This window comes from Schistocerca gregaria, chromosome 6, assembly GCF_023897955.1.
Source record: "Schistocerca gregaria isolate iqSchGreg1 chromosome 6, iqSchGreg1.2, whole genome shotgun sequence".
Lineage (NCBI taxonomy): Eukaryota > Metazoa > Arthropoda > Insecta > Orthoptera > Acrididae > Schistocerca > Schistocerca gregaria.
Genome location: NC_064925.1, coordinates 305976441 through 306264798, shown reverse-complemented (window position 1 = coordinate 306264798; position 288358 = coordinate 305976441). Strand labels below are relative to the sequence as shown.

At 42.0% G+C, this 288358-nt stretch overlaps 1 protein-coding gene across 3 annotated transcripts; it reads left to right on the top strand.

Moving 5' to 3' along the window:
* Window positions 1-103594: 103594 nt before the first annotated feature.
* Window positions 103595-245608, top strand: LOC126277929 (sorbitol dehydrogenase-like). 3 transcript variants are annotated; one of them, XM_049977504.1, is made up of 10 exons: window positions 103595-104078; window positions 119106-119207; window positions 119289-119477; window positions 135001-135037; window positions 139072-139236; window positions 140592-140751; window positions 151665-151849; window positions 181839-182017; window positions 196255-196373; window positions 245328-245608. In XM_049977504.1, the coding sequence occupies exons 3-10, from the start codon at window positions 119334-119336 to the stop codon at window positions 245488-245490; spliced, it is 1152 nt and encodes a 383-aa protein (XP_049833461.1). In that variant the 5' UTR covers window positions 103595-104078; window positions 119106-119207; window positions 119289-119333; the 3' UTR covers window positions 245491-245608. The 3 variants fall into 3 exon arrangements, with proteins under 3 accessions (XP_049833461.1, XP_049833463.1, XP_049833462.1); XM_049977506.1 differs by lacking the exon at window positions 245328-245608 and adding an exon at window positions 238406-238820 and having other exon boundaries at window positions 103882-104078; XM_049977505.1 differs by having other exon boundaries at window positions 103909-104078; window positions 119106-119477.
* The last annotated feature ends 42750 nt before the right edge of the window (window positions 245609-288358 follow it).

Here is a 288358-nt window from a genome sequence, read left to right as displayed (position 1 = left end):
TTTAGTTTCCCTAAGACCCTGAGCCGTATGAAACAGCATATTACAGAACAGTTATTTACGATTCTCTTGTGAGTGTCTTCTTCTTCTTTCTTAATTGTCCCTTTCGTTCGGGAGACCATATGCATTCTCTGCTCTCCTGGCTTTTGTCTATTATCCTTTTTTCAGGCCCTTCGCCTCTGTATCCCATTTTACTATCATACTTCCATCTTATCTGTGGCCTTCCTCACCCCTTCTGCCTTCCACAAATTCTGAAAATGCTACTCATTGAAGTCTTTCATCTTTTATCGTAATTAGGTGTTCAGCCCACATTAACCTTCTTTTATTCATCCTACAGACAATATCAGCTTGTGACTAGGTCTGCCGCTTCCTGTCTTTTTAAAATCCTCCGTTCCTGTGACTGGGTGTCCCTCTTGGAGCCAAATATTTTGTTTCATTCTTTTCTCTCGAAGACTAGCAGTTTTTGTTGATCTGTTTTCCTTAATTTAAATGTTTCAGGGCCATATAGAGCTAACGGGAAAATTACAAGCTTGTAGTCTGATTTTAAAACTTCTCGAAACTGCTCTACTGCATAGCACTTCTCATAAGCCAAACTATGCTCCATATACCGCTGCGATACTTGTCTTGATCTCAAATTCCATTTTAGTCTGCTCGTTTTCCAAATATTTAAATATAGTGAATTCGTCAACGATCAGTGGGGTTCGATCATGGGATGTTTATCTCGTGACCATGTACATTTTTTATTTATTGAAGAATGTCGTTTTCTTTTAAGAACAAAAATATAGTTAGTAAACAGCAAAAGACCTTACCTTTTGCAGAAAGACATCATATATCTGCTCAACAACATAAAGCTTTGCTCACTACACTCCCGCTCAAATCAGTAAATTTTCTAACACAGAAAACATATAGAATGGCATACCTACATTATGTAACATGCCAAGTAACCCATCACAGCTATAGCTGAAGGGAAAACCATACAAACCTGATAATAAAACGTAAGATAATAAAACTGTTACCGAACAAAGCACAAACCAATTCCACTACTGTTGCTACATCTGAGTCACGAACTGCACGAATCAACGTTTTCGTCAATGAAGCAATAATAGTTACACACAAAAAAATATTAGTAAGATTAGTAACAAGATTGATGTGTAATAATGTGAGAATCGTTAAATGCGATACAGAATTGTTAGGTGTCAAGGAAAGTGCCTGTCATATCAAGAACAGACAACTACAAAACATTATGTTTCTAATGCTTGAAATATTAGTTTGTACTGTCTTGATTTCTGCAGTTATTCACATATTCGAAAGTATTTCTTCATGAATAAGTTGTAGTTTATGATAATGAATCAGTAAGAATCGGCTGTTTCTACGTTTATTTCACGATATTTCACATCTCTTGATAATTTACTAATGTCTCGAAAGCAAAAATACATGATTATTTCGTTAATTAAGAAGTCAAAGTAACTACAAACAAACGATACTATTATGGCTGATTTCTCGTCGGTAGTGGCGCTAGTGTTGCTCCGACTGCCAGACGGTAGCAATTTCCACAGCAGTGAGTGTCCTGGCCATATTCATTAGCCTGTGAGCATAAAACCCGTGTAAATTGCGCCTAATATCCTGGTGACAATTGTCATTTGTAACTGCAGTTACTGTCTTTGATCATGTGCTTCGTGCAGCATTTGCAAATAATTAGCGCTCTACGCATTAAGTACATCATAATGTATTAAAGCTATTCAGAATATAACGTTAAATCTTCAGTTACAGAATTTTATAATGAGAAGCCGGCCGGTGTGGCCGTGCGGTTCTAGGCGCTTCAGTCTGGAACCGCGTGACCGCTACGGTCGCAGGTTCGAATCCTGCCTCGAGCATGGATGTGTGTGATGTTCTTAGGTTAGTTAGGTTTAAGTAGTTCTACGTTCTAGGGGACTGATGACCACAGATGTTAAGTCCCATAGTGCTCAGAGCCATTTGAACTATAACGAGTAAAATGCTACTATTTTAGAACTATCTGTATAACATGTGGGCAGTTTAACTGTATTTCGTTGGCTGAGCACCATCCATTACCTTGAAATGGAAGGAAGTCTTTTTGCCGTATAACATGTGATACTTGCAAAGGAGCTGAGTTTCTTTGATGTGTTAACGAGTCTACCTGTCTTGAAAATGAAAAATTGTGTTAGTTTCCGATAGTTTTTATTTCAAAATGTGTTCTGCTTAATTTGATTTCACTTCCTGGTATTGGTGTATAGCAGAGGAATAAGCTAAGAGATAGACGATTAACTACAGTACTGACAAGGTTTTCTCGGTTGTAACATTTTTAAATTTCGATAAAATATTTGTCCCTATATATAAAATATTTGTCCATGATCATAAGTACCTAGGAACGTTTGTTTGCATTTGTAAAAACCTGTATTTGCCTCTGGAATATTTGTAATCTTAGAAAAAGACCGGAGCACATAAAACGTGAATGACATCGTTTAAAAATGAAGTAAAAGAATATATTAAACTTCTAAACTGGCAAAACTGGCTCGACGCGAACGTCTGAAAAAAAATTACTCCGTAAAACTCACTACCTATTATTTATTTGAAATCTAATAGCCGTCAAAAACTACAAAAAAAGGGCACGTATCGGTAACTCGTGGAAAACAAATGATTAAAGTTTGGAAGGAACTTATAAATTACAGAATAACCTCGGAATCATTTAATTTAAATGAGGACTTAGGACTCTTCTGAAAAGAAAGAAATATGGGAGTGATGTTTCAAACAATAATTTTTGAACTACACATGAATTAAAAAGATTTTTACAAACGATACATTATATTTCAATTTGTTGTAAATAATGCCGATATCGCTGGTTTAAAACTAGTGTCTTTGACTTTGCATCACCCATTCTCGACGGCGCACGTCTCCTTCCACAAGCGTTATACACGGTTGTTCAGCGAGATGCAGCATGCAAGTAAGACGTTTGTTGCTCGTTGAGAATTATGCTACAATCTTTTATGTGTTTAGTACACTTATGAGCACTTTGCATAATATGTACATGAAACGGCAATCTTTTAATGAACGGATGCAGTACTTTGGTAAACAGTTATGACGGTCTAAAAGAAACTAGTTGTGATTTGCCGTAAATGGAAAAGCAGTTATGAGTAAGACATTTATACATGAATAGTGAATTAAATGTTGTTGCCAACGAAAATATTGTACCTAAAGGTACTTCATTCACAGTCGTGTCTTGAAGTTGGGCTCTATCTACAGAGTATTCTAGGAGGAATACCAGGAATTCACGGATATGACAGGAATGATAATTCAAAACAAAAATGTCTCGTAAACAAATACCTGAAGAGCTTTGCGCATTTTATCTTCGATACTGTGAAACAAATCTCTTGTCCTACAAGCTCTTTGCTTTCTATAGTTTGGGAGGAAGTAATATGGATAAAACAAGAAAAAAATATCCGCTAACCACGGGCTCTAATATGCATACTTAGGTGCTATGAACACTTGTTAAACAGAAGAGAAGTGTTTCACAGTTAGCGAAGATGAACAAGTGCTCATAGCTCTTAAGGTAGGCACTTCGAAGCCCGTGTTTACTGGACACTTTTTTCTCCTTTTGTTTTATTCTACTTCCTTCCTCACTATAGGAAGCAAAGAGCTTGCAGTAGAAGAGATTTGTTTCGCAGTATTGAAGATGATGAAGTACTCATAGCTTATAAGGTATGCATTTTAGAGCTCGTGTTTACAAAAGCCTTTTTTGCTTCGGATGATGGTTCCTGTCTCATCCGTGAATACTGAGCATTTCTTCAGAGACCCCTGTGTTAGTACTCTCAAATATTCGTTACGATCCTTTTGTTAACAAACCTGGCTCGAATCAGCTAAGTTTATATTGCTTTGGAGGCATATTCTGGCTGTCAGATTTTCTAAAAACAGGTCTACTACGTGTCTCTCTTGACAGGTCATTACATTCTAAATTTCTGTTGTAACAATAAGCATACTTACTATTATGGTGACTAACATGTTGGCGTAGTGTAATGTACCAATCTCTCGTTGACTGAAAGGGTAGTGTGGTGAGTGGGATTAACTATGATTGGATGTCGCTTAGGGTGGCACGCATACTTCAAGTCTGATGCTCAACCCCTCCCACCCCTGCTCCCCTCCCCCCGACGATTTGATTCCGCTGAACGAAAATTGAGTTGTATGTAATTTGAAAATAGCAAGAGATGCATCCCTAAATTCGATAAAACATTAAAAGACGCATATTATTTTATTACCTCGAAAAATATTATACAGAAGTAACTGATTAACAAATAACTCTGTTACATTCAGCTTAGTTATTAATGTTGCTGCATAAACGTTTATAATACAATATATGACATGCCAACGTATAATTTTCTCGAAGAAAACAAGATGAGAGTATCTCATTTTCATTTAAAATTCCGATTCTCTTGTGACTTGGAAACTATGGCGATATTCAGATGCAACGTGAAGCACATATTGCTGCTATTCCTCGTTGTTTTTCTAAATAATTTATTGTTGTCTATCATGAGCTTGATGCCTCTCTCGTCTGGAAATTTTTCAACTTTCATTTATTAACTAGGTGTTCTACACTGAGGAAAACCTCTTCTAAAGAACTCCTCACATAAGACAAATCTGGTAAAAAGTAGTCTTTTTTAGTATAAAAAAGCTGTTCAATCCTGTTATTGGTCATTTATGTGATTTGATTCCTGCTTGAACTGTGCAGATCTCATAGTTCTGCCACACAATTCAGTGTAATGCCTATTTTCATTTTTACTCCAAGAACAAATGTAGGCAAAGAATGTCACGGTGACGAAGTGGCAAGACAGCTATCGTGAATCGTATTTCAGTTTTATGGATATTAAAGCTAAAATTGCAGTTTATTTTTGCAATGATATTTCAAATTAATATTTGTTGTTGTTGTTGTTGTGGTCTTCAGTCCTGAGACTGGTTTGATGCAGCTCTCCATGCTACTCTATCCTGTGCAAGCCTCTTCATCTCCCAGTACCCACTGCAACCTACATCCTTCTGAATCTGCTTAATGTAGTCATCTCTTGGTCTCCGTCTACGATTTTTACCCTCCACGCTGCCCTCCAATACTAAATTGGTGATCGCTTGATGCCTCAGAACATGTCCTACCAACCGATCCCTTCTTCTGGTCAAGTTGAGCCACAAGCTTCTCTTCTCCCCAATCCTATTCAATACTTCCTCATTAGTTATGTGATCTACCCTTCTAAGCTTCAGCATTCTTCTGTAGCACCACATTTCGAAAGCTTCTATTCTCTTCTTGTCCAAACTATTTATCGCCCATGTTTCACTTCCATACGTGGCTACACTCCATACAAATACTTTCAGAAAAGACTTCCTGACACTTAAATCTACACTCGATGTTAACAAATTTCTCTTGTTCAGAAACGTTTTCCTTCCCATTGCCAGTCTACATTTTATATCCTCTCTACTTCGACCATCATCAGTTATTTTGCTCCCCAAATAGCAAAACTCCTTTACTACTTTAAGTGTCTCATTTCCTAATCTATTTCCCTCAGCATCACCCGACTTAATTCGACTACATTCCATTATCCTCGTTTTGCTTTTGTTGATGTTCATCTTGTATCCTCCTTTCAAGCCCCTCGACTCTTATAACTGCTACCTGGTTTCTGTACAAATTGTAAATAGCCTTTCGCTCCCTGTATTTTACCCCTGCCACCTTCAGAATTTCAAAGAGAGTATTCCAGTCAACATTGTCAAAAGCTTTCTCTAAGTCTACAAATCCTAGAAATGTAGGTTTGCCCTTCCTTAATCTAGCTCCTAAGATAAGCATTAATATTTAAGCAATACAAACTTTTCACCGCCCACTTTACGTGATACATAGCCCCTGTAGCAAATAAAAATAAAAGACGAGGTAGTATGGCACGTCGACGCATAGTTTATTTACACAAACGCATATTATAAAAGAAAATAATTAAGACATGGTAGTATGCTACAAGTTCTTTTATGGGACTAATACCCGAGAAATAAATTTTCTGTCTCTTAAAAGAACTGCAAGCGAAGACATTGAGCTTGATAGGACAGCTACCGTCTCTCTAAAATGAAAGACCTACATCTACATCATAGTCCGCAAGCCATCTAATGGTGTGTGGTGGAGGGTACTTTCGGTATCATTATCTGATTCTTCCAACACTATTCCACTCGCGAATAGTGCGTGGGAAGAATGATTGTCGGTAAGCCTAAGCCTCTGTATTGGCTCTAATTTTTCGAATTTTCTCCTCGTGGTCAATACGCAAGATGTATGTGAAGGGAAATAATGTTGTCTGAATCCTCCTCAAAACTGGTGTCCCGAAATTTCAGTAGTAACTCTCTCCGTGATTAACATCGCCTGTCTTGTAACGTCTGCCAGTGGAGTTTGTTTAGCATCTCCGTAATGCTCTCTCGCCAGCTAAACGATCACGTGCCGAAACGCGCCGCTCTTTCTTGCATCGTCTCTATGTCCTCTATCAGTCCTGCCTGGTAGAGATGCCACATAGATGAACAGTACTCAAGAATCTGGCGAACAAGCGCCTTGTGAGTCACTTCTTTCGTGGATGAGTTACAGTTCCTTTAGATTCTTCCGGTGAATCCGAGTCTGGTGTGTGCTATTCCCACAATCTGTTTTATATGGCAATTCCAGTTAAGGTAGCTCTGGATAGTTGCACATTGATATTTTACGGCAGACGCTGTCTCCAGCTGTTTGTCATCAATAGTGTAGCTGTGCAGTAATGGACTTCTTTTCCTACGTATACGCAATATGTTGTTACATTTATTTACATTCAGGGTCAACGGCCAAAGCCTGTACCATTCATCAATTCTCTGCAGGTCGATCTGCAAATTCTTACTACCTTCTGTACTGCTACTTTGGAGTAGACAACTACATCATCTGCGAGTAGCCTTAAAGAGCACCCGATGCTTTCTACTAGATCATTTATATATATTGTAAACAGCAACGGTCCTCTCACACCTCGCTGTGGTACTCCGGATATTGCCGGCCGGTGTGGCCGTGCGGTTATAGGCGCTTCAGTCTGGAACCGCGTGACTGCTACGGTCGCAGGTTCGAATCCTGGCTCGGGCATGGATGTGTGTGATGTCCTTAGGTTAGTTAGGTTTAAGTAGTTCTAAGTTCTAGGGGACTGATGACCTCAGATGTTAAGTCCCATAGTGCTCAGAGCCGTTTGAACCATTTGAACTACGGATATTACCTTTACATCTGTCTATTTAGTTCCGTTAAGAGCGACGTGTTGAGTTCTGTCTGCAAGAAAGTCTTGAATCCAATCGCAGGTCTGCTCTGATACTCCGTAAGATCGTATTTTTTGTTTTCATTAAATGGCAATGTGGGGCGATGTCAAATGCTTTATTGAAATCAAGGAACACGGCATCAACCTGAGCGCCGTTGTCCACTGCGCTGTGGATCTTACGGAGGAAGAGAGCTAGCTGAGTTTCGCAGGATCTCTGTTTGCGGAATCTATGTTAACTTTTGTAGAGGAAATGTTCATTTTCCAAAATCGTAATAATTCTTGAGCATAAAACATGTTCCATGATTCTACAAAAGATTGACGTCAACGATATAGGTCTATACCTGTGTGGATCTGTCTTATGGCTTTTGTTAAAAACGCGAATGACCTGCGCTTTTTCCAGTCGTTAGGTACCTTTCGTTGCTCAAGCGATCTACGATAAATTACTGCTAGAAGGGGAACAAGTGGTTTCGCATAATCTTTATAGAATCTTATAGATACCTCATCTGACGCCTTTCCAGTACTAAGTATTTGTAGCGCTTTTGATTCCGCGATCGGTTACCTCAATATCTGCCATTTCGATGTTCTTACGACGATTGAAAGGAGAGGCAGCGTTACGATCTTCCACCGTGAAATAACTTCGGAAGATCGAATTCAGTATTGCCGCCCTCTCTCTATTATCTTCCGTTTCTGTGCCGGTGTGGTCGCTGAGAATGAACAGATGATTTTGACCCACTTAATGATTTTTCACACGACCAAAACCTCTTATGGTTTTTACTCAGGTCGGTTGACAACGTCTTACTTCCAAAATCATTGAACGTTTCTCTGATTTCTCTCCTTACGCTCACTTTCGCTTCGTTCAGCTTTTGTTTGGAACTATGTTTTTACTTCCCTTGAATCTGAGAGAAAGTGACTGGAATGGTCGGGATAGGGCCTTAAAAAGGAACATCTCGATCGGTTCTGACCTGGTTTGTCGTCACTTCATGCAAAAAATGCGAACTGTGACATGCGAACACGTTCACTTACACAGATGGTACACACATCAAAAAAAAAAAATTTTGCTTCACCCATTTCCCAGAACTCGAAGATAGACGTTGACTGTGGATACTGTATCACAGACACAGTCCCTTGGACTGTTCAGAGATTTTTGCTTCACCCAGTTCCCAGAACTCGAAGATAGACGTTGACTGTGGATACTGTATCACAGACACAGTCCCTTGGACTGTACAGAGATGTCACTAAACCCGCCCAAAGATGTAAAAACCACTCACGAACAGCGCCTATTAGACGGAGGGGGCCGACAGCCGATCAGTTCCAGTCATTCCACCAGGAAGGAGGTACACAGCCCTTGTTGTCTGTAGTTCAACCATGCCTTGACGGTCAATACTGCGGTTCGATCGTATCCGCATAATTAGTTTGTGACAGGAAGGACTCTCAACAAGGGAAGTGTGTAGGCGTCTCGGAGTGAACCAATGCGATGTTGTTTGTACATGGAGGAGATACAGAGAGACAGGAACTGTCGATGAGATGCCTCGCCCAGGCCGGCCAAGGGCTACTACTACAATGAACGACCGCTACCTACGGATTATGGCTCGGAGGAACCCTGACAGTAATGCCACCATGTTAAATAATGCTTTTCGTACAGTCACAGGACGTCGTGTTACGACTCAAACTGTGCGCAGTAGGCTGCGATGTCGTTATCCTGAAGGAAGTCATTCACAAGATGTGCGCGATGGGGGCGCGAATTGTCGTCCATGAAGACGAATGTCTCGCCAATATGCTGCCGATACGGCGCCTTCCATGACCAACAGCGGCATAAGTCGGCCCCATATAATGCCACCCCGCAACAGCAGGGAACCTTCATCATGCTGCACTCGCTGGACAGTGTGTCTAAGACGTTCAGCCTGACCGGGTTGCCTCCAAACACGTCTCCAACGATTGTCTGGTTGAAGGCATACGCAACACTCATCGGTGAAGAGAACGTGATGCCAATCCTTAACAGTCAATTCGACATGTCGTTGGGCACATCTGCACCGGGCTGCATGGTGTCGTGGTTGCAAAGATGGACCTCGCTATAGACGTGCCCCTTCACGTTTCCACTTCACTATCACTCTGGAAGCAGTGGACCTAGGGATGTTTAGGAGTGTGGAAATCTCCTGTACAGACGTATGAGACAAGTGACACCCAATCATCTGACCACGTTCGAAATCCGTGAGTTCTGCGAAGCGCCCCATTCTGCTCTCTCACGAAGTCTAACGGCTACTGAGGACGCTGATATGAAGTACCTGGCAGTAGGTGGTATCACAATGCACCTAATATGAAAAACGTATGTTTTTTTTTGGGGGGGGGGGTAACACAAATTTTAAATAATATCATTTCTGTAACATTCTCTAACAAACTTGTTTCTTTATTTGCTTATTTTATTTCCAAAATTGAACAGTTTTACCTCTAATAAATGTTTACATTGTGTTTAATCCTCATTAGGGCAAACAGACTGTTACTCACGTCGTTTTTTGCTGTAGGGCACCACCACCCCAAGGAACATTCACCACAGAAAGAAATAAAGAGCCGAAAGCTAGTATAAACATCAACATATGTCCATCTAAACGTGAACACCCATCTGAGGATGAAACTGTCGGTTTGAAATCGATAGCCCGCATCTCGTGGTCGTGCGGTAGCGTTCTCGCTTCCCACGCCCGGGTTCCCCGGCTCGATTCCCGGCGGGGTCAGGGATTTTCTCTGCCTCGTGATGGCTGGGTGTTGTCTGTTGTCCTTAGGTTAGATAGGTTTAAGTAGTTCTAAGTTCTAGGAGACTAATGACCATAGATGTTAAGTCCCATAGTGCTCAGAGCCATTTGAACCATTTTTGAAATCGATAACAGTGCTGTTTGTGTGAACATGTAGAAATATTAGGAGGGGCTGGTTTTCTTCTTTGCAAGAATCAACTTGCATGTTGATGATATTCTCTTTTTTCTGGTTTTTCCAATTTTGAAGTCCTGGGGCATTAATGTCATGTATACTACTGAGCTAGAATTTCACATAGTTTATTGTAGCGTAGGATGGAACCAACATAGAGGATAGGCTAATTAAAATTATCAAAAAATTTCAAAAAGCTCCATGAGGAAGTCACCTTATTGTCCTGCTAGGCGCTTACCAAATCATTTTACCTTTATGGTTCCAAATGAGGATATGCAGAAACAGACAAGAAGCGCGGATTAGGAAAGCAAATCGGCCACGTCCTTCACAAAAGAACGATTGTAGCGATTGTTTTAAGTGATTTAGATGAGCTACGGAAAGCTTAAATCTGCATACCTGTACGGGGATTTACACCGCAACTTACCCATTGTGAGTCAAATATCTGGCCACTGCCCGAAGTCGCTCAGTGTTTTATTTTCTATTTCAAAAGTGTGTTAACGTAGTTCGACAATACCTAAATTGGAAGTCATCTATTTTCAGTGTGCAAAATATGTGAGCACACGTCAAACATATTGATAAGCTACCAAACAGTATGGGCCATAGATGTGTCCCAGAAGGACGAAAAGAAATCTAGAAATGCAGTCTTCTTTTAGAAAACTGTCAGAATCGGATGGAAGGATACAACGATTACTAATTTCGACAGCAGAGGGAGTAGGCCGTTTGTGGCGCATTATGTTAGTGTGGGCTGCCTACATCAGAGGCAAACTTATTGTTCTCCTTTGATTGACAGGTACTTAACCTATTGTTCTCCTTTGGTTGACAGGTACTTAACCTATTGTTCTGATAATAGGATCCTGTTGTCATCCCTCCCCCTCCCCATCCCACTCCCCCAAACCCCCACACCCTAACTGCTACAGGTACACTTTCAGGTCTGAGTTATTGGAATAGCAGCTCTCACTCTTATTAATTTAATTGACTACTTAATTAAACTGATAATTTTATTAACCTCTCACTTACTGGTAAACTCCTCCCCTCCCCCCTCCCATCTCCCCCCCCTCCCAAGAAAATGGCGATAAGTTCAAATTCTATCAGGACGATGCAACACACCACAGCTACTTCCACTAACCGAAGAAAATGGTGGGTGGAAAGGGCACTTGGGCTACCTCCACTAACCTAAGTAATCCAACTGCCACCTCTTCCTAGAAAATGGAAGGAAGAGGACTCAGCTTGTGGTGGACATAAGTCTTTATTTTGCATTTAGTGTTTATTTAAACAATTTGAAGCAGTACAGCCATCCAGTGTGGTCGGCACGATGTCCAGAGTCCAAATAACCTAGTACACAGTACAACCAACAGAGGCACTGCTGTCTGTTCCATGACGTAATCCAAGACGGTGGTCTGGGGTGGGGGAAAATTGTGGTCGCCAGGGGGTTCGTAGTCCAACTGACCTAGTACACAGTACTGCCCCCAGACAGCGCTGTCGTCCATTTCGTGATTCTGTGATATAACCCAAGATGGCTGTCTGGAGGTGAAAATGACTCAGCCTGCGCTGGGCTGCTGGAGAGAGGAAGGAGTGTACTATTTTGAAACAATATATTTAGCGATGGATTTTAGATTCAATATTTATCACACTTATAGAAAGCACACACTCTGACATGCTTGGGGTCGCACCACACAGCCTACAGACCTGTAAACTACTTGTAAATTACCGAAATAAAGCTCTGTACACACGCAAACAACTCATAAATTACCGAGATAATTTCAGTACACAGCACACAGACATGCAAACCCCTCCTAAATAATGCAGTACACTGAGGTTTAGACACAAAATCAACTCGTAAACTGTCCAAATAACGCATAGCACAGCCTACAGACCTGCTTGCAAAATACTGCAACAGACACACAAACAATGTGTGGAGGTACAACCTGCCACCCCCTGTCCACTGGACCACACAGGAGGCTACCACACATGTTCTCAGAAGTTACAATGCACCAGCAACCCCTGAGAAATGAATTGGGCGTCAGCTTCCAAGTCATGCACAGGTGCCCATTAGGGTCCCTCAAGCATGATGTGGCGACATCCCTTTCATACTTGAACACCTGAGAAATTTCTCTCGATTGTAATTGAATAAGAGTCTTTCCGTACATGACAATGTGGAGGCCACTCATTTGCCACTGTGGCGTTAGGAATCTCGAGACTTGTAGCTGTAGGATACCGAAAATTCCGGCAATTTTTCTCTTCTGTAAGACAGTGCTTCGAATTCTGTTTGCGCAGTTGTTCTGACTTCCCTCGTCTGTTCTTAGAGAGTGCTCTCTTTCCAAACAACAAGAATACTTTTATGATTAATGGTATTTATCGAGTGTGGACTGGCTTTTAGCAGTAAGATGTGTATTGATAGCAGTCGGCCATGCGGATACGCGAGCACAGCTAGATGCAGCTCACATGTCCTGTTGGGATCGCTAGGAACAATGCACCCTGTGCTATTCTGTGATGTCAGTATCCACAGGTATAGCGTCAGCAATGGTAAACACAACTGATGCCCAGAGGCATCTCGCATATGGGACCAGAGGGATCAGGCCTTGGAGTTCTGTGACATCAACACTCGCAGAACTCTAACTGTATACCCGATAGCACACCCAGCTTTCACCTGTAGGTGTGATAGTGAGGGCTCGCACTGGCTTGCATCCAGTGGCACCTTGCAGCAGCGTCGATGTGCGGCCCCTTGGAACATCTGCACTCTGCAAATAGATCTTCCCTCCTGTCCGGTCGAATCAGTAATGGTGCCTAAGTGATTTCGAGAGGAATTTCGAAAGGGATGTCGCCACCTCATGCTTGAGGGGCCCAAATGGGCACCTGTGCATGGCTTGGCTGCTGGCGGCTGCATCAATTCTCAGGGGTTGCTGGTGCATTCCGACTTCTGGGAACGTGTGTGGTAGCCTCCCGTGTGGTCCACTGGAGAGGGGATGGCGGGTTGTGTCTGTGCACATTGTTTGTATGTCTGTTGCATTATTTTGCAAGCCGGTCTCTAGGCTGTGCTATGGGTTATTTTGACAGTTTACGAGTTAATTTCGTGTCTGAACATCAGTGTACTGCATTATTTAGGAGGAGTTTGCATGTCTGTGTGGTGCATACTGAAATTATTTCGTTAATTTACGAGTTGTCTGCATGTCTGCAGAGCATTGTTTCGGTAATTTATGAGTAGTTTACAGGTCTGTACGCTGTGTGATGTGACCCCAATCTTGTCAGAGCATGCGTTTTGTGTCAGTATGATAAATATACTATCAAAAATCCATCCCTAAATAAATTGTTCCAAAATAATGTACACTCCTTCATCTCTCCAGGAGCCAAACGCAGGGCCGGCCGTTGTGGCCGACAGTTATAGGTGCTTCAGTCCAGAACAACGCAATTGCTATGGTCGCAGGTTCGAATCCTGCCTCGGGGATGGATTTGTGTGGTGTCCTTAGGTTAGTTAGGTTTAAGTAGTTCTAAGTCTTGGGGACTAGTGGCCTCAGATGTTAAGGCCCATAGTGCTTGGAGCCATTTTTGAACCAGCACAGGCTGAGTAATTTTCCCCTCCAGACAGCCATCTTGGGTTATGTCACAGAACGGACCACAGCACTCTCTGGTGGCAATGCTGCGTACTTGGTCAGTTGGACTTCAGGCAGACCCCATGGCGACCACACTGTTTCCTGCCATTTGCACCTGCCATCTTGGGTTACATCATGGAATGGATGACAGCACCCTCTGGTGACAGTACTGTGTACTAGGTTAGTTGGACTCTGGATCTCATGTGACCATACTGTTTCCCGCCATTTCCCCCCACCTCAGACCGCCATCTTGGATTATGTTACGGAATTACAGTGCCCTCTGATGATGGTACTAGGCCAGTTGGACTCTAGACCTTGCGGTGAACATAGGCATCACTGTACTGCCTCACATTGTTTAAATAAACACTGAATGCAAAATAAAGACTTATGTCCAGCATAGGCTGAGTGCTCCTACTGCGATTTTCTAGGAAGATGTTCAGGTGAAATGACTAAGATTAGTGGAAGTAGCACAAATGCCCTTTTTTCTCGCCATTTTCTTAGGTTAGTAGAGGTAGCTGTGACATGTTGCATTGTCCTGATCGAATTTGAACTTATCGCCATTTTCTGGGGGGAGAGAGAGGAGGGGGGAGGGGAGGCGTTTACCAGAATGTGAGAGGTTAATTAACTGACCAATTTAATTAAGTAGTCAATTGAGTTAGTAAGAGAGCATCTATTCCAATAACTCAGATCTGAAAGTGTACCTGTAGCAGCAAGGGGGTGGGGGTGGGGGGTGACATGAGGATAAATTCCTGTCAATCAAAAGGAAGGATCCTTTTAGCAGAACAGTAGGTTAGATACCAGGAGAACAATAGGTGCATACCTGCCTCTGATGTAGGCAACCTGCACTAACAAAATGCGTCACAAATGGCCTACTCCGTCTACTTTCGACCAGTTAAACGGTTATCTTCAGATCACATAATAGACAGCAGTGATTATTAAAGCTAGACGCTTTGTCACGATAATGTTTACTCCAACTGAAAAATTGTATTTAAAATATACTGTATATACATCTACATCCACATACACACTCCGCAATCCATCATACTGTGCATGACAGAGGGTACTAGGTACCACAACTAGTATCTTCTCTCCATATTCCACTCCCAAACAGGGTGAGGGAAAAATGACTGCCTATATGCATCTGCATGAGCCCTAATCTCTGTTATCTTATCTTTGTGGTCTTTCCGCGAAATATAAGTTGGCGGCAGTAAAATTGTACTGCAGTCAGCCCCAAATGCTGGTTCTCTAAATTTCTTCAGTAACGATTCACGAAAAGAACGCCTCCTTCCTCCAGAGACTCCCACCCGAGTTCCTGAAGCATTCCTGTAACACTCGCTTGATGATCAAAGCTACCAGTAACAAATCTAGCAGCCCATCTCTGAATTGCTTCTATGTCCTTCCTCAATCCGACCTGATAGGATCCCAAACGCTCGAGCAGTACTCAAGAATAGGTCGTATTAGTGTTTTATAAGCGGTCTCCTTTACAGATGAACCACATCTTTCCAAAATTCTACCTGTGAATTGAAGACGACTATCCACCTTCCCCACAACTGCCATTACATGCTTGTCCCACTTCATATCGCTCTGCAATGTTACGCCCAGATATTTAATCGACGTGACTGTGTCAAGCGCTACAGTACTAATGGAGTATTCAAGCATTACGAGATTCTTTTTCCTATTCATCTGCATTAATTTACATTTATCTATATTTAGAGTTAGCTGCCATCCTTTACACCAATCACAAATCCTGTCCAAGTCATCTTGTATCCTCCTACAGTCACTCAACGACGACACCTTCCCGTACACCACAGCATCATCAGCAAACAGCTGCACATTGATATCCACCCTATTCTAAAGATCATTTATGTAGATAGAAAACAACAGCGGACCTACCACACTTCCCTGAGGCACTCCAGATGATACCCTCACCTCCGATGAACACTCACCATCCAGGACAACGTACTGGTTTCTATTACTTAAGAAGTCTTCGAGCTACTCACGTATTTGGGAACCAATCTCATATGCTCGTACCTTAGTTAGGAGTCTGCAGTGGGCCACCGAGTCAAACGCTTTCCGGAAGTCTAGGAATATGGCATCCTGATACCTTTCATCCATGGTTCGCAAGATATCACGTGAAAAAAGGGCGAATTGCGTTTCGCAGGAGCGATGCTTTCTAAAGCCGTGCTGATGCATGGACAGCAACTTCTCTGTCTCAAGGAAATTCATTATATTGGAACTGAGAGCATGTTCGAGAATCCTGCAACAAACCAATGTTAAGGATATTGGTCTGTAATTTTGAGGATACTTCTTTCTACCCTTCTGATATACAGGCATCACATGCGCTTTTTTCCAGTCGCTGGGGACTTTACGTTGGGCGAGAGATTCGCGATAAATGCAAGCTAAGTAAGGAGCCAATGCAGTAGAGTACTCTCTGTAAAACCGAATTGGAAGGACCTGGCGATTTATTTATTTTCAACCCATTCAGCTGCTTCACAACCCCAGGGGTGTCTATCACTATGTCCTCCATAGGGGAATCTGTACGAGACTCATACGGCAATATGTTTGTACGATCCTCCGGCGTGAAAGATTTCTCAAATGCAAAATTTAAAATTTCAGCTTTCGTTTTGCTCTTAATGAGGGTGTCCGATACTGCAGTCGCCTTGTAATGCTACACAGTCCACGGCTGGCAAACTACTATCGGTACATCATAGTTAGGTTAATTACAGATTAATAGGCCCCTAGGGCTAATTATGATATTACACTGTCATTAACATTAATGTGACCGTTCGTCGAAAGCCTGAATAAACACCTTTTGCAGCATGGAACACTACGAGACATGCAAGAACAGAACGAATGACACTCTGGAAGCTACCGACAGGTATGTGGACCGTGGCCACGGGAGTAAACTCATCGAGTGCTCTTCGAACCATACGCGTACACTTCGAGCTGTGTGACACTTTGCATTCCTCTACTGCCTGGTGGTAGATACCATCGTACCGAGGAAAAACAAACTGCATATAGGGGTGGACATGGTCCAAAAGAATAGATGCGTACATGTGATGATCCATTGTGCCTTCTAGAGAGACGAGATCACCCAGGGGAAGCCATGAAGCATTCCCCAGACCATATTGCTCCGACGATTGTTGAAGGGTGTTTGCATTCAGACCTTTCCCATCGTACACGCCAACTGTGATCTGTCACATGATTCACGTGAAAAGGCTATCTGTCGCCACTCGGTGGACTTCCAGATGCGGTACTGGCGCGCAGATTCCCGCTATGGTCGCCGATGAACAGCAGTCAACATGGGCGCGTGAACCAGGCGCCTCCCGCGCAGGACCTTGAGCAGCAATGTTCGCTGAACCGACGCCGGGGAAACAGTCTTGGTAGCCCGTGGTTTATCTGGGCGATCCGTCGCTCATCCGTTGCACGTCTGTTCGCTGGTACACATCTCTGCTGACATTTATAGTAGGCAGTGGTCACATGAATGGTTGGTTGGTTGGTTTGGGGAAGGAGACCAGACAGCGTGGTCATCGGTCTCATCGGATTAGGGAAGGATGGGGAAGGAAGTCGGCCGTACCCTTTCAGAGGAACCATCCCGGCATTTGCCTGGAGAGATTTAGGGAAATCACGGAAAACCTAAATCAGGATGGCCGGACGCGGGATTGAACCGTCGTCCTCCCGAATGCGAGTCCAATGTCTAACCACTGCGCTACTTCGCTCGGTGGTCACATTAATATGACTGTTGTTGTTGTTGTTGTGGTCTTCAGTCCAGAGACTGGTTTGATGCAGTTCTTCATGCTACTTTATCCTGTGGAAGCTTCTTCATCTCACAGTACCTACTGCAACCTACAGCCTTCTGAATCTGCTTAGTGTATTCATCTTTTGCTGTCCCTCTACGATTTTTACCCTCCGTGCTACCCTCCAGTACTAAATTGGTGATCCCTTGATGCCTCAGAACATGTCCTACCGACCGATCCCTTCTTCTAGCCAAATTGTGTCACAAATTTCTCTTCTCCAGATTCTATTCAGTTCTTCCTCATTAGTTATGTGATTTATCCATCTAATCTTCAGCATTCTTCTGTAGCATCACATACCATAGAAATGTTGGTTCACGTGAGACAATACTGACCCAACAACTTATCTTAGAAGATAGGTTAAGGAAAAGCAAACCTAGCATTTGTAGACATAGAGAAAGCTTTTGACAATGTTGACTGGAATACAATCTTTCAAATTCTGAAGGTGACAGGGGTCAAATACAGGGAGCAAAGGACTATTTACAGTTTGTACGGAAAACAGATGGCAGTTATAAGAATAGGGGGCATGAGAGGGAAGTAACGGTTGGGAAGGGAGTGAGACGGGGTTGTAGTCTATCGCCGATGCTATTCAATCTGTATACTGAGCAAGCATTAAAGGAAACACCATAAAAATTCGGAGTAGGAATTAAAATCCATGAAGAAGAAATATAAACTTTGAGTTTTGAGGTTTGCCGATGACATTGTAATTTTCTCAGAGACATCTAAGGACCAGGAAGAGCAATTGAGTGGAATGGACAGAGTCTTGAAAGGAAACTATAAGATGAACATCAAGAAAAGCATAACGAGGATATTGGAATATAATCGAATTAAATTAGGTGGAGCTGAAGACACTTAAAGTAGTAGATGAGTTTTGCTACTTGGGGAGCAAAATAACTGATAATGGTCGAAGTACAGAGGATATAAAATGTGGGCTCGCTATGGCAAGGAAAGCGTTTCTGAAGAAGAGAAATTTGTTAATATCGAGTATATATTTAAGTGCCAGGAAGTCGTATCTGAAAGTATTTGTATGGAGTGTAGCCATGTAGGGAAGTGAAACATGGATGATAAATAGTTTAGACAAGAAGAGAATGGAAACTTTCGAAACGTTGAAGATTAGATGGGTAGATCGTATAACTAATGAGGAGGTATTGAATAGAATTGGGGAGAAGAGAAAGTTGTGGCACACCTGACTGGAAGAGGGGATCGGTTGGTAGGACATGTTCTGAGGCATCAAGGGATCACCAATTTAGTACTGGAGGGCAGCGTGGAGGGTAAAAATGGTAGAGATAGACCAATAGATGAATACACTAAGCAGATTCAGAAGGACGTGGCGTGCAGTAGGTACTGGGAGATGAAGAAGCTTGCACAGGATAGAGTAGCATGGAGAGCTGCATCAAACCAGTCTCTGGACTGAAGACCACAACAACAGTCACATTAACGTGACCACTGAATACGATAGACGTCAGTGAGCAATAATCAGTCTTAGACGGTAGGTGGCAGCACTAGCAGTCGAGGGTACAGAAAGCACGTCGGTGGGCGCAGAAAACAGTGCAGTCGTTGTCGTAACGTGGAAACGGATCGGTTTATCTGACGTCCAAAAGGGCATGATCACTGGCTTTGGGGTCAAGGGTGGTAGCATTTCCGAAACGGCTTAGTCTGTAAACTGTTTTAATGCCACAATGTTTGAAGTATTCCATGCATGGCAATATGGTGCTCTCCAAAACCGGCCACGAGGCAACTGAGGTGCACCGCCCGAGTCATAGATGACAGAGGTGACGACGGCTGCGGAGATGTGTACGAGCGAATAGACGTGCAACTGAGCGACGGACCGCCCAGATAAACCACGGGCTACCAAGACTGTCTCCTCGGCGTCGGTTCAGCGAACATTCCTGCTCAAGGTCCTCCGCGGGAGGCGCCTGGTTCACGCGCCCATGTTGACTGCTGTTCATCGGCGACCATAGCGGTAACCTGCTCGCCAGTACCGCATCTGGAAGTCCACTGAGTGGCGACAGATAGCCTTTTCACGTGAATCATGTGACAGATCACAGTTGGCGTCTACGATGGGAAACGTCTGAATGCAAACACCCTGCAACAATCGTCGGAGCAGTATGGTCTTGGGGAATGCTTTCATGGCTTCCCCTGGGTGATCTCGACTCTCTAGAAGGCACAATGGATCATCACATGTACGCATCTATTCTTCTGGACCATGTCCACCCCTATATGCAGTTTGTTTTTCCTCGGCACGATGGTATCTACCAGCAGGCAGTAGAGGAATGCACAGTGTCACACAGCTCGAAGTGTACGCGTATGGTTCGAAGAGCACTCGATGAGTTTACTCTACTCCCCTGGCCACGGTCCACATACCTGTCGGTAGCTTCCAGAGCGTCATTCGTTCTCTTCCTGCATGTATCGCGGTTTTATGGTAACCCAACGCAACTACGAGATTTGCTCTAAACTTTGCAAAGCACCACAGTTAGGTTTGGAATTAAAAGCAGAGCCTTCAGTGCAGTCCCCCGCTTTCTTGAAAATCTGAGGCTTTTGGTAACCCTCATAGCAGAGGGGACCCCGAGTTCTTCAGCCGCCGAGACGGGTTTCCGTGTGGATCGCTGATATTTTTAAAAATATCGAGACAGCGATATAAGGATATTTAAAGAAATATGATATTCGGCTCGCGATATATCGAAGATATATAGATATATCGATATAGCAACGGAAAAATATCTACGTACCTGCCTATAAAAGTATTGGCTGCATATTATAAAAATACTGACGGTTTTAGTTAGAGCTGTAGATTTAAGTGTTGATTCATTATTAGATATTCTGTACAACAACAAACTAGCAGCCTGTGTATCCCCCTTTGAATGAGAATTGATAGGAAAACGGTACATGTTCACGCTTGGCGATAGTGAGTCTGCTGCATGCAAGCGGCACAATAAAATGTGTCCGATGAGTCCACCGTCCGGTTTCGCCACATATCGGATTTGTCCGGTACACTTCATGTCAGTTTCCCTGTTTTTTCATTTCTGCCGACACCAGAGATCTAGCAGCTGTAGTTTCAAAATTGCGTGGTGAAACTGAACGTTGCAGTTTCTTCTGGTAGCGCCGAAAGCCGATTGCGTCATCATTTCCCTCGCATGTCTGCGCCCACCGTAGATTTTTGTTCATCATTTTCAGCAACTGTTTTTTAAGAATGCCAATGTGAAGAAATAGCACGCTCGTTGCGTCAAAATTGTTTTTTAACGCAACTCGTGTGCTGTTTCCTCGCGTCGGAAATCTTGTTATTCCATTCGCACGCAAAGATCATATGACGCGATAAAAAATGATCCGCAAGATACATTCAGTGCTAAATAGAGATCTACATACATGGTTCATATATTGAAACGATGTTAATGAAGGAAGTTTAAAATTTACAAATGATGACAAGTACTTTTCACGAAAGCATACTTCGGGCAAGTGGAAGTATGCTTCTAATATGTAAGTGAATACGCCACAAAACGTTTTAGATGTTGTTCCAGTATGCATTTACCGATAGAGAATTATCGGTAATGGGTGGAAACCGGCAGGAAGAGAGACTGTTGCCCGCTCTATCTCTGTTACTAATTGGGTAAAATGCTTACAAAGTCACGCAAACCCAGTTGCAGATTCCAGGGGCAACAAAACATGATTTTCATATAATTATTGACCAAATATAAAAATTTAAGAGGCTGTAGTAAATCACTCATTAAGCTGGTATAAACTTTATGTTAAAGTTTTAACAGAATAAGTCGTGTATTAAGGCAAGAATCAGACGAAAAATGAGAAAACATACCTTATATTTTTTACAGTCGCTAATAATTTCCACATGTAAGTATTACCGTAAAAGAGAACAACTTTCATTAAGTTGCCTCTTAATCGATTACTGTCTTTTGAGTTAAACTTCGGTAAAGTTTTATGAATGCGACAAATTGCCTGATGTGTAACTCGAGAACCTTATTTCGGAATTCAGTGAACTACGATTAATTTTGAAACTGAATGTATTCTTGGAAATAAAAACCGCAATTATAACAATAATGAGCAGATTTCTTAAAACACTTTAAAAACAATTTTCATAAAAATTAAATTTGGACCTCTTTTTATTACACATTGATTAAAGCTTTAAGTTTTATGGAGTTACTTGTCTGAAAAGTGGAAAAAAATAATTAAATTACAAATATTTATGTTAACGGTGCACTTAGGTTTTGATGGGCTGCTATGAAACATAAACAGCAGGCGATCGACCAAAGCGACGTCATGATTCATTGGGTGTTGCCACTGTTTCTATTTGCTTTTTATTTTTTCTGCAACTCTCCATTGGAAATACCATAAAATTTTTTACTGATATTGTTTTTAAATTAAATATTAAACAATATGGCATAATATTATTCCGTATAAAAATGTGTTTCTGAAAATGTGAAACATGCTGAAAACTGAATTAAATTTAAGTTATAAAAATAACTCAAGGATATCATCTCAAATTATATAAACCTTCAGTTTGAATTTTATTTGAGAATTTAATATGAATAGTTTCTGAGTTACGGGTGTCAATATTACGTAATTTTATATTCCCCCTCCCCCCCCCCCCCCAAAAAGTACGCCCTTTTAGAGTTCATTCAAGATTTATTGTTGCGACAGTGCATATGGAACACATGAAATGATTACACTTACAGATCAATAGCACAAACGGTGCTGAGCTACCAGGTATTGACCCATGGTGGAACACCCATATTAGTACGAAGTGTTGCCTCCAAGGGCGGCAATGCAGGCGCTGACTCTGGCATTCAGTCGATCGTACAGATGACGAATGCTGCCCTGGAATACGTCATGCCACGCCTGCTCCGCCTGTTCACGTAGTTCTGTAAGAGTTGTTGGTTGACGAGTCGCGCGAGCCATTTCTCGTCCATCATATGCTACACGTGCTCGATTGGAGACAAGTCTGTGGTTTGTGATGGGCAGGGAAGCCACTGCACGTCTAGCAGAGCACGTCGAGTTTCAAGGGCAGTGTGTGGGCGAGCACTATCCTGTTGTAACAACACGACACATTCCTGTTGCAAGAAAGGCAAAAGAACGGGTCTAACAACATTCTGCACGTACAGAGTGCTGGTCAGCGTTCCCTCCAGAAAAACGTTAGGCGAACGAGGGTTGTAGCTTATCGCACCCAAGATCATAAGGCTTGAGTGGGGTCAGTGTGTCTTGGATGAATGCACTCTGCGAGAGGTCACTCACCAGATCTACGTGATGCACTCAACGACCAAGCTTGAGTTCAGGCAGAATCTACTTTCATCGCTGAAGACCACGGCTCGTCATTCCATCTTCCAAGTGATCCTCTGACGGCACTGGACGAGCTGTGGACGTCTATGTGGCACGAGTGGAAGAAGAGCTGGGGGTGTACATGCCCGTAGTTCCACTGCTAATGACTAGTTTGCAACAGTTCATGTCTGGGCTCACAAGCTCTCTTATATGTGCTGCGTTCTCTTGCGCTCTGCGCAGCGTTTAAGTCTGATGTTAGGTACGCCACTGTTCCCCGCCTGTCCTGTTGTACCAGTCTGCCCAGCGTACGCAGTCGAACACCCGACAAGCTGTGCAGTTTCCGACATGCCGAGCTTCCGGGCCATCACAATATGCCCTCTGTCAAACTCAGACAGATCACGCGCCTTCCCCATTTTGCACACGGGCAACACGTTCACTGATACTACCTGCTCCTGTGTGTTTCTGCCCAACAATTATTCCTCGCCAGGTGACGCTGTTATCGCCTGGACGGGTTTGTATCGATAGCAGGTCGGTGGTCATATGTTCTGACTGCTCAGTGTAGAAATAGCAGTAGTATCTCGTACCCAAGCTATGAAAGTACAGTTCATTGACGGGAACTGCCATTTTTATTTAGGTGACTCATGTGAAAGAGTTTTTGACGTGATTATGGTCGCACGACGGGAATTAATAGACTTTGAATTGAATTGTTGTTGTAGCTACACGCATGGGACATTCCATTTCGGAAATCGTTAGGGAATCTAATATTCTGAGATCCACAGTGTCAAAAGTTCGCGAGAATGGCACATTTCAAGCGTGACCTACCACCATGGGCAATGCAGTGGTCGACTGGCTTCACTTAACGACTGAGAGCAGTGGTGTTTACGTAAAGTTGTCAGTGGTAACAGATGAGGAACACTGCGTGAAATAACAACAGAAATCAAAGTGAGACGTACGGCGAACGTATCTGTTAGAACAGTGCTGCGAAATTTGGCGTTAATGGGCCATGGCAGCAGGCAACCTACGGGAGTGCTTTTGCTAACAGCGTGACATCACCTGCAGCACCTCTCCTAGGCTCGTGACCATATCTGTTGAACCCTAGGCAGCTGGAAAACTGTAGGTTGGTTAGATGCGTCCCTATTTCAGTTGGTAAGAGCTGATGGTAGGGTTCGAGTAAGGCGCAGACCCGATTAAGCCATGGAAAGTCGTCAGCAACGAAGTGTGCAAGATGGTGGTGGCTCTTAATGATGTGCACTGTGTTACATGGAATGGACGGGGTCCTCTGGTACATCTGAACCTATCATTAAGCATTTTCAGCCATTCATGTACCTTACGTTCCCAAACTACGATGTCTTGTCAGAGGGGCAGAATTTTTCGCAATTTGTTCGAAGAACATTGTCGACAATTCGAGCGAATGATTTGGCCACCCTTGTCCTCCGATATGAATCCCATCAAACAGTGATCGGACATAATACACTACTGGCCATTAAAATTGCTACACCAAGAAGAAATGCAGGTGATAAACGGGTTTTCATTGGACAAATATATTATACTAGAACTGACATGTAATTACATTTTCACGCAATTTGGGTGCATATATCTTGAGAAACCAGTACCTAGAAGGACCACCTTTGTCCGTAACAACGGCCTTGATACACCTGGGCATTGAGTCAAACAGAGTTTGGGTGGTGTGTACAGGTACAGCTCCCCATGCAGCTTCAACACGATACCACAGTTCATCAAGAGTAGTGACTGGCGTATTGTGACGGGCCAATTCCTCCGCCACCATTCACCAGACGTTTTCAGTTGGTGAGAGATCTGGAGAATGCGCTTGCCAGGGAAGCAGTCGAACATTTTCTGTATCCAGAAAGGCCCGTACAGGACCTGCAACATGCGGTCGTGCATTATGCTGCTGAAATGTAGGGTTTTCCTGGGATCGAATGGAGGGTAGAGCCACGGGTCGTAACACATCTAAAATGTAACGTCCACTGTTCAAAGTGCCGTCAGTGCGAACAAGAGGTGACCGAGACGTGTAACCAATGGCACCCCATACCATCACTTCGGGTGATACGCCAGTATGGCGATGACGAATACACGCTTCCAATGTGCGTTCACCGCGATGTCGCCAAACAAGAATGAGACCGTCATGATGCTGTAAACAGAACCTGGATTCATCCGAAAAAATGTCGTTTTGCCATTCGTGCACCCAGGTTCGTCGTTGAGTACACCATCGCAGACGCTCCTGCCTGTGATGTAGCGTCAAGGGTAACCGCAGCCATGGTCTCCGAGCTGATAGTCCATGCTGCTGCAAACGTCGTCGAACTGCTCGTGCAGGTGGTTGTTGTTTTGCAAACGTCCCCATCAGTTGATTCAGGGATCGAGACGTGGCTGTACGATCCGTTACAGCCATGCGGGTAAGATGCCTGTCATCTCGACTGCTAGTGATACGAGGCCGTTGGGATCTAGCACGGCGTTCCGTATTACCCTCCTGAACCCATTGATTCCACATTCTGCTAACAGTCGTTGTACCTCGACCAAAGCGAGCAGAAATGTCGCGATACGATAAACCGCAATCGCGATAGGCTACAATCCGACCTTTATCAAAGTCGGAAACGTCATGGTACGCGCTGCACCCCCTTACACGAGGCATCACAACAACGTTTCACCAGGCAACGCCGGTCAACTGCTGTTTGTGTATGAGAAATCGGTTGGAAACTTTCGTCATGTCAGCACGTTGTAGGTGTCGCCACCGGCACCAACCTCGTGTGACTGCTCTGAAAAGCTAATCATTTGCATATCACAGCATCTTCTTCCTGTCGGTTAAATTTCGCGTCTGTAGCATGTCATCTTCGTGGTGTAGCAATTTTAATGTCCAGTAGTGGAGATAGACGACTTCGCGCAGAAAATCCTGCACCAGCGGCACTTTCACAGTTAATGGAAAGCTGTAGAGGCAGCATGGGTCGCTGCAAGGAATTTTCACCTACTTCTTAAGTCGCTGCCACGTCAATTTACACAGGATATTAGAAGGTATCTGACGACCTGGTCAGCTCAGTTCGGATCGGAAGGGTTAAAGAATGGGGGAGGGGTTACCGGTCAGTACGTGACGCAGTGCTGGGACTGACGCGGCGCGTCGCTGTGTGTTGCAGAGGGCGCGCGCGCGTGGCTGCGGCAGACGCCGCACGGGCTGTGCGCGGAGCTGGGCGGCGTGCCGCTGGGTGGGCAGCGCCGGCTGCTGGTGCGCCTCCCTCCTCCCGGACCCGCGGGCGGCTCCTTCTGCACTGTGGCGCCAAGGCACCCGGACGCCCGCCTCTTGCCGCCCACTCGCGGGAAGCTCTCCCCGGACGGCACCGTACTCGAGGTGAGCACCGTCCTGCCGACCCAGTTTTCGGGTCCGACCACGCAGCTGAGCTACAGTACTGCCAACACACGTACAAATAACGGTCCACTCCACCACAGTGTCTGCAGACTTGCAGGGCGGGTTCTAACCGCGATAACAATTTCATTCCGAGCTTATTCATAGGGAATTCTGGGGTGTATGTTATATACTGAGGCAAGGAGCTGAGGTCATCCCCCACTCGCACCGCCTCAGGGAGCCCTTGCCCTACTGGTGAGCTGGCCAATTACGCTGTGAGCGAGGGCACCAGGGCGGTGACCAAGTACAAGAGCTCCAAGTAAGGTGACAGCTCTGGAACCTCTCATTTGCCCTTCTCCGGCACAGTGAGGAGAGGCGAGGGGACGCGATCGGGAGCTATATTCAAGGCCACCCCTCTACATCTACATCTACATACATAGTCCGCAATCCACCATACGGTACGTGGCGGAGGGTATCTCGTACCACAACTAACATTTTCTCTCCCTATTCCACTCCCAAACAGAACGAGGGAAAAATGACTGCCTATATGCCTCTGTACGAGCCCTAATCTCTCTTATCTTTGTGGTCTTTCCGTGAAATATAAGTTCGCAGCAGTAAAATTGTACTGCTGTCAGCCTCAAATGCTGGTTCTCTAAATTTCCTCAGTAGCGATTCACGAAAAGAACGCCTCCTTTCCTCCAGAGACTCCCACCCGAGTTCCTGTAACACTCGCTTGATGATCAAACCTATCAATAACAAATCTAGCAGCTCACCTCTGAATTGCTTCTATGTCCTTCCTCAATCTGACCTGATAGGATCCCAAACGCTCGAGCAGTACTCAAGAATAAGTCGTATTAGTGTTTTATAAGCGGTCTCCTTTACAGATGAACCACATCTTCCCAAAATTCTACCAATGAATTTTAAGCGGTCTCCTTTACAGATGAACCACATCTTCCCAAAATTCTACCAATGAATTGAAGACGACTATCCACCTTCCCCACAACTGCCACTACGCCCAAATATTTAATCGACGTGACTGTGTCAAGCGCTACAGTACTAATGGAGTATTCAAGCATTACGAGATTCTTTTTCCTATTCATCTGCATTTATTTACATTTATCTATATTTAGAGTAAGCTGCCATTCTATGCACTATTCAAAAATCCTCCTACAGTCACTCAACGACGACACCTTCCCGTACACCACAGCATCATCAGCAAACAGCCGCACATTGCTATCCACCCTATTCTAAAGATCATTTATGTAGATAGAAAACAACAGCGGACCTACCACGCTTCCCTGGGGCACTCCAGATGATACCCTCACCTCCGATGAACACTCACCATCGAGGACAATGACTGGGTTCCATTACTTAACAAGTCTTCAAGCCACTCACATATTTGGGAAGCAATCCCATATGCTCGTACCTTAGTTAGGAGTCTGCAGTGGGGCACCGAGTCAAACGCTTTCCGGAAGTCAAGGAATATGGTACCCGTCTGATATCCTTCACCCATGGTTCGCAAGATATCATGTGAAAAAAGGGCGAGTTGCGTTTCGCCGGAGCGATGCTTTCTAAAGCCCCTCCTCCCTTCCTGCCAGGGGTGACCATCCTGCTCGCACACCCCTCTTCCACCCCTTGGTCCAATATGATTTCCGACAGGAGTCGCTGTGTCTGAAAGCGTGGTATAGTACACGAGACAGCATACGGTCGTGCCGCGCGTTAGCAAAAATTGGTTCAAATGTCTCTGAGCCCTATGGGACTTAACATCTGAGGTGATCAGTCCCCTAGAACTTAGAACTACTTAAACCTAACTAACCTAAGGACATCACACACATCCATGCCCGAGGCAGGATTCGAACCTGCGACCGTAGGAGTCGCGCGGTTCCGGCCTGAAGCGCCTAGAACCGCTCGGTCACAAAGGCCGGCGCGCGTTAGCATCTGTACTTCGTAAGTACCCTTAGTTTTATTTACTGCAGCGTGTGTCACTTATTCAGTCAATTATTTACATATGTTTTCTTAAAGTGGGAGATACTCAAAATATATAAATAGCGACGGATGTTTGTACACTCTGTTGTTTACGCCATTGTTTTTCTTTACTCCATGATGTCACATATTTTAGTCCGATCCACGAACGATAGCGGTTCGCACAGGTCGAGATAAGAAAGGGAACTGCGTTGTTGATGGTTCCAAGCATCAATTGTGGTATGCTCATACATGTGCTTTACGCCTAGTGAAAGTATGTATCTCGCCAATTATTATTCTCGCTTCCTTATATAGAATTTTTCACCTACCGCCACCATCACCCGTGACAACTCGCAACAAAAGGAATAAATATTCAATAAATAACTCGCTACAATCGCGCATAGCGTGCAGAACACGCCTTAACTCAATCGCCATTGTTCGTGGCTCTGACTATAATAGTTCAGGGGTAATGTGTGCCTGATATTTGGCAAGATGGTATTTTTTGTTAAAGAAAACATGCTGTAATTTATGAAACATTCAAGTATCTCATTTGTGTTTTGGAATGTTAGTTGCATGTCATATTTTACAGTGCACACAGGAAACATTGTGGGATAGTTAAATTGTAGTAATTCGCGTTTTTTAACTTACAGTACAGTAACATACATTAATAATAATGTAGTAATGATGTAGATTTTGTTTGGCGATAGTTTATTTGTTTAAATATCATGTTGTGGCAGGTTAATTGCAATTGCATATCTTTTTATTCTGCCCGGAAGCTGACCAAAAATTATGTCGCACACCCATAAGCTCTAGCAGAAAAAGCAATTGTTTGAGGGAGGAGAGGTTCCAGAGACAAAGGGGTCAGGGGATGAGAGCGCTCGCCGCCTAAGCTGTTGGTAACACTTACGTGCAAACTTGTGCACAGATTCCCCCTGGCGAATGTGACGGTGCATGCGGTTCATGACCGGCTTGCTGTTATTAACATGAGCTGGATGCCACTCCCTGAATATCTGCTTTAGTATCAGTTTCTTTTCTCCCAGCAGCCGGATTGGTTGCAACAAAAATGGTTACACATACATTGTTCAAATAATGCAAATTTCCCTACCATTGCTAAGGGTGTGTGGGCTTGCATACTGATCGCTGCTCTATTTTTGGTTCGATCTCACTCACAATACAAACACTCTCGGCGGTACTGGTTACCTTTCTAGATATGTGTTTTGTATCACAGTACTAATTATTATGCATAATGTATTTACAACCGTCGTTCACTGACAGTGTTGGAAATTCGTAAAACTACATTTCTTACAAAATTTTGGTATTACGTCACACACTAGTGTCTTACTTCATACATTTTGTTAATTTTTACCGAGATTTTGTGGAGTATGTCGCGGCGTCATTAATCCCACTAATAGGAGAACGCATTCCTTTTGACACATAAACTATAATGTCACACACATTAGTAATGTATGGATAATTCAGCAAAAATTTATTTGTTTATGTATACCGTCCTCTGGTATTTCTTTAACGTTTAAAGTCTTTGCACGAGCGCACTCGTTATTAAAATATTCGCTGGGATAATTTGTTAATATTGTATTTAGCACAGAGATGTTGGCATTTTGGAAAAGCTCAGTACAAATTGCAACATATTAACGTTTAATTATGAGATAACTTACATCTCTTCTTATTCTATCTGAGGTGCTGGCTGATCGCTAGTGGCGTCTCAAGTGAAGAAACTCGCGTGATTGTAATAATAATAAAATTAATTTGTTATTTATAAAAAATAAACCTCAGTTCTCTCCTTACAGAGCAAATACTTCTCTCGGAGAAGCCTTCATAACTGGAATAACAATAAAATTAATTTATTATTATTATTATTCCTCCCCCTATGACACAGAGACCTAAAATGATGGAACTCGGATGATTGGAACAATAATAAATATAAATTGTTATTGTTGTTGTGGTTTTCAGTCCTGAGACTGGTTTGATGCAGCTCTCCATGCTACTCTATCCTGTGCAAGCTTCTTCATCTCCCAGTACCTACTGCAACCTACGTCCTTCTAAATCTGCTTACTGTATTCATCTCTTGGTCTCCCTCTACGATTTTTACCCTCCACGCTGCCCTCCAATACTAAATTGGTGATCCCTTGATGCCTCAGAACATGTCCTACCAACCGATCCCTTCTTCTGGTCAAGTTGTGCCACAAACTTCTCTTCTCCCCAATTCTATTCAATACTTCCTCATTAGTTATGTGATCTACCCATTTAATCTTCAGCATTCTTCTGTAGCACCACATTTCGAAAGCTTCTATTCTCTTCTTGTCCAATCTATTTATCGTCCATGTTTCACTTCCATACATGGCTACACTCCATACAAATACTTTCAGAAATGACTTCCTGACTCTTAAATCTATACTCGATGTTAACAAATTTCTCTTTTTCAGAAACGCTTTCCTTGCCATTGCCAGTCTACATTTTATATCCTCTCTACTTCGACCATCATCAATTATTTTGCTCCCCAAGTAGCAAAACTCCTTTACGACTTTAAGTGTCTCATTTCCTAATCTAATTCCTTCAGCATCACCCGACTTAATTCGACTACATTCCATTATCCTCGTTTTGCTTTTGTTGATGTTCATTTTATATCCTCCTTTCAAGACACTATCCATTCCGTTCAACTGCTGGTCCAAGTCCTTTGCTGTCTCTGACAGAATTACAATGTCATCGGCGAAGCTCAAAGTTTTTATTTCTTCTCCATGGATTTTAATACCTACTCCAAATTTTTCTTTTGTTTCCTTTACTGCTTGCTCAATATACAGATTGAATAACATCGGGGAGAGAGTACAACGCTGTCTCACTCCCTTCCCAACCACTGCTTCCCTTTCATACCCCTCGACTCTTATAACTGCCGTCTGGTTTCTGTACAAATTGTAAATAGCCTTTCGCTCCCTGTATTTTACCCCTGCCCCCTTCAGAATTTGAAGGAGAGTATTCCAGTCAACATTGTCAAAAGCTTTCTCTAAGTTTACAAATGCTAGAAACGTAGCTTTGCCTTTCCGTAATCTTTCTTCTAAGATAAGTCGTAGGGTCAGTATTGCCTCACGTGTTCCAACATTTCTACGGAAGCCATCCTGATCTTCCCCGAGGTCGGCTTCTACCAGTTTTTCCATTCGTCTGTAAAGAATTCGTGTTAGTATTTTGCAGCTGTGACTTAATTTTCACATCTGTCAACACCTGCTTTCTTTGGGATTGGAATTATTATATTCTTCTTGAAGTCTGAGGGTATTTCGCCTGTCTCATACATTTTGCTCACCAGATGGTAGAGTTTTGTCAGGACTGGCTCTCCCGAGGCCGTCAGTAGTTCCAATGGAATGTTGTCTACTCCGGGGGCCTTGTTTCGACTCATAGTCTTTCAATGCTCTGTCAAACTCTTCACGCAGTATCGCATCTCCCATCTCATTCTCCTGCATTTCCATAATATTGTCCTTAAGTACATCGCCCTTGTATAGACCCTCTATATACTTCTTCCACCTTTCTGCTTTCCCTTCTTTGCTTAGAGCTGGGTTTACATCTGAGCTCTTGATGTTCATACAAGTGGTTCTCTTATCTCCAAAGGTCTCTTTAATTTTCCTGTAGGCGGTATCTATCTTACCCCTAGTGAGATAAGCCTCTACATCCTTACATTTGTATTGTTATTATTGTTGTTAATAACAAATTCTCATCGCCCTGACCGCAAACAACCCCAAACCAGTCCTTATGGTGCACAGACCTTTAATAAAGAGGTATTTGCAGCTGCCGTAGTTATGAAGGATGAGGAGAGGGAGTGGGATCTTGAAACATATTGGTGCAGGGTGAGCGGTTGCGGAGGGTATGTGGGCAGGATGGTGATTCCCGGAGGGGGGGGGGGGGGGGGGGGGGAGTGAGGGCTGGACCAATTTTCTCTGTGTGTAATGTGGTATCCCCCACATGTTCGTATCACTTATCTTGACATAAGATCTTTATTGAATCCACAACCCATCCTGCATACACTGAGGTGTAGAAAGTCTTGGAATACCGATATGCATTTATAGAGATGGCGGTAGTATCGCGTACACAAGATATAAAATGGCAGTTTATTGGCGAAGCTATCACATGTATTCAGGTGATTCAAGTGAAAAGGTGTCCGATGTGATTGTGGCTGCACGAAGGGAATTAGCAGACTCTCAAACTCAAGAGTATGCCGAGAATACCAAATTCCAGGCATTATTTCTTACCATGGACAACACAGTGGCCGAAGGCCTTCACTTAACCACCTAAGCAGCGGCATTTCCGTAGAGTTGTCAGTGCTAACAGAAAAACAACACTGCTTGAAATAACTGCAGAAATCAATGTTGGACGTAAGACGAATCTACCCTTTAGGTCAGTGCGGCGAAATATGGCGTTAACTGGCTGTGGCAGCAGACGATCGATGCGAGTGCCTTTGCTAACAGCTCGACATCAACTGTAGTATCTCTCCTAGACTTGTGACTATATCGAATGGATCCTAGACGACTGAAAAACTGTGGCCTTATCAGGTGAGTCCCGATTTCAGTTGGTAACAGCTGATGACAAGGTTCGAGTGGGACACAGACCTCACGTAGCCGTATACCCAAATAGTTAACAAGGCACTGTGCAAGCTGGTGTTGGCTCCATAATGGTGTGGGCTGTGCTTCTGTGGAATGAACTGGGTCCTCTTTTCGGCAACTTGGAATCCATTTGCAACCATTAATGGGTTTCATGTTCCCAGACAACGATGGAATTTTTATGGGCGACGATCTTCTATGTCAATGGACCACAATTGTTCGCGGTTGGTTTGAAGAACATTCTCGACAGTTCGAGTGAATGATGCTGCCACCCGGATCGCCAAAAATGAATCCCATCAAACATTTATGGAACATAATCGAGAGGTCAGTTCGTGCACAAAATCATGCACCAGCAACGCTTCCGCAATTATGGACGGCTATAGAGGCAGCATGGCTCAACATTTTTCTGCAGGGGACTTCCAACGACTTGTTGAGTCAGTGCCACATCGAGTTCCTGCGCTGCTCCGGGCAAAAGGAGGTCCGACACGATTTTAGGAGGAGCCCTACGGCTTTTGTAACTTCAGTGTATATATTAAAGTCCTTATTGCGGTATATTTTTCTACGTTTAGGTACAATTATGAGCCAAACATTACGACCAGCTGCTTAACAGTAAGTTAGTTCAATTCAGCAACGCAACACAGTAGCGGTTGTGTGTGGTATTTTTCGACAAATCATTGGTAGGTTTTCGGAGTTATATGGAGCCAGACGCGTACTCACAAGTCACGCAGTTCCCATAAATTAAGAGACAGCATTTTAATGAGGAGCTGCTTAAATAAAGAAGGAGTGCAACAATCATGATTAATCTACTACCAACAACGGCTGGAGGGATGACCGACATACTGATCACATGTCTGAAAGATAGCTCCTCTTATTGCCTCGTACGCAGCAATCGGCCTAAGGCCCAGTGTTTGGGTGTGGTGTTTATATTTATGTTTTCTGCTTTGTGGGCGCGGAGAAGCGCCCGTTAGCACACAAGATTATTTCATTGTGTTCAGTTCAAGCGAATTTGGTGCCAAGGCGACAGCACGAGTTCACTATCATTCTCCTCAACCCAGTTATAGTACATCATGTTGAGTTACGAGTTTCTGTTCGCCAGATTGCCTATTGTTTGTGCAGAAGATATATTTTACGCCCTATGCGTATTACTGTCTCTACTGCCAGTCTTTTGTTCGTTATCCATTATTTTATTAACGACTTAAATATTAGAACTCTGTATCGACCCATGAAAGAAATTAGATGTGAGTAAACTTGGACAAGGAGATTGCAATCTTGATTATTCAAGTATTATATCGAGATCTATTAGCGATAATTGAAGATACCAATAAGTGAGTGCGTAGGTTTATGGTGAGACTTTTCCCTGTATCACAATGCCTGCATTGCTATTCTTAGATTGGAGGATTACCTGTTTTTCCTTTCAGGGTCAATATTGTGGGACGCTAATGGTGGGGCGATATCGAGAAGCTGTACTCGGTGACGAGTTAAATCATGTTGTTCCTACTAACTGTTTCTTACTTTCTTCCCACGCCAAGCATTACCTGGATAATGGAGATATATACCAACACTCAAAGGATAATGCACTTAACTTAAAGAATAAAGGGATATTGTTTACTGCGGAGCAGGATCCGATCTTTCAGTACTGGCAATTATCCTGTGGTGAATCTTCTTTGCTTTTCACATACTAGTGTTGTGATCGTCTACAGAAAGTACACTACTGGCCATTAAAATTGCTACACCAAGAAGAACTGCAGATGATAAACGGGTATTCATTGGACAAATATATTATACTAGAACTGACATGTAATTACATTTTCACGCAATTTGGGTGCATAGATCCTGAGAAATCAGTACCCAGAACAACCACCTCTGGCCGTAATAACGGCCTTGATACGCCTGGGCATTGAGTCAAACACAGCTTGGGTGGCGTATACAGGTACAGCTGCCCATGCAGTTTCAACACGATACCACAGTTCATCAAGAGTAGTGACTGGCGTATTGTGACGAGGCAGTTGCTCGGCCACCATTGACCAGATGTTTTCAGTTGGTGAGAGATCTGGAGAATGTGCAGGCCAGGGCAGCATTCGAACATTTTCTGTATCCAGAAAGGCCCGTACAAGACCTGCAACAAGCGGTCGTGCATTATCCTACTGATATGTAGGGTTTCGCAGGGATCGAATGAAGGGTGGAGCCACGGGTAGTAACACATCTGAAATGTAACGACCACTGTTCAAAGTGCTGTCAATGCGAACAAGAGGTGACCGAGACGTGTAACCGATGGCACCCCATACCATCACGCCGGGTGATACGCCAGTATGGCGATGACGAATACACGCTTCCAATGTGCGTTCACCGCGATGTGGCCAAACACGGATGCGACCATCATGATGCTTTAAACAGAACCTGGATTCATCTAAAAAAAAAATGTCGTTTTGCCATTCGTGCACCCAGGTCCGTCGTTGAGTACACCATCGCAGACGCTCCTGCCTGTGATACAGCGTCAAGGATAACCGCAGCCATGGTGTCCGAGCTAACAGTCCATGCTGCTGCATACGCCGTCAGACTGTTCGTGAAAATTGTTGTTGCCTTGCAAACGTCTTCATCTGTTGATTCACGGATCGAGACGTGGCTGCACGATCCGTTACAGTCATGCGGATAAGATGCCTGTCATCCCGACTGCTAGTGATACGATGCCGTTGGGATCCAGCACTGCGTTCCGTATTACCCTCCTGAACCCATCGATTCCATATTCTGCTGACAGTCATCGGATCTCTACCAACGCGAGCAGCTGTGTCGCGATAGGATAAACCGCAATCGCGATAGGATACAATCCGACCGTTATCAAATTCGGAAACGTGATGGTACGCCTTTCTCCTCCTTACACGAGGCATCACAACAATGTTTTACCAGGCAACGCCGGTCAACTGCTGTTTGTGTATGAGAAATCGGTTGGAAACTTTCCTCATGTGAGCACGTTGTAGGTGTCGCCACCGGCGCCAACCTTGTGTGAATGCTCTGAAAAGCTAATCATTTGCGTATCACAGTATCTTCTTCCCGTCGGTTAAATTTCGCGTCTGTAGCACGTCATCTTCGTGGTGTAGCAGTTTCAATGGCCAGTAGTGTATTTCTTATTTTCTTTCCACGCCAAGCATTACCTGCATAATGGAGATACACACCAACACTCAAAGGATAATGCACTTAACTTAAAGAAAGAGGGCTATTGTTTACGGCGTAGCAGGATTCCGATCTTTCGATACGGACAATTATCCTGTGGTGAAGATTGTTTGCTGTTCACGTGCTAGTGTTGTGATCATCTACGGAAATTGTCCGAAGAATAGTGAAACCGCTAGCAGGTGACGAGGTGTTGAAGGTCCATGGCGCATCACAGGACTAGGAGCTAGGAGGCTTGTCTACTGTGTAGAGCAAGATAGGCAACGATCAGTGGCAGATCGGATGACAGAGTACGATGCTTGTGTAGCCACAAGTTGGGAGAGACATCAAGCATGCAGAAATGCAGGTAGATCACAATAATGTTCACATGGTACACAGCTGTCAAGGTAGTGATATACCTTGACAGCTGTGTACCATGTGAACATTATTGTGATCTACCTGCATTTCTGCATGCTTGATGCGATATACCTTGACAGCTGTGTACCATGTGAACATTATTGTGATCTACCTACATTTCTGCATGCTTGATGTCTCTCCCAACTTGTGGCTACACAAGATCCAACAGAAGCCTACTTCACTATCATCCGTGGCATAACGCAGCCACGACAGGCCTGCGGCCACTGTACGGAGCATGTTTTAAGCAGCGCCTCGTCCGAGTTATGGCTTATCCGGAGTGGTGTAACAAGAGGAGTGATTCATCTGAGCAGGCAACACGTATCCGTTGATCTGCAGTCCATTTTACATGGTCCTGTGTTCACTGCAATTGAAACTGACGATGTCCTTGGATCAATGTGGGAACATCAAAGGGTTGTCTACCACGGAGCCCCAAGTTCAACGATATGCATTGAATAGTGTGCTAAAAATGCTAGTACCTACAGAGCAGAGAAGCCTCAGAGTTCCACATTCTGTGATGAGGCGTGGACGCCCAACGCCTCGTCACTTGCTCGCAGTTTCACAATCCTTCAACCATTTTTTGTAGATACTCAGAATGAGCAATAACAATCAAAGACGCTTATGTTAATAGGTTTCCACTTTGTGGCCCATATTGTCGTTACATCCCTGTCCCACTTATGTACAGGGTGGGTAAAATAAAACTGAGCCAGCAGATATTTGAAGCACCTTAAGATAGGCAACCCAATTTACATCATCTCCTCTTTGGGCAGATGATGTAAGTTGGGTTGTCTGTCTTAAGGTGTAGTATTATTTTGCCCACACCATACTACCCTTACTGCATCCTGTGGCCACAGCACAACCACGTGACATTCATGCGCTTGGTAGGCAATGGTCATAAAGTTTTAAGGAACTACTTGGTGGTGCAGTGTGACTCTTATGGACAGGTGCTGGTGCGGCCGACAGCCTACCGCACGATCCGCTGGAGCTGCTCCGTGATGCTGCCTCAGCTGTCCCCCACGCCGTTCAGCCTCACCGTGACGGCACACTGCCAGCCCGGCATCTGCAGGGCTAAGGCCAGGCTAGAAGACTGGTGAGACACCTTCTGCATAAAGGCAAAGCACACACAACCGTCACATAAAATCTTCTTGCTGTTCAGACTACATCAAGTCGGAGTTAATTCTCGAGCTTTCACACGTTAACATCACGTTCTTCTTCAGGAGGTTACTGTATCCCGGAAGTGAACTCTGTTTGCCTTGTAATAGCATTCAAGCTTCTCATTTGTCGGGTGACGTCACTTCCAATTGACAGTGTGACGTCACCTGGAGGGTGGGATTCACATGTCCAGATGCGGTAAATTGGCAATGATGTGTGATGGCCCCTTTTCCCACAGGAGCGCCATTGAGGTGCGGAATTGGAACGTAGACCACCTCCAACTTTACGTATCTCCTCAAGAGTTATGGCTGTTGTTTCTATTTCTTTGAAGACGCTCCTATTCAAGTGCTTCATGTCAGGAACTACTCAGATTATAACCTCCGCCTGTGTTAAAATTGGTACTCCATTTGCGAATTCTTTTATTATGGAACCCCAGTAAGAAAAACAGATACAAACAACACCAAATAAAAGCTGCTTTTACTGATAAATGTAAGTACAAACCCATAGAGCCAACGGAAGAAGACAAACCTACAACGCAGATGGTTTTACTTCCATTCTGCACAACAATCTTAAACGAAATTGACCCAAGAGGAAAATTAAGGTTTTACTGCGTCCAGTTTAAGATGCCTTGGATTTGAGAGTACCTGATGTCTACAATGTTACATGTATGGCGAAAATTATGTTGAGCAGACAATCAGTGCTGCAGCCAAGTGATGCACTGAACATAGGTGGTACATCAAGTACAGAAATTTTGAGCGATCAGCGGTAGTGAAACACAGCCTTACCAAAGCGGTCAAGATCATCTTTGAGAAAATGAAGGTCCTCTCCCACGTACTGATATACTGAGATTCCGTAAAAAAGGAAGTAGAAGAAATTAGCATGGACAGTAACAAGTTTAACAGAGACAGAGGTTATAATCTAAGTGGTTCCTGGAGATCAATACTTGAGACCGAGTGTCTACAAAGAAATGCAACCAAAAATTGTAGGTATTCAGAGGAGAAATGACGCCCATTCCCATTCCGCCCCTCAGTCGCGGCCTGGTGGCTGGGGGGTAAGTCCGTAATGCCACACTGTCGATTTCCTGCATTTGTGCATGTGAATCTCGCCCTCCAGGTGACATCACACTGCCAATAGTAGTTAGAAAATCAAGTGACATCATCCAGCGAATGAAAAGCTTGGACACCACTATAAAGGATGCAGACTTCTGTCCCGGCAGACATCTCTTGACTGAAAAGATGATGATAATCTTTGTAAGCATAGTTTTAATCGGGATTTCCCGCATTCTGAATACCAATTATATTTTATACAAGGATGCCACCACAGAAAACTACAGTGTCAAACAAAAACATCATCAGCCTTTCCTCATTTGACGTCACGCATCGATGTTAGACTTCTGAAGGGGAAAAATCCAAGATGGTCGATATGAATTACTTGTGCTACGTAAAATTATAAAATGACGGAAAAGAGCTGCTCGACCTACACATAAAATAGCGACAGAAATCCAAAATGATTGCAATGAGCCTCTTGGTCCGGCAAGAAATTCAAAATATTTTATATTTTAGCACACAAATGTGAGCTACTTGTCCTATGTATGAGACAGTAGTATAGATTTATTCGAATAAAATATTCCATATAACATGTGCCCAATTTTCATTGGTTTCAGTGGCATATCTGGCTACAGAGATAAGTTTTCTTTTTGTGTGTTGGTACTCCAGTAGCTATGGGTTTATTTACGGACAGTTGTTCATGTTTTGAAGTTAAAAAGTTGTGAATTTGTGCTTGAATTCAATAATCGAATTTTTGAACAATGTGATTTTGATTTGCTGGTCAATTCAACTGTATCGTTTAAGCGTGCCGCGCATTTTTATGACGGGTATTAATTTAGTAAGGTGCAGTTGGTCGCGAAATGGAAACCACAGTGAAAATCCGGAAGCCTTACACGGATGTGTTGGGCAGAGTCTCTGGTATGCCTGTCGATCGCGTAGCGTCGCTCTTCTCAGTTCTGACCTGCTGAGAGATTTCACCGAATTTCACGCAGCTCGCATAATGTGACTGTCTTGCATTTCCCACTTCGTAACAACTCTGAGCAGAACACTGTAGGGTCTATGAAGGCGCTCTTGCAGCGGTTTTCGATGAGAATTGTTGGATCACCCACCATACGGCCCGAACTTGGCTCTCTCTGCTGTTCATCTCTGCTCACATGAACCGCTAGCTATGAAGGCAACATTTTGACATAGATAATGAACATCAAATCAGCATAGAGAATTGGCAGAAAGCACAGGTGGCTGCCCTCTGTGACGAGAGTATTGTATAGTTGGTACAGCGCTGCGACAAAAGTCTAACAGGGGTAGGATGTGACACATGCGTCACCGAATTTGATCATGTTTTGGAAGGACGTTCTATATTGACAATAAAGAGATACATGTTTCGGCTTTTCGCTAGACACTACTTAGTTTTTGAAAAAATCGACGTCAAAGTTGATGTCGGAAAATCGTACTTTCAATGATGGACATCGTAAGATCATCTACAAACAAACGTTTTTTGTATATGATGGTCTTGTTTTTGACACTTTTATGTTTTTATACTGCAGGTTGGGTATCCGTCATTCAGTGTGCCCAGTAGAGTGACATCGGCAATCAAGGCATTGGACTCCCAAACTGCTAGTCCATGTCTGAGTCTCGGTAGTGGCTTTTTCCATTCGACATTTTTTGGTGTGTGTGATTATATTCTGATAACGATAACACCTTTCTTTCCTTTTTTTAAAGTAAAACATCGGGAAGTGTGACTAACAATCAAATACGTATATATAATACAGGGTGATTCAAAAAGAATACCACAACTTTAGGAATTTAAAACTCTGCAACGACAGAAGGCAGAGCTAAGCACTATCTGTCGGCGAATTAAGGGAGCTATAAAGTTTCATTTAGTTGTACATTTGTTCGCTTGAGGCGCTGTTAACTAGGCGTCAGCGTCAGTTGATGCTTAGATGGCCACCGCTCAACAGAAAGCTTTTTGTGTTATTGAGTACGGCAGAAGTGAATCGACGACAGTAGTTCAGCGTGCATTTCGAACGAAGTATGGTGTTAAACCTCCTGATAGGTGGTGTATTAAACGTTGGTATAAACAGTTTACAGAGAATGGGTGTTTGTGTAAAGGGAAAAGTTCTGGACGGCCGAGAACGAGTGATGAAAATGTAACACGCATCCAGCAAGCATTTGTTCGCAGCCCAGGAAAATCGACTCGCCAGAGCTAGGAGAGAGCTGCAAATTCCACAATCAATTGTATGGAGAGTCCTACGAAAACGGTTAGTTATGAAACCTTATCGTCTGGTATTGGTTCAAGCACTGTCTGCAGCTGATAAGATTAAAAGAATCGATTTCTGTGATTTTATCCTTGCTCAAATGGAAACAGATGAATCTTTCGTTTCAAAGATTGTGTTTAGTGATGAATCAACTTTCCACACTAACGGGAAAGTCAACCGTCACAATGTCTGTATATGGGGCACTGAGAATCCGCGGGAAACAACTCAGTATGAATGTGACTCGCCTAAGGTGAACGTTTTCTGTGCCATTTCAGCCAATAAAGTTTTTGGTCCCTTTTTCTTTGAAGGTGCTACTGTAACTGGACTACAGTATCTGGAGATGTTAGAGAATTGGCTGTTCCCTCAGCTCGAACAAGAAGCACAACAATTCATATTTCAGCAGGATGGAGCGCCACCACAGTGGCACTTATCTGTCCATAACTACCTGAACGTCAACTACCCTAGGCGATGGATCGGCCGCCAGGCAGCTCGTGACAGAGCACTTCATCACTGGTCTCCAAGAAGCCCTGATCTTACCCCCTGCGATTTTTTCTGATGGGGTATGTTAAGGATATGGTGTTTCGGCCATCTCTCCCAGCCACCATTGATGATTTGAAACGAGAAATAACAGCAGCTATCCAAACTGTTACCTGATATGCTACAGAGAGTGTGGAACGAGTTGGAGTATCGGGTTGATATTGCTCGAGTGTCTGGAGGGGGCCATATTGAACATCTCTGAACTTGTTTTTGAGTGAAAAAAAACCTTTTTAAATATTCTTTGTAATGATGTATAACAGAAGGTTATATTATGTTTCTTTCATTAAATACACATTTTTAAAGTTGTGGTATTCTTTTTGAATCACCCTCTATATTGATAGTTATGTTCGTCGTGATACATGTCGCGCCAGATATGATTTTCGTAGATGGTGATGCTCACCGGTTTGCTCCGTGTAAATGGTACTAACAAAATGTACCTGTCTTTAACAATCGTCTGACGTTTACTTTTTCCGACAGTAAATTCCGTCGCACGACTTCAAAATCATGCGACATTACAGCAAAACAGAGAATTACAAGATAGCGCGGATGCTATCAGAGTGCATTTGTTGCGCTATAACAACATATTATACATTCCTGTCTTTCAAGATATGCTTTTATACGTTTGGTACGCATCCCAATAGATATCTGATAGATCTGGAAAAATTTTGTGGTAAGGTGTCTTATGAGACCAAACTCCTGAGGTCATCGGCCCCTAAGCTTACACACTGCTTAATCTAACTTAAATTTACGCTAAGGACGACACACACACACACACACATCTCGAGAGGGAGGACTCGAACCTTCGACAGGGGGGAACCGCGCGGACCGCGACAAGATGCCTCAAACCGCGCGGCTGATAGATCTGTTTTTATGAACGTGTATCAGATACGTTTTCCACGAACGATGTACCGGAAAACATATCAGTACAGCGAGATTTCGTTCGTATTTTGCGCATGGTGCGAGAAATATTTCTAAGAAGTGTCACCCTTGTGATTGCGAGAACGCTCAAGAATAGACGATCAGTTACGATTACGCAATAATATACTTAGGTATATTTTTGTACTATGAATAACGATGAAAATAACTTCCAGTGCGTTTGAATATATACCTATTTGATTACTAATCACACTTCTCAGTTTTACTTCAAGAAAATGCAAAGAAATGTATTCCAACTAGCGGAATATCATCAGATACACCGAAGAGCGTATCGAATCAAAAAAATTCCAAGACTAAGAATCACACACACATCTATCTCGTCTACATCTACGTGATTACTCTGACATTCACAATAAAGTCCTGGCAGAAGCATTCAAGCTGTCTCTCTACCGTTCCACTCTCTAACGGCACGCGGGACAAACGAGCACTTAAATTTTTCTGTGTGAGCCCTGATTTGTCTTATTTTATCGTAATGATCATTTCTCTCTATATTGCTGGGTGCCAACAGAATGTTTTCGCAATCGGAGGAGAAAACTGGTATTTGAAATTTCATGAGAAGATCCCATCGCAACGAAAAACGTCTTCGTTTTAATGATTGCCACTCCAATTCACGTATCATGTCTATGGCACTATCCCCCGTATTTCGCGATAATACAAAACGAGCTGCCCTTCTTTGTACTTTTTCACTGTCATCCGTCAGTCCCACCTGATGCGGACCCCATACCGCACAGCAATACTCCAGAGTAGGGCGGACAAGCGTGGTGTAAGCAATCTCTTTAGTAGGCTTGTTGCACCTTCTAAGTGTTCTGCCAATGAATCGTAGTCTTTGGTTTGCTCTACCCACAATATTATCTATGTGATCGTTCCAATTTAGGTTATTTGTAATTGTAATCCCTAAGTATTTAGTTGAATTTACAGCCTCCAGATTTGTGTGACTTATGGCGTAATCGAAATTCAGCGGATTTCATTTAGTACTCATGTGAATAAATTCACACTTTTCCTTATTCAGGGACAATTGCGACTTTTCGCACCATACATATGTCTTATGTAAATCATTTTGCAAATTCGTTTTGATCATCTGATGATTTTACAAGACAGTAAATGACAGCATCATCTGGAAATAACCCAAGACGGCTTTTCAGATTGTCTCCCATGTCGTTAATATCGATCAGGAACAACAGAGGGCCTACAACACTTCCTTGGGGAACGCCGGATATTACTTCTGTTTTACCTGATAACTTTCCGTATATTACTACGAACTGCGACCTTTCTGACAGGAATTCACGATTCCAGTCGCACAACTGAGGCGATACTCCGTAGGCACGCAATTTGGTTAGAAGACGCTTGTGAGGAACGGTGACGAAAGCCAGCGATTTGGTAGTCTAATGCTGTGACCGCTCGACCGTCGACCTCACAATGTTTAATACATTCAGTGTAGGGTACGCAGACCACAGGTCGAAAACACACAGAGATTAATGCCTTGAACATTATTAACTATGAACGCCATATTATACTAATAAAAAGTGTTTGTTTTTAGACGATCTTTGGTTGTATAGTACTGAAAATGTGATTTTCCGTCATCAACCTTGATTTTTTTTCAAAAACTAAATAGTCTCAAACAAAAAGCCGAAACACGTGTGTGTTCATCTTCAGTGTAGATCATCCCTGCAAAACTTGATCAAAATTGGTGACCCACGTCAGACACTCCCTTTGTAAGTTGGGTGGCGGCTATGTTGAGAAGTAGGTGGAAGATATAGCATAACTTACTGTTTGTAAGAAAACATTTTTTTAAAATTTCCCTTTGTTTCCCATTTCACGACCTATCGGGCATTAATAAACGAGGAACCCTCGTAGAAATGGTGAGTATGTCGGCATTTGTAAGGGAAATACAGCTGCTGTTGTTTATAGAGAATACGATAGAAGATTTCTTTAGCTCAGAGTACCAGACTCGAGAGTGTTTACTTTCTCACTAAACTCTGTGGAGCAGTGCCCAGCAGTCATATTCACCTTAACGTTGAGATGAACAGAGCGTTGATGAAGTTCAGGAAATCATGTTCTCACACATCTCCCCCCCCCCCCCCCCCTTAATGGTGTGCTCTGAACGGTGAGTATCATCAATGGAAACTTGGAGAGTTACTCTGTCCACTGAACACTGACTGTTTGCTGTATGTCTTGTAGTTTTCACACAAGACGTCCTGTGAAACCGTGAAAGTACTTACGAATAACACTGAGTATACATCGTAACACACCGTAAAGTGCACTGTGGAGGTAACTTCGTAACAATTTAAACTTTCCTGGCAGATTAAAACTGTGTGCCGGACCAAGAATCGGACTCGGCACCTTTGCTACCTACTGAGCTACCCAAGAACGATTCACGACCCGTCCTCACAGCTTTACTTCCGCCAGTACCTCGTCTCCTACCTTCCAAACTTTACAGAAGCTCTCCTGCGAACCTTGCAGGTCTAGCACTTCTGAAAGAAAGGATATAGCAATTATTATGTGGCAGTTTATTCCCAAACAGTCGCTGATCGTATCTTATAATGTAATATGCACATCCTAGTACTCAGGGTAGTTGATGCTCTCATGTTGTACCATAACTGCAAACAATATTCAATACAGCCAGCGATTGCTTAGCTAATTAGTTTTCTCTTGCTTTCTTTTTATTACAGTGAAGGGGAACTGCTATTCTTTGCAGCCTTGAAGAGCTGTTTCTAGCAGGCTCGCACAACATAGAAACTTACTTAAAGGGACAAGAGAGGGTTTTAAACGGGTCCAGGGCTGATACCAGTCTGCCCGACCAGGTAGAGATGCAAAATTCGCTGTGTCCTGTCTCAGCACAGCAGACGACTTGTGCTGCCTGTCTCCTGCAAAACTCTATAGTGCGAGACAACTGAAGAAAAATTTTTGCAAACACAACATGCAAAGCCGGATGTACACATCAGAACAGGGGAGGAGGGAGGCTGGCCATTTCTCTGCTCTGACAGCTTGAAAGAATGTTCCTTTAAATTCCTAGTAGCAGGCATTCTGATTGGCTCACAATAATTACTTCTGCAGATGGTGCGCTTTCTCATGCAAGCCCTTCGGTTAGCCAGGGTTAGAAACCTGTCATGGAATGCGAGAGATTTTCTGCCCTCCTCCCCATGCCAGACCATCATCACCAAGACAAAATTCTCGAGAGTAGGAGTTGGTTTATCTAACTCACGAAATTATTTTTGGTCGGAACTCGCCGGCGAGATCCCTATACTAGCGGAAACAGCCTAATTTCAGAGAGTTACGTCAGACGACGCTTGCTTCCAGTTCACGGAAGAGAGAACTCTTTCTATATATACACTGAAGAGAGTCCACGTTTTCTGCAGAGGTGTCTCACGGAAGAATGTCTCCATATTAGAACAGAGTACAGAGGGCGAGCTGGACTCAGAATTTCCAGGTGCTACTGCCACCGTCTCCAACATTCACACCATATATGGGCATTAAGAATGAGCCAGCGATGCAGTCGCTGAATTGAGGGGGACGAGAGAGTGATTAGCTTTCATCAGGATTTAATTGCACAGTTTTAACGTTCACATCCAGTTAGTTGCTCCCATCATGTACTTTGTTGATTCTTCTGGAGTTCATCCTTATTTTTATGGTGTTCTTTCTTTAACCACTAACCATTCTCGCAGTCATTGGTCAAATGTACTGCTACAAGTTGACCTTCAGAAAGATCAGTTTGGATTCCAAGAAAATAGAGGAACACGTGTGACAATACTTATTCTATGACTTTTCTTAGAATACAGGTTAAGAAAAGGGAAACCTACGTTTATAGCATATTTAGACTCAAAGCAATCTTTCAACAGTGCAGGCTGGAATTCACTTTTTTAAATTCTGAAGGTAGCAGTGGTAATGTACGGAGAGCGAAAGGTTATTTGCAACTTGTACAGAAACCAGACGGCAATTATAAGCGTCGAGGGGCTATGAAGAAGAAGCAGTGGTTGAGAAGGGAGTGAGTCAGGGTTGCAACATATAACCTATCCCCGATATTATTCAGTTTATACTCTGAGCAACCAGTAAAGCAAACCAATCAGAAATTTGGAGAGCGAATGAAAATTGGGGAAGAAGAAATAAAAATTTAGTAGTTTGCCAATGACAGAGACAGCAAAGGAATCGGAAGAACAGCTAAACAGGATGGACAGCGTCTTTGATAAAGATTATAAGTTGAAAATCAACACAAGTAAAACGTGGGTAACTGTATTAAACTTACTTATACAATTTCTGGCCTTATCCCCATGGCTTTCGCCACATGCGTTCAACACACACATTAACACGCCTTCTCGTCCCCCCCCCCCCCCCCCTCTATCTCATCCTCGCACTTCTGTCTGTCTGTTTTCTCCTCCCCACTCCCTACGCTCCCAAGTCACCTAATGGCGTGTGGCGGACGGTACTTTCTGTGCCACTAATTTAGCTCCAATCCTGTTCCACTCGCAAATAGCACATGGGAAGAATGATTGCCTATAAGTCTCTGTGTTGGCTCTGATTTCTCGAATATTCTCTTCATAATCATTACGCGAAACGTATGTGGGGGGAAGTAACATGGTTGTCCGTCTCCTCCCGGAAAGTGCACTCTCGAAATTTCAATAGTAAATCTCTCCGTGATTCACAACGCCTCCCTTGTAACGTCTGTCAGTGAAGTTTGTTGAGCATCTCCGTAACGCTCTCATCCTGACTAAACATTCCCGTGTCGAAACGCTCTTCGTTGAAACTTCTGTATCTCTTCTATCAGTCCTATCTGGTAGGGATCTCAGATAGATGAACAATACTCATGAATGAGTCGAACAAGCTCCTTATAAGCCACTTCTTTCATGGATGAGATACATTTCTTCCTATGGATCTGAGTCTGGCATCTGTTTTCCCACTATTTGTTTTATGTGTTCATTCCACTCAAGGTTACTCCTAGATATTTTACAGCAGATACCGTTTCCAGCGGTTTGTCATCAATAGTGCAGCTGTACAACAGGGACTTTATTTTCCTATGTATGCGCAATATGTGACATTTATTTAAGTTCGGGGTCAACTGCCACAGCCTGCACGGTAACAGTCCTTGGGGCTCTCTGGAAATTACCTTTACATCTGTCGATTTTGTTTCCTTAAGAGCGATGTGTTGAGTTTTGTGTACACGGTAGTCCCTAATCCAACCGCAAATCTGCTCCGATGCTCGATAGGCTCGTATTTTTTGTCACTAAACGACAGTGCGGGACGGTGTCCAATGGCTTCCTGAAGCCAAGGAACACAGCGTCAACCTAGCGCCGTTGTGGGTCTCATGGAGGAGCAGAGCGAGCTGAGTTTCGCAGGATCTCTGTTTGAAGATTCCATGCTGATTTTTACAGACGTATTTACTTTCTCCAAAAACGTTATAATTCTTGAACGTAAAGCATGTTCCATAATTCTACAACTGATTCAGGTCAACGATATAGATCAATAATTATGTGCCTTATGTGCCTTATGGTCCTTCTTAAAAACGCGAGTGACTTGCGCTTTCTTGTAGCCGCTTCGTGCCCTTCGTTGCTCACGCGATCTACGATAAATTACTGCTAGAAGGGGAGCAAGTTCTTCTCGAAATCTTTGTGGAATCTTACCTGTATCTCATCTGATCCTGACGCCTTTCCACTACTAAGCGATTGTAGTTGTGTTTCTATTCCGCGATCGGTTATCTCAATATCTGCCATTTCGTCGTTCGTACGACGGTAGAAACGAGGGATCGTATTACGATCTTCTACGGTGAAACAATTTTGGAAGGCCGAATTCAGTATTTCGGCCTCCTCTCTCGTTGTCTTCCGTGTCGGTGCCAGCATGCTCACTCAGTGAATTAATAGATGTTTTTAACCCACTTTACTGATTTTACATACGACCAAAGCCTCTTAGAGTTTTTACTCAGATGGGTTGACAAAGCTTTACTTTGAAAGTCACTGAACGCTTCTCTCATTGCTCTCCTTATGCTCACTACGCTTCATTCAGCTTTCGTTTGTCAGTTAGGTTTTTGCTTCTCTTGAATCTGAGATGAAATTCTCTCTTTTTATGTAGCAGTTTTCTAACACGGCTATAGAAGCATGGTGGGTCTTTCAATCCCTTAAGACCTAACTTGGAACATACTTGTCTAGGGCATATTCTACGATTCCTTTGAATTTTTTCCATTTGTTTCCCTCATCTTCGTCTACATCACTGAATATTTGATGTTGACTGCTTAGATACTCTCAAATTTGTATCCTGTCACTCTTGCTAAGCAAAAATATCTTCCTACCCTTCTTAACATTCTTTGTCAGATCCGTTGTCATTGATGCTATCACAGCCTTATGTTCACCTTTCTCTAAGTTAACTGATTAGATAAGTTCAGGTCCGTTTGTTGCCAGGAGGTCTAAGACGTTTCCTTCACAAGTTGGTTCTCTAATTATCTGCAAAAATTAATTTTCGGACAAGATATCCAGAACAATGTCACACGAATTCATGTCTGTGGCACCAGTTTGATAGCATGACACTCCCAGTCTATACCCGGCGAGTGGATGTCACCTCCCTATTACAACGGCATCATGAAAATTATTAACGATATTCTACAGTTTCTGTCTTAAGCGCTCTACCACTGAAACTCCTTTCCAGGGGGTTTATAAAAGTAACCGATAACCATTTTTGATGGATGTTTGATACTTAACTTCACCTAGATAAATTCACACAGGAATCCGTGATAACCTCGCTAGATTTTATCGAATTCCTTACTGCAGTAAGCACGCCGCCATCATTGGCGACTGACCTCTCTTTACAATAAATATTCCAGTTTCTACCAATGATTTTGTTACCATCAGTGTCTGGTTTCAACTATCTCTCTGTTACTTATACTATCCTTGGATTATAACCTTCAGTATGCGATATTAATTCCGGGACCATTCGTTGCCTGCTCCTGCAATTTACTAAAACCATATTAACCTTTTCTATATCTGATCTGCGACGACGAAAGTTCTCTGAGGACATTGTAGCTAATTTAGCGCGAAAATCGTGTTTGATACCAAGGGAGGATTTGTCTAACGCAAAAAAGCTCCATGTGCACGCCACTCATACTCCGCTACCATACTAGCCGCTTCTTGTGTGTAGTACTCACCAAAGTTATTAAGGGGAACCCAACAATTCTGTACTCGATAGCGGAGGTCGAGAAATTCGCATCCGATATCGTTGTAGAGCCCGTCTGAGCCTCTGGTTTAGACCTTTCACTCTGCTCCAAACCAGAGGACCACAATCAACCTGAGTATCATGCTACAAACAGAGAGCTTAGCGTGCACCCCACGTGCGATGCTAGTTGCCTTCACCAAAGCAGCTATCGTCTGAAAGGAGCCGACGATGCCCTCCAAACCCAAGTGGTAGGCTTCCTTCATGGTGACATGTGCTGTTATATGCAGCCGGTTGCACTCAGGGCGCCCAATAACAGCCGGCAGGGCCTCTTCTACATCACGGACGAGACTCCCCAGCAAACATACCGTATGCACTCTGGCATTCTTTTCTGCCTTGCCTGATATTTCCCTTACTTCATCCATCACCCACCTAACATTGCAGCTTCTTCCTCTGTCTCTTCATCTCCTCCTCCCCATCTCCATGTTCATTTCCTCCATCCCCTCTCTCTGGCCATAAATTGGTCCCCTCTCTCTGACCATATCCTCCTCACCCCCTCTGCCTTTCTCACCTGTCCACCACACCTCTACACCTTCCACTTGCCTCATGTATCTCTCACTCCTCCCATCTACTGTGAATTTTCTTCTCCATCTCAGTCTACAAGTCCCCTTCTCCATCCCTCTCAAGTTGTCTGCAGCCCTGCTCATCAACATGTGGAGGTCCTGCAACACAGTTCAGTAAAGATGTCTGACAGACTACACATCAGGTGCCCAAAAATCATTTATTTATCTCTGACATAGAGGGCACCACGCAAGAAAGGTCAATAAAGCAGGCCAGTATAAGTCAAAACTCTACATGCCGATCACACACTGCAGCCTACATGACAGGGCTGAGAAAAATCGTTTTTTGCCCCTGACATGTAGTCTGCGATGCAAAGCAGGTTGATTTGAAAATCTGATACTGTACACAGAATGTGCTTGTCGTACTGGGCTGCCTGTATGCCAGGGGCTGGAAAACATACGTTTCTGCCTGTATCTCGCTGCTGGAGCTACGAGGCTCTAAACCCCATAGTGCTGATATTTGTGAAGCCTGCTGTCCTTATACCATATTCGGTTGAGATCGATCCAGTGGTTTGGAAGGAGACCCTGGACACACAAATACAGTCTATTTTTCGCATAGAATAGATAAAGTTTCCTAAATTTGCGTAGGTAAAAATGGAGAGAGGTAGTTTTACTGTTGTGGATATTGAGACCGCTCTTCGGCTGTTCCGCGAAAGGCGTATAATCGCCTCGTCACGGCTCCGTGCGCAGGCTGTGCCGGTTAGAGGCGGCGTGGTGCGCGCTGAAGAAGCAACGGGAGACGGCGGCGCGGATGCGCAACCTGGGGCGTCCGCGGCCTAAGACAGCAGGGGACGCACCCGAAGCGCGACAGCAGCAGGAGCTCCTGGAGGAGCTGCGGCCGCAGACGGCGGCACAGGCGCCGGCCGAGGGCGGCGAGCAGCTCCTGGGGCCGCTGGGGCTGCCGCCTGACGAGGAGGACGCGAGCCAGCGGCGCGAGGTGCGGGCGGCGTGGGAGGAGGCCCGCCAGCTGTGGCGGCGGGAGCGCGCGGCCGCCGCCAGCCGCCGGCCGAGGGTCGCACCCACCGCCGAGGAGCTGGACACGCAGGTGGCCGCTGCCGACTTCCTGTCACCTGCTTGTGTATAAATTAGTAGGCGAAACCACGCCGCAGGTAATTCAATGTACTGGCCGTGGAGATCTGAAATTGTTGTATTCACCAAATAATCTTGGTGTCCAACAAAAAAAGAAATGTCATAACCTAAATCCTAATATCTGTGGTGACGTTTAAATGTTGAACAAAGTGTGTGCACACCATAGTATGTAACTACTTTATTTCTTTTTCATATACTTCAATAATTCTCACCCTTTTTTATATATGTATATAGGGTGGAGAAAAATTGTGTCACGAAATTTTAACCCTAGATACCTGATGCCAGTAGGAACCAAAGCTACTAATGTTGTGTAGGTCAAAACGTACAGTTTTTAAACTATGGAAACTTGATGCCACGCGCTCCGATTGGCCACCGGATTGCTCTGCTGCCTGTTCGACAGGTATGTGTATCATCTTGGGGAAGTGACGGGGCGAGAGCCATATGTATGTGTTAAACGACAATCATACCGCTGCCTGCCAATCGAAGCGCGTTTCCATGGTTTCCATGGTTTAAAAATGGTCCATTGGCGATGTACACAACATTTGTAATTTTGGTTCCTACTGGCATCAGCTATCTAGGACTAAAATTTCGTGACACCATTTTTTCCCCTTTTAAACTAGGGAAACTTCACACCATGTGCTCCGATCGGCCGTCAGGTTGCCCTGTTGGCGTTTGTATGTTGATGGGAAGCACTTTGATTGTCGGTTCACACATACAAATGTCCCTCACCCCGTCACTGCCCCAAGGAGATACGCATACCGGTCAAATAGGCAACAGGGCAATCCTGAGACCAATTGGAGCGTGTGGCGCCACGTTTCCATAGTTTAAAAACTGTGCGTTGTCGACCTACACAACATTAGTAGTTTTGGTTCCTACTGGCATCAGGTATCCAGGGTTAAAATTTCGCTACACAATTTTTCTCCACCCTATATACATATACATACAAGGTGACAATTACTGAACTATATGAAAAAAGGTAAATTAGTTAGATACTACGGTGAGCACACACTTTATTCAACATGTAAACGTCACTATAGATATTTGGATTTAGGTTATGACACGTTCGATATGCTTCTCATTATTGGCGATGATGTGGCGCAGATGAATAGCGAAATTCTGCATGATCCGCTGAAGTATCCGAACATCGATGCCGTGGATGGCCTGAATGGCTGTTTTCAGCTCAGCACTGGTTTTGCGGTTATTGCTGTACACCTTGTCTTTAATATAGCCCCACAAAAAGATGTTCATGTCTACAGAATGTGGCGGCTAATCGAGGCCCATGCCAGTGGCCTCTGGGTACCCCAGAGCCAGAATGCTGTCCCCAGAGTGCTCCTCCAGGACATCGCTCTCCTGTTTCGATGGGGTCGAGCTCCGTATTGCACGAACCGCATCTTGTCGAAATCAGGGCCACTTTGGATGATGGGGATGGAATTATCTTCCAAAACCATCACATACCGTCCGGTAGTCACTGCACCATTAAGGAATATTGCACCGATTATTCCGTGACTCTATATGAATCGGTTATTTATGAATGGGCTCTTGTCACGAAAAGTAAATTGTTGGGAAATTAAAAAAATACTGTTTATTCTCCTAATATTACTAAATACAGCTGATTTTTTTAATTGTAGTAATTTTTATTCTACTAACCGCTAATAGTAACGATGATTAAGAACAATTATGTTGTTTATGTTGCATAATAGTGCCTATCAAAGTTGTCTGACAAGAGGCCTTTCATAAACAAAGGGCCGACAAAAGCGTATTCATAGGGACAATAGTAAAAAAAAAGGCAATGATTAATTGAGACGTTATGAAGGCTATTTAGTTTACATTAAACATTATATACACAACTGAGATTGGCTATAGCAGATACATGAGAATGCATTTTTAACAAACAAAATTTAACATCAGAGTCTCACATCATTAAATTTCACAGCTCTTTCTTTTTCAACTGTACGCCACTGAATCACCTCGTCATAAAAGAAACCATGTAACCATGTTCCTCAGGGACGAACTGGACAAGCTTCTTCATATCATCCATTTTCTTTTTAGGAATAGGTATTCTTTCAGTGTATGCTTCGTGTATGGGTAGAGAAATGCATGATTGTGTCGGGATAGCTAGTTTAAATGTGTTGTAGAGGATTTCACTAATGAAAGCTGATACTGTTACTTTTCGTTTACCTGATTGCTGGAACGAGAATTCATGGTGCTTAGAAATAGTAAAATATTCTGTTTTCCCCTTTTTTCGGATTTGGTTTCTTCTACCGCATCAACCCTAAACATTCCCTCTACTGTACACGTTAATATCATTTCACGTATTTCTTTCATTGTATCACATTTCCTTAATTTTCTTTTGATAAGGGCAAAGACTCTGTCACAGGACAGATAAGAGTGGCCCTTATGGGCAGTCTGTACACAATTTTTTTGAATCTTTCACTGTCTGCAAGAGAAAGTAGGAACCTAATCATTGTGTGATTTTTGTTTTAACCTGTACAGCTATCACTGTACAGGTACAGTTCATCAACATTTTCTGGTATATTATCATTGATGTACTTCATTATAAAAGAGCCAACTTCATTGGTACCCTTTCCTGCAACCCATTGGTGGTACAAGTAAAAGGATGCTGTGTCAGTACTGCTGTTGTGGATACAACATGGATAAACTAACAGCTGACTAAGGTAATAGACATCCTGAACTGGAATTATGGGCAAAGAAATGTTTGCCATGTAGTCAAAACTCAAAAGCACAGCATTATCGCATTCTGCACAATATTGTTTTGTTTCATGTAACAAAGTATAAAGTTTGTTACCCGACCTTTTGTGCATGTGTAACTGTGCAACACCTACTCGTTTTGCTGTATCATTAAGCTGAGGGTTTTTGATTCGCGTATTAAGCATCTCACACTCACAGCAAGTGTCAATTTGGGGCCTTCCAAACCGATGGTTAAAATGTTCGCTGAATACCTTATTATAAGAACTATATTTACATGAAGACCATGATATTTTTCAAAAAACATGTTGTACATTTTCTTTAAGTTAAGCCTTGCATTCAAATATTGTATTTCTTTCGCCGAGTAGTGACTAGTTTTTAGGAGGAATGACTTAATGTGGTCTTTGATTTGGTCAGTATAATCTTGTGGAAAAGTCTTGCGGTTATTCTTATGCCCTCTCAGATCTAGAATGAGAATTTCACTCTGCAGCGGAGAGCACTTGCCCGCGAAAGGCAAAAGTCCCGAGTTCGAGTCTCGGTCGGGCACACAGTTTTAATCTGCCAGGAAGTTTCCTTTCAAATCTGTAAGCGACCCACCTTTTAAAATTAGCTCTTTCAGTCTTCTAACTTTTTTATCCCCCACGGAATGCAAACTCAGAAACACTTTTTTGCAAACCTTAACTCGTTGTTCACCAGTCATAACATGAAACGTAAATGAGTTGAAATGTTCAGCAGAATGCGTAGGCTTAGTAAACTCTTCTTATTTGTGATCTGGGGGATTATGTTTCAACCTAGGCCTTCTACTTTTCACTGGATGGGCTTCTATTGATGACTGATAAACCAAGTCTTGCACATTTTTGCTTGCAAAGCTTCCGCCTCCTCTAAGAATGTCAATTTGGTCCTCCTCAAAACTCTTGTTGAAACATTTTATTCTGCACCTACAAAATGTACAATAAGTTAATCCCATTTCTCTTAAAATCAGTTTAAAAATGTAAGACTTGAAGATGTAGGCTAAGTTAGGGCTCATGTAGAACAACAAAACGCAATAATTTGAGGCATAAACTACAACACAAACCTACAGAACTGTCATGATCCAAGGTATTTCAAAATAAATAAATCAACTTACGAGCATGGTGTCCCTGTTTTTTTGTGCTTGAGAAACTTTCACTTTGTAATTAATATACACTACTGGCCATTAAAATTGCCACACCAAGAAGAAATACACATGATAAACAGGTATTCATTGGACAAATATATTGTACTAGAACTGACATGTGATTAAATTCTCACGCAATTTGGGTGCATAGATCATAAGAAATCAGCTTGGATGGCGTGTACAGGTACAGCTGCCCATGTGACTTCAACACGATACCTCAGTTCATCAAGAGTAGTGACTGGCATATTGTGACGAGCCAGTTGCACGGCCAAATCGACAGTCGTTTTCAATGGGTGAGAGATCTGGAGAATGTACTGGCGAGGCAGCAGTCGAATATTTTATGTATCCAGAAAGGCCCGTACAGGACCTGCAACATGCGGTCGTGCATTATCCTGCTGAAATGTGGGCTTCGCAGGGCTCGAATGAAGGGTAGAACCACGGGTCGTAACTCGTCCACTGTCAAAGTGCCGCCAGTGCGAACAAGAGGTGACCGAGACGTGTAACCAAAGGCACCCCATACCATCACGCCGGGTGATACGCCAGTATGAAGATGACGAATACACGCTTCCAATGTGCGTTCACCGCGATGTCGCCAAACACGGATGCGACCATCGTGATGCTGTAAACAGAACCTGGATTCAACCGAAAAAATGACGCTTTGCCATTCGTGCACCCAGGTTCGTCTTTGAATACACCATCACAGGCGCTCCGGTCTGTGATGCAGCATCAAGGGTAACCGCAGCCATGGTCTCCGATCTGATAGTCCATGCTGCTGGAAACGTCGTCGAACTGTTCGTGCAGATTGTTGTTATCTTTCAAACGTCCCCATCTGTTGACTCTGGGATTGAGACGTGGCTGCACGATCCGTTACAGCCATACGGATAAGATGCCTGTCATCTCGACTGCTAGTGATACGAGGCTGTTGGGATCCAGCTTTTTTTTCTTTATTGTGATTTTATCACCATATACAATGGCGGGCTGTCAGCAGCAGAGGACGCCGCTCTTCAGCCTTGAGTTCGACAATGAGTATGACATATAGGAGACACAGAGAAAACAATCAAAACGGCGGGCAAGAAAAGTAGACACTAAAAACAAAAAACATGGAGCCGTTCATGCTGGACGAGAAATATCACTAACACTAGTTGACACGGCGCACATAACACGGATGATGGCGACGGCACATGTGAACAGTGGTGGCGTGACGGCGAAAGAACACAGAACACAAACAAAGGCACACACACAAGACACTGATGGGGATGATCTCCGGCATGAGAATGTACACTGAGCATGTGCGAGTCCGAGGACCTGCCAAGAGAGGAAGACGAGGAAGGGGAATGGGAGAGGGAGAGGGGGAGGCAGAAGCCATGGGCAGGGGAGATAGGGGGAGGGGTGGAAGGGTGGGTGCCTGGGGGAAGAGGGGTGGAAGAAGGGGACGGAGGAGAAGGAAGGAGAAGGGTGGGAGGGTGCCAAGAGGAAAGGATACAGGAAGTGGGGGTGGGGAGGATCAAAGTTGATAGGAGGGGTGGATGGAGGGGAGGAGGACATCATGAGGAAGGGGGAGTTGGCGGAAGCCACCGTGGGAGAGGGTAAGGAGGGTGGAGAGATGGAGACAATGTGGGACATGGGAATACAGGCGCAGCAGCAGGCGGGGGTGTGAGAGGATGGGCGAGACAAGCGGGTGAGGAGGGTCGAGTTTGCGGAAGGTGTAGAGGATCCGTATCCTTTCAAGGAAAAGGAGGAGGTGGGGGAACGAAATAAGATTGTACAAGATCCACATGGGGGAGGGGAGACAGATGCGAAAGGCGAGACTGAGAGCATGGCGTTCAAGGATTTGAAGGGATTTATAAAAGGTAGGAGGGGTGGAGATCAAGGCCGGATGGGCATAACAAAGGATAGGGCGGATGAGGGACTCTTAGGTGTGGAGGATGGTGGATGGGTCCAGACCCCACGTATGGCCCGAAAGGAGCTTGAGGAGACGGAGTCGGGAGTGTGCCTTGGCTTGGATTGTCCAGAGATGGGGGGTCCAGGAGAGGCGACGGTCGAGGGTGACGCCAAGGTACTTGAGGTGGGGGTGAGGGCGACAGGACGGCCATAGACGGTGAGATAGAAATCAAGGAGGCGGAAGGAAGGGGTGGTTTTGCCTACAATGATCGCCTGGGTTTTGGAGGGATTGACCTTGAGCAACCACTGGTTGCACCAAGCGGTGAACCGGTCAAGATGGGATTGGAGAAGGTATTGGGAGCGCTGCTGGGGCGGGGGCAAGGGCAAGGAAGGCGGTGTCATCGGCAAACTGGAGAAGGTGGACGGGGGGTGGCGGCGGCATGTGTTGTGGATGGTGACATAGGAAGGACGGTGGGAGAGAAAGGAGCCGATCAGACGGCGAAGGTTTGGAGCTTGATTAGGATCCGGCATGGCGTTCCGTATTACCCTCATGAACCCACCGATTCCATACTCTGCTAACAGTCATTGGATCTCGACCAACGCGAGCAGCAATGTCGCGATACGATAAACCGCAATCGCGATAGGCTACAATCCGACCTTTATCAAGTCGGAAACGTGATGTTACGCATTTCTCCCCATTACACGAAGCAACACAACGTTTCACCAGTCTACGCCGGTCAACTGCTGTTTGTGTATGAGAAATCAGTTGGAAACTTTCCTCATGTCAGCACGTTGTAGGTGACGCCACCGGCGCCAGCGTTGTGTGAATGCTCTGAAAAGCTAATCATTTGCATATCACAGCATCTTCTTCCTGTCGGTTAAATTTCGCGTCTGTAGCACGTCATCTTCGTGGTGTAGCATTCTTAATGGGCAGTAGTATACTCATCACCACGGGTTCTTTCTTTTTTATACGATTTACTTTGTAGTTCTCGATCTTGCGAACTCCTGTTTTACGTTTATTACCGTCCACGACGTCATTATCACTATCTGACATTTTTAAGGAGCACACAAAATTTTCTTAACAACGTTTAAATTAATTTTAGATTAAAGATATCACTTGTAACTAACCTGCAACAATAACAATCACATTGAAGAGAGCGGAATAGAACTGTAACCTATACAGTCTAGTGAACAGAAACAGTTGGTTGCCAGACCACTGCTGCCAACCATGCGACATGAGCCGTTTCATAATGAGACACAGATTTGCAATGGCTGTATCTTGAACAATATTGCTGCGAGAAGAGACCTTTCGTAAGTAAACGATGTGTAGATGTTAGTACAATCCATTTTCATGATAAACTCGTATTTGAAAAAAAAAGTGACATGTGCCCTTTCATAAATAAGCGATTGGTATATACTGATTGTACACAGAATGTATGATAACGTTATCAAATGTTCACTTGCGGTGATCAATATTCGGACATTGGTCTAGTCCTCAGTTCAGTGAATGATGACTAAAATCATTTCTCTTCAGGGTGGCGACTGTAGATACATCTCGATGCTATCGAACTATTGCTAGGGGACTATTTGTGCCACATTAACCTGTCCTTTCACGGGACGTGAAAACTTACATGGATGAGGAGTTGATGATGTCACGGACTGGAATTCCATCTTTCACTGCACTGGGATGCGTGAATTAAAGAACCTGGCGTGTCGGATTTTTGCTTCGTGCGAGGGTTCGTGGCCAGTGAGATGCAACATCATTTCTACGTCAGAAGCAGAACTTAGGCCCGCTGTAGTGTATGGAATTGAAGTTCGCATTTGGTGGGTTTCTCTGTCATAGAATATGTGTTACGAATATAAGCTGTTTCAAAGCATCAGCACATCGACCATCACTCTGAAACGCGTCGTTTTAGGAACGATTTGTTATAATGAAATGACAGGAAGCTACATATCGTTACTTAAACGCTTCCCATATTTGATGCTTTACGTGTTATAACTTGTATATTATTGAAGTATACCGTTTCAGTGATAGGGTACAATAATGATGTATTAAAAGTGTGTCATTTTGATACAATTAGCCGTAGTTAAATATCAAATAACGACATTTTCAGATAGAGCCGTTACACAATGTCTACCATATAGCTGGGCACTGCTGCAATTTTAAAGCCATAATGTAGTTGGTAGTGCCGTGAACTGTGAGGAACAAGGTAGCAGGTTTGCCTCTGGCTACTTCTAAATCCATTTCCAGCTTCTGTTTTTTAGATGATTCTGGGTCTTTCTTAATAATGTAACAGATGTATTACCTGCAATAGTAGATGTTGTTCATTACAAGCAATGTGTTTGCTACAATTCTTGTTTCATAAGCGAACAACTGGAATATTTCTCTATTGGCAGTGTAAGTCAGAAAAGTAAACCCAAGTTACGCACTGGAAGCTTTTGCTATTATGAAACTTTGTATAAAATGTATATACATATATCTCTTGACTTAATGGACTGTCGTATGTTAGTATTTCTCGTCGCTAAATATATTTTTCAAAGGTCAAGAATTTTAAAAAATTCCTCTTCCATTAGAATTATATTACGAAACGAATCCTGAATTTGAAACTTACGTGAAGTGTGAAGTGTCATGGTTTTAAGTACAACATCGGGAATATGAATATTATGCATGTGAGCAAATTGACGTAGACAGCATCCTTTGACCGTATTGAATTTAAAACGGAAAATGAGATCCAGTTAACGTAAGTCGTACTGGAACGTATCTCAGATGGTATTATGTAGTGTTCCTCTACCAGCATTTCGTTTTTCAAGCCACTGAGGAGTCCAGAACACTCTTCTTCGACAAATTCTAACGGAGTTAACGCAGCTGTTTTAAGAGCGTCCATCTGCGTAAAGAAACTGTGTGGTTTGCTCGCCAGATGCAGCCAATAACTATCGCTGGAGAGCGCTGAGGTCGCAAATCACGGTGGGGAGCACATCCCGTGAGATGTAGCAGGTCGTTTCAGAGCGTACGGCAACCACGAGGGACACCACGTCTGGCGTAGTTCGCGATGAGAAACAGGACCAGTGTGAGGACGGTTTTAGACGAAGAATAACACAACCCATTTTGTGTGCGCCCTCTATGGCGTCTGACTATGTTGCGCCTCTCTGGAGGCTGGCCTTGGTGTGTGGCGCCCTCTCTTTGTATGGCTATGTACCGTACGTACCTCCTGCCGGACACAGAGAAAGTCTCGAGTATGCGGTGGATCGTGTACGCCCGAAAACAGAAGACTGTGGCGTAAACTGCTCACAGCGGAAATTAACCAATTCTTGCCGAGGTCACTACTGTTATAGCAATGGATTTCGTTTTCCTCTGTCTGCTCAGTCATTATTTTGTTGTTTGCTTTGCTTTCGTAACACACTGCAAAGAGTTCACAATAGTGTGCTATTTCTCTAACTAGTGTTATACCATAAGAGTGACGAAATATCTGGAAACAAAAACATATTTACGTTTTAGAATACCTAGAGAAAGAAAATGCCTACACTAATTGAAAATAAGAGCGTAAATACGTGAAGTTTTATTGACAAAAATTATCTGAACAGCTAAAAAGTCACATGTGTTTAAGCAAAAAAAAAGGAATTTCGTGTTGTATTTATCAAACAAGTTTGGCGTCGAATATGAAGGTAACAGAAAGCGAACCCAATGCCACAGACAGTAGCTGTTGTACTGAGATGAAATTCTTGCACACTGTAACTATCTGACAATAGAGCAGCGCTAAACTAAGACAAAAATAATGTTGGCAACACAATGAATATCAACTGATAATCACTAATTACAAGAATGTACATAATTCTAAACTTCAGTTCGATGCGGAGGAGTGGTTAGTTGGTTTTGGGGAAAGAGACCAAATAGCGAGGTCATCGGCCTCATCGGATTAAGGAAGGAAGTCGGCCGTGCCCTTTCAGAGGAGCCATCCCGACATTTGCCTGGAGCGATTTAGGGAAAAGCAGGAATGGCACTAACGTAAAAGTTCTCGGACAGTTTCTATGTTCAGTTTGTTAGTACATATTCACACGTTGACACTTCGCAATGACTGTCCGACGATAATTCGTTCGTAACTGTTGGGCAATAACTGTGGCAGCCGGTAACCACCGAGTAAAGCTGTGCACCGGCTTAAATAAAATTGTAGGATTTGAGGTCCGCCAGTTATGCAAAACACCGTTTTTTTCAGTACCCAAACATGTTCAAGCACCACTGTGCTATCATCAGTGGGTTTCTTTTTTATTTATTCTGTAAAGTGAACATTTTTGTTAAATGATTACAAAATTATGTGGATGTTTAGCTCAAACAATAGTCCGTTTCATTTTTGATAATACCTTTGCACTTGCTGTGCATTAATTTTGCTGACCACTTGTGTATTATGCTTCAATCTGGATCCACACGGTTGCTACGATTGCAGGTTCGAATACTGCCTCGGGCATGGATGTGTGTGATGTCCTTAGGTTAGTTAGGTTTAAGTAGTTCCAAGTCAAGGGGACTGATAACCTTAGATGTTAGGTCCCATAGTGCTTAGAGCCATTTGACTTTGAACTTATGTATGATTTACTGTAGGTAGCTTGTTATCTGCAACCAAACGATGTCGATGAGAAAATTTTGCTGGGAGTTAACCTATCATCTAGAAAGTAATTTGGTCTGTCATGATGTTTTCGACACTACATTCGTTTTTACTTACGTTTTCGTGTGGCAAGCCCTTAAATAAATCTGCGATCGGCAGATGAAATTTGTTTGCAAACTGTTCGGCGAATGAAAGAAGTACACCAAGGCATAAGTGCCCTCTATGGGGTCAAATCTAACTATTGGCGGATGCATTGGACTGTTTGTAAATCGCGTTATAGAAGCATAATGTGATTTCTGTTATGTGGTGTGATGCCCTTAGGTTAGTTAGGTTTAAGTCGTTCTAAGTTGTAGGGGACTGATGACCTCAGAAGTTAAGTCCCATAGTGCTCAGAGCCATTTGAAGCATTATGTGGTGACTAATCGTAACTACGTGGCGCCATGCTGGACACTACCCACGCGTTTGGCGCCCTCTGTGGGTATAGCTCTGTACTGTATCTGTCTGCGGACACAGAATTTTCGAGGTTATTTGGCACTTACAAGGAGACCACCTCGCAATTGTGTTTTATTACCTTTTTTATATTTGTGATACGTGAAGCTGAGAACTCAAATATCAATTAACCGAAACAGTCCAATGCAATTCACTATGTTATGGCAACTTTTCAGGCTGGGACAAGTTCCTAGCTAGGTAGCGTATTACTTCTTCGATTCTGTTCGAATAAATATATAATTTAAATTTAAAATTCAAACAAATTTAATGCTAATTAACCCTTGTGCGATATTCATAATATTTGATGAAAAATGCACATCTTCTTGTTTCTAATTATGTATCGTATCCATTGCAAATATTTTATAAAACATTGTGAAGACACATTGTTTCAATTTACAACACGTCATTATAGATTTATTAACAATCTTCTATACACTGTCGATAGTCAAGAATTTATATTTGCAATGAAAACCGGCATTTTGTGTGTGATGTATAATTACATATAATATGACGTAAATTTTTCAAAAAAGTGGTGATTGGATATGCGTTAATTAGGATATATTTGATAAATTTTATATATAAATGATGTAGGTATTTGAACTGAATGAGAAAATAAAACGAAAAAATGACTACAGCAAGATTCGAACTAGAAAAACATTGATTACCAGATTACCTTTCTGCAACTCTGTCTAGTGAGTAATGAGGCCCGTTCCGAAAAATACCTTAATTTTAGTGAATTACCGTTCCTTTGTCCGCCCCCGGTAGCCGAGTGGTCGCCGCGCGGGATTAGCTGAGCGGTCTAAGGGGGCTGCAGTCATGGACTGTGCGGCTGATCACGGCGTAGGTTCGAGTCCTCCCTAGGGTATGGGTGTGTGTGTTTGTTCTTAGGACAATTTAGGTTAAGTAGTGTGTAAGCTTAAGGACTGATGACCTTAGCAGTTAAGTCCAACAAGATTTCACACACATTTGAACATTTTTGCCGGCACGGTAGCTCAGTGTGTTCGGTCAGAGGGTTAGCTTCCCTCTGTAATAAAGAAAATACTGAGTTAATGGATCAACGATGAACTTAACGGGTGTCTTACGACGTCCAACCCGAGCAAATGCAACGAACGAAGATGAACAAAATGATATAAAAAAAAGGTGGTCCGTGCTACAGAATGTCAATCCTAAGTGCCCGGGTTCGATTGCTGGCTGGGTCGGAGATTTTCTCCGCTCTGGACTGGGTGTTGTGTTGTTCTGATCATCATAGTTTCATCCCCATCGACGATCAAAGTCGCCGAAGTGGCGTCAAATCGAAACACTTGCACTCGGCGAACGGTCTACCCGACGGGAGGCCCTAGTCACACGACATTTACATTTATTTACCGTTCCTTGGAAAAATTCAAAGCCAATTCCTCGATAATTTTTTAAAGTTGAATGGAACTGTCTTGGTGAATGATATTTCAACTTCCCATACCATAAATATACAAACAAATAAAAAAATCCGTGTGCTCTCCTTGTTAGAAATAATACATGATACAGAGGGTAAAGTAAAACGGCACTGTTTACTGCCTTGTACATGTAACACAATGGAAGCAAGACTAAACAAAAATCATGATACGTTCATAGAATTTGTCGACTCGGAAAAAGCTTTCGACATTGTCAAATGCAAGATGTTCGGAATTCTGGGAAAATAGGGATAAGATATAGAGAAAGACGGGTAATATACAGTATGTACAAGAGCCAAGAATAAGGTTAGCATCAGTCTGCGAACGCTGACGTTTACGAGAAAATGTCGTCGTTGAGCGACTGTAGGAGGAAACAGCATGGCTATGGCAGAATATTTCTGTTTGATCTGAGAATGACAGTCTGCTCGAAATGTGGAAAAGTGTACTCTTAAGTTAATGCAGATGAATATGAAATACATTTCTGCAATAAGTTTTAAAAACAATTCTACAATATTCGAATACAGCATTAGTTGTGTGTTGCCTGACACAGTCACATCGATTTAATATCCTGGCATACTACTGTAAGGCGACATGAAATAGAATAAACACGTATGGTGGGTGAAGGGAACACAAATGGTTCGACTTCGGTTTATTGAGATTATTCAAGTACAGTGTATCTTACCTATAACCACTTTGTAATCCATTCTTGAGTATTACTCGAGTGTTTGGGATCACCAACGGGTTGGAGAAAAGAAAGACATCGGAGCAAACTAGAGCGCACTGCTTGATTTGCTACCGGTAGGTTTGATCAGCAAGCTAGTATTATGGAAATTCTCTGTAAACTCATGTGGGAATTCTTGGAGGAAAATATGTTCTTTCTGAGAAACAATGTTGTTGTTATTGTTGTGGTATTCAGTCCTGAGACTGGTTTGATGCAGCTCTCCATGCTACTCTATCCTGTGCAAGCTTCTTCATCTCCCAGTACCTACTGCAACATACACCCTTCTGAATCTGCTTAGAGTCTCCCTCTACGATTCTTAACCTCCACGCTGCCCTCCAATGCTAAATTTGTGATCACTTGATGCCTCAGGACATGTCCTACCAACCGATCCCTTCTTATAGTCAAGTTGTGCCACAAACTCCTCTTCTCCCCAATCATATTCAACACCTCCTCATTAATTACGTGATCTACCCACCTAATCTTCAACATTCTTCTGTAGCACCACATTACGAAAGCTTCTATTCTCTTCTTGTCTAAACACTCCATACAAAAACTTTCAGAAACGACTTCCTGACACTTACATCTATACTCGACGTTAACAAATTTCTCTTCTTCAGAAACGCTTTTCTTGCCATTGCTAGTCTATATCTTATATCCTCTCTACTTCTACCATCATCTGTTATTTTGCTCCCCAAATAGCAAAATTCCTTTACTACTTTAAGTGTCTCATTTCCTAATCTAATTCCCGCAGCGTCACTCGACTTAATTTGACTACATTCCATTATCCTCGTTTTGCTTTTGTCGATGTTCATCTTATATCCTCCTTTCAAGACACTGTCCATTCCGTTCAACTGCTCTTCCAAGTCCTTTGCTGTCTCTGAGAGAATTACAATGTCTTCGGCGAACTTCAAAGTTTTTATTTCTTCTACATGGATTTTAATACCTACTCCAAATTATTTTTCTTTTGTTTCCTTTACTGCTTGCTCAACATACAGATTGAATAACATCGGGGAGAGGCTACAACCCTATCTCACTCCCTTCCCAACCACTGCTTCCCTTTCATGCCCCTCAACTCTTATAACTGCCGTCTGATTTCTGTACAAATTGTAAATAGCCTTTCGTGCCCTGTATTTTACCCCTGCCACCTTAATAATTTGAAAGAGAGTATTTCAGTCAACATTGTGAAAAGCTTTCTCTAACTCTACAAATGCTAGAAACGTAGGTTTGCCTTTCCTCAATCTTTCTTCTAAGATAAGTCGTAGGGTCAATATTGCCTCACGTGTTCCAACATTTCTACGGATCCAAACTGATCTTCCCCGAGGTCGGCTTCTACTAGTTTTTCCATTCGTCTGTAAATAATTCGCGTTAGTATTTTGCAGCTGTGGCTTATTAAACTGATTGTTCGGTAATTTTCACATCTGTCAACACCTGCTTTCTTTGGGATTGGAATTATTATATTCTTCTTGAAGTCTGAGGGTATTTCGCCTGTTTCATACATCTTGCTCACCAGATGGTTCAGTTTTGTCAGGACTGACTCTCCCAAGGCCGTCAGTAGTTCTAATGGAATGTTGTTTACTCCTGGAGCCTTGTTTCGACTCAGGTCTGCCAGTGCTCTGTCAAACTCTTCACGCAGTATCGTATCTCCCATTTCATTTTCATCTACATCCTCTTCCATTTCCATAATATTGTCCTCAAATACATCGCCCTTGTATAGACCCTCTATATACTCCTTCCACCTTTCTGCTTTCCCTTCTTTGCTTAGAGCTGGGTTTCCAAATGAGCTTTTGATGTTTATGCAAGTGGTTCTCTTATATCCAAAGGTCTCTCTAATTTTCCTGTAGGCAGTATCTATCTTACCCATAGTGAGATAAGCCTCTACAGCCTTACATTTGTCCTCTAGCCATGCCTGCTCAGCCATTTTGCACTTCCTGGCGATCTCATTTTTGAGACGTTTGTATTCCTTTTTGCCTGCTTCATTTAGTTCATTTTTATATTTTCTCCTTTCATAAATTTATTCTGTTACCCAAGGATTTCTACTAGCCCTCGTCTTTTTACCTACTTGTTCCTCTGCTGCCTTCACTACTTCATCCCTCAGAGCTAACCATTCTTCTTCTACTGTATTTCTTTCCCCCATTCCTGTCAATTGCTGCCTTATAATCTCCCTGAAACTCTGTACAACCTCTGGTTTAGTCAGTTTATCCAGGCCCCATCTGCTTAAATTCCCACCTTTTTTGCAATTTCTTCAGTTTTATTCTACAGTTCATAACCAATAGATTGTGGTTAGAGTCCACATCTGCCCCTGGAAATGTCTTACAATTTAATACCTGGTTCCTAAATCTCTGTCTTACCATTTTATAATCTATCTTATACCTTTCATTATCTCCAGGATTCTTCCATGTATACAACCTTCTTTTATGATTCTTGAACGAAGTGTTAGCTATGATTAAGTTATGCTCTGTGCAAAATTCTACCAGACGGCTTCCTCTTTCATTTCTTATCCCCAGTCCATATTCACCTACTATGTTTCCTTCTCCTACTCTCAAATTCCAGTCACCCATAACTATTAAAGTTTCGTCCCCTTCACTACCTGAATAATTTTTTTTATCTCATCATACATTTCTTCAATTTCTTCGTCATCTGCAGAGCTAGTTGGCATATAAACTTGTACTACTGTAGTAGGCGTGGGCTTCGTGTCTATCTTGGCCACTATAATACGTTCACTATGCTGTTTGTAGTAGCTTACCCGCATTCCTATTTTTTATTCATTGTTTAACCTACTCCTGCATTATCCCTATTTGATTTTGTATTTGTAACCCTGTATTCAGCTGACCAGAAGTCTTGTTCCTCCTGCCACCGAACTTCACTAATTCCCACTATATCTAACTTTAACCTATCCATTTCCGTTTTTAAAGTTTCTAACATACCTTTCTTTCTCCTGATAACGACATCCTCCTGAGTAGTCCCCGCCCGTGGATCCGAATGGGGGACTATTTTACCTCCGGAATATTTTACCCAAGAGGACGCCATCATCGTTTAACCATACAGTAGAGCTGCATAGCCTCGGGAAAAATTACGGCTGTAGTTTCCCCTTGCTTTCAGCCGTTCGCAGTACCAGCACAGCAAGGCCGTTTTGGTTAGTGTTACAAGGCCAGATCAGTCAATCATCCAGACTGTTGCCCCTGCAACTACTGAAAAGGCTGCTGCCCCTCTTCAGGAACCACACGTTTGTCTGGCCTCTCAACAGATACCCCTCCGTTGTGGTTGCACCTACGGTACGGCTATCTGTATCGCTGAGGCACGCAAGCCTCCCCACCAACGGCAAGGTCCATGGTTCATGGAGAAACAATAGCGTGAAAATTTAGAGACCCGGTATTTGTGGCAGATTACAGGGTGATATTGCTGCCACCGACATACATCTTGCGTGAAGGCCAAGAAGATAAGATAAGGGAAATTAGGACTCTTGCAGATCCGTGTATACAGTCGTTTTTCCCTCTGTTTGTGAGTGGAACACGAAACAGAATGACTATCTGTGGTACAAGATATCCTCTGCAGTGAACCGTATGCTAACTTGGGGAGTACATGTGGTAACGACTTTATTTGCGCTAGAACTGTAAGAATTAAAATTGTAAATTCAGTGACAGTAGAAAGTTACGAAATTGTAGCATTTTACTTAGCTTGAATATCTGTTAGCACGTCGAGAGTGTGTGTGCAAATATGCTTGCTGCACCTCCCATCGTCGTAGATGTGAATCATGGGGACATAAATTCGGGACTCTAAGATGAGTAACATACTCAGTACTCCCAATTTCGATAATACTTTAATGAGATCCAAATATTTTCTTTACAAAACTGTTCACTGTCTCATGAATTACTGACTTCTGATCTACAGCCTGAATAATCTAGCTAACGTGACGGATGCAGCTTCCGTAGTATATATACACTATGGATCAAAAGTATCCGGACACCTGGCTGAAAATGACTTACAAGTTCGTGGCGCCCTCCATCAGTAATGCTGGAATTTAATATAGTTTTGGCCCACCTTTAGACTTGATGACAGCTTCCAGTCTCGCAGGCATACGTTCAATCTGGTGCTGGAAGGTTTCTTGGGGAATGGCAGCCCATTCTTTACGGAGTGCTGCACTTAGGACAGATATCGACGTCGGTTGGTGAGGCCTGACACGAAGTCGGCGTTCCAAAACATCCCAAAGGTGTTGTACAGGATTCAGGTGAGGACTCTGTGCAGGCCAGTCCATTACAGGGATGTTATTGTCGTGTAACCACTCCGCCATAGGCCGTGCATTATAACAGGTGCTCGATTGTGTTGAAAGATGCAATCGCCATCCCGGAATTGCTCTTCAACAGTGGGAAGCAATAAGGTGCTCAAAACATCACTGTAGGCCTGTGCTGTGATAGTGCCTCGCAAAACAACAAGGGGTGCAAGCCCCCTCCTTGAAAAACACGACCACACCACAACACCACCGCATCCGAATTTTACTGGTGGCACTACACGCGCTGACAGACGACATTCAGAAGGCATTCACCGTACACACATTGCCATCGAATCGACACATTGTGTACCGTGATTCGTCACTCTACACAACGTTTTTCCACTGTTCAGTCGTCGAATGTTTACGCTACTTACACCAAGCGAGGTGTCGTTTGGCGTTTACGGGCGTGATGTGTGGTTTATGAGGAGCCGCTCGACCACGAAATCCAAGTTTTTTTCACATCCGCGTAACTGTCATAGTACTTGTCGTGGATCCTGAAGCAGTTTGGAATTCCTGTGTGATGGGGTGGAAAGATGTCTGCCTATTACACATTACGACCCTCTTCAACTGTCGGCGGTCTCTGTCAGTCAACAGAGGAGGTCAACCTGTACGGTTTTGTGTTGTAGGCATCCCTTCACGTTTCCACTTCACTATCACATCGGAAAGAGTGGACCTATGGATGTTTAGGACTGTGAAAATCTCGTGTACAAACGTATGACACAAGCAACACCCATTCACCTGACCACGATGTCCGTGAGTTCCGTGGAGCGCCCCATTCTGCTCTCTCACGATGTCTAATGACTACTGAGGTCACTGATATGGCAGTATGTGGCAGCACAATGCACCTAATATGAAAAACGTATGTTTTTGGTGGTGTCCAGATCTTTTTGATTACATAAGGTATAAATGTAAAATTTACCAAGCAATATTAAATTGATTACATAAAAGACTTGTAATTATAGTTTAGAGACTCGTAATAGAGTTGATACGTCGCCATACATTCCAGAGATTACTGAAATGTTTTATATATTTATTCACAATAATCTACTTTTATTACAAAAATTAGCAAAATGAATTTTATAAGCGATTACATTTAAATAATTATGAATTAAAATGTAATTATCTAGTTTTCTTATTTACTAACATTTATAGCGCTATTTAACATTAGCTAGATTTATTTAGTATTCTGATTTTTGTTTTAAATGACGAAATTATCGACAATGTGACAGAAATTACACAGCAAACAAATAATCTTTTACATAACCGAATAATAACAATAGCAATAATAATAAGATCGCTTGTAGTTAAGAAAAACATAATGATCAGCAGTTAACATTCGTGAATAAATAGACATGACCCTGAATATTTACGAACTCTTTTTTTTTTTCACCTGCGAAACCCACCGGCTTGACAACTAAGGTGGGTTGCTAGCTTACTGGATTCGGTATATATGCAGTAAGTCGTGGTCTCTTAGCCGTAGCAGCCACTCGCATATGGTTTGTTTGCGAGTAACTGCACCGTTTCCGTCCCTAGCCACGAGGAGGCGGACCAGATCCACGCTATCACATGCTGCATGCGTGGTTTGGTGTTACATTTCAAGAGTATTACAATGTTAATAAACTTTAGCAAATGTATGAAAATAAGAAGAAAAAAGAAAAAAATAAGAACATATGAATTAAAACCGATATCACTTTACAAAAGTAAAGAATATAAATTTTGTAAGAGAAGGAAGGTATATAACGATAGATGGATAGGAGATTCTGCAAAGAAGAGTGAAGACAAAATTAATTTAGATATAAAGTGAGGATTGAAATTAACGGGGTTATAGGAAAGAGATAGTTAGAGATTTAGAATTATGTAGAGGAGTATGGAAAGTAACTGGTTCCCTTCCACAAAAATGGTACGATAGCTCGAAAGGTGTGAGCGTATCGTGCTCATGTCTTTATGCGATGTGCAGAAAGGTTTACATTGTACTATGTGTGTGCCCTGCAAATGTGCTGCGCTCTATTTTATATTATGTTTTTACCATATTACTGACATATACATTTGCTAAAGGGTTTACATTGGTGATATCTGCTGATGGGCACATGTACTACACTTTTCCTATAATTACATCTGTTCTTTACTACTAGGCTCTGTGTTGTATACCACAGCAAAGTTCTACTTTCTATTTACGAACTATTAAAACACCACCGAGCGGCGTGGCGCAGTGGCTAGCACACTTGACTCGCATTCGAGAGGACGACGATTCAAACCCGCGTCCGGCCATCCTGGTTTAGGTTTTTCGTTATTTCCTTAAATCGCTCTAGCCAAATGCCGGGATGGATCCTTTGAAAGGGCACGGCCGACTTATTTCCCCGTCCATCCCTAGCCCGATGAGACCGATGACCTCGCTGTCTGGTCTCCTCCCCCATACAACCCTATCCACTAATAAAACATAGTCGATTACCACACTAAAACATTGGGGTCGAGTGCTGCAGTTGTCTTGACATTGGGATCGAGTGCTGCAGTTGTCTGTCACATTACAGTATGTAGCCGTGTTAGACATCTGAATACGCGTTTCGTGGTTCGCTCGTGAACTATGTCTTAGAAGGCGGTGGTCGCTGCTGACAGCACTCTTTGTCCGGCAGGAGTGCCTGGCGCTAGCGGACCGCGCGGAAGAGTGGGTTCGCCTGCAGCAGCGGCTGTCCGCACCACCGAGCGGCGAAGCGGGCCCCGTAGCGGAGAGGCGCCGGGTCGTCTACGAGGCACTGCCTGACGACGCCGAGGACGCAGAGGAGGCAGAGGCGAGGTACGGCGTGCCTAGGGACGCTTCATTCCCTCACTTCCACTGTTTTTTCGAGTGAAATAAATTAAAGGATGGTTCCAATGCAGTGAGTGCTGGGATGTGCAGAGTTATTCCTAAGTATCACTCGGCTTTCAGAAGGTGAGTGTGCAAAAACTGCGACACATACACAAAACAGACACACATCAGTGCGTAGAGTGTCTTCACAAGTTTTTTAATGACATTACAGGTGCTCATTGTGGGTACTGTTTTTGGCACGACAAACGGAAATATGTGCGTGGAATTCATTGACATCATTGCCCTGTAAGCGAGACGCAGCTCGCTGTGCAGCTCTGTTCGTTGAGTTGCCTACCTGCACATGCGAACTAATTCGATGCAACAATACGACGCGGAAGGTTAGCGGTGAAACTAGAAGGCAGCCGACCTACAGGTGCAAACTGTAATTGAAAAATTCTGCAAATCACACCAATCATCCTTTCTTCATAAAACACACATTTAAAATGGGTCTGCAAAAAGAAATCCAGTGAACTGAAGTCTCGCGATTTATCTGGCCGTGCTACAGGGTCTCCACGACCAATCCATTTAGAAGTGAAGGAATTGTCCATTGGCGTCTCGCAGTGCTGCTAAAGCGTGCGGGGGTTCCATCATGCATGTACTACAGGTTCATACGAGAGGCCAAACTGACGTCTTCTAATGGGGTGCCGATCGATAATACCACACCAGATATTGACACCGCACCGTTGTTGGTACCCTCATACAAATGGTTCAAATGGCTCTGAGCACTATGGGACTTAACATCTATGGTCATCAGTCCCCTAGAACTTAGAACTACTTAAACCTAACTAACCTAAGGTCATCACACAACACCCAGTCATCATGAGGCAGAGAAGTACCCTCATACAACTGTGCTGTGAGTTTTCTTCTGCCCACTCGTGCGAATTCACTATAACCTTCTTCGTGAAATAGGATGTTTCGTGAAAAATGCTGGTCGTGCCTTGGACGCTGTACGATGAATCTGCAGAAATCCAGCCGCTGCTGGTTGTCTCCTGGCGACAATGGTTGTACCTTCTGCATGCGAAAGGGGTAGTAATGGTTTCCGTGCAGTACTCGTATAACAGTACATTGTGAATTCCGATACTCAGCAACAGTTTGTAACAAATTCTCTTCGTCATCCTCACCGTACGTCGACTAAATCCCGAAGGTTATACACATGCACCATACTCCCTGAAGCGGCTATCCGTAGAGTAAAATGTTTTCGCGGATGGAAGGCGCTGGTTGGGAAAGCTCTCGTGATACAGTTGTCTTGCAAGTCCAGAGGTGAGGTGGATGTCGGCTTACCCCTCGTTTGTGACACGTGCCGTGGTAGTAACTGTGCGACGCGTCCGTAAGCAGCTGTCCGCGCGGCTAGTGTGGCCTACAGCCAACAGTACACTGCTGTCGTTATGCACTTGGCGGTTTTCCTTTCCGTTTGTTATGTCTGCAGCTCGTGGTCTAGTGGCTAGCGTTGCTGCCTCTGAATCACAGGGGCCCGGGTTCGATTCCCGCCCGGGTTGGACAGTTTCTCTGCCCAGGGGCTGGGTGTTTGTATTGGCCTCATCATTTCATCATCATCATTCGTGACAGTGTCTAAATTGGACTGTGTAAAAATGGGGACTTTGTATGGGCGATGATGACCGTGTATTTGAGCGCCCCACAAACCAAGTCATTATCCTTTCCGTTTATATGACAAACATTCCCTCACATGAGAGACTGTCACCGCAGTCAACGTGTGGTTCGTAAGATCTGATACAATTACACACATACTATGATGCGATTTGTTCTTTCTCGTAACTTTCAACCGCTGACAGATACAAGTCAGCTCCTTGGTGCGTCATGTGATGCATCTGTGGGTGAATAATACGTCATGATCGTGGGGTTCGTCGGTTTCTCGTTGAATGGTTAACCGTTTCTTTTGTTTTGCGTACACAATACATAGAGAAGAAGAAAGTTAACAACTGTCCGTCATTTGTTGCACATAGCAGCGTGTGGCCTTCGGAAGATTTTTCTTCATTTACGATTCATCCTGCATGAAGTGTGCTTCAGAAATATTGCGATAAACTTCAAGGGATTGTCCGTCACGTTTGCTGCGTAAGGAGTGGCCTAATGGCAGGCACCGGCGCCTTTAACTTCGACGCTCTGTATTATCGTTGTACGACCTTTCTGGAAATGGGTTCCTGTCCTTAATTAGTTTCTCAAGACACCCTCTACAGTCCCTCCAAGTCCGCCGCAGCATTTCTGGGACACATTGTATATTGTGTCTGTCATCAGTATTACAACATTATACACAGCATATGAGTTCTCTGTGCTGGATTTCGTATTTTATCAGTACCGACACTTCCCAGCAGCCTAGGTCTCCGTGACTATTCGGGAGATAATTCGTGTATATCCCAGGAAAGTTGCCTTTTTCCGTTGGAAAATGGATATATGGTCAATGCCAATGGTTACCAAGGGTCCACTAAGATCTTTTGACACCGCTCCCTGTGCGCTGGGAACCATTAGGACCACTTTCACTGATTTACGCCAAAGTCTCTGTAGTTCGATTACCAAGTCGTCGTATGTCACAAATTTCTCACGTTGTTTTTCGTTGTTTCTGCTTTCAACTGGGGTGGCAATAACAATGATCCACACTTCCCTTTTTCTGTACAATTGTGATGTCTGGAGTGCTGTATACCAACATTAGATGGTGGAAGTCTCACAGTAATATGACACGTTTGTTTTCAGCAGTTTTTTTTTTTTTTTTTTTTTTTTTTTTTTTTTTTTTTTTTTTTTTTTTGTTCGTGGTCTCAGCACTTCTTTGCCAACGGCAGATGGTAATTTTGGCCTAAGTTTCAGTAGATCATTTGGGCCATGTCATTGTGCCCCTACTTATAATCAGTCTGAGAGATCTTTTTCCAAAGCTCAATACTTCTCTCACCTTCTTTGTGAATCTTCAGCTCTAGTTTTCTGCTGAATTCTCAAGTACGACTTTTATAGCGATAGTTCTGATGACTTGATCTTGGGCAGCAAAATAATCTTTCACTCTCCTTCTTTAGGGTTCCGGTGATCAGGCAACATCATGTCCTATCTTTATCTATCAGTGACGATCAAAAAGTTTCCGTTTTCAGGCATAGCTACAGCGTTTATGCGTCGTAGCGCGACTTTGTTGCGGCTATACAAGCACCGGCATGTGAGAGAGGGGAGTGATGTGGCATTCATGTCTTTATGACGTGCTTGCGGTAAATCCAGGAACGTAGACTGTGGCGACATTATTACCAAATGTGTACATACAGTATCAACGTGCTATTATCCTTTTCTTGGCTGGCGGCAGACACCCATCGACCAATGAAGGGTGCGTGTGGGGCAGCACGTCTGTCGAAAACCACCGTTGTGAAATTGTGCGCCAAGTTCCCTGCTGGGCGCGATTCAACACAAGACACGGGTCGATCGTACCGCAGAAGTTACGCCATCTCGAGTGGGAGACACTCGACCATCCGCCCTCTAGATGTTATATCTCCACATGCGATTATCATGCCATTGGTCCCTTAAAGAAGGCCTTGAATCGTAGACGACTACTGTCAGACAAGCATGTGCAAGCAGACATTTAAGGACTTCTTCTTGCAGCAGGACACGGTGTTGAATCTCACAGGTAACTTCAGTCTGCTGCGTCGGTGGGAGGATAACTGCCACAATGTTCACAGCGGTTTAGCCTGATCAGCATACCAGTTCGAGACTGTATGGCCTTCGAGCGGAAAATTTTTGATCGCCCTTTATATTTTATCTTCAGTCTTCTCCAAAAGCTGCCCACGCAAGACTGTTGCGCAGGCTGACAATATGGCACTGGATTACATATTTCCGGTATTGCTTCATGATCTGCTGTATTTTGAGTGGCTTTCTGTTGTTAACTCGAATTAGGGCTGAATGTTGGACATCATGTACACGGCGTGCCAATGCATGCTTTACTTCTTCACTGGTTGCCTCACTTGCGGGAGTCCTCTTTCGCTTGCTTTTCTGGACAAGTACAGCCGTCGACGTCACTGCGAAGATGGAGTGCGTAGTGAAATGTGTGGTAGTGAGTCAAGAGCTTTTTGTAGTCAGTGCAGGTCATTTGTTTTCCTTCTTTGGCAGTTCTCCACAAATATTTTGACAGTTAGGAGCTGATCTCCTGTGACCTGCTTCTTCGCTAGTTACTTTTCTGTTCTGCTAGTACAACGTCATATTCTAGCAAAAAGTCCCGAATTCTATCGGCTATGATGCCTGTCAGCATTGCGGGCAGAAATGATATTGGTCTGTAATTTTGAGGTATTCCCCTTTTATCGGTATCATTCTATATTAAATGCATTTTCCGGTTGTTAGCCATTCACCGATATTCCCTGTCTTCAGCATTGTGTTAAACGGTTCTGCCATTTTACATGCAGACTGATCAGGCATTTGAACCAGAAGTCCTGCACGATCGTTGCAAGGGGCTGTCCAGTTCTTGACTACCTTCACTCTCTCCTTAACCATTTCAGCTCTTGCATTCTGTTATTAGAAAATTTATTTTCAAAGCTCTTCATCCACTCAACGATTTCGTTCCAGCCTTTTCAGTTCCCCAGGCATCTTTATAGAACTAGGCCGTTGCCTCTGCCTCTGCCTCTAGTTTTTAAACTTTTATGTTGCCGATTAAGTCTGGTAGAACTGCCGCTGATTGAATTGGAAAGTTTGATTTTGCCTTTATTGGATGATCCTAGTCTTGCATGTTTCAATTTTCCAGGCTGACGTAGTTATTTGCTGTCTCAGACTTTCAAAACTTTTTCAGTTTTCCTCCTATTAAGTCAGTGCGTTTTATCCGATACTGCTTGGCATTCTGGTTACTCAGTTTACGCTATTTCATGCTCTTCAAGTGGCCTGCATCATATTTCAAGCATTTGATTTTCATTTCGAGCCGAACTTTGCGCTTTGATTTCCCAGTCGTTCTAACAGGCTTTGGCTGCACTAACCCTTGTTCGTCTGTTGCTGTTACTGCGGTACTGTAAAGATTGTTCATTTCTCCTATTGTTGTTATTTGGACGACAGCCTTCACCAGTGCAGTCAATTGTTTTCTGCGGACATAGAAGAGGATTGTGGCGAAAAGTAAGAGGACGACATCTGCAAAAGTCACTGCAGAACTGCATGTCGCACTCGCACACCCTGCCAGCACCAACAAAGTATGACGGAAAGTCTACAAGTTGGGAACAACAAGGGAGCTGCAGTGAAAAAGACTACTCATCACTGATACAAACGGCCGTAACAAGAAACGTGGTGCCGAGGTGGCCGAGTTTACGAACAAAGAATGAAACGTGGCAGGGGTTCGGTGACGATTTGGGCAGCCATAACGTTGTACTGTATGGGCTCCATGGATAATCTGCAAGGCTGCATCACTGCCAAACAATTACATTACGTTTTGTCTGATAAAGTCCATCCCATGGCACCTGTTTGTTTCCCAGTGGTGACTCTGTTCCAAGTCGGCAGAGCCGCTGTTCACACAGCTCACGTCTTCCCGGACTGGTTTGTGAGCACGAGGATCAACTGTCGTATCTCACCTGGCCACCACAGTCGCTGGATATCCATATCATTGGGGCTTCGTGGTCTACTTTGAAGAGAAGTGTTTGTGACCGCTATCCACGTCCATCACCATCACCCGGCCGTGCCACTATTTACCAGGACGAATGGTATAAGATTCCATTGAAAACTAAATATAAAGTGTAATTATCTGTTCCAAGACGACAGGGCGCTGTTTTGAGTGCCAACCGTTTTCCTACACCGTGTTAGATATGGTAATGTGTTACATTTTTAGAATTACCCTATTTTTGTCCGCCCCTGTAGATATGAGAATGAGTATTTTGCTGATGTGTGTAACATGAGTAACCAGTTCCCTGTTTGTACACTACTCGTGCTGTGTCAGTGTAGAAAGTTAAGTTTTCGACGATCTCTAATGTGAAATCGTTTTTGCGATTCTTTATGTTTTAACTTTTCTAAATGTCTGTGCAGAAACACGTCTTCTGGGCTTCTCCTGTCTAACAGAAAGTTATCAGTTCCGCTATGACTCGGTGAAAATATATTACGTGGGGACGAAAAAAATTCGAATCTTAGAGGCTGCTAACCTCAGAGATGAACTTGCCAGCAGTAAAAATATAAATGGATCCAGAAGATCTGAAATATAACGAATGAAACTTCACGTGGTCGAGTCCCATTATTTTGAGAACTTCATGAAAACTGTTATAAGTAGCAAATATTTCACTATTCTTGACGTTTGTCAGATGGACACACTGCTCCACGCCAGACTGTTCAGTATACTCCATGTTAAATGTATTGCCATACAGGAATGGCACATACCAACTAACAGACTAGAAACGCTGCTTTTGGATATATTGACTGTGTAGTCCAGTGTTGACCCGCACACACACACACACACACACACTCACACACACACACACACACACACACACACACACACATATATATATATATATATATATATATATATATATATATATATTGGCTGTGTAGTCCAGTGTTGACCGGCCTCTGTAGCCGAGGTCGGTATACCAAGCTTGTGCGGTGGCGCTTGAATCGGAAGTAAGCAGTTTCGAATCCTGTCGTGAATGACATTTTCTGTGCTAGTGTCTGTCCAGAAAGGTGAGCAGAGTTGGCGGCTTAAAGTTCTTGCTCACCAGACTTTGCGTCAGGGTTCTAGACTGAATTCCGAACCTCTCCGCAGCCTTCTATGACTTGAGGGCATGTGGCACTGCTGCAGGTGACACGCCCAACGAATGGGTATGTTAATCTCGGCGCACACCTTGGCGATATACGAGAGGAGTAGGTTATGTGCCGGCATAGACTTTCACCCTCTCCCTTGCCTTCATCCATAACAACACAAACCCAACACTACACCGTACAAGTACTCGTCACAGTCATACACGCGACACAGATACGTTTGACCCTTCATAACAGGTGGGAGGGGGCTACGGCAAACCACCTTCACTAGCACCTTGCTAGAAGGGCGATCCAGGATTCCTGCATCTGCTCCGCATTCCGTGAGTATAGCACCACTGTGAGTGCCATTCTGAGGAGTCTGTTGAGCACTTAACACACCCCTGAGAAGCTACGAGATCTGGACCAGGTGACCTATACAGTGAGCAGGTCGCTCCCCATGAGAGGCTGTGAAATGAAAAGCCAAAATCACTCAGCTGACAACTAATTAATTATCTGAATTAAACAGGGGTGTTTCATTTAAACATGACATATAGCTACTACCACTCGCGTAGATATGTTGGTAAGGATGAAACTGAAGACAGCTGTAACAATCAAATTTATTGCCAGATCCATAAATGTGATTGTTGGCACTGGATAAACTCTACAGATAATTGCATAAGAATACAAGGTTTCAAAAACAAGTACGAAAAACCTTGGCTTTGATGGGTGGATTTTAGATAGAAATGACACAAACACGGCGTCCACGAAAATCACCAATGATCTGCTGAATCTAAAGGAATGACCCAGGAAATACTTACAGTACTGATTCCCTCGTCTAAGCGTTTATTGAATGCACCTGTAGGATTAGTGCAGAAAACGAAACTTTGGCGCGAAATAGTATCTTCGTGTTCCCTTTGTCAGGACGTAAGCAGATGCGGCCTATGTTTACCTCTCTGCCAATACTCAACAATTTCCCTTCCCTTAGCAAATTTTCTCATTGTATACAGAGTGTCCCAGTTGCTTTAGGACTGCTTGCGTCAAATTCCAAACTGCAATACCACCTCGTGGCGATTTGCGTTGTTACGATTCCTGAAGTTTCAATAACAGTTGTATAGATAGCCTAAGTGCTAGCATTGCTGCAGCAGTCATCCTGACTGCTAATGTAACAGCATGTGTCTGATACTTGCAGGAGGATCGCAATGGAGAGACATGTTCCTGGCTGCTCCTTCATGACACCTTAGTCATCAAAGCGTAGACTGTGCACGAATTTTTGGCCAGCAGATTGTTCACAGTCCTGGATCACCCACAACCGACCTCCGGTTGTTCCTCATATTGAAGTTGTGAATGAAAGGACACCGTTCTGACGCAATTAAAGACGTTTAAGAAAATTGCACTGCAGTACCAAATGCAACTCCAGTAAAGGATTACAGTGAATGTTTCAAAACACTTTCAAACGATTTCAGGTGTGTTTTGATTCAGGGGGAGACAATGCTGAATAAATACAGTCATTTTGTGAACATAATTCATGTGTTTTTATTTTTCATAGACACAGTTCTAACAGACTGAGAGACACTGTGTATGAGTGTTTTCACGTTTTGTCCAATGGCTATGGCTTCATATTTGCACTCAAGAATCTCCAACACAGCCACAAAATTAATTGTCATGTACCAACCATGGGCCTCCATACAAAATTCAAACATCTACACTTTTGGCTTTTCTGGCTCACAACAGCAATGTTCCTTGATGAGTTATCGGGTTTTTCTCTTCGCTTCACAGATCTTATCTTTTCTAAAACGCATTCTTAAGTTCCTCACAAACTGAAAGTGTACAATGTAGCCTGCCGGAGTGGCAGAACGGTTCTAGGCGCTACAGTCTGGAACCGCGCGATCGCTACGGTCGCAGGTTCGAATCCTGCCTCGGGCATGGATGTGTGTGATGTCATTAGGTTAGTTAGGTTTAAGTAGTTCTAAGTTTAAGGGGACTGATGTCCTCAGAAGTTAAGTCCCATAGCACTCCGAACTATTTGAACTATTTTTTTTTTTGTACAATGTGCTGGGCGCTTTTGATCTGCCATTCTTACAGCAACTGCTTGGTCTCGTTGCATTTGTCGAAGAATAGCACTCAGTTTCCAGCACGTACCTGACAGTATTCTGGCTTTTAGCAAAAACATTTTTATGGTCTGCGCGCTGTACTCCCCCTTGGAGCTCTTGTGTCTTCTTACAGACGGCTAGTCACTCCAAGTTGCAGTAAAGCAATACAATTACTGATCACTGTACGAAATGTAAGGAAACAACACTATTTAGATTTTCAGTCATTGGTGTCGTATTTAATTGTGTGCATATTTTCACACAGTGTTAAAAATTTTCATGGTTTGGGTTCCTCACCTGAAATATGGTTTATTTATAATGAGGTGACGCAAGTCATGGGACAATGATACGCAGATATACAGATGCTTGTAGTATCACATACACAAGGTACGAAAGAGCAGTGAATGCGTAGCTGTCATTTGCACTCAGATGACTGATGTGAAAAGATGTCTGATGTGATTATAACCTCACGACAGAGATTAAAAGACTTTGAACGTGGAATGATGTTCGAAGCTAGACAAATGTTAATTTCATTCCGGAAATTGTTAGGGCATTCAATATTTCGAGGTCCACATTGTCAAGAGTGTGCCGAAATACCAACCACGAACAATGCAGTGGCCGACGGCATTCAGTTAACTGTCGAGAGCAGTGACGTTTACTGTACCGGTTTAAATGGTTCAAATGGCTCTGAGCACATTGGGACTTAACTTCTAAGGTCATCAGTCCCCTAGAACTTAGAACTACTTAAACTTAACTAACCTAAGGACATCACACACATCTATGCCCGAGGCAGGATTCGAACCTGCGACCGTAGCGTCGCGCGGTTCCAGACCGTAGCGCCTAGAACCGCTCGGCCACCCCGGCGGGCTTACTTTCGGTGTAACAGACAAGAAACACTGTACGAAATAACCGCAGAAATCAATGTGGGACTCACAACGAACGTATCCCGTAGGACAGTGCGGCAAACTGTGGCGTAAATGGGATATGGCAACAGACGACTGATTCGAGTGCCTTTGCTAACAGTGCGACATCTCCTGAAAAGCCTCCCCTGGGCTCATGACCATAATGGTTGGACACTAGACGACAGGAAAACCGTGGCCTAGTCAGATCCTAATTTCAGTTGGTAAGGGCTGATGGTAGGTTTCGAATGTGGCGCAGACCCACGAAGCCATGGAGCCAAGTTGTCAAGAAGACACTGTGCAAGCTGGTTGTGGTCCCATAATCGTCTGGGCTGTGTTCATAGGGATCATTGACTGGAAATTGTTATGTTCGGCAGTCATTCGTGGACTTCATGACTACATGTTCCCAAAATATGTCACGTCACCGGTCCACAATTGTTCGCGACTGGTTGGAAGAACTTTCTGGACAATTCGGGCGAATGATTTGGCCACCCAGATTTCCCGACATGAATTCAATCGAACATTCATGGGACATAGTCAAGAGGACAGTTCGTGTACAAAATCCTGCACGGACAACACTTTCGCAATTATGAACGGCTATAGATGCAGACTTCAAGAAGAATATAATAATTCCAATCCCAAAGAAAGCAGGTGTTGACAGATGTGAAAATTACCGAACTATCAGTTTAATAAGTAACAGCTGCAAAATGCTAACGCGAATTCTTTACAGACGAATAGAAAAACTGGTAGAAGCCAACCTCGGGGAAGATCAGTTTGGATTCCGTAGAAATGTTGGAACACGTGAAGCAATACTGACCCTACGACTTATCTTAGAAGAAAGATTAAGGAAAGGCAAACCTACGTTTCTGGCAGTTGGAGACTTAGAGAAAGCTTTTGACAATGCTGACTGGAATACTCTCCTTCAAATTTTGAACGTGGCAGGGGTAAAATACAGGGAGCGAAAGGCTATTTACTATTTGTACTGAAAGCAGATGGCAGTTATAAGAGTCGAGGGACATGAAAGGGAAGCAGTGGTTGGGAAGGGAGTGAGACAGGGTTGTAGCATCTCCCCGATGCTACTCAATCTGTATATTGAGCAAGTAGTAAAGGAAACAAAAGAAAAGTTCGCAGTAGGTATTAAAATCCATGGAGAAGAAATAAAAACTTTGAGTTTCACCGATGACATTCTAATTCTGTCGGAGACAGCAAAGGACTTGGAAGAGCAGTTGAATGGAATGGACAGTGTCATGAAAGGAGGGTATAAGATGAACATCAACAAAAGAGAAACTAGGATAATAGAATGTAGTCGTATTAAGTCGAGTGATGCTGAGGGAATTAGATTAGGAAATGAGACACTTAAAGTAGTAGAGGAGTTTTGCTATTTGGGGAGCAAAATAACTGATGGTGGTCGTAGTAGAGAGGATGTAAAATGTAGACTAGCAATGGCAAGAAAAGCGTTTCTGAAGAAGAGAAATTTGTTAACATCGAGTATAGATTTAAGTTTCAGGAAGTCGTTTCTGAAAGTATTTGTATGGAGTGTAGCCATGTAGGGAAGTGAAACATGGATGATAAATAGTTTAGACAAGAAGAGAATAGAAGCTCTCGAAATGTGGTGCCAAAGAAGAATGCTGAAGATTAGATGGGTAGATCACATAACTAATGAGGAGGTATTGAATAGAATTGGGGAGAAGAGGAGTTTGTGGCACAACTTGACTAGAAGAAGGGATCGTTTGGTAGGACATGTTCTGAGGCATCAAGGGATCATGAAGTTAGTATTGGAGGGCCAAGTGGAGGCTAAAAATCGTAGAGGGAGACCAATAGATGAATACACTGAGCAGATTCAGAAGGATGTAGGCTGTAATAGGTAATGGGAGATGAAGAAGCTTGCACAGGATAGATTAGCATGGAGAGCTGCATGAAACAAGTCTCAGGGCTGAAGACCACAACAACAACAACAATGTAGATGCAGCGCGGCCCAGTATTTCTGCAGGTAACTTCCTACAACTTGTTGAGTCCATGCCATCGAGTTGCTGCACTATATTGGGCAGGGCGAGGTCCGACACAATATTAGGAGGTATTGCATAACCTTTGGCGTCTCCGTGTATGAGATTAAGCAGCTGTTTTGAAAAAAAAATCTGTCCGATAACACCGCGTCATTTTGCACGTACCTTGTGCTTACAGGGGATCACTGCAAGACGGCGGCAGCGGGGAGCCGTCTGCCTCTGACGGCCAGACCACTCCGGCATCGGCGACGGTCTCTGAGGTAGGCACGGAGTCGGCTGGCTCTTCTTCCTCCTCTGAGGTTTCTGAGGACGCCCTGGACCCGGAGTGGCTGTGGAGACGGCGCGCCCTGGAGCGCTTCCAGTGGGCGGCGCGCCGCGTCGTGCTGCGGGGGCGGCTGCTGCGCCGCCTCTCGCTGCTGTCTGCGCTCCTGGCCGCCGTCAAGGACCGCCGCCGCATCCTGGCCGTGGGGCCCAAGGAAGAGGTGGCGGAGGGCTCTCGTCCTTCATACAGCTCTCCCTCGATCCGGACCGGGAACACTGTGCTGAGTGGTTCACAAACTAACTAGTATACACCGCAGCTGCACTATCAGGGTTGTAGTTCGAAGTAACAGGCCGTTTCCTTCTCCCCAGTATGGCACAGAATTAAATGATACTGTTATCCGATAAGTGTTCCCCCGCTAACCCCTACTATCAGGTCACGATGCGTCACCGATAAAAATTCAGTCACTAACCCTTTCCATCACTTCCTGACAAGTTACCAATCAAAATTTGCATCGAATAGGCTGACACCGTGGAAACTGGATAAACAATCACGCTCAGCTATCCTCTAACCTTCCCCCCACACCAAAGCAGAGCCAGAAATTTCTCGGGTGCCTCAAAACAATTAATTAATATAAACCAGCAGGTACAGTATCACCACCCTGCTGCTAGATGTGCTTCAAGCCAACGTTTCTTAATATTTTCGAGTGGAACTGTTATGAACTTCCTATTTTGTCGTAGAATCCGTGGTTGTTTCCATAGGGCGTTTGTAACACAAAATTCTCTAATTGGATTATTTGCAACAAATATGACAAATTATTACCAATATTATTATTTTCCTTCAGAAAGTAATTTCAAAATCAATAAAAAATTCTTAAAGTAACTGCATTTAAAAACAAATAATAAACCAGGATTTTTAAATTTAAATTTTATTCTGGCAAGTGGTTCTTAGCTTCTATGACTGAAAGCTGAATTTTCATGACAGGTTCGCAACCAAGCTGCTTGCAACGTTTATTTTTTGTCGACACGTAAGCTGAGAACATTATTTTGCAGGTATATGTAGTTGCAAATGTTAGAAATTCTAACGTGGCCTTTTGCACCGAAACGATAAACACAGGCTTATTCGCTGTCGGTGTCATATTCAAATAGACTTTTACTTTGAAATTAATAGGCAGAATCGAAGAATAGTTGTTATTTCGTTCTTTTAAATTTCGAAGAGGCATTAATTATTTTAAATTACTTTTTTGCGTGTTACGAAAAAAGGCATGCAACTATCGCGGAATCCTTGAGTGTTCATGGAACACAGAGCTCCTGCAAAACGAAGGTTAAGAAACTCTGGTTTAAGCTAACACGCACTTTGCTTCTCTGCACAGCTTGGGACAATTAAATGATACTGTGTTATTCAAGGGTCCCACTAACTGCTAAGCTTATTTCGGGATAAGTCACACCAGTAACTTATAACGAGCCATTACGAGTGCTCTAAAATTGGAAAATTTACCACACTACTTCATTTAAATGCTGTAAACAGAGGTAGCTGTTCCCACAAACACCAATTCTAGTATCGTCAACTGCTGTGAATCACACTAGATCAATTCTAAGAAGGCTCTGAACTTTATTTTCTACCCACACTTTGAATAAGCAACATTCTTTCCCTTCTTCCGTAATGGCCTCTGTAGGTCACGGTAACCCGTTTATGGATTGTATATCCTACTTTTCCTCCCGGAAGCTCTTCATACATTCTATTCTCTTGTCCCTCTCTGCTTCCGAGATTTTCATTATGTGTCTGCTTCACTGGTTACTCTTCATCCTTTTTCTGTCGTTGATCTCTGGCTTATTAGCGTGGTGCACTTAATTCTCGAGTTTTGCTTCACTTTCCCAGTTTCAACAACTGGCTTGGTTACTGCCTTTCCTCTTATCGTTCCCGTTGTTTCCCAAACTATTGTCGTCATTCTGTTGATATTCATCTTGAATCCATGTCCCGTGAATGTTACCATTTGAGTCTAATCTGTCCTGATATGGTCCTCATGTACCGGTACAGTTATTCCATAAGAAGGTTATAAACAACATTACGATAATGCATTAAAGACCTCACTAAAATAAACTGCTGCTAAAGAACGGCTTCTTGTCCTATAAATTTCGCTTTAAATTCTAGTAGTAGTACCTTTGGACTCTGTACTTACGATGGGCAGCACTTGTATAAACTGGCATTGAACTGTTCGACTAATATGCTAGTTCCTCGCCGATGAAAATCAACTTGCGCTGTCAAATATACCCGAGACAAACGTCTAAACAGCTTCTGGTGACGCTAAGTAAGATTTTACAGTGTACTACATGTAACTATATACCAGTTGTAACTGTGTGAGCTACAGTTTCTCGTCAGCTGTTCATTAGCGTCCACATTTGATAATTTAATAATGAAATATTGCAAATCGGGTGCTTGATATTCGTTATTTTGTGACAATTATATAAATTTTTGCTGCTTCACTTCTTTTCAATTTACTGTTTCAATGTTACATAAGTCGATAAACATTTTGAAAAAATTTTTAGAAACTTTACACATATTTAATTTTTCTGGTAATATTGGTAATTTTATGTAGTGGTTTACAAACAGCCTGTTCCTGTGAGATACATGTACAGCACTTTTTTCAGATTTTCTGCTTTGCCTAAAATGCGTGTTAGTATTACATTTTGCTGAGAGAATAAAGACATTACCGACATTATATTCCTAATATTGTTAACAATAGATTCTTGTTAGTGTCCATGCCTGAGAGAACGTTCGTTGCGCGCGGTTGTGTTTGTGTGTGTGTGTGTGTGTGTGTGTTCAAAATGTTCAAATGTGTGTGAATTCCTAAAGGACCAAACAGCTAAGGTCATCGGTTCCTAGCCTTATACACTCCTTAAACTAACTTATGCTAATAACAACACACGCACCTATGCCTGAAGGAGGGATCGATCTGAGTGTGTGTGTGTGTGTGTGTGTGTGAGAGAGAGAGAGAGAGAGAGAGAGAGAGAGAGAGAGAGAGAGAGAGAGAGAGATAAGTGTGTACCAATCGAGTTTCTGTTTTAGGTAATCGTTCCTTGTCAACACTAACAGTAAGGGAAAACGATATTATATAGGATGCTATTACACTTTTTCTGTCTCTTAAACGTAAACACATATACGAGATGTGACATAATGTAAAATCTTCATACCGTCAGAATTATAATGGCGTCCGGCGATATCGTCTTTGGTCTGATACTGTTGACTTAAAAGTGTTTCTCCGTCAGAAACCGAAAAATAAGCGTTAGGAAGTATTTTCTGAAAATATTTCTGTAGAGTGCAATGCTGTGTGGGAGCTAAGCGTAGATGATAAATAGCAGGGACTAGAATGGAGTAGAAGTTTGTGGAATGTGGCATTACAGGCACTAATAAACAGGCCAAAGAAAAGCTTTATGGCACTCTTGGCTAAAATAAATAGTAGTTATACTGAGGCATTAAGGAATAGTCAATATTGTGATGGGAGGGAAGTATCAGGTATAAAAACTGTAGAGTGTTTGCTACAATAAGCAGGTTGAAATGAATGTGGGCTGCATTAGTTTCAGAGAAAAGATATTTGGCACAGGATAGAAAAGTGTGAAGAGCAGACCAGTCTTGGAAATGAGGACGAATACAAACCGAGATAGTGAAACGAATGGAAAACTTCAAAATAGCAAACAATGTGCATCTCGAAGCACAGCTTCAACATCGAGGCCCCAGACTGTTATCAAAGGACTGTCCCTCTGACGTCAAAACGTCTAAAACGAATATAGGCAAATTTTGATGATTTCTGTTGTATACGTCGCCACACTGAAGCAATGTCTACATGTTTTCTACACTGTTATATGAATATAAACTATTTTCAAAGATGACGCCTACAAGAAACTTCGAAATGTGCGCTGTCTGGCAAAATAAAATGAACCGCACTGAAAGGGAGGAGGAAACCAGGTGTGTTATTCCAGTGATTACAAAATCGAGTCAAATTTACAAACTACTTGACAGCATGAATCAACTTATCAGTATGATGTTGCACCCCACTTGGCCTGCGCACATGCACAGATTGGGCTGAAATGGTCCTTGATATCTTGGTTACTGTCACTGGGATGCAATTAACATCTACATTTACATTTACACATATAATCCCCAAGCCAACGTACGGTGGGTGGCGGAGGGTACCCTGTACCACTACTATCATTTCCTTTCCTGTTGCACTCGCAAATAGAGCGAGGGAAAAAGGTCTGTCTATATGCCTCCATATGAACGCTAATTACTCGTATCTTTTCTTTGCGGTCCTTATGCTCAATGTATATTGGCGGCAGTAGAAATGTTCAGCAGTCAGCTTCAAATGTCGGTTCTCTAAATTTTCTCAATAGTGTTTTTCGAAAATAACGTCGCCCTCCCTCCAAGGATTCCCATTTGCGTTCCCGAAGCATCTCCGTAGCTCTTACGTATTGTTGGAACTACGGGTAACAAATCTAGCAGCCCGTCTCTGAACTGCTTCGACGTCTTCCTTCAATCCTACCTGGTACGGATCCCGAACACTCGAACAGTGCTCAAGAATAGGTCGCACCAACGTCCTATACGCCGTCTCCTTTACAGGTGAACCACTCTTTCCTAAAATTGTCCCAATGAACCGAGGTCGACCATTTGTCTTCCCTACCACAGTTCTCAAATGCTTGTTCCATCTCATATCGCTTTGCAACGTTACGTCTAGATATTTAACCGACATGATTGTGTCAAGCAGCACACTAGCAATACTGTATCCAAACATTACAGGTTTGATCTTCCTACTCATCAGCTTACATTTCTCCACATTTAGGGCTAGCTGCCATTCATAATACCAACTGGAAAATTTGTCTAAGTCGTCTTGCATCTTCCTACAGTCACTCAACTTCGACACCTTACCGTACTACACGCCATCATCAGCGAATAACCGCAGATTGCTGGCCACCCTGCCCACCAAATTATCTTTGTATGTAGAGAACAACAGCCGCCGTATCACCCTTCCCTATGGCACCCCTGCCGATACCCTTATATCTGATGAACACTCGCCGTCGCGTTATATTATTTCAGAAGTCTTCGAGCCACTCACGTATCTGTGAACTGATTCCATATTCTCGACGTTCGTTAACAGCCTGCAATGGGGCACCGTGTCAAATGCTTTTCGGAAATCTAGAAATATGCAATCTGCCTGTTACTTCATCGATAATTCGCAGTGTATCATATGAGAAAAGGGCAAGCTGAGTTACGCACGGGCGATGCTTTCTAAAACCGTGCTGATTCGTGGACGTAAACTTCTCAGTCTCAAGAAAGTTTATTATGTTTGAGCTGAGAGTATGTTCAAGGAACCTCCAGTCTAGTCCCGCACATTTTCTAATGGGGACACATCTGTGGATCCTGTCGGCCAAGAGAGTACCTCAACATCACGCAGATGGTTCATAGAGACAGGTGCCATTTACGGGCGAGCAGTATTATGGCAAAAAATCGCTTCACGACACTGTCGCCTGAGGGGTGTAAGTAGGCTGTTTAGGTTTTTATGTTGGTAACACCACATAGCGCTCTGAATGCAAATCACTGGCTGTGCTGTGTACAGTCTGTGGCTGGTTGGCATTGTTGTAATGTTCGCTATTGTAGTGTTCGGCAGTTGGATGTGAACAGCGCGTAGCGTTGCGCAGTTGGAGGTGAGGCGCCAGCAGTGATGGATGTGGGGAGAGAGATGGCGGACTTTTGAGAGCGGATTATCTGGACGTGTGTCCATCAGAGATAGTAAATTTGTAAGACTGGATGACATGAACTGCTATATATATAATGACTTTTGAACACTATTAAGGTAAATACATTGTTTGTTCTTTATCAAAATCTTTCATTTGCTAACTATGCCTATCAGTAGTTAGTGCCTTCAGTAGTTAGAATCTTTTATTTAGCTGTCAGTATTGGCGCTCGCTGTATCGCAGTAGTTCGAGTAACGAAGATTTCTGTGAGGTAAGTGATTCATGAAAGGTATAGGTTATTGCTAGTCAGGGCCATTCTATTGTAGCAATTTTTGACAGTCAGATTGCGTTGCGATAAAAATATTGTGTGTCAGTTTAGTGTTGATCAGAATAAGTAAAGAGAGTCATGTCTGAGTACTTCAGTTTTGCTCAGCTGTTTGAAAATCAAATAACGGAAGGGATTTATCAGCACAGTAATTCATTAATTTTTCTAATGGGACGTTTCAGAGGTAGCACTTGAAGACCCAGGATGTCCGTGGCCCACTATTGTGTTGTTCCCTGTATCACTACAACCATGACTTGAAATCGTACCCGCTTACTCACTACGCGATTGTGCCAGGACTAACACTGACTCTCCAAAACACTGGAAGGATAAGACTCCTGCCCCGGTCGCCACCATTGTCGACGACGATCGTCACCCGGGGCAGCGCAGAACCGCGATTCGTCGCTGAACAGAATGCGACGCATTCATTAACAGTCGACGCTTACCAGTGAAGGCACCATTTTAAATGCAACCGTTTCTGTTGCCGTGTTAATGGCGCCATACACGTGGGACAGTAATTTCTAAGTCCGGCTTCTTCGACCAATCGTGCAAGATCATACATTATATTTCAGGGAGTCCATTACTTGTTCTCAGATAGCGGACGCAGCATGGGGCCACTGTTACATCCAAATGCCCCACTAATCTGGATATTGCACGATTAGACCAGCCGTCCAAATCGAGAGGCAGAATGAGCCCCCGTTCAATCTCTGTCAGATGCTGATAACACTGCCTCGCACAAGTTCGCGGCGTCTCATTGTTCTTCACACTGGACGTTCAATGTCTGACGCTGTTCACAACCCTCACATGATGTACTCGGCCTGGTACCAACACTAAAAGCGAACATCACTAATGCACTCCGATGGCCGTTCTGTCGTAGAGAATTACAAATCTAATCATTTTTACTTATCGCCAATTGTACCATTGATATCCAAGCATGTCTTTTGGGTGCTTCACTTTTTCTGTCAGGCAGCGTACATCGCCAGAGTAAATATCCCGTTGAAAAGACAGTAGATGGTGTTTTTTTTTTTTAAATTACGTTTCGCAGCAACACCAATACTTTGGTGCTCAGAAATAATCACTTACTCTTTGTTGGATACTTCACTGGCTCATGTCATCAAGGTTAGCCGTTTAGTACCGGACTTCGATCGGGAAGCTAACAAAGTACTTCTCAGCATAATAAAGGTAATAAAAAAACAATGTGGTCACCTGGATACCGATTACCAACAGAATTGTACCTGAAATCAACATGCTGTCTCTATTAATGGATTGAAAACCGAGGGAATAGTAATGATATTAATACATGAAGAGAATAACGAAACAAAATCGGGTGCCCACTTTTTGAGAGGAAGGTTTCCAAATGAACATGGAAGCAGAAGAACATTTTCTTTCCATAAAACTTCACAATATTCAGATTTCAGGAAAGCGTGTGGCTGCTCTGTTTTCATAGGAAACACACAATAACCAAACTCCTTCCAGTAAATGACAATTTTTAAAAGAGTCCCGTAATTTGAAAATACGTAGTTGCAACTGTTTTCTTTCAATGTTGTCATATGACACACAATGAGGTCCATTTATTGGCTTTGGCAGTCTCAGCCACAACCGGATTTTTCCCTCTAGCGAATCTCCTCGTAGCGTCAGTTCGTTTCTAATACATTCTACATGAAAACACCATTTGAATTTCCATCCATACAGCTAAAAAAATTATACATATTATGCCAAAAATTACTTTGTCAAATAGTGAAAAGTATCAAATCCCAATCAGGAGAACGGAAAAAAGTCAGATCACGTGAAATAATGTTACACAGCTTTATGTTACAGGGAGGTAATAAAAATTATGCAAAACTTTTCTCTCAGTTTATTGACAATTTGTCCTAACATCTTCCATTGTAATACTTATAATATAGTCTTGGCGAAGATGTTAGAACGGTCAACATTGTACCAATGAATTCACTAAATATTTTTTCGCTAATATTATTTCTGAATCTTTACATTAATTCCCTGTTTCCTAATATTTCATTACACGTAAAAATAATTTATACTGAAGACACTTTATCCCTTCCATGTCTGAACAGAGAGGGGAGAGGCCAATCCGATATCCGTAGCATTCTGAAAAGTAGCCTCAGATAACGATATCACATTATTGTAATTATAACATATTAATCGTTTCTCAAATGCTACAATAGTTTTACTTTTTCGACATTTATCTTTGTAAATTACCCCTATAGACGTCAAAATTTTGAACATGCTACATAACTGACAGGAACATAATGCGATTAATAATAAATGATTGTTACTATTGGCCACCGCACCATGTAATATAAGGTGAAACAAATGATTTCTGGTCAAAAGGTAGACGGATCAGAGTTCTGATCTACAAACTAATTTGTTCTTTTATTATGAACTGATACAAATAAAAATATAATGAGAAGTCATTAGCCTTCAAAATGATTTTTACATTCATGGGTAATGCTGTTTGTGTTGTCATCAGCTCCTGTTGTAGTTGCTTTGTCTTTCTACACCTTCGTGAGCGATGAAGAAAAAGCTGGTCAAACATATTTTTCCAAGTCAGACTCACAGACACTCACAGCAAGCAGAGAGCGATACATGTGTTTCCAGAAACTTCTATGCTAAAAACTGATGTGAGTCACTGTGAACGTGAAATTTCTGTTATAGTTACACTTTTCATACCATGATTTAATTCAGTGCAATGGTAGACTCTGGGCATAGATTATTCCCTGAGTTTCATATGAGAGTTTCAACACTTCGTTTCATTGCTCGCTTGTTTTTTAACGCGTCGCCGACCTGCGCCGACTTGTTTCATCGGTGCACAAGTGAACCACCCGCCAGAATTCTATTTTCTTCCAAAGTATTGTAGTTTCGTAGTTCTAGCAGGCTTCATAGCTGCTGCACAAACTCTGTGTAGCTGCCTGTGAGAAGTCTCACAGAGTTTGACTTTGCTTGTGGAGACACTCAGAGGCCTTAGCGAGAATTTCAGTTACGGAGAGCATGCTCCGGTGGAGGAGACACCGTTCTAGGCTAAGCTTTACGTTTCTTCTTGTACGCTTCGTTTTTCGACACATGTTTCGTGTGGAGTACTTTCTTATGCACAGTATTTATTCAAACTGCAACGGAACACAGTATTCCTTTGTGTTAGGTTTGGAATCATGGATCAGCTAGGATAAAGATATCCAGTTGTGCTTCTCACAGCCGTGAGCCGTCGTGCAAATCAGTTTCCGACCCTCTAAACCGTCAGTTATCAGGTTCACTTTATTTTTTTGCTTGTGTAACATTTGCTTTTGTGTAACATTTGAGGTGGTCCGCAGTCTTCCATTTAGGGCTGTATATCAAGTAATCAAATTATTTCATAGCCTTTAGAAAAGTATCAGAATTCGTCTAATAATTATATTAAAATTTCCGTTTGTGCGAATATGAAACCACATTGCTTTGCTTATCCACGACCAGTACTGTACTTGTAGCGTCCGCAGATAAATGATTAGTACTGTATACGCAAAAATGTTGCATGAAGTCACATTCAAAGTTAATGATGAAAATGTCAATTATACTGGTTAAACTTTACTTTGAAAATTGCCATCACGACGCACATACAATAAACTAGCAGTCACTAACCTAACCAAATAATTCAGTTTCTTTAATAGCAATGAATGCATGTGCGAGGAAAAAAATTCTTCTCGATGTTACCTTTCGTGGCCTCTCTCGCAGCAATATCATACATAGACAGTCACAAAGGTTTTAATAAAGAATAACTTGACTTCAACATGGAAAATAAGTTAATCACTATTGCATTTGTTACTGAATCCAGCTGCTCAATGAAGTAACCCGAAACATTAATTTTACCTTGCTTTTTCAATTACTTCTTACCTCAGTCTGCTCTTTACAATAACTTCTTACTTACACAGAAAATTAAACAAGCGTGTAATTGCAATATAATGAGAGTCACACAGAGCAGTCGATAGCTGCGTGTCGATCGCTAGCATGTTCACGCGGAAAAGAGTGAAGAAAGAGGTCAAGAAATTTGCGCATCAAGTTAAACGTTAGAGAATCGAAATTCATTAAAGCAGCCTCTGAACATCTGATAGCTTTCACAGAGCGAAAATTATATTAACATTTCGTAAAAGTACTAGTAACTTGCGTTGAAATATAACAGATTTCTCAAGATTTTTTGTCTAATTTAATGGCTCTCTTGCTACAAGAAATGCTCGCGCATTGGACTGCCACGCATTATTCTGCTTCAAATGGTTCAAATGGCTCTGAGCAATGTGGGACTTAACTTCTGAGGTCATAAGTCCCCTACAACTTAGAACTCCTTAAACCTAAGTAACCTAAGGACATCACACACATCCATGCCCGAGGCAGGATTAGAACCTGCGACCGTAGCGGTCGGACGGTTCCAGACTGTAGCGCCTAGAACCGCTCGGCCGGCTATTCTTCTTCTTCTGTAATATTTTCAGCTCCACGGTAAGTACTGGTGTTACCGTTTTCCGCTGAATGCAGTTCCGCCAGAAGCTACGAACTCTGATCAGTCTACTAAATTTCGTTGGTATTATTACGCTTCAAAAAATTCTGTTATATGATATTTAGATTCGGATCGTACAAATCGTAAAGACATTTGCACGCTCATTCTGGTCAGACAGCGTTATCACAAGCCTACCCATGTCTGAGAAAATGCACATTAATTAGCTTCAAATTCATTTTAAAATTTCTGCTGAGTATTTTAGATAAAGTTACAAGACAACGGTTAGATTTCAGTTTGTATTTTGATGATATAAGGAGGCGCTAGGTGTTATTTGATCGTACTCTTAGTCTGTTCTGTACACACTGCTTCCTTCGCTGCGACGACAACTTATTCGTGACCAGGTATTCTACTATACGCTTTGACACAAGATAAGACAGTGATTTTGTTTGGGTCTAATATCTTCTGTTCTAGGCCGAGGATGTAATGCACGATAAAAGTATTGATCATTGTTCAAGCTGTTAAAAATTAAACTCGCAGTTAATGTATAACTCTGGTAGGCGCATGCATATTCCGTTGCAGCCATACTAGCCAGGACCAGTATTGATGCATTTCAGTGAAAAATAAAAACGAAGACGCACATTATTTCTCCATCTTTAATTCTACTTGGCCTAACGAGTAAAGCATTAATTTGTTCTTTACAATTTCTCGTGTGTTTAGAGAATATCTGCATATACTAAATTAAAACATATGGTGCTTTCAATGTTATTTCCTAGATTTTCCACGAAGAGACCAGAGGAAAGATTTCTCTTACAACTTGCATGCATTTAAAATATATACGATCTTTTTAAACAAAAAGTTTGTAGTCCTATGACTAAATCATAATTTACCCTAAGTTTCTATCTTGACTTATGTAGACGATGTACTCTTGCCAAATGGGGTGAATCTTTCAGGAACAACCTGTATTTCTTCCAGTGATTGACGTATCGTGAGACAAAGGGAAGACAATAATAGTTAGTAACGGCTTGTAACATCACTAAAGACAGAATAAAATGTAATTCCAAAGAGATAAAAAAGGTGTAGAACCTCGAATGTATATTACTTCTCTGAAAGTATTTGAGTGAATCAACCAGTAGACAAATAAATTGGAGGGATGTAATGGATGGAGATGAAAGAAAAAATATCGTCCTTTTTTCGTTTTCCGTTCTTCCTTAGTTGCTTTAAAATTCTTGGAAGTGTGTTCCGTCTATGCAACTAAATGAAAGGTAGTTTGTTTTTTGCCATAGGCGTTTTGCTTCTTTTATTTGTGAAACATCTTCAGTGACCCGGAATACATGTTTCTTTATATATATATAATAAATGTACTATGTAGTTGTTCCAACACGTTATTATGTTACGTCTTGCCAAGTTTTTCCGTTGTTTTTCAGGTTAGGAACAACTTCTGTAGTACATATTGTGATGTTATATTATCGTTTGGTGTTACTTACGATTTCCAGTATTGTTAGTCCATATGTGTGTCCCTGGAGACGTGTTCATTCGGTCCCCAAGCTCCAGTTGGCTGTTTTCCGGCGTTTCTTCGCCTACATTTGTTATAATAACACATCACTTGCTGTTTTCATTTTGTGTTCAATATGTATGTATTTCCAGAGCGTAGTGTTGGCAACTGTCGTTGTGTTCTTAACTTTCGTCTATTGTTCGTGTTGTCTCTGTGTAGTGTGATAGTTTTCATTTGTTTTGTCTGCATGTGTGTGTGTGTGTGTGTGTGTGTGTGTGTGTGTGTGTGTGTGTGTGTGTGCATGTATGTGTGTGTGTGAGAGAGAGAGAAAGAGAGAGAGAGAGAGAGAAAGAGAGAGAGAGAGAGAGAGAGAGAGGGAGGGAGAGAGAGGGAGGGATATGGATAGTGGGAGAGAGAGAGAACTAGAAGGAAGGAGTGGGAGAGGAAGGTTCATCAGTTATATACTCCGGTTATGTTTCAGAATTTTGCTTGTTATTGTTTTTGTAACTAACGTGGTCAGAGAGCTATAGCTTTCTTTTTCGTTGCAATGGGTCTTTGCAAATGAAAGTTTTCTTGTTAGCAAGAATTTTTTGTTCACGCTAATAATTTCCTTCCACAAATTGCAGCAGATTTCAATGCTGGGCCATCAACAAGTCTCAGCGTGCGAACCATTCAACGAAAAATCATCAACTGGGATTTCTGAGCCGAAGACCCACTCGTGTACCCTTGATGATTGCGCCATACAAAGCTTTGCGCCTCACCTCTGCCCGTCTACACCGACATTGGACTGTTGATGACCGGAAACATGTTGCCTGGTCGGACGAGTCTCGTTTCAAATTGTAGAGAGCGCATGGACTTGTACCGGTATGGAGATAACCTCAAGACTCCATGGACCCGGCATGTCAGCAGGGGACTGTTAAGCTGGTGGAGGCTCTGTATTGGTGTGATACGTGTCCTGTTGGAGTGATATGGGACCCCTGATACATCTAGATAATGACACGTACGTAAGGATCCTGTCTGATCACCTGCATCAGTTCATGTCCATTGTGCATTCCGAAGGACTTGGAAAATTCCAGCAGGACAATGTGACAGCCCTGCATGTCCATAATTGCTACAGAGAGGCTCCAGGAAGACTCTTCTGAGTTTAAACACTTCCGCTGCCCGCCAAACTCCCCAGTCATGAACTTTATTGAGCATATCTGTGCTGCCTAACAACGTGCTGTTCAGAAGAGATCTCCACCAGCTCGTACTCTTACGGATTTATGGAGAACCCTACAGTATTTATGGTGTCAGTTCTTTCCAGCACTGCTTCAGACACCTGTCGCGTCGTGTTGCAGCACTTCTGCGTGCTCGCCGGGGCCTTGCACGATATTAGGTAGGTATGCCAGTTTCCTGGGCTCTTCAGTGTAGTTCTGTGTGCGCGCTGTCGGGCGGGCATGATGTCATGACAGGACAGCGTCCAGAGTGTGACAGTTCCACGTGCTCAGCGCCTCGCCACCAGATCCACCACGCCCCTCCTGCGTGCCATCACTGCAGTGTTATGCGCGTAAACCAAACGTCGCTCTGGACCAAAATCAGTGCCCTACATAGAGTGGCCAGTTTCACGAATATGGATGTCTATGGCTGACTTCTCGAAATTCGTTAGCAGAAAGTGCTTCTGTGTTCCTTGTATCGCATCCAGAATGATCTACCTACCAGGCCGATGTAGTTCGCATTACAAGTGTTACATTGAATTTTGTGGATACCCTATGTACTGTATTTGACAAACTCATGTTTTAAATTACTCCTTAACTTAAATCGTAGCTTGTTTTATATGCAGCTTACACTTAAAAAGGCTTTAAAATATCAGCCACTTTCTGAGATAAACTACCGAAATACGGAATCGTGACTCAGCATTCTGCTCGAATTCTCATTTACAATCGTCCACAGTTACTTGTGTATTAATTTATACGCAGTGCTTTCATCATATCCGTCATCTTTAGCTAGCTGTTTTGTGGTGCTATGCTCAGTTATTCTGTTTTGTTTATTCATCGAGACTTAAAATTCTCTGTCTATTAAACAGTGAAAGGCAGAAAAGTTTTGGCCGTTCAGATGACAAGAGTTATTATATATCAAAACATCCTTTGTTGTCGGTTTCCAGTACACTTTGAAGGCACCCCATCTGGCTTCACGATATCTGGTTTAAGAAACTGCAGTTCACCATGTTTTTCCTTGTTGTACGTAGAATTCAATTTTATCATGCAAATCATTAAATTTATTTAAAATCTCAGTAACTTCCCTTTCTCCTCGCATCGACCAAAGCAGCGTATCGCCCACATAGCACTTGTAGTATAAGATTTTATCCTCTGGGTCTTACCTGTTGATGGGGATTCTTTTCTCTAGATGAAAATCTTTGTTATAGTTCCAGATGTAAGGGAGCCAATAGCCAATCCGTCTCTTTCGTATAAAATTTATTGGTAAAATAAAAGTAAATATATATTCTAAAAGTTCCATAAATTCGACAATTTTTAGCTGCGATCCTTCATAGCTTGGCAAATTTGCTTTGATCACCTCAACGGTCTCATTAGTGGTTTTTGTACTGTAAATAGGTAGTTGAGCCAACATTTTTACTTTAACAACTACAACCTCATATTCATCATGGATAAAATCAAACTTATGTTAATATACAGTATGTTACTGTACGTATTTCCCAGGTAGCAAACTTAATTTCCTTCCGTCAATATTTCTTACCTGCTATCGTAATGATTACCCTTATTTGTCCGTTCGATATATGTATTATCGTATTATAATCTCGTTTGTGTTTATTTCCATTTTGTGTTTAACGATTCAGTCAAATTTTGCAAAATATATTTCATATTCTTTCCAGAATCTGCTGAAATTTCTGTATCACCGGCAGATAGAATGTAATGTACTTGTTTTCCATTAATTTTGTCCCTTTTTGTGCCGCTTCTCGTTGTTTATGTTACACTTTCCGCAAATAAATTAAATAAAGATTGAGAGGGAGGACAGTTTTCCGGACATCTCTCCTTATCCTAAGCTCTTTCTTATCGTCATTGACATCTATCTCTGTACTCTCGCTTAAATTAGGCCGCAAATAATTGTAACCTATCACAAAGTTGCATGGAAATATGGCTTAGGAACATTTGGCCTCGGTTAAAGGCAGTCGACGAGAGATGATGCCTATACCTGTATCATCTTCGAAACCAACAACCACAGTCAACAAAACTCAACGACTGACTTACTCCCAGCTAAGGCTACCTCTTTCACCTGACTATATGCTTGGGGAGAGTGATGTAATATGGGATTCTAGATCTCTTTTTAAGAAAGATTGTCGTCATTGCACAAAAGTTGCCATAACGATCTCGTATGTACCGAGAAATCATCCAAATTACAATACTGATTAGATAACTATTAGATAAAGAACTCGTCCTGCAGCTAGGTAAAGAAAAGTGAGCTAGAATAGTACACATATTTTAACTACACTCTGCATGCATTTAAAACATTTGAAATCGACATAAAAATCAATCCCAATCTGATTATATTACTTTCTGTATACAGGATAGACAAAGCAGCCTAAAAATCTTGTTATGGTGCTGCAGAGTACTCTGTGCTGAGAAATAATTGTTAAGAAAAAAATTCGATACGTTGTGCCGTTTACGAGATACTTAGCATTGGCGTTAACCAGTCAGGGCGTTGCGCGGGCAGTTTCAAGAAGCCCGCTAGAGACAGTGTCACCAAATATCTTTTTGTCTGGTTTCCTAATAACCAAAAGGGTGCGATACAAGAATTGCACATGGGGATCGAACCACAGCCAAAGGCTGACCAGTCTCGTATGCTATGATCTACGCTATGACAACTGACACTAATTATACCCGGCAGCCAGCTTGAGCCTGTGTGCACAACGGCCTGACTGGCTAAATTCAGTGCTAATTACGCGGAAACGCAACCTATGGAATTTTTTCTTAACAATTATTTCTCAGCAAAACCTACCTTGTAACATCCTTACAATATTTTCAAACTGTTTCTAATCAACCTATATTTCTCCAGTATGGATTCAATACGCAACGTGTAACTAATAACCCCCTACACACTTTTTCCAGAGCTACCCATTCTTCTTCTACTGTATTTCTTTCCCCTATTCCTGTCAATTGTTCCCTTATGAAATTGTAAAGATAATTAGTCATTCGTACGTTTCTCAAGGAAGCTCTTCTTAACAAGTTTTTTCGTTACTAATAATCATAACTCCTATAATAAATTTGTGTTTTTTGATTTTAGCTTCTAATCTGATCACTCCCAAAAGGTTGTGTACGTTTCTTGCTAGAATCTCTAGAATTTGACACTAGCCTACTGAAACGCTACGTTTACGTCGCTAGCGCCGCACTAATCATTGCCGTTAGTGAGCAGAATTATCTAATTACAATTTTTCAAAAAAAATTGTTCACATGACTATAAGCACTATGGGACTTAACTGCTGAGGTCATCAGTCCACTAGAACTTAGAACTACTTAAACCTAACTAACATAAGGACATCACACACATCCATGCCAGAGGCAGGATTCGAACCTGCGACCGTAGCGGTCGCGCGGTTCCAGACTGTAGCGCCACAATTTTTCACCTCAATTTCTAGTAGAATGTTATATTTAATCCCGCCACATTTAGTAAACGAGAAATTTGCATTGCCATTAGATGAAAAGTAAGGTAGTTTCTATTTTGGGCAATGACGCCATCAGGAAACCAAACAAATTCATGTTTGGGAACACCGTCTCTAGTGGGCCATTCGAAGATGCTCACGACGGCCTGATTGGCTGACTCCAGTACTAAGTAACTCGTAAACGACGCAACGTATCGAATTTGTTTCTTAACAATCATTTCTCAGCAAGCCAGAATGTTTCCTAAATTTGTAGGGACTCCAACATTTGGTATTAGAACTAGGAATTTTATAGTTTATAAGATTGCATAATAGACAGCCCCCAACGGCATTTCATTGTCAAGGGCTGAGGATAATATTTGCTCTGGAGTAGACTACGGAAACTCCGAAAGCTGCTGCAGAGTCTTAGCCGTATTATTCAAGAGAAATGGCTCTGAGACTATGCGACTTAACTTCTGAGGTCATCAGTCACCTAGAACTTAGAACTAATTAAAGCTAACTAACCTAAGGACAGCACACACATCCATGCCAGAGGTGGGATTCGAACCTGCGACCGTAGCGGACGCTCGGTTCCAGGCTGTAGCACCTAGAACCAAAAAAGACATAAAATCAACTAAAAGAATCAAATTTAAGAAATAAAAAATAATAAAAAACACTAGATCGCGTGTTCTCTTCAGCACAGATTCAGCTCCACGCTACGCTTCCAACAGATGATTGCAAAATTTCATTCATAGATTGCTTAGTGCTCTCCATATGTACTCAGTCCGTGTGTGAAAAAACCAATGAAATTTCGCAACATACGTGAAAAATCGGTTTTACTGATGGATGAATGGGATACAACCCGACGACATTGGCCAATGACGTCAGAAGTTACCAGAGATGAGTATTGCACAGATTCAACAGCAGACGAAACTTGAGAAACAAAGGAATGCAGCACACAGAAAACAGATCGTAGACATATAACACGTACGTCCATATTTAGAATATAATGTTAAGTATCTTGCTTCTTTGAGTCCTAATATCCTATTCTGTTGATTCTATGTAGCTCAGCTGAAGAATGGGATACTAGTGCAAAAAAGAAAAAAAGCAACGTTAGCATGGAATACCTCAGATGACATGTATGAGTTGTATCACGAACTCCAGTTGATCTGTATAGGTTAACTGCAGTACGGGATACAAACTTAAGTTTGTCGACTTTTTCAGATTCGCTATAGCACTAGTATCCTATTCTTTTGTTGACCTAGATGAGTCAACTCAAGTACAGGATACAAATTTTATAGGTGTTGCATTTTTCGCCTCCGCTACTACTAGAATCCTATTCTTCAGCTGATACTAGTGCTAGCGAAGGTGAAAAGACAAACATACATAAAATTTGTATCCCATACTTCAGCTGACCTATATAGGTCAACTGAAGAATAGGATACGAATGCTAACGAAGACGAAAAACATCAGTGTACGTAACATTGACATCCGGTACCTCAGGTGAACTACCCGAAGACGAAAAAAAAAGCGACATATATAAATTTTGTATCCCGTACTTCGGTTGACCTATATACACTCCTGGAAATGGAAAAAAGAACACATTGACACCGGTGTGTCAGACCCACCATACTTGGTCCGGACACTGCGAGAGGGCTGTACAAGCAATGATCACACGCACGGCACAGCGGACACACCAGGAACCGCGGTGTTGGCCGTCGAATGGCGCTAGCTGCGCAGCATTTGTGCACCGCCGCCGTCAGTGTCAGCCAGTTTGCCGTGGCATACGGAGCTCCATCGCAGTCTTTAACACTGGTAGCATGCCGCGACAGCGTGGACGTGAACCGTATGTGCAGTTGACGGACTTTGAGCGAGGGCGTATAGTGGGCATGCGGGAGGCCGGGTGGACGTACCGCCGAATTGCTCAACACGTGGGGCGTGAGGTCTCCACAGTACATCGATGTTGTCGCCAGTGGTCGGCGGAAGGTGCACGTGCCCGTCGACCTGGGACCGGACCGCAGCGACGCACGGATGCACGCCAAGACCGTAGGATCCTACGCAGTGCCGTAGGGGACCGCACCGCCACTTCCCAGCAAATTAGGGACACTGTTGCTCCTGGGGTATAGGCGAGGACCATTCGCAACCGTCTCCATGAAGCTGGGCTACGGTCCCGCACACCGTTAGGCCGTCTTCCGCTCACGCCCCAACATCGTGCAGCCTGCCTCCAGTGGTGTCGCGACAGGCGTGAATGGAGTGACGAATGGAGACGTGTCGTCTTCAGCGATGAGAGTCGCTTCTGCCTTGGTGCCAATGATGGTCGTATGCGTGTTTGGCACCGTGCAGGTGAGCGCCACAATCAGGACTGCATACGAGCGAGGCACACAGGGCCAACACCAGGCATCATGGTGTGGGGAGTGATCTCCTACACTGGCCGTACACCTCTGGTGATCGTCGAGGGGACACTGAATAGTGCACGGTACATCCAAACCGTCATCGAACCCATCGTTCTACCATTCCTAGACCGGTTAGGGAACTTGCTGTTCCAACAGGACAATGCACGTCCGCATGTATCCTGTGCCACCCAACGTGCTCTAGAAGGTGTAAGTCAACTACCCTGGCCAGCAAGATCTCCGGATCTGTCCCCCATTGAGCATGTTTGGGACTGGATGAAGCGTCGTCTCACGCGGTCTGCATGTCCAGCACGAACGCTGGTCCAACTGAGGCGCCAGGTGGGAATGGCATGGCAAGCCGTTCCACAGGACTACATCCAGTATCTCTACGATCGTCTCCATGGGAGAATAGCAGCCTGCATTGCTGCGAAAGGTGGATATACACTGTACTAGTGCCTACAATGTGCATGTTCTGTTGCCTGTGTCTATGTGCCTGTGGTTCTGTCAGTGTGATCATGTGATGTATCTGACCCCAGGAATGTGTCAATAAAGTTTCCCCTTCCTGGGACAATGAATTCACGGTGTTCTTATTTCAATTTCCAGGAGTGTAGATCAACTGATGTACGGTATACAATTTTTTTCGTCTTTGATACTAATAGTGTCGACTGAAGATTATCATAGTTGTACTAATGACGGCGAAAAAACCTAAAACAGTAAAATTTGTATACCCTACTTCAGTTGACCTGTGTAGGTCAACTGATGAATAGGATACTAGTGTTAGAGAAGACGAAAAAAATCGACATACGTAAAATTTATCTTCTGTACTTCATTTGAACTATATAGGCCAAATGAAGAACAGTATACAACTTCCGTAGTTCAACTGAGGTACAGGATACAAATATTACGTATGCTGTAGCTTGTTCTATCTCTGATAGCACTAGTATCCTATTCTTCAGCTGACCTATGTAGGTCAACTGAAGAACGGGACGCAAATTTTTCGTATGTCTGTCTTTTCGCCTTCGATAGTACTAGTATCGACTGAAAAATATCGTAGTAATACTAGTGCTAACTAAGGCGAAAAAAAGCAACAATAGTAAAATTTGTATTTCTTACTGCAGTTGACAAATCCTGCTTCAAGTTTTCCATTTTCGTAGGAATAGATAAAGCCATACCTACAAACGAAAATCAAAAAGTAAAAGTTGTCCAAGATGAAAAACGATTCTTCCAAAAGTCACAAACTCACCAAGAATGAAAATAAGTACCGAATGAATTGGAACGAACAAATGATTTAAACTGATACAAGCGACAAAAATCATACACAATGTCTAGCCCTTTCTTTTAAAAACATGTTCATTTTTTCAATTTACACTGATGACGCCTCGCCACAGAAGATAACCGAGTTATTGTCTCTGGCTCAAAAATAAAGACATTAATATCTATGAGTAAACTATGACGTCATTGGTCAATGCCGAAGGGTTGTATTACATTCTTCGATTGATCCCGAAAAATTAATGCAAAGTGCACTAAGACATAAAATAGGTTTCTAGATATCGACAACGCTGCTTTAGGGCAAATAGAAATGGTTCGGTGTATTTATTCTGATGCCGAGAAGATGTATATTTCCATTGTTACTTCTTTTTTTCCTCTCAGACCTACGAACTGTTGTGTGTAAAAACACAGTCTATTATGTGGTTGAACTGTGTTATGGGCACTCTGAAGAAACAAAAGAATTTTTGAGAAGTATGTTAATGAGCCAGCGATTGTCAAATAAAATTAGCAGTTCTTTGGCGAGGTGGGATTGATAACGTCTTTGCCTGGAGACCATAGACTATGATAAAACATAACACTTCCATGTTCAGAAACAAGATTACCGTACAGGGCCGATTTTAACACGAAGAAATGTCTCCATTCAGGTCGTGGTTAAGATACAAGCAATTTCATCAATAACCGTGATGTACGCTGTCTGAAATTTAACTGGTAAGTCCGTCGTCATATATAACGTAGATCTATGTTAAGATCAAACAGAAAATAGACCTTCTTTCCCGAGAAGGTATTCAGCAAGAACAGTTCCAAAGATCACTATGAAATATTTATGTGACAGTGATCAGTAACTTAATACTATGTAGGTATTGTTCAGTGATCCCTTTTATGTTCTTGATGTGGGTATGGTTGAGGTAGACAAATTGCTTTCATTCAGCGTAACTGCAGTTTATCATGAGTACGTAGCTTCTTATCACATTGCTAAGGTACAACCTCGGTACACTTTTCACTTTCTTTCATCTGTAGTGGAATGAAATCCTTTTCCATGCCAAGAATCTGACTGACATAAATTTTGATGCATTTGATACGTCCATATTGTGATCATGTTCACGTGAATTACTGATTCCGTAATACCCACAATAGACATTTTTCTTTGAATACCACTTTTCTTGATGCGATCCAGCGTTAGTCTGGAGGTGACATACTATGACAAAACGTATGGAACACTATAATAAAACTGATTTCACTAAATTCTTAGACCAAGTCACACGTGACATGTTTTTCAATCGGTTGTGGTGTCTTTCTTTATGACTCTCCATCTTATTTTACACTTAAACTATGGCTGACAGAAATATGAAATTTATTTCTTTGAGGTTCACACATGTATGAATATCATGACCTTTCTTTATATTTGTTAAACGATAACTATAACAGCGTATTAAAAATTAATTGCTGTAAAAATCGATGAACAACAGTTGTTCATTTTTTACTGTTCTAAAGTTGAGCAATCTATTTTTTCCTTTGTTAGTTGCATGTTTTCTACATTCCTTATGCGTTTTAAGATATTTTCAACTCCTTGCTGTTGAAAAAGTTAAACGACTCGCGACTTTGACGGAATAATCCTTTATAAAAGTAAAAGACACGGCACGTAATGATGTTTACAAGCCATATAAATCAATAATCCTTTGTTAAATTGGTCTAATAACAAACGCACTGACATGGGGAACGATTATATTAGTACAACTTTTACTGGCGTCCCATTTCTGTTCTCGTGTTTGTGCTTTTCGTAAGGCTGAGACTATTCATCTTTTCATGTTTTATGAGAAACATGTTTCAAAATGTATTTCTTGATGTAACAAATATCTCATTGGCTTATTTGAGTTTGACCATTAGTTACACTGGTGCATTTTGTACTTCGCAAAAATTTGTTGCGGCCTGTAACGACAAATAGGTTGTTTCTTTCCCCTCCGAGCAGTTTCTCAGTTTCTTCCGTCTATGGAAACTGCTTTTAAAACCGAAAAATGACTTCAGTTTGAAATGATGGTTAATGATAAGAGCCATATTTCGTCAACAACTTGGAAAATCCAGCAGAAAACATCACTCACGTAATGGATGTAATTTAACTCCAGTAGCTTCTTACTCAGACAAGTGGAGGTTGAGTTCTAAGCGCAGAGTCATTTAAATACCATATGGAATACCTTAAACACAACTGAACATTTAAAACTAAAGTAAGCGTTATCGATTTAGAAAGCATAAAGACTTTTCTGGTTGTACAAACTGTCCAAAATCAAATAATTAATCCTGTTTTGCCTGTTTCTGAATGAGAGTTCTGTTGGAAATGTGTCGTGCGTTGAAGTCTTCTTTAATTTGAAATATTGGAATCTGTAGCAAAAGTGTATTACTATTGTATTCCAAGGTAGCCATGTCTTCACTACATTCTTTTTGTAAATAACTGCGTTTCATACTACGACAGCTTAGGTTAATTGAAGAATAATCGAACTTGTGTAACTAAAGAATAATCTATAATAAGTTTCAATTTTATAACTTCGTCACTTATTGCAAAATATTTTAAGCCCTTGTTTACACTGTTTGATAATTAGTATATACTTTCTAGAATCTCATAACCATTCGCGCAGTTGAAGGTACAGCCTGTGAAAACTTTATTTGGTGCTTTACTGATTTAAATCCCGTTGCAATGATGGACCATTATTGTCAACGCGTTGCACGTATATATCTCTTCGCAGTGCCATCGAGTTGATCATCATTTTCATACCTGAACCCACGATAAATGCACACTTGAATTTTGTTGGATATTAAGGTGAAAATTTAGCTGGAACACGAGCCGCCAAGACTTTCACAACGTGTAACGTTGCTGTTGTAGTTTATGAAAGAAAAGTATTGATAATTATGATGATCGTCGGTGAATCCATCCAATTTGGATGCTAACTTGAACTTACTTTTCTTGCAGTTCCGTTCTGAGTACGGCTCAGCAAATTATCTCTCAATGTGACCGATATGATCCTTGTATCATTAAACAGGGGTACCGTACAAGATTCACTCGTTTTCGGATTTCTATATTTTCCAGTGTATTACGTGTACAAATATGGTTGATGTATAATAGAACCGTAAACTTACGAAGTTTGCACTTTGCACTGTGCAGATGATCTATGAGTGGAATTTCGTTCCATATTTCGTGTAGCAAGCATTGATGCGTTCCCTGAGCTGTTGCAGCGTTCTTGGCAGTAGCGGTACGTAGAAACGGTCGTTAATGTATATGCAAATAAAAAAGTCGAAAGCCGTTATATCGAGCGACCTGGGAATCAAGGGAATAGAACTACATCATCTACACAATTACGCCTAATCCAGCGTTGAGGAAGTTCGATGTTTAGGTAGCGACGAATATCTATGGTAAAATGAGGGAGTGCCCCATCTTGTTGGAAGACGAAATTCTCGGAATCAGCAGTCAGTTGTGGAAGCAACCACAACTTCAACATATCGAGGTAAGAGGTGCCTGTCATAATCTTGACACAGAAATAAAATGGCCCCTCAACTTCGTCTGTGAGATCCCACGGAAAACATCAACTTTCAGCGAATCTCATGCATGCACCACAATTTTATGAGGATATTCAGTGTCCTACACTTTCACATTGAGGTGATTAACCTTTCCAGATTGATGGAACGTTGGTTGGATGCGAAATGTTCATGCTAAAGTGCTCTCTGAATTACGATGCAAATTGAAAGCGCTGACATAATATTCCGATTGTAATTTTTGCACGAGCTGCAGACGGTACGGTTTAAAATGTAACCGATGTTGCAAAATCTTCCATACAGTCTCGAGTGTTATTCGAAATTTGGGTCTTGCGCGGGCCGTTGATTATTTTAGAGCTCGTAATAATGATGGATTGAACTTAAATTTAGTTCCATATAGTGTAGCTAATCACCTGAATACCTTAATTCCTGTAGGTACGGCAATAATTATTGTTGCTGATGCAAAGTATGCTCGTGTGTCAACATCCATTCCTACTGTAAATATATGATGTGCTCAGACAATAAATCCTATTAATCCAATTGATAACATAGCATAAATTATACCTAATCTTCCAAATGATTCAATTTTTCATCTTTCTTGACATACAATGTGTGAAATAATCCCAAATCTAGCTAGAATTAAAATGTTAACTTCTGGGTGTCCAAAGAATCAAAATAGGTGTTGATATAAAATTGGGTCACCCCCTCTCACAGGGTCAAAGAATGATGTATTTAAATTTCGGTCTGTTAATAGTATAGCAGTAGCTCCTGTTAAAACTGGAAGTGAAAGGAGGAGAAGGGCTGTAATAGCTACAGATCAAACAAATGAAGGTGTTTGATCTAAAGTTATACTTTCTGATCGTATATTAATTTCTGTTGTAATGAAGTTTACTGCACGAAGAATAGATGATACACCTGCTAAGTGGAGTGAGAAAATAGCTAGATCTACAAATGCACCCCCGTGTGCGATAGCTCCTGCTAGAGGAGGGTAAACTGTTCATCCTGTACCAGCACCATTATCTACTATAGAAGATGTAAGAAGAAGGGTTAATGAAGGTGGTAGTAATCAAAAACTTATATTATTTATTCGTGGGAATGCTATATCTGGTGCACCAATTATTAATTGTACAAGTCAATTACCAAATCAACCAATTATAATAGGTATTACTATAAAGAAAATTATTACAAATGTGTGGGCTGTAATAATAACATTATAAATCTGGTCATCTCCAATTAGGGATCCTGGTTGATCAAGTTCAGCACGAATAAGTATTCTTATTGATGTTCCTACTATTCCTGCTCATGCTCCAAATAGGAAGTATAAAGTACCAATGAATGTTCTAATGGTTTGTTAAGAATAATCATTTTTGCGGTAAGGTGGCTGAATTTTAGGTGGTATACTTTAAATCTACTTATGAGATGTTTTCTCTCTGATCCAATTTTAGGTCTTATATTCAATTATGATTCTAGACTGCATATCTAGAGGTATAAAATTTTACTAAGGCCTAAAAGATTATTCTTTTAATTATAACTTTGAAGGTTATTAGTTTAATTAACTTAAGTCCTTAGTATAATGAAATTAAGATTGATGTTGAAATCAGTCCTACTGTTGAGATTATTACTGTTATAGGAAGAATAATTCTTGATTTTTGAGACTTTATCTTTATAGATCATGAATTTTCTGTGTATGATATAATTAGGGCTGAGAATCTAATAGGTGTGTAATAATAAAGTGTAATTGTAGTTAATACAACTATAATGGTTATAATAGATGTTGTGTTGTTTTCTATTAATGAATGTATTACAATTAATTTTGGTAGGAATCCAAGAAATGGCGGTAAACCACCTAGAGATAGGAGAGATAGGAATATTATAAATTTAATTTCAGTTTTTATATTTCTGGCTGAATAAATTTGGTTTATCAAAAATAGGTTTATTTGCTTAAATAATAAAACCATGATTAATCTTAGTAGTGAGTAAATAATAAAATATAGTTCTCAGGTGTTTTCTCTGACTGTTACGGATCTAATTATTCACCCTAAATATGTAATTGAAGAATATGCTAGAAGTTGGCGGAGAGATGTTTGATTTAAAGCTTCTATTGCTCCAATAATGATTCTTAAAATGATAATTGTTCAAATGAAAGTTCTGAGTTGAATCATCGAGTAAAACTGATGTGATATCAGGTGTTCCCCAAGGAAGCGTCCTGGGACCTCTGCTGTTCCTGATCTATATAAATGACCTGGGTGACAATCTGAGCAGTTCTCTTAGATTGTTCGCAGATGATGCTGTAATTTACCGTCTAGTAAGGTCATCCGAAGACCAGTATCAGCTGCAAAGCGATTTGGAAAAGATTGCTGTATGGTGTGTCAGGTGGCAGTTGACGCTAAATAACGAAAATTGTGAGATGATCCACATGAGTTCCAAAAGAAATCCGTTGGAATTCGATTACTCGATAAATAGTACAATTCTCAAGGCTGTCAATTCAAGTAAGTACCTGGGTGTTAAAATTACGAACAACTTCAGTTGGAAGGACCACATAGATAACATTGTGGGGAAGGCGAGTCAAAGGTTGCGTTTCATTGGCAGGACACTTAGAAGATGCAACAAGTCCACTAAAGAGACAGCTTACACTACACTCGTTCGTCCGCTGTTAGAATATTGCTGCGCGGTGTGGGATCCTTACCAGGTGGGATTGACGGAGGACATCGAAAGGGTGCAAACAAGGGCAGCTCGTTTTGTATTATCACGTTATAGGGGAGAGAGTGTGGCAGATATGATACACGAGTTGGGATGGAAGTCATTACAGCATAGACGTTTTTCGTCGCGGCGAGACCTTTTTACGAAATTTCAGTCACCAACTTTCTCTTCCAAATGCGAAAATATTTTGTTGGGCCCAACCTACATAGGTAGGAACGACCATCAAAATAAAATACGAGAAATCAGAACTCGAACAGAAAGGTTTAGGTGTTCCTTTTTCCCGCTCGCTGTTCGGGAGTGGAATAGTAGAGAGATAGTATGATTGTGGTTCGATGAACCCTCTGCCAAGCACTTAAATGTGAATTGCAGAGTAGTCATGTAGATGTAGATGTAGATAGGATAATACCATTATTGGGGCAATTTTTTGTCATGTTATTAATTTTAGACAATTATTTCATCTTGAAGCTCCTATTACTTCTGGAAATCAGAAATGAAAGGGTGCAGCCCCAATCTTTAATAATAATCTAGATCTGATTATTACTGATGGAATAAATTCTGTTTCTCATCCTGTTGGATACTTTATTTGAATCAACAAAATTGAAAATAATAGTATTGTTGTTGCTATTGCTTGGACAATAAAATATTTAATTGATGACTCATTTATTATTATATTTTTATTTCTTGTTAGGAGCGGAATAAACGAAAGTAAGTTGATCTCAAGTCCTATTCAAACTCTAAATCAGGAATTTGATGAAATGGTCAGGATCGTTCCTATCATTAATGTTGATAGGAAGAGAAGTTTTGTAGAGTTGTTGGTCATTAAAAAGGAGAGGATTGATGGGGTATGAACCCATTATCTTGTTTAGCTTACCTTTTTACATTAATGTGTATGATGCACGTTAGTTTTTGATACTAAAGGAGGTAGTTTAATACACTCCTGGAAATGGAAAAAAGAACACATTGACACCGGTGTGTCAGACCCACCATACTTGGTCCGGACACTGCGAGAGGGCTGTACAAGCAATGATCACACGCACAGCACAGCGGACACACCAGGAACCGCGGTGTTGGCCGTCGAATGGCGCTAGCTGCGCAGCATTTGTGCACCGCCGCCGTCAGTGTCAGCCAGTTTGCCGTGGCATACGGAGCTCCATCGCAGTCTTTAACACTGGTAGCATGCCGCGACAGCGTGGACGTGAACCGTATGTGCAGTTGACGGACTTTGAGCGAGGGCGTATAGTGGGCATGCGGGAGGCCGGGTGGACGTACCGCCGAATTGCTCAACACGTGGGGCGTGAGGTCTCCACAGTACATCGATGTTGTCGCCAGTGGTCGGCGGAAGGTGCACGTGCCCGTCGACCTGGGACCGGACCGCAGCGACGCACGGATGCACGCCAAGACCGTAGGATCCTACGCAGTGCCGTAGGGGACCGCACCGCCACTTCCCAGCAAATTAGGGACACTGTTGCTCCTGGGGTATCGGCGAGGACCATTCGCAACCGTCTCCATGAAGCTGGGCTACGGTCCCGCACACCGTTAGGCCGTCTTCCGCTCACGCCCCAACATCGTGCAGCCTGCCTCCAGTGGTGTCGCGACAGGCGTGAATGGAGTGACGAATGGAGACGTGTCGTCTTCAGCGATGAGAGTCGCTTCTGCCTTGGTGCCAATGATGGTCGTATGCGTGTTTGGCACCGTGCAGGTGAGCGCCACAATCAGGACTGCATACGACCGAGGCACACAGGGCCAACACCCGGCATCATGGTGTGGGGAGCGATCTCCTACACTGGCCGTACACCTCTGGTGATCGTCGAGGGGACACTGAATAGTGCACGGTACATCCAAACCGTCATCGAACCCATCGTTCTACCATTCCTAGATCGGCAAGGGAACTTGCTGTTCCAACAGGACAATGCACGTCCGCAAGTATCCCGTGCCACCCAACGTGCTCTAGAAGGTGTAAGTCAACTACCCTGGCCAGCAAGATCTCCGGATCTGTCCCCCATTGAGCATGTTTGAGACTGGATGAAGCGTCGTCTCACGCGGTCTGCATGTCCAGCACGAACGCTGGTCCAACTGAGGCGCCAGGTGGAAATGGCATGGCAAGCCGCTCCACAGGACTACATCCAGCATCACTACGATCGTCTCCATGGGAGAATAGCAGCCAGCATTGCTGCGAAAGGTGGATATACACTGTACTAGTGCCGACATTGTGCATGCTCTGTTGCCTGTGTGTATGTGCCTGTGGTTCTGTCAGTGTGATCATGTGATGTATCTGACCCCAGGAATGTGTCAATAAAGTTTCCCCTTCCTGGGACAATGAATTCACGGTGTTCTTATTTCAATTTCCAGGAGTGTACTATCTTATGTAATTTTTATGGAAGGTAATTTTTATTTACTTTATTTACCCTATGAAGGTAACCCCCTGATCACACACTTCATTTATTTAATACATAATTTTTTTTTGAAATTTGGGGAGCTATTAATATCAATGGGGGCTACTCTGGGAAGAAGGTAGAGCTGGCAGAGGCTGCAAGTAAGATGGGGCTGGATGTTTTAGCTGTTAGTGACATTCAGGTAAGGGGTGAGAAAGAAGAGGAAGTGGGAGAATACAAGGTCTACCTGTCAGGAGTCAAAGCAGGAATAGCACAATGGGGTGTAGGGCTTTACATCAGGAAAGAAATGGAACCCAGCGTAGTTGCAGTAAGGTATGTAAATGAACGACTGATGTGAATAGATTTGACAGTGTCTAGCAAGAAAATTAGGATTGTGTCAGTATATTCGCATTGTGAAGGGACAGATCAAGATAAGATGGATAGTTTTTATGAGGCACTCAGTGATGTAGTTGTTAGAGTAAAGGACAAGGACAGTGTTCTGCTCATGGGTGATTTTAATGCCAGGATTGGAAATCGAACAGAAGGGTATGAAAAGGTTATGGGTAAATTTGGAGAGGATATGGAGGCCAACAGGAACGGGAAACAACTCTTGGATTTCTGTGCCAGTATGGGCTTAGTAATCACAAACTCCTTTTTTAAACATAAGAACATTCACCGGTACACTTGGAAAGGCAGGGGGAACCACAACTGTCATTGAGTATATAATAACAGATCAGGAATTCAGGAAGGCTGTGATAGGAGACACGTGTATTCAGGGGATTCTTTGATGACACTGATCATTATTTAATCTGCAGTGAGGCCGAAAGTGCAGGAGGTCAGGTCCATATGTAGAAGAATGAGAGTGGAGAAACTTCAGGATAAGGAAATCAGGCACAAGTACATAACAGCGATCTCAGAAAGGTACCAGTTAGTCGAATGTAGTCAATTACAGTCATTGGAAAAGGTATGGGCAAGGTACAGGGACACAGTACTAGAAGTGGCTAAAGATTGTCTTGGAACAGTAGTGTGTAAAAGTAGGATGAAGCAAACAGCTTGGTGGAATGACACAGTCAAGGCAGCCTGTAAAAGGAAAAAGAAGGCGTATCAAAAATGGCTACATACTAGAACTCAGGTAGACAGAGAAAGTTATGTTGTAGAAAGAAACAAAACCAAACAGATAATTGCAGCTTCCAAGAAGAAATCTTGGGAAGACTTTGGAAACGGGTTGGAGACTAGGGACAAGCTGCCAGAAAACCATTCTGGAGTGTAACTAGCAGTCTTCGAAAGGGAGGTAAGAAGGAAATGACAAGTATTTTGGACAGGTCAGGAAAACTGCTGGTGAATCCTGTGGATGTCTTGGGCAGATGGAGGGAATATTTTGAAGAGTTGCTCAATGTAGGTGAAAATCCGATCAGCAATGTTTCAGATTTCGAGGTAGAATGGAATAGGAATGATGATGGAAATAGGACCACATTTGAGGAAGTGGAGAAAATGGTCAATAGATTGCAGTGCAATAAAGCGGCTGGGGTGGATAAAATTAAGTCGGAACTCATCAAATACAGTGGAACGTCAGGTCTTAAGGGGCTACACAGGGTAATTGAAATGGCCTGGGAGTCGGGACAGGCTCCATCAGACTGGACAAAAGCAGTAATCACACCAATATTTAAACACGGAAACAGAAAAGATTGTAACAACTACAGAGGTATCTCTTTAATCAGCATTGTGGGTAAAATCTTCTCAGGTATTGTTGAAAGGAAAGTGCGAGTATTAGTTGAGGACCAATTGGATGAAAATCAGTGTGGGTTTAGGCCTCTTAGAGGTTGTCACGACCAGATCTTTAGTTTACGGCAAATAATGGAGAAGTGTTATGAGTGGAACAGCGAACTGTATCTATGCTTTATATATCTAGAAAAGGCATATGACCGGGTTCCTAAGAGAAAGTTATTGTCTGTTCTACGAGATTATGGAATAGGAGGCAAACTTTTGCAAGCAATTAAAGGTCTTTACATGGATAGTCAGGCAGCAGTTAGAGTTGACAGTAAATTGAGTTCATGGTTCAGAGTAGTTTCAGGGGTAAGACAAGGCTGCAACCTGTCTCCACTGTTGTTCATATTATTTATGGATCATATGTTGAAAACAATAGACTGGCTGGGCGAGATCAAGATATGTGAACACAAAATAAACAGTCTTGCATATGCGGATGACTTAGTTGTGATGGCAAATTCGATTGAAAGTTTGCAAAGTAATATTTCAGAGCTAGATCATAAATGTAAGGACTATGGTATGAAGATTAGCATCTCCAAAACGAAAGTAATGTCAGTGGAAAAGAAATATAAACGGATTGAATGCCAAATAGGAGGAACAACGTTAGAACAGGTGGACAGTTTCAAGTACTTAGGATGCATATTCTCATAGGATGGCAACATGGTGAAAGAACTGGAAGCGAGGTGTAGCAAAGCTAATGCAGTGAGCGCTCAGCTACGATCTACTCTCTTCTGCAAGAAGGAAGTCAGTACCAAAACTAAGTTATCCGTGAACCGTTCAATCTTTCGACCAACTTTGTAGTATGGGAGCGAAAGCTGGGTGGATTCAGGTTACCTTATCAACAAGGTTGAGGTTACGGATATGAAAGTAGCTAGGATGATTGCAGGTACTAGTAGATGGGAACAATGGCAGGAGGGTGTTCACAATGAGGAAATCAGAGAAAAACTGGGAATGAACTCTATAGATGTAGCAGTCAGGATGAACAGGCTTAGATGGTGGGGTCGTGTTACATGCATGAGAGAAGCAAGGTTACCCAAGAGACTCATGGGTTCAGCAGTAGAGGGTAGGAGGAGTCGGGACAGACCAAGGAGAAGGTACCTGGATTCGGTTAAGGAAGATTTCGAAGTAATAGGTTTAACATCAGAAGAGGCACCAATGTTAGCACTGAATAGGGGATCATGGAGGAATTTTATAAGGGGGCTATGCTCCAGACTGAACGCTGAAAGGCATAATCAGTCTTAAATGATGATGATGATGATAATGATGATGATGTACGAAACTTTCTCTCATCCTCTCCGTGGCTGCATCTGGTGCACTTGGTACTTTTCTGTTTACAGACACAACCGATGTCCCTAAATTGTCGGTACCATCGTAGAGTACTCTGTTTACATGGTGATTTTTTCCATAATTTCTTCTGAATGCACTCTGCACCGTTGTAACCGATGTTTCTCACAGATAAAATCATACAAAACCTCTTTTCTTGTTTATCGTCATTTTGTCTAAGCACTACACTCGTAACGCCAATTGGTGAGCGTAATGCACACACGGTGAGTTTACTCTTCTGTTCCTGCATCAGTCATATTTGTGCATGTATATCTTGGAAAACACAGAACTATGAAAATGATTGAATCATTAGTATTATATTATCTGCGAAGAAATGTGTTTAGTGGAAATGGCTAGACCCTAGAGAGAAATAAAACTATGAGCACATGAAACACAAAAACCTTCAGCTCGGAAAAGTTGAGATTTTCAAAATCTGATTACTGCTTAGTTTCTGGTCCGCTTCCTGTGTCGATGTTCTATACGGATTTTGCAGTTACCGGTTAAACGTTTTCTGCATTTTATTACACCAGCTAGTCAACGAAGGAAAGTAAAGGAAAAAATTTAGTGTGGTTACGAATTTTTGTACATTGGTAGGGGGGCGTAACGAAAAAACAAACCACAAATTCTGACCGGTGAGGTGGGAGCGTGGGAGGGGGCCGGGCGTTTCAAGGTAATTTTTATGTGTTTTTTTACTATCTCAAAAACTGAGGCTTCCAGTGAAAATGTTTCCAGTACAAAAATAAACTAATTAAGTGTCCTACAAAAAGAGGCCCTACTAATTTTTTCTCTAGGACTAATAGTTCCGTCATTGCAGGGGACGGAAAAATCGCTGATATTAAAAATATTGTTTTCACAGTATAAAATTAATGCGCATTTTTAAATGACGTAAGTTAAGAACAAACATTAAACGTTTGTATCACATCTAAGTGCAGTAGAACCGTATTAAGAGATAAATTGTGTTCTGAGCGTGTAAAAGGGTGGAAAGGTTGGGGGTGGAGGTAAGAAGCACGAGGTACGTCGCCAGATTGTGGTCATGTGCTTCCCTCCTTCATAGGTCTCAAAACGAAGATCAATTCCCCATTCTCTACACCGTACCATGACACAAATGCAGCTTCAGGGTGTTCCACAAAATTATAACAACCTTTCTGCTGCTCGTCTCATGGATCACTGGCGATGCAGTGTGCAGACAAGCGTGCGGATGTTTATTTTGCACAAAGTTCGTTAAGACTACATGGAATATAGGTATGAATTGCTAATAATACTAATACAAGAAACGCATATGGGCAGAATCTACGAAAATCTCTGTGCACTGTTCTCCAATATAGAGGGAAATTGAATCTTAGTCATTCTGTACCGCAGTTGAAGTGTTCTTCCGGGAAAGGTAACTTCCTCCACCACAAGTGCTGTTCCTTTTTCAGTTTATAGACAGACTATACCTCCACAGCATTCCCTGTCCCGTTCTCTCAGGTCAGCAGACAAAATAACTTCACTGATCTATTCTTTGTGCAGTTTGGGTTTAAGTAGTTCTAAGTCTAGGGGACTGATGACTTCAGATGTTAAGTCCCATACTGCTCAGAGCCATTTGAACCATTTGAATTTACAGTTATAAGCAATACATCAAATGAAAGAGCAACTCAAACAGTTTTGTTTGTGGACATCTGCGTATACACTATTTCCTGCGCCTTCTATTACAAAGCGGTGACTAGTGAAGTCAAAGCTTTATGTTTTGTGCTTTGCGAGGACTCAGTCTGTTGTTACAGTGCAACATGCGTCCAATATTAAATTTCATTGTAATCCTTCAGGTGATAATAATAACCGTAGGTTCAAATGGCTCTGAGCACTATGGGACTTAACAGCTGAGGTCATCAGTCTCCTAGAACCTAGAACTACTTAAACCTAACCACACACATCCAAGTCCGAGGCAGAATTCGAACCTGCGAGCGTAGTGTTCGCACGGTTCCGGGCTGAAGCTCCTAGAACCGCTCGGCCACAGCGGCTGGCGACGATGAGTGGGCATTTCGGCTAAGTGGAAATGTGGACATACATAATGAGCGCATCAGGGGTGTGCAAACATGAGATGGTACGGTTCAGCGGGATTCCCCTAAACTGAATGTTTCTAATACCATATCGCGGAGGAAAGTTTATGGGCCTTTCGTTTTTAATGAAGCAAGTGTAACTGATGTTTCTTATTTTGATATGCTAGAACTACAGCTCTTTCCTCAGTTGGAAGAAGCTGAACATCTGAACTTTATTTGGCAGAAAGATGGAGCGCCACCTTACAGGCACAATTCAGTACTCCATTGGTTAAACGACGTTGTATCCGACAGCTCAACTGGCCGCAAGGGGCCGTATGACAGAGCTTGCTTTACATGTTCCACGTTGACCCTGCTGGATAGCAAGCGATTTTTACCTTTGCGGGTTGATAAAAGACCATCGTACGTATGTCCGTTAACAGCTAATCTACCCGACTAATGAAACAGAATTGAAGAAATTATTGCAAAAAATATTCCAGACACACTGATAAAGATTTGGGAAGAAGTTGCCTATCGATTCGATGTCATAAATGCTACAAAACCTAAAAAAAAACGATATTCAGTTTGAAACATCTGGTATAACTAAGTTATTTTTAGTTTGTTAAGTTGGTATTTATTTCCGATTGTTACATGAGCTTTTATGCAAGAAAGCTCAACAACTGAAGGTGTCAGCTGTTTATCACACTGAAGAGACTGCTCAAGTGTAACATGCTGTCAGTATGTTTTCGACAATGGCGATTTCGTTGTCTCAAGGGTGTTTTGCTGCAACTCTATCTAGCTCCTTTTTTGTGATTCCAGACTGCGTTACATTAGGGGAGAGTGTTATGCCTTGAAACATTTGCTAGATTTTCGTCCCTAGCCATTCCTGTAATAGAAGTTTAATATTTTTTCTTATTACGTTTTGAATTGAGAGCATTCAATTAATGGGTGCGTCAGTCTTTTTCTGAAATTACATAAATTACTCGGTAAAAGTAAGGTTTTTCCAAATGTGAAAAACTGTTCCCAGGTAGAACATGGTCATGCACCTAGTAACAAATGTTCTACTCAAATTTAAAAGTACTTCAATAGAGAAAATCTGGCCAATACCGCATTTAATAGCCTATGTGTTACATTATTACTCTACTGCACAGCAATAATCAGAAAGTGAAATCAAGTTAAGAAGGAGTATTATGAAAAACTAGTTACAAGTTAAAACATTTTGAAACAGGCTATTGACAACTGACACAAATTGCTAATTTGGAGACAGGGAAAATTGTTCAGACATTGTAGAAACTCAATATATCGCGTGTTCCATGGAAGAAGACTTTCTGTTTGAAGGTGCAAGATGGCGCATGATTAACGAAGTATGGCTCAACTATCCACACATTATGTAACTGTTTTTAAAAATAACAGAATTTTACTCACCGTAAAACTGTAACTGACGAATTAACAGTATCCTCCAAACAGCAAATGTATAATGCACGACACTTAAATATGGAGTACTGGTAACATTCAAAAATGGTGCACACTATACAACTACATGTCTCACAAGAATAAGAACAGTCGAAAATGTCAGAAACTGCTTATGGCGGTTTCTAGTGCGTATTCCTTCATGTGATTCTAACCCGCTCTCTAGATTCAAACACCGACTAGAAACATAACGCGTTCCTAGATACACTATCCTCCAGGCACAGCGCTCTTCTCTACCGCTTATGCCTAATTACAGTAACTGGTTGATCAAGACTCTTTAAAATTCTTGTTAGGCTTAACGAATAACGCCTTTTCTTCACAATTCTCTACTGATTCTCTCTATCAACACTATCGAATGGCTTAATAAAACCAGTAAGTGGTCAATGTATTAAAAACGTGTCCTGTGAAAAGAAGAAGTTCCTGTTCGCTGCACTCCGCGACTGGAATGACTTAAACCATTACCTAACAAAAAGTAATCGAAGTACATTATGGTTGGTATGTGTATTGCATGTGATGAATATTCAGTGTCTTAATATTTTAATCTTCGTTTCTTCACTGTCATTCAAAATTTGCAGATGCAGGTTCCATCGATAACATACAGAGAAAAACCGATTGATGCACGGAAGAAAACATCCTCCTTCCACAGAAATAAAAATTGTAGTGAGAGACTGCAGGAGGTGAGTGTAATTGTCGTTGAAACCTTCATGTGAGGAAGAAGACTGACTTGCATCTTCCACAGTCAATGCTCAATTTCACAGGAAGGAAGTCCACGGCGAAGTTAGCAGCACAACGCTGGCTCCACGATGCTGCCACAGTTGGCCAGGGCAGCACGCCGGATCCTCACTTCTGCCAGCATTCCACACAGGGTGTGGAGTGTCAGGAACGCGTCTTGTGACAAGCCGGAGAACCTGGCCGCTGTTCTCTGCGCTGTCAACGACTTACGCGTAGTGAGTTCATCTCATCCGTGTAATACACTATTGCTATACACAGGCGGTACTGGATATTCTTTCAGCAAAGCAGATCTTCATAACCACTAACGTATAGCGTAACCACACATACTCGTAGCTAGCAAGATAACGCAATTTTAATGCTGCGCATTAATTTTTATTTTCATTTGCACATCCAGAAGAGTTCAACCTTTTTAATTAGGCATCTTCAGTGGGTATATTACATGATTTCCTGTTTTCACATTTTAGTTCTTAGGTTTAAAAGAATTCACGTATACATCTAAATAAGATCTTAAAATTATCATATCTCTCCGTTTGTTTGTTTGTTTGAACAATGTACTGGCTTTATTTCATCAAAATCGGATCACAGAGAGAAGGTAGTGTAACATAAATTTTTTCCTAAACCGCTGTGTCTGTCTGTATGAACATGCTAATAATCAAAACTACTAGAAGAAATTTAATGAGTTTTTCACAGACAGCTTGAGCGTAGCTTGGCACAAAATTTAGGCCTTATTTCACCAAAATCGGAATACAGAAAAAAAGTTATTTAAAGTTTTGTCTGAGATAGTCTTCTCAACTTAGTAGTTCGAATGTTTACCTCACTGAGATGTTCAGCACCGCTTAGTACACCATATAACCACAGATGGCATAGTTTTTAGTGCATCAGATAACCAATAGATGGCGTTATTAGTTTCTTAGTACCCCAAAGACCCAATAGATGACACTGTCAGGTTTTATTAACTTAGTGACATATGTACTTTCTGACGTTTACGTCAGTGATAGAATTATACTCTGTAATGTTGTCGTTGCAAATACAAACTAACAGTGAATTTATTTGGCTAGAATATACAGATTTCACTTTGTGTATCAAAAACTTAGCGATGCTTTGATCCTTTCGAGAGGTTTTATGCAAATTCTTTGCTAGGAAAAATGAATTTATTGGGTTTGTTTGTGATTTGACTGCCTACCGACTAGAAAAAAAAATGGCTCTGAGCACAATGTGACTTAACATCTATGGTCATCAGTCCCCTAGAACTTAGAACTACTTAAACCTCACTAACCTAACGACATCACACAACACCCAGTCATCACGTGGCAGAGAAAATCCCTGACCCCGCCGGGAATCGAACCCGGGAAGCAGGGCGCGGGAAGCGAGAACGCTACCGCACGACGTCGACCTGCGGACTACCCATTACATTTTGATTTTGTTATGTTTACGATAAAAATGACTAGAGAAATGTAGAGTCTTTCTGAATACACCAGAAGATAACAGGGGTGACACTCATCGAGTCATCACGCCATTTTGGCGAACTGATGCACGTGGAAATCCGAGAACTCTTTATTATTTCAAGTCGCCAGGAAAGTAAACGAGATCAAACTTCACATCAAACCGCACACTGAGTTTTGCAACGGAGAGATGCGACATTTACCGTTCTAAATCACAACTAGGAGGTGCTCAGTAGCTATTTTATTCGAATTCTGAATTAATTACCCAATTCAGATTATCTTAGTAGTGACAAACAATAACACGTTTAAACTGCTGTAAATTCCTTGTGCCTTATATAAACTGTCATAACTAGTTCTGTTCAAACAAGAACAGCTCAAGAAATGAAAAGGAAATTAGCAAACTTATTTTAAATTTAGTAATTGTTTACCCGTCCGTAAAACATTGCAAAGCCGGCCGGAGTGGCCTAGCGGTTCTAGGCGCTACAGTCTGGAACCGCGCGTCCGATACGGTCGCAGGTTCGAATCCTGACTCGGGCATGGATGTGTGTGACGTCCTTAGGTTAGTTAGGTTTAATTAGTTCTAAGTTCTAGCGGACTGATGACCTTAGAAGTTAAGTCCCATAGTGCTCAGAGCCATTTTTTTGAAAACATTGCAACAAGCACATTACAACCCCACTGTGAATGCTGTTGTCGAATATGGGACTTCGCAAGCACCTGGGAATCGCCATGATTATTGTCAAGCTATTGAAAGCTGATGGGAATGAACATGTCGGTGGGGCTCCCAAAAGTCGTATACCAGAAAACCAAACGTATCTCAAGTACTATCCTCACTGCTCTACAGGAAATAGGGGATTTATCATTATGCGGCTACTTAACAGTGAGTGATACGTCAATCGTAGGGATAGGCGCCCTGCACAGCGAAGGCAGAGACCAAGGAAAAGGCAGGGTGTCACACCCGTCACCTCAACAAACAAGTTCGAAGTGCTGTCTACCACTGGAACCGGAACTGAGCCAGTGACACTCCTTGCACCTTTTGGGAAACCTGCTGTGTTCCGTTTCATGGGTAAGCAAATGCAAAAGGGTAGGGGCTATTAATCTTTGGCAGTTCAAACACACAGTTAATAATGGTGCCCAACTGGTAGATGGAAGTGTCGAATGGGAAAGAATACCAGGTGCGCTCAGTGTGTATGTCTGTGGCCTTTTACAGCATGCCGAAGAGGCTATTATGGTCGACCAACAGGGAATAGGTTGCAACTAACTGCAGACTGCAGCCCACATTGGAACAAACGATGCCTGTCGAATGGGCTTGACGATCATATTTTCATCACACCAGCGAATGGGGTGCGAGGACCAGCCTTGCTCATGAAGTTTCAAATGGTGCATGAGGATGAAGATTTGTTGGATCGTGTCTTCAGTGACGATGAGTGGGCTAAAATGGTTCTGAGCACTATGGGACTTAACATCTGAGGTTATCAGTCCCCTAGAAAATTTACGTGTAGGTTAATGGAAAATGGAAGCGGTGGACAAGAATCTTAAAACTAACGAGATATAAACTGAAGCTGCATGGGACATTATTTGTGTGAGAATCAGTATCCATGGTGGGCATAAACTTATAAATGGACCTGTCTAAAAAGAAGCAATCTCACCATCATTTGTAATGGAAAACCTTAGACAACAACTCAGTTCGCTTGTATGTAAGTCCCACAAACATACTGTAATCATAGAATAAGACTTTAATCATCCAACAATCAACTGAGAAAGCTACAATTTTATAAGTGGTGGGCGTGACAAAACGTACTGCGAAACATTACTCAATGCTTTCTCTGAAAAATATTTAGAACAGATAGTTCAGAAGCCCACTGATGGTGGAAACATCCAGTGGCAGCAATTTGATCTGACCACTTTGAGGATGTCCATACTGAAACAGCTGTATATGACCATGGGCGATTGTAACAACAGTGCCGGCCGCGGTATTCTCGCGGTTCTAGGCGCGCAGTCCGGAACCGTGCGACTGCTACGGTCGCAGGTTCGAATCCTGCCTCGGGCATGGATGTGTGTGATGTCCTTAGGTTAGTTAGGTTTAAGTAGTTCTAAGTTCTAGGGGACTAATGACCACAGCATTTGAGTCCCATTGTGCTCAGAGCCATTTGAACCATTTTTTGTAACAACAGTGTTCGCCAAATTACAAAGAGCAACTAAAACAAGTAGGTAAAGAGACTCTAGCGTCTGAAATAAGGACCTTTAAACATTTAACTCTGGAGAGGAGATTGTAGAAGAACTGTGGTCAAGACTAAAGGAGTAGTTGACCATGCGCTTGCAAGATATGTATCTAGTAAAATAGTTCGTAGGGAATAGTCACTGTAAGGAAACGTCTAAGAAAGAGAGAGTACTGTGTGGTAGGTGTGAAACTGAAAGTAGGGTTACATATAAAATGATTCTGAATGAAATGCTTTTGGCTGTCAAGATGGCAATGTGCAGCAGAATATTATCGAATGATCCTTCACAAAAAATCAAAGGATTTCTGTCATATGAAGATGCTGTTAATGACACTGAAGTTATTGTCCAGACATTCATGGACATTATAGAACAGAAGCGGAGAGTACCAAAGCAATAGCAGAACTGCTAAACCCTGTTTTCAAATCTTTCTTTACAAAAGAAACTACAGAAGCAATGATCAGTTTAATTCTCGGACTCGCGGAAAGGTGAGTGAAACAGATATTAGTGACAATGGGGTTGACATACAATTGAAATCTCTAAAACCGAACAAAGGTCGTGATCCGATGGAATCCCTTTCGGATTTTATATCAAATCTGCAGCTGAATCAGCCCCTGGTTTAACCGTCATCTATCGTTGATCCCTTTTAAAAAAAGCAATGTTCTTTAATTGCAAGAAAGCCTAGAACATACCCGTCTGCAAGAAAGTTAGCAGAAATGATCCACAAAACAGCCGTTCATTGTCCCTGACATCCTTTTTTTGTATAATCTTAGAACATACTTTGATCTCAAACGCAATGAGACATCTCCAACAACATGACATCCTGTATCCCAGCCAGTACGTAGTGCATTTCGCAAACGTCAGTCATATGAAATCCAACTCGCACTTTCCTCACATGGCGTTCTGAAAACCATGCATTGAGGCATTCGGGATGATCCAGTATTTCTTGATATTCGAGAAGAATATGAGTCAGTAACACACATATAATCGTTATCGGAAGAACAATCGAATGGTGTGCCAAGCGAAATTTGTGACGGAGTTGACAATTTCTTGATAGGGAGGACTCAGCGTGTCATCTTGGTTGTCGAGTCATCGACAGATGACGTAATATTAGGTGTGCGCCAAGGAAGTGTGTTTGGATAATTGTTGTTGCTTTTCATATTAATTACTTGCAGAGTTTTCGCTGGTGATGAAGTGATCTGTAATGAAGCACTGACATATAAAAACTAAACTTCATACGACGGTATCGACCGCGGTGTCATCCTCCTCATTCTATAGGCATCACTGTATGCGAATAGGGAGTGGCACCTGGTCATCATATCACTCTCTCATCCCGCTGACAATTGCAATGGAACAACTGATGATAATCGCTACAGAATCCCCGGCCATGATAGTAAAAGCAAATGTAGAGGGTTAGAGATTAGATTAGATTAGTACTTGTTCCATAGATCATGAATACGACACTTCGTAATGATGTGGAACGTGTCAGGTTAACAAAAGGTATCTATACAAGATATTACATTACACAAAATATTACATGACACTTAATAATCTTAATTTTTTTAGTGTGTGTGTGTGTGTGTGTGGGCGGGGGGGGTGGGGGGGGGGGGGGAATTACCCACTTACTATATCCAAAAAATCATCTAATGAGTGAAAGGAGTTGCCATTCAGAAATTCTTTTAATTTCCTTTTAAATGCTATATGGCTATCTGTCAGACTTTTGATGTTATTAGGAAAGTGACCAAAGACTTTTGTGACAGCATAATTTATCCCCTTCTGAGCCAAAGGTAGATTTTACCTTGAGTAGTGAAGATCATCCTTTCTCCTAGTGTTGTAGCCATGTACACTGCTATTACGTTTGAATTCGTTCGGATTATTAATAACAAATTTCATAAGTGAATATATATATATTGTGAGGCTACAGTGAAGATCCCTAGTTCTTTAAGTAAGTGTCTGCAGGGTGAGACGTATTAATTGCAGTCAGCCCTGTGCACGAACGCTCTGCATGCATTTGACAGTTCATGCAGCACAGTGTTTGACGAAGGGTGTTGTGGAACCGATTAGCGTAACATTCCGTTTGGTACGGCAACAAATCTGCAAGACATAATTTGGGCGCTGAAGATCGTGGACAACCAGTTGGGCATCTAGAATCCGGGCCAAGTGTCACTACTGTGGCCACAGTAATGGGTGTGTCCAAAAGTGCCATGTAACGATTAAAAAAAGACCACTGAAGGTGGAAATGCTGTGTGAAACTATGCCAGAGGTCGTTGGCGGACCACCATCCCAAAGGAAGATCCATACGTAGCCCTAGTAACGAAGAGAAAAAGACATCTCACGTCTACGCAGATCGCTGCAGACATTTCGACTGCAACCGTTACACGTGTCTCTGTCAGAACCATTTCCCAGCGATTAAATCAGGCTCATCTGTATGTTCGGAAGCCTGTTAAATGCATCCCACTTCAATCACGCAGTTGCCCAGAAAGAGTTCGTTGGTCTAGGGAGCACGCTGTTGGGGCTCATAATAGTGGTCCAGAGTGTTGTCCTCCGACGAATCCCGCTTCACTGTGCCAAGTGATTCTGGCTATCACTTAGTGTGGAGAGAAAGGGGAACACGTTACACATCACAGAATGTTCATAAATGTCACCTGTATGGCCTAGGCATTATGCGCGATGACCGAACATCGCTGCGTAGCCTTGAGCAAGATGCCATTACAGCACAGCGGTATTGCAGGGAGATATTCTTCATTAGGTCTGAGTCATTAAGACTGCAGTACGCACCAGCTTTCTGCTTATGGACAGCGATGCCCTCCCGCACAAGATCGTTGAGTTGTTGAACACACTGCCAAGAGAAGATATTGAACGCATGGAATTGACTTCATACTCCCCAGAACTAAACCCTACAGCTTATGCCTGGGATGCTTTTTTTGTAGAAGTGTTCTCAATGATTGCTCCCTGCCCTATTGGTGCGAGACTGAAAACCGCTTTGATGGAGGAGTGAGACAATATCTTTCAAGGACTCCTAAACAGTTTGAAAGCCAGCATGAATAACAGGTGCAAAATGTGCATTACTGCCCGAGGAGGCCATATTCCTTACCGGGAGCCCCACACCAACTGTTACTTATGCGTGGAATCCAGGTTTCCCATGCAGTGAAGTCTGTACCATTTTTTGTTGTACATATACCACTCCATCTCTATTATGTATGTACTGTGTTCCATATCGTCCATCATTGTCTGTGATCTTTCCCGTCCAACAATATGTTTGTTTCTTAGCCATTGTCAAGCAGTGTATATTTCACAAATATTGTGTTCTAGTATTTACGAAAACTTTATAGCTCCGAACTATTGCCTTCACCTCATGAGAAAGACTATTTAGTTTAAATTGTTCTGTGCACCCTTTTCCGCCTATTGTTGGCCACCAATGTGGCTTGAACCCTATCTGCGTTAGGCCATGAAACGTTGTAATGTATTTTCTCTACTTCCCCATTTCATAATATCTAAAATGTAATAGTTACATAAAATTCCCAGATAAATACAACTAAAATCAATCATGATGCTGTGATGCAATATCAATGTACAGGGCATCTAGTACCTTCCGCTGCGGAAGTCGAAAACGCGGCAGAAGAAGTGGACGTGGTCAGCCCATAGAGGGCTCCGCCTCCGCGGCGGCTATTCCATGCAGCGGCTCTCGCGCAGCGAGGGCGCCACCTCTAAGCCACGTGCAGACAGCGGCCAATAGCCGCTCCCTTCAGTTTAGTATAGAGGGACCCGCTCTGCCCTAGTCCATGCCTTCAAAACCTTGAACGCCATGCTCTCCGCCTTGCCTATCGCATCCGTCTCCCCTCCCCCATGCGGATCCTGTACGATCTCATTCCGTTCTCCCACCTCCTCCTTTTCCTTGAAAGGATACGGATCCTGTACACCTCCCGCAAACTCGATCCTCCTCACCCGCTTGTCTCGCCCATCCTCCCCCACCCCCGCCCGCTGCCGCGCCTGTATTCCCATGTCCCACGTGGTCTCCATCTCTCCACCCTCCTTACCCTCTCCCAAGATGGCTTCCGCCAGCTCCCCCTCCCTGATGATGTCCTCCTCCCCCCATCTACTTTGATCCTTCCCACCCCACTTCCTGTGTTCTTTCCTTTAGGCACCCTCCCTCCCTTCTTCCTTTTCCCCCGTCCCCTTCCTCCGCCCCTCTTCCCCTGGGCTTCACCCCCCTTCCTCCCCTCACCCTATCTCACCTGCCCATGGCATCTGCTCTCCCGTCTCCCTCTCCCACCCCCCCTCCCCCTTCCTCCTCTCTTGGCAGGTCCCCGGACTCGTACACGGTTAGTGAACATTCGCACGCCGGAGATCAACGCCTCGTGTTTCTGTGTGCCGTCGTTCGTGCTTAAGTGGTTCAGTGTTATTCGTTTTGTGCACCTAAGTTCATGTGTGACAATTTTCGTCTATGTATGTGTCCAAGTGTCTGAACAACTTTTATCTTGGACTCTACGCCCGTGAACGGCTCCATGTATTTTAAAGAGTGTTTGTCTCCGTTTATATGTCCACCATATTTTTATCTCACATTGTCTTCATTTGTATCTTGTGTGTTTCTCTGAGGCCAAAGAGCGGCGTAGTATGCTGCTGCAGGCATGCCTGTAAACAGGTTTGAAAAAAAAAAAAAACCTAGTCCAGCCAGTCTCGTACTCGCTCTGGATTTCGTTTCTATCTGGGCGGTACTGCGTTCTGGTCGTTGCTCGTTGTTGACATTTGCCTGGCTCTGGTTCCGAGTGGATTTACGTGTTGGTGTTTGGTGTTGTGGTTTCCACAAGCCTCCGTCGTTTATCTCTTTCTTGTTGTGTCGCTTATAGTCGGTCGTGGTCGGTTGATGTCAGTTGTCGTTGGTCTGTCGTCCGACTCGTCCTGTGTTTACCCGGTGGTGCGTGCTCCACCGCCAGCGGCTTGCCCGCCTGGCGGCTCCGATCCGCAGCCCAAGGCGTTCCCGCTGTTGGTCGTGGTTACTACATTTGGCGACGAGGTAAGCGGAACATAGGAGTATGGAAGAGAAATTGCTCACTCTCTTAGAGCAACAGCAGCAGCTCATGTGACAACAGCAACAGCAGCAGTTGGAGGTTTTACAGACCTCACTACAGTTACTCTCAGACAGGGTCAATAAGTGGGATTCCCTCCCACCTCTTTCCCCAGGTGGCCCGCTTTCAGACACGTTCCCACGTCCGCCGTCGTTCCCACCGTTCAACGACGCAAAAGAGGATTGGGAAACGTACCTGCATCGGGTGAAGCAACATTTCACGCCCTTTCAGGTGTCGGATGACTCTCTGCAGCGGTCGTTGTTCTTGTCTTGGGCCTCACCGGACGCGTTTTTCTTGCTCCATTTTCTTGGCACCATTGGCCGACCCCGTGGCTCTCTCCTTTCACGAGATCTGTGTGTTGCTAACTAACTATTATTCCCAGCGATACCACGTGGTTGAGTCTCGCTTGGAATTCCATTAATACCACAAGCAGCCAGGTCAGTCCTACCGTTCCTGGGTGACGGATTTGCAAGGCCTCAGCCGCAAATGCAACTTCACGTGCACCAATCAGCAGTGCAAGGCGTCATATGCAGATTCGTTAATTCGGGATATGGTCGTTCAACTGGCGCCCGATCCAGACGTCCGCACTACGGTGTTAAAGTTGGACAACCCCTCGTTGGAAGACATTCTGCATAGCTCAAGCGGCGAACGAACGTCTCATGGCGCGGCCCCAGGTGGCAGCGGTCGAGTCCACTTCCTGCTCCACTCCTTATCGCCGTCGACGGGGCACAGTCTCCAGAGGGCACCGCTGTCGAGATTCCTCGCTGTCTGACGTCTCTATGGCGTCCGAACCGCCGGTCGCCCCTCGACGTCGGCCGCGTGGCCCCCTCCCGTCGTGCCACCAGTTCTTCTCAGCCCACACTCGAGCTGACTGTCCCCATCTCTGGAAGACCTGTTCGCTCTGTGAGAAAGAGGGCCACCTTCGATCTGTCTGTCGTAGTCGCTCGACCCACCCCCGTCCCGCCCCTGCGGGCCAACAGGAGGCCATCCATGCTTTACACGCAGTCGCCCTCGGACCGACAGATTGGCTCAAAAGTTGTTCCTCACCCTACGCATCTTTAATGAGGATATCTGTTTCCAGGTCGATACGAGGGCCACGCTTTCTTTGGTCAATCTGACGACAAATTCACGTCTCGGGTCTCCAGAATTGTCCCTACCCTCTCGGAGGTTGGTCGCCTATGGCGACGGTTACATCCCTCTCAGTGAGCAGTTTTCTGTTTGGCCGTCTACAAAAACGTTCCCTGGCCCCTTACCCTCTTTGTGGTGGATCACCCGTCGGCTTCGGACATTTTTGGACTAGATGCGTTTACACGGTTTGGCTTTTCCATTCAAGACGAAGTGCAGTTCGTTTCAGCTACGGTTCCATTTCAGGACCTAGACAATCTATGTGCGTCCTTTTCCTCCCTGTTTTCGGCAGACCTGATCTGGGCTTCCGATTTCCAGGCACACATCACTTTACTGCCGAACGCACGGTCTCGCTTTTGTCGGGCTCGGACTATTCCAGTAGCTTTGCGTGCGGCCGTCAAGGAACTTGATCGGCTCCAGGCTGCGTGGGTTATCGAGCCAGTACAGTCGATTGCCTGGGCAACGCCGTTAGTGGTCATCAAGAAACCCAATGGATCGCTTCGTCTTTGTGACGATTTTGGGGCTACGGTCAACGCTCAGTCTTTGGTCGAAACTTATCCCATTCCTGGACAGGAAGACCTTCTCGCTAAACTGGCAGGTGGCGAGTACTTTTATAAGATTGATCTAGCAGAAGCCTATCACCAATTGCCGTTGGATGAGGAATCGCAGGCCATCGTCGTCTTCAACACGCCTTTCGGACTCTATAAATACGAGCGTCCTCCGTTTGGCATTTCCTCTGCCCCTGCGATTTTCCAGCGGTATCTCGAGCAACTTACTCAACCAATAACGGCTTGTGTCAATTACCTCGATGATATCTTAGTCACGGGGCGCACGCACCAGGAACATCTGGGCAACCTCAGTACCTTATTTCACGCCTTGCAGGCTGCGGGTTTACGCTGTCGACGGGAGAAATGCAGTTTTTTTCAACCGGAAGTGGAGTACGTAACACATTGGCTCAGTAAAGGTGGCATTCGCCCTTCGGACCGCAATGTCGCATCCATCGATGCCCTTTCCCGTCCACAAAAATTATCCGAACTCCAGGTATTTTCGGGGGAAAGTCAATTATTACTTAAAGTTCCTACCCCAAGCCGCCCACGTCGCGCATCCCCTAAATCGCCTGTGTCGCAAAGGGGTACCTTGCAAGGTGACTTCTGCCTGCGATCAGTCTTTCACCCACCTGAAGACGATGCTGAAATCTGCCCCTTGCCTGACGCCTTTTTCTCTGGATCGTCCCTTGGTGGTGGCGGCCGATGCCTCAATGTACGGGATTGGGGCAGTCCTGGCACGCTGGAATGAGGATGGGTCAGAACAACCTGTGGCATATGCATCCAAGACGTTAACCCCTGCGCAAAGGAATTATTCTCAGATCGAAAAGGAGGCTCTTGCCACTATTTTTGCAGTTCAGAAATTTCACATTTACTTCTTTGGGGAGCGGTTCACCCTCCTCACGGATCACAAGCCCTTAGTGTCGCTTTTCGGGCCCCATTCGCACCTCCCAGAACGGACGGCTCAGCGTCTTCAGCGCTGGGCGTTGTTCTAGCGTAATTACACTTCCACCATCCGCTATAAGCCCACCAGTCGGCACACTAATGCAGATACCTTGTCACGTCTCCCAGCAAGACCCGATCCGGCGTTCGACCAGCAGGAAGTCCTGTGCTTCCACATCGACTCTGCCCGCCAGGGAGACTCCCGATGGGTTTCCTTTGACAGCCACGCAAATCGCCGCTTCCACGCGCAGGGACCCCATTCTGCGGCAAGTCCTCTGCTATGTGACCCATGGTTGGCCTCCCTACCTTACCCGACGTTTGAAAACTGACTTCAGCCCATGACGTCACGTCTCACACAGACTTTCGGTGATGGAGGACGTCCTCCTGTTGTCCACGGACTTGAATGTCCATCGGGTGATCATCCTTCCGGACTTATGCCACCGCGTCCTGCACGTATTACACTGTGGACGCTGGGGGATGTCTCACATGAAGGCGTTGGCTCGACGACATATCTATTGGCCGGGGATCGATGGAGACATTGAGCACCTGGTCCGTGGTTGCACAGTGTGTGCACATCATCAGGCTAGTCCTCCACAATCTTTTGCGCCTGGTCAACACCCAGCCAACCCTGGGACAGGATCCATTTCGATTTTGCAGGCCCGTTCTTAGGCTCCATGTGGCTCCTCATCGTTGATGCCTATTCCAAATACCCATATGTGGTTCGCATGGCATCCACCACCAGTGACGCCACCCTCACCACCTTCGCCCAGGTGTTGGCCATTGGAGGCCTTCCTCAGACGTTGGTCACAGATAACGGGCGCCAATTCACGGTGTCCTCGTTCCGGGCCTTCTGCTTAGCTAACGGTATCAAACGCATTCGTTCTCCCCCCTTCCATCCTTCATCCAATGGCGCGGCGGATCTCCTGGTCCATACTTTCAAACAGCAGCTGATGAAATCAGTGGAGGCATCGGCCACCACCTCGGCCCTCACCTTGTTTCTACCGCACTACACCGGTGGCCGGATATAGTCCTGCTGAAATCCTTCACGGGCGACAACCTCGGACCCTCCTCCACCTGCTGACACCATCCCCTTCTAGGCCCCAGTCTCGCCCCTCCCGGCGCTACGCCCTGGGCATGGCCGTGTGGGCCCGCTCCTATGACAGCACACCTGCATGGACGCCCGCTACGGTGACAGCGGCTCATGGGCGGCTCGTGACGACCGTACAGACACACAGAGGGCTCGAGTGACGCCACCATAACCAACTCCGCCCTCGGGCCCCTGCCTTGATTCCTCCTCCACCGCGTTCCCTGCTTCCTGGTGCGGACACGTCCCTCGAGGTGGGGCCCTTCCCTTCAACCTCCATCTGCTCGCCTGCTCTGCAGACGCCCACTGACCCCCTGCCCTCTGGTGACACCTTGATGGATGCCGCAGACCGTCTGCCCTTCCCTCCCCCAGTGGTCCCTCCGGACGTCTCACAACCCGTGCCCTCGTTCCGCCCGCCCCTATGCACCAATTTCGGGGGGGATCCAGTTTATTATGTAGGGACCCGCTCTGCCCTAGTCCACCCAGTCTCGTACTCGCTCTGGATTTCGTTTCTATCTGGGCGGTACTGCGTTCTGGTCGTTGCTTGTTGTTGACATTTGCCTGGCTCTGGTTCCGAGTGGATTTACGTTTGGTGTTTGGTGTTGTGGTTTCCACAAGCCTCCGTTGTTTATCTCTTATTGGTTGTGTCGCTCATAGTCGGTCGTGGCCGGTTGTTGTCAGTTGTCGTTGGTCTGTCGTCCGACTCGTCATGTGGTTACCCGGTGGTGCGTGCTCCACCGCCGGCGGCGTTCCCGCTGTTGGTCGTGGTTACTACAAGGCGCGTTTTTTATCTCGAGACAACGAAGTATTTCGAAAACTACACATCGGATTAAAAAGCGGAAAAATCCGACGATACTAATGTTGATCCCCGGGCCGCAGTCCATCGGAATGGGTCAGGGAAGATGCTTTGAAATATTAATAGGAACATCTCAGTTTGATCGTAGATTCGGATTGTACGGGAATGAATACATAACTTTCCTAAGTACCACTTTTTTCGTTGCGTGAAAGATGGCGCTATGATTGACAAAAAAATTGAGTTTAAAAACGATATTGTTAAGAAAATGCATTGGAGAAAAATGAAAACCAGATGAGTTCAGTTATTGTGAAAAAAGCTTGTATTAGTCGTCGCTCCCCACCTCTCGTCAACGGCGTGCTCGTTTGAGGTGTGTCCTCTCGCCTATCACCAAATACTTTCTTTTAAGAATTATTTCGCTTTTATGTGCTCAGAAATGTCGCCGTCCGCCTCTTTGCAATTATTTTGCCAGCCATGGAATGGTTCGACACAACTGAGAAGTGTTTCCGACGTAATATTCTGACATGAACCGGGGAGACGCTGAATCATATTATTGAGCGTTGTTGGCACTTCGTTAAAAACTTCACAACTAACCTCACAAACAAAAGTCAGGAGAAGTAAGATCTGATGATCTTGCAGACCAAGACAATTGACTGCCTCTTCCGATCTACCATATTGTTTTTCAAAGTCCAAGGGAAGGTCTGCAACCAATACTGGAAGATCGTCCTCCAAGAAAGTTCGATATTAATCACGCTTTATGGTGCCATCGACAGAGAATGGATCACCGAGTTTGTCAGCAATTATTCCACGCCAAACATTCACATAACACGGATCTGATGTTCAACTTGGGGTAATAAATGAGAAATTTCCACATTCAAGCAGTGCAAGCTGTGATTAAGTGTGCTGTTGTTCGTGAAGCTCGACTTGTCGGAGAACAACACTCGAGGAGAGAAATTGGGGCCTCTGTTTATTTGTTGAAGCGACCACTGGCGAAATGATATTTGATTCTGAAAATCATTGCCACGAATTCTTGACGGAGGGAACTTCGGCAAACGGTAGTCTGACTAATTCACCATTAATAGCCCAGTGCTAATGTGGGGATTATGATTCACTGCACCTAATATCGCAGTTCATTTATTCTATCCAGCAACTGCCCTTCGACGATTCATTTTTCGTGCTTGTCTAGTTCTCTCAGTGGAGAAATGTCGACTAACTCGGCACCACGTGATCGCACTCTGTTTGGAACACGTTGAGCATTGTAGACATTCCTGACAATTTTGTCTTCTACCGTAATAGCTTGCATTCCAACGAACATCGCAGTCACGTTATGGATGAACGTACTTAACATGTAACCAACGAGATCAAATAAAATAATTAATGAATGAGTGTTTCATAACAGCTACAAGGAGAAAACCACAACACACTGAGTCGTTTGGCACACACATCTGTCTTTGTTCTTGATCCTATTCATTTTTTTCGAAATACTACAGTTTTGAAATTCAGCTGCGTTATTTGTAGATTACAGCGCGATATATCACGCAACGATGTAAGTGATATGTACAAAAATTACGCATTTTTTCCTAGAGTGTCCGATTCTAAAATAAAATGGGATGTTCCTATTTAAAATTTCAATGTTTTCCATCCCAATCCCATGTGGGTGGGTCAGGGGATCAACGCTGGTAATGCTGGGTAGCATTTTTTAAAATATTGAACATGTATTTTTACGTTTTTCGATGAATAGTTTATGAGATATTTCGTTGTCTCAAGATAAAAAACCTCACCTTGTATATCATTTTATATATGGACTCAAACATATAACACGGTGATAAAATGGCTGTTTCAAATTATACACAATATTTCACAATAAATATTTGATTTCAAGGTAATATAAAATTAATTTTGTTATTGTAAGATTCATTGTAATTTATATTATATCCGTTTAGTTTGTTGTGAGCTGCTATTGTCAGAGATAGTTGCATATCCGAAGTTGTCAGTGTGACTCTATGTGGTTACATGAGCAAATTCCTCTAGTGACTTCTAAATACTTTCTTATTGCTAGAGAATTGGTTGAAGACTTCAATTCTATTTGTGCATAAATTTGGCAGTAGCGTATCAGGAAAAAATTATTTGCATCAGCTTATGATTAATCCAATATTTTAAAATTCTTTTACATATCTTATCACATAGTCAACATAATAATTATCATTTGCTAATGAATACACCTGAAATAATCAATATGTGTTGATCTGACTGTGTAATTCGGTATAGATATACTTGATGTCCTTTTTGCTTTTGAGTGAAAGGTGTCCATTACCTAAAATGCAGAGTAAATTTGCAATTTGGCAATTTCATGTCCCTGTTGGCCAGCTCATCAGCATTCAAATTTTGATACAGAGTCTGCTTTCCTTCTATATAAGCTCTTGCACTTGATGAGTGATCTGAGGCTACACAGACTATTATTTCTATAATCTTCTATTCCTGAAAGTGAGTTAGTTTTTGAACTTGAAATTCTTCTTCTTTCTTGTAGGAAAAGAGACCTATGCCACCAGAGCCAAAGGAAAACCGTAAGTTATAGTGAAAGTTCTCTATATTTTTAGCTGTATTTTTAATTTACTTTTTACTACATGCAATTAGGCAGTAGTCACAATGAATTATTTGCAAAATAATTGTAATATTATCATATCTCGTTCTTTCCTCATTTGATACTTATTATGTTTAAATTTTTACTATGAACAAAAAAAGAGGAACTTTCATCAAAACTGTGCTATCATTTCACTTGAACCATAAAACTAACAGTTTCAATCCTTTGGTAGGCCTTCTATCACTGTATATGCCAACATGTTTCTGTGAATAGCATTCAGAGAGATATTTCTGTATAAATACACAAGCCTGTATAATGCTTGGACCAATATTTTGTTCTTGATATACCAAATAAAATACTTCTAGTAAATGACTTTCAGTCAACATTGATTCGTTCCTGACAGTTGATAACATCAATTAGTAGTTGAACTGTCATCAAATAACGGTTTACTGTAACCTAGAAAAACCGATAGCACTGGAAACCAGAGCAATATTGGCAGAAGTACTTTTATCACTACATCTCCTTCGTTACAGAAAGAGAATTAGATGGGTAAAGATGGTGGGATGTATCATGACAGGAATCTTAGTGGGAGCCATTTAGGTAACCACTTACTTCGTAACATCTTCTCAACTCCTCATTGATGTAATTACCTATGGTGTGTCGTATCATTGCAACATTAAAGGTATTAAAATAATGTTAGTATGTCGTTGCACTAGCCATCGTTGCACTCTCTATGTTTGAAGAGAACAGGGCCTAAATTGTTGAATAAATGTTGATAAGATGTAGTTAGCTTAGTTTCCTTCCCATGTATCGAAAATTGTGGTGATTATGGTATTTTCTGGAGAAAAATCATTTTGTTGCACCATCTGACTCATTTGAAATGACCATTTTGTCAAAATTTCAATAATATATATCCTGTAGATAAGGGCTATGAGGACCTCTGCCAGAAAAAACGTGGCTTGCTACATCTTCCTATCACAATACTGTGGTTGAGTAAAGTAAATAAATATAAGTAAAAATATAAATTTAGAGTGTATTGAATAGATGGCAACATTATCTCGAAAAATAATTCTCATATTTCCTAAACATATTAAATTGAGATTTGGGAGTGTGAGGTGTCGGTTGAGCAGTTTAGCATACCCTTATGTTGCTGTAGATTCGATCCCTGGTGACCTGCAGGTATGGGAAGCTCCCCATAAGATCATGCAAATGTAAGAGAAACGAAGTTATGCAATGGATAAAATCTTATTTAAAAGGTGACTACTAGTTGTGTCCCAGCGAAGCATGATAGTATGGGTACCTCACGTCACGTGAATATCTTAATGAAGGAATTCATCGAACCACAAAAGTAAATGAGTGGTCATTGTAACAGGCTGGTTTATTGCCATAAAATATCAAGCAAAATGATTTGCTCACTAAAGCAAGCATATATACATTTAATAAATACACAAGAGATTGCAAACACGAATTAAAGGGTTGGTGCAGGTGTATGGACACACAAAAACATAATATGAGACACGGCCAACGAGTGCCCAAAGGATAGTGATTTAAAAAAAAGATCCCGGGACAACCAACAACGAACATCAACACTTTCGCCAAAGTGAGTGATGGGTGCAACTAGCCGTGTAATGAAAATCTGATGCAAATTAATTAGCTTTGCATTCCCCTCGTCTCGATGGCTGCATTGGTGGCACATTCTTACCACCCAAACGGTGTATGTATGGAAGACAGCTGCAGTAGTGGCTGAAAGTTCTGAGTCCAGCTCAACCTCGACTTTCCAGTGGCTGGTCCCACGGTCTGATACTTTATGAAAAGTTTTCATCTGGCCTTCAGCTCTTATCTAGCCAAACGGTTTCCTTTTCGTGTCTCGCACAATGCAGTTTGTATGGAATTCATTCTGCCCGCACCTATACTCCTGCTGTGGGGATATAGGAAACTGCCATTTCCCTGTACAATGCCTGCATAGAGAATGTTTCCAGCACCAAACAAGCTCCCCAACGAGCCAGGCAAAGAAGTCTGCAACACTCTATTGAGAGGAAACGAGAAGAAGAATTTGTTGGCAGCACATCATTGACAATAGTCATTACTGACTGCAGTTTTCAAGTAACGTCAAAGAACTCACTGCACTGGCTACTGGGGTCAGCATATTACATTACGCCCAAACTGTCATGTAAAACATTTTTAAAATTTAGTAGTGGGTTACATGACAGTTTGGGCGTAACCTGCCACGTAACAAAAGTGGCAAAAAGTTCATTGTTGTTACACACACATCAAAAAACTTTTGCATCACCCTGGTTCCCAGAACTCCTGAAGATATACGTTGACTGTGGATGTTTTATCACAGACACAGTCCCTTGGATTGTTCAGAGATGTCACTAAACCCGCCCAAAGATGTAAGCAACCAAGTGTGAGCAGCGCCTATTAGACGGAGAGGGACCGACAGCCGACCAGTTCCAGTCATTCCACAAGGAAGGAGGTACACGGCTCAAGTTGCCTGTAGTTCAACCACGCCTAGGCGGTCAATACCGCTGTTCGATCGTATCCGCATTGTTACTTTGTACCAGTAAGGGCTCTCAAAAAGGGAAGTGTCTAGGCGTCTCGGAGTGAATCATAGCGATGTTGTTTGGACATGGAGGAGAGAGACAGGAACTGTTGCTGACATGCCTCTCTCAGGCCGCTCAAGGGCTGTTACTGCAATGGATGACCGCTACCTACGGATTATGACTCGGAGGAACCCTGACAGCAATGCCACCCTCTTGAATAATGCTTTTCGTGCAGCCACAGGACGTCGCATTACGACTCAAACTGTGAGCAATAGGCTGCATGATGCACAACTTTATTACCGACGTCCATGGCGAGGTCCATCTTTGCAATCACGAGACCATGCAGCGCGGTACAGATGGGCCCATCAACATGCCGAATGGACCACTCAGGATTGGCATCACGTTCTCTCCATCGATGAGTGTCGCGTATGCCTTCGACCAGACAATCGTCGGAGACGTCTTTGGAGGGAACCCTGTCAGGCTGACAGCCTTAGACAAACTTTCCAGCGAGTGCAGCAAGGTGGAGGTTCCCTGCTGTTTTGGGTTGGCATTATGTGGGGCCGATGTACGCCGCTGGTGGTCATGGAAGGCGCCGTAACGGCTGTACGATACGTGAATGCCATCCTCCAATCGATAGTACAACCATATCGGCAGCATATTGGCGACGCATTCGTCTTCATGGACGACAACTCGCGCCTCCATCGTTCACTTCTTGTGAATAACTTCCTTCAGGATAACGACATCGCTCGACTAGAGTGGCCAGCATGTTCTCCAAACGTGAGCCCTATCGAACATGCCTGGTTTTGACTGCAAAGGGCTTTTTATGGTCGACGTGACCCTCCAACCACTCTGAGGGATCTACCCCAATCTCCGTTGAGGAGAGGGACAATCTAGACCAACTATGCCTTGATGAACTTGTGGATAGTATGCCACGACGAATACAGGCATGCATGAATGCAAGAGGACGTGCTACTGGCTGTTTGAGGTACCGGTGTGTACATCAATCTGGACTACCACCTCTGAAGGTCTCGCTGTATGGTAGTACAACATGCAATGTGAGGTTTTCATGAGCAATAGAAAGGGCTGAAATGATGTTATAATTTTCTGTTCTGTTTCCGTAACTCTCGGAACTGAGGTGATGTAAAACTTTTTTTGATGTGTGTAGTACTTAAATATAAGTTTTCCATAGAAATGAGTTAAGCAAGGAAATGGCTAATTATAACATTATATTTCACCACCAGATGTTTCTTATATTGTATGCCTTAGACATAAACGCTACAGTTTGTTAGTCGGTATCGAAATGGGATAAGTATTTCGGTCTGCTTTATATAATGATTCAAAAAAGAAAAAGAAAAAAGATAAGCAATTCGGTCTATAGGTATATTAGTATAACACTGAAGTAACCTGTAGTAACCTGTTACAGTTAAACGATGCAACTTGGCTTAAACAATATCGAAATTTTTGTATTTTGCAGAAGTGCTTATACGCATGGGCAGTGTTGGTATATGCGGCTCAGATGTACATTACCTGGTGCATGGTCGAATAGGCGACTTTGTGGTTAAGGATCCCATGGTACTTGGCCATGAATCATCGGGCACAGTTGAAAAACTTGGGCCTTGTGTGAAGGACTTGAAAGAGGGTAAGTATGCATCTTATTTAATATTACAGGACATAAGGAAACGCATTTCATGGTGCAAAACTGTACAGTAAAGAAAACAACTGAAGAATTTTGTCTTTGGATAATTACATAAACGAACCTAATTTACATGGTAATCAGTACTATTCATAGCAATATTGGCAATAGATCATGAGTGTCCGGCTCTTCCTCACCGAACACCTACATCTACGTTTATAAGGCACCTCTAGACGTGTGGTGGAGAGTAGTCCTTGTACCAATATAATTTACTCCTTCTCCCGTTCCAATTGCAAATTGTGTGCGTGAAGAAAAACTATTAGTAAGCCTCCGTATTAACTCGAAATTCCCTGATGTTCCCGTCAAAAAAATATTTATAAAATGAAATGAATTTGAACTTATGAGAGTATATTAAGGCGTTCGTTTGTCCAAGGATAAAATAGAAAACACTCTGATAATTTCCACAATTTTTGCATGCTACAAGAGAACATTAGTGATGTGAGTAAACAGATGTAACATCTAGTATGTATCCCAGTCGCATGCTTACCAGTGAGGAGGAATGTTGTAAGGTTCCTTAGCTGAATTGAACTTATGTTAATGGAGTAGATTTTTGCCGTATAAATATTTTATTCATGTTTAACGCACTATTTTCAGAATTTTCTGCTTTCTATGCGATGTTAGATGCACTGCAGTTCCAACAATGAAACACTAAACCTGATCTCATAATTTTATAGTGGTGTAGCAAATTTAAATTTTGTTTGCTGTAGGAGATTTTTAAATGTATTACCAAAATTTCCATTTTGTTTTTTTATTACAGAAGTGTAAAATGACTTCATACGTTTCGGGACGTTTAGTAAATACTTCGTCAATGGTGCTCAAATTCACTGGCTGTAAGCCAAAAGAAATTAACTTTATAATGCAAGGGACTTTTTTACAACAGTACGCAATAATAATTATAATTGGCTTAGATCTCCTTTATTATAAAAGCTACAGCGGTGAAATTTTAAAGAAAAGCAACTATCTCAGAAACACTTTTCTTGTTATTGCTAGTCTGCATTTCATATCTTTTCCACATCTGCCATCGTCTGTTATTTTGGTGCCCAAGCAGCAAAACTTTATCTACTGCTTTCGGCACTCCATATGTTAATTTAATTCTGGAAGCATCCAGTGATTTTAATAGACTACATCTCATTACCCGTGTTTTAATTTTGCCTATATTCATGTTATAGCTGTTACTAACCGTTCTATAGAGCTTGCAAGTCTTGGGGTCTTTACTTACAATATTTCCACAAAAGTTCTGTACTCTACACCACAGTTCAAAACTTTTTTTTTTTTTTGCAAATGCCGTTTCTTTGTTTTAGGTGACCGCGTAGCCCTTGAACCTGGCACACCGTGCAGAATGTGTTCTTATTGCAAAGAAGGTCGCTACCACCTCTGCCCTGACGTTATTTTCTGTGCAACTCCGCCGGTTGACGGAACCATGTGCCGTTACTACGTGCACACAGCAGATTTCTGCCACAAGTAAGCGAGCCGCATTAGATACAAAATTAGCTTCTGTCTTGTAATCCATTCTGATAGTCTATGCAGCTGTAATTATGCGATGAAGAAATGAGTAAATGAGTTACTGGGCCTTACGGCAGAGGACTACATCTTCATAGTTGACACGGAAGCTGTACGAGCGTAAATACAGTACTGTCATATGGCGTTTTTAATTTTACAAGTTGCAATGAAATTCATTATTCTTCAGCCCAAAGGATCGACAGTGCATTACTTTCATTATATTGAATTGTGTCAACGGTTATAAAACGGTGGAATGTGTAGACATGATAAAGTTTTGTGGATTGGGAACGACAGAAAGTAACGCTTATCCCCATAAGGTCAATTTTGAAAAAAACGTTGCTAATTTGTTCATGTGTTAGGATGCTACCAACAAGACAGTAACTATGACATTTCTTTCTAAACAGCTTACGCAGGTCAGCCTTGTGTTTAAACCGTTGGGGATACTGACCAGAGACTCGTAGTACATTTAATCACTCAAGTAATTATTTGATGAAATGTCATGTTGCTGCTATGCGTCGATGACTTTCGTACTCATAATTTTCGCGAAGAGTCGGCCCCATGTCCAGTTCGTTCCTTTATATTCGCTGGATAGCAGACTCCATAGCCGTGGGCCCAACAGGTGTGCCAATCGCGTCACTATAGATCTGAAAGAGACGGGGGGGGGGATGGGGGATGGAGGAATGGGGGGAGGAGTGGACACTGGACATTACGGGTAACGTCACATCCAATTTGGAGCTCAGTTGGAAACCAGTATCCCGATTGACAAGGTCGTCATGCATTCGTATTCCCACTGTCACTTTGATGACCAAGTCCCAGGACCCATTGCCGCTGCACGACATCTTTGACAAAAACAAACAAGTTCATGGTTAATGCTGTGCTTAGCCACAGCAGACTTGTCGGATTGGTCAAGGAGAACGCTCTTCATATTTTGTGAACAGCGCTGCGAGATGCATCACTTTGTCTGGCCGAGATTCTGCCTGCCACACTTGCAGCTGATGCAGTAGAGCTAGGTTTCCATAGCCCTAGTTGGTTCTGGACTGAGCCAAACATATTCTTGATTTTAACAGTTGAGCGGAAAACTGTTTTTATCTTGTCCTTTTCCACTATTCTGGCAATCTAGGCTTCTGGTGGCCCTGTATGCCGAACAAACACGGGGCGCTGGGTTCCTTCTTCTGTATTGTTTCTTTCTTGTTCTAGCTTGGCTGGAGATTCGTTCTGTTTGTGTTTCCGAGTAGCCATTGTTGCGAAAGATTTTCAGAGCTGTGTAATTCGGTAGACAGACTTTCCTTGTAGCATATGGCTCACACTGTGTATGCCAGGGTTGTGAGCACTGGATGTTGGCAGTTACTGGTGTTTAGGTACAGTTCCATGTGTGTCTTCTTCCTGTAGACGGACTGTCGTATCATGTCATCACGATTCTTCTTTATTAGAATAGTATCCATCTATTTTCTTCCATCTCCATGATGAACGTGATGTTGAGATGGCACAGAAATCCCTGTGGATTTTCTTCATCGTGCTGATAAATCATGAATATGTCGTCCACATACGTGCCTTTGGTTTCAGGCGATCCGTTTTGAGAGCTGTTTCCATATAAAGGCATTTCGTGAATGGTTACCCAAATCGATACACGGTTTGTGGCAAATGTTAGAGCGTCGAGGGACATGTATATTTTTGTTTGGTTAATGTTTTTATCGCTGGTGTAAATTGAGACACTGAAGGAAGTACCAACAATGCAACAGTATACTTTTTATAAATGCCTTTGATAGCTCTTAAGAAGACCATTACACTGATGTAGCATTAGTTAATGTTGACGTTGAAATCAGACGTAAAAAATTCGAGAAATGTCCTAGAATGTGAGAGCACGGTGGCCGGAAACGGCATTTGCAGTGCAAACATTGCCAAGCAGGCCTCTCGGACCAGGTTGCGTAGTCGTATACCATAGGTAGGCCTGCGCTATGAGAATAAAGCTTTGTTTCCCCTTAAATCCACTTACGACCTAGATGCAGGTTCACCTATGAATGTTGTATATTGTAGTGGAAACTTCTGCCGCCAAATGTATCAGGATGTATTAAAACTCGTCAGGAACTTTCCAAATGATTTATTGATTTCCACTACAGTTCTCCGTTCACCTCAGTCCGCGTCACAGGGCCCCGCAATGCTGAGGAAGCACCCCAGCGGCCCAGTAACGCAATGCTGTGTCAAGCCTGCCTTGTATGCCAGCTGCAGAGCTTCGATTATGTCAGGATCTCTGCGCCAGCAGCCAATTCAGCGGCCACTGTCCTTATTGTCTCTGTGCTGCTCCTCCAGGAGCCATAGGCCAGCCCAGCCCCACAATGCTTCTTCCTCGCTGGCATATCTGAGATAGCGGTGGCAACAAGTGCCCGCTATCCGGCGTTCCCTCGCCTCGGGAAGTCTGTGGCGAGTGTTGAGAGCAGAGACGACTACCCATGATAGCGAGTCGAAGAGTGGCCCACCGCTGGCTGGCTGCACACCCTGCGTCGGCCTCAAAAGGTCGAACCAATGACCAGCCATGGACTGGAATGCTGGGGCCCCATCTGTTGCTGCGTGTAGCCCAGTGGTGTTAGACGCGTCGCCGTCCAAGAGAGCTGAAACACTTGAATGAATCTGATTAGTAAATAGCACCTATTTATATGCGGCTGTGTTCCTCTGTTTTTTAACGTGCTGCTCCGAGTCACATACACACCACACCCTAGTTGCACCAGTTGGCCCCTTCTGCTTGTAATTTGCACCATGCGAACCGCTGCATTTACGCTTTTCAGTGGTTAAACGGCCCTGTGGCTTCCATTCTACTTCGCAACTGTTGGTATTCACTGCAATCTGGCCCACACGTGGCGGTAACTTGTGCTCAGAATATTGCACAAAACTAACTTTCCCTATCCTAAAGGGTGGTGCCTCTACATTATCCCCCTCTTCGGAAAGATCCGGTCCCCAAATCGCCCCTTAACTAGCTCTTAACTTGTTTGAGTCGGCGCCTATGACACATTTCCTTACTGCTAGAAAACTTAAATGTGGTTTAGTGCCCCTTAAAACCATGACATGAAACAAAACATAAAAATTCCGTACTGGACGACCACTGCTCGATCATTCCCTTTCCTACGCGTCTCATGCTCTCGATATCCAACCTACTGGGACTTGGACTACCCTTGATTCCCATATGGGATTTGCTCTCCACCTCATCAGAATGAAAACATCACATAGCAAAGTTAAGGCTGCGATGACACTTAGCACAGAGGTGTTCATAATGATCGTTATTTGGTGTTGCCTTTCCCTATACTGAGCAAGATGTTGAACAATCTGTTCGGCTTATATGCACCCCTCTTGTTGCAAGCTCAATGTTGGCTCCACGATGTCCCTTCGATAGTCTATTCCTTTCCCCCTGGCTAAAAATAACTGCACCGTGCATGTGTCCCATATTTGTAGCTTCACAGATTTTCCTCCAATAGGCACTGTTTTTGATTCAATCTCAACACCGATTGTGTGACTACATTCATCCTTAAATTTAATTATATGAACTAGTGCAATAAACACGACTTTCGTGACCCAGCACTGTCGATAACAAAGAATTTAAACAGGAAATCGTACGACTCTGACATCGTTCAACACATATTTATTACGGTTTTGCCACAAAATTTACTCAGACGCCTTTATTTCTCCAGAACTGCGTTTGATTTCTCCTCCAACAACACTCCACATACGTCAGACGCTAAACTTTCCTTTTCAGTGACCTGAGGACAGGTATCACCATCACCTTTCCTCCCTCTTCAAAAGGACTGCTATCCGCAGCAGGCTACATTCGAAAATACATACAACATGTGAAAATGCCATGCCTAATTACTCTACACAAACCCAATGATACATGACACTAAAAATAAAAAATAAAAAACTACAAATACTCTACTACTTTCTTGAGCACAAAGCATCCGGTACTTCATGCTGTACTCTATCTTCCTGGTTTTCTCTGTGCTTAGCACCTCTCTCCACTCTCTCTTTCTTCCTCTTTCCTTCCTGTGATACTCATGGAACCACATCCGGGCAACCCGTAAATGGCCGTAACTGCCCAATGTGTACTATCGTTGTTCTCGTTGGCAGCTGAATTTTAACATTAATGGGGGATGTGGCTTCAACAACTTGGTATGGCCCTTGATAACTCGTGAGGAACTTACTCGTTTTTCCTTTTTGTGTGTAGGGGCTGGACAGCATTACCCATCGCCTCACTCTAAACTGTGGTAAACTTCCTTTCCGCTTCACTGTGTCTCCCGGCCTTTCCAAAGCCTTTGTATTCGCCTTTTGTACTCGTTTCCAAACATCCCGAATTGCTCTAGCTAATTGACGTACAGATTCACTGGTCCTTCCTTTCTGTAGCTTCACTAAATCAAACAGTGACGGCATTTTTCGCCCTTACACTACCTCATATGGACACAAACCGGTACTTGTATGGACTTGTGCATTGTATGCGCATACAATATGCTTCAAACACTCGTCCCACTGATGGTGATGAGAATCCACATAAAAACTCAGCCTCTTCCCGATTTTTCTGTGTACCCATTCTGTCCTTCCGTTTGCCTGTGGATACCACGCGCTCGTCCTCAACTTCTTTACATTCAACAATTTACACAGTTCCTTCATTAAATCCGACATGAAGTTGGTCCCTTGGTCAGTAATTATTGTCTCTGGTACACTAAACTTCAAAATCCAATTGTTTACTAATGCTTGCGCCACCATTTCTGTCTATTCATTTGGCATAGCCAAAATCTCCACATACCTTGAAATATGGTCTATTATTGTCAGAATGAATCTGTTTCCCAATGGTGTTCGCCTAAAAGGTCCTAAGACATCGATTCTGAGCAAAGAGAATGGACATGTTGCTTCCGGTAATCGTTGTAGCTGTATCTGTTTCCGGCTCAAATCTGTTATCTGCGCATATGGTATACAATTCGTGACATACTGATCCACATCTCCTTTCCTACCTCTCCACCAATACCTCTCCGCCACTCTCCTATTCGTCGCTGTACCCCCTCCATGTCCGCATCCTTTAATTCTTGCCATACTGCTAGGTCATAACCTATGACTTCGGTTTTTGTCACCTTCCTACTACGTGCATCCGCATTACCGTGCTTCATGCGCACCACCTCGTAGTCGAATTCACTAAGCCTCACAGCCCATCGAGCGAGTCTAGTGGACGGATCCGTCAACCCCAACAACCACTTCAACGCAACATGATCTGTCACTAATCTTGTCCCATATAAATAACATTTAAAATATGTGATCCCATGGATTACGCTAATCATCTCCCTCTCTGTTGTTGAGTAATGCCTCTCTGCTGTATTCAACTGCCTAGACGCATAGGCTACAGGATGTTCTTTCCACACCAGTTTCCTGACTAAGAGCACACCCTAATGCTTGATTCGATCCATCGCATGCTAGTGTAAACTCCTTTTCAAAATCTGGAAACATAAGAACCAGACTTGATGTTAACACTTCTTTCAGTTTGTCAAACGCTTTATGACACTCTTCTGTCTACTCAAATTTCTTACCCTTCTGTAACAATTACATCAACGGCTGTGCTAAAATCTGAAAACCTTTCATGAACTTTCGATAGAAATTGCAAATTCCGATGAATGACTGCACCTCCTTAAATGTTTTCGGTTCCCGAAAATCCCTTACAGCCTGTACCAACCTCCGATCTGTTCGCACTCCGTCCTTACTGATAATATGACCCAAATATTTTACTTCTTCTAATGCAAAATCACACTTCTCCAGGCTCAACGTCAAACTAGCTGCTCTTAACCTCATAAAGACTTCCCATAACCGCTACGTTGCTCCATACTACTTGAAAACACTATAATGTTACCCATATAGACCAGACGCTACCGTTGTTTCAAACCCCTCAACACACTGTCTAGCAACCTCTGAAACTTTGCCGGAGCGTTTTTCTAATGTACTGACAATGGCCTTCAGGTGTAGAGAAAGCATTTTTTGGACTATCCTCTGGAGCCACCTCTAACTGATGATAACCACTTGTCAAATCCATAGTAGAAAAGTACTGGCACTGTCCTAAGTGATTTAAAGTCTCCGAAATGTTTGGAATGGGGTATGCGTCCATTACTGTCTTATTATTGAGGTATCGGTAGTCACATGAGAACCTGTATTTCTTAGTTCTACCCATAGATTTTTTAGGCACAACGACAATGCCCGCTCCCCAGCAACTATTACTATGCTCTATAATACCGTCCGCAAGTTGATGATCAATGAAATCCTCCACAATCGGCTGCAAATACCTCGGTATTCTGTATGGTTTACAGTAAACAGGTGCTTCATTCCCTGTTGGTATCCTATGTTGAACTAATGGAGTTGCTGGTAACGGCCCTTGTGGAAGAAAATCCTTAATTTTCCACAATCATTCTTCCACCTGTTTTCTTTCTCCTCCTTTCAAATTCTTAATTTTGTCACGCAATGCAGTTCCATCGGCATTTAGTGGTTGATCGCTTCGCCTACCTCTCGAACACCAGTCTTCGTCATCTGGCACATACAAATTTGATACTAAAACTCCTTTTCCAAATTCGCGTCTACAGCGCTAAATTATCCACGTTCACGGGAACTACTCGCCCATCGTTCCCCTCCTGTACGTGCACAACACTATGTTTCACAAAACAACCCAATGGGTCGAAAAATTCATTATCTTCCAATGGTTCAATAACACATACTGTACCCACAGGTAGATTTGACTCCAAACTTACCCAAAGCGACTTCCCGGTGCCACTAGACGCACAATCATGCGAATTAAGCCTTAATGCTAATATATGTGGTTCAGTTGGTTTGTTCGTTATGTTGAACGCCCCTCGCGACAGTTCTGCATTGAGAACAGTTTCCCCTAGGCCAGTACAGAGTAAGCCAGACGACTGTGTGGAACATTCTCCATGATAATTGTCGCTACCCTTATCACTTACAGAGTGTGCAGGACTTACTACCGACAGATGTCCCACATCGGTTTCTTCACCAGGCAACCATGATTCCGGGATTTGTGTCATCCATCCTATTCACAGATGAGGCTACCTTTACGCGGAGTGGTGTCTTCAACTTTCATAACAGTCATCTGTGGGATAATATGCAGAACCTCCATGGTGTGGTGACAGTGAATCATCAGCATCGGTGCAGCTGGAATGTGTGGGCCGGGATAATTTGTGACCGTATTTTGGGACAAGTCTTCATTCCACATCGCCTAACAGGTCGACACTATCTTAATTTCTTGTGAAGACTTTGCCTCTCTTACTGGAAGACGTGCCATTGGTGATTCAAAAGTTTAAGTGGTTGCTACATGATGGTGCTCGAGCCCACTTCGCCCTTAACGTCCGGATACATCTCAATCTGTGTTCCCTAGTTACGGGATCGGACGAGAGGGTCCAGTTGCATGGCCTACTCTTTCACCGGATCTCAACGCGTGCGATTTCTTGTTATTAGCCGTCTCAAAAGTATTGTGTATGCAGAGACGATTCCAGATATGGAGACAGTGGACAGCGTATTTATGCTGCCTTTGACACTGTTTGGCTGCAGCCTGGCGGATATGAGCTTGTGAGACAGAACATGCTACAGCGTGTTCCGCATGCTTTGAGGCACATTGAAACCATTTTCAACACATATTGTAACTGTGGCTGCATGGTACAGCACGTATTAGACAGCAGTATCTGTAACGATGTACGACTGAATATATGGTCTCTAGCATGGAAACCACGCATTTCCCAACATAAGACCATTAGACTTTTTGTTCTGTATCCCCCATCCACCAGTCCCTAGAGTTTGTACATGGCGGAAAAAATCACCTGTTTACATGTGTTAAAATTATTAAAATATGAAACTGAATGAAAAGTCCAAAAGTTCGCAGTTGATGTTTTTACTGAAGTCGACTAAAGACTCACTCAACCGATTTTGCAACTTTTAAGTTGCATCTTCTGGTATATATGTGTACAGAAAATTTTATAAACAATTACTCTGATAATGGGGAAATGAATTTATCTGACATATCATGAATTCTGAGTGAATAAACTCAAAAAAGGAAGAAAATAATATACTTGTAGTCATGAAATTAGGTATGGATCACGTATGCCCCACAAAAAATGGACTAAGTGTATTTAATAAATGAGATTTGTAATCACATGCCTAAAGATGGTTGTTCACAATGCCACGTCATATGGTGTGGGGAGCTATTACAGAATACTGTGGCTAGGCAATGTTCTCAGTTTCAATTGGTAAAACTATCATCAGTGACGAATGTCCAGTCTATAAAAACGACGGGATGGAATTAGGAAGCTGAAAATGAACCTTGACTAAAAACCAGTGATACAACTAAACTCGAGACGATCCACATGTAACATGGAACAAGTGCCAAAACCGGGGCTAACCTGTGTTAAAATCACGAACTGTCGCCACTTTACCAATTAAAATACTGTGTTCCTGTGGGCCTATGTCAAGCAACGGACAATGTCCCTCGTAAATGTTATCCAGGAAAATGTTGGGACCTGGAGTAACTGAAGAATAAAATAGTTAACGACGAAAACTAAATTGTTTTTAACATCTTTTGGGAGCCACCCATGATCGAAAGTAAGAAGACTATGCTGAAGACCAAACTTACTGGAAGCCGACTCGCTTATGTGTGTTCGTCACCAACGTAATGATTATCGTAGCAGCTGACAATACAAGCAGTGAGATGATCACATTTTGCTGCCGGTGTGTGTACGGTGGCTGCCGTATGAGTACTGAGATTATTAAGTAAATAGAACTAACGCGGACGACACAGAAGATAAGAGAAGCGCGTTGCTAGTGATGTGTTGAGGAACTGCGGTCGCCACGCGAACTGTGAGACTCGACTCTCCATATAACATAAGAATAGGAAGTGGGTGATACAAATATAATGACGTTGCTGAGGTGACAAACATTTTTTAAAGATTGCTATTCACTTCTGTTACATTAAAACAGTGTACACATTGAATGGATCAGATGACATACTTACGGACCGACAGTAAGAGTAAACTTGGATATTAACGTAAACTGTAACAAGCTAACCAGCTACTTAGATACAGAGACCCCTTACTTAAAAATTTCGAATAGTCAATATTGATCAATGAAGCCCGGTGTCTTAACTCCTTTCGGTTGTTGAGAGTATTATCAGTATTATATGTATCTCCTTAAGCGCCTTTAAAACACCACCCTTGCCCTCTTTACGTGGTATCTGGAAGTGATTGTGGAGATCTGAAATAGAATGTTGATTGTCACTGACGTAGGGTGTTAGCTCATGTATCAAACTGCTTACATTGAGATGTTCCTTAAGGCGATTTCGAAACTTCTACCAGCTTGCCCAATGTGCTTTTGAGTGCAGTCATTACCGGAATTTTAATAAACCCCTTCTGTTCTTATATGGGTTTGCTGAGTGACTGTGCCTATGTCTGTATTTTGCACCTACATTCTGTGGGCGAAAAAATGGCTCTGAGCACTATAGGACTTAACATCTGTGGTCATCAGTCCTCTAGAACTTAGAACTACTTAAACCTAACTAACCTAAGGACATCACACACATCCATGCCCGAGGCAGGATTCGAACCTGCGACCGTAGCAGTCGCGCGGTTCCGGACTGCGCGCCTAGAACCGCTAGACCACCGCGGCCGGCCATTCTGTGGGCGCCCTAGTTTTAAAATTATCTGTTTTTAAAATTACAATAACAGCACATTTGGCACTCATTTCAGTGATATCTAATTTATTAAATGTGTGAACCTTCTTAGAAGAGTATTCACTGATCGCTACGAAGCAATAGACACTGGAGAGCCAAAGAAACTGGTAATCTGCCTAATATCGTGTACGGCCCACGCTAGCACGCAGAAGTACCGCAATACGACGTGGCATGGTTTCAACTAATGTCTGAAGTAGTGCTGGAAGGAACTGACACCTTGAATCCTGCAGGGCTGTTCATAAATCAGTAAGAGTACGAGGGGTGGAGATCTCTACTGAAGAGCACATTGCAAGGCATCCCAGGTACGATCAATAATGTTCATGTCTGGGGAGTCTGATGGCCACAGGAAGTGTTTAAACTCAGAAGAGTGTTCCTGGAGCCACTCTGTAGCAATTCTTGACGTGTGGGTGTCGCATTGTTTTGCTGGAAGTCCGTCCGAATACACAACGGACATGAAAGGATGCAGGTGATCAGTCAGGATGCTTACGTACGTGTCACCTGTCGTATCTAGACATGTCTGGGGTCCCAGACCACAGCAACTGCACACGCCCCACACCATTATAGGATGGCATATAGTCAGTCGTTTTTCCCTCACTCTATTAGTGATTGGAACAGGAAGTGGAACTAATAGTGGCACAGATACCCTTTGCCATGCACCATATACTGGATTTCGGAGTATATATGTAGGTGTATATGTAGATGTAGACTTCAAAGGGAGTTAAACCTAAAGTAGGAAAATAGTTTGATGTTTTGGGCAACGGTCGAGACAGCGAGCTACAATAGTCGGCTGGTTGGTACTTAAAACATGTTGGCCAGCAACATCGGAGCCAAGTCACGTCCGGCTCACCTAGTTGCTGTATATTCTTGAAACTACGATTATTCTAATGCTACAAATGGACCTGAGCACTATGGGACTTAACATCTGAGGTCATCAGTCCCCTAGAATTTAGAACTACTTAAACCTAACTAACCTAAGACCATCACATACATCCATGGCCGAGGCAGGATTCGATCCTGCGACCGTAGCCGTCGCGCGGTTCCAGACTGATCGATTATTCTGTTGGTCACCAAGTATAAATACCGATATGACTCTGCAGACGTAACGTGTTTGTCCAATAAAGTCGTGTGTTTGCAGGTTGCCAGACAATCTGACGCTGGAGGATGGAGCGCTGCTGGAACCGCTATCTGTGGCTGTACACGCTTGCCGGAGAGCTAACCTGTCCTGTGGCACCAGAGTCTTAATTGTAGGGGCAGGACCCATTGGCCTGGCCACCATTTGTGCAGCCAGGGCGTACGGAGCGGTCAGGATTGTTATCACAGGTACGATGGTGTCAACAGCTCTTGTTTCCAATAGCCGTCTGAACAGAGCTTGTGACAGTATTCTTGTAGTGAGTGATTATAGAGACTAGGCGTGCTGTCTGAGGCAAAGACGGTGACCAGCGTAAAAACCTTTCTATTATACAAGTTGTTAGGGGTATAAATGCATACATTTTTGTTGATGACTGAGGACGGCGTACTGAACAGCATTACATTAGTATTTACTTCATTTGCAAACTAATAATTATAGCTATCAGCATTAGTATGTTTTTAGGTTGGTTTGTTCTACCAAGTATGTGTGACAAGAGGTACTAATAATCACAATATCTGCACTTAATCCTCTAAATCTGTACTTTTCGGGCTTAGATTTCTCAGATGGTATGATTAACGGTTTACACTTATTACCAAGCCACCATCAGATCATATATGAGGGGTGTAGGTACGGAACTCACATTCTCTAGTTTTGTAAATTTTTAGAAGAGCAGGAAAACGTATATCACACATCGTGGTTATTTGAATCACTCTAGATTATTGCAGATTATGCTAATGTTATTATGAAAGCCATTAGAGAGAAAAAAACAAAAGGAATTGTTAAAGATTTTTTTGAAAGAATTATGAAGTTGTTCTCTGAAAATGGATTCTTCTTTAATTTTAAGGATACACACTACAGGGTGTTACAAAAAGGCACAGCCAAACTTTCAGGAAACATTCCTCACACACAAATAAAGAAAATATCTTATGTGGACATGTGTCCGGAAGCGCTTAATTTCCATGTTAGAGCTCATTTTAGTTTCGTGTGTATGTACTCCAACGTGATCAAATTGTAAATTTTCACAATCAACATGTGTGGGCTGACGATAATCCGCGCGCAATTGTGCAATCACGTCATCAACACAGATTTGCTGTGAACGTTTGGGCAGGCATTGTTGGTGATGTTTTGATTGGGCCCCATGTTCTTCCACCTACACTCAATGGAGCACGTTATCATGATTTCATACGGGATACTCTACCTGTGCTGCTAGAACATGTATCTTTACAAGTACGACACAACATGTGGTTCATGCACGATGGAGTTCCTGCACACCTCCACGCTCTCCTGACCTCAACACTCTTGACTTTCATTTATGGGAGCATTTGAAAGCTCTTGTCTACGCAACCCCTGTACCAAATGTAGAGACTCTTCGTGCTAGTATTGTGGACGGCTGTGATACAATACGCCATTCTACAGGGCTGCATCAGCACATCAGGGATTCCATGCGACGGAGGGTGGATGTATGTATCACCGCTAACGGAGGACATTTTGAACATTTCCTGTAACAAAGTGTTTGAAGTCACGCTGGTACGTTCTGTTGCTGTGTGTCTCCATTCCATGATTAATGTGATTTGAAGAGAAGTAATAAAATGAGCTCTAACAGGAAAAATAAGCGTTTCCGGACACATGGCCACATAACATATTTTCTTTCTTTGTGTGTGAGGAATGTTTCCTGAAAGTTTGACCATACCTTTTTGTAACATCATGTATATTCAGTTCTGTGCAACAGAGTCATAGCAACAGTTGTCTGATGTACATGAACAGGAGACAGCAAAGAGGATAGAATTCCCCGAATATTTGGGTGTACATTTTCATGAAAACTTGAGCTGGAAGAAATTTGTTACTGAGCTGCTCAAAAAATCAAGTTCAGCTACTTGTGCTCTTCTTTTAATTACTAGTCATGAAAACAAACGAGTCAAGATCCTAACATTTTTTGCGTATTTCCATTCAATAAAGTATTATGGAATTATTTTATGGGGTAACTCATCAGTGAGAAAGATATTTTTGATTGCACAAAATCGATCAGTAACAATAGCATTTATTCACCCACAGTCAACTCGTTAAGTACTTCTTTAAGGAGTTAGGCATTTCAACTAAATCTTCACAGTGTACGTATAAATCGTGGTGCCTGCGACGTCACCCTCGCATTCGGCGATGCTTCAGACAACAAGGTGTCGAGACATGCGAGAAAAAAGCCACATCTCAGATGTTCATGTGGCGTTTATGGTGAGCTAATGAGGTCACATTGGCACCACAATTCACCACAATTCTGCCCACCGCCACCGTGGACTTCTATCAGTAAGGGAAGCCGTCCGTCACTCACCCATCAATCCCTTAAACATAATTCACCCCGTCCCTTGACGCCTCTACTACTGAGGTCAGCCGGTGTGGCCAAGCGGTTCTAGGCGCTTCAGTCTGGAACCGCGTGACCGCTACGGTCGCAGGTTCGAATCCTGCCTCTGGCATGGATGTGTGTGATGTCCTTACGTTAGTTAGGTTTAAGTAGTTCTAAGTTCTAGGGGACTGATGACCTCAGTTGTTAAGTCCCATACTGCTCAGAGCCATTTGACTGCGGTCAGAGCCGCGACGCCCTGCACTGAAATCACACAGTTTCCTTGCGAGTGGCTGCGGAAAGGATTTCAGACACATCACCGCTAGAAATCGGTCCAAAAAGGCCTCAGTGGAGGCATAAAGAGCATCACTGAAACAACAGCTTCCCCTGGGGAATTCGTTTACACGCATTCGGCAGTCGAAAACGTATATTTGCTGGGGAAGGTGCAACACATTGACACTGGCGACACTCCCTGGACGATTCTCCCCTTCTCTAACGAGATCATGGGGCTCCAACCTCACTTAACGACATCTGAACTCTTTGGAGTGTAGCACGACCTCAGTTTTTGCTCTGGTGCGTAGAGTGGAGTCACTAGGGTCCGTTCAAAATTATTCGACGAAATATGAGCGTGATCCGAAGCAGTAAAGGGTGTTTATGAATTTTTTCAGGCCTCTTAATTCGCTCCGTCCAGCGGGTGCGACATTGCCACAAGCATAAATAAAATGGCAATAGGTCCCTCTAAGACCACACTAGGACCCTCTAAGACCACACATTTTGCAGACACCCTTGGTGCCACTGAGCACATTTGTAGAGTACTTTACAAATACAGGGCGGCGCAATAAATGTGTCACCCTTTTGTTCATGGTTATAAACTTTATTGTCAATACAATCTGAAAGGAACATATACTACAATGCAGAACCGTCCATGGAGATTTGTTCTAACTCAGCACATGCTCAATATGTCCACCCTTTCGTTTTCTAACTTCCTTCAAACGAACACTGAAGTTAGTGATTACCTTACGGCACATGTCTTCCGTAATTTCACTGCAAGCTTGAAGAATAAGTCTTCTGAGCTCCATTAAATCACGTGGACGTTTCGGGAAAATTTTTTCCTTTAGGTATCCCCAAAGAGAAAAGTCACATGGATTGAGGTCTGGACTATTGGGGGGCCAATTTTGTCTGTCATTGAAGCAACGTGGAAATCTGAGTGAATAATCCGCATGTCGAAAGGCTCGCGTAAAAACACCAACACAGCGTTTGCAGTATGTGGCCTTGCTCCATCTTGCATGAACCACTGCGTGTTGAAGGGCAAGGTAGTAGCAAGAAGCGGTGGAATGAAGCTATTGCAAAGCATACTCAAATAACGCTCGCTGTTCACAGTTTCTTCAAAGAAAAAGAGTCCAGTAAGTCCGTGAATGGAAATTGCTGCCCACGCTGTAATCCCCGGAGCATAATGTTGTCGTTCATGAAGCACTTGTGGGTTTTCAGTGGCCCAAAAGCGTACATTTTGTTTGTTAACCACACCGTCTAAATGAAACTGCGCCTCGTCTGAAAACCAAACCTTGTTGAGAATTTCTTCCCTATCCTCCGCCCACTGAGCAAACAGTAGTCTCTGCTGCTTGTGTTCTTCAGTGAGCTTCTGTGCACAGGTCATCTTGTATGGGTACATTTGGAGGTCACTTTTAAGAATGCGTTGAACGGAGCGTCTGGATATTCCCAGTTACACTGCTGCCTTTCCACACGATTTCCCGGGACTCCTCTGTACAGCAACTCGTACCGCTTCAATATTTTCCAGCGAACAAACAGGCTTAGGCCGAGGTCGCTTCGCTTCCAATACTGTTCCTTCCTGTACAAATTTATCGTACAACCTGTGGATGGTCTTCTTGCAAGGGACCCATCGTGTGTTAAACTGTTGTCGGAAACGCCTCTGAGTCACAACAAGGCTTTTCGTTTCATGAAAAAGTAACACAATTGCCGGTCGTTGCTGTGTCGTCAGTCTGCCATCGTCAGCCATTGCTGTTTACTAGTCTCCTAGCGCCAGTATCGTGAATTATGCGTCATTTCGTAGCTCATCTGTTTTTCCAAGCTCTGCTGGTACTGCTGTAGAGATCCAAGCGGGATATCTAATGTGTGTTGTAAATTGTGAAAGGAACAATTGGTAACAAATTTCGTGCGCCACCCTGTATATCTTTACAAGGACAGGTAGATAGACAGCTGAATGGCGCTACGCTGCTCCTCTACACTGAGGTGACAAAAGTCGTGGAATCCCTCCTAATATAGTGTCAGACCTTCTTTTGCCTGGCGTTGTGCTGTAACTCTGCGTTGCATGGGCTCTACAAGTCGTCTAAAATCCCCTACTGAAATTCTGAGCCATGCTGCCCCTGTAACTGTTCATATTTGTGACAGTGCTGCCGGTACAGAATTTTGTGCACGAGCTGACCTCTCGATTATGTCCCATAAATATTCGAAGGGATTCATGTAGAACGGTCTGGGTGGTCAAATCATTCAATCAAACTGTCCAGAATGTTCTTCAAACCAACTGTGAACAACTGAGGCCTGGTGACAAGGCACACTGCCATCCATCAAAATTATATTATTGTTTGGAAACACGTTGGAACACGTATTGTTTTCGAGTATAATAACTTTTCTGGAGTCTAGAAATCTACTCTGTAGAAATCAGCATCGGTTTCGAAAAAGAGGATCGTGTGAAACCCAGCTCGCTCTATTCGTCCACGAGACTCAGAGGGCCATAGACACGGGTCCACAGGTGGATGCCATGTTTCTTGACTTCCTCAAGGCCTTTGATACGGTTCCCCACAGTCGTTTAACGAACAAAGTAAGAGCATATGGACTATCAGACCAATTGTGTGATGAATTAAAGAGTTCCTAGATAACAGAACGCAGCATGTCATTCTCAATGGAGAGAAGTCTTCCGAAGTAAGAGTGATTTCAGGTGTGCCGCAGGGGAGTGTTGTAGGACTGATGCTATTCACAATATATGTAAATGACCTTGTGGATAACATCGGAAGTTCACTGAGGCCTTTTGTGGATGATGCTGTAGTATATCGAAAGCTTGTAACAATGGAAAATTGTACCGAAATGCAGGAGGATGTACAACGATTTGACGCATGGTGCAGGGAATGTCAGTTGAATCTCAATGTAGACAAGTGTAATGTGCTGCGAATACATAGAAAGAAAGATCCTTTATCATTTAGCAACTGGAAGCAGTTAATTCCATAAACTATCTGAGAGTAGGCATTAGCAGTGATTTAAAATGGAATGACCATATAAAATTAATCGTCAGTAAAGCAGATGCCAGACTGAGATTTATTAGAAGAATCCTAAGGAAATGCAGTCCGTAAACAAAGGAAGTAGGTTACAGTACGCTTGTTCGCTCACTGCTTGGATACTGCTTACCGGTGTGGGATCCGTACCAGATAGGGTTGATAGAAGAGATAGAGAAGATCCAACGGAGAGCAGCACGCTTCGTTGCAGGATCATTTAGTAATCGCGAAAGCGTCACGGAGATGATAGATAAACTCCAGTGGAAGACTCTGCAGGAGAGACGCTCAGTAGCTCGGTACGGGCTTTTGTTGAAGTTTAGAGAACATACCTTCACCGAGGAATGAAGCAGTATATTGCTCCTCCCTGCGTACATCACGCGAAGAGACCGTGAGGATAAAATCAGAGAAATTAAGAGCCCACACAGAGGCAAACCGTCAATCCTTCTTTCCACGAACAATACGAGACTGGAATAGAAGGGAGAACCGATGAGGTACTCAAGGTACCCTCCGCCACACACCGTCATGTCAGGTGGCTTGCGGAGTATGGATATAGATGTAGATGAAGCCAATCAATGGCTGAAAATGGTCTCCAAGTAGCCGACCATAAACGTTTCGAGTCGATGTTCGGTTCAGTTAGAAAGGGAGGACACAGCCCACCTCTTTGTGTAGCCACCACCAGCTTCCACAGTGCCTTGTTGGGTCCATGGCTTCGTAGAGTCTGCGGCGCATTCAAACCCTACCATCAGCTCTTACAAACTAAAACTGGGACTCATCAGACGAAGCCACCATTTTCCAACTGTCTACAGTCAACTGATATGGTCACGAGCACAGGAGAGGTGCTGCAGGCGATGTCACGTTGTTAGCAAAGGCACGCGCATCGGTCATCTGCTGCCATAGCCCATTAACACCAAATTTTGCTGCACTGTCCTAATGGATACGTTCATCGTACATCCCACACAGATTTTTGTGCATTAATTCATGCGTTGTTGCCTGTTCGCTAGCACTGACAACGCTAGGCAAACGCCGCTGCTCTCGGTCGTTAAACAAAGGCCGTTGGCCACTGTATTGTCCGCACTGAGAGGTAATGCCAGAAATTTGGTTTCTTGGCCCACTCTTGACACTGTGGACCTCAGAATACTGAATTTACTAACGATTTCCCAAATGGAATGTCTCGTGGGTCTAGCTCCAACTACCTTTCCGCGTTCAAACTCTTCTAATACAGTCGAGCGACCATAATCAAGCCAGAGACCCTTTCACATGAATCACCTAAGTACAAATGCGCTGCCATTTTATACCTTTCGTACATTATACTACTGTCATCTGTATATGTACTTACCGCTGTTCCAAGATTTTTGTGACCACAGTGTAAGAAGTGGGATAAGGGAGTTTCGAGTGCATATTTGATATCAAATTGATATGGGAATAAATTAAATAGATAAATTAATTACCTCACAGCCCCCCACAGCAGATGACGTCATGTGTTTTCCTCAAACAGCATGTGGGTCCCGCCCCATCTCCTACCTACCCCTCACTGTCCCCCACCTACACTATTACGAGGAATTTCGAATTTTTGCTTAAATTTCGACTTTTGGCAGGTATTTCGGATTTTGGTGGGAATTTCTATTTTTGGAGGGAATTTCATTGTCCAAAGGCTGTGCTAATGTCCCACTCCTTATCCCACTCGGGAACTGGTGGGGTGGGGGGTCCCAGGACTCGAACCCAGATCCCTCTGCACAGAGAGACCAGTTGAACCCCCCAACACGTGTAAAATTGCACATACGCAGGAGAGGAAGATTAGGTTAGTGCACTTTATTTATTTTGGTTGGGGAAGTGAAGTAAAAATCGAACCTAATTATATAATTAATCATAAACACTGGCCCTAATACCACAACTATATGCATAGTGCTATGCAAGGAACGCCTAAAGCTGCAATATGGTTCAAAACTTGACGCTTCCATACAACTGGTGTTATGCTGCTGGGAAAAAAATCCACAATAGCTAATGGCAGACGTACTCAAACCTACCCTTCACCTACAAGCTTCTGGAAAAAATGCGGGAGTGGGAGGTCCTATCTTTATTTTTTGGCAGGAATTGTGTTCAACTGACGAGACACTGTTGTTGTACACAGAGGTGTTTAATAAGTGTATTACCTGTAAGCATACAGCTGAGGACGGATCAAATGGTTCAAATGGCTCTAAGCACTAAGGGACTTAACATTTGAGGTCATCGGTCCCCTAGACTTAGAACTACTTAAGCCTAAGGACATCACACACATCCATGGCCGAGGCAGGATTCGAATCTGCTACTGTAGCAGCAGCGCGGTTCCGGACTGAAGCGCTTAGAACCGCTCGGCGGAAAAGGCCGGTCTCAGGAGTCTGTTTATCACTGTTTGACGCCAGAGTTCGCTACAGATACATCCCCCTGCACTGCTTGACACTCATCCTGCAGATCAGGTAGTTGAAATTCAGGAAAGCCAAAACACGCTACCATAACTCATAATGCTTCACAGCTCTAATTACACATCGAAATTGTGAAAAAATCAGCACTCATTATCAATGTATCATAATGCAACACTGGGGAAAATCGTTGTCCCAAAAGATTGCAGCAGAAGAAAGGGCAGCAGTTGAATGTACACTCTTCTCAATGTGCGGTCACGAACTAATTAACTTAGAGCCACTCTTACATCCTCTCATCCCTCCCTATCCCCTGTAGGTAGGGAATAGCCAGCTGCTACCGCTTCTGTGTGCCATTTATGCTGACCACAGCATCCCGCCTTGTCTGGAGGCAAAATCATTGGTCCAATGCGATCCCGGCGATCATGTGGCTGCACAGGCCAAACGGCCGCCCTGTAGTAACAATGCTGCTATACCCAACCCGCCACAACGCCCCCTGCATAAAGCGAGATAAATGATGGCCACCCTGAGTGCACCGTGTTTGTCTAAAATGTAGCCACACCACGCCGCCACCCATGCTGCCCCCATGCCTCCAGCGACCTCACCCACAAATGCATGCCATTCTGCAATCGAGAACATTATTTAACATCAACGCACCTCCTATAAGAGAGCGTGTATTTAAAAAGAAGGAAACTCAATTACGACACTAATAAATGTTTTGGTTCCACGAAAATAGACACAGTCTATTTTCTTTTAGTTTTTGAGCAAAATTGGTATGGTTTTTACGTTAGACTGCAGGATACAATTCGCATCTCACTCTTCCCCGCCTCTTGTTATTTTGGACATCCAACGAAATGAAAAATAAACTACAGCACTGCCGCCCATAACTAATGACCAAACTGCGGAGTTGGGACACACATCTGACAGATGTGATCACCTCACCTCTCCTATAAATGCCCACCGAAAATAAAATCTAAGAGAAAATTCCGCTATTTAGCTGCGAAAGCTACTGATTTCTGAAGAATGTCCTCATTATTTCGAAACAATCATAAGAGTAAAGAAAAAGCGAGAATTTAAACCCTGAGGAAAAACATCTATGTTAAGCAATTTCTTTCAGCTACATAGACAAATTGCATGACTTCAGAGCGATCCTCACATGCAAATCAGTGTCTTTAAATACACTGTCATACAAATGTGTATTACAAACATTTCAGACATTTCAAACATTTCTGACATGTCAGAGGAAACACAATCATATTACGTTCAGCAACAACAAGCTGTAATTCAAGAGGACTTTGATGTGTACACTATGGCGGGTCCTATTTTACCAGTGTAATGCTATATCTCACTAGTGTTTGCGAAAAAAATCATAAGAGAATGAAATAAGACAGGACTTGTGGTAACACCTACAGTACTGGCCATTAAAATTGCAACACCAAGAAGAAATGCAGATGATAAACGGGTATTCATTGGACAAGTATATTATACTAGAACTGACTTGTGATTACATTTTCACGCAATTTGGGTGCATAGATCCTGAGAAATCAGTACCCAGAACAACCACCTCTGGCCCTAATAACGACCTTGATAGGCCTGGGCATTGAATCAAACCGAACTTGAATGGCGTGTACAGGTACAGCTGCCCATGCAGCTTCAACACGATACCACAGTTCATCAAGAGTAGTGACTGGCGTATTGTGACGAGTCAGTTGCTCGGCCACCATGTACCAGACGTTTTCAATTGGTGAGAGATCTGGAGAATGTGCAGGCCAGGGCAGCAGTCGAACATTTTCTGTATCCAGAAAGGCCCGTACAGGACCTGCAACATGCGGCCTTGCATTATCCTGCTGAAATGTAGGGTTTCGCAGGGATCGAATGAAGGGTAGAGCCACGGGTAGTAACACATCTGAAATGTAACGTCCACTGTTCAAAGTGCCGTCAATGCGAATAAGAGGTTACCGAGACGTGTAACCAATGACACCCCATACCATGACGGCGGGTGATACGCCAGTATGGCTATGACGAATATACGCTTCCAATGTGTACCAAACACGGATGCGACCATCATGAAGCAGTAAACAGAACCTGTGTTCATCCGAAAAAATGACGTTTTGACATTCGTGCACACAGGTTCATCGTTGAGTACACTATCGCAGGCGCTCCTGTCTGTGATGCAGCGTCAAGGGTAACCGCAGCCACGCTATCCGAGCTGATAGTCCATGCTGTTGCAAACGTCGTCGAACTGTTCGTACAGATGGTTGTTGTCTTGCAAACGTCCCCATCTGTTGACTCAGGGATCGAGACGTGACTGCACGATCCGTTACAGCCATGGGGATATGATGCCTGTCATCTCGACTGCTAGTGACAGGAGGCCGTTGGGATCCAGCACGGCGTTTCGTATTACGCTCCTGAACCCACCGATTCCATACTCTGCTAACAGTCATTGTATCTCGGCCAACGCGAACAGCAATGTCGCGATACGATAAACCGCAATCGCGATAGGCTACAATCCGACCTTTATCAAAGTCGGAATCGTGATGGTACGCATTTCTCCTCCTTACACGAAGCATCACAACAACGTTTCACCAGTCAACGCCGGTCAACTGCTGTTGTGTATGAGAAATCAGTTGGAAACTTCCTCATGTCAGCACGTTGTAGGTGTCGCCACCGGCGCCAGCCTTGTGTGAATTCTCTGAAAAGCTAATCATTTGCATATCACAGCATCTTTCTCCTGCCGGTTAAATTTCGCTTCTCTAGCACGTCATCTTCGTGGCATATGGCCAGTAGTGTATTTTTAAACACAAAATCATGGCGATAATAATAAAAACCGTCATGATACCACGAGAATAGATACAGTCGATTTCTGTTAGTTTTATGAGCAAAATCGATGTAGTTTGAGAGCATTCCACATGTTCAGATTACAAATTGTCATACATGAGGGCACTACATTCACTGCAGATGTATGAAATAACAATACAATTAATCGTCTATACAGCCATATAGTATGTTCGAAAGCACTCCTCGTCGTTATTTTTTAACATCCAAAGTAGGTAACAGCTACAGCCTGTCTGCATCCAAACTTAAACTAGTTATACAACTCTTTGTAATAAACCTCCTATAAGATTTTACTGCATATTTCTCTTCTGATATATCGAAAAACAAGTACTGTCTGTGGGGTGACATCGAGCATATTACATATACATATATTGCTCCAATTGAGCAGATGGCCAGAGACCGAATTTGCTTGCACAGACCTGGGAAAAATTCTGTTGTCTGTACCGGAGGAAGACCATAACCCGCAGACTGTCAATCACAAGAGAAGGTTCCCGTGTTGTTCTTTCATAAGTAGTTTAATACATTTTCTTCAGCTGTAACACGTCCAGACATTGTATGACTACAGCTTTGTACATCGCCATATACTTTGTTTTTCTACGATAACCTAGAGGTCTGTGTCAGGTGCTAAACTGACATTAAAACATTTCGATCCATTGGTCTCACAGACAGGTGAACATTGCATGGTGTTAACTATGCCGCTTCCACAACGCACAGGATGGTAGAAAAAAAACACAAAGGTGATGTTACTCATTGTCAAAAACGTGGAAGACATTGCAACGTATGTAAACTGGAAGGGTTTGTGGCATTGTAGAGCATTTTCAAACAGCTATCCGAAGGTTATGACCTATACAGTTAATCTCATCTTCTACAGTAATGGGGGTAGCAGATGTCTCACTGTTCTGTTTCGAAGAGCATTGCTTCCCCATTTTGCAGTCATGTACATGATTACTGTTCCAGTGTTGACCATCAACATTCTGACATTAACTCAGGTCTACCCTGAGTCATGCGATCCATCTGCAACACAGAAATAGTCATAGATATTCAGAAAATAGAGCAAATGTAATGCATCTATAGAATATTTGGTTGTTTGTAACTGGGTGCATTCGAGTACACTGCTTTACCATACCACCCGACTAATGTGCTGTCCTATCTCATACATGACAATAATACTTAAGAAGGACTGTGTCCCTCCTTCCAACAGACATCTAGCACACGAAATAGAGGAACTGGAATGATCATGTACCATCATCACAGACCTTTAAGAGTATAAAAGAAGATGTGATAGGCGCAGCAGCATGTGTAGTTTGTTGTTATTACTGGAGAATCTAGAGAATATTGTTACAAAGTATCGGTAACAATAACAAGCATCAAAGAAGTTATGCTTTTTAGCAGGATGAATTTCAATGTGCTTACATCTCCTGTAGAATCGTTTTGTCATTTTCAGGGCTACACCACTGTCGAAAATAACGTACAAGTGGTTAAATTCGAGATTTCGCAACTGGTAATATGCATGCATAGTCTATATACATGTGTGTAGTGCTGTCAGCGGTGGATTGTTGCCGTTAGAATGCATAACTTGCTAACTGTTTGTAAATCATACTGCTGGGGAATCGCACATTGTAGGTACAGAGAAGGGGAACTCTCATGTTTCAGGATGCTAAGTGCAGTTGACACATTGTCAACTAATGAATAACTTATTACTAGGACTAAAAATTACCCGAGATGTACATTTTGTAGACATCCTGACAGGGCTGTGGGAACGTATCGGAGTTGGAAGGTATGAGTATTAAAAAAAGTAGCGAAACTTATCTGGTAAGCAATAAGAGCATATACGTGTGGGAAAAAATATCAGAGCAGCAGCAGAAATCAATTCTGTACACATGTCAGCTCCCTGTTGCAGATCCCTACATGGTAGAGTGGAGATCAAGTGGCCATGTACACTCCTGGAAATTGAAATAAGAACACCGTGAATTCATTGTCCTGGAAGGGGAAACTTTATTGACACATTCCTGGGGTCAGATACATCACATGATCACACTGACAGAACCACAGGCACATAGACACAGGCAACAGAGCATGCACAATGTCGGCACTAGTACAGTGTATATCCACCTTTCGCAGCAATGCAGGCTGCTGTTCTCCCATGGAGACGATCGTAGAGATGCTGGATGTAGTCCTGTGGAACGGCTTGCCATGCCATTTCCACCTGGCGCCTCAGTTGGACCAGCGTTCGTGCTGGACGTGCAGACCGCGTGAGACGACGCTTCATCCAGTCCCAAACATGCTCAATGGGGGACAGATCCGGAGATCTTGCTGGCCAGGATAGTTGACTTACACCTTCTAGACCACGTTGGGTGGCACGGGATACATGCGGACGTGCATTGTCCTGTTGGAACAGCAAGTTCCCTTGCCGGTCTAGGAATGGTAGAACGATGGGTTCGATGACGGTTTGGATGTACCGTGCACTATTCAGTGTCCCCTCGACGATCACCAGAGGTGTACGGCCAGTGTAGGAGATCGCTCCCCACAGCATGATGCCGGGTGTTGGCCCTTTGTGCCTCGGTCGTATGCAGTCCTGATTGTGGCGCTCACCTGCACGGCGCCAAACACGCATACGACCATCATTGGCACCAAGGCAAAAGCGACTCTCATCGCTGAAGACGACACGTCTCCATTCGTCCCTCCATTCACGCCTATCGCGACACCACTGGAGGCGGGCTGCACGATGTTGGGGCGTGAGCGGAAGACGGCCTAACGGTGTGCGGGACCGTAGCCCAGCTTCATGGAGACGGTTGCGACTGGTCCTCGCCGATACCCCAGGAGCAACAGTGTCCCTAATTTGCTGGGAAGTGGCGGTGCGGTCCCCTACGGCACTGCGTAGGATCCTACGGTCTTGGCGTGCATCCGTGCGTCGCTGCGGTCCGGTCCCAGGTCGACGGGCACGTGCACCTTCCGCCGACCACTGGCGACAACATCGATGTATTGTGGAAACCTCACGCCCCACGTGTTGAGCAATTCGGCGGTACGTCCACCCGGCCTCCCGCATGCCCACTATACGCCCTCGCTCAAAGTCCGTGAACTGCACATACGGTTCAAGTCCACGCTGTCGCGGCATGCTACCAGTGTTAAAGACTGCGATGGAGCTCCGTATGCCACGGCAAACTGGCTGACACTGACGGCGGCGGTGCACAAATGCTGCGCAGCTAGCGCCATTCGACGGCCAACACCGCGGTTCCTGGTGTGTCCGCTGTGCCGTGCGTGTGATCACTGCTTGTACAGCCCTCTCGCAGTGTCCAGAGCAAGTATGGTGGGTCTGACACACCGGTGTCAATGTGTTCTTTTTTCCATTTCCTGGAGTGTAGAACTGTGCCGGACTTTGAGTTTCCATCAAGGGCATCGCTACATGAGTCTGCAGACAAGCACTCTGATGTGTCTTAGGAGTACACGGATTTGTTTCCAGTCTACGAGTTATCATCTGCACCACTCCCTGAGTCTCATCTAGGTACGAGGCGATTGTTACTATACTTTTCACTATCTATGCAAAATGCATGCATGTAGAGGAGAATTTTTCAGTAGATTGGTATATAGGATATGCAAATATCCCTGTATAAAATCGAAGAACACACGGATATGCCAGCAATATGACCATATACATATGGAAAACTATCTAACAAAATGAAAAATGACATAAATCAGTAAAAATCGCGAAAAACCTGGTATAATACAACAAATAAAGGGAAAAACGTAAACTCGAGGTAAATACGTGAAATATACAAAATTGCCAAAGACTTGCAAAATTACGTAAATTGACTGAGAATACGTAAAATTAGTGGAATAGTATCACGAAATGTGGGGAATTGTGGTGGTTTGGGGGTCCCCAACACTCAATACCGAGAGAAGCTTAAAAATTATGCTCTGTCTGCAATCAGTTTTAACCCTCCCACTTGTAAACTACATTGGTTTCTGTAAGATATACTTCAACAAACGCGATACAAGTATTACACAGGGGCACTATATTACAGCAGGGGAAACATATGTATCCCAATCCAGAACTGTGTTCTTACACATGCTGTCGAATATAGATTTTACCGAATTACAGTTGGTTCTAACAAACAGTGTTATTTCATGAGTATTAAGGAGAAGAATCAACACGTTTATCAGACTTCAGCCATTCCATAGAGTGCTTTGTAGTATAGTGGATTGATACCACAATATCGACCGTCCCTCTGTCCTAGTGTAGTCTTTTGAGACAACGATTTTCCCCAGCCCCCAGTACATGTGTTGCATTACGACCCATGGTTTTTTACCTGACAATTTCGATGTTTAGTTAGTACAGTGACGCATTTTTCATCGGTGGTTTCAGATTAGATTAGATTTACTTTCATTCCCATTGATCCGTAGTGAGGAGGTCCTCAAGGATGTGGAACATGTCAGAGAAACAACAATACATGACAAATATTTACAACTAAAACAAATAATCTAATGTACCATTCCACAGGTCCCAAGTGGAATGATCGTCATTATTTAATGAACATTATATGAAAGAGTCATTTTACAAATACTAATGCACTGAATTTAAAATTAAAAAGTTTATTTATTTATTTATAAGGTAATAAACATGTAATACAACTACTATAATACTTATTTACAATGAGCACATTACTGTACTGAAGTGGTGCAGAAGTTAGATTGTACTTAAACACACACACACACACATATTTACAATGAACATATTACTGCACTGAAATAGTGCAGAAGTTATATTGTATATATATATATATATATATATATATATATATATATATATATATATATATATATAAAAATCAGTTGGTTTTACTGACGAATTCATCAATGGAGTAGAAGAAGTTCGCCACCAATAAATCCTTTAGGCTTCTCTTAAAGTGAATTTCATTGGTTGTTAAGCTTTTTATGGCTGCTGGCAAGTTATTGAAAATGTGTGTTCCTGAATAATGCACACCTTTTTGTAGAAGACTAAGTGACTTTAAATCCTTGTGAAGATTATTCTTATTTCTAGTATTGATTCCATGAATTGAGCTGTTGGTTTGAAAAAGAGATATATTTTTAATGACAAATTTCATTAAGAAATAAATATATTGGGAAGCAGTGGTCAGTATGCCTAGTTCCTTAAACAGGCTTCTGCAGGATGTTCTAGAGTTCACACCACATATAACTCTTACTGCACGTTTTCTTGCACAGGAAACTTTAGCATGGTTTGATGAATTACCACAAAAAATAATCCCATATGACATTATGGAATGAAAGTAAGCTCAGTATGCCAGCTTTTTTATTTTTATATCCCTTACGTCCGACAAAATTCGCATTGCAAATAGAGATTTGTTAAGACGCTTCAGCAGTTCTGTGGTGTGCTCCTCCCAGTTGAATTTATTATCTAGCTGTAATCCCAAGAATTTAACACTGTCCACTTCTTCTATCTTCTTGTCATCGTATGTTAGACATATACTCGTGGGACTCCCCTTACAAGTTCTGAAGTGCATATAGTGTGTTTTTTCAAAGTTAAGTGACAAAGAATTGGCTAGGAACCAGTGATTAATGTCCAAAAATATTTTATTAGCTGAATGTTCTAAGACTACACTTGTTTTGCTATTTACTGCAATGTTTGTATAATTGGTAAACAAAACGAACTTGGCATCTGGTAATGTTAGTGATGAAAGGTCATTGATATACACAAGAAAAAGTAAGCGCCCCCAAAATGGAACCTTGTGGGACCTCACATGTAATTAGTTCCCAGTTGGATGATGCCTGATAGCTTGATACATGTCTCTTTCCTAATAACACCCTTTGTTTCATGCCAGAGATATAAGATATGAACCATTTTGCAGCATTTCCTGTTACACTATAATATTCTAATTTGCTTAAAAGAATATTGTGATTTACACAGTCAAATGCCTATGGCAGATCACAAAATATACCAGTTGCCTGCAATTTTTTGTCTAATAAATTAAGCACTTTTTCACTGTATGTGTAGATAGCCTTCTCAATATCAGAACCTTTTAGAAATCCAAACTGTGACTTTGGCAGTATGTTATTTGAGATAAGATGGTCATAAAGCCGACTGTACATTATATTTTCCAAAATTTTTGAGAATGCTGGCAGCAGTGAAATAGTACAGAAATTTGATGCTAGTTCTTATCTCCCTTGTTAAACAGTGGCTTATCTTCAGCATATTTCAACCATTCAGGAAATATTCCACCGATAAACGACTGGTTACACAGATAGCTTAATATATTACTTAGCTCAGAATCATATTCCTTAATTAACTTTGTTGATATTTCATCATGTTTTTGATTTTAAAGATTTTATGATGGACATTATTTCTGTTGGGGTAGTGAGGGTCAAATTCATATTATGGAAGTTACTTGAAATGTCTGATCTGAGGTATTCCATAGCAGAACATGACAACCCCATCTTTTCAGTAACAGTTATAAAATGTTTGTTAAAAAGTTCTGCAACACTATACACATCTGTCACCAATGTATCATTTACTTTTAATGCTATTTGTTCCTCTTCATGTTTGGTTCCACCAGTCTCCTCCTTCACTATATCCCATATTCCCTTTATTTTGCTATCTGATATGACTATCTTTTTCTTGTAATATATTTGCTTTGATGTCTGTATTACAGTCTTTAATATTTTGCAGTATTTCTTGTAATGTGCTACAGCATCAACATTGGAACTGTTTCGGATTGACAGATACAGTTTTTATTTTGTTTTACAAGATACCCTTATTCTTTGAGTTATCCATGGCTTCTTTGTAGACTTTGCACTAACCTTTCTTAAGTTGTGGGGTAAAAAAGTGTTAGAATAAGGTAAGTACTTTATTAGAAAAAGTGTTATATTTTTCATTCATGCCATGAGCACTGTAAACATCAGTCCAGTGAATGTCTCTGAGGAGAGTCCTAAAACAATCATTTTTTGGCTTATTGATTACCCTCTTGAGCTCAGATTTAACAGATTTTGTGTCCTGTTCAGTATTAACATTTAACATAAGGAACTGCATGTCATCGTCTGAGAGGCCATTGACTATTGGTTTTGTAATATAATTTTGTTCATTGGACTTTTCTTTAAAGATATTATCAATGGCTGTTTGTGAGCAATTGGCTACCCTAGTGGGGAACTTTACAGTGAGAATTAAGTTGAATGATAGTGTTACTAACTCAAATAAGTTCTTATTGGGAGAGTCTTTGAGGAAATCTACATATAAATCACCAGCAACCACTATTTCTTTGTTTTTGTTTGTTAAATGGGCGAGTACAGCTTCAATGTGTTTTACAAACAGATTAAAGTTACGTGCAGGTGCTCGATATACACTTAATACAAGGAAGGATTTTTTGTGAAATTCTACTTCTGTTCTAGGCAAAATTTATGAATGTCTATGTTTTTTAAATTTATGACAGTTCCTGATGAATGTCGCAACTCCTCCTTTCTCCATTTCTGATCTACAAAAGTGAGATGCTAACCTAAACCCTGTAACACTTAAAAGTTCTATACCAGTGGTCACATGATGTTCAGAGGGGCAGATTATGTCAGCTGGGTTTGAAGACTTTAATTCATCTATGCAGATAGTTAATTCATTAATTTTATTTTTCAGTCCTCGAATATTTTGATACAATAAAGATAGCTGACATTTCACATTAACTGAATTAAAATAGGGTAGAGTTAAAATATCTGCTGACTGTTGAAAATTCTTAACCAACAGCTGTTTAGGCTGATGTAATAAGCTGGAATTATGTTTTTTGATTTCTTTCTCAAACTGAAGGTTTGTCTCAGTTCTAACCTCTCTTAAAATTTGCTTTCTTTCTGTCCTCCCTTTCCTTAAAAATGGGTCTTTTCTAAACCCTATAACCACTGGTATTTTACCACTAATGACAGTGCCTCCCCCCTTTAACTTTCCTGCTACTTCCCCAGCCAATTTACTCTTCCCCTTCCTGTTGAGATGAAGACCATGCCTAGCATAATCCCACGTACTGAGAGAATCAACAGGAACCACACCAACGTGTGACCCTGCACCCGACATAAGCAGCCATTCCAGCTCCAAATTAACTCTCTTGACAGAAGAGTTCAAATTAGGCCTGTCATGGGGCCCACGAACAGATACAAACTCAACATTAGTATGCTTCGATGCTGATGCAATCTTTGCCAGGTCACACTCTATACTGTACCCAGGATCTCTGTCAATACTGTTACCTGCCCCACCCACTAAAACCACTGTGTCTTCCTGAGTGAAATCTTTGCAAAGTGATCCTAAATCCTCTGTCACCTGCTCCAGACCAGCATTAGGTATAAAAAAATTGGTGACCTGGTATTTTGATCCTAGTTCATCCTGCAAAAGGGGTAGCGTATTTTGGCTTTCCTGAATTTAATTTACCTGAGCTGCAAGGTGATTGTGAAGCAATACAGGGGGAGATCTCTGTAGTGAACTCTTGACGTCAAATAGCGATAGATATAGTCCTCAGCTGTGTGCTTACAGGTAATACTCTTATTAAACTCCTCTCTGTCCAACACCAGCACCTCAGTCAGTTGAACACAATTCCTGACAAGAAATAAATATAGTACTTCGACTCCCTCCTTCATCCCGGCAGCTTGTAGGTGAAGGGTAGAGTTTGAGTCTGCCTACCACTAGTTTCGAGAGGTGTTGTGAAATTTTTTCTCGGCAGGATATCACCATTTGTATAGCAGCATCAATTTTTGAACTGTATTGCGATTTTAGGTGCACGTAGGATAACCGCGTGAGTTTAACGCTGGGTGTCACGACACTGACCTCCATGGTGTAGACGTCAAAAGAAGGGGTGCAATGTGGGCAGATTTGTGGTGAAATTTGGTGCAAACGTGACCTCACCTTACACTTCACATGAACTTCTGAGTCCTGGCCTTTCTCTCGCGTGAATCGACATCTTGGCCAAGGGTGACATCGCAGGATGCCACGTTGTTGCACAATTATAGAACAAGGTTGTAGGTTCCATTTGACCAAATTTCAAACCTCTGCGTCGCAGTGGGGGATAATGACAGGGTATATACATACTGCACAAAAGAAGTAAGAATTAGCGATGACCATAGCTACATCATTAGGAGCAAAATTGATCTTTATTACTCTAAAGCTCCCAATAGCCCATAAAAACAGTTCCATATGCTCCAGCAAAATGTTTTGATCATTTGACTGACCAGCAGCAAATGAAGCTTTGAGTGTAATCTAAAATCTTTCTTTCTGGAAAAGTCGTTGTTTCCATGGACGAATTGTTATTTAAAAAATGGTATCCTGCACAAAACTTCCCTAATTTTAAGTGTAGTTCCACGAGCAGGAAAAAAAAATTTAGTGTTAAATTTAGACAATTGTGTCATTTAAGACTCTGCGAACGGCCAACATGTAACCACCACTGAAACTAATCATATAAACACGCCCTATAACTTGTCTCGTTGCACGTCAGTTCGATAGAAAAATAGTTCAAAGGATCTTTGGAACGTATAACAAACTCACTAGCTTATTGTGTAGTTACTTGTGTTTAGAAATAATGAAGCATTTTTTCAAATGTAGCAGACTCAATTATTAAATTACATAATTTATGGTTTTTCTTGAAGTACCATTGTTTGACTTTGAGCTGTTGTATAATTCTGAAATTGTACATCATCCACAATTGCGAGGTTCAGGAGGAATGTAGCGCCCTCCAATAGTTACTTCATAATAAGACTCAGTACAACGAAACCAATTTAAAAATTGTATGCTCTTGTTGTTTTTGAGTTTATGCTCTTCACTTCTTCTGTCTTTTCCAAGCACTTCGTTTGGAAGATACCCACTTTGTCCTTAATTTTTTGTGAATAGGATCGAAACATAGGCGCATTTAATACTCACGGAAAAGGTGTTTAAACACTGTGGAATCCGTCCGTCTCTACGAGGAGATATGAAATATTTCGCTCTTGCTGTTTCTGCATCGGGCTTTCCATTTTTCTACGCAGTTTTTTGTTGGGCATGTCTTCATATATTTCAAAATTAAATGCTCATAATCCATTTCATATTTCACTGCATAAAATTCGACTGAAATCTATGGATATCTTGAAGCGATAAAGTCTGTCATAATGCACTTTGGCCATTACCACTTACCGGTTAAGTTGAACCGTTGCTTAGTAGAGTACCTGTGAAGAAAGAAAAGAATAGAAACGTAATTGCAGGTAAAAATACACTGGCGTCGTTGAATTTATTGTTATTCAGATGGAAGGGATAAGAAACGACATTATCGGGTAATAACACAAGTTTTCTGTGTTAACACGTAACAGTTATAGAAAACAACACTAACCACAGAATCTTTGCTTGTGCAGCACTAAGTATCTACAGCTGGACGACTTGTCTGGTGTAGAGGTAATTAATGATGTACGTTATGCAAACCTTCCTCTTGGAGCAATTGTTTATTAATAAAAATCATCTGAAAATACCTCCTGTAGTTCCTCAAATTAGCCTTCACATACGGACGGAAAAAAGCTTCAAGGGAAGCTACTTTATTAACAGGCCTCTACGTACAGATAACAGGGAAAAATGTTCCTATGGAAGCATAAAAATGTAAATATGTACCTGTTTATTTAAAAGACGCTAAGTGAGAGAAGCGACGCTCCAGTTGCCTCATTCTACCTTCCGCAGTACCTTTAAATATTTTTTCAAATTTCGACATGCGAACATATTCGCCCTCTTTTTTATCATTCAACTCACCTCTCATTCCCATAAGTTGCCCTAATGGTAACTCGCTCATACCAATTAATCCACCGCTATTAGTCGCTCATACCCATCCAATCCGATTTTTCCATTCTCATTCACTCACTCGGACCAACCCACTGTCATTATCTCTCTGTGTCTCTCTAACTATCTGTGCCTCCTGTCTCACTGCCACAGTCCCTTCGTTCCTTTCTCTTGGCGCTGTCTCTTCTTACTATCACTTTACCTCTCTTGCTCGCTGTCATTGTCGTGTACTCTGTTTCTCATTGCCACTGACACTCACCCACTTCTACTTTCTCTGTATTCCTCCCTCCTCGCCCTCCTCACCCACCTCTTCTCGAGGCACTGTCACTTTCACTCTCTTCCTAGCACTGTTCTGTCACTGTCAACTATGTGCCACTGCCACTGTGTCTCTCTGTTTCTCTCACACTGTCATTGTCTCCTTTGCTCTTTCTATAAGACAACCACAGTCTACTATCTTCCAGTATTTACCATTTTACCGTCTCTTTGCCACCGCCACTGTCTTCTTCTCTCTCAGAATAAAACAACACGAATATGTTTACATGCTAAAATTTTTGGGAAAATTTTTAAAGGTGCTGAGGAAAGTAGAATAAGACAGCTGTTATTCCACTTTTCAGTCAGAGTCTTTTAAATAAACAAGAACATATTCGCATTTTTGTGCTCCGCTGGTTCCCTTCTTTTCCCTGCTGCAGCAGGGTTTGTAACTTATATGGAAAGTAATGAATTGGTGAGTAAAATTTAGATATGTCACTTATTGGCAACTGAAACATCGAAAAACTAATTTTACACCTCAGCCAGATTTTACATGCAAACAAATTTTGCATGTGATTTACGATTAGCGCATGGTTCCCAGATGCTACCGGAGACACTTCCCAGCATATTTCTCTGTGTTGCGATCACTTTTTCGCCTTACGCCAGATTCTAAGTGCGGGTCTTATATGTACACGTAGGGTAACTTTGAACTTCTGAATCTCGGAAAAGGATAAAGACATGGAGAAAATTTTCAAGGTTGTTCGAGTTTGAGATCTTAGGAATACTGAATATATTGTAAAAATTTCAGCCATTTGCTGAGCATAGCCGTCTTAGAATACTCAGCTTGGTGTTGGTCCGGTGGTGACAGCGAAAATACAGTAAGAAGACAAAATTTTAAACTTGGCTGCTTGGTTCAGTGACCGTTTCTATACTCAAGTTGAAACAAATAAGCTCTCGGTCACTATTATTTTTAGTCTTATTGACCAGGTTTCAACACTCCTAAGAGTGCCTTAATCAGAATTTAAAAAATTAAAATGGTCTATAACGTAGTTACAAATTTATAGGAAAAGATATTTATATAAAAAGTGTAAGTACTGACTAACATAAAAGACAGAAGCAGTACTGTTTTAATTCTGATGAAGGCACTCTTAGAAGTGTTGAAACCAGTCAGTAAGACTAAAAATAATAGTAACTGAGGGCTCATTTGTTTCAATTTTACAGTAAAGAGACCCTTTTTTGATGTTTTCCGAGGAATCGCCCATGAACTAATGGTGCCTCCTCAAGTCCCATCAAGTCCACCGGAGGCCACATCAAATGCAAAAAGGACTAACCGATATCCTCCATTTGTCTAAGCAGGAGGAAGTGTGTAATATTCAAAGATAGTGACACTAAAACGATTTTCTTTTGGATATATAAAGAGTCCGTACTCCAACGGATATCCAAAACACTTGACCCTACCTTTTTGTCGGCAACACAACCCGAGTCATGAGCACCAGAAAATCCCGTTTTATGCCCGGCATTTTGGAACATACTAAGTACACGTGGTATCGTATACATACTCATACCATATATCATAAGAAAACTGGATTATCAGAGTAGTAAAAGGCTTTTATAACGGCAGGATTTCACATGAATATTATCAATCACCTTATTGTAGCCTTTCATTGGTAAAAACGGATGATGTGTATTTTGTTAGACAAATTACGATGGATGATGTAAGTTATCCAAAAACGGGGGAACTTAAGACATCTAACAATGCAATACTGTATAACTGTGTCTTTGGAACATGCTGTACCGTATAAAGACGCAGGCCAGCATAATTAACAACATGATGTCTCTTCACAATTCAAAACTTACGTGCATTCTCAAGAACGTAAGTTGTGCGTATAAAACAAAGGGAAACAAGGGTACAGCGTCAGACACCATGTCAGTCAGTAGGAATTATGGTAAATATACAATTAACTAGCTCCTCGTTCAGACGAAGGCCCAAGGTGTGTCAACAGGCAGCTGTGTTATCCTCTGTTATATGGCGTTACACGGATGCAGTATAGAGTGGCATGCGGTCAGCACACCAGTCTCCCAGCTGTTACATGTTTGCAGTCTGGACGATCCTCAGTTGACATCACGAGGCTAGGCTAAGTGCAACCCGCACCAGTCGTCAACGTGCAACAACCACTCACTAACGGCAGGTGGCAACACTAGCGGAGAAGGGAATATTAGACATGTCGGAGGGACACGAAAAACACTGCAGTCGTTGTAACGTTGAAACAGAGCAATTTAGCTGGCGTACAAAAGGGTATGATTATTCGCTTTTCAGACAAGAGTGGAAGCATTTCCGAAACGGCTAAGTTTGTAAAATTTTTGCGTGCTCCCCTTGTTAAAGTATGCCGCTTCTGACAAAGCGGCACTATCCAACCTGGCAGCGAGACAACTGTGTTGCATCATGAGCCATAAATGATAGGGGGAACGACGGCTGCGGAGAGGTGTGCGGGCGAATAGACGTGCAAATGTTGAGCAATTGACCGGCAAGATGAACCAAAGGGCTACCAACAGTGTCTCATCAATGACCGTTCAGCAAACGTTGCTGCGTGTAGACCTCCGCAGCAGGCACCTGGTTAGCACATCAATGCTGACTGCTATTCATCGTCGACGAAGGCAGAGTTTTACACGCCAGTACCGCAGTTGGACGTCCACTGAGTGACGACAGTTGGATTCTTTAGATGAATCAAGTTCTATGCTCCATCATACAAATGGCCGTTGGCTTATATGACCCTGCAACAATCTCTGGAAGTGTCCAGGCAGGAGGGGGGAGCATTATGGTCTTGGGAACGTTTTCGTGGTATTCCGTGGGTGATCTTGTCATTCTGGAAGGCACAATGGATCAATACAAGTATGCATCTGTTCTCGGGCACCACGTTCACCTCTACCCGTAGTTTGTTTGTTCTTCCTTCTACGTGCAGGACAGTGGAACGTGTCACATACCTCATGACGTAACTGCGTAGTTCGAAGAGCATCAGTACGAGTTTACCGTACTCATCCGGCCACTGAACCCACCAGTCGAAAATCCTTGGGACCACCTCGATCGGGCTGTCCACGCCACAGAACCTGGCCCAGAAACCTAGCACAGCTGGCCGCTGCTCTGGAGTCAGGATGGCTCCACATACCTCTCAGTACCTTCCACAACTTCACTGACTCTCTTCCTGCACGTCTCGTAGCGATCTGTGCCACAAGAGGTTCTTATTCAGGCTTTAGAATGGTGGTGACATTAATTTGACTGAACAGTTCTTTTCTGGGGTGTTGAGGCCTGTGTTTGTATCAGTTTTCGTGGTTTCTGGGACTTATCTTTCAAAAAGATGATGCAAGGCCGCTTGTTGTCCGTGTTGTCCTGACCCGCCCTCTTCAGTACATTCTCCGCATCTCCCAGCCATTGCAAACATCTGTTCATGAGTTGCTGAAACTCTGACACACCACAGCCGCCGACTCCCCTCTCCCCCCCCCCCCCCCCCCCCCCACCCCAGCCACTACGCATGAGTAACTTTTTGTAAAGAGTTGAAGCAGCATGGAATATCGTACCCGCATCTTTCTCCCAGCTCACTGTTCTGTCATGTTAGAACCGTTGTTGTTACTATACAGGGTTAGGCAGCTAAGTCATAATACCCCTTGTATCTCCCCAACAGAAATAGATACAAAGATGACGTTTGGACAGTGAATTGCAGGGACAGGGGCTACTTGAATAGATCGCTTTTCATATTTGTGCTATTTTTTTATTACAGAGATATGAGGCCATCTTTGTTTTTTATGGAACCCTATGTTAAATTTTAGCGTAATATAATTGGCTTAAAAAGACGGTTTCAAATATGTGTATATCACAATATTTATGCGAATAGTTTTTGAGACACAAATAAGTTCTCGTATCGTGTTTATCCTTAATGTACAATGTCTTGACAGATTCTGCCCGTAATAACTAAAGGCACACCGGCGGATGAGGTAAATGCGTGTTCAAAGAAGTCAGTCTTATGGCAACATTCTAAAAAATTTAATGTAAAAACAAATCTGTTCATGCAACTGTTCAGTGCTGCAGAAGCTACACAATACGCGGGATGTCCCCCTCAAAATCGGCGAAGATCGTATTGATACAGCTGCCAAGTCATGATTACATTACATCGTGAATTCTGTAGTATTGTACACAGTACATTAGACTTAGTGAGCAAAGGTTATCGTGAACTCCAAGAAGATATGAGAAATAACGAATGGTTGAGTGGGAGGGCAACTATGGAGCCGACTAATTAATTTTTGAGACAGATAACTCAAACAATTAGGTCGCAAGTAGGAGGAGATATTGTAGAGCACCTCCCTGTTGATAATATCATAGACACTGAACAAGTCATACCTTACTCTATGAAGTTTCTTAACTTTTTGAAACCGTCAGCAGTGTCTTCTTATAAACTGAGTTTAAAGTTTAGTGATCCAGTCCCCTTAGTGATAAATCTTGGTGCGACCGTAATGTGTTCGACCCGGGAGTAAGCCTGTTTGAATTCTGGTGGTGAAAAAGAAAAAAAAAAACAGACTTTGCGTCAACGTCCTGGTTTAAATACGAAAACTCTCCGCGGTGTCTCATGAAGTGAGGGCATATGACATTGCTAGTTACCTGTCCGTCGGATGAGGACGTTTAGCTTGGCGGCACCCATGATGCTAATTGCGAGGTGTAAGTTACGTGCTGGCCACGGATTTCACCGTCTCCCTTCTCTCATTATCATCATCATCATCATCATCATCATCATCATCATCATACAACACAAACTTCACACTACAGTCCACGCAAACACACACACACACACACACACACACACACAAAACGTATACGCAGTCTTACAAATACTGCAATGGAATTTGTTGTAAACAGTAAACAGAAGAATAAAAGACAGAGTGTATAATGGTACCCGCTTCCAAATTACACATCTGGGGCAAAATATTGTTAGGGCTACTACAAAGCTCAGCTAAAGGAAAAAGTGTTTCGATTCAACAAATCTCAATTATTCCGACGGATCGATCTTTTGAATTTAAAAGATTGCTAATGTCGCTGAACATTGCTTATGGAATGGCCATAAATAAAGCCGAAGGGCACTCACTCCAAGTTGCCGGTGTTCTTTTAGGTAAAAACTGTTTTTTTTCTCATGGACAACTGTATGTGGCATGTTGACTTGTACCAAACTCACAAAATATCTATGTCTTTGAAAAAGATGGCAAGACGAAAAACATTGTTTATATAACTATGTTAAGATATTGCAATAAATAATTGATAAGAAAGAAAATTTTTTGTAGTTTTTAGTATTTTTAACTATGATTTGACATGTGGCAAAAAATAAAAAGACATTCATTATGTGCTTATGCACATTTATTCATACAAACATATATTCATACACACACATGTACATACCTATGCCACTATATACACAGATATTTTTAAATTACTAACATACTGCCTCACCATCACTTATCATAACAGAATTATTGATATGCGAGAGCATCCACAGGTAACAGCTATATAATCACTGCCTCTTTATCTTAAGTACGCTTATATGGTGCGAAATAAAAATATTCGTAACTCTACAAGGAGTGATGTAGAAACTATTGTGACACTGGACAAAAAATTTGAAGTGAAATTGTGTAAATTGCATGATTTTGTGTTAGCTATATTTATTTCAGTATAAAATGATACAAAATCATCATCTTCGTGAATCTTTAGCTCTAGTTTTTTTTATAAAAAGTAATCTACATTTTTGTATAAATAACTCACTAACTAAATATACATTCATGTTCCAAGATCCAGCATAACAAATTTTAAGTGAATAATTACTTGAATTATATTATGTGTTATGCATTGATAAATTTCAGTGCCACTCTGGAGGTACAAAAGTAAAAAATTAAGAAAAAACGAAGATGATAATATTACATGAATGAAAATACTTTGTAAGTCTACTTTGTGCCAGCACTATGTAAAGCACAAAAGAAAATATACAAATTAACTGCTCACAAATGTATACAAAGGATTACAAATATTAAATGTCCATATGTATAATATATACAATTACATATTGTGTTCAGAGATAAATTCAGAACATGACCATTTTTGGTTAGCTTGACATCTATACACATACTCGGGAACATCTCTTGCGATAGTCCAGCAGTAATCTGCTAACATAGTAGGACTCCACTTTCCGGCATACCTCTTACGAAATGTGACAATATCTTGATGAAATCGCGCCCCACGTTCATCACTTACTGCACCACAATCTTTGGGGAAGAAGTCAAGATGATTATGTAAGAAATGCAACTTCAGTGGCATGTTCCAACCAACTTGTTCATAAGAGACAACATGTTATCTACAATCTCCTTGTAATTTATTGCTCGTTTGTTCCTTAAGAACTGTAAACAGACTGTCTTAAAACGTTTCCATGCATGCTTCTCATCACCTTGTATGATTCCATCAAAAGTATGGTCTCAAAAAAGCTCTTGAATCTAAAAAGATGCCCTTGTTTACTTTGGTATTAATTAAGTAACGAAATTTTTGCCTTAAGTACTTAACTGCGTCACCATCTTTGTTCATTCCCTTAAAGTTTTTCATGAGACCCAACTTAATGTGCAAGGGCTGGAGCAGAATCTTTTTAGGGTCTTCTAGAGGTTCACTCTTAATGTTCTTTATACCTGGTAGAAGAGATTTTGTGGTGGGACCTATCATGTTTACTGTAATGAGATGCACGAGCTCGCTAACTGCGTACCTCAAAGCAGTGCAAGCACTTTCAAGTAACCACAAATCTGCCATTGAGAGTCATTATACTTGATGGATTCTGGTAAAATTTTCATGATATGGTATGACTCTTTCATATGCACACTATGCCCAACTGGAATAGAAGGAAGATCATTACCAATATGTAAAATCACTACTTTTAAGCTCAACTTAGAGTCTCCACTCATCAGGGTTGTAATTAATTCTGAGAGCCTTCATTAGACCATTTTTGTCTACTCATGCAACAAGACAACCTTGCATGTTAAAAAAGGAGTGGACTGTTGCTCTCTTATGCGGTAGAATGAAACATTTACTTTGCTTTCCATAAAAATGCGCTGCTGCAGTCTTAATGCTAAAATCTCAGTCTTAGCTTTAGAGAGCTCCAAATCTCTAGTGAGATCACTTAACTCATTTTGATACAATTTTTGTGGATCATCAGTTGATGATATATTTGGAAGAAACTCTGGATCTTGTGACATACATGGTTCAGGACATTCAGCATCTCCGTCAGAAGTAATCTTGTACTCTGTCGGTGGTTCAGGTATTGGCAGTCCAACCCCATGTAGAACTGGACGTATGGCAGATGGAATGTTAGAATAGTTCACTGTCCGCTTCTTCCTCTTAGATATTCCATTCCTGATAGGAGGAACCATACAAAAATAGCAGTCACTGATATGGTTAGTTGGCTCACACCAGATCAGGAGCACTGCAAAGGGCATTGAACGTTCTTTGCCACACATCCAGTTCCTGAGGTTGCTGGCACAAGTGTTGCAGATCACATGTGGAGCCGAGGGTTTTTCCTGATCACCTATTTTACACCCAAAATAACAACAGTAAGCTTTTTTAATCAATGGAGTTATTTGCTGTTTTTGTGAGGCAAATGTCATTTCTCCACACACATAGCAAAACGTGTCAGCACTGTTAACACAAACTCGTCGCATTTTTCTTCATTTCAATAGCAGTCAATTTTAACAACTGGTAGTTAATCTGGAAACAAATGTGCAAAAATTATTACATGCATTAATAAAGTCACTGAAACTGAAGAGGAGGGAGTCGAGTCTCGGTCCGGCACACAGTTTTAATCTGCCATGAAGTTTCATATCAGCGGACATTCTGCTGGAGAGTGAAAATCTCATTCTGGTGTTTATATCAAAAATATTGCGCACAGCTAAGACCAGGGACAATAATATAATCCATTGTTACTAGTTATTATGAATTTGACAAACCATTATATTTTTTTTATTTTAAACTTAATATAAAAATCCTTACATAACTATTTCTCCATAATAAAACGATGGAAAATGAAAACTAGAGCTAATTTTGAATTGTCTTTGTGCTGTTCACGATCAATACATTAGAACTGATAGGAACTGGCTATTTTCATTCGATATACATTTTCATTGTTGCACAGTGTAATTAAAGACACAGTATACTTGAATGCTTGTGGTGTTTTCACATTATTATTCTGTCTGTGAATTAATGTAAAAGTATCAATAATTTATAATTATGGGCTTTCTTTTGAAATTATTTTGCAGATCTGAATACACATCGGCTAGAGATTGCCAAGAAACTGGGAGTGGATGCAACTGTCAGAGTCTGTGAAGGCATGGAAGAGACACAAATAGCGGCCGAGGTGCAGTGTCAGCTAGGGGGACCCGCCCATGTTACCATCGAGTGTTGTGGCACCGAATCTTCCATCAAGCAGGGCTTACTGGTAAGCTTACTTGTCTCTTTCATTCCGTCAGAATCAATTACAACAGAATGCAGCAGAGTATGGAGGCACTGCCTTGACGTACAATACTCCACTACAGAGTGACTATAAATTACAAATTACTGTTATCTTAAGATTATTTGAAGGGGTGATATAGATGTTAATGAGCCAAAATATTATGATCACCTGCTTAATAGCGTGTTGGTCCACCTTTGGAATACAATACAGCAGATATTCTGCGTGACATAGATTCGACAAGTCATTGGTAGCGATCACTCAGTTCCAGTAAATTAAGCAGCTGGTGGTTTGTTGACACGATGGTGTCACCTGATAGCGTCCCAAATGTAATTCATCGGACTAAAGTGAGGTGAATTTGGTGGCCAAGTAATCAACTGGAGTTCACTGTCATGCTCCTCAAACCACTGTTAACAGGATTCTGGCCTTGTGACATAGACAGTAATCCTGCTGGAAGATGCAGTTGTAAGGGGTTTATTTCAATAAATGATGATGAGGGATCCTAGACGGGTCCGCCAAATGTTGGGGGTTTTTAACAAGAATGCTTTTACTTGTTTACTTTCCCTGCTGGATCGGGTCGTCGGCTCTGGCTGAAGGCCTGTTATGAGACCCAACCTGTTAATTAAAACTGCCCCTTTTCTAATTTTGATTAATATTTAATAACTAAATAGTGTTCAGGGAACTGATCACTACTAAACAAACAAGGACAGCACTGAACACATTTATTGAACAATAATCTTCCTAAAATCAAACTGAACAATTGTAAGGTGTCAGGTAAATCCAACACCTTACATGAAAACCCTGACATGATAAGCAAATCCAGTAGTATATCACATAGCTCCGATTAAATCGTGACATTATATTAACCAAAGTAATACGAGTAACGAGTGAGCAAATGGAATACCACAGACTAACACAAGAATGCCTAAATGCATGTCGTACCTTCCCACCGTGAGGCAGACGCAGTTCCGAGGGGAGAATCGAGGACAGAAGCCGAGAGCAGAACCGTGTTAAGCAGATAAGGGAGGGGCTGGGCACCCACGTCGCGAGCCTACCTGTACAACTATACAACCCGCACGTTTTAGCGTCAGGCTTTTTCGCATCTCAGGTATGTCAAGGACAACCCCCAGCCCATGTTAAAAGCTAGAGCCCTCCAGAAAAACAGTATAGATCTTACGATAACACAAAAAGGGCCACTACCACCCGCAAGTTTTAGCGTAAGCGTTTTCGCGTGTCTGTTACATTAGGATCACTCCTCAGCCCATGTTAAAAGTTAAAGCCCTCCAGAAGAGCAGTATAGATCTTGCGATAACGCTAAAAGGACCACACTAGCTGCAGGTTTTAGCGTGATACTTTTTAGCGTCTCTGTTACGTTGCAAACTTTAAAAACATTGCCCCACCACGAAAAGTATAACGTTTCTCATTGGATAGACAGAATTTTTGTAGGCGGAGCTTAAGGTTAACATTGAGGCCCTGATTGGTCAGATGAAAACACAGCCAAATAGTTTTTTTAAACTGACTTCGGTAAATTGTAGTAAGGAGAAGTTAAGAGAGTTCCGAGACGGCGAGCTGGATGGCTGCTGCGCCGGCCGCTGCCGCCCTGACGCTACCTAAACACCGACAAGGTAATGAACGCACGCGATGCCGCATTTTTGAGCGCATAAGGCTTCACTCAGAACTGCAGAAGTCTCATCTGTTACACCACCTTTTTGCGTAATACTAATGGTGATCGTTAATTAAAACTCGTGGTGTTCACATTTGCCACTTGAAGAACAGATCTGAAACGCGATGATTTTTCTTTTATATAGTTATTGAGAAGCCACATCAGCCACTGTAATTTACGACAAGTTAAATAAGTAATTAAAGATAACTGAGGGTCACTGTAGACCATTTTGATAGTTTTCTCTTTTGTGAAGCTTAAATTTAAACCTAAATTATATATGTGATATGGCATAGGTCATCCTTCGATCGATTGTAGAACTTGGAAACCCATTTAGGGAATATTCGTTCACATTTTTGTTGAACGCAGTTGGTTTTTACCATCCTGTATTAAAACATTTCCTTTTATCAGTAGTGCAATTTATAAACTATGTTTTGTGAGTAGAATAAAATTTCCAATGGTAAACTTATCTGCTTTTTCGACGTTATTTTACCAGCTAACTAAAAATAGGAAAGCCTTGAAACCTTTCCACTAAATTTAGTTAGTATTAAGATTCTTTTACAGGGAGTGCAGTGGAGCTGACGCTGAGATCATTTTGTATTTGGTTATATCATCGCTAGTCTCACTGAACTCTTCTGAATTCTACATGTCATGTGTGGTCTGGCGTCTCCTTACCAGCAGCAGGTCCCAGGTTCAAACTAGTTAATTCCCTAAAAAACACGCTCAGAGCGTCGTTGCGCGAAAGTGGTAGGGAGACACGATATAGTACAATCAGACACCACCATGAATGTTTAGAAAATGACATACATTTATAAGTCATAAAATCAAGCTAGTAATGGCAGTAGCCCTTAAATTCCAAAACTAACTCTTAAGGTCGGATAACGCATCTGTACTTGTTATTTTATACTCTTTCCCCTTGTCACACTGCATAAAATACGTCAGACGAACCTACTTCAATTACCAAATTCTCAATAAGGGCGTGGCTGGAAAACTAAGCTCTGGTAATCACAGGCGTGCGTAATATACACTCCTGGAAATTGAAATAAGAACACCGTGAATTCATTGTCCCAGGAAGGGGAAACTTTATTGACACATTCCTGGGGTCAGATACATCACATGATCACACAGACAGAACCACAGGCACATAGACACAGGCAACAGAGCATGCACAATGTCGGCACTAGTACAGTGTATATCCATCTTTCGCAGCAATGCAGGCTGGTATTCTCCCATGGAGACGATCGTAGAGATGCTGGATGTAGTCCTGTGGAACGGCTTGCCATGCCATTTCCACCTGGCGCCTCAGTTGGACCAGCGTTCGTGCTGGACGTGCAGACCGCGTGAGACGACGCTTCATCCAGTCCCAAACATGCTGAATGGGGGACAGATCCGGAGATCTTGCTGGCGAGGGTAGTTGACTTACACCTTCTAGACCACGTTGGGTGGCACGGGATACATGCGGACGTGCATTGTCCTGTTGGAACAGCAAGTTCCGTTGCCGGTCTAGGAATGGTAGAACGATGTGTTCGATGACGGTTTGGATGTACCGTGCACTATTCAGTGTCCCCTCGGCGATCACCAGAGGTGTACGGCCAGTGTAGGAGATCGCTCCCCACACCATGATGCCGGGTGTTGGCCCTGTGTGCCTCGGTCGTATGCAGTCCTGATTGTGGCGCTCACCTGCACGGCGCCAAACACGCATACGACCATCATTGGCATCAAGGTAGAAGCGACTCTCATCGCTGAAGACGACGCGTCTCCATTCGTCCCTCCATTCACGCCTGTCGCTACACCACTGGAGGCGGGCTGCACGATGTTGGGGCGTGAGCGAAAGACGGCCTAACGGTGTGCGCGACCGTAGCCCAGCTTCATGGAGACGGTTGCGAATGGTCCTCGCCGATACCCCAGGAGCAACAGTGTCCCTAATTTGCTGGGAAGTGGCGGTGCGGTGCCCTACGGCACTGCGTAGGATCCTACGGTCTTGGCGTGCATCCGTGCGTCGCTGCGGTCCGGTCCCAGGTCGACGGGCACGTGCACCTTCCGCCGACCACTGGCGACAACATCGATGTACTGTGGAGACCTCACGCCCCACGTGTTGAGCAATTCGGCGGTACGTCCACCCGGCCTCCCGCATGCCCACTATACGCCCTCGCTCAAAGTCCGTCAACTGCACATACGGTTCACGTCCACGCTGTCGCGGCATGCTACCAGTGTTAAAGACTGCGATGGAGCTCCGTATGCCACGGCAAACTGGCTGACACTGACGGCGGCGGTGCACAAATGCTGCGCAGCTAGCACCATTCGACGGCCAACACCGCGGTTCCTGGTGTGTCCGCTGTGCCGTGCGTGTGATCATTGCTTGTGCAGCCCTCTCGCAGTGTCCGGAGCAAGTATGGTGGGTCTGACACACCGGTGTCAATGTGTTCTTTTTTCCATTTCCAGGAGTGTAGGATTAAATGCCGAAGCTGAGCATCACGTTACCAAATGCATCGTTGTGGACAGGTCAGCAAGCTGCCAATGGCGTCTACGTCGCCGAGGAGCCTCAATTGTAGCAAAAATGAATTTATTTTCGCGAACAGGCTTCCTGTTCGTAAACTCCTATTCAAAAGCTAATTATGCTTTCTTTCCAATCGTCTCGCACTCGTTAAAACGGGACTCACCAGCCCAAAGGCGGGCAAAGTGTGGCTCAAAGAAATTGCTCTGCTCCTGTCTGCTTCCTGTGAGACAGTATTCCAAACCGTAATTAGCAGAATCAGCCTGTCTCTAACGGTAAAACATGACAGTTCCCTTAACTGAATACTAGTTTCAGTTGCAGCTGGCACACTTATGCAAAGTCCTGCATAGCACACTGAAAAGAATTTACTCTCCTACAGCAGAGCCGAAAGCACGACGTCCGCTCGCTACAGAAGCTAAGACGCTTCTCCTCTGATAACAGCTCCAAAAGCTTCCCTCTCCAAAATCAGCACCCTCGCGCTATTTTCCGAGCTGGCCAATCCCTGGCTCTAGACCAGCACATTCGCTCCCACTATTATTTCCTGGCTTCTTCCAGCCAATCAAAATATTCCGCATCTTACTGCGCCTATAATGTTCTGGAACAAACTGAAAGTCCGTTCAAAACTGAACCCACCAATCGTGTCTCTCTGTTCGTCCTCGCGCGGGAAAAGGTCATTGCAATAGCTTAACCGCGTTTCTTAGAAAGCCCCAGAAAACGTTAAGAATCGTGGGGAGGCTCCCATAGGCGCCAGCTCATCTCGACATAGTGGCGTCGGCGTAACGTCCAGCGGCAACGAGGCACCTGTGTTGTCCGCACAATGGGTGCCTACCTGCTCCGGCGGCGCGTCTCCCCCAGTGGGACGCTTTCGCATGCCGACTCGTAATGGTCGGTTGTAAACTTCCGCACTCCTCTGCCCTGCGTTTGAGCAGTACCGCTCGTCCGCGCCATCCAAACTCCGTGAAAATATCACCTGAACCACGACTTCATGCAACATGCGAATTTCTTAAAGTTAATACGCGTCTTATGCAGTCTGATAAATAACATAATAACAGATATCTAACTCGTCTTTTCAACAATTATTATATTACAGTAAGGTGCAAAATACTGCTACCTTACACAGCCTACGTATGGAAGATCTCAAGCATGAAACGACGCATGTGCTCTGCAATAATGTTCACATGAACAACAACTCTCGTGCTACCTTCGATTATTACTACAGGTCCCAAGGAAGCCCAAATGACTGTTCCCCTTAGCAAAATACTGCCTCCACTAACCTGCGTCCGTGGCATAGTGCCGTTCGCCTGGATGATGAATTATCAGAATACGACCGTCGACCTGGTGTAAGAATAAAAGTAACTGATCCTACCAGGGGATGTATTTCCACTGATTTACTGTTCAATCTCGATGCCCATTGCATTGACGATTTCGTAGAGCAAACATGGGAACACGTATGGGTCATCTGCTGTGGAAGCACATGTTGAATAATATGCGCCGAACGGTGTGCTTCGAAGCCCTTTTGCTTACTGCGGTGTTATACTCTTGTCATCAGATGTGCCTCATATCGCCGCCTATTCTGCTTTACAGAGCGGGTAATTTATCAACCTCCACGTTCTGTGAATGGCGTGGACGTTTTAACATTTCAGCTCCTCAACACCAAATTAAAACGTTCCACTTCAATTTGTTTGCACTTATAGCGATCCCAGCTTCCTCAACCAAATTAAAACGTTGCATTAGGAGGTGTCTGCTTCGTGAAAAGGTCTTGAGTTCATATTGACGACAACAAGTAATTCTTCATTACAGACGTTTATTTAAAAACAGAACTGACAGGCTTCACAGACTCAACAACTGACTCTCAGAGCTAACCGCACTGCATATCCGAACTGGCAACTGACAACTCCTAGGTGTATTAATATCTTTCCAAACAATGAGAGTCTTTGACAATGTTTTGTTTACAATACGATAGCAATTCACGACTTAAAACTAAATTAGACATTACAGAATTTTAGTACAGATTAAAGTAAGTAAAAGGATCAGTACATATAAATTCTTAAAAGCATAATTTCCAAATAGATTTTATAACATTTTTCTACCAGCTTCTGGATAACCTTCACCAGATTTGTACCGATGTTTCCAGAAATATCATGACATTTGATTCTGGATATTTCTTGAGTGATTTAGAACAACTATTTATATGTAAAATGATTTAAATCGTGTTTCAAAACGTAAATAAATCTTTTTAGCAATATTTCTTGATACAAATCGTCTTTCGAAATTAGGTTATGAAACAGTTTTCACAAGTTTTCGTATTTTTGCGATCATAATATAGAATTTCTCCATAGAAAGTTCCAGAAGTGTGCATTAAACGTTCATTTACAGACTTTCTGTTTAGCTGGTGAGTTTTTAAAAGTATCTTGTCCATATTATACGAAATAATTTAGCTCAATACTGATAATTTATACAGTTAATCAGAGCTACAGCAAACAGTGAGTCTTTCTTTTACAAAATGAAATATAATTACAAAATTGAACGAAAATAGGTTACTAACACTAATATATATTTACATTAATTCTATTTTTGTTCTTTCTGTGCAAAATGTCCTAATATTGACACAGTACAATATGTAAACATCACCAAAGTTTCCCTTTACATTTTGCATATCTGTATCGACATCCCCTAAAAGTCTACAGTATCGAATACTTCAATATGTCCCAATATGTCCTGTAATGTTACAACGTCCAACACCTTGTGACCACCCGTGTATTCTCAGAATTTAATATTTGCAGCCATTCTTCCATAGTTGCTGCATCAGTTATTTTTATTACGAAGATCAGAATAAATATTACCAGTGTATTGCAACATACTATTTATTTTGCTTTAAACCAAACATATTTCGCCCATTGGGTACTAGATATTATCAGTGGTTTATAAAATAAAAGATAATTGTTTCACCCTACCTATTTTGTTACAATACATGCAGCGTTCACTGGCAGGCCATTTAGATTACTGACTTATCCCTCACTTTAATGTTTTGTATTCTTTTCGTATCTGCATTGGCTTTTGTTTATGTACAAGATGAACACAATATAAGCTTCCAGTCAACCATACTTCTAAATAAGGCAATTCACTGGACTTAACTTTGCCGATACGCACTACACCTGACCTTAATGCAGACTTACACTACCGGCCATTAAAATTGCTACACCAAGAAGAAATGCAAATGATAAACAGGTATTCATTGGACAAATATGTTATATTAGAACTGACATGTAATTACATTTTCACTCAATTTGGGTGCATAGATCCTGAGAAATCAGTACCCAGAACAACCACCTCTGGCCCTAATAACGACCTTGATACGCCTGGGAATTTAGTCAAACAGAGCTTGGATGGCGTGTACAGGTACAGCTGTCCATGCAGCTTCAACATGATACCACAGTTCACCAAAAGTAGTGACTGGCATATTGTGACGAGCCAGTTGCTCGGCCACCATGGGCCAGACGTTTTCAATTGGGGAGAGATCTGGAGAATGTGCTGGACAGGGCAGCAGTCGAACATTTTCTGTATCCAGAAAGGCCCGTACAGGACCTGCAACATGCGGTCTTGCATTATCCTGCTGAAATGTAGGGTTTCGCAGGGATCGAATGATGGGTAGAGCCACGGGTCATAACACATCTGAAATGTAAAGTCTGTTAAAAAGTGCCGTCGATGCGAACAAAAGGTGACCGAAACGTGTAACCAATGGCACCCCATACCATCACGCCGGGTGATATGCCAGTATGACGATGACGAATACACACTGCCAATGTGCGTTCACCGCGATGTCGCCAAACACGGATGCAACCATCATGATGCTGTAAACAGAACCTGGTTTTATCCGAGAAATGACATTTCGCCATTTGTGCACTAAGGGTTCGTAGATGAGTACACCATCGCAGGCTTTCCTGTCTGTGATGTAGCGTCAAGGGTAACCGCAGCCATGGTCTCCGAGCTGATAGTCCATGCTGCTGAAAACTTCCTCGAACTGTTCGTGCAGATGGTTGTTGTCTTGCAAACGTCCCCATCTGTAGACTCAGGGATCGAGACGTGGCTGCGCGATCCGTTACATCCATGCTGATAAAATGCCTGTCATCTCGACTGCTTGTGATACGAGGTCGCTGGGATCCAGCACGGCGTTCCGTATTACTCTACTGAACCCACCGATTCCATATTCTGCTAACAGTCATTGGATCTCGACCAACGCGAACAGCAATGTCGCGATACGATAAACCGCAATCGCGATAGGCTACAATCCGAACTTTATCAAAGTCGAAAACATGATGATACGCATTACTCCTCCTTACTCGAGGCATCATAACAACGTTTCACCAGGTAACGCCGGTCAACTGGTGTATGAGAAATCGGTTGGAAACTTTCCTCATGTCAGCACTTTGTAGGTGTCGCCACCGGCGTCAGCCTTGTGTGAATGCTCTGAAAAGCTACTTAATTGCATATCACAGCATCTTCTTCCTGTCGGTTAAATTTCGAGTCTGTAGCACGTCATCTCCGTGGTGTAGCAATTTTAATGGCCAGTAGTGTAACTAACGGATCGTGGGAGCTGTAAAGGCCAGCTGTGGAGTGGGATACTGGATTGAGGAGGAAAACTGAATGGGTGGTACGATGGTGGACGCACTTGTGTGAAAATAATAGGGTTCACATGTTATCGCTTTATTGTTCATTAATTGCAAATGTTCTACTAATGTACAACAATTTATAATCAGTAAATATAACCCCAACATTAAGCGCATTACCAATGTGCGCCCCTATACAAAAGCCATGATTACACTGCGATGACAAAAGTCGTGGGATACCACCTAATATCGTGTCAATCTCGTTTTCCCTGGTGTAGTGGAGTAAGTCGACGTACCATGAGCTCAACAAGTCGTTGGAAGTCCTCTGTAGGAATATTGAGCCAGCCATAATTGCGAAAATGTTTCCGGTACAGGATTTTGTGTACGAGCTGACCTCTCGATTATGACCCATAAATGCTGGATGGAATTCATGTCGGGCGATCTGGGTGGCCAAGCCATTGCCTCGAATTGTCCAGAACGTTCTTCAAACCAATTACGAACAATTGTGGCATGTTGTTATGAGACACTGTCATCCATAAAAATTTCATCGTTGTTTGGGAACATGTCGTCCATGAATGGCTGCAACCGGTCTACAAGCAGCCGAACGTAACCATTTCCAGTCAATGATCGGTCCAGTTTGACCAGAGGACTGAGTCCATTCCATATCAACTCAGCCCAACACCAGCTTGCAGAGTACCTTCTTGACAGCTTGGGTTCATGGCTTCATGGGGTCTGTGCCACACTCGACCCTACGATCAGCTTTTATCAGCTGAAATCGGGTCTTACCTAACCAGTCGTCTATGATCCAGCCACTATGGTCCAGAGTCCAGGAGAGGCGTTGCAGGCGCTATCGAGCTGTTAGCAAAGACACTCGCGTCGGTCGTCTGGTGCCATAGCCCATTAACGCCAAGTCTGGCCACACTGTCCTAATGGATAGGTTCGCCGCATGTCCCATTTTGATTTATGAGGCTATTTCGCGCAGTGTTGCTTCTCTCTCACTAATGACAACTATACTCAAACGCCGCTACTCTCGTTCGTTAAGTGAAGACCGTCGGCCACTGTGTTGTCTATGGTGAGAAATAATGACTGAAATTTAGAATTTTCGGCGCGTGCTTGACGCTGTGGATCTCGGAATATTGGATTTCCTAACGATTTCCGAACTGGAATGTCCCATGGATGTAACTGTAACGACCATTTCGCGTTCAAAGTCTGTAAATTCCCGTCGTGCTGCCATAATGAGATTGGAAACCTTTTCACACGAATCACCTGACTACAAATGATAACTGCACTATCCTTTCATACCTTCTGTATGCGACAATCCCGCCATTTGTCTGTGTGCATGGCCCTATCCCATGACTTTTGCAACCTCAGTGTGTTAGTGTAAATGTGGATTTAAAATACTCTGCTGCACTGAGTAATGGCAACGGCCTTGCCGCAGAGGATACACCGATTCCCGTGAGATCACCGAAGTTAAGCGCTGTTGGGTTTCGCCGGCACTTGGATGGATGACCATCCAGCTGCCAAGCGCTGTTGCCATTTTTTGGGGTGCACTCAGCCTCGTGATGTCAATTGAGAAGCTACTCGACCGAATAGTTGCGGCTTCGGTCAAGAATATCATCATAACGACTGGGAGAGCGGTGTGCTGACCCCATGCCCCTCTTATCCGCATCCTCCTCTGAGGATGACACTGCGGTCGGATGGTCTGACGACGGAGTGAGTGCACTTAGTAATACTGTTGAAATCAGAAGCAGACTCACTGAGTTTAGCTCGTTGGAAGCAGAAGTGCCCTGATGGTTATGTATCTATTCAGCATGGCACAAAATGCCTTTCTATGGATTTGCATTTTGTTGAGCATGCTTTGGACTCTTCATCGTTGGTAGATTATTAGAAGAGTGAATTGCTTTTGTGTTAGTCACATCAGTTAAGATGTTTAATATAGCACCGTTGTAGTATTAAGCGGGGCGACCAAGGTTTCGGCTCAAGAGACATGCATTTCATGGTGTTAAGCCTAGCTGCACACTTTCCCCGCTGCCACGGCAAGCTGTCTGAGCGAGAGGAGGACGACGAGGGGAAAACTTTGAAAGTGCCACATTTAGATGGCAATGCAGTAGCACTGCACACGACTTGGTTTTATGTTTCACATTTTTCAACAACGTAGATGACAAGGAACACATATTTTCAGTATTATTTATTTTTAACTCGCTGAAGACATAATTTTCATCTGGTAAAAACTGTCGGCATACGGACAGACATAGAGAATTTCAGAGGTTTCCGCATTCAGGTTGCCAGGTAATCGTGACTTACTTAGTTTCATAATCTAGAAGAGTTTTTCACACACATATGTTGATGAAAGTAAGACAGCACTTTCGCTAAATCATATGGGGACGTGGGACCTCTACCTGAGGAAGACAATGTAGACATGCTGGACAGTTTTAACGTAAAATAATTCCCTTTTAAATCGGGAATTGCACTGCAGATCAGTCAGTTCCGATGATACAAATGTATGCTTTCAACTGAAACGGCACTCGGTCCCGAAAACAACTCGAAAACAAGTGTAAGATTTGCAGTGCCCTCAAAATGTTGACAAAACTGTGCTTGTAATTGTTTCAAGGTCAAAACGAATTTGTCAGAACTTGCATTTCAATTAATTCCAGTGAAATTATGGAACTATATTGTGTTTGTCAGAAACTGTTCCTTCTGCAAAGGAATTTTGTATTTAAATGCATCTCTATCAAATCAGAAACACGTTGTTTCTCACCTTGCAGTGTATCATTGTGGACAGTGTGCAGTCAAGTCCACTTAAAATGCGAGGTGAGCAATATATTCCGGATGTTTTAATTTTCGTTCCTGCACTACTTTTTTCTTCATAAATTCAACAATAGCGGGTTTAAAATCGAAAAATCGTTCCAGGCTTGCCTCTTACTTAACCAACGTACTCTGCATTAATATATAAAGTCTTCATGCCCTTATTTCAGTTCCATCGAAAACTGTTTCAACTGACAGTGGAATAATACGTGTGTGTTCAAAAATTTTACTAATCGTCCCACCAATTTCTTAACGCCTTTCATGCCTAAAAATTTAGCACAAAATGATTATTGCTGTTTCATTGTGAACTAAATCTTTAAATTCTTGCTACATGATATTGTAATGTCGTTTCGTAGCGTCTTTTCAGTACCTATCGATCATGCGACTACATAAAAGATACTGAGAATTCTGGTCACTCACTTCTGTCAGTTTTAAAGGCTTGTGATGATAGATCGCTAGATTGTCTCTTTTTGTGCAAACAGCCACTGGATCTGTGAACGTCCTTCATACCACGGACAAATTGCGAAGGGTAAACGGAGTTGACACCACGATTCCGTCGAACTGATGAGAGTTGTGCCGACCGAAAACTGCCTCACCGCAGTACTAAATGGACTGTCACGCTGTACCGAATCTTTCCGGAAAGAACCGAGCAAAGACGGGAATGGCCGAGCCACAGCTCACACGTAGCCTACACACGATACCCAGCTTGCGAGCCTTTTGGCAGGCCGTGATCGGCCCTGGTTATGAGGATGTTTTGTGAAATAAATTAATTTCTTGCGAACTGCTTATTCGAATTTCCGAAAATAGGATCAACCACCCAGTTGCCTATCGTTTGCTGTCCCATCGACTCTTTGCGCTCTACCAGTCGATTTCAACAAACAGCAAAAACTCTTTACACATCCGTCGCAAAGTTGATGATGGTCATGTATTAGGGATTGGACCTCACCCTCTCTAAGGTGGAAAGACTGACGGACAACAATACCAATTTCGTTGTGGACACCGAAAGCATGGCGAAACTATGCAGTTGTTTACTAGTTTTGCCTTCTAGTTTATATGAGGCTCGTAACTTCATTAGTGGCAACTATTTATTTACAATTTACACAAAACAGATACAAGATGCAAAGTTTTACTGTTCTTCAAAGTAGTTATCAGCATGTGTAGAGCCTGTCTCCAGCGGTATGGAAGTCGTAGGATATCCTTAGCAGCACCGATGCTGACCAATCTCTGTAGAATGCCATGAAATGCTTCCTTCAGTTTAAGAATCAAACAGAAGACGCAAGGGGAGGGAGGTGGGTGATACAGGACTTCCCAGCCCCATCCATCAAACAAATCAGTCACAACTTGGGCCGTATGTGTCCGAGCACTGTTCTGCAAAATGGTGGGCAGGTCCTGCTGAAAGTGTCGCCGATTCTTTTTCTCAGCTGGACACCGGCTGTGTTCCAAACGTAAACAGAGGAGAGAAAGAGAGGCAGAAGTAGCTACATTTTCTGAATGACCCGCCCACCATTTTCCACGACAATACTAGGGCGCATGTGATGCAAGTTGTGACTGGTTTGTTCGATCGATGGGGCTGGAAAGTGCTCTCCCACCACATTCACCAGACTGAAGCCCTTGTGACTTCAGCTTGATTCCTAAGATGAAGAAAGCTCTTCATGGTATTCGCTTCAGAACTGTTAACGGAGATTCGTCTGGCGACAGACCTCACTCCTCTAAGTGTTAACATAACTAGCGCACTTAGGTTATCATACTACCTCCAAATCGCTGGTAATGGGCTGTATACAATGCTGGTGACTACTTTGGAGGACAGTAATACTTCGAAGCATGTATCTATTTTTTACAAGTTGTAAATAAATAGTTGTCACTATTAAGTTTCTAACCTTTGTTGTCTTCAGTAGAGCAGATTTTTGTCTGATGTTAAGTTCTAGCAATCTACACTCTACATTTACGTGATTACTTTGCTATTCACAATAAAGTGCCTGGTAGAGGGGTCAATGAGCGACGCGCGGGAAAAACGAGCACTTATATTTTTCTGTGCGATCCCTGATTTCTCTTATTTTATCGTGATGATCATTTCTGCCTATGCAGGTGGGTGCCAACAGAATGTTTTCGTAATCGGAGGAGAAAACTGGTGATTAAAATTTCATGAGAAGATCCCGTCGCAACGAAAAACGCCTTTGTTTTAATGACTGCCACTCCAATTCACGTATCATGTCTGTGGCACTATCTCCCCTACTTTACGGTAATACAAAACGAGCTGCCCTTCTTTGTTCTTTTTCGACGTTATCCATCAGTCTCATCTGATGCGGATCCCAAACCGCACAGCAATACTCCAGAATAGAGCGGACAAGAGTGGTGTAAGCAGTTTCTTTAGTAGACTTGTTGCACCTTCTAAGTGTTCTGCCAATGAAACGCAGTCTTTGGTTTGCTCCACCCACAACAGTATCTATGTGATCGTTCCAATTTAGGGTATTTGTAATTGTAATCCGTAAGTATTTAGTTGAATTTACAGCCTTCAGATTTGTGTGACTTATCGCGTAATCGAAATTTAGTTGATTTCTTTTAGTACTCATGTGAATAACTTCAGACTCTTTTTTTATTCAGGGTCAATTGCCACTTCTCGCATCATACAATAAGCATAATATTGTAATTTTGCCCACAGGCTACACGCTATGGAGGCACCTTCGTTCTTGTGGGTGTGGGCACTGACAACGCACGCTTGCCTCTCACTCCCATATTCCATGAAGTGAGATTTATTGGATCTTTCCGTTACTCCAATGCGTAAGTGCTTGTTTATTATAATGTTGGAGAATTCAAGCAAACCGCTGGATATAGTTAAGAGTTTTAATAACAGTGCTGTTATTCCTTAACAGTACCATGTCTGTTTCTTATTAGAACTATGATGTTTACTTCTGTAATGACATGTACCTCTTCCAAATATCTTATTACGTCTATAGTTCAGTACATTCACCCAGGTGCAACTGTATAAAGAATTAAATTCAGAAAGTAAGAGTATCTATGGAGTGAGCATAGAAATTCTTCAACCACAAAGAGAAATTAAATCACAATTAAATCCAGACCATTAGCTGCTTACAGGCGTTGATAAATATCAACAGGAACAGTTGAAAACGTGTGCCCCGACCGGGACTCGAACCTGGGATCTTCTGCTTGCAGAGCAGACTCTCTATCCCACTGAACCATCGAGGACAGAGGGGTTAGTGCGACTGTACGGACTTACTATCTCTTTCCACATTTCCAACTCTGTCCACACACTACATTTGTAGTGTCCCTGCCCACTATACTCATTACCTGCGGTAGTCAAAAAAATGGTTCAAATGTCTCTGAGCACTATGGGACTTAACGTCTATGATCATCAGTCCCCTAGAACTTAGAACTACTTAAACCTAACTAACCTATGGACATCACACAACGCCCAGCCATCACGAGGCAGAGAAAATTCCTGACCCCGCCTGGAATCGAACCCGGGCGTGGGAAGCGAGAACGCTACCACACGAGCACGAAATGCGGGCGGTGGTCAATCTACCGATTCCCGTAAGAGTTTGGGCTATGTGAGTGCACCCGCACTGAAGGAGATCATTGGCCGGTAAGCCTTATCTATATGAAGATGTTATCTGTTCTTTGAGACATGTCCAGAGTTTCATTTTAGCATATTAGGAAGCCATTTCGAAATGACTAGGCAGCATAATTGATTGAACCAAGATTCGGCAGTACATAGCCTAAAAAATTACTTTGGTTATCCGTTCTTTTCTGTAACAAAAAATAGTGATATCAGAGCTGTGACGCTTGTTGCAAACAAGTGAAATGACCTCTCGTGCATTTATTCAAAGCTGTTCGCCAAATTCATTCCATGTATCGAATGCATATTATTAAGATATTTATAAAACGCATCTACAGAAACCATGATACTTTTGAATGGGATTTGCCATTGTTAGCAATATAGTAACACTGAAAATCTACAGAACACTTACGGGCAAAAACCGTGAGCCTCACTATAGTCACGTGACTTTTCGAGTCAAAGAAACTGGCTGGACACTGTTGTTGGAGACTTCGTCTGGCGCATGTCCTTTTATTTAAGATCACTTCCGCAATTTCGGTGTTGATTCTGATGAGAACAATTGATTTGGATAACACAAACGCCAAGACCCCGAGCGAAGAAAATTTTCGACCTAGCCGGAAATCCAACCCGGGACCCTTCGCTAACCAGACACAAGCTGCGGATTTTGGAGCCAACGTATGTTGCCGAGAAACTCCCTGTTTTCTGCATCTGAATGCTCACTCAGTAGACATTCCTACTCTATACCTAAGTTCTGATTTGCAATTGTTAAGAAAAACTGGAGACATGTACCAAATGCTAAAGAAAATTCCAAAGAATAACGCTTTTAAAATGATGATGTTCAATGAATTTAATTTATCTTTAGCGTTTGCTGTTGCCCCGTGATTATTGTGAAAACATGGTGGAATCAGCACAGTGAAATCCGGACAGGAAGTAACACAAAGCAGTTCAATCGGTAGGGGTCACAAGCAGGTGGGCCGTGGTGTGTGACGCCAGCGTAAACTCTTAGGCCGTGCTTCACTGCATTAAAGCGTATGGACACACGATGCACACATGTTTAACTCATACGCAGGAATGAACTAACCGAGATTTACATGTTTCAGTGAATTATTATTAAGCTTCAAATTACTTAGACTATTTTTTGTATTGCTGTTGAAATGCTAGTGTAAAGCCTCTGAAGGACATGAACCTCTTTCGCCATTTCGGAGGGCACCACTTTTTCTCTGGCGAAGAGGCTCACACAGGCTTAGACCACATAGACACGTAGTACGGAGAAACCTCATTTCAAAGTCTTTAACTGTATTAACAGGTTTTCTTTCTCGATTCTGGAAAGTTATGTTAGAACTTTTTTCAATTTTTCAGTTTTTTTCTTTGGTCACTCTCAGTTCACTTACCACCGTTGCATTTTTTAAATAGCTTTCATTCTGAGGAACTTGTATGTACTTCTGAAACAAATTGCAGCAAAGTCCTCAATTCCTGGATGCTTCTCGTTTACAACGTTATTTTACCTTACAACTGTTGGGGTACGGTCAATAACATTGCTCTGGAATCACTGAGAATTCCATAAGACTTTCAATCGGTTTCTTGCGTTTCGGAATAGTATTGAACAGCTCACTTTTTAAATCAATTTCATAATCCGAATCCATTAAACCGGCCGCGGTGGTCTCGCGGTTCTAGGCGCTCAGTCCGGAACCGTGAGACTGCTACGGTCGTAGGTTCGAATCCTGCCTCGGGCATGAATGTGTGTGATGTCCTTAGGTTAGTTAGGTTTAAGTAGTTCTAAGTTCTAGGGGGCTGATGACCACAGATGTTAAGTCCCATAGTTCTCTGAGCCATTTGAACCATATTGATCAGAAAGGAGCATTTTCGACTGAAAACAAAACTGCACATTTACAAACATTTATCCAATTTCGTTTTGTCTCATTGTGTTTAGTAAAAACTTGAAATTTAGTTCCTGACTTACTCAGTTGTCTGCTGTGGTTAGTACAACTGGCGATCGCACAGCAAACAATTGTTTTTCAGTTAAAAACTTACACTAAGAAATCCCTCAATATACTGACACTTACGGCGTAACTCTACACAATCTCCAGTCACTAATAAAACTTTACACTGCCATAAAGAACCCTATTTTTGCTCTTAACCACAATTACATCACAATACGATAGTATTGTGGCGAGGGGAAATGAGTCTGAATTTGTAGAACAGTTCAGAGAGTGACTTCGGTCCGCTAAGGGCAATGGTAATATTTAATTATAGTAACACTGGTAAATACGTTCCTGGATTCCAATATTCTTGTGAGTCTTGTATGTATCTGATAACTTTTGTGGTGTTTAACTGTCAGTGCAATTTAGCGATCTGTGCAAAATAATTTTACTGCTGAAAGTCTCGTCTGCAGAAAACAATGGCGGAAGGATTGCTATGAACAATGTACCCTCTTCTATTCTGGGAAGCATTGGAGCATCTCTCTCGGTTCTGGGCCGTGCCACAGCTATGCGTCATCCCGTATGGGAACAGTGTGATAGCGACTTGGAGTTCTGTGACGCCAGTATACCACTCGAAATTCTAACTGTATACATGGAAATATACCCTACTTTCACCCGCAGTGCTATGAGAGCAATGGCTCGCATTGTCTTGTGTGTGGCAGTGGCTCGCAGCTACAGTGGCAGCTGCGGTGGGGTTAATCGGCGGCGTCAGGCGTCGAGTGGCACAATGTGTTTTTAATTAGCAATCTTTCGTTTATACTATAGTTCATCGATTTCACTGACCAACAGGATGCTGTGAATTAAGGCAAACTATCCCATACATGTGAAGAATACCGATTTAATTAATTTGCATAATTTTTCATATCAATGTTGTGTTAACAATACAGTAGTTAATTGGAGGGAGTGCGTGAGTGGGTGACATGGAGCAGAACAGCAGGTTATGTTCAGACCACTACATCAATATGCTTAACTGTGTGTGAAACACAGTAGAGCAGTTTAACGGGGTGGGAGACAAAGAAGAATGCACCAGAAATGGCGTTGAAAATCATGTGAAATTCGTAAAGTGTACCAGAAAATAGTGGGAGAACATAACTGATTACTTAATTTGGTATCAAAGGCTCTACAATAGTATAACGAAATGGAGGTGACATGGAAAACCAGTTAATGGAACCATAGGTTAAGTGCCGACAAAGGCCCAAACATTAGGTTAAGACACCCAGAGTACAGTGCTGAACATTAGGCTATGCAGCATGTTTGTCCCATGTAATTGCTTCTTGCAAAACCTACATGTTTCCATATAGCAGAAAATGATGAGCAAGAGAAATTCAACCCCCCAAAAACTGAATTTTTTATAAATAAACAAGATACCCTTGAGTTTCCTGTCATAAGATTCTTCCTCTCCACCAATTTCCATATATTCCATACAATGCCTTGAATCCCCTAAATTGTTAAAATAAACAATATTCCACATAATGTGTAAATTGTTTAAACAGTATTCCATATGCTGCAATCGAATACCCTTCAAAGAGGAAGAGGTGGCGGTCAGATGAATTAGGTTAGTGGAGGTGCCCTTTTTCCCTGCCATTTTCTTAGGTTAGTAGATGTAGCTTTGTCCTGATGGAAATTGAACTTCCTGCTAGGGGGGTATTTGTCACCAGAGAGGTTAATTAATTGATCCATTTAATCAAGTAGACAATATGACCTATTTGGTCCCACCATTTCCATAGGTTAGTAGAGTTCATTGTCCTGATGGAATCTGAACTTCCCACCAGGGTGTGGCACTTTCCCACCAGAGAGGTGAATTAATTGATCAATTTAATTGAGTAGTCAATCAAATTGATAAGAGTGAGTGAGGGGCCTATTCCAATAACTCAGACCTGAAAGTGTACCTGTAGCAGTAAGGGAGGGGGAGGGGTTGGGGGAACAATAGGTTCAGTGCCTGTCAATCAAAAGGAATTGGGGGTGATGTGGAATGGCACTTAACAGAACAATAGGTTAAGTACCTGTCAATCAAACGAGAACAAAAGGTTTGCTTCTGAATGCATACCCGTCCCTGATATAGGCAACCCGTACTAACAAAATGGCCCAGTTCTCTCCTGGGCCTACTACGTACACTGTGACAATTGCCAGCTACTGAGCACTGGTTGGGTTCACTCTGACGTCAGCGGCCGGGCTTGCTGCTGCGCATACATCTAGGAATTCCTACCGTGTATTCTAGTACCCATAAGTGAGAAGGAACGGAATATTAACAGGCACAAGTCTGTCGTTTTACATGTGTAGTTTCTTGACATTTGCTTTCTAAAATGAATGAAATTGTTTGCACTTAATACTTTGGAAAGCTACAGAAAATCTTAGCATTGATCAGATGAAACTTCTGTCATTCTTGGTCCACGATTTAAGTGATATAGCTCTGTTTCCAAATCTTACGTTTATGGCCAAGAATTTTACTTGCATCAGTAACTAAAAGTAATTATTTACAGCATCAGCATAGGCGCAACACACACTCTGCATAATTTCTCTTGACAAAAGCAGTTCCGTTCCATCATAGCAGCAAACCCAAGCACTTTCTACAGAAGTAGTTTAAATTACAGAATCTTATCAAAAGTACCCCAACAGTCACCAGCGTCAAAGGCGTGGGGTGGGGTTGAGGGAGCGGGGATCTTGTAGCGTTGTCAGTTGAAAATTTTTACAGCAGAGTCTGTCGGTCAGGAAGGCTCAGTGGCTTCGAATTTGGACATTACCTGCGCAGGTAGTCCATCAGGGACATTTCAACCTTCCTACAGCTCTCAACTCGCCTTTTTGGTTATGTGCATGTGAAGTGGAAACGTGAAACAACAATCAAAGCTATAAAAAAAATTCCACACAGCGAGATAAGAGTTCTGACAGTTGACGCGGCTTTGGTGCACGTGCTTCGTGCGTCCACGATGGCCAATTGGATCGTTGGCTTTTCTTTATGTTACCATGGTGGGCGATCGCTTCTTTCAGTCAGTTGCGCCAAATGCTACATTCAGGTTTGTGTGTATTCATATGCATTCCGCTACTTCTGTGAGTTTCTTGCCATGTGTATAAGTGGAAAAATGTGTGTAAGTGTGTGTAAGTGGCAAAAGGCTGCCTGTAGTGCAGAGAAGATGACTTTTGGGAAGGGAGCTACGCTGAAATCCCATGCACGCGAATTTATTTACAGATTGCGCTTTTACTTTGTAAGGGAAAGGGACAGTGGTGAGCCTTTGATACCAGTGAGTCAAGTGGTTGACAGAGTGGCAGAAGTATATAACGTCTCTATAGCGACAGTGAAGAGAGTCACAAATGATAAAGAGGCTGCCAATTCAGCTGCGAGCCCTGTTATTGAGACACCTGGGAAGTCAAGGAAGAGATCATGTCGTATGACTGAAACAGACAACTTTAACGAAAGTGCTATCAGGCAACGCATATACGCATACTGCAGCAGGAAGGAATCTCCGACACTTAAAAAGTTGATGGCATCACTGTCGGACATTGGTTTGCTCACAGGCAGATCAACAAGTCCCTCCATTGTTTTGAAAGATTGGCTTCCGTTGGAAAAAGTTCTCAGGACGAAAGGTATTAATGGAATGCGGAGAGCTGTAGCATGGAGATGTCGTTTCCTGCGCGAGTTGCTAGCAGTGAATCCGGAAAATGTAATATGGATTGACGAAACATGGGCGAATGTGCGTCATGCACGTTCCATCGCATGGACAGACGACAAGCGCCATGGCACTATAAATGTGCCAACTGGTAAGGGAGGGCGACTAATTGTAGTTCGTGCTGCGTCTATGAACGATTTTGTGCCGGGTGCTACGATGATGTTTCAGTCAAAAAAAAACTGTTTGCTACCAAACGTCAGTTCTGGTAGCGTTTTTGTAATGGACAATGCGCCGTACCATTCTGTACAATTAACTAAGGCACCAACGGCTGTTGCACGGAGAGACGAAATAGTCAGCTGGTCGAAAGATAATAAAATAGGCTTTGAACAGAATATGCGGAAAGCGGAAGTGGAACGACACAAGCCACAGAAGACGCATGATGTCATTGATAAATTAGCAGAGGACCACGGCCACAATGTTATACATCTGCCACCGTACCACTGCCATTACAACACAACTGAACTTATCTGGGCTCAAATAAAAGCATATGTTAAGGAGCGAAACAAAATCTTTACGTTGCGAGGCACAGAGAGGCTGGTAAATGAGGTTGTCACACGAATAACGCCAGAAGATTGGAAGAACGTCGTTAACAACGTGTGGAAAGAGATTACAAGGTTAAACATAGAAGAGGGTGTAAGAGAAGAAGCCGTTCATAATATTGTAGTTTCTTTATCAGACGATGAGGACAGCAGCAACGAAGATACCGAAGACTGTGTGGTCGTGACGAAAGATGACCAGTCAGATGACGATGATCTTAGGGTTTCCGTTCCCCGCACGAAAAATAGAGATAACGCCCGTATTCGATATTTTAGACGTAACATTTGTGCAATTTTCTTACCCTTGTTAACGTTGAAGATCTGACTGTGTATATTTTGCATTTTAGCTGGAACCATACTCATGGTATTTTTTTAATGATGTTACCGCCGTTTGACGGTAATAATTTTTATTTTATTGTTATACGATCCAGAGTTCGGCCCTAGGCCATTTTCAATTACAGTAACTTACTTATATGTCAAAAGATATCAGACTGGTATGAAATGCAGCGTAATCTGAACCGTATAACAACGAAATGAAAATTGTTGCCGTCAAATGGCCGCAGCATCATTAAAGAAAACATTTATCTATGTATTTTTGTAAGGTGATAAGCACTGGTAACGCATGCAAAAAAAATATTTCATCAAGAAGCACATCGGTCAACAAAATGCTGCTCCTACAGTATTGCTGCAATGAATGACGCAGCATTGTTAGGTTCTAAAGGAGCTGAGTGTTGCCGGGGGCCGAAAGGTGAACAGGAAGGTCTGTCACCCCTATCCCCCCCCCCCCCCCCCCCCCCCCCCCCCCCCGTCCAGCGCTTGGCTCGCTGACCGCCCGTGTCGAAACTGTCAGAGCTCTTTTCTCGACGTATGGAATATAAACAAACAAATAATGGTGCACACAGGACGAATACACCGGAACAAATATAGTATCAAAACTTTAGCTGCTAAGGCGCACTACAAGTGCTTTTAAAAATGTTAAAGTTACTCATTTTTGCCACACGAAGAATCGCTTTGTAGCTGATGTTTGTATAGCCTCCTGCCTACATGTGATTCTGCGAATAAGCAGACGCAGCTATGACAGGAGAACATAGCGTCATGGAGCGCGAAGTCCCAAGTGCACACGCGCGAACACTAACCACAATGTCTCAGATCATTAGCTTTTTGATTAACGTGCAGTTCATATCGATAGCTGAATTGTTGCAGATGTAATTGTTGCACAAATGACTAGCAGAGGAATGAAAATTAAGGCAGTGTTTTATGTTACATTACAGACATCTTCCATCAATTGGGATTTTAATTTGTTGACATTAAATATTCTATATCGATTCCTATAGCACAGTTCTTATGATGATACTTGAATAATGTATATATTACTGATAATGAAACAGTTCTTGTGTATTCCCTATAGTCGTCAAAAAATACGAAATATCTATTCGATAACGAAAAGAAACATTTTCCTTATAGCAGGCACAACTGACTAAAGAAAAATTAACGCATTTACGCACTTCACAATAATTACACTTTTATTCACATAGCGCTGCAACGGGGAAAGAAATGCTCATGCCCATTGTTCTGCGAACTGTGCTGCGTACCAGGCAAACTTGATCAACTTCGAAAAATGTGGTGATGCAAACAGACAATGCAGGAATGACTGTAGTTTAGCAATACTGTTCCGCAGCTAAAACTGAAGTGACAAAGAGCTGTCGAAAATTATAATGTTCGTCAATTTTCTGAAAAAATGATTTATTCTGTTGAAAAATGTTTTTGTCGTGAGGTTGAATCACACTATTAGTTCTGGATGGAATCCGAATTAGGTTAATAGTTTTTTCGTCGTCATCCTAAAGACAGAGATGTCGTTGTGTCTAGGCCAACAGTCCGAGAAAAGCAATAAACTGTTTTCAGCAGATGGTAAGAAGACGTTTCGAATTTAACATTGCAAATTATTCTCTTCCATTTTTACAGATTTTGCCACTTCGATTACAAGATATTTTTAACATTTGGTATTAATTTTCCTTCATGTCCCTGAAGACAGATACAAAGCTGCAGAAACATTAATACAGTGACAATTACCATTGGCATTGTTGTATACAAATGCATTCATCGACTTCACAGGTGACTCTGTACTTTTTTTCACTCGAAATGATAAAGTACGGTTTGCACGAAGTTCTTCCACGAGCACTACAGATTGGCTTTATAGACAGCATTTTAGGGGTCAACAGAACCTTCGTCGATTCACATCAGCAATAACAGTGGTATGTACAGGTTTACAAGTTTACTTGAGGCAAACATATTAATTTTGGGTCTCCCTTTTCCGTATAAATTCCTGAATCTGTTTCATCGTGTCGCAGAAGAATGAAAACCAGCAACGTTCATCTAACTAGCGATTCAGAGAGCCGTCTCGTGGATCACCGTTGGTAACGGCGAATCGACTCTCACGAACAGTTCTGAATATCTGGAATAGTTTTTCTTTCACACTTTCGCGAGTTTCCACTTAGTGCGTATTTTGTAGTTTGTGTAAACTCTTTTCCCCGTTTACCCAATTCATTCTTGTATTTTAAGAACCGAAATCGACTGCACTGCTTAAGCTTACGCGTTTTCTTCCTCTTTCACTTCACCAAAACATTTACAACATTTTCGTAGTCACTAAAAGCTATTACCATACATGTAGGTACTCTATTTTTGTTCTGGACTTTAATTAGTCAACTACCACCATTCGAACTACAGTCCATGGAATAGTCCAAGTTATTTCCTACTTCTTCTAATATTTCCATAATTTCTAGAAAAATGTCGACACTTTTGAATGAATTTCCAAGTAATTAACTAATGAATAACACATATGTGGATCAGGGAAGAAGGTGATTTGGATTGCGTCTCACGTTCTCCATATTTCACCTTTGCAAGATTAAAAACATTGATTGGATTCCACATTACTGTGAAACTCTGGAACCAGCTCAAAGACAGATGCTATTAGCAAGCATATAAGAAGATATCACAAAGAAAATTAATTCGGCTTTATAGCTGCTGTGAACATTTAGCGATACCGCAAACATAGCTGCTAATTACACTACTGGCCTTTAAAACTGCTACACCACGAAGATGACCTGCTACAGACGCGAAATTTAACCGACAGGAAGAAGATGCTGTGATATGCAAATGATTAGCTTTTCAGAGCATTCACAAAAGGTTGGCAAGGTGGCGACACCTACAACGTGCTAACATGAGGAAAGTTTCCAATCGATTTCTCATACACAAACATCAGTTGACCGCCGTTGCTTGGTGAAACATTGTTGTGATGCCTTGTGTAAGGAGGAGAAATGCGTACCATCACGTTTCCGACTTTGATAAAGGTCGGATTGTAGCGTATCACGGTTGCGGTTTATCGTATCGCGACATTGCTGTTCGCGTTGGTCGAGATCCAATGACTGTTAGCAGAATATGGAATCGGTGGGTTCAGGAGGGTAATATGGAACGCCGTGCTGGATCCGAAAGGCCTCATATCACGAGCAGTCGAGATGACAGGCATCTTATCCGCATGGCTGTAACGAATCGTGCAGCCACATCTCCATCCCTGAGTCAACAGATGGGGACGTTTGCAAGACAACAACCATGTCCACGAACAGTTCGACGACGTTTGCAGCAGCATGGACTATGAGCTCGGAGACCGTGGCTGCGGTTACCCTTGACGCTGCATCATAGTCAGGAGCGCCTGCGATCGTGTACTGAACGACGAATCTGGGTACACGAATGGTAAAACGTCATTTTTTTGGATGAAACCAGGTTCTGTTTACAGCATCATGATGGTCGCATCCGTGTTTGGCGACATCGCGGTGAACGCACAAGCGTGTATTCGTCATCGCCATACTGGCGTATCACCCGGCGTGATGGTGTGGGGTGTCATTGGTTACACGTCTCGGTCATCTCTTGTTCGCATTGACGGCACTTTGAACAGTGGATGTTACTTTTCAGATGTGTTACGCCCCCTTGGCTCTACCCTTCATTCGATCCCTGCGAAACCCTACATTTAAGGAGGATAATACACGACCGCATTTTGCAGGTCCTGTACGGGCCTTTCTGGATAATGAAAATGTTCGACTGCTGCCCTGGCTAGCACATTCTCCAGATCTCTCCCCAATTGAAAACGTCTGGTCAATGGTGGCTAAGCAAGTGGCTCGTCACTATACGCCAGTCACTAGTCTCGATGAACTGTGGTATCGTGTTGAAGCTGCATGGGCAGCTGTACCTGTACACGCCACCCAAGATCTGTTTGACTCAATGCCCAGGTGTATCAAGGCTGTTATTACGGCCAGAGGTGGTTGTTCTGGGTACTAATTTCTGAGGATCTATGCTCCCAAATTGCGTGAAAATGTAATCACATGTCAGTTCTAGTATAATGTATTTGTCCAATGAATACCCGTTTATCGTCTGCATTTTGTCTTGGCGTAGCAATTTTAATGGCCAGTAGGGTATTACGGTTCTTAAATGATTTACGAATTTGAGCCAAAGGTAAGATTGAACAATTCTGTCAGAGAAACTATCAACGGCAACTGAAATTCACTTTACAAATTACGGTTGTTTTGTGCCCTGTTATCTTTTTATCAATTTTTCGTCAAGCAAGGATATGTTCCCGCCATTTTACAGAAGCACTGTCTGCTACAGCTACGACAGCTACGAATTTGATATTTCTTTAAAAATACTTGGAATGTGTCTTGACAGCTAAAATTGTGACATTGTGTTTCTTTCGTTGTATTCTTCCTGTACAAAAAAAATTCAAGGTAGTTTCCAGCATATAGGATTGGATTGTCACGTTGCAAGAGCACGGAGTTCTCATGTGGTTAATGACCATTGAGCATTGCAGACGGTGGTTGTAAAAAATTGAGTGAAATCAGCGGAAGAAATCAGTCGTCAGTTCCACAGCATGACCAGCAATCCAACTATCACAGTAACACGAATGAGGTACAATGCTCGAGCAGCTCCTCATAGTCCACCCATTTTGGTAGTCAGTGCTAAATGAGGCTTGAGTTGGTGTAAAGAGCAACTCCTTTGGACTGTGGATGACTGGAAACGATTGATGAGTCACGCTATACCCTGTGGTAATGCGATGGAAGTGTTTCGGTCTGGCAAATGCCTCGAGAACGCTACATGCCATCATTTGTAGTGTCGACAGTGAAGTATGAAAGAGAAGGAGGAGATTAGTATTTAACGTCCCGTCGACAACGAGATCATTAGAGATGGAACACAAGCTCAGATTGGGGAAGGACAGAGAAGGATATCGGCTTTTCCCTTTCACAAGAACCATCCTGGCATTTGCGAAAGGCGATTTAGGGAAATCACGGAAACCCTAAACCTGGACTGCACTACCTCGCTTGGTTGAAGTATGAAGCACAGAGTGTTAGGGTACGGGGGTGTTTTCGTGGCGGCGGCACGGGGTAGCCGAGCGCTCTCGGGCACCTCGTCACAGTTCGTGCGGCTCCGCCCGTCGGAGGTTCGTGACCATCCTTCAGCATGGGTGTGTGTAGTCCGTAGCGTAAGTTCGTTTAAGTTAGATTAAGTAGTGTATAAGCTTAGGAACCGATGATCTCAACGGTTTGGTCCCATAGGACCTTGCCACAAATTTCCAAATTTTTTGTTTTCGTGGCTGGGGTGTGGTCGCCTCATCCCATTTGAGAAAATCCAGTATGCAGGATATGAACACATTTTATAGATTTGTTTATTGCGTACAGTAAAGGAACATTTCAGAGACTATTATTGTTTGTCTCGGCATGATAAAGCGCTTTGTCTTAAAGCAGCACCTGTGAGGCATGTTTTTAGACAATAATATTCTGAAATCTACATCTACATCCATACTCCGCAAGCCACCTGACGGTGTGTGGCGGAGGGTACTTTGAGTACCTCTATCGGTTCTCCCTTCTATTCCAGTCTAGTATTGTTCGTCGAAAGAAAGATTGTCGATAATCTTCTGTGTGGGCTCTAATCTCTCTGATTTTACCCTCATGGTCTCTTCGCGAGATATACGTAGGAGGGATCAATATACTTCTTCACTCCTCGGTGAAGGTATGTTCTCGAAACTTCAACAACAGCCCGTACCGAGCTACTGAGCGTCTCTCCTGCAGAGTCTTCCACTGGATTTTGTATAACATCTCCGTAACGCTTTCTCGATTACTAAATGATCCTGTAACGAAGCACGCTGCTCTCCTCTGGATCTTCTCTATCTCTTCTATCAACCTCATCTGCTATATTGTAGCTAAATGATAAAGAATCTTTATTTCTTTGTATTCGGAGCACATTACACTTGTCTACATTGAGATTGAATTGCCATTCCCTGCACCATGCGTCAATTCGTTGCAGATCCTCCTGCATTTTGGTACAATTTTCCATTGTATTGGTCTTGCTAAACTCTCGATCAGAACTCCATGCAACACTTTTGGGATGAGATAGAACGTCGACTTTGCTCCTGACCCCAGCCACCTACATCGCTATCTTCTCTGGTTTCGGCTCTTGAGGAGGGACGGACTGCCATTCCTCCACAGGCAACACAAAACAACATTGAAAGTGTCTCCAGCAAAGTTCAAACAGCCATAAAGGATAAATACGGGCAGACCTAATATTTATGTCCACTAATAAACATCCATATACTTCTGATCAGATAGTGTATGTTTCAGGACTCTGATGGTACACATTTTTGACTTGTCTACACGTGAATGAATATTTCATTCTACAGCGAAGGGTGCCCTGTTTTGAAACTTTTCAGTAGATTAAAACTGTCTGCGGAAAACATTATTCGACTTGTGTACACCTGAATGAATGCTACACTCTGCAGCAAAGTGTCACCTGTTCTACAACTTCTCAGAAGATTAAAATGTTTATTGGACCAGGAATCTAACCTGTAAGATTGACTTTCGTACCCAGACAATGATCTTACCAACTGAGCTACCCTGGTATGACTCAAGACTTTCCCTCATGGTTTAACGTTTGCCACTGCCTCTGTTACACTATCCAATCTTCACAGGAGGTCTCCTTCATATCTTTGAGACTAAAACTCTTGCTAGAAAAGGTATTGCAGTGACACAGTGCAGTACAGCAGATATTCAGACACCACATCCTTGAACGATGTTATATGTTGATGACACGTTCCTCGCTGACTACATCCATAAAGTTCACAAAAATTGGAATCTGAGCTGCAGGAATCATTTAAGCTTTAACAGCTTTGGGCTGAACCTCAAGAAAATGAAGTATGAGTTATCATTGTAGAGAATCACTCACTTAGCAGAATTATACAGTTTTAATAACTAAATTCAAATTCAACTTTGGGTGGCAAGCCATTCCTAGGAACACAAGCACAAGTTAATTATAGCAGTGTAGCTGTACCAATCTGAAGACAGGTTGCGTTGTTACCAGGTTCCCTCCAAGGTCAAAATCACTCCCTCTCCCCCTCCCTTCTGGGCCAATTGGGTGATGTATAAATGGTGAGAAATTCATAATGGGAAATGGGATTTGTTCTATTCACTAGTGGTACAAGGATAGCTTGAATGGTTGCCAGACTTTTCCAGGGTGGAGGATCGACTATGGCTGACACTATACTATCACAATGAAGCATTGCGCAAGGTCAAAGGGTCATCAAGATGTTTGTTGTGTAGAGTGTTCTACAGGTCTGCCCAAGGTCATTCCTCTGGCGCTACATTGTAAAAATAGTATGAAATTTAATAAATACATATTCAGAATCGTTTCTGACATCTACATATCAGTACCACTTTAAAAACATTGTGTCTCAGATGATTTGATAACATGGCAAGAAACTTAAAAAAAATGCAAGATAGTTTTTTTTTTGTTAAAACAACTACCCCAGGTGTTATATGACAACATATTTAAAAATTAAAACGATAGCATGGTCTGTTTATGACATGTATGTGGATGTTTCATCTTAATTATAAGGAATCTGAAAAGTAATTCTTCCTAATTTTTTATTCTGTTCTCAATAATGTTTCAAGTATTACATGTCATGGAAATTATGATTGACATTCCCACTTGGCTGATGCAAGTTGCAACCCTCTGCTGTTAGAGGGCTCTGAACTGTAGAATGTGACATGACGGTGTGTAAGGTAATTATGTCGGTGCATGAGAAACAGCCTGCTACAATCGAGTTTCTAACTGCAGAAAACTTCGTCCACACATGGAGCATTCTCTCCTTCAGCATGACAATGTCAAACCACACATGAACAATGTGACATCTGCAACAATCCGATGCCTTCGGATCACTGCCATCGAATATCCTCCAAACAGTCCCGACTTGGCCCGATTCGATTTTCATCTGTTTTCAAAGCTTAAAGAACACCTTTGAGCACTTCACTCTGCTGATGATGAAGAAATTCAAGCAGAGGTGAGGTTGTGGCTCTGTCAACGAAGTCGAACATTCTACGGTGACGGTATTGATCTCTCGTTGTGTTCGTCACTAGGGTAACTATGTTGAAAAAGAGACATACTTCACTGATGCAACCCATACGGTTCTTAAATAACTGCCACTGCCATATGCATGTAGGATAAGATATGATGTTGTTGTTGTTGTTGTGGTGGTCTTCTGTCCTGAGACTGGTTTGACGCAGCTCTCCATGCTACACTATCCTGTGCAAGTTTCTTCAGCTCCCAGTACCTACTGCAGCCTACATCCTTCTGAATCTGCTTAGTGTATTCGTTTCTTGGTCTCCCTCTACGATTTTTACCCTCCAAACTGCCCTCCAGTACTAAATTGGTGATCCCTTGATGCCTCAGAATATGTCCTACCAACTGATCCCTTCTTCTAGTCAAGTTGTGCCACAAAATCCTCTTCTCCCCAATTCTATTCAATACCCACTCATTAGTTATGTGATCTACCCATACAATCTTCAGCATTCTTTTGTAGCACCACATTTCGAAAGCTTCTATTCTCTTCTTGTCTAAACTATTTATCGTCCATATTTCACTTCCAAACATGGCTACACTCCATACAAATACCTTCAGAAACGACTTCGTGACATTTAAATCTATACTCGATGTTAACAAATTTCTCTTCTTCAGAAACGCTTTCCTTGCCATTGCCAGTCTACATTTTATATCCTCTCTAATTCGACCATCATCAGTTATTTTGCTCCCCAAATAGCAAAACTCCTTTACTTCTTTAAGTGTCTCATTTCCTAATCTAATTCCCTCAGCATCACCCGACTTAATTTGACTACATTCCATTATCCTCGTTTTGCTTTTGTTGATGTTCATCTTATACCCTCCTTTCAAGATACTGTCCATTCCGTTCAACCGCTCTTCCAAGTTCTTTGCTGTCTCTGTCAGAATTACAATGTCATCGGCGAACCTCAACATTTTTATTTCTTCTCCATGGATTTTAATACCTGGTCCAAACTTTTCTTTTGTTTCCTTTACTGCTTGCTCAATATACAGATTTAATAGCACCTGGGAGAGTCTACAGCCCTCTCTCACTCCCTTCCCAACCACTGCTTCCCTTTCATGCCCCTCGACTCTTATAACTGCCATCTGGTTTCTGTACAAATTGTAAATAGCCTTTCGCTCCCTGTATTTTACCTCTGCCACCTTCAGATATAGGATATTAGAGCGATATCCACTTGCGTTTTGTATTTGTTTAAATGTTGCCATTCCCACCGGTCGACTCGCGTAACACTCACAGTGCCACACCGTGTCCTGCATTATATCATCCAATGCAGCCGTTGTCTGACCGCCAATAGGCACACAGTGCACATGTCACTCTAGCATGAGGAAGATGCCGACAGGGTCGGCGGAATTCAAAGGGCTGTTCATACATTTCATGCAACTGTGGCCGTGCGGCCTGGCTCTAGCCAGCACTCCCATTCATGTGGTAATACCACCAGCCACCAGACAGAGGCAATGAACACTGATACTTTGAAAACGATATAGGACGTTTAAGAAAGGTCGGCGGTAGCTCGTTGCAACCTGCATGTTGGAACTTAATTGTTGTTCCGTAGGTGAAGAATAAAGTAATTCTTGCGAAGCCATCTTAGGTAGATTTCGAAAACTTGCATTAGAAGATGACACTATGCGGTGCCTCATAATTATCACCGACAGGTCGAAGCGCACACTGGACTTAAAATAAAAAATTATAAATTGGTAACAGAAATATAAGTATTTTTATAAAGAAACTCATTACCACAGATCCATAAAGCTATACTTCTTGCTTGTTATTAATACACCCACCTACAGGCAACCAATAAAATAGTTTTCTTTATGTTTTAAGTCATTCGTTCCTTCAACGTTAGCATAATATTCTATGCCTCTTGATAACACATTATCGTTACTATGTACGAGGGGAGTTCAAATAAGTAATGCAACACTTATTTTTTGGTCGGCCGATTTTGGTTGAAAAAATGCGGAATTTGTTGTGGGACATCGTGTGTAATATTCTCGCTTCAGCCCCTTTGGTTTCACGAAGTTCCGATAGGTGGCGGAACTACACGTAGCCTTGAAAGTGGCGTCTGTAACGGAAGTGCACTCTGAGCAAAGAGCTGTTATTGAGTTTCTTTTGGGGGATAGTCAGTGCAACGCAGATATTCATAGGCTCCTGCAGAATGTCTACGGAGGCCTGGCAGTGAACAAAAACACGGTGAGTCAAATTATAGCAATAACAATCCTCGGTCGCAAAAATGAAGTCTTTTTGACCTACGTTTCGGCCACTACTAAGAGTGCCATCATCAAAAATAAGATATTTAAACTAGCGTACAGTACAAGAACAAAGTTTTAGGGAAAGTATTTTTTAATTTTATACTAGCAGTATAAAAAGAAAAGGCATAGTACTTACATGTCACGTATAACATAAATATCAAGCGGTAAAGCTTTACTCACAAAATTTTAAAACAGAAAACATAGAAGGCAAGCGACTATGGGCTCCTAGCACATGTCGAGCTGCGGTAGCATTAGGCTGAGACGCCCGCGTTAACAATTGCGGGCAGGTGAACGTCACACCAAAAGTGCCATCTAGTAACCGCATATACAAACAGGCTACTTGAAATTCAGAATATAGACAGACGAATATTGGAATGAACATTATTTAATACATGAAGTAAGAGGTAATATTTTATCTGACGGCAGCAGACATGCTAACAATTTCTCAACATAAGAGCATAGACGTACAGTTTAAAGGATGAAAACGCCATTACAGAATTACAAAGAGTAGTGAATAACTCAGCGAGTAGAAAAAGTACAGGTATGGCCATTCAGTTTAATAAGCAATGTGAAAAAAGGGTGCTCGCCTCTAATTATGTGAAAGTCTATATTAATTTTGCAAATTGTAAGAAAGATCCCAAGTTTTTTGGCCTATAGTTAAAAATCTCATTTCTGACCATGTTAAAAATCTATATGCTAAAAAAGATACGGTATTCTCAATGAAGAGGCATGTTATCTATATTTAGAGCTCACAAATATCTTCCGTATTATTTATAATTTTAACGATGACTATTTCTGGATACAGATTAACGAACATTTAGAAATTTGTAAACAACGTTTACTGCAAAAACACGAAAAGAAATTTTGTCTGTTTCCTGCTGAAAAATGTTCTTAAAGTATATTTAAGAAAAGCAGTCATGTACCTTATAAAAGAATTTTACATAAGACTGACATCACTTTTACAGAGAATGAAACTGTCGTACTCGAAAAAGGTCTAAAGTACATTTACATGCCCAGCTTGGCAGACAAATTGTAATAGAAAAATGCTTATCGACCTAAAAACTGATGTTGAATGTATAAAAATGGATAATTCATGTCAAACTAGAATTGTCTTTGACGTAGCTAACATTCTCAGTTAAAACACAGCCTGTTTTCAAAATGTTACGCATAACGATAGGAAATTGGTAAATCTGTCAATAGTAAACTTAAAGAAGCTGATGCTTTAATAACTAAGTCTGACAAAGGTTGCGGTTTGGTTATTACCTACAGTTCTGAATATATTTCTAAAATATTAGATTTTTTAACGAAAATAATATTTCGAAACTCCATGAGGATCCGACTCCGGAACTACAAAAAGGAAGTCAGGTCAGCTATAGGTGACGAAAAATTTTTGATCAAACCTTTCCATAAGAAAATGGTTATCAACATGAACCCTCAGCCCTCAAAACTTCGTTCTCAATTCAGAATTCACTTCCGATTTCTAATAGTATGAATAGCGCGTAGTATGATTTAGCCAGATTTCTTCATGAAACCCTGAAAAAAATCATTCGTTTTCGAGAACAATCATTCCATCCGCAATAGTCATGCCTTAGTCCATAAAATAAAAGATTTAGAAAGCAGCCCAGACACCAAGTTATTTTCACTAGACATCAAAAATCTTTATACAAATGTTCCCGTACAAGAAACGCTTATAATCGTAGAAAAAAATTACATTTCAAAAAAGAACTTTCAGATGAACAAATCACTGGTTTTATGAATCTAATTACAGTCGTAGTCAAATTCAACTATTTTCAATTTAATGAACAATTGTCTCAGCAATCCGACGGTCTCGCTATGGGAAATCCGTTAGTTGGTATCCTTGCTGACATTTTCGTCAACTCCATAGAAGAAAAGTTCTTCAGCTGTTTCTCAGCTACACCGCTAGGCATTATCTCCTATTTCAGACATGTCGATGACATCTACAAAAGACCTGTTGATGGCATTCACCGTATTTTCAATTTCTTGAATGAACTTCACGAGAAAATATCCGTCACCAGCGAACTCGAAAACGAGGTCCTTTAATTGGATTTTCTTGACTTGACGCTTACAGTAAAAGAAAACAAAATCTCATTTAAGGATTTTTGTAAAGAAACATATACCGATCAGATCGTACCTGCGTCTTCTATGCACCCACTATCTCATCAGAACGCTTTCTTTCACTGTGCTATTCACAGAGCTACTTCTATTCTGCTCTCGAAAGAAAAATTCGAGGAAGGAATTAATTTAATCATAACGATAGCAGTTAATAACGAATACGAACTACCATAGTAGATAACCTCCTTAAAAAGAAAACTGTTAAAAGAATTACTACACTCGGCACCTCTATCACTGAGTCCAGCCTATAGAAGTATTCCTTTCTTGGGGACCATCTTCTAACAGATTCAACGCCTTCTTCGTAATAAATACAACTGTAATGTCGCCTTTTCAACCATTAATAGTTTGAAAAAGAATTTTGTTCATAATTTAAAATCTCCTCGTTCACCTTTGAAAAACTTTGGTGTCTATAAGATTCTGTGCGACACCTGCTCTTCTTATTAAATAGGACAAACTGATCGTTACTTTACAGTCAGATACAAAGAATATCTTTTAAGAAACAATGGTACCAACACCCAAAATTCGTCTTTTGCCGACCACCTTCTGATTACACGTCACGCGCCAAAAGCTGTTCACGATATCAAAATTTTGCTCATTGAGAAGAAAGAGCGTAGATTAAATATTCTCGAAGAATTAGAAATTTTTAAACATCTTTCTCGAAATGATGGCCTCATTCATAATGAGCAGTTACAATTACCTAATAAAAGCTCTTCAACGGTATAAAGTCGTTGCTTGATATTTGATTTCGTGTTCCGTCGTGCCGTTACCGAAATATTTTCTCTGTCTATGTCGATTCATAATTTTTTGTTCATTAAATGGTTTATATTAACTACATTTCATGTTATATCGTTTTTCTACACACTGAGGTTTCAGCTCCCTTTGTAATTCTGTAATCGCGTTTTCAGCCTTTAAACTGTACTTCTAAGCTCTTTTGTAGACAAATTGTTACCATGGCTGCTGCTGTCAGATAAAATATTATCTCTTACTTCATGTATTAAATAATGTTCATCATAATCGTCGTCTGCCTACTAAATGGCACTTTTGGTGTAATGTTCACGTGCCCGCAATTGCTCAGTCTGATGCTAGCGCAGCTCGACATGTGTGAGCAGCCCGAAGTGGCTTGTCTTCTATGTTTTCTGTTTTAAAATTTTGTGATTAAAGCTTTATCGCTTGATATTTATTTTACACGTGACATGGAAGTACTATGCCTTTTCTTTTTTTACTGCTAGTCAGTACTTACACTTAAAAAATTTTTTTCCTAAAACTTTGTACTTACTTTATAAGCAAGTTTAAAATGTTTTGTTTCAGATGTAGGCACTCTTAGTAGTGGTCGAAACCTAGGTCAGAAAGACGTCATTTTTGTGACCGAGGGCTGTTATTGCTTTAATTTTACTTTGAAACGGTCGCTGACAAAGTAGCCACGTTTAAAACTTTAACACGGTGAGCCGTTTGGCAAGGCGTCTCTCATCACCGCAATAAGGTCGAAAAAATCTGTCGGATCTCTCACGTACTGACCGGCTGTACACAGTTCTCTCTCCTGCAGTGTTGGAATGTGCCAACATTCTTATTCGTTATGATCGACGGATCACAACCGAACACCTCTCTGCACAACTGGCCTCAAGCGAGTCTGCGCACCCGACAAGAGCTCACAAACCTTCATTGGACACTTCTTCCTTATACACCCTACAGTCTGAATCTCGCGTCTTCAGACTTCCATCTGTTTGGCCAGATGAAGGATACACGCCACGGAGGTCAATAACTGGTTGATGGGGAGGTTATAAGACGTTGGGTGCGACGTCGACCAGCAGAGTGGTGCTATGTGGGCATAGAGGACCTTCCAGTGAGGTGTTTAAGGGTGTCGCACTTAACGGAGATTATGTTTAAAAACAGGGTTTCGTATCCAAAAGAGTGGGGAATAATTTAATGTTTGGGATCCTGAATGAAACCAACCTGCTTTCAGAAAAAAGTGTTGCATTACTTACTGAACGTCCAACATAGGAAAAATGGTACTTTGATTTGACACCTTGTCTCACAGAGATGAACTTGGAGAATTTACCAAGGAAATATTTGTTAAATGCAAAACAAATTTACTTGGCAGGACGATGTCATTAGATGCATAACACCTGCATGCAATCTTACGGTGTGTGGTGGAGAGTGCTTCCATCATTTCAGCCTCCTCTTTCTACTCCTTTCATTAAACAAAAAATAAAAAGAGAAAAAAAAAATTATTTAAGAATTAGCCGGGAGAGGTCCGTGAGTTCTCTTACCCCCCGTGTTCCTGTCTTCTGGCCCCGTGGAGAATAGTTTCCCTCGGTCCAAGACAGTAACACTCACTGCTGTCACACAGCCATTTCATCGAAGCAACAGTATAAAGAAATTACCATTACCGAGCAGCTGTCACGTAGTTTGTGCGACAGCAGTGCGCTCCGTTCATAGAGCCTACACAGCTAGCTCGTGTTCAAAAATGAATTATTGTAGCAACTTCGCTATGACAGGAGTTTCTAAGCATTTCGTCTAAGGGAATATTTTGAGAGTCCTAGTACTTTGATGGAACACCTTGTTTATTTTTAATTTTAATAAGAGTAATAAAATTTTTAAAAATGAGAAAAACTTGTTTTATTTGGTGATTATTTCAATTCTAAGTCATAGTCAATAGCACAGAAAGCATTAAAAAACTATAAAGTAAGAAAAAATGTTGAAGCAAATGCACTGTTATTAACAGTTTTTCGTGGAACACTTATTAATTTCATACGGAATACCTGTGTTCCACGGAAAACTAACTGGGAAACCCTGTGCTCTGACATTGTAGGATTTCAAAGCTTGGCGAGCGGGTACAGAGGCAAATGTATTACCTGACCGAAGACCTTTTGCTGGTTTTTGACAAATAAGGCCTGGATTGAAATTGTTTAAACTTGAGTGCTTCAAATTATTTGATGCAATAATAGGCCCAAAGTGAAATGGGTAACAGATCTCACGTAATATAACATTTAATTTCACTTTAACCTTATATCAGAACCGCCTTCAGTGGCAACTTTGTATCTTATTTTGGAAAAATACAGCAGATTTTTGCACCACTTACACCAGATATATCCATACAGCTGAGCTAGTTAACAAAAAGTGTCTTTACAATTGCATTAGAAAGACCTGATGAAGTGCACGACCCAGTTTCCAATTTTGACATTTTAAAATATGGGTTACAAAACGTTTGTGTTAACATGAAACAGCTTTGAGAATATTCATGACCATTTCTGAGACTGGAGCATCTTATCAATGAAGTTTCCGCAAATTAGATATGATAAAAAAACCTACTTAAGGTCGAATGTAGGTAAAGTAGATTATCAAATTTAGCTGTCACATCTGTAGAATAGGACACAGCTGCAAAATTTGGTTTAAATGACACAAACAATGAATTTGCTTCGCTCAAAGCAAACTAAAATGGTAATAAATACATAATGCTTGGAAAGGAATATATTCTCAACACTTAATTGTAGCCCTTCTACTTTTATTTCCAGTTAGTAATTTATGCACAATTAATAATATCTGAGGAGCCAATACAGTCTGTTCTTTACCATACATGCTATTAAAATTAATGTGCAGTACCTGAGATAAGAAAATAAGACATAGATTTTCTTTTACTTTCAGTTTCTATTGGATCTATATACAGTTTATAATTTATTTACAACAGTGATACATTTAATTGATTCTGTGCAACATTTTTCATTTGTTGTTGTGGTCTTCAGTCCAAAGACTGGTTTGATGCAGCTTCCATGCTACTCTATCCTATGCAACCGATATTTCACAAACTTCTACTTTCTTTTTGGCTTAATTGCCTACTGCCGGTGTTTCACTGCCCTACAAGGCTACACATAATTTATTATTAGATGTTAACAAATTCCTCTTTTTCTGAAATGCTTTGCCTGTCTGCATTTTGTACTCTGCCTACTTTGTCCACCATCAGGTGTTTTGTATTCGAAATGGCAAAATTCATCTACTGCTTTCAATGTATCATTTGCTAATCTAGTTTTCTTAGCGTGTCTGATTTACTTCCACTACAAACTATTGCCCTTGTTTTACTTTTATTGATGATCTTTGGGTAATCTCTTTTCAAGATAGTAAACTTCCCCTTCAAATGCTCGTACAAATACTTAGCTATCTATGACAGGATTACATCATCAGAAAATTGGAAAGCACTTATTTGTTTTTTTTATCTTAAATTCCCTTTCAAATTTTTCCTTGCTTCCTTCACGGATCATTCAAAGTACAGATTCAATAACATCTGGGATAGGCTACAATACGGCTTCACTCTCTCCTTCTGTTTCCGTGCAGGTTTCGATTCTTTTGTTAATCCTGCCTTGCTCTCTGTGGTCTTGATATTCTACTGTTGCTTCTCTTTCCACCAAAAGTCTGTTTAATTTTTTGATAGGCAGCATTTGTCTTTCCTCTAGTTATATGTATTTCGACAGACATTTATATGTCCTCATCACATTTACGGGTAATTTTTTTGGCCTTTCTGTAAGTCTAATTTTGTACACATTTTCCCTGCTACATTTGCTGCATTTTTTAAAATAATTTGTTTTTACGTCTGTTGTAACGTCTCCTTAGAAAAAATTATGAATGACTGTGCTGGTAAACCTCTTATGTTATTTGATTTTCAAACAGCTGAGCAAAACTGAACGTACTCAAACATTTCTCTCGTTACTTATTCTGATCATCACTAAACTGACACACAATATATTTTTTAGCGCAACGCAATCTGACTTCCAATAATCCCTAGAAAGAATGGCCCTGACTAACAATAACCTATACCTTTCATGAATCACTTACCTCACAAAAATCTTCGTTACTCGAACTACTGCAATAGAGAGAGCGCCAATACTGCCAGCTAAATTAAAGATTCTAACCACTGAAGGCACTACTGATAGGCATATTTAGCAAATGAAAGATTTTGATAGAGAACAAACAATGTATTTACCTTAATAGTGTTCAAAAGTCATAATATATGTATCAGTTCGTGACATCCAGTCTTACAAATTTCCTTTTTCTGACAGACACACCTCCAGATCGTCCGCTCTCAAAACTCTGCCATGTCCCTCCCCACATCCACCACTGCTGGCGGCTCACCTCCAACTGCGCTACGCTATGTGCTATTCCCATCCAACTGCCCAACTCTACAATAGTGAATATTCCAAAAATGCCAACCAGCCACAGACTGCACACAGCACAGCCAGCGATTTTCATATAGAGCGCTACGTGGCGTCACCAACATAAAAATCTGAAAAGCCTACTTACACCTTTAAACTCAGTATCTCCTGAGTTATCCAAAGATTTCTACTAAGTCTTGTATTTTTACCTTTGCGATACTCTGTTGCCCTCACTGTGTCTCAAAGTTACCAGTTCGTTTTATACTGTATTTCTTTCACCTGCTTCAGTGCTGTCGTGTCCTGGCACAGGTTCTCTACTCCTGCGTGGTGTAACAGGATGTCAACGTCATTGTGGGTTTAATTTGCTTTATGGCAGAGATGAGATGGAGAAAATCTCCTTGGTTGGGGATGGGTTAGGTTACAGAAGACTGATAACTCACGTGGTGTTGGCAGGAATGGTTTGCTGAAGTAGCAAGTTATTACTCTTTCTCTAATCAATTTCCTGTTGTGACAAACACTTTTACTTAGTGAAGTGTCGGACCATTACCCCTAATCAGAATGTCAGTTGCCTTCAGTAATTACTACAAAGTATCTGTATCAGAGACGAGTGCTTGACTGTCACTCAGTCTGCTAATTAACAGCCGCTTGGCCTAATCAATCAATGATCAGCACCATGAACTACTTCACTAGCACTCACAGGCCACTTCGCCTGCTTTTCAAAAGACAAGTACCAGGTAGTAACTTATTCCTGCTATTCACTGTTTCAGGCAGAGATAGACAGTCTGTTCAGAACTATTCTCTTGAATATTGTAAAATTCTACTTAGCTTGTAGAAACTGTGTGTTAACCAGAGCCTATTACCGTCTTCTTGTAGTTGACGTGTTTACTGCTCCATCACGTGCTGCTGCGGAACGTCACTGCCCTTTGAACGCTCGCTGTCGTAACTGAACACTGACCCTACTCACTGCTACATAACTCTTCTATATCTTTCTTAATTGACTCTGGTTGCACACTGCCCTCTTCAGCCTTTTCTGGAACATTCCCTTGGTCTCTTCCCGTGACATGTGATCGTCTAAATGTCCGATTATCTCTCTACATCGTACTTCTTCCAATACGCGCTTTGGGATGTTTCCTATTATTCTATAGACCTTCACTATCGGCGTCGTTGTACTGCTTCATAACATACTTGTCGAGTCTCTAAGCATCAAGTAGCGTCACGTTGCTCTGGAAGCATTGTCTGCCCCCGAAATCCTCCGTCAGAAATGCGTCTTGCGTACGAAACCCGGCTCACTTCTCTCGTTGTGATCTGGCACTTAATAAAAGGTATTAAACTTTTCTAAGGTCAAGACAGTGCGACGTTGCCTAATGGTAGCTCTGAAACTCTCAGCAATCTATGGTTGCTTCAATATATCTAGGTCCCTTCTTCTTTATTTACTATCTTCTACAATTTCTTCACTTTCAGCTTTCAATAAAATATAGTTTGGAAACCTCACTCTTAACGCTGTATGAACTAACTGAAACCTTCCAGTGTCTGAAGGTTCTTGTGAGTACACTGCTTTCTTTCATGATTCTTAAAGCAAGTGTTGGCAATGATTAAATTACTTTAGCCGGTGCGTTCCTCTTTCATTTCTCCTTGCCCCCCCCCTCCATCTCACATTTTTCTATTGTTTTTCTTTCTGTTCCTTTTCCTACTACCTGTTTCCAGCAACTTACTGCACTTACATTTTCAACTCCTTTAACTGCGTCAATGACTGCCCTTATCCCATCATCCTTTTCTGTTATTCTTTCATTACCTGCGGAGATAGATGGTCTATAAAGTTGTATTGCTGTGGTGGCTGTTGGCATTTTGTCTGTCTTGGCTACGATAATGTGTTCAACACGTTGTTCATACTAATTCACCTGCATGCAGAATGCTAGTTTTATTTTCCCTGATAATGGCATCTTCCTGAGTAGTCCCAGGCCAAATGGAGAATTATTTTATCTCTTAAGATTTAATACCTGAGAGCATGCTATAATGATTTAACCATTCGGTAGATCAGCATGCTCCCGGGAAAAAAGAACTGTAGCTTTCGTTGCTTTCAGCCATTCACAGTATACATTTCCAGGACAGAAAGGTCATTTTGGCTAATGTTACAGGGGCCAGGTCAGTCAGTCATCCAGAATGTCGCTCCTACAAATACTGAAAAGAGCTGTGCTGCCTCTCTACAGGAACCATCGTTGAACTGGCTTCTTCACAGATATTCCTCCATTCTGATTTTATCAACAGAACAGCAATCTGTATCCTTTCATCTACATATCCCATTTGAGTAACGTTTTTCAGTAACACTTCATTTTAAATAAACCCACCTAACAAATTACAAAATTTCCTAAATTTGGTAGTTTTCAGGGTAATGGGGGGGGGGGGGGGGAGGGGTCGCAGCCTTGTAAATTCTTTCAAGAGTGCAGAATCACCTTAGGCCATCTCTGCCAAAAGGTAACAAAGAACTAATCTACCATGTGTGTGTTTTGCTTGCATCCTGTTGTGCTCTACCTCAAAAACAACTACTTAAGGGCAAATTTAGGATCGTATATTTATAAAAAGAACATGTGTACACTGTGTTTAAAGTGATTTGTAAGCCATGTTGCATATCTTCAGTGACGTGTTATTTTTTTGAGTAACAGTTTATAGTCTCCATTTGTGGAAACTGCTCTCATCAAATACTACCATTTGTTTGATATTTTTTATGTTGATCTCTTCCATTTCCTGTTTTCACAATAACTGCTATTAAAGAAGAAATTTTTTAAATAGGGACTTGCTTTACAGTGTGTGATGCATTGATTATTTTTGTTAAGATGTGTGGAATAAGATTATTTTCAGGAACAGTAAGAGCTTATAGTACTTTTTCTTAAGACTGATGGAATAACATTATTTGTAGGAAATCACAGTAGCAGTTTGTAGTCTTTCTTGGCAGCGATTACTTTTACTAAACGCCCCAGTTTTCGTTTACTTGACTTCGATCTCCTCCATTTCCAGTTTTGCACATTAACTGTACTTAAAATATTAACTTCTTTAATAAATATACATTGCTTCTTTTCTTTAAGACCTATGGAATAACGTCATTTGTAGGAAACCACTTTTAAAAAGTAGATGGGTTATACAGCATTTTTTTCTAACTCCGCCCAAAGATCTGTGACTGTGTATCTCTAATGCGGTGTAAACTATGCACAATATCCAAAAACGTTTATTTATCTTCTGTCTCTGTCATGTCCAAAGTATATTGTAAACTAATATGTATTGCTATCTGTCACATTAGTACCATATTTTTTTTACCAGAGCACCTACAAAATGTAACAAATTTACTAATAAGACAGCACATATTAGACATGGCACTAACCAAGAAGATTTGGATTATTTTAAATTTGCCTTTTTTTTGCTCCATTTTTTAAGCAGATCCAAATGGGAATGGAGGCTTATAAACAGATCTTTTTGACATGTCTCCTAATACAATAAACGTACTTGAAACCATTATTTTCGACAGTTACACCCACGAATGATCACTCTCCGTTAGTATTCACTGTGAATGCAAATATCAGGTATTCCCAGTTTGTATCCAGTTCTTTTCCAAATACTGTGCTTAACGTAATTTGTAAGCCACACTTGAGCATTGGCAATGGCTGCTCTTTTCCTAGTAGCAGTTTACAGTTTTCCTTTGAGGCAGATGTTCTCGCCAAATGCTTCAGTTTTTCGTGTTTTTGACCTTGATCTGCTCTCTTTCCGGTTTTCTGCATGAACTGCACTTAGAGGACTAATTTCCTTAAGTCTATTCGATACCTTTTTTCTTTCTCTTAAGACCTGTGGAATAACAGGATGCGCAATGTCCAGTTCATCATACGTTGAAGTAACATAACCACCTCTTTTCTAAGGAAATCTAAATGGGAATAGAGATTTATAAGCAAATTTTGTCTTGTAGCTCCTATTGTAGTAAACGCCCATGAATCCATCATTTTTCTGTCAGTATATTAACGTGTGGCCACTTTCGATTGATATTTACAGGCTATAGAGAAGGTAGATACCTCATCTACCATTTTGGATCCAGATTTTTCCATATAATGTGTTTAAAGTCATTTTTAAATTTTGTTTGCACATTGGCAGTGTCCTGTTCTTGTTCAAGTGGCAATTTATAGTTTCAAGAACAAGAAAACAGTTTAAATTATAGATGGTAAAAATTCTGTGTATTAAAATTGAGTGAAAGTCCTAATTCACAGTAGCTGTTTATTGTTTAAACAGGTATTGCAAATATGGACCTCCACTCCGTTTTTATAAAGACTATTTTAGCATCTCTGATTTTATATTATTTGACTGTCTTTCACATTATGTACAACTTTTTTAGCTGTAGATGCCTCACCTATAAGTTTATTTGTAGTTTATTGTTTTCCTTCATGGAAAAGGTTTCCACATTAACTGCTTTTGAAGGAGTAATTTGTTTAATAGAGACTGGCCTTAACCTATTTGACACTTGCTGTCCAGTCCACCACATGTTGATACAATATAACCACCCTTTCTTAAGCACATCCAAATGGGAATGGGGGTTTAGAGACGATTTTTTTCATAAATCTCCTAATGTAATAAACGCCTTGGAATCCACAATTTTTCTTCAAGTATGTTAATATATGACCGTTTCCCATTAGTATTTACAGTAAGTGTAGGTGTCTTGCATGTTCTTCTGAATATAGAATTTTTCCATATAGCTTGTTTAAAGCAATTAGTAGCATTGATTACATATCAGTAATGATCTTTCTTGTTAGAGTAGCAGTCAATAGTTTCTCCTTCATGCAAAATCTTCAATATTAATTACACTTAAAAGAATAATTTCCTTAATAGGGACCAGTCTTAGACTTTTTGATACATTGTTTTTTTTCATAAGACATGTGGAAAAAACATTATTTCTAGGAATAGCAGTATTTTAAGGTACTTTTTTCTTAGGACCTGTGGAATAACATCATTTGTAGGAAACCACTTTTAGAAAACAAATAAATTGTACAGCATTTTTTGCCAATGCCACTCTCACAGCCACCATCATTCTGCAAGTATATCAACAAATGACCACTTTCCATCGTCCGTAAATACAGATATCGCATATTCCTCAATCATATCTGGAATTTTTCCACATTCTCTGTAAATGTATATGCAAGAATTAATTAAGGTTTTATACAAGAATGTTTGATATATTATTCACCAGGTGTGGCTGTGTGACTTACTTTCATTAGCATCTAAAGGTAACTTAGACTCCCCCATTCAGCTAGAGTATCTACAAAGTGTTAGCAGTGTCACTGCCTCCACATGACTACCCAGATGATAGCAGTCAAAGCCATCCCTTATACATTGTGAGGACACTGCAGACAAATGTGTCGACATTAGATGTTTTAAATACAGCTTTATGATTACTGGATCTTACAAAATCTCGCTTCATGTCCATCTAAAAAGTTGATATATATTTATTTTTATTTTGTAGAACATTGATAACACAAAATATCTATCAACTGTAGATATAAAGTTTCTTATGTATTCTAAATATCCAAGATGCATGTAACAGACGAAAATAATGTTCAATGAAATTACTTTATGCGAACCTAAACCCCTAGTCCAGACTAATGTTCACAAATTGGGTACGCTGTTTAAATCCACTGTAAATTATACTGACAGCCCAGGTTACCTGCTTAACCAAAACTTAAACCACATCATCACTGAAATATGATTAAAAATACTAATTACATGATTTTTATGGAGAAGACATTCAAATTATGGATATGTTACACTTAGTACATTTGATGTGGTGAACTTATATACTAATGTCCTGATCATAGAATCTATTGAGTTTGTTAAGAAATATATTACGCAGTATTTAAGAAAATCAGTATTCCAGAAATTATGAAGCTTTTGGAACTACTTGCCTTAGTGTTGTCCAACAATTACTTTACTTTCAGTGAAGAACTTCATAAACAACCAGATGGCTTGGTGCTGCTATGTTGTTTAGCTGGTATTTTTTCCAACATATTAATGGATAGTATTGGACATAAAATCTTAAATAACTAAATAAAACTATCTATTACAAACATCATGTTGATGATACCAAATGGAGACACAAGGTCATACACAGGTTATACCAACTGTTTAACAGTATACACCAATGTATTAAATTTACTGTTGAAATGAAAGACAATAGAAATATTTATTTCCTTGCTCCAAAAATATTAAAAAAATTAGGGTAGAAAACGCTTTAATATTTGCAGAAAACTAACAAATGCTCATGTAATTATAAACAGATATTTTTGGCACACTATTATGGCTTTTCTCATTTAACACTGAATAGAATAATTAAGTTGCCACTTTCAAATGTTAATGTTACTACTGAGAACAGTTTAGCACATAACAGTACAAAATGCTTATGAGCCACTGATAACAGGCAAATTTCACAGTAAGAAAAAAATAAAAGAAGATGTAACCAAAGATGAAATTACACTGCAAAAAGCGAATTAAAGCAGAAAATAGGTATTTTGTCCTTCCTTATCATGGAATGGTTTCAGGGAAAATTAAGCAGATGTTTAGGTTAAGGTAATGTTACTATCTACTTTCATACTAGTAATAGCATTGGCATTAAGTTACAGTATAATACAGAGAATGAATCCATATATGTTCACTCTAATGTGTAAAATGAAATGCTAGAGATCTGAAAAATTCTGTACAATACACACAAAGAGGAAGCTGAAAACTAGGTCCACAAAACACTCACACCCAAGTTGCTCATCAACATTAGGTGCATATCTTAAAACTAACAAACACTCTCTTAGTAATATAAATTATCAAATGAAAAGCTATAGAAATCCAGCATGGAAGAATGTATGAATTTACTGGAAGAAACAGAAATATTTTCCAAGGTGATCACACTCTCAGATAAAATTCTGAATAAGTATGGTGATGTCAAAATAAAAATTACTTAAATTATTTTACTGGAATTTTTAAAATGTTGTGAGTGACATCCTCATTTACATGCTCCATGTTCAGTACTTTACCATGGCTCTGTAATTTCTGGGATGTAAACCTTGTGATTTCACATCTACGATATTCTAGTTTATATTGTGTTTTTTACAACCTTCACTCCACACTCCTACTATATTACACATTCTTCTTAAGGTTCCAGTAAGGTTCACTTCTTGATTAATTTTTTAAGCTCTCATCATGTAACATGCACTGTTACATTATGGACCTCTGCTCGTTCCTTTTGTAACAAGGACATCTTTCTTTACAATTATCTGGATGCTGACATCACTTTTAAATTGCTCGTTTTCTTAGTTATTGTTATCGAAAATTTTTTAAATAAGTTTCAATCCTGTTTTATGTACCCTGTGTTTTCTTACATCTTTTTATCTTGTTTGGTTCCCCTGGTAAGTTGCTGGTTCTTGGCCCTGTATTGATGCCAGAATTATAACTTGTGATGTTGCAAGATACCCTGCAGTTTACTTATATTTTCGCTGATGGATATTCCCATTACTCCTATATATTTCCTAGGTCAAATGATGTTTATATCCATGAATTTATACAGTTTGAGGGTAGTATGTTAAGGTTTATCTAAAATAAACTCCTCAGTTTTTTCATTACTTTTATTAGTATGTACTACTTATATATATTATTTGTCTGTGCATTGACAAGGCTAATAATCAGCTTTTTTTAAAGACTGAATGCACATTGTTTGTGTGTCTGCCTCTAATTGATTTGCCATTTATGTCTTTTTCACTTCTTTATAGTAAATGATGTGACACTGTATTTCACATGTCATATGACATTATCCAGATATGTAGAATATTATTAATGTTGTACTCAGTGTCCTTGATAGTAGCTATTCCATGTAAGATACTGATTTTTGTTCCTGTATTACTTCTAGGATTATGGCTTCTGATGTTACTATATATACTTATGTATGTTAGTTGTTTCTACTTATTTTTCACTGATTGATATTTTCCATCACTCTCACATATGGCAACGTTAAAGGATGCTTATATGTTTCATTTTAACAGTTTGACAGTAGTAGGTTAACGTTTATATCCACTTTATTGACATGCACTTTAAGAAATTGAATTCCTCAGTTTGTTTCATGACTTTACATTAGTGAGTAATGTTTCTTAGCATTGCTATGTTATAATCAAATTGATAATCTACTTTTAATACTGATGGAATACACATTATTCAGGTATTTGTCATTTTCGTCTACCAGCCTTTTTTAGCAAATGATAAGAGACTGTATTTATACATGTTAAATGCTGTTATCATGATACTGAGAGGATAGTTATTGTTGCTCACAGTGTGTTTGACAATAACTTTTCCATGTCAAAAAACTGTTACTAATTTTATTTATTTGGTTTTCCTTACTTGACCAGATGTGCAAGTTTCACACTTAATTTGGAATATACAAAAATTACATTAACTTTCTAATTCTATAGCAATACGACATTGCTTAATTCGACTAATAGTGAACCCTCCAACGGTTCACGAGTGCTAAACATGTATTGGCTTGAGATATATGTACTAATATTTTTTCCTTCCTCTCTTCGTCCAACTCCTAATCCCCCCTCTTCATCCATCTTCTCCTCCTCCCCATCTCTTCGTCTATCTCCTCCTCCTTCCACTTGCTGTCTCCTTGTCCCCCTATCCGGTTACCTGCTCCTCCTGCCTCTCACAATCTCAACCTTCCACCTCTCTGTCCATCTACTCCTCACTCCTCTCCATGTCACACACAGGATAGGGTTTGCAAGTGGATGCGCCACATGCAATGAACAAGTCAGTGTTGGGATGCAGATCCACAACATATCCCATCCAAGTTAGCGTTTGTGTGTGAATCTGCCACCACTATATATTGTGACCTATGTTCGGAGGCGGATCCACCAAACATCAGGTATTATACTTAGCAGTAGTGGGGGAGCGTGATATGTTCACAATTGAGGATCAGGTTTATAAGGCACATGTTGTTATTCCGACATGTGTAATAGAGATGACTATGTCCAGTCATAAGGAAGGTACAAATATTTCCATTTCCAGAGTCACAGCCTTCAGCAGGGTGTACTTCCTATACTTCGCTCAATGTCTACTGCCATTCAATTGAGACTGCTATCGTAACATTTAGTTGTAGGGAGAGGGATATAATATATATGTGACTGATTAGGATGATTGGTTCGACCTGTGCGTGCTTGGCCTGCAGCACTGCTGATCCGTGTGGGTGTGATTCACGTTTCCCCTTAATGGCACCAGCCATCCGAATGCAGAGGACTGTTGGAGTGTAGGAATGTATGTGACTGAACTTTTCCCTCCTCTAGATGCCTGAATAGCGAACTAATACTTAGTATGTGTTGGGCTGCTTTCGTGATCAAGTGGAAATTTGATAACATTGTGTATGGATATGCATTTGCGCTGGACCGTTATTCCCTCCCATGTAAATTGTGCTGTTGACTGCTTCTGCACATTTCACGCCTTTATTTAGTTGAGAGAAGATAAATTGTGAGGTGTCATCTAGCATGTGGAGGACATGTTTGCCACTTCCCTAGACATGAGAAACACCTTAGTTGACCTTGTAAATTATAAAGATGATTTCGAATCTGCTACATCACCGACATCGATATCCGAGAGCGGAAATATTAGTTACCTCTATTTGGTGGCTTACAGCACGCTGCACATCGCTAAAGTTTGGGGTTTATAGAGAAATAATTTCCAGTCTATATCTTGGGAATTATGTTGCGTAAGCGGTCGGTAATATGCTGCCTAGTGCTTGATATCGAGAAGTACTGCAAAAATGGTACAATATTGTGTCGACCCATACAAAAATATGTATGTTCTTGTACTCCCCGAGTCTGCAGATGTGTGTAGAAAAGTGGGTAAACCAGGAAGCAGGTTTGCAGCAGAAACAGTGACGCATTTGTGCTGAGGGGAAATGATCTCGAATTTGTGGTTCTGAGGGCGACTTCGTTGCGCTGAGGGTGCTCTGATGTAAAAGGGATGATTTTGTACAGCGGAGAATATGAATTGTATGCTTACTACATCGACACGGTGCGCATTGATCTATTGCTGGGTTGGAGATCGGTTTCACGCTCTTATATTCAAGCTCCTGTCCTAAGTGGGAGAGCAGTGTTATTGAGTAAGAATCTTCCCGTATTTGATGGTATGTAGAGTACTTTGCGATGTTTAGTTGTTGGTGAAATATGGTGATAAGTCTAAAATAGTTTGTTGCTGCTGGATGTCATACCTGCTTGCCTAGGACTGGGGAGCATCTTGACATATAGCCAGTGTGAGTGTAGGCACACCACAATTTTTTCGGGTGCTATACAGATATAAAAGGTAACTGCACTGTTTGTGTAAAATGTGTATATTTTGTACTGTAAAGTTACTGTGGCTCACATTGTAGTATGACTAGAGAAGATGAGTGTGTGTCCTATCGTGAGAGATGTATAGATGCAGCACCTAGATAACCGTGAGGGTATGAGAGAGATTTCTTACATGGAAAATTATGCGTGCTATACATATGAATATTCATTCGCAAACCACAATTGTCAAGAGCAGAAACTACATGTACATCAGTCGGTGCAACACTGTTGTACCAACCACAATACTATTTAATTGTAGTTAGACTGGTAAATATGTTCCTGGCTTCTGACATTCTTGTGAATCTAGTATGTATATATTTGATGATCAGTAGACAACTCTTTCGGGTTTAACTGTGAATGCAATTTAGCGATTTGTGGAAAATAATTTTAGTGCTGAAAGTCTCCTCTGCAGAAAACAATGGTGAAAGGTGCTACCACTTGACCCATACCACATCTCTAGCATGATCATGCCAGCAATATTATTAAACATATGAACATGTGGTCCAGACCAGGCATGAGCGAACTCTAAAAAAAAAGAAGGTATTCACACTCGTCCGGTCGCATCAGCAACTGTGTCCAATTGAACATGTATTTTGAGATGAATTTCTGAGGTATGGAGTATGCATGGCATATCACTGCCACCTCATTGTGGGCAGCTGTGTGTGACTTGCCAGCTGATCATCACGTCATTACAATGGGAGCCTCCAGTGCGGTGCAGTGGACAGGGGGCAGCGGGCGGCACTTGCCCACGTCTGTTGGATTATTTTGCAAGCAGGTCTGTAGGCGGTGCTACACGTTATTTGGACAGTTTATGAGTTGATTTCGTGTCCACACATCAGTGTACTGTCCGCCCCCGGTAGCTGAGTGGTCAGCGCGACAGACTGTCAATCCAAAGGGCCCCAGATTCGATTCCCGGCTGTGTCGGAGATTTTCTCCGCTCAGGGACTGGGTGTTGTGTTGTCCTAATCATCATCATTTCATCTCCATCGACGCGCAAGTCGCCGAAGTGGCGTCAAATCGAAAGACTTGCACCAGGCGAACGGTCTACCCGACGGGAGGCCCTCGTCACATGACAATTCATTTATCAGTGTACTGAATTATTTAGGAGTGGTGGAACAATTTTTGTATAGTACGATCTGTGATCCCCCTTCCTCCCTCCACCAGTCCAGTGCAGGATGAGATCTTCTCCCATGAATCCCGAGGAGGAGGTTGTGCTTGGGTGACTTAGGTTAGTGTAGGTAGTCCAAGTGTCCTGTCTTTCACGCCATTTACTTAGCTTTTTAGAGCTAAGGTTAGTAGAGATAACCATAGAGTGATGCATTATCCTGTTGGAATTTGAACTTTCCGCTGATTTTCTGGGGGCCAGGAGGGGAGGGTGGTTAAGTTAGTGAAGGTAGCCCAATTGACCTATATCCCCACCAAAATAATATCTTCCCGCCAGGAGGATGTAGCACTTGCATCATTAACAAACGTCAAGGTCGCCATGATGTGATGTGCTGTGCATGTTAGTAGACATTAGTGCACGTTGGTAAACATTAGTGCACGTTAGTACACGTTTTTACACCTAAACGACCGAGCGAGGTGGCGCAGTGGTTAGCACATTGGACTCGCATTCGGGAGGACGACGGTTCAATCCCGTCTCCGGCCATCCTGATTTAGGTTTTCCGTGATTTCCCTAAATCGTTTCAGGCAAATGATGGGATGGTTCCTTTGAAAGGGCACGGCCGATTTCCTTCCCAATCCTTACCTAACCCGAGCTGCGCTCCGTCTCTAATGACCTCATTGTCGAAGGGACGTTAAACACGAACCACAACCACCACACCTAAACCCCCAACATCTGTTGGTAAGGGGACGTGGCGGTAAGTTGAGGATCGTGGTGGAGACTTTAACAATTTCCTTCCTCGTCCAGGTGGGCATGGTACTTGCAAAAATCTGACAAAATCTGAATTTCCTTCCTGGTAGGGGGGCACAGCACGTTTTGAATTTCCCATGGCCACCAGCTTGGATTTGGGGTGGAAACCGTATCAGTGTGTCTGTGACATCACAGGTTTAACAGAAATTGTGTCATCACTTGACGTCATGACCGCCATCTTGGATGACAGCACCCTCTGGTGGTGGCGCTGTGTAGTAGGCCAGTTTGAGTCTGGGCCTCTTGGCAAACACATGGTTTTTGCCATCTTGAATTATGTCACAGATGAGGCATCCTCTGGTGGTTGCACTGTATACTAAGTCAGATAGAGTCTGGACCTCGTGATGAACACACCAGATGGCCATACTATATGAAATTGTTTAAATAAAGACTTGTGTACAAGTGCCACTGTTTCGACAATATTAAAGGCAGTTTGTAGTAAAAATATTTTTGTTCCTGACAAATCAAATATATGTACAGTATTTCTCAATTATTTTCTGAACATTTCTGATTAATTAAATAAAAATTTAGTTTCTAGAGGGAATCATATAACTTTCTTAGCAAATGCCTTCCGAGATTGATGCCTGAAATACTCCTCTGTTATACAGACAAAGGGGAGATTGAGTCAATAATTAAATCACTGAAGACTAATGATTCTCTTGGATATGATGAAGTGCCTAGCAGAGTATTAAAGTACTGTGCTGCACATGTTAGCCATGTATTTAGCCATATTTGTAATTTTTCCTTTAGGAATGGTCAGTGTCCTGAACAATTAAAGTATTCAGTAGTAAAGCCACTTTATAAATAAGGAGAAAGGAATCATGTAGATAATTTTAGACCTATCTCTATACCATCATTGTTTGCTAATATTATTGAAAAGACTGTGTATCTAAGGATAATTGATCATTGTATATCAAACAATTTGCTATCAAATGTCCAATTCGGCTTTAGAAGCCGTTTAACAACTTCAAATACTATATTCTCTTTGAGGTACCGGAGGTGAGGTACCGGGTGGGTTAACAAAAGGTTTCGAAAGCTAGGCATAGTTATTGATTTAGCTAAGGCGTTTGATTGTTGCTGATCACAAAATATTGCTCTAGAAGTAGGACTATTATGGAATATGAGGAGTAGTTCACAATTCATTCACCCCTTACCCGGCAGAAATCAAACCTGCATTTGGATCGGACTTCCTTAACTCTTGTACAGAAAGTTGTGCAATATATCTCTGCATCCATTTTCAATAAATTACCATTCGAATTAAAAAAATCTTAGAAGCAATACATGCACTTTCAAATCGAAACTGTAGAGTTTCCTCATGGGTCACTCCTTCTATTCTGTCGAGCAAAATTAAGCTGATCCTTGTATTGTTCACTGTGTTTACTTGAACTTATGAATTTACTTTTTTCAGATTCATAGACATTATATTTTTATCTGTTATTAGTTTTATGTTGTAATTTCATGTACTGACATGTTCTATGGCCTCAGAGATTTCCTCGTCAATTTCGTCCTATGGAACTTGATGTGTACATAAAATAAAATAATGTAAAAATTTGAAGTAAATCGGTCAGGAACTTATCAAGATTTTTGATAACAATGTTAAGGAACATTTTTTCTTGATGTAGTAGTCTAGATGTTAACTAATTTGCTTCGTGTTTGTGATGGGTTTTTGCTCTGCTAGATGTGTACAACTCTAATGAATATACCAGTATGTAGGTAACATGTCCAATTCACTTGAAACGTGCTGTATTGTGACTGCACTCTACTTTTAGTTTCATGAGTATTGTGATTGAACTACACTTAAGATGGGGGATTCCCACTGGACAAATATTTTGAATATGGCTGGTGGTGTTGATTTGACTTGCTACCTGTAATCTGAACTTTGCATATGCAGTGGCTACTACAGCGATTTAGATACTGTGCGGACACTGTTTGTATCTCCAAAATGAGCTGTTAGCATGCCATTTCAGTTTAGATTGAACTGTTCCCTTAGAAAAATTTATGAATGACTATGCTGATAAACCTCTTACATTATCTGCTTTTCAAACAGCTGAACACAACTGAACGTACTCAGGCATTTTATCGCAATGCAATCTGACTTTTAATAACCCCTACAAAAGAATGGCCCTGACTAACAATAACAAACAATGTATTTACTTTAATAGTGTTCAAAAGTCATTATATATATATATATATATATATATATATATATATATATATATATATATATATATATTAGTTCATGACATGCAGCCTTACAAATTTACTGTCTCTGATGATGGACATACGTCCAGATCATCTACTCTCAAAACCCCGCCATCTCTCCCCCCACTTCCACCACTGCTGGCAGCTCCCCTCCAACTGCGCAACACAACGCACTATTAACAGCAAACTGCCCAACACTACAATAGCATATACTCCAACAATGCAAACCAACCACAGCCTTACAAGATATTGTATGCCTCCCTTGATCATACTGTAAAGTGAACACATTATTGGCTAGTTTGGAATAGTCATGGGTGAGAAGATTATTTAGTAAAGAAGGAAATCTCTTAGGGTGGTTTCAGCTGAACAACTATATGTTTCCTTAAATGGATTATTAATTTAACTGAGTTTCCTTGATAAGATGTTAATGTGTCACAACAGTTGTGTGTCTTGCAAGCTGCTTCTTGTGATGATTAACATTATGATTGTTTTACATTAACACAAGGTTTGTTTCAGATTCCATCTAAAATTAATTTGGTTTGTGTTGCGTTCAGACAGGCACTAAGTGAGCAACATTCTGGGCAAGGTTGAAATTTGTTTAAATGGTTAAGTGGTGAGCCCATGGCTGTGATGAAGAACTGTCTATGAATCCAATCTTTTTATATTTTGATAATATTGTTTTTTAATCCAAATAATTTGTTTGCTTTAATATTGTATTCAAAAGAAATTTTGCCTTATAAAGAGTTTTTATGCGTAGTAAAAGGTTATAGAAGTGGAATATTCTTAAATGTGTAATATAAGTCCAACTTGTGTGCAAATTTGCCCAATCCACCATATTATAATTGTTAACTGCCTTGTGTTCTCTTTTTTGTTAAGTTGTTTTAATGCCAGGTTATTATCCTGGTAGCAGAGTATGGTGCACTTAGTGCACATCTTATCCTACAGCAAACCATATTAAGCTTAGATGTAATATGCAACAGAACTCATGATAATATTACACAATTGTAACATCAGCCATCACAAGGAGCAACCTGCAATACACACAGCTACTGTGACATGTTAATAAATTATCAAATAAATTCAATTAAATTAATAATTTATGAAGTGAAACATATACTAGCTCAGCTAAATCCACTGTAAGGAGCATTCCTTCTTTGTTAAACAAGCCATTCACTCACAGGTATTCCATTCTAGCCTCTAACACATTTATTTTACAGTGTAATCGAGGAAGGCATGTAGCTGGAAAATGAAATGACATGCTAACAGACTTCCTTCATACGATCAGCAGAGCAACAAACGCAAAAATTTGTGGGCAACTGACACACAAAGTTTCTCCTTTCTATATTATACATATACAGGGTGTTACAAAAAGGTACGGCCAAACTTTCAGGAAACATTCCTCACACACAAAGGAAGAAAATATGTTATGTGGACATTGGTCCAGAAATGCTTACTTTCCGTGTTAGAGCTCATTTTATTTTTTCTCTTCAAATCACATTAATCATCGAATGGAAACACACAGCAACAGAACGTACCAGCGTGGCTTCAAACACTTTGTTGCAGGATGTGTTCAAAATGTCCTCCGTTAGCGAGGATACATGCCTCCACCCTCCGTCGCATGGAATCCCTGATGCGCTGATGCTGCCCTGGAGAATGGCGTATTGTATTACAGCCGTCCACAGTACAAGCACGAAGAGTCTCTACATTTGGTACCGGGGTTGTGTAGACAAGATCTTTCAAATGCCCCCATAAATGAAAGTCAATAGCATTGAGGTCAGGAGACCGTGGAGGCCATGGAATTGGTCCACCTCTACCAATCCATTGGTCACTGAATCTGTTGTTGAGAAGCGTATGAACACTTCGACTCAAATGTGCAGGAGCTCCATCGTGCATGAACCACATGTTGTGTCGTACTTGTAAAGGCACATGTTCTAGCAGCACAGGTAGAGTATCCCATATGAAATGATAACGTGCTCCATTGAGCGTAGGTGGAAGAACGAAACTAAAATGAGCTCTAACATGGAAATTAAGTGTTTCCAGACACATGTCCACATAACATCTTTTCTTCATTTGTGTGTGAGGAATGTTTCCTGAACGTTTAGCCATACCTTTTTGTAACACCCTGTATATTTAAATATTATACATGTCAAATAGCCTGTGTCAATCTGAGTGTTAATTAGAGCACTGAGTAAAAATTTGGAGTAAATCGGTCATAAACTGTTCGGGATTTCTGGTCACAACGTTAAACGACATTTTGTGTTCGTATAGTAGTCTAGATGTTAACTATTTTGCTTCATCTTTGTGACTGTGACTGCTCTGGTCACTCATCTCTCATATCTGAGCTGTTTACGTCTTTCATTCTATAATTTACGCCCAGTTACTCTGCTGCTATTGAACAGGCTCCAGCTTCATCTTTATAAATTTCAACTCTGTTATGTGTACACAATTGTAATGAATATAACCGTGTATCTGTTTCCATATCTCATTTTCTGTGACATGTGAGTAGTACAGTTTATTCTTTCATAAGTATCACTGTATATTTTGTTATTTATATGATGATTGGTGTCTTTTGTTCTTCCTGTAGTTGGCTTCTCTTTTTTGCATTATTATAGGTACAAAGACGATGGTTTGTGGAAAAAAACCGGTCATAACAGTTGAAAGTAAAATAAACTGCCACTGTTCCCATAAAAAATGTGATTCCCAGGTTGTATGAAAAAGAAGCAATGTGTCATTAAACTTAAGCTACCCCCTTTTAAAGAAATTATTCTTTTAAGTGCAGTAATGCAGGAAATGGAGGAAATCGAAATCAAATAGACGAAAACTGGGGTATTTGGTGAAAGCAATTTGGGTAAAGGAAGACTATAAAATGCTATTGTGGTCTCCTATAATGTTTTTCCATAGGTCTTACGAAAAATTACAATAGGCTGTTTCTGTTACCCAAAGTAATCTTATTCCATAATTCTTACGTAAAAGAATCTATGTATCAAATGAACTTATGACAGTTCAATAAAGAAATTATTCCATTAAGTGCCATTGTTGTGGAAAACTGGAAATGTAAGAGATTGGACGAAAAAAGACTAAGCCAACTCCAATATCTCATGAAACCAACTGCTGTGCAGGAAAACTGCAAAAACATGGCGTTGCTGATGTGCAACTGGGCTTCCAAATTACAGTATATGTGCGTACTTTAATAAATATATAATCCTAAATTTCCCTTTAGGTAGATTTTTTTCTGTGGTGTTTAACAGTACACATGCAAAATACATGCAGATATCCCAATGCCCAAGACTGATTACAGATCTCTGATTGTGAATGACAAAAAAATGATCTTTGTAGCATAGTCTAAATTGTGCATATTGTTTTGTCAAAGACGATTCTTAGTTCTGGTAAAATCTATATCAAAGTCACTCATGTATTATTTTGATCACTCACACTAGGGACTATGAGTTAACACAGGGTTACTTTGGTAATTCTACACATTGCTTGGATGAGATTACCTATTTGTTTGGGAGTGACATGATGCATGAAAGGAACTTCTTCTCTAAGTAGGTAATCTTGATGTGTAGAGTAACACTACACATACAAAAATACATGCATATTGCTTGTCATAACATGTAGGTCTGATTACAGATGTCTGATAGCGTTCAAGCAAAAATTGTTTGTATTACTGATCAAAAAACATAATTTTTCAGTGTAAAGCATACATGTAGCATAAATATTGTAACGTAATTGTGCTATAGCAGAAAAAAATACACATGGCTTACATATTAATTGATACTACTGGCGCAGGGAGTGACAGTATTCATACAATGGCAAGGGTGGTGTACACAGTCTCTTTAGCAGATTTGTTACACCATCTAAGTATTCCAGTAACAAAACGCGCTACTAATTTCACTTATAGAAATACACATTAGTTTACATCATGCTTCAAACATGAGAGACATTCAAGATAAGTAGACGTTTTGGATATTCCCACTTAAGTAATATTACACTAAGTTATATACGCACTTAGAAAAAGCAGTACACAGGGGAAGTAATCAGAATCTACATCAAAAGCTGTGGGGCCATAATGTAAGTACTATATGTAAGAGAGATGAGATCACATATCTCTTAATAAGTATATGACACTAAAAATTTCCTCCACTTTCTATAAAAGTATATGACAGAATTTGATTGCACCAAATTATTAAGATCTCGACATTAAGTGTTAAAAATCTTTCTGATTTGGTTGAACTCAAAATCAGTGACTTTGTGCCAAAAGCAAAGAATTCTGTGTCAAAAACAATTGGTATAACATTTCTGTTAGGACCTTTTATTGTATTCTCAGTTCCTGAATTGCGACAATTTACGGCACACATCGCTATGTCACAGTACACTTAGCAATGTACTCTGCTTGCAGCAGAGTCTTAATTTGGACATCTTAGGGTTACATACTCCCATCAAAAATAACAAATGCTTTGATTGCTGCTGAAGGGTGCTGTGTAGCTGTAAAGTTACGTTGTTAGTGTCAGTGTAATACATGCTCTCATACACTGCTAAGTTTCCTGTCTAACACCTTAACTTCCAGATGTAAGACATTCATATCATATTAAACATTGAATGAAGATAGAGTATCAATCAAAACATCGATTTACTTCGTGCTATGTGCTATCGTCCAGTAGCACGTGCGTAAACGGTAATTAAAACTAGCACCAGAACTGTGGAGCACAGAAAAGGCTTATCTGTGAGTGATAGTTTCTTAGATCTCACATGGGTGAGTTGATGTAAAATAAGGTCGTCATGCCACAGGTCCTCTGATCAAACCCCACAACTGACGATTTGTTTTAACTGTTTACGTGTGAAACTGTTATATGTGAAAACATTTTCCTGGCATATAAAAAACGTTGCGGAGTTTGTAGCAATTTTCTTTCGGCAGTCTTCTTTCGCTTCGTTAGCTGAAAGCAGCAAATCTGTACATTTGTATAGGTAGGTGTAGTGTTCTGTGGAACATGTGTGACAGAACAGACACCACTTGTGATGAAGCAGCTAATGCATTTGCAGTTTCACAGAATGCACTTGTAGTTACACAGAATAGATGTAAACAATCGGAACAGAAGAATATAGAAACAATTGCATCACATGTGTGGAAGTATTAATGGCCTCATATAACACATCCACACATCATCAGCAAAAAAGAAAAAAAATTGTCCTCATTGGGAAATTAACCCAGGACCCTTGGTACGATGATCAACGCTTTACCAATTTTCCCAAGGAAGCTATACTTATTAATTACTCACTGATATGCTTTTCGTGTTCTTTGCAGTTCTGGTGTTAGTTTTAATTAATATTTACTCCCGTTTTGCTGGACGGCAGCGCATAATACGAACTAAGTCAGAGTTTTGGTTGATACTCTATCGACATACAATTTCTGGTACCGATGAGTGTCTCACATCTAGAGGTTTTGAACGTAAGAAGGTGTTTTGTGGTGGAGTGTATCAGTATATATACAAAATATACTCACTAGAAGAAGTAACAGTTGTAAAATATCTAGATTTAAGCGTCTGGTGCAACCTAAAATGGATTACCTATATAAAAAGCAAAATGTATGTAAAAGCATCGCTATAAGAGAGGCGTTGTGCATCACATCAATGTTTACTGTTGAAAAAATTCTGGAACATTACGTTCAGGGCAACATAGTACTATATCCTACAACTGTCTCATGAAATGACAACAATGAGAAAATCCGAGAAATTAGACCTAATTCAGAGGTTTGTCAACAATCTTTCCTTCCGTGGCCATTTGAAAATGGAGCAAGGATGAGGCTTGAGTGCTGGAAGTTCTCTCCCTCAAACACCACGAGGTGGCATCATCTGGGATAGAAAATTTGCAGTCATTTAACCATTATCTACACGTTACATTCTCCAAGGTCATGGTCGTCTCTGCAGAACAGCGTGTCAAGGGTATAATTTCCTCTACACATGATGGGAAGAGGGATAGAATATTACACTACATTTAGTCGAAATTAAACACTTACAATGCACATAATACCACTTTTTTGATCAGTTGTCTGTTGGTGTGTATATTAATAATGTATAAAAACAACAGTTTTGTTTATATGTGGCAATATGATTCTTTATAACGTAACTTTTGTCTACTACCAGTCATGATTTTCTTTTCGATATATGATGTGTGTCTTGACTGGTTGGAGATGACTGTGATGCATTCTACACTGTCTTCTTGGCACACAAGTTCTTGAAATGGAACATTGTTTGACAAGACCTACATCATCTTTCTCCTATGGAATCCTATTAAAGTTGCTACAAAACATAGGGTCCATACTACTACCATTGATGTAATCCTTAGCCTAAAGTGCACTTGCAGAAGGGTTTGATCTTTGTAGCAAAGTAAGGCAACGTAATACCATTTATAATGTTAATATGAGAAATCAGTTCAGGAATTCCATATGTGGACGCCAACAACTCTCATGCTGATCTCTGAACCAGGAAAATGGTTACAATCCTATGCACATACCACACAGAGACTGTAAACTACAATTTGTCGACTAGCAAGACTTTGTTCCATGGTCTTGGGAAAAACATATGGCAGCCATCAGCACACTATAAGCAGCCAAGAGGGAAGCAAGTTCGCACATGTGCGCTATTCGATTTAATTTTGAAATTGGACATTGTTTTTAGTGTTATACACAGTTTTCAAGGCATCAGCTTTCACTGCCACTGTGTGGCAGATGGCGAAATCATGCACAAATGAGATTGGCGGCTACGAGTCAGATTACACACCCAGAATTGCATGTGATACATCAACATCTCGCTGTATTCTGCCTACACCTGTCGACATCCTTCCTCACATCCACTGTGTACCTTTTGGCAGTCAGACTATGGGTACTCTGGACGGAACACTGTAGAACACAGTGCACCATGGTGTGTGTCCTGTGAGCAGACATCATGAGTGGCAATGTTTTAAACAACTAAAAAGATGCAAGTGCATACCGCTCCCATTACCTGCCTTATAGTAAATACAAACAGAATGTTGATTATCTGAGAACCAGACAGATTTCAGCAGTCAACTCTCCAGTTTTAAATTTAGATCAAGTGGTCTAGTTATGACAACTACAAAGTCATATCAGAGGGTATCTCATCATTTTAAACTTAGAATAAGTGGATTTTTAAAATTTCCTACTATCTTTATCCTGGGGTTTGTGTCATAATGTTGGGTTCACATTGTACAGCCGTATTCGATAATGACATCATAGTGGGCCATAAATTATACTAATTAAGGTAAGACATCCAACAACCATATTGCATCATGAAGCACTGTAATAAAGACAAGGGTGACATAAACATAGACGCAGGCATGTTTGATTGACAGACAGTGTCATACTCACGCATCTCAGAAAGTAATATACTATGTTATCTTTCTTAGACCTCATAATTTTTAAATGTGATGCCATACAACACTTTATGTATCTGGGGTGATTGTTTTAACATGCAAGATACCTTATATTTTTTGAATGTCACGCCGTTTTAGACTTAGCACAGTGTATGGGATATCTTGTGTGTGGTTTTAAATGTGATACTGGTATACATGTCACCTGTTTTCAGTTATAAATCATTCTTACTAGTTAACACTACATTATGCTGAATATATTTGTTACAATTCAGCAGGATAAGCCGGTTGACTTGCCACCCACCTGCATATTCCACTGAGTTTGTCTGCCACTAGGCATGTTTAGATCGACTTGTATGCATTTCTCATGACTGATCTAACCAAATAAATGCGATGGAAATAAAATTTTTAATATTACAGATACATAAAAAACGAAACTGTTACAATGTGATGACAAAAGAAACTGACGATAAATTGGATGAAAAAATTGAAGTAGTACAGTTTGTTGCAAAAATGACACAAAAATAGTACAGAAGATTGTATCAGTTCAAGGTTATAAAACGTTTGTGAGACATGAAAGGTAGTGACAAAAAGAGAGCCTATGAGATACTACTTATATGTAGACGAAATTTTCGATAGTATTGATGAAACAGCTCATGAGGCTGTTGGTCATTCAGGTCAAGACAGATTTTTTGAAAAAGTTCAAGAAAATATGGAAACATAACAGTATAGATAGCAAATATTTGTCTTCTTATGTGCAGAACCTCTCAATGTAAAAAGAATGTGAAAAGAACAGGTCTTGGTTTGAAACCTTTACTTCATTCAGAAATGAACAGTCATCTCCAAAGTAATCTGATGATCATGGAAATGTAAGAAGATCATGGTTTTTATAATGGTGTATCAGGACCACTTGACAAAATATGTATGATTATATTGTATTAAACAAAATAAATGTTTTAATACCATTCAATACTTAATTCCTTTGCATTAAGTTATTACCTCCAACAAGTTGCCCCTAGATAAAAATTGCCATATCTAATGTTCAAAGTTAAATCTAGTTGATTTAAAATTCAAGCATTATATAACCACAAAAGCCTAGTTGTAAAAAGGTTCGGCTGACTCATACAACTCTTTATACATCCAACATCTTGGTGACCCTTTGACCTACCACTATTTTTTTATTATAATGTAATAGTATTGGCCATATTGGATCCACCATCTTGCAAAAATATGATAAACATCCTCGTTACCCCCTAAAGCCAATAGAACAAGCCACAACTTCCATTTTTCATTTTCCTACCATTTATGTCTCGTCCTATTGGCCTAGAAGGGACAAGAACAGGAATGGGGTGACCTTGAGCTAGGAGGATATCTGACACCAATGCAGACTGTCCTCAGAGTGGCACAGCTACACTATTAATGCTATTTTGGTTGAAATGGCGTTAACTTCTTGGATTGCTATGTGACAAAAATGTATCTTACCAGATAGCTATATTCACTAACATTATATTTACAGGTTATTCCATTCAGTCTTCATATGTATGGTTCCCATATTTAATTATTTCATCAATTTCGGAATTATAAGCCTACTCCTTTGGACTTTAGTTAACCAAAGTATCCATATCAGTGTCTAGGTAAAGAGTTGCACAGGTTGTGTTATAATAGCAGGGAAAACCACAACTGATGAGATACTATAACAGAAGCAGGGACATTGCACTTAACAGGAAATTGCAAACAACACATTTGAGGAGTGATTGAGTTCAATGTGAAATACTGTCCTAGTGGGTAGAAATCTATTAGAAATGAAAAGATCTGAGTTCTGACCCTGTCAGTTAGGTCCGTTTTTGGTGAATTTGATACATAGAAACACATTTCAGAGTGTCACTTTACAGGAATTATAGAGGGAGTGCCAATCAATATTGAATGAACTAAATATTTAACGGAAAACTAAATCCTCATCTTCCTCTTATAGTGATTTCTTAGAAAAGTACAGTTCTGTAATCGCAGTCACATGTGTAGTATTTCATACTTAACCTTTGATATGGAGCTAATTTGTCATCTTCCTGATGTCGCAATTTTAACTCAGATCAATGTACGTATTTACTAGGCACGTTACTTTAATATCGTAATTCTGATATTTCTTTTTTTCAGCTATCCCATAGCACTAGCCATAATGTCTTCTGGGAAAGCAGATTTGAAACCAATGATATCACACTGCTTTAAATTAGAAGACGCTAAAAGAGCATTTGATACTGTCCAGTGCCCGAAAGAGAACCCTGTAAAAGTCATCGTCCAGTGTAATGAGAAAAAATAAACAAAGCAACGCACAATTCAGTACCTTAAAATTCCATGTGCTTTGTGGCAGCTTCAAATTAGTTTAAATTTTAGTAAAAGAAGGCACTGAAAACAATAAAAGTGTATGTACAGATGTAGAGTTTCTGTTTCATTTCGTGTCTTTCATCTGAACAGTATTAAATTGTGCATCATCGAGAAAACGTAAAACATCTGTGCAATTTTCTGCAGTGGATCTTATCATTCATTTTGTACATTCAACAATGCGCAGGTGCTTGCCTATTTGCACATCTCTGTACCGAAACATTTCAGACAAGAAGAGTGTTTATTACTAATGCCAACATATAGTCAGGAGAAAACCTGAACTTCTTTACGGACGGTGCAGCTATTTATGCAAACATCGGGCATTGCAGAATTATGGATTTTATAAAAATATCGAATTTTCTTGAATGTACAAACAATACAAATATAAAATATTTGATGAACTTTCCAGTGGTAGGCGTTGAACTGGTGACCTACAGTACGGCAACCAGCAGTGCTAATCACTCTACCGCCCTGTGCCCTTGGTAGCGTGCGGCAGTATACAGGGTGAACTACAACTGTCGACGATATGCTCTGTGTACCTTGTTTGGAAACAAAGATGTTCCATTCACAAATGTTACTAGCTCTTCATAACCGTAATTTCCGCTTTAGTCTACGCCTTCAAGCTTGCATGTAGCACTGCTTTGTCGTGTCTCGAGTTTCTTTTTCCAGCGACGTCGTGTGTTGACAGTGACACACAGCAACAGGTACAGATTTAGTGACGAACCGTAGACCTCGTGTGTGGGTTCACAGCATGGGGAGCGGCACTACGGTGCGAGATGTTCCTGCAGAAACGGGAACATCATTACAGTATTTTTGCATCCGAATATAGGCGCCTATGAGAAAGCGGGTCCTTCCCTTTTAGAATGATTGCAGGAACAAAGCTGACTGGGGTAGCAAACAGAATAAATCACAATTACACTGCTACTCTGTAACGAGTTGCCGGAGACAGTGTGTCCCCTACGCCAAAGTGCACAGAAGGTATCTCTGAACTACGTATGAAAGTTTGTCTGTGCTCAGGTTTATCATTTACGTAATTACAGATCTACTTGGACAAGCATAAGACAAGTTATTGGCCGTGGGCTCATGGTAGTAGCTGCTTGATGTGATTTCGGAAGCTATGGAAAGTCTAAATCAGGATAGCCAGACGGAGGACGGAGCCTCTATGATTCAAAATACGAGGTAAGTCTATTTATAATAGCGGAAACTTAATTTATCTGAAATGTAGAGCACGATTACGCGTAGAAGTTACTTAATAATACAAAAAACTAGCGTTACACCGTTCTTTTTTCACTACTAATCACTGCACACAGCTGATGTCATAACCACAACCATAATGTTTGCTTCCCGTTTGTTTGCCTGGTAAACTGAGTCAGCATCACTTCACAATGAGTTCAGGAAGAGGAAAGGTGTTAGCATTATACATATCAGAGCTTTGAGACTAAGTTTATCGAGAAAAAAATAGTATGATAGCGTAAAAGTGGTAGGAGAAACAACAGAAATGTTACGTTATTATTATTATTTACTTGTTTTACACTCCTGGAAATGGAAAAAAGAACACATTGACACCGGTGTGTCAGACCCACCATACTTGGTCCGGACACTGCGAGACGGCTGTACAAGCAATGATCACACGCACGGCACAGCGGACACACCAGGAACCGCGGTGTTGGCCGTCGAATGGTGCTAGCTGCGCAGCATTTGTGCACCGCCGCCGTCAGTGTCAGCCAGTTTGCGTGGCATACGGAGCTCCATCGCAGTCTTTAACACTGGTAGCACGCCGCGACAGCGTGGACGTGAACCGTATGTGCAGTTCACGGACTTTGAGCGAGGGCGTATAGTGGGCATGCGGGAGGCCGGGTGGAAGTACCGCCGAATTGCTCAACACGTGGGGCGTGAAGTCTCCACAGTACATCGATGTTGTCGCCAGTGGTCGGCGGAAGGTGCACGTGCCCGTCGACCTAGGACCGCACCGCAGCGACGCACGGATGCACGCCAAGACCGTAGGATCCTACGCAGTGCCGTAGGGGAACGCACAGTCACTTCCCAGCAAATTAGGGACACTGTTGCTCCTGGTGTATCGGCGAGGACCATTCGCAACCGTCTCCATGAAGCTGGGCTACGGTCCCGCACACCGTTAGGCCGTCTTCCGCTCACGCCCCAACATCATGCAGCCCGCCTCCAGTGGTGTCGCGAAAGGCGTGAATGGAGGGACGAATGGAGACGTGTCGTCTTCAGCGATGAGAGTCGCTTCTGACTTGGTACCAATGATGGTCGTATGCGTGTTTGGCGCCGTGCAGGCGAGCGCCACAATCAGGACTGCATACGAGCGAGGCACACAGGGCCAACACCCGGCATCATGGTGTGGGGAGCGATCTCCTACACTGGCCGTACACCTCTGGTGATCGTCGAGGGGACACTGAATAGTGCACGGTACATCCAAGCTGTCATCGAACCCATCGTTCTACCATTCCTAGACCGGCAAGGGAACTTGCTGTTCCAACAGGACAATGCACGTCCGCATGTATCCCGTGCCACCCAACGTGCTCTAGAAGGTATAAGTCAACTACCCTGGCCAACAAGATCTCCGGATCTGTCCCCCATTGAGCATGTTTGGGACTGGATGAAGCGTCGTCTGACGCGGTCTGCACGTCCAGCACGAACGCTGGTCCAACTGAGGCGCCAGGTGGAAATGGCATGGCAAGCCGTTCCACAGGACTACATCCAGCACCTCTACGATCGTCTCCATGGGAGAATAGCAGCCTGCATTGTTGCGAAAGGTGGATATACACTGTACTAGTGCCGACATTGTGCATGCTCTGTTGCCTGTGTCTATGTGCCTGTGGTTCTGTCAGTGTGATCATGTGATGTATCTGACCCCAGGAATGTGTCAATAAAGTTTCCCCTTCCTGGGACAATGAATTCACGTTGTTCTTATTTCAATTTCCAGGGGTGTATATTGCCAAGCGAGGTGGCGCAATGGTTAGCACATTGGACTCGCATTCGGGAGGACTACAAAACCCGCGTCCGATAAACCATATTTAAATTTTCCGTGATTTCCATTTATCGCTAAAGACAAATAACGGGATGATTCCGCCCCCCTCCCCCCCCCCCCCCCCCCCCAAAAAAAAAGCACAGCCGATTTCCTTCCACATTCTTTCGTAATCTGGGTTTGGGCTACGTCTCTAATTATTGCGCTGTCGATGGGACAGTTAACTCGAACCTTTCTTCTTTCCTTCCTTCCTTGTGCTACTTTTTTTACCAAACTTCTACTTTGCTGATGGGACTTTTAGGAGTCCTGACGTTAGTTACAGATTTCTTATACACTTCGAAAAACGGAGAATAGTTCTGTCGATTTAATTCTTGCATCCATGAAATCAGTCCCCAAATCCATTATGGTTATCTATATGCCTACATGTCGTGTCATCAGTGCCATATTTATGATATAAAGACCCCTAGGCTGACTCTTCCATGTGGAAATTTAATGATAACGAACTCATAAAAAGAGGATTTTTGGATAATTTTCGTATTAAAAACCTATAACGTTACTTTAAACATATATTATTTAATTGTGTAAAACTTCTGATTTAATGTACTGAGAGACTAAAACAATAAAAAACTGTAGTCATTACTGAAGTGGCCCACACTGGTCTCAGCAGTGAAGAACTTACATACACGTAGACGCCAACAGTAAGTTAATTAATAACAACATTACTTTACCTCTCTCCATCCTTGATGATTTACCAACAAGAACAAAAAACAGCTTACCACTCAAAGTGTCTCTCTCAGTTCACACTTCCAGTAGGCTATGCAAAAAGTTCAACAGTTTGCCTAGAAGGGCTAGTTCACTGTCTGTCCGATGAAGTCTATGTTTTAAGGACCACAAGGTGAGATGACTGTCTCTGAACGAACATACTAAATGCAGGATGGCCGAGTGTCAAGAGGACAAGTCTCAGCGCAGCAAGGACGAAGCCTGGTGGCAGCTCCAAGTCGCACAGGGTGTGGCATTCACAGGCTGGCGAGCTGGTTTCCAACTGCCAGACACTGTCCGAGTGACAACTTAAATACTGGGGACGGGGCGGATTAAGTGGTCGCTAATTATTTGCAGCCACTTGGTATGGCAGAAGCAAATAGGTACAAGCTAGCTGGTCCTCCTTGGAGCGATGGCGTCCTGAGTTGCCTTCCACAACACGCCTTGTATTACTGTGAATGTCATATGGCTGTCCACTGTTTGGGCTCTCGTTGTGGCCTTTTGCTCTCCTGTGAAGGCAATGTTACGTTGGTGGGCTATCTGCCCAGACATAGCAGTTAATGTATTAAATGCAAATTATTAACGGTATTATGAAGTATATTTAAAAATAATTGAGATCCTTTCAATACAAAATTCAGTGTTTCAGTGTAAAAATAATATCTGAGCTATAAGTGAACGTGATTTTTTAGGCATATGCAAGCTAACTAAAGGATTGTAACACCAAAAAAATTTAGTTACGTTTATTTCAAATACAAATCATTCCTACACAATAAGCCTTAAACTAGTCCGCCCCCAGTAGCTGAGGGACGCCGGCATGGTAGCTCAGCGTTTTCGGTCAGATAGCCGGTTGGCCTCTGCAATAAAAAACTTAGTGTAAGGATCAACAACGAACTTGAACGGATGTCATGTGACGTCCGCAACGACCAAGCACAACGATCAATAACGAACAAACTGAAAAGAAGTGGTAAGTAAGACAGAATGTCAATCCTAAGGGCCCAGGTTCGAGTCCCGGTTGGGTCAGAGATTTTCTCCGCTCAGGGACTGGGTGTTGCGTTCTCTTAATCATCATCATTTCATCCCCATCGACGTGCAAGTCGCCGAAGTGACGTCAAATCGAAAGACTTGCGCCTGGCGAACGGTCTACCCGACGGGAGGCCCTAGTCACACGACATTATTATTATTGTTATTATTATAGCCTTAAAATGAAAGTTTTATATAATCTTATTGGCTAATTGGCTTGCATCTATACTTCGACTACTGAAGCTAGTTGGAAAATCTGCATACTGGGTTCAGCTCTCACAATGATGTAGGTGTGATGTTGACCAATTTTTGAAATGTTTTCAGTCGGTTTTAATGTAACTGTTTTGAACAATAAATGTTTTTTTATTTAAATATGTTCGTATGTGGATTTTTAATTACATTCTGTCGCTGGAACACTTGTGGTGGTTATCTTTTCTACAGAACTGTCCAGTAACTAATATAGAATCAGAATATAAAGACGCCTCAGACCAGAATAATTAATCAACACCGAGAAATGAATGGATATCAGTACCAGTAGCCGTCGACTTACGAGCAGGATCCCCATGAGACCAAACTCAGTTATATGCACTTGGAAGATTACACAGAGAGTAGTGGTTAGTCCACAAGTCAAGCTGCGTAGTGGCTGTACCTGTAGAGCGTTCTGCACTCTCCGGCTGTTCTGTAATCTTTCTAACACAATTTTAAAGAGACTGTTCGCTTAAGAAGTTTGATTAGTTTGCATTTTATAACACCGATCACCAGCTTCGCGATGAACTATCATTTTGTTAATGGTCGCAGTTATTGTGCTATTTTGAAATTAAGTAACACAGTGCACTAAATTCGAATAGATTGCAGTGAGAAATAGAAGCTACCATGAGTTTATGTTCGGTGCAGCTCAGAGCACACCTGTACGTTGCTGAATATGAAACGCAGCTAATATATTGAATTTTTGTTTATGCTTGTGAGGTTATCTGTATGTACCTCCAGTCTCGCGAAAACAGACTACATGTGCACACTCACATCCACTCGCATGAGGAAACAATACCACAGAAGTGAAATATTCATAAAGCTCTGGTATCTCGTGAATGGTTCGAGATATAGCAACGAGTTTCTGGAAAATGACAGCACCCAAAGGGGACAGTACTTTTCCATTTGATTACTATGTGTAAACTTCTTATTTATCTCGATATACAAGTAACTATAGATTTTTTTAGACGGAGTAATATAATTTTTAAGAATTTTTTTAGATGATGATAATATTTTACACATTAATATTCTTCACACTGCTTCAAGCCACCTCGTGATGGCCTCTGCTAGGCAGGTAACCTGCTTGCTTTGTGTGCAAACCCTCAGGGTAGTTTGACACGGTCCTGCATCGCCGTCATTTGTCAGCTATTATTTTCCATTCAGCTTAGTTACTGCAATCTATGTCGTTCATGACTTACATTGGTACTTATGCGGGTATCTAGGCTGGTTTCTGCAATTATTTCCTTCCAACATTCTGTATTATCAACTCTTCATATTCATTTGGCATTTATTTTCTTTGAGCATTGCAGGACATCCCAAAGGTCCATGTTTCGTGCCCAAAATGCACTCTAAAGCTTTATATTTTTTTGGTTTAGCATATGTTCTTTTTAAATTTTTATTTTGTAATCCTTGCTACTACGTTTTTTTCATACATTCCTTATTTATCTGTTGTACTTCAGACATAGTAGAAGGCATCAACCTCTCCAAGACTGTATTGCTCAAGTTCAAGATTTTACATCCATTACATCCACCAGTTATGCACAACATTATTTTTGCTATTTCGTTAGTATTTATATTATAAAGCACTACAGTATCAAAACCTAAAGTTTCTGATGGAAACAGAAGTGAATTAATCAAAACTGTCACTTCTTACTTTTTCAGTCCCTACGTATCACACACGATATCTCGAGGTTTAATTTTTTTCTCCGGCACATACACAGCTAAAACGTTTGTGACCTGTGCTGTCAAGTGCAATACACATCCCACTTGTTCATCCATCTGCCGAGCACCACAAGGCGTCAGCGCTGATTGCAAACTTAGGATTCTGCAGCTGCATAGCATTTCTCGGCGAAATAACGTAAAGGCATATCTTTTTCTAATTTCGAATGTTTTCGATTGCCATAACCACGTATTAGAACTGTTCAGATATCCCTCAGATAACAATTCACTATAAAATAATGTTGTAAAGGATTTATAAGATTTAAATTTTGACAACTTTTCTTACGTCCTGAGAAGTGGGCTATATTTTTTAGCTTTGTTACCAGGTCTGACTGTCATATTCAGAAGAACAAGTCAAAATGTCGCCCAGAAGGCTGCAAAGGCCTTTCCTTTGTACGGTGTGAGCAGGGCAAGGTGGTCCTTTCCTTCGCCAGTGTCATAATTGAATAAAAATAGGATACTGATCCACATAGTTACACCACGAAAAGCAAAAATACTTCGATAGATTTTTCTGAGGTAAAGCTATCAGTATTTCGAACTGTTTTCTTACAACTGTTGAAAATTTTGATACCAAGTGTGTATTTTTACTTACGTGAAATCTGCAGCAAAAATGAGAAACATTTTAAATGTATATGACTGATTTTGTTTGTAATAAAGCGAGAAAAAGCAGCAAAGTTGTGTGTTTAACTGTTCTGCTTAATACCTGAGGTATAAATGATACCATGTATAAAAAATTCACTATAGCTTTAAGAAAGGTTTTGAGGGTAATTCATTGATAACTAGCATTAACTAGCATAACCGGAGCCCACTTGTGAGTTTAATATGTGATCAGGACGGAAGAGACTAATATGTAGATTGCTTCCAGAAAAATTTCCTATGTTTCACATGTTTATTAGAGAATACAGAGTCAAAGTAGACATTGTTACCAGCGTGGCCATCGAGAGAAGATTATGCAAGAGGAGGCAAGAGTCTAAAATAGTCATTTTTAACGTGACTGATTAGCTAAGTTCGAAAATGTTTCATGCTTTTAGAACTTAATTGGAGACGAAGTAAACAAAACGTATCGTATCACAAATTTTTTATACGGTTAGAATATTTGTACGACCAGGGTTCTTATCCCCTGTTATATGGCAGTGAGTGGGACATCATTCCTTGTAGACAAGGTGGACAGTCTGCTGAGATACACCAGTCGGGCAACATCATACAGAGTGTAGTCATGGGTATATCAAAATATGTTCCTGTTATTCTGTCATCTTCACATCGATCCACATTTTTGCGCTAGTTCCCTACAAACTCTGGCACATGCACACACTACTTCACCTGCGATGTGGAGTGCTAAATTATCACACGCTGGCAATTCTTTACCATATATAGCACCCCCAAGCTAACAGTGCGCCCTTTTAAGGGGGCGGCCGGCCGGAGTGGCCGTGCGGTTCTAGGCGCTGCAGTCTGGAACCGCGAGACCGCTACGGTCGCAGGTTCGACTCCTGCCTCGGGCATGGATGTGTGTGATGTCCTTAGGTTAGTTAGGTTTAACTAGTTCTAAGTTCTAGGGGACTAATGACCTCAGAAGTTGAGTCCCATAGTGCTCAGAGCCATTTGAACCATTTTTTAAGGAGGCGCCTAACATTATGCCCTGTGAACTTATCTTCAAACCGACCTATCCCTGGTGAGGTGGCAGTAGTAGCCGCAATACTTATGTAGACCATATATTAGGCAAAAGACAGATGGGAAAAAGTTGAATTTCATAAATGCCGACGTGTTGATTCTGGAGTGCTATTCTGACAGTCATATGTTTGAACTCTCATGGCATGCAAGAACATTTTTACAGTACCTAGCAAAAAAAAGTGAAACTACCAGAAAGGTAGGAGGAAATGAAAAGAAAAACCTTGGATTGAGAGCATATGTGATGTTACTTCAGTGATTACAAAATCGAGTTAAAATCACAAAAAAAGTCTTGGCAACGTGTGATATACTGCGCCGCTAGAGGCGCCCATGGTAAGAAACAATGTATTAATAAACCAAGAACCTAAAGTCTCCTTCCTGGAGTTAATATTACGAAGGGCGTCTAATAAGTAACACAAGGCATTTTTTTCTGAAAGCGGGTTGGTTTTATTCAGGATTCCAATAAACCATATTATTCCCCACGACATTTTTTAACTTAATCTCTGTTCAGTGCGAAGGACTTACGCCACCTTACTGAAAGGGGCTGTACTCGACTCGGCGACAACACAGACAACGTCTTGCTGCATCAATAATCTCCGCATCACCCACGTTCTGCGTCCTGCGAAGTGCATCCCCATTGGACCAAACAGGTGGAAGTCGGAAGGTGGGAGATCAGTACTGTAGAGTGGATGAGGAAGAAGAATCCCATGACGTTTTGTGAGATCCTCTCGTGTACGCAGACTTGTATGATGCTTTATGTTATCATGGAGAAAGAGAAGTTCGTTTGCGTTTCTTTAGTTTCCTGAGGGTAGCACAATACACTTCAGAGCTGCTCATTGCACCACAAGAGAGGACATCAAACAAAACAACCCTTTCGGAATCCCACAAGACCGTCGTCATGACCTTACCGGTTGAAGACGCGGATTCGAAACTTTCATTCAGAGGAGAGGTGGTGTGGTGCCACTCAATTGATTGCCGTTTTGGCAAACAGAAAATTCAATAAAACATAACAGCGACAGCTCTGCGTTAATGTCCACAAAAGTCAATGTAGAAGAGGCCACGTCTCACCGTGGTCCAACAATGACCCTGGCTGCTCCATATAGCGGCGGCTTGTAAACGGATGACGGGCATCTAAGAACTGGAGACTCGATGGTTCCTAAGTTAGACTCTGATTAATGAACTGCTACTACAGTCGGCGCAAGGCACAGAGCTCTTGCTAGGACTGAACTAGTCTGGTACTACTGCGCACTGGCAGATTTTCGGTCATGTGATCCCACCGATGCAAGCAGGTCCTTGAGGTCAACGATCTCTCATGTTGCTCTTCGTGCTACCTGCTGGCCAGGTGGATGTGTGAAACTTTCTGGCTATCGACTACTACAGGGCAGTTTGTGGCTTTCTATGGAGACTGCCCAGTGGCCACTAGTGTAAGACTGGTTGCTATGTGAGGGAGAACAGGGCCCCAACGTAGGATTCCTTCTTCCTTCCCCCCCCCCCCCCCCCCCCCCCCCCGTCCCCAGGGACGACTCTACTGGTGACCTACGGAATTGGCGACGTGGAGAGCGCCATCTACCAGGGGCCACAAGGCCGGCTGTGGTGCTCCCTGTGTGGTGTCACAGCCAGACACCACACTTGCTAGGTGGTAGCCTTTAAATCGGCCGCGGTCCGTTAGTATACGTCGGACCCGCGTGTCGCCACTATCAGTGATTGCAGACCGAGCGCCGCCACACGGCAGGTCTAGAGAGACTTCCTAGCACTCGCCCCAGTTGTACAGCCGACTTTGCTAGCGATGGTTCACTGACAAATTACGCTCTCATTTGCCGAGACGATAGTTAGCATAGCCTTCAGCTACGTTATTTGCTACGACCTAGCAAGGCACCAGTATCCGTACTATTGATATTGTGAATCATGTACCATAAGGAGCGACGTTCTCCATCAATGGATTAATGTTAAGTATTCCACCAGCTACGTCCGTTTTCTCAATTCTAATTCCCTTGTCATGTTCCAGACCTCACGCCAGCCTGCGTGAGCTGAGACGCGTGCATTTCGGCCTCCTTTAGAAAAACACGGTTGGCTCTCCTTCCAACCACAACACCCTGGATATTGCTGTCAATGGTTCTTGGTGTTGAGGCATTCGCCTCTGGAACAAAAAATTGTGGAACACGTCCAGTCTGGGGAGATGGAATCCTGTGAGAGTGCAAGTGATTGATGTGTTATGGATATCTGTAGCCATGCGAGAGTTCCGCTACGACCACAGCCCTACCAAATAGATGTGTAACACGAGCTGGCGCCCAATGGTGGCGGCACTTTGAGCAGATAAGGACTTAGACTACATCCGGTAGAGATTTTTCGTGATGGTTAGTACGCCGAGAGGGGGGACGGGGATGGTAGGACGGATAATAGAAAGTTTCGTATGATGTGGTATGCCATGCAGTTTTTCGGCTGGTCTAGAGCCCTCTTGCAGAGAAGAGTGGTAGTATGCCAGGAAAAATGGAAGCGCTTCATCACCCACCATATGTGGTGCTGGTACAACATAGCCAATTGCGTTTTGAATGTGCGGACAGACCTCTCTGTGAGATCATTTGGAGTATGATGGAACTGTGGTGTGTGAATTAGTGTGATGCCGTTCTCTGTACGAAAGGTGCCAAATTCTGCTGAAGTAAGTTGGCGGCCATTGCCTATAGCGATCGTTGCAGGGAGCCCTCTGATGGAAACAGAATGCGGGAAAGTGCTTGAAATGTCTTCACCGACGACGTCAAAGACATTTGTGGTCTGAAGAGAAAACCACTACCTGCAACAATGACGACTAGCCACTTGTACACCAAGTGGTGGCACGCGAAATACAGATGGAAGTGGCATCTTGTGTCCAGCTAATGAAAATATTGACAAGAGGGGGCTGCCTGCTCGCTTTGACAAGACACTTATGCTGCTTCCATATTAGGCAATATCATTTCCAGTACCTAGCCAATAGACATGATGAAGGGTTAGTCGTTTGTGAGCTATTCTCCAATAACCTTCATGAAGGAGCTTCAGTACGTGCTGTTGAAGGGCTTGTGGAATGAGTACTCAGACGCGACCATTTTTTCCTTGAAGCAAGAGGAGTTTATTGATGATGGCTAATTCATTCCAATGATATTGGTATGCTCAAATGTCCTTGTCACACACAGGAGTCCAGTTCCACTTCACATTTCTGCGCAGAAGCTGATGAAATGGTTCTGCTATGTCTGCTGCATGAGGAATGAATTTTAAGCAATAGTCAAGGTTAAAACGTTGAAAAATAAGTGAAAGTTGAATCATTAGTGACGAACAGGACCCAACTCATTACTGTTATATAAGAACATATTAAGATAGAATGAATTATTATTTCACAATAATTTACAGACCCGATAGAATACTCGCCCTTCTCGTATCGAGCCCCAATCAAGGTGGAGAAAGAACACAGCTACTCACCTTTCGAATATTTTAACAGATTAAAATCAAAATTCCTAATAGATTTTAATTATGATATGGAAATAAAGTGTGTATGGTGAGCTTTGCAAATCTATTCATCTGCAGGCGCGAACTAATTCGATGCGACAAAACAGACAGTGGGTTAACAACGAAACCGAGAAACAGGAGGATCTACAGGAGGAAACTGTAGTAACAAAGATTTTGCAAACCATTAGCAGGCTTCCCTTTAACAGTGGGACGTTATACAGAATAGTGGTAACATGGAGCAAATTCCCACTGGTTCTCTGATAACCTATTGCGGGAGGCATACTTGCCAACTGAAGTGAAAGCGTTAAGTCGTATTCTGTGTTGTCAACAGACTGTGTCTAGAGATATGCATTATGTGAATATCCGGGGATAATCACCGGATATCCACCGTAATACTGGTTTTGTGGATAAATGGCTACACCAGTGCGCATATCCGTGGGTTTATCTGCAGCTATCCGCAGTAATAACTGAATTGTGGTTAAAAGTTTGAAACGTTTCTTTTCTCCTTTCTTCGGAGCTTCTGGAGCTTCCTTAGCGCCGCAACGAGTTCCACAGGTGGCCACAGCCACATGGTCACACGCTTAGCAACGTACGAAATACCGAAATACTCTTACGTGAATTTACTTGTAAGCGTTAATTGGCAGACACAGATTCTTTCTCTCCACGGCTACACTATCAAATCAGTCTAAAGCCGTAACCCACCATCCCTGTTCTCTAACGAATCGATCTTCCACATACGAGACAGCTAGCCTTCACGCAACTCAATGTTTATGAAGCCACATTTCCTTATCTATATTTAGTACAATGGCATAATTTTGCAGGTACGTTCAATGGTATTTATGGATACTGTCTACAAAATGCCTTGCGGATAGAGTTAGCAATAAAAAAGTATAAAATTAACACGTTTTTGAGCCGGTACTCGCAGACAAGTATCCTCGTTGTTATTTTGCTGTGACGGCAGTCAACGAATGCAGAAATGTATCTGCTAATGGACCGTTACTCTTAGGGGTTAAATGATTACCAACAATAGCCTCACTAAGGCCAACACCGTTATAAGAATCGCAGTGTGCACACCTTAAAGACAAGCCCGTCAATTACCTCGTGGCGCAAAGTCCAAACAAGAGCTTCTAGTGATCAATTTTTACACAAGTCCAAAGAATAGTGTCTGATGATCCTTTTTCACTGCAGCCCAAACAAGAATTATAATGACTACCTTTTTAAACCCCCCTCCCTCTCCCACCCATGAACCATGGACCTTGCCATTGGTGGGGAGGCTTGCGTGCCTCAGCGATACAGATAGCCGTACCGTAGGTGCAACCAAAACGGAGAGGTATCTGTTGAGACGCCAGACAAACGTGTGGTTCCTAAAGAGGGTAAGCAGCCTTTCTATAGTTGCAGGGACAACAGTCTGGATGATTGATCTGGCCTTGTAACACTAACCAAAACGGCCTTGCTGTGGTAATGCGAACGGCTGAAACCAAGGGGAAACTACAGCAATTATTTTTTCCGAGAGCATGTAGCTTTACTATATGATTAAATGATAATGGCGTCCTCTTGGATAAAACAGTCCTCCATTCGGATCTCCGGGCGGGGACTACTCAGAAGGACGTCGTTATCAGGAGAAAGAAAACTGGCGTTCTACGGATCGGAGCGTGGAATGTCAGATCCCTTAATCGGGCAGGTAGGTTTGAAAATTTAAAAGGGAAATGGATAGGTTAATGTTACACATAGCGGGAATTAGTGAAGTTCGGTGGCAGGAGGAACAAGACTTTTGGTCAGGTGAATAGAGGGTTATAAATACAAAATCAAATAGAAGTAATGCAGGAGTAGGCTTAATAATGAATAAAAAAATAGGAGTGCGGATAAGCTACTACAAACAGCGTAGTGAACGCGTTATTGTTAGACACGAAGCCCACACCTATCACAGTGGTACAAGTTTACATGCCAAGTAGCTCCACAGATGACGTAGAGATTGATGAAATGTACAATGAGATAAAAGAAATTATTCAGATAGTGAAGGGAGACGAAAATTTAATAGTCATGGGTGACTGGAATTCGGTAGTAGAAAAAGGAAGAGAAGGTTTTAAACTGTAAGACTTTCCAGGGGCAGATGTGGACTCTGACCACAATCTGTTGGCTATAAACTGTAGATTAAAACTGAAGAAATTGCAAAAAGGTGGGAATATAAGGAGATGGGACCTAGATAAACCTGAGAGAAACAGAGGTTGTAGTTTCAGAGAGAGCATAGGGGATGGATTGACAGGAAGGGGGGAAAGAAATGCAGTAGAAGAAGAATGGGTAACTTTGAGGGATGAAATAGTGAAGGCAGCAGAGGATCAAGTAGGTAAAAAGACGTGGGCTAGTAGAAATCCTTAGTTACCAAAAGAAATATTGAATTTAATTGGTGAAAGGAGAAAATATAAAAATGTAGTAAATGAAGCAGGCAAAAAGAAATACAAACGTCTCAAAAATGAGATCGACAGGAAGTGCGAATTGGTTAAGCAGGGATGGCTAGAGGACAAATGTAAGGATGTAGAGGCATATCTCACTAGGGGTAAGATAGATACTACCCACAGGAAAATTAAAGAGACCTTTGGAGAAAAGAGAACCACCTCTATGAATAGCAAGAGCTCAGATGGAAACCCAGTTCTAAGAAAAGAAGGGAAAGCAGAAAGGTGGAAGGAGTATAGAGAGGGTCCGTACAAGGGCGATGTACTTGAGGAAATTATTATGGAAATAGAAGAGAATGTAGATGAAGATGAAATGGGAGATTTGATACTGCGTGAAGAGTTTGACAGAGCACTGAAAGACCTAAGTCGAATCAAGACCCCGGAAGTAGACAAAATTTCATTAGAACTACTGACAGACTTTGGAGAGCCAGCCCTGAGCGTAGCCATGTATGGAAGTGAAACACGGATGATAAATAGTTGGGACAAGAAGAGAACAGAAGCTTTCGAAATGTGGTGCTACAGGAAAATGCTGAATGTTAGATGGGTAGATCACATAACTAACGAGGAGGTACTGAACAGAATTGGGGGGAAGAGAAATTTGAGGTACAACTTGACTAGAAGAAGGAATCGGTTGGGAGTGTAAGTAGGCTGTTTAGGTTTTTTTAATGGTAACGCCACGTAGAGCTCTGTATGAAAATCACTGGCTGTGCTGTGTGCAGCCTGTGGCTGGGTGGCATTGTTGGAATTAGCCGTTGTAGTGTTGGGCAGTTGGCTGTTAACAGCGCGTAGCGTTGCGCAGTTGGAGATGAACCGCCAGCAGTGGTGGATGTGGGGAGCGAAATGGCGGAGTTTTGAAATTTGTAAGACTGGATGTCATGAACTGCTATATATATTATGACTTTTGAACACTTTTAAGGTAAATACATTGTTTGTTCTCTATCAAAATCTTTCATTTGCTAACTATGCCTATCAGTAGTCAGTACCTTTAGTAGTTTGAAGCTTTTATTTAGCTGGCAGTAGAGGCGCTCGCTGTATTGCAGTAGTTCGAGTAACGAAGATTTTTGTGAGGCAAGTGATTTGTGAAACGTATAGGTTAATGTTAGTCAGGGCCATTCTTTTATGGGGATTTAAAAAAAAGTCAGATTGCATTGCGCCAAAAATATTGTGTGTCAGTTTAAGCACAGTCGTGTATAATTTTTCTTAACGGACGTTTCAGGAGGACGTGTTCTGAAGCATGAAGGGATCACCAATTGAGTATTGAAGGGCGGTGTGGAGGGTAAAAATGTAGAGGGAGACCATGAGATGAATACACTAAGCAGATTCAGAAGGATGTAGGTTGCAGTAGGTACTGGGAGATGAAGAAGCTTGCACAGGATAGAGTAGCATGGAGAGCTGCATCAAACCAGTCCCTGGACTGAATACCACAACAACAACCACAACAACGGTTTTACGCAAGTTCAAACAAATGTACTTAATGATTGTTCAGACGCAAAGTGAAAACTGAGAAAGTTAAAGAAGCCTTTGAAAACAAAGTGCAAGATGAGATAATTTACAGCCGTTTTAGCACAAAAACCAGCCGAAGAGAAAACATACACTCCTGGAAATGGAAAAAAGAACACATTGACACCGGTGTGTCAGACCCACCGTACTTGCTCCGGACACTGCGAGAGGGCTGTACAAGCAATGATCACACGCACGGCACAGCGGACACACCAGGAACCGCGGTGTTGGCCGTCGAATGGCGCTAGCTGCGCAGCATTTGTGCACCGCCACCGTCAGTGTCAGCCAGTTTGCCGTGGCATACAGAGCTCCATCGCAGTCTTTAACACTGGCAGCATGCCGCGACAGCGTGGACGTGAACCGTATGTGCAGTTGACGGACTTTGAGCGAGGGCGTATAGTGGGCATGCGGGAGGCCGGGTGGACGTACCACTGAATTGCTCAACACGTGGGGCGTGAGGTCTCCACAGTACATCGATGTTGTCGCCAATGGTCGGCGGAAGGTGCACGTGCCCTTCGACCTGGGACCGGACCGCAGCGACGCACGGATGCACGCCAAGACCGTAGGATCCTACGCAGTGTCGTAGGGGACCGCACAGCCACTTCCCAGCAAACTAGGGACACTGTTGCTCCTGGGGTATCGGCTAGGACCATTCGCAACCGTCTCCATGAAGCTAGGCTACGGTCCCGCACACCGTTAGGCCGTCTTCCGCTCACGCCCCAACATCGTGCAGCCCGCCTCCAGTGGTGTCGCGAGAGGCGTGAATGGAGGGACGAATGGAGACGTGTCGTCTTCTGCGATGAGAGTTGCTTCTGCCTTGGTGCCAATGATGGTCGTATGCGTGCTTGGCACCGTGCAGGTGAGCGCCACAATCAGGACTGCATACGACTGAGGCACACAGGGCCAACACCCGGCATCATGGTGTGGGGAGCGATCTCCTACACTGGCCGTTCATCTCTGGTGATCATCGAGGGAACACTGAATAGTGCACGGTACATCCAAACCGTCATCGAACCCATTGTTCTACCATTCCTAGACCGGCAAGGGAACTTGCTGTTCCAACAGGACAATGCACGTCCGCATGTATCCCGTGCCACCCAACGTGCTCTAGAAGGTGTAAGTCAACTACCCTGGCCAGCAAGATCTCCGGATCTGTCCCCCATTGAGCATGTTTGGGACTGGATGAAGCGTCGTCTCACGCGGTCTGCACGTCCAGCACGAACGCTGGTCCAACTGAGGCGCCAGCTGGAAATGGCATGGCAAGCCGTTCCACAGGACTACATCCATCATCTCTACGATCGTCTCCATGGGAGAATAGCAGCCTGTATTGCTGCGAAAGGTGGATATACACTGTACTTGTGCCGACATTGTGCATGCTCTGTTGCCTGTGTCTATGTGCCTGTGGTTCTGTCAGTGTGATCATGTGATGTATCTGACCCCAGGAATGTGTCAATAAAGTTTCCCCTTCCTGGGACAATGAATTCACGGTGTTCTTATTTCAATTTTCAGGAGTGTATATTTACTTGCGTACCAAGCCTAAATTATGAAAGTTAAGTGCTCGCTTGGTGGCTATGTCAAAACTAAGATCCGACTGGGATACATAAATGTTCTCTTGGAGGCAAAGTCCAAGACAACACTGGTCAATGACGAGAGTGACGGTTCCACAATGACCACTGCTCGGCAGCGACTATACCGTGCCCGATGACGGGAAATCGCTGCACTCACTTCTGTACTCCAACATTAAGATAACTTGTTGCAGTCGGTTGAAGCCAAAACTGGGTTCGCGAACGGAAATCTTGGACTGGAGCCGCGCGACCTCTTAGATACAAGGAGATAGCCTTTTCTGTAGCACAACAATACGTTGCATTATAGTACTTTCTTGATCACGGTAAGATACGTAATAACTACTATATCTATATGCAAAGCATTTCACTTTCGTTTATGATGAGGTAAGTACATTGACTTCAGCAGAACTTTGCTTACAGAGGACGTTAACTACAACACTTCCACAGAATTATCTTACAGCAAGATGCACATTTAGCGCTACAGGACACTCATTTGAGTGATTAATTTTGTAGTTAAACCATTTATTTTTCAAGATTTTTCAATTACAAAGAAAGTTTTCCGTGATACATCTCATTCCATTGCTGTAATCTGTAACACGTGAGGGTATAATTACATTAATCCTTATGGGGGTACACCCTTACTTTGTGTACCATGTGTATGGCAAGCACAAGGAGCATTATACAACTTTACACATCGGTACCATATTTCTCTAACACAGAATTACACAGCTATCTGATCATTTAACTGAGAGAGACAAATATTTATTTTACTTCATCAGTGACAGATGTTTACGTAATTACACAGTTGGATAACTTCACACTTATGAAATTGCATTTTGTCTGTACTTTGTGAAATGTTAGGATTTTTTTGGAACCATTGTGATACTATGAGAGCTTTGAATGATGTATTTGGTATGGGATCATGATTTTTAAAGTACGTTTGAGATAGATGAAACTTTTGACATAAGCAGAGAATTTTTTTTTTAGCTTTTGAAATTATTGGAGAAAGCTACGACGATTTTGAGATTTGGCTGAGGTTTTATGATGTTATGATGACGAGGTGTATTACGCTGTTGCGGAATGTTTATGATCAATAAGCTGATGCTATATGAGGAATTTGATTATACTATGTATTTTTTATGATGAAATATTTAAGAAATGTCTACGAATATATATAAGTGTAAGAAAGCAAGGAATAATGAGTAGCGGTTAGGGACTCTGGATTGTGAAAAAGGATGTTGGAAATCGAGAAGCGTACTTTAAGTTTTATGAAATGTATGTATATGCGTGAATGTATCACTATGGCCGCGAAAATTTTTTGGACACTGTTATATTTACAGGATTTTGTTTCTACAGATTTGAAATGCAAATTCTCGACTTGTGAAATTTTTATATCAGACTGTCACTGTAGTGCAAACTGGTGTCATAAATATTTTGGTGAGAAAGGTAAGTGACCACCTGCACGTAATGCGTCGTGGCCACCCAGCTGCGCGACATTCGCCTCGAAAAAAGCATTAGTGTGTGCCTTTCAGAGGCACAGGTGGAAAAAAAGAGGCCATTATCCTCGCTATTGACATTCCTTTGTAGAAAGCATCGCAAATACGACACACTCAAACTTGAAAACATATGATTATACTGTGGAGCTCTTAATTTATGATATTTACTAAAATGCCTAATGAAATGATGGGAAACATTTTACATTTATTGTCTTTCTAGTTGAGAGATTGCTCATTTTGTTTAATATCTAGTTTCTAGCTGCACTGCAGCATTTGTTAAAATAAAATTTAATAGATGTACTAATATAGATATTTTATGCCTACATATCCAGTAAACAGTAATTTTATTATCTACTTCGAAAAAACGAGGGAGCACAAAAAGACATTTCCCTTCACAGGAATTGCATACATAATTTTTGTCAATGAACTTTTTAGTAGTGTAAGTTAAGGTGATGCATCACTCTAGTATTAAGTTGTGACATAGGTATTAAACATTGCCATTTTTACTGTAATGTTTTTTCTGCTTGAGCTTTGTCATGTTTAGGTATACGTTATTGCATTAGCTGCTGCTGTGTTCCAGGCATAGTGCTACTGAATTGCACTTTGTATTACTCTGTTAAGCCAGTTTTACTACAGCTTTATTTTTCTTTTTGCTGCACATTCGCTCTTATTAGTGTTAAGGTTGCATTTGCTTTTCTGACTTATACATAACTTATATATATTGCTGCTTGCTTTGCCAGTTTGCATTTTTTGTTATTGCTGTTTGTGTTAATTGTTTTGTGCTGCTGCATTGCGTCGTCCCTTAGTTTAGCATATGAGCTCAGTAGATTTAAGTTAGCTTAAGAGGGGGTAGACTATAAGAAACTAACTATGATGGATTGGAAGAAATGCATTGAGAAACTATAAGAAAATTGTTTGGCCAAAAACGTTGTGTACAGTGGAGAAAAACTATTTTTGAAAGAGGATGTGAACAAAATACAGAAAGCATGCTTGGATAGGATTTTTTTTGGCTGGAGAAAATGTTGAAATAAGAGGGACGATGTATGGAATAAAGTTTTGGGTTGCACTGCAGTACCAAATGTTACACTGAAAACAAACCCTGTTCTTTCCTTTAGTGTTATCCCACTATGTGTTTGTGTACTCTTGTGTATTTGTTTTCTTCCTGTCTCTGTGTAGTGTTTCATAGAATTTTTTCTCTTCTAATACTAAGCTACATTCACTATGATGATGAATACTGTTATCCTCAAATGTAATTTGCATTAATAATACGTTATTTACTTCGTAAAGATGTTTAGACATTACTTATTCTGTTTTCTTTTAATGCTCACATGTGAAGTTGTTTCAAAAGTTATTCTGATCTTTTATGTATGTACTTATGTCATAATTCCTGTAACACTGGTGTTTATTTCCATTCTTTTGTAAAGCCTGTATCACTGCAAATGTTATCCGTATTATTATGTTTTCATGATGTTTTTTGTATCTTTGTAATTGTGTTCTTGTGTTGTGAAATTGTAATTGACACCAGTTCATCAAATTAAGTAACTTGTAAGAATTCATTTCACTGTACAGATTTCTGTTGGTCATAGTATATGCACAAGATGTGGAAAAAAGATGACTGTTAGTGTTTGGATGTGTGTTAATAATTCAGCAAGGGACTGATTAACAGCACTGCTGGTTCTAACGACAATTCCAAAAACTTGGTGAGCGCACAAGTGGTGATTTGTGGACTTTCTATATTGTCTGCAAGACTTCTAAGGACAATTCCAAAAACTTCGTGCATGCACAAGTGGTGGTTTATGGACTTGCTATATTCTCCGCAAAACTCTTCTATGGTGATTGTGCACCTGCACTTCGTAGCAGATGGCTGCTGGCCATCTCTACAAGGACTACACCTTTAATGACTCACCAATACTATTATTTTTACAAGGACTGCAGTGGGTCTGCACCTATGGTGGTCCACCAATACCATACTCTCTACCAGGACTACAGTGGGTCTGCTCTGTGGTGACCTACCTGCCAATGTTCTTCAAAACTTCGACTGACTCTGCTGTGGGTTTGCTCTGTTGTGGCCCATTACCTGTCTGCATGTTAAGAGTCAGCACTGTCTGTCCGTTGGAAGGACAACGCTACTTCTTCAAGACTGCATGGAAATCCTCTACTTCCATGTGCATTCTCTTTTGCTGCTCAGACTTTGAGAAAATCACTGCAATTTTACTGTGATGAACGATCAGGACTGTCTTTTTGGACTGTGAGAAAATTTTAGCTTTTGACCAACATTGTATCGATAATTGTGTGCATTTGATTTCTTTGTTATTGTAATTATGAATTTTTTTTTTCAAATCTGTATTGACCACTGGCCAAAACAATTTGTAAAATTTTTTGTGGGGAGCATGGGGGCTATGCAAGTTGGCTGTTTAGGTTTTTTTAATGGTAACGCCACGTAGAGCTCTGTATGAAAATCACTGGCTGTGCTGTGTGCAGTCTGTGGCTGGGTGGCATTGTTGGAATTAGCCGTTGTAGTGTTGGGCAGTTGGCTGTTAACAGCGCGTAGCGTTGCGCAGTTGGAGATGAACCGCCAGCAGTGGTGGATGTGGGGAGCGAAATGGCGGAGTTTTGAAATTTGTAAGACTGGATGTCATGAACTGCTATATATATTATGACTTTTGAACACTTTTAAGGTAAATACATTGTTTGTTCTCTATCAAAATCTTTCATTTGCTAACTATGCCTATCAGTAGTCAGTACCTTTAGTAGTTTGAAGCTTTTATTTAGCTGGCAGTAGAGGCGCTCGCTGTATTGCAGTAGTTCGAGTAACGAAGATTTTTGTGAGGCAAGTGATTTGTGAAACGTATAGGTTAATGTTAGTCAGGGCCATTCTTTTATGGGGATTTAAAAAAAAGTCAGATTGCATTGCGCCAAAAATATTGTGTGTCAGTTTAAGCACAGTCGTGTATAATTTTTCTTAACGGACGTTTCAGGAGGACGTGTTCTGAAGCATGAAGTGATCACCAATTGAGTATTGAAGGGCGGTGTGGAGGGTAAAAATGTAGAGGGAGACCATGAGATGAATACACTAAGCAGATTCAGAAGGATGTAGGTTGCAGTAGGTACTGGGAGATGAAGAAGCTTGCACAGGATAGAGTAGCATGGAGAGCTGCATCAAACCAGTCCCTGGACTGAATACCACAACAACAACCACAACAACGGTTTTACGCAAGTTCAAACAAATGTACTTAATGATTGTTCAGACGCAAAGTGAAAACTGAGAAAGTTAAAGAAGCCTTTGAAAACAAAGTGCAAGATGAGATAATTTACAACCGTTGTAGCACAAAAACCAGCCGAAGAGAAAACATATATTTACTTGCGTACCAAGCCTAAATTATGAAAGTTAAGTGCTCGCTTGGTGGCTATGTCAAAACTAAGATCCGACTGGGATACATAAATGTTCTCTTGGAGGCAAAGTCCAAGACAACACTGGTCAATGACGAGAGTGACGGTTCCACAATGTCCACTGCTCGGCAGCGACTATACCGTGCCCGATGACGGGAAATCGCTGCACTCACTTCTGTACTCCAACATTAAGATAACTTGTTGCAGTAGGTTGAAGCCAAAACTGGGTTCGCGAACGGAAATCTTGGACTGGAGCCGTGTGACCTCTTAGATACTTGTGGAGCAGAGGAATATGTGTCCTGATTGCTTGTGGACACGTGATCGGCGTAAGCAGAGCAGCGACTTTGGCGTTGCCGGTGACGTTATTGGCGCTTCTGCACCGTGTGGAAACTTCTCAAACTGCCCGTAGATATGTTATTTGATTACGTCCGGGCATTGATCCGGAATTGATAGGTGGACCCTTTTAGAACATGGTTCTTTTGTTGCCAGTTTACCTACTATTGTAAAAGTGGGATCCCAGTTCGGAAAAATAAATTGTCTCACCGTACGTTATTTAGTGAACTTGCAGCTCTTATGTAGTCATAGTGAGGGATTTGCAGCCGGCAACACTAGCAAGTCTGTACGCCCCTCATTTACGGGCTGTTGACGCCTTTTGGTCTTAGCAACTCAACTGGCTTGGCTGTAGTGCAGTGCGGTCTAAGCCGTAGGCTACAGCAACCATCATGGGTGATGCAAAAGTTTTACTGCATGAATAGCGAATATGTTGAATGCTATTAACTTCTTACCTTTAATTACTTGTCGAGGCTGTAAGCGTGACAAAGTTTTGAAAAGGTTTGAAACTGTGTGTACTGTTTATTGGAAGTCGCTCTCATACATAAATACTAGATGAATATAATTCTTGTGTAATAATAACTGTAATTCGCGCGCCATGTGCTAAGGCGCCTAAGGACGTGTACACAGTTTCTAACATTTATATTTCACTTATTGTGTTAAACTTTTAGCGTAACATTACACCCCTTAAAATTAAACTCCGGCCACGAGGCCATGAAGGCCCAATGGTACCTCCCGGCCGCCGTGTCAAGCTCAGCCTACATACGTCACTGGATGCGGATTTGAGGGGCATGTGGTCAGCACACCGCTCTCTCGGCCGTATGTCAGTTTATGAGTCAGGAGCCGCTACTTCTCACTCAAGTAGCTGTCCGCCCCCGGTATCTGTGCGGTCAGCGCGAATCTCAATCCTAAAGGCCCGGGTTCGATATCCGGCTGGGTCGGAGATTTTCTCCGCTCAGGGACTGGGTGTTGTGCTGTTCTAATCATCATTATTTCATCCCCATCGTCGCGCAAGTCGCCGTAGTGGCGTCAAATTGAAAGACTTACATCCCTCGAACGGTCTACCCGACGGGAGGCCCTAGTCACACGACATTTATATTTACTCAAGTAGCTCCTCAGTTTACCTCACAAGGGCTGAGTGCACCCCTCTGGCCAACAGCGCTTGGCAGACCGGACGGTCATCCATCCAAGTGCTAGCCCAGCCCGACAGTGCGTACATTATGAAAGCCTTTTAAATTTTAAAATTCGGTCAATGATGTTCTGCAAGGTTCGCAGAAGAGCTTCTGTAAAGTTTGGAGGGTAGGAGACGGATACTGGCAGAAGTAAAGCTGTGAGTACCGGACGTGAGTCGTGCTTCGGTAGCTCAGTTGGTAGAGCACTTGCCCGCGAAAGGCAAAGGTCCCGAGTTCGAGTCTTGGTCGGGCACACAGTTTTAATCTGCCAGGAAGTTTCATCTTTTTACCTATTTGATCCTCTGTTGCCTTCACTACTTCATTCCTCAAAGCTACCCATTCTTCTTCTACTGTATTTCTTTCCCCCAATCCTGTCAATTGTTCCCTTATGCTCTCCCTGAAACTCTGTACAACCTCTGGTTCTTTCAGTTTATCCAGGTCCCATCTCCTTAAATTCCCACCTTTTTTGCAGTTTCTTCAGTTTTAATCTACAGGACATAACCAATGGATTGTGGTCAGAGTCCACATCTGCCCCTGGAAATGGCTTAAAATTTAAAACCTGTCTCCTAAATCTCTGTCTTACCATTATATAATCTATCTGAAACCTTCCAGTATCTCCAGGCTTCTTCCATGTATACAAATTTCTTTCATGATTCTTGAACCAAGTGTTAGTTATGATTAAGTTATGCTCTGTGCAAAATTCTAACAGGCGGCTTCCTCTTTCATTTCTTAACCCCAATCCATGTTCACCGACTACATATCCTTCTCTCCCTTTCCCTACTATCGAATTCCAGTCATCCATGAATATTAAATTTTCGTCTCCCTTCACTAACTGAATAACTTACTTTATCTCGTCATACGTTTCATCAATTTCTTCGTCATCTGTAGAGCTAGTTGGCATATAAACTTGTACTACTGTAGTAGGCGTGGGCTTCGCGTCTATCTTGGCCACAATAATGCGTTCACTATGCTGTTTATAGTAGCTTACCCGCACTCCTATTTTTCTATTCATTATTAAACCTACTCCTGCATTACCCATATTTGATTTTGTATTTATAACCCTGTATGCACCTGACCAGAAGTCTTGTTCCTCCTGCCACCTAACTTCACTTATTCCCACTATATCTAACTTTAGCCCACCCATTTCCCTTTTTAAATTTTCTTACCTGCCTGCCCGATTAAGGGATCTGACATTCCACGTTCCGACCCGTAGAACGCCAGTTTTCTTTCTCCTGATAACAACGTCCTCCTGAGTTGTCCCCGCCCGGAGATCCGAATTGGGGACTATTATACCTGCGGAATATTTTACCCAAGAGGACGCCATCATTATTTAATCATACAGTAAATCTGTCTTGTGTAAAGTCGTTCAGATCTTCGGGACATAGCGTTAACATCTTCTATGCAACCGCCGGTGGTCGGGATAACCATATATTGCCTAATACATCGTCATGCAACAGTGCGCAAGCGACGAAGCAGCTGCGAAGGAGTTCTGTCGTCTAATTCCTCTGTTCGTAAAAGCTTTTCTAAACGGTTAGCTATTGACTTGGACAGTCGTATAACCAATTTATTCTTTATGGCAGAATATCATTCGGTTTCCGGAGGCATAGAGAGAATGTCTTGGACTTCTGCGGCAAGATCTTCCGTTAACTCAGCTTCCACGTAATTATATTTCAGTGGGTGATTTTTAAAAGGTCCCGAAGTCAATCTTTTCACTCTTTGAGATGCATTTTTGGTATATATAGGGATTTACACACGTTTGAGTGTCAAAAAAATGTCTCAGTCGCTTTTGTTAAGTAAGCGTCGAAAGGATCCTAAGTTACTGATCTCGCCCCTTTTAACACTCAACTGTTCGTAACACTAGAAATTAGTTTCCGCTATTGAATCTCTTTACTCCTTTTCTTTGTTTGTTCTTTCTACGAATATTGTGCTGATTGTTAAATAGTGGAGGTAACGCTATAGTAGTGCTGGTAACTTATGGTAATTATTACAGAATGAGTGAATGTAGCGATTTAAATGTCAGTTCATTAAAAACACGAAAGAGGAAGGCACATCCAGAAGCCTAGAAAAGGAATGTTTTTCAGAAGCTAAAATTACAGAGTAAATAATACGTTGGAGAAGGAGGAAAGCCTCACGTTCAATATCAACCCGTCCGCCTTGCAGGTAAGAATTAATTATTGTAAAACGTACTGTTGCAGTTTTCGGAAACATACTGATATAGATATTAAAGATATAGATAGATGGCTTATCCCAATAAATAGAATAGTTTGTACATTTGCCCCTAATGGTAAATGTTTGTAGCTATATGGCTTTTTATATAAAAGAAGAAAAAAATTAACATTAGTAATGGGAACAAACATAATTATTGCTCCTGTCAATCTTATTAATTACGTAGACCTAAATCTCTTTTTATTTGGTTTTAGGTGCAAGAAAAATTGTTTCACCATGTTTGCTGATACAGAAAAAGCCTTGATATACAACTCTTTTTTTGCTGATTTGCAATGTAGAGATGGGAAAGATTTGCATTTACAACCGATAATAGAATGACGTATGTTTAGCAACACCGTCCAAGATGATGTTGACACTTCTTTGAGAATGCACTCATATAAATACCACGTAATTTTCCTTGGAACTAAGGTAGAAGTTTGCCGGGAGGCATTTTTTAGGCTCTATGATGTGACCGAGAAGGGAATTAAACGTAATAGACAGTTACTTCTGGATGGAAAATCGCTACGCGACAAGCTTGGCAAATATCCTTGTACAAGAAAAATTGGTCCTAACGTACTTATGATCATACATAAACATATAAGCTGATTTCCTATGTACCGACCGCACTATACATCTGCTACAAACTTTAGGTGTTTGTCATCTGAATTGTCCGTCAAGAAAATGTATGACTTGTATAATGTCATTTTAACCTTAAGTTCGGAAATCCACAAACTGACAGTTGTTGCTTTTACGAGGAGAAAAAGGTGTGCATACGTAGTCCTCGTTTACATGATACTGCAAAAGGAGTCGCGACTGGTGCGAAAGAGGCGAGCTAAAAAGTTCACATCTGTCCTTAATGAAACGACTAAAAAAGTAAATGAAACGGAAACATTTTAGGCCTTGTATTTGACTATATGCAAAATATAAGTTTACCGATGATCCTTGCTGAAGAGAGCTATTACTTGAGGCAACTCATAGTGAAAGTTTTTTGTATTTTCAACAAGAATACAGATTTAGCCCATTACTACATCTACCACGAAGAACAGGCCCAGAAGGGACCCGATGAAGTTGCTTCGTTCCTGTTGGGCTACATTTTACATCATGTGCCCGAGACAGTTATCGAGCCACAACTATTTTCGGGTAATTGGCCTGGGCAAAACAAGAATCACACATTGGCAAGAGTTTGTCTTGCTCTAACTGTTTAAAAGGATTAAACGGTTTTTTTCTTTATGTGCACACTCCTACAATCCACGTGATTGCGAGTTCAGCCTAATAAAACATCCCATTAGGGAGTGTGACCGTATCTATACTTCACGTGAAGTTTCTGAGCTTATAGCTAATGCTGAGAAAAAACATCCAAGAACAATTACGCCGGTCGAAACACATATGATCGTTGGGTGTTCTACTTAGTGGCCTACTTATTATAAGAAGTCGACAGTCTCTCCTGGAATCAGATACCTTGCAAGAAGTGAAAGGGTGCAGTGTCATATTTCCTAATATCATTATTTTGAGTACTTACATGAACACAAAGGTATCGTAAAAACAAGTGTTTACATAAGAGCATCTGGTTTTCAAAGCCTGAATATCTTTATCCTCAAAACAACTAATAAAGTATCTTTACCCTGTAAAGAAGCTTATCCAGAAGAAAAAATACCTATTGTAAAAGACAAAATTTAAGACTTGAAAAAAATTATGCCTTATATTGTAGAAGAACACAAAAGCTTTTACGACCGAGTTTCACAGTTGCCAGTAGCTGATGTTTCTCTCGATGTTAATGAATAAAGTTCAGGAAAACATGTATCTGTAATGTAATAATATTCTTTGGATATTAAGGAACTGTGTTTGTAATATGAGCTAACAGATATTACTCTTTATTTAATAAAAACCTGGATTATTTTCAAGTAAAACTATGTTTTAAATTTTATGGAGTGTGAGAAGGGACCTAAGTCAGCAAGGTAAAATAATTTTTCTGATTTCCTATTAGGTAAATGTACCTAATTGAAGATCTATGTGTATGTTCGAATAAGTAATTTTATCATTGCAGCATTTAACAGCACAAAAGAGAAGAATTTTTTTCTCGGAACTACGAAATCGGTACTTAGATACCTTCTAAAAATTAGCCATTCATTTCGTTTCATCTGCTGTAATCTGTGCTAAGATGAATCCACTCTCTAATTGCGTGAACCAAAGCAAGGGGTTATGCTGCGAAAAAGGCGGTGATTTGATCGGAACCTCGGTACAACTCGTTTACTTGAGGCTGGCTCCGTGGGGCATTGACGAGGAATTAAGCTCTGTGCTGAATGAAGAATCCCACGCGGCTGGCGAGGTAGTATCGGTCGTAGTTTTGGCGCGGCGCAGAAGGTGGAAGCCGGCGCGGAAGTATGCAAATCACGTCGGGTGGCACCAATTGTATTTGGTTAACTTGTGAAAAGATTTATTTCCACGTATAAATTACTAACACAGAAGTATACGGTCTGCATAACATTCAATGTCCAAACGAGACAAAACAAGGAATGACTATATAATCAAAAACAAAGAATAAACATAATGCGGCACTGAACCATGGAACTCTCATGCAATTCACAAAACTGTACCGTGGAACGTATCTAGTGTGAGTCACTACAGATGAAATGCTTAAAAAAAGTGAAAAGAATTCAAATCATTAAGAGATCCAACAAAATGTATTAACCTTGCTATGGACAACATTTTTTTCTTAATAAAAGGGTTCAAGATCTTGACATTAATGTACACAGAAATATCAGCATTTTAATTTTCAAAATAACATTTGCAACCCTAAGCAAACAGGCTTATTACGCTAATGTAAAATACCGAATGAATGTTACAAATAAGCAAACTGGAGCCTGTATTTAATTCAAATACAATTTTTTCCCAAATAATCAGCCTTATTCTGAAAATTTTAAACAATCTTATTCATTAACTGGTTTGCACCTACAGGTTCATAGTAATGAAGTTACTTGGTATAACTACATAACTTACTGTCCTGAAGTATGATTTTGAATATTGAGTGAATCCCGTCTTGTAAAATGTGGGTTGAAAGACTGTTTTTGATTAACTTAAATTTTGAAAATGACCTTTTCCCACTGATGTTTGTGATCATAACTGGCAGGTCGTTCTTAGTGTGTGTGTGAGGTAACACTTTTTGACGCACATACTTTCAAACAAATTTAGTTCACAAGCAGTGTGTTTTTTGTAACCCACGAACTGCAGGTAGTGTCTCGCACAAATGGAATATAATTTAAGGAAAACGTTTTATACTGTGTACGTCACTGCCGGGCGCGGCGTCCCAACCTTCACGCGGGCAACTTGTGCGGGCCGCCGGCGGGACAAACCCCGGCCTGTCAGTCAAGTCAGCTTTGCCCTGTCCTTCCCGGTAGTACCTGGGACAGCGCAACGTTTAATGTGGCACTACAGTGCGGTATTTTTCGGTCGACTCAACTCTCTGAGTTCTGCAAAATGGCGGTGTCGGCGCTGTTTACCCGTCGTTGTTTGTTCGTAGTATGAAGGACATCCACAGTTTCAGTGGCTCTTTGCACAAAAAGAGGCAGTCTACAAGTCGATCGTCACAATCCTTTAAAATGAATGGAAATGTCAGAAGAGAGGGATGAGTATTCTCAAGTTCCATAAGCGATGGGTACTGCTTATTTGCTATGACGCGAATTACAGTACCATGCAGAGAGACTTTAAACATTTATATGGCAATGAAAGGGCAAAAAATTACAACGATCGACAGGCGTGATTCATTGTTCTGTACACCAGAAAGCACTTTGTGATAAATTTACGGGCATGGTGCGCGTGAAGAAATGGCTGGTATGAATAGTAAAATTCCTGAAGTTGCGCCCATTATTCCATTGTCAGTCGCAGCAGTTATCAATGGAAATGAACGAAGAGTACGGAGACTTCAGATACTACCGCAACGTATGTAGGTTAATTCAATGGAAACGGCTGGAACGATTTGCCGATTTAAAACTCGCTATTCTACAATTTATGAAGGAAAAAGGAGTGCAGAAACGAAAATTAGAACATCCGGAATGGATTCCATATTTCGCATTTTAAGAGGACTTGATTGCACGCTGCCCATAATAAAACACTGCAAGGAAACTTCTATCTGATTTGATGGGGACGCACTTAAAAAAATGGCGTTGTAGGAGGGACAAAGACATTCCAGTTCCTTAAGCACACGGTTTTTAAAGAAAGTGCGACATTTGAAGAACTCATTGTAGGCTCGCAAGAATTAAAAGGATTGTTTTATAAAGGTTTTGAGGGCACCCTCAACCTTACATCTCTGTTCGAGACCGTTCGCGGTTTCCGTTGAAAGCATCCCTATGCATGTGCAGATGTAACTGACTGACAGGCGATATAATTCCAGTTTCAATGACAAATCTTTTTATCTTAAAACTGTCCAGGACGTCTACATGGCTTTCCTCAGGTAGATTTTCTGTCTCCACGATGAGGTTGCAGAAGTACCATAATCTTTCGATCGACATAGTTGTGTGAAAGACCTTATTTCCATTATGAAACTAAGTAAATTACGGTTACGTGGCGACCTGAGTGCGAAACTCTGTGAAATAGTCTGCGCCTGTCGGTATTCCGACAGTCTCTACCAGTTAAAAATTACATTATGTCCTCAGTGCGCGGAAAATAATTGGCTAATACTGAAAACTTGGATTGTTTGTGACCTATGTTCTTGAGAAATGTGAAATACAAAACCAAGTCGCATGCAGTGCGACTGCCCTGCCATTTAAATGTGGCACATTCGGTGTTTTCGCCTCTTCCACTACACGCGTTCACCGTGGCGTGGTAGTGGGAGAAATGTGAAGCGAGGATAAGCGTTTTGGCGCTCGGGCCCGTGCATGGCCCCCTTTACCCCTAATGTAGGTAAAAAGGAATCAGTAGTTAAAATGGGTTTAATTTCGTTTTTAATAACGCTTACGATGGATAAAGTGAGAGAGATGATCTGCCACAGACGAGAGTATTGCCATCTGTTGGTATTATGGGCAACTCAACTCGATATGTAATGTCGATGACAGTAACATCTGTGAGCGAGTGAGGAAACATAAACAGTGCCAGTGAATTTTTTTTAATGTGCAGCATAAATGTAATTATAATAATGATAATTATGCTTTGATATTGTGATGTATTAATTATTCTTGCTGCTTGGATGGAGAAAGGAAATGTGTTTTCTCCTTCTGAAACGATAATGTTCTGGACGTGGACATCGAAAAGGGTTTTGTTGTGAGATTTTAAGTAGAAAAGATTGAAAAACTTTCTAGTGAATGTAAATAACAAATTTATGCTAATTAATTGGAATGTTAAAATACACTCCTGGAAATTGAAATAAGAACACCGTGAATTCATTGTCCCAGGAAGGGGAAACTTTATTGACACATTCCTGGGGTCAGATACATCACATGATCACACTGACAGAACCACAGGCACATAGACACAGGCAACAGAGCATGCACAATGTCGGCACTAGTACAGTGTATATCCATCTTTCGCAGCAATGCAGGCTGCTGTTCTCCCATGGAGACGATCGTGGAGATGCTGGATGTAGTCCTGTGGAACGGCTTGCCATGCCATTTCCACCTGGCGCCTCAGTTGGACCAGCGTTCGTGCTGGACGTGCAGACCGCGTGAGACGACACTTCATCCAGTCCCAAACATGCTCAATGGGGGACAGATCCGGAGATCTTGTTGGCCAGGGTAGTTGACTTGCACCTTCTAGAGCACGTTGGGTGGCACGGGATACATGCGGACGTGCATTGTCCTGTTGGAACAGCAAGTTCCCTTGCCGGTCTAGGAATGGTAGAACGATGGGTTCGATGACGGTTTGGATGTACCGTGCACTATTCAGTGTCCCCTCGAAGATCACCAGAGGTGTACGGCCAGTGTAGGAGATCGCTCCCCACACCATGATGCCGGGTGTTGGCCCTGTGTGCCTCGGTCGTATGCAGTCCTGATTGTGGCGCTCACCTGCACGGCGCCAAACACGCATACGACCATCATTGGCACCAAGGCAGAAGCGACTCTCATCGCTAAAGACGACACGTCTCCATTCGTCCCTCCATTCACGCCTGTCGCGACACCACTGGAGGCGGGCTGCACGATGTTGGGGCGTGAGCGGAAGACGGCCTAACGGCGTGTGGGACCGTAGCCCAGCTTCATGGAGACGGTTGCGAATGGTCCTCGCCGATACACCAGGAGCAACAGTGTCCCTAGTTTGCTGGGAAGTGGCGGTGCGGTCCCCTACGGCACTGCGTAGGATCCTACGGTCTTGGCGTGCATCCGTGCGTCGCTGCGGTCCGGTCCCAGGTCGACGGGCACGTGCACCTTCCGCCGACCACTGGCGACAACATCGATGTACTGTGGATACCTCACGCCCCACGTGTTGAGCAATTCGGCGGTACGTCCACCCGGCCTCCCGCATGCCCACTATACGCCCTCGCTCAAAGTCCGTCAACTGCACATACGGTTCACGTCCACGCTGTCGCGGCATGCTACCAGTGTTAAAGACTGCGATGGAGCTCCGTATGCCACGGCAAACTGGCTGACACTGACGGCGGCGGTGCACAAATGCTGCGCAGCTAGCGCCATTCGACGGCCAACACCGCGGTTCCTGGTGTGTCCGCTGTGCCGTGCGTGTGATCATTGCTTGTACAGCCCTCTCGCAGTGTCCGGAGCAAGTATGGTGGGTCTGACACACCGGTGTCAATGTGTTCTTTTTTCCATTTCCAGGAGTGTATAAGCAAACATTTCTTTCCTTTCATTAACCAGATTGCAAACTGTTCCTTATATTGTAAACATTGCATTATAGCTATTTTTGTTGTAAAAAATCAGTGCAAGAGAGTTATGCTGGTGACGTATGTAAGCTATTGTGAATCGGATCGACACTACACTCCCGTGGTACCGATTACATCATTATTTTCAGAAAGAAGAGGAGCGCATCGAGTAGGTAGCCTGAAAATCCATTGCACAAGATTTTTAAAAGAGTAAACTGCCATTTGACTGTGTATTATTATGTTTATCTTTTATGGCACTATCAAGTACAATACTAAACGTTATAAGCCATTATAGTAATGGTAGCAATAATGGTCCAACAACTTCTAGATTGTACTTGATAATGGCATAAAAGCCGAAATCTGGACGGCACAAAAGATAAATAAAACAATACACGGTCATATGGCCGTTTACTCTTTTAAGAAATATTGCATGACAGTGGCTCAACACCACCGAAAACTAATTACACAAGAATAATTCACGTTATAGCACCTGGCGTAATCTTTTGCTGCGTGATTACAACAGCGAGAGAGTTTTGACAACACGTATTCACTCTAGCCATCCAGCGAATAACGCGGGGAAGAGGAACAACATATTTTCAAAAATTTGGGATATAGATTTTTATCTGCTATCTAACGAATGCAGCCTACGACGCTAAAAAGCCACCATCGAAATTGTGTAAACTAAAAACCATTTATCTAACGAAATTCGAGTCCTAACTTTCATATTATGTTACAACAACAAACCCTCTTTTACTTACTTTAGATATTTGTATTGGCTCAGTATCTCGGCAATCGAATTTAAATATATACATATGTTTAAAATACTGCAACCACTCACGGACCAAGTCCGATGCAGGCGGTCATGCTATGCGCTAGCAACTGATCTCAATATTAGGACGTTTTATGGGCTCTGGTGTGGACGCGTTAAGGTACGGGAGAATTCCGTTTTTCCAGAAATCAAACTCATGCCAAAACGTCAAAATTCCGTTAACAGTTGCCATGAAAGTCTTTGTGATTTCGTCAACAGAAGTGCCTAATTCTTGACGGGATGCCACTGGAAATTGGTGTGGCGGAATGCTAGTGACGCTGTGTCTTTTACGAATGAAAGATAATCTAAGACTTTTTATTTCAATTTTTTGTGGTGCCGGTATCTGGACTGTGGTCCTGGATCTACGCGCTAAGGGACTTAGCCAAAAATACTGTCCCACTACTGGTGGTAGCTGAACATTATTGTCGGCAGAGAAATTCTTAATTGTCACAACTTGTTTAACTTGCGAATCCCCTACGAGGGATGTCCAATGAAGACGAGTACTGAACTTTCCCCTTCCGTTAAGTGGCTGCTTGCGAAATCTGTCCACGCGCCGGTTAACTACGTATCCCAGACGCTAGTCACTGCCAATTTCACTGCGTCAACTCTGACAGTTGAGTGTTGGCAGTCAGTGAGTCTGACTGTGTCCCACAATCGGCTCTAAACATCGCAATAAAGTTCTGTATTCTCCTGAAGATAAACGCTACCGAAATCTATAACGATATGAAGAGAACCAATGACAATTCTGCAATATCTCTTCGAACTTGTTCCCATGGCATTATGGTTTCAAAAAGAGACGGGAAAGTGGTGAATTGCAGGGAGGAGCAGGCGTACCCCGTTACTGCCGTAACAGAAGCAACAATCAACACAGCATGTCCAAGGTGCCATTGTTTGTGACGTCTCACACCTAACTGTAGGACACACATTCTTGGGATATCAGCTGGGAGCACTCACATAATTTTAGAAGAACATTTACAAACGTCTAATGTGTGTACGCGACAGATACCGCGACTGCATATTCCGCAAAACATGCAGCTTCGCGTCGATGTGTGCCACTACTGGAAATAATGTGATGAAAACGAGAGTGGTGTTTGGTGGTAAAACATATCACTGATGGTGAAACATGCGTGTATTGTTATGATACAGAGACGAAGCCTGGGTGCAACAAAGTCAACAACCATCACAAAAGGCACAAGTTGCGCCAATAAGGGAACAGTCATCACTTTTTTTTTATTGCCAGGGGTCGGTGTAGACACACACAGTTCCAAAACATACAACAGGAACTGTAGGCTACCAAAAGAACGTCCTAAAACAACTGGTAAGGGACTACATTTCCAAAAAACGAAAGAACCTCATTGGACAATGGAAACTCAATCAGGCCGTTGCAAGTCAAAGCTTGTTAATCCTGTTATCGAGTTCCTGATCCAAAAACGCATCTGTATGGTGTCCCATCCGCGTTAAGGTCAATTCATTCTGTCTGTCACGTCACGCACGTCCCATCAAAACATTCTGAAATGCATTTCAACTGGTTGGCACCGTCCTGCCACGTCACGTCACGGCATCGTCCAGGTTCTCGTGAACAAAGTTTTGACGGCTGACATCAACCATTCGTTGATCACCTGACCCCGAAGTTCATTTCCACCCGATATACGGCTATGTGCACAACTTCGTATGTCGTTTCATCGTGGTTTTCGTGGTTGATATCAGTTGTTCGTTGCTTGTTATTTGTTATAAATTGCATTATTTCGTTATTTTCTTCCGTAAAAGCTATAATTTTGTAATAAATGACGAAAGATTAACTGAAGCAATGAGGCACCGGTCTGAATTGTATGACATAAGCGAACTAAATTCCTTGCCCTCCACTGTATTTATAAAATTCATTTTTATACATATTGGTACCATATTTAATATTTTACGATGAGATGGATTGCAGTATGGCGGCAACTAGAAGTGAAAATAGTACTATGGGTAGAATCAGATTGATTATAAGTGTAATTTACTTCTATGTTGTCAGATATTTCTGGTGTTTCATAAAGAAATGGACTGAAACCTTCAGGCAGTGCAACAGTAGTATAATGCTTCTTTGTGAAGTATACATCAAATCACGTATGTAATAATGTATATTATAGTTATTTGTTTAAATATGTGGCAGGCTTTTATATTATAAATTGACTCTCTGGATTGTGTGTAAAACAGTTTTGGAAGAATGAGTGGTCGATATTAATGTCTTTTCACTAGTTAATCGCAATACAAATAAGGCACTTGAGCTATTAAAAATACAACGCATAAAAAATCCTATAAATCTTGAAGGGAAAGGTATTGTGGGAGATATGAGTATTGCACAAAAATTTGCACTGGACTGACAGCTAAACTTAACCTTACACAAACCAACTTTTCACTGGATGTGACAGCAACTCGTAGACTGCGTTATTTATAATAATTCTGGGTGCTATTTGACGTAAAAAAAGAAACAACTGGTGCTTCGAGTTCATAAAACGCTTATAAAATGCAGATTCCTCTTCCTTGAGCTCCTTGCATGGTATGTGAAATTCCTCTCCTGCACACGTAGTGACATTTTTTGGACCGACATCCTTTTTGTGCTGTTTTGCACTTCGTTCCTACTGATCTAATATTCAAGCTGTTCCTGTAAGCTGCACTTTGCTCGTAAAAAATAGTTTAAAATCATCTTGTGAAGATTGCAACTCCCTCGAAAAAACAGTTGAGGAGAGCCACTCGAGTTGGGTTCATGTGACCTGAATTGACTTCACGTTTCGTGGCTTGACGGACAGGGCTTACAGCAATTTAAGCTGTTCTCTTCGGTTCCCGCCACATATTCGGAGATAGAGCCAAATATTAGTCAAAAGGCGGAATGTGAATTTTATTGATGCTCGTTTCAGTCTCAGCAATTTAAACTGTCGTCTTATGTTGCTGCATAACCACACACTCGAAAGGCGGAGCACATTCGGAAAGAAAGAGCCAAATATTTCTGAGAAGGAAGAATATGAATTTTATTCATGCTCATTTCAGTCGCAGCAATTTAAGCTGTCGTCTTAGGTTCCTGCCTAACCACATACTCTGAAATCGGTAGATGCTTATTTAATCCTTGTTCTCAGATCGGACTAAATGTAAATAACATCCAATATTGCAGAACGCACTTGTATTACATTCATAAGAAAGAAACAGAACGTGTTAACAACACTAACATTAAAAAAAATTGTGTGTAATGGGATGCGAAACAACAACTTTCGACAGCAGAAACCATGATGTTTATTCATTAAGATAGCTCTTAACCATGCGATGTTTAACTACGGTCTTGGTTATGATGTTCTATCTTGAAGGCTCGTATTGTCGATGCGTCGTTAAGTGACATTTAATGATAATGGTGATGTATTTGTGAGAAATTTTTCAATGCTCCATGACAGAAATGCATACTGCAAATTATAAAACAAGTATTTTTCATTCTTAATTTGTAAATTTTGGCAATAATAACTCTCTCCTATGAAAGCACTCGTGTATGAAGGCATTAACCGTCTATAAATCATTACGTGACATTTTATTATAGCAATAATTTTAATATATCATCCCAAGAATGACGTGTTTTTGTAAATGTCTGTTAAGCGTGCATGAAAGCTTGTGAGAAGCCCGTATCGAATGCTAACGAAAGTCGATAGCCTATCATGCGGTCGTCAATATTGTGTGTGACGTCCGGGGCCAACGAGATATACGGGCAACGAACTTGTGACGTCACACTACTCAGTCGGCTTGTCTGCCACACTTCGCGAACGCTCGGCTTCGCGCTGTGACCACAGGAAATCAATATTATATCTAACCGAAATTAGGTCGTGTGCTATCGAGAACTTACATGCATTTAAACGCGCAGTCAAGAATTGTTAAACTCGTCTGAAATAGTTACTCGCTCCTGGCACTCGTCACAGCCGGTCTTTCTCGAGGGCCTCTTATAACGTCACGTTTGCGGGGATTGTAAAACGTGCGATATCCCGGATAGTGTGAATACACCCTGACGTGACGATGGCGTGGCGGCCATTGTCAATTGGCTTTTATATTTCCGACCTCTGTCAGTGTGACTATTTTCTTAACCCGATGGCCAAACAGAAATTTAAAGAGACGTAGGTTCGACAATGAGACCAAGGCAGTGGAAGCTTAAACTGTTAGAGACTTCCTGCATGTCTTCCAGGAATGGCAAAGCAGATGGAGAAAGTACATTACATTGTGGAGAGGGGGAGGGGAGAGGAGGAAGTATTTTGACGGGACTAAAGTATGGTTCAAATGGGTCTGAGCACTATGGGACTCAACTGCTGTGGTCATTAGTCCCCTAGAACTTAGAACTACTTAAACCTAACTAACCTAAGGACATCACACACATCCATGCCCGAGGCAGGATTCGAACCTGCGACCGTAGCAGTCGCACGGTTCCGGACTGCGCGCCTAGAACTTCGAGACCACCGCGGCCGGCGACTAAAGTATGTACGAGCGACGTGTTACAATAAATTGTTATATGACCAGTAGTGCCCGTAGTTATGGACATTCTGTGTTAGTATATCTACACAAAATCTCTTGTAAATACACAGATGCGTATCCCTACCTCCTTCACAAATATTTTGTTTTCAATATTTATGTCGCAAAATTCGGATAAGGTATATTTACAACTCATACTTTTTACAGGTTCTGTGTAGGTATAACACAAATTGTGAACGAAGAAAGAAGCAGAGAATTTATGTTGGGTGGCAAGGGTCATGGACAACTGCAGGATATTGCGATAAAAAAAAGACTTGCAGACTATTATAAAAAAGTGATATATAGAAATAAAGGTGACATAAGGTGCGTATAAACATACTTTTTGATATCGTTGGCATTCTACAGCTACAATAATACCAAAAAATTTATTAATGATGATGTAAATAAAACAGAAAGAAACTTCCACATGGGAAAAATATATTAAAAACAAAGATTCCAAGACTTACCAAGCGGGAAAGCGCCGGCAGACAGGCACATGAACAAAACACACAAACACACACACAGAATTACGAGCTTTCACAACTGGCAGTTGCTTCGTCAGGAAGGAAGGAAGGAGAGGGAAAAATGAAAGGATGTGGGTTTTAAGGGAGAGGGTAAGGAGTCATTCCAATCCCGGGAGCGGAAAGACTTCCCTTAGGGGGAAAAAAGGACAGGTGTACACTCGCGCGCACAAACACACACACACACATATCCATCCGCACATACACCCTCTCCTTCCTTCCTTCCTGACGAAGCAACTGCCAGTTGCGAAAGCTCGTAATTCTGTGTGTGTGTTTGTGTGTTTTGTTCATGTGCCTGTCTGCCGGCGCTTTCCCGCTTGGTAAGTCTTGGAATCTTTGTTTTTAATATACAAAAAATTTATTATTTAGAGAATATGAAAGACGCAATATTTGCATCAATATATCATTGCCCTTCTGCTGACAAAAATCCTCAACATTCACACTGCCCGAAAGGAGAGTCATCATGTTTTTTTTTATTAGGACTGAGTATTGTATTGCACAATTAGTATCTCTACTCTAATTAATAATAAATGCAAGTATTCCGATTGTAAACTTATCTTAACCTTCCACGATAAAGTACTGTGATGACTGATACGGCGGTATTAACTTTTTAACTTTTCCTCAAAGCTTGTATTTCGTGAAATCTAGTCATTCATCCTAGTTTACGTTAACTTAACTCAGTCCGAACAGGCCTTGAAGGGCCCAACGGTACCGACGGGCCGCCGTGTCGTCCTCAGCCCGCAGGGGTCACTGGATGAGGATATGGAGGCTTCCTCAGTTTGCCACACAAGGGCTGAGTGCAGCCCGCTGGCCAACAGCGCTCGGCAGACCGGATGGTCACCCATCCATGTTCTAGCCCGGCCAGACAGCGTTTAACTTCGGTGATCTGGCTTGAACCGGTTTTACCACTGCGGCAAGGCCATTGGCTCTATTTTTCGTTACTGGTGAATTATTAATACAGTAAAGATCTGCTTAACCTCTTGTCAAACATATTATGAATAAGAGAACTGTCAACCTGAGTGATATCATTGATATATTGTAACATTTCCTATTTATTTTTATTTTATTTTCTTATTTAGTTATTTGTTTGTAATCCTACATTTTTTCTTTCCTTAATGTATTTTCTATCTTTTTACGATAATGTTTGCTTAGGATCTGCTTGCATATTAAAACTTGCATAGACAAAAAAATCTAATTTTGAATATCTAGTATCTAACTTGTAAGTACGTTAATTTTTTTTATTTACTCTCTTTCTTGAATCATTCACCTCGGTATTATATAAGAGGCGTTCAAAAAGAAACGAGCCGGAGGCATAATTAAAGTAACCAGTACCTGTATATTAGAAATATTGACCCTGGCTGTTGAGACACTTGTCCCACTGTGCCACAATGCGGTGAATGGCGGCTGTCTCATAAAACTCCCGGGGTTGCATCGTCAACCAGTTCCGCAAATACAGCTGGACGTCGTCGTCCGTGGTAAATCGTTTGCCCCTCAGAGTATTTTTAAGGAGACCAAAAATGGCATAATCACAGAGATAGAGGTCCGGATGGAATGGAGGGGTGCCGAGAACCTCCTATTTGAATTTCTGCAGGAGTGCCGCGACTGTGTTGGCCGTATAAGGCTTTCCATTGTCGTGGAGCAGAATAACCCCATGGGTGAGACTGCCTGGCTTTTTTTATTTGATCGCTTGGCGATGGGCGGTGAATGTTTGCGAGTAACGCAGGGCATTCAGTGTTGTCCTGCGCTGCAGGAAGTGAATCAGAAGGGGGCCATCTCGGTCAAAGAAGAAAGTCAGCATAATCTTTCCTGCACTCGTGAGGATAGTCTTGACGTTTGTTGGTGGTGGTGAGCCTGGATGCTTCCAATGGAGACTCTGTCGTTTTGACTCTGGTACGAAGTGATGATACCATGACTCATCTTCAGCCACCACTCATGCCAGGAACGCATTCTCTTCCCGAGCATAGTGCTGCAGATGAGCAAGTCAGTGGGCCATTGACATGCTTCCTGGTGTGGTTGAAGTCTGTGGGGCACCCATTGGGCATACACTTTGCGTATGTGCAGTCGTTCCTTCATGATGGTGTGGACACTTCCGACGCTCAATCTGACCGCGGTGGATTTCTGAAACTGAAATAACGATAAGGGTCTAGTCGGCAACGACAGGAGGGAATTTTTTCTTGTTTCTCGCAGTTAATTTACCAGTACTGTGACCAGAATTTACTGCTTGTCACGTGGATGGACTCGATATGCAGTAATGCAGTTGTGAGTCTGAAGAAGTGAGTTGTGAAATGTGCAGTGTCTATAAAAAGAGGTCAATGTGTATATTATTTCAGTACAGAGGTTTAGGCAAACTAATGACTTAAAAAAGACCAAAGCCTGAAAATAATTTGGTTATGAAAACTAACCAAATTATTTTCAGGCGTTGGTCTTTTTTAAGTAATTAGTTTGCCTAAACCTCTGCACTGAAATAATATGAAATAATTATGAAAACTAACCGAATGGGGGACTATTTTACCTCCGGAATATTTTACCCAAGAGGACGACATCATCATTTAATCATACAGTAAAGCTGCATGCCCACAGGAAATATTACGGCTGTAGTTTCCCCTTGCTTTCAGCCGTTCGCAGTACCAGCACAGCAAGGCCGTTTTGGTTAATGTTACTTCAAGAAGAATATAATAATTCCAATCCTAAAGAAAGCAGTTGTTGACAGATGTCAAAATTACCGAACTATCAGTTTAATAAGTCACAGCTGCAAAATACTAACACGAATTCCTTACAGACGAATGGAAACACTGGTAGAAGCCGACTTCGGCGAAGATAAGTTAGCATTCCGTAAAAATATTGGAACACGTGATACAATACTGACCCTACGACTTATCTTAGAAGATAGATTAAGGAAAGACAAACTTACGTTTCTGGCATTTGTAGACTTAGAGAAAGTTTTTGACCATCTTTCAAATTCTGAAGGTGGCAGGGGTAAAATACAGGGAGCGAAAGGCTATTTACAATTTGTACAGAAACCAGATAGCAGTTATAAGAGTTGAGGGGCATGAAAGGGAAGCAGTTGTTGGGTAGGGAGTTGTTATTCAATCTGTATATTGAACAAGCAGTAAAGGAAACAAAAGAAAAATTCGGAGTAGGTATTCAAATCCATGGAGAAGAAATAAAAACTGTGAGGTTCGCCGACGACATTATAATTCTGTCAGAGACAGCGAAGAACCTGCAAGAGCAGCTGAACGGAATGGACAGTGTCTTGAAAGGATGATATAAGATGAACATCAACAAAAGAGAAACTAGGATAATAGAATGTAGTCGTATTAAGTCGAGTGATGCTGAGGGAATTAAATTAGGAAATGGGACACTTAAAGTACTAAAGGAGTTTTGCTATTTGGGGAACTAAATAACTGATGATGGTCGAAGTAGAGAGGATATAAAATGTAGACTGACAATGGCAAGGAAAGCATATCTGAAGAAGAGAAATTTGTTAACATCGAGTATAGATTTAAGTGTCAGGAAGTCGTTTCTGAAAGTATTTGTATGGAGTGAAGCCATGTATGGTAGTGAAACATGGACGATAAATAGTTTGGACAAGAAGAGAACAGAAGCTTTCAAAATGTGGTGCTACAGAAGAATGCTGAAGATTAGGTGGGTAGATCACGTAACTAATGAGGAGGTATTGAATAGGATTGGGGAGAAGAGAAGTTTGTGGCACAACTTGATTAGAAGAAGGGATCGGTTGGTAGGACATGTTCTGAGGCATCAAGGGATCACCAATTTCGTATTGGAGGGCAGCGTGGAGGGTAAAAATCGTAGAGGGAGACCAAGAGATGAATACATAGAGCAGATTCAGAAGGATGTAGGTTGCAGTAGGTACTGGGAGATGAAGAAGTTTGCAGATGATAGAGTAGCACGGAGAGCTGCATCAAACCAGTCTCAGGACTGAAGACCACAACAGCAACAACACAACCTCAGTGACTTTGTATTAATTACAGTCTCAACTAGCTGAGCTACGAAAACCCCACAGAAGGTAACGCACACGTCGACGATCAGGGAATCGAAATCGTTCGCCAGCGACACATAACATATGTTGGCACTCCAGGAAATTTTGTAAAGACGCACGGAAGCATATATCACCGTGTAGAGCAAATCGTGATGCCGATACAGTAGCAGCTACGACCACGTC

Coding starts and splice junctions, on each gene's coding strand:
- LOC126277929 (XM_049977504.1), top strand. CDS start 119,334: ATGCTGCCACAGTTGGCCAGGGCAGCACGCCGGATCCTCACTTCTGCC. Junction 135,038..139,071: donor ACCAGAGCCAAAGGAAAACC/GTAAGTTATAGT, acceptor TGTATTTTGCAG/AAGTGCTTATACGCATGGGC. Junction 139,237..140,591: donor TGTGAAGGACTTGAAAGAGG/GTAAGTATGCAT, acceptor TCTTTGTTTTAG/GTGACCGCGTAGCCCTTGAA.